Below are 279,333 nucleotides of genomic sequence, written 5' to 3'. Positions count from 1 at the left end.
TGTCAAAATGAAAATATTCCACTTGTCCTGCTCTGTGCTCCGTCTGTTCCCTTGTGGGACTTACCGTGTCACGGCACTCGATCATAACGTGACTAACACCCTACCCACGCCCACACACGCTGTCATAGACATGTAATAACATGCATACAGGCGTGTGCACTTCCCTCTACCTAAGAAAACGTTTACTTTCTACTCCTGGTGGTGTTGTTCTTGCGCAACTTTTTTACACTTTTCAGTGAATGAGGCCGTTATCTATAAAATGATGTTGAAGGTACAATATATAAGCATCCAACTTTCAGGGAAATAACTATATGATGGTGATGTCATTTGTAAATCGTTTCACTATTTATGGCAACTCTCAGTCCCTGTCCCCTCGCAAATCGCACTCCCACACATCATCCGTAAACTTTAAAGTTCATAAGTCAGGTCTATATGTCAAAGGCTTAGGGCCCCAGTATTATAATGAAGTATGTGCCCATGACTTGGTACCTGGGTGAAGAAAACACTATTTTCAGGCAACGCTCGCATGACATGGAAGCTTTATCGGCAAAAGCTAAGCAGAGCTGCAATGTTTTGGGATTTGTAGTGTAGCGGCATCTTTTGATAACAAGCACATTAACACACTAAAGCAATAAAATGTTCTATGCGCCTCCACGAGTCTAAACATGGCACTTTGATTAATATTGCGTTTGTGGAATATGAGAAATATGAAAATCCACCTGTTTTTATTTTTAAGGGGTGACCATTTGGTCACTTCTATCGACTGAAAATAACATCACAGTTGCTCAGGGTACAGTTCTCGAGCAATCGCAGCTCACCTTTTTTCTGAAGATGTGCCATGATTGGTCGCCGTCTCACTTAGCACTGTGAAATAATTTGCCCATGCCAATGGTGTTGTTAATTTAGGCTGTTGGGCTGTAATTCCTCCCTTTGCTTTTCCACATATTAGTTGGTCAGTTTTGTGGAGTCACACATTGTTGCATGAGCCAGGCAGAATCGCACCGCCATTATATGGATGATTTGAAAATAAATAAATAAATATATCACAAATCTGATGACATCTATGCATGCGTAAATGTGACACATTCAGTTTTTAATGCCTCGAGGAAAAGCAACTGTGATTCAAACGCTTAGCTTCCTCTTGCACACACACGCACACACAATTACATAATAGAGGGCATATGAAGCACACACTCACCTGTTTGAACATGCCAGGAATTTTGCTTTTCCCTTAAGTGGCCATGATACTGTCATTTTTAATAAAAACAAACTCCACTCAGTTTTGTAGATAATTTATTTGCAAAATAATAACAATAATACTTTCCCTTTATAAAAACAAACAAAAAACATATATATATATATATATATTTATATATACCTGTGGCCGTAATCACATGAGAAATATGAATTCCCAGCAATGAAACAGGATAAGTGGAGCAGGAAGTTGCGGTATATAGTGAGTGCAATGCGAAAGGAATGATGCTGAACGATGACATCATCAGTGCGGCTGCTCGTCCGTGTGTGAGGCATCCTGGTAAGACTGTAAGTCCTGCCCGATGTACTCCGACACTGTAGATCAAGAATAGAAAAAAAAAAAGGTTGTAAATTTGTCATGTAAATTCGCGTATATTCAGTATAATGTCATACAAAGGACTATTATCAAAATGGAGACATTTTGTCGCGTTCCAATATATAATTTACATAAAATTACATTTTGATTTTAAACTATGAGATTTTTTTTATTCAATAAATCCCTTTGTTTTTTGTATTTCGCAAGTAATATATTTCAAAAGGCAATAATACTAAAGTCGTAATCTTGGAAGAATAGAGTTGTACAAAAATAATAGCTCTGTGAACATAAATGTCCGGCTTTGGTGAATTAATGAGGCCTGTTGGACTGTTATTGTCTCTGGATACTGTCACTTAAATCATTGAAGACAGCTCGCATGAATAGTTTAGTCTCTCATTATATGAAATTTGAAGACCTCTCAATCACCTTCCTCAAATGTGATCGGATGCATGTTGGTGGAACTGGTAAACTCCAGAGGACACTCCTGAATCTTGGCATCTCTCTCGTCCCCGTGACCCATCCCCAGAATCCTTCCTGTAGCCTCCCAGCTGTCATAGTGGGAGTAAGGCACTGAACACATATCGTGGTAGGCACTCTGGTTGGCTGGAGGGGAGGGACACATCTCCTGAGGATAAGCAGAGTACTGCGGGTATGGTGGGGTGGGACCAGGGGGCAGAGGGGATGAGGAGATTGGGCTGCCGGCCGGGAAAGGGCTAAGAGAGGAAGAGTGGGAGGGAGATGGTGAGGAGGACAGGTATGGTGAGTCTAGCCAGGGGGAAGGGGATGGGGGCTGTGGACTGCGGAGGTACAGAGGTGGGAGGAGCTCTGTGAAACCCAACTCCAGGTTCTCAAAGTTGGGGTGATGCTCAGACACGGTGGGGCCCATCCCACCAGGCTCCTCCGTCACAGTGTCTGTACTGTACTCCTCCTGGTAAGCCAGACTAGTGCACGGAGGAGAGTAGGTGGATGGGTAAGGGGACATGTTAAAGCCCTGGCCTGTCTGCTCGTCAGCCATGGAGTCGCACCTCACATTCATTCTGGACTGACCCCCAACGGAAGGACACGCCACCCCTGCATCCAGAGGCAGCACCTGGGGCTGGGACAGCAGTGGGTCCTCTTCCTTGAACATGACTGCAGGAAAAACGACAGAAAATTGAAGCACCTGCAATACGGTAACATTTTACGATGTTGATACTAACTGGGGACATATTTAAAGCAATGAGTGCTGCTCCTTTTCCTCTTCCCATTGGAGACGTAAAGATTAACCGACACTGGACGAGTGACGGACAGGTCGCAGTAGGGCGGCACCCTCAAGCGCAGCAAACACTAATGGAAGAAACAACATATTGAAGTGACTGAAATGAGAGCTCATCCATCCTATCCAGAGTTGGTCGCAGGGGCAGCAGCCTAAGCATAGAAGCCCAGACGCCCACTCCCGAGCCACTTCATCGAGCTCTACCAGGGGAATTGCAAGGCTCTCCTGGGCCAGCTAAGAGACAGTAGCTCTAGCGAGTCCAGGGTCTTCCCTGGGGCATCTATCCCCGGGGACATTACCAAATCACTTCATGTGTATAGGAGGCATCCCTACCGGATGCCCAAGCCACTCCACCTCCCTCCTCTCAGTGTGGAGGAGCAACACCGTCTACTCCGACCCCCTGCCGGATGAGGGAATTTTTCACCCCAAAGGAGAGCCCAGACACCCTGCAGAGTGAACTTACTTACGCTTGATTTTATTCTTTTTGTCACTACCCACAGCTCGTGAACATAGAGGTGAGTTGATTGATGGCATTTTAAGACTGAAAACTTCACAAGAACTACCTCGTTGCTGTTGTCCCGGTCCACGTGGGCTTCCTCTTCCCACTGAAGTTTACCATCTGATTATTTGGAAGACAAACAAAAACTCAACAGTTGGCCAAAAGTAACTTTCCATCATTCATTGGGATACTAAAAACAATGGAAACGATTACTACTCACCTGTGCTTCGTTCCATGAAAACGACTCTCGAGATCGCCATGAAGTTGGTGCCGCTCAGCAGGAGCTCCTCGCCGCCTTCGACTGAACAGGATGTGAGGCTGACTGACTCGATGACGGGCAGCTCCTGCGCTGACCGCTGGGCTGCAACGGACACGATACAAAATCAGGCCAAAGTTTTTCACCTGTGGAAGCCACATGGGAGCTACTACTTACAGCATTCGATGGGCAGTGAGGCCACCTGCAGGGCCAGGACCCGACCGGGTGGTACAGCAGGAGGTGCCAGAGCGAGGTGGGTGCGGAAGACCAATCGGACACGTGTGTTCTTCCTTCCAACATCGGTTTCACCCTTCCTTAATTCAATGTCCGAGTTCCTCAGCTTGAGAATTCCGGCGCAGTCGATGCTGTAGTATTTAATGACATGATTGTCGGCCTAATCAATTTTCAAACAGAAACTCAGTCTACTTACAGTGCAGTCATGTGGTTCTCAGGGTTGAGGGGGATGTCTAGCACTTTTGTTCCCGCCTGGATGTTCTCATGACTGGTGGTGCCCACCATTTTCCCCGTCACCCTAAAAGGAGGAAAAACCTTTGAGTTTGGAGCGACCATTCCTGTTATTTAGTTTTTGGTCATCACCAAATAAGAAGACTTATGAGATCAGATCACCTTTATGAAGACTTGATATTACCTGTGTATCTGATAGAAGGGGTGTGGCCGGATGGAACGATCATCTGCGGTTCCCACGAAAACCTGGAGAGAAAGTGGTTTCCTCTCATTGTAGCCGCACAACTGCAGAGAGAGACAAAGTGAGAAATTAAACCAAAAATGGAGACAAGCTCAAAAAGTTGGAAAATTATTTTGTCTTGGTGTATCGGTGCATGGTGTCCTGGGGCAAAGCACCGAATGTTAATTAAGTTAATTGGACTAACTGTTTTGTTTCAGACGTGTGTATCAAACTGGAAGCCCTTCGTACTTGGCGAAGTTTAAGTTTCAGTTTAAAAAAAAAGAAAAAGAAGAGTTGGTGAACCGTACTCTAGAGGGAGACAAAGTCAAAGTTTACAACACTGCTTCAATCCCATAACCGGCCCTGTCAGTCATCGACCCTTAGTACCATTACCACTTTGCCCTCCTGATGATGCCCCAAGTAATGTCACCTTGACAACCGGATGTCCGGATGGAGTGGCCTTGACAGCGCCTCTGCTCCCCTCAGTCTCGTAGTGGGCTCGGTGGTGAGGCCGGGGTTGTACCTCGATCCGCAGCTCGTACTGGTCAAACTGTGAGGGTAGGGGCCAGTCGAGCGGCGGCAAGGCATTGGACCTGCATGCATTTAAGGTTACTCTTGACAACATGTGAAGTACCCCATCGCATCTCAGATTTTGACACCCCTTAGGTTTCATTTTAAACTGTGGTTTCAGTGGAATGTGGCCCCAGATGAAGGGTTTCCCCGAATGACTCCTTACCTGAAGAGAGGACTGTGAGCGTTGGCTCGGGTCCGGCCCCAAGCAAGAGCAGGTGGCACCGAGAGATAGTCCATACTCATTGATGGGGTTTCTCTCCTGGTCTGCAGGATCTCTGGTTGGTGTTGTCCAGGGGCCTGCTCCTGATCCCTTGGAGACAACTGTGGGGAACGAGAAGTTGGATTGCGGGGTTTCCCAGGTGGAATCAAAAGGATTCTTGTGATTTTTGTTCTAAAAGACAAATCATGTGCCCCCAGATTTAAGTTTCAGTTGAGAGAAGTGGGGATTTTAAAGGAGTCTGAGGGTTTAGGGTTGATTTTGGGTTGATTCTGAGTTAGATAGGCTAAGGTTTCGGATTGGGTTTGTGACTGCGTTTTGGCACGTGTTTAAAATCAGTGTTTAGGGTTTGGGTAAGCAAACCGTAGGGTTGAACTTGGGCAACTATTTAATCATGGGGCCAGTAGTACCTGCTCCATAGATGTCTTTCTTGTTTTCTGTGGAACACTGAGCTCGCAGCTGCCAGGCGAAGCTTGTGACAGAAAACTGGAGTCTCCCCCCTCCAGGATGCCCCCCTGCAGCTCCTCGGAGTAACTCCCCCTGCGGGACGAGCAAGGGGACGCGAGGGGCGAGTTCCTCCGCTTCTTTCCGCCCGGCGAAGTCGGCCGGGACGATGGAGAGAGCCCGAAATGGAGTGTGGCCTCACCGAGCTCCTCTTCTTCCACCAGAAGAGAATCGCAGCTGGATGCTGGACTCAGCCACCCGCGGGAGGAGGGGCTGGAGGCAGGGCTGGGACTCAGCGACCCGGGGCACCTGTCTCGGTAGGTGAAGGGGTCCAGCAGGGGGAGATAGAGGCGCTCGCGGTCCCATTTACTGCCACTCTCTATGTCCCAGGAGAGAGCGGGTGCTGGATCGTCCTCGGGCGAGATGGTGGTGATCTGGATGCTGGGACACTCCACCACGCGGGACTCTGAAACCTGACAGGTAATGTCTTTGACCCGTTGCTTTGTATACATGAACCCTTTGCTAAGTTTTCTTACCTGAACGGAGCGTGCCGGCAAGCTCTCGTAGGTCCCGCTGAATTCTCTGACCAGGGCTCTCCGTGGAGGCGGGGAATGCATCCCGGCCCGCTGATTGGCCAAGGGTGGCGGGCTGGGGATGCTGGCTGCGATGCGCTCCTTCGCATGAGCGGTGGCACAGTGGGCGTCTGTAACTGATTATTGGGAACATTATAGAGGGACATCAAAAAGCACAGTACAATGTATCGAAATAGGGAAGTAGTATATACTGTTTATATCATGTTAAACAGAACCTTAACGACTGCCGTCAACTACATCCCGCATGAGAAAGGCTCATTATATGTCCATTGAATGTGGTAAACATCATTATATGGCAAGTGTATCCATTTCAATCATCATTAGCCATGCATCAATTTGCCTCGGTTTGCTGGAAGCTAATTGTTGCCATACGAGCGACTCACGCAACACACTGTTAGCATCTTTAGCTAGGCCTTTGTAGTTGAAATGTGCATTTTGGCCATGATTCTGAAGCCAACCATCACAAAGTGTGAGCCAAAGAATATGGTTGGAAAAAAAAGACACGTCAATATGCATCATTTTTTTAGCTATTGTTTTTGTGCTGTGACAACGGACTGAAGTTACCATGCTAATCAACTAATGGCTAACTCTCTGTTTTTAGTAAATATTTTCATGTTTTTGTAAGTTGTGCCAGTCTATAATGTTTACAAATTAGACAAAATATTCAGCCCAATTTGAAATAATAAGTTAAGACAAATTGCAGCAATCATTTTAGTCCATAATGCTCACAAATTAGTGCCACAATTAGCATGCTAACAGTTTGCTAGTGTTTTCTACCGACAAAAATACTGTAGATCAAAACAAAACGTTTTAATGTTTTGTAGTCATTTCAAACCAATTTGATTACATTAGCACCTCCTGTTTCTCTCATGTGATATTTTTTAGGCAAATACAGAGCACCCAATTTAATGATTTAAGCATGTATTTTTTTTATGTGAACAGTCTGGCATGTATTATCGATTTCGTTGGTAATTCACACACGCTAATGTACTATTTCTTGAACAGAAGGTCGACGACAGCTAATCCTTATGATAAAATCACAGTTTCTGGACTAGAATTAAGTGCACGTTCTGGTCTGTTAAACCTGCACTTTGCAACTGCTTTGCCAAAAAATGAACAAAAATAAGTTGTTGCTCAATCCTTGCTTGCGCTCGCTCACCCTCCCACTTAAGTGCACATTCATTTGATGGAAGTAGTTTAAAAGTACAAAAAGCCCCGAAATCTGGCTGCCCATGTCAAACTTCATTTGATCAGATAAGTATAAATGTCCCATAAATAATAAGGCCCTTCTCATAATTCCGCACAGTCATATGGAAAGCATTTATTCAATAGCCGCTACACGCACACCACCTTTTTTGGGCCCTGACAACAAAGACTCACCGTGCTCACGAAATGTTGAAATGTACCTTTGACTCGCACCGACGCTACCGCTAATTATCTTCCGCTGATGGTGATTATTCACACCACGACTTCTTTTCTTTTCTTATTTTTTGTGCCAATGCTGACGCACAACACCAACTCAATTAAGGTGGGGAAAAGAAAAATGTTTCTTGGCAATAACAATATTTCCAAGTCGTTAAAGCTGCAGCTCTAGCAGAACTTAGGTTAAAGACAAAAAAAAAAAAAATTAAAGAAAGCTTAAATTATGCATTTTTTTAAAATGAAAAATCCATTTTAAAATGTTAAATGGCAAATAAAATGTGGAAAATAAATGTAAATTTTTTTAGAAAATAAATGTAAAATTAAAAAATAATGAATAAGAATAGCAAAGTAAATAAAAGGTCAAATTAAAATTGAAAAAATATTTTAAAAAATACAAAATGTAAAAAGTAGTTTTTTTTTTTTTTTTTTTTAATTTTTCAGCAGTGAAAATAATGGAAATAGGGTAAGCGGTACGCATAATGGATGATTAGATGTTTCAGGCCTGACCACACCACACCATTCTAGGTCCCACTTTGATTTCCCACACGAACATTATAGTCCCCTCCAGCAGAATGAGGAAGTCCCCAGTGAGAGTGGTCTCCAGCACCACTCTGAGCTGCTGTTTGGTGCATAGGCACAAACAACCACCCATCCTCCAACCCGCAGACAGAGGGAGGCTACCCTCTTGTCTACCGGGGTGAACGCCAACATCCGGGCATCGAGCCTCGGGGCCAGAGAGAATGACCACACCTGCTGAACACCCCTCAGCGTGGGCAATTCCAGAGTAGATGAGAGGCAACTCCTCTCAGGAGGATGGGTACTGTAGTCCAAGTCGTGCGTGTGCGTGTGTGGGGGGGTTATGTAGTAGGAACCTCGCACACCAGTTTGGGATCTGAAACTGAAAGTTGATTGAGCAAAAAAAAAAAAAAAACGACAATCCACACACTGTCCACATCTGGAAGCTGGGCAGCCAACACACGCTAAGAAATCAAGAAAATGACTGTTGGAAATGAATCAATATGCTTTGTCAATATTGTAGCTGTAGGTCAGTTTTTTAAAAATGTTTGGACCAACCGAGAAGGGCTTGAAGGCCTGGAATGCATGCCACTGCTTTAAAGTAAATGTCAACTGGGAGTGCCCTCTTTTTTTGAAGAAGAAGAAAAGGAACGGATTAATGGCACGTCCATTTATTTTAATGAGAAAAGATGATTTAAGTGTGTTGAGTTACAAGCGTGGTCACACACTGAATCCTACTCGTATCTCAAGACACCACTGTATTTGTGTGCGTGTAGGGAGGAAAGAGAGGGGGGGCATGTGGAAGTTCCTTCCCACATGGCAGCTATTAACTCGCACGCACGCCTGATTAGAACCACATTGAGTGCATGCACACACACGTAAAGTCCACCGCGCACACACACACATGCACGTATGTTCCCATGAATGTCAGACCTCCCGGGGAGGTCTTTCACATACGAGAAGCGCTTGTGACTGACCCACACTGCTGCTGCTGCTGTCAGTGGGCTCCACGGAGCCGGAACCTTCCTCCTCTGGCCGCGGCGCGTCCTCCTCGAACACCAGCTTGAACTCGAACTCGCCCTCCTCCCAGCCGGAGCCCGGCGCGGCCCCCATCGGCGAGGAGAATTCCCCACCAAAAAGATCTTTTCTCTCAAGGAGGAGAAACGAGCGGAGGGGGGTTCTGTTCTTTAAGCGCCTGTCATAACGCAAACCACCGCCGCTCTTGGAAGAACTTTTCCAGTCGTCTTCTTCAAACTTGAAGTTTTGTTTTTCTGTTCGTCCAAGTCAGTCTTTTCTTTCATCCTCACGCTACACAGAAGAGGAGGAGGAGGAGAAGGAAGAGGAGGAGGGAGTAAAAGAAGTTGATGAAATATTTTTGTCGTCCTTTACCCTTAATTGCCTCTGGGTGGGTTCTGCGGCTCCGTCGCTCGGTCCCAATAGGGTCACCCTGCCTGTCAATCATCAGAACCCCCCGCCCTCTTACCCCCACTTACCTCACATCCTCCTCCTCCTCCTCTCATCAAGTCTTGTCGTGTGACCACCAGGGCCCTGAACGCATCACTCCCCCTTTTTTGGCTGTCGTTCTTTCTTCACCGCCCCCTACCCGTCCTCCCCCCTCCTTCCTTCTTTTCCCTCTCCCCCATTCCCATTTTATGAGCCCCCGACCTCCCTCCCATCCCCTCCCCTCCTCTCCTCGCTTCTCTTCTCCGTCAGAGATCTGTTTCTCATTATCCGCTGCAGTCTGTCTGAGTCAGGAGACGAAAAACTTAAATAAACACCCCTCTCTCCGGCTTAGACCAGCTAACCGGGCCCAGCCCCCTCACCACTCGGGAATCACGTCGAGCTACTTGAGGGGGTCTCTCTCGCTCTCGGACACACCCAAAATGCATCATGATTGTTTGTAAAATGTACTTTAGTATTCCATTGTTTGCTCTTATCAATATCAGTAATCAAGTCAGTAAGAAAGTCTCAAATGTTTCACAATTTCGTCTCACTCAAGACTGGTATTTGTGAATTTGGTGCCAATCTGACAAAATCTTTTCAAAGATTTGGGAGAATTGAAAGGCTGCTTGAAACTTCCAAAATGACTCTAAAATCCCTTGTGTTTTTTGGGGTGTGATTTCTTGAGACATTTTGGTGGATCTACTCATTATAGATGTTGCTATTAAATTTCATGTTGCGAAGGAAAACTAGCTTTGGGTGTGTGTTTTTTTTTTTTCTGGTGACATATCAAGGCGTATGTCTTTGAAGAACCTCTGGAATTAGCCAAATGACCTGAAAATGGCCGCCTCCAATCAAAATGTCACACCTCCTGCATCTTTTCAAGCATGGCTTTTCGTAAGTTTTTTTTGTGGGTCAGAAAAAAAAAATTGTGGGTCAGTTCATGAACTAGAAAATTTTATGCCGCTAAGTCAAACTTGTGTTTTCCAAAAAAATTTAAATCAAGGATATTAAATTTCAACCAAAATTATCCTAAAATGTCCATTTTAAATCAAAAAGGTGGACTTGTGGTGTCTTTTTTTTTAGAAATGCATCTTCTGACATTTTGGTGGAGATTTTCACAGAAATGGCCATTTCAAAACAAAATAGTTGATGTCCCCTGTTTTTTTGGGCATGGCTTCTTGAGAATTTTTTTTTGGGTTACTCATTATAGAATCAGTATCATCTTTATTCGCCAGACAATGCTATTGACCCATTTACTCCCATTGACGGATAAAGACGTCAAAGATCCTTTTTTTATTTATTTTTTTTTTTTTTTACTTGGCTGGTAGTGAATGAGTTAAATGTCATGTTGCTCGGTGAAAATGTCAACAACATTTTAATTTCAAGATTTCAAGATTTTGTGTTCTTTGTTTCGAAGTCATCAAACTTGGTTGACATACTCCATCCACGATGATTAAAACTGTCTTTACAATAAAGCAATTTTCTAGTATTAGTATTTAAATGAGGTTCGTAGCAATCGTAAAAAAACCTCATAAACAAGTTTGACTGAAGGATTCTGGAAATTGCCAAATTGACCCTAAAATTGCTGCTTCAAACCAAACTGGCAGAAATCCTGTTTATTTTCCAGCATGGTTTCTTAAGCCTTTTTTGTGGTCTACTCGTGATAGACACATCTACTAAATTTCATGCTAGTAAGTGAACTAGCTTTGGGGGCTACATTTTTCAAAACGTCTGACGAACACGGCGGATTATTGACTCCAGATAACTCAAGAATCTTGGATTAGAGATCGTTCAAAACAAATCGGGTTCTTGCAATAGCATAGATCAGGGGGTCACCAGGTAACCCTCAAGGACCACAGCAGTAGCCCGTAGACCTGATCTAAAAATGAGTCACCACTGACGGGACATTGTAATTTTCAATGAATGATATAGAAGGGCTCATTTAAAAATGTGGACACTGGCAGAAGTAGGCGATCCCACAAAATCTTCATGAGAAAATGATGCATCACCAAAAAGAAACAGCAACACCGTTTGAAAAAAAAAAAAATCCTATTAAACTCAAGTGGAAATGGGTCCTTTTCTACTCATCAATTTTACATCATATAAGAAATCCCGCAAAACTCTCATAAAAATGGGTCTTTTTTTTTTTCGCAAACCCGTGTGTTACATTTTGTTGTTGAAAGGCTTACAAAAGAGTTCATCTGTAAAAAAAAAAAAATAATTTGACTGGTAGGACATGTGCTTGTTTAAGCTTGTGGGAGGACGCGGTGAACTTATCCAACGTGGAAAGTTTGTCTGTGCGCGGGTGTGAAAATGACATTTTGCCGTGAAAGAAAGCAAGAATAATAAAAAGCCTAAAATTATCTTTTGTCAGATGATGAGCAATAAAATGTTGTCCTCCATTCAACGGACAAAATGGCGGCTTTTCAGATGTGGTGTGAGGTTTCAGAATTCATGCAAAAGTGTGGATTTGCTGATTGTCCTCGAGGCTGATCCTTAATTTCGCTGTCATTGGCAAGTGTCGCCCCCAGGTGGTGGACCACAAGAACCTGCTCCCACCGTGAATGACACAATTCATTGACTGTTTGAGCCCGTGCACCCCTTTCAGCGTAGTTGTGTTTTGAGGAAATTCTCATGACTCTTTTTCGACAATATCATATTTTTTTCCACGTATTCTATATCAGAATCAGTACTCAAGTGTGCAACGAGATTATATATATATATATATATATATATATATATATATATATATATATATATATATATATATATATATATATATATATATATATATATATATATATATATATATATATATATATATATATATAAAGAGAAACAAAAACATTCCTCGAGGGCCACTATCCTGCATGTTTGAATCACACCTGATTCAAATGATCAGGATCGTTATCAGGCTTCTGCCAAGCCTGCCGATGAGCTAGATAGATTAGATAAATGGAATTAGAGTGAGAGAGAGATTTTAATTTTGCATGCCCTTAGAGATTTCTTTTTCGGGAGGCGTGATTATAAAATAAAAATAGATGTTTTTTTTATTATTTTTTTTTTTAAGAAATCCCATGTCATTTTACTTTTAGAATTTTTTTTTTTTTTTAACTCTTTTTTAATGAAAGAAAAATTCACTTTTAGGTCAAATACTTTTGACAAAGTCCTTTTCTTTTTAGAAAATAGTACTATTCCGCAAGAAATCTGATATCTTTTAAAGGGAAAAAAAGTGCTTTCAAGGAGGTCAAGTCAAAATTATCGCAAATTCATGTTTTTCCTGCGTGTGAACGCTCATTTCTCAACGATTAAACATGATCCGAAAAAAAGTCGACCTGCATTGCTCCATTTCAGTCTTCATATAACCCACAATTTACGTTCATCTCATTGTTTAACTTAAATGCAATTGAGCATGTGCTCCTCACTATTTATACCTTTTTTGTTTACAGAAGCCATCAACACGCTGTCCCGCCTCCTCGTCTGACTGACAGCTGAACGGTGACGTCGTAGACTCCACCGGGCAGTTGTTGGTGGAAAGCTGGCATCACTGTAACGGGACATTTGCTTTTGCGGTGCAAAAGTTCTGACTGTTGGTCGGAGAACATGATGACAGGAACGAACTTCGGCAACACATGGTATGACCAAACCTCACTCAAACCACCAGGTTTATATTTCACACTGACACACGTTCTTTGTAACACTATGTTGGAAATGCCACTAAATTCTTACAAAAGCAGCCCTTTACTACTTAATAAATAGTTATTTTATATGAATTCCTCGAGAATTCTAAAGAGATCAACTCCCTTTTCAACTCAAAAAAGGACATCACATTCTGCTCAATTCCCATGTGAACGAACCCCTTTTCAACTCTGAACAGTGAGTAAAATTCCTCATGACGACAGAGCCATTTCAATACAAAAGGAATGTGGATTTTTAATTTCATATTTACCCGCAATTCTAAATATTCAAGAGGGCGCCAACACAGGTGCGCAAATTCCACATTTAAACGACAATTTTTATCAGGTCATGCCTTTGCGTGATCGAAAAGCATTTCAAGCAGCAATTTTTTTTCAGCGCCAATGCTTTTGAGCCTATTCTCCTCAAAATGGTCCTATAGTTAAAAAAAAAAATCCTAAAATCCAATGAAAACTTGCCCTTTTCTCCTCACGCTGGATTACATTTTCCCACTTTAGTCTCATGAGGACATGCCCTTTCCTTCTCTCAAGGGTGTTACAATTTGTCGTAAATCCTCTTCTAATTCCTGAGAACGTTCTCTTTACCACTTAAAACAAGAAGGCATCAAAGTGTGTTTAATATGTATTTTTTTATTGAAATGCAAAAAAAAAAAAAGGTTACATTTTTCTGACAACACTGACACGGTGCGCACGCTGCAAAACACAAATGGCAGAATACAAAAGTATTAATTAAAAATAAGTAATAAGTACAACAGCCTTCCATAACAGAGCCCTTGACGTGACGAATAGCATGTAAGTGCGCAAAAAGATACTGTATGCCGTGCACATATATCGTTTATATATGTGTCTGCTTTTTTTTTTTTTTTAAATCCACACAAATTCCACATATATAGATTGTAACGTACAAGTATGTGCACCCTGTACAATTAACGTCAATAAACATCAACGCGCTTGTTCGTTTTAGGTGATGCACTGCTTCAAGTAAGACAACGAAAAATCCAATTTTGAGCTGACGTTCAGAAGGCTAAAAAAAAGTCAAAACAATACACTTGTATGTTTACATGCACATCCTCTCCAGCTTATGTCAATGTGGATCAACGGAATGATGTTTTGTGTTTATTTATTAATTTGTGTTTAAACTTCATTAGCATGCTCTGGGTTGAGTCCTTCACAAAGCGCACATGTAAACATAGCAACATAACGCAACCCCCCCCCCCTCTAACCAGATGTACCCCTCCCACACACTAAGACCCCGCCCACAATTCTACCCCGCTTAATCACACGAGATTAAAATTGGCAAACCCGAGGATTCTTCAATACAGTGAAACCTCATAAAGGGAACATTTTTAGTATCAATTTAAGTGTATTATAATAATCATATTGTAGCGGTCTTAAATGCGTCCACTTAGTACATTTTGTCCAAACTAATAGTACATAATTGATAAAGTTTTCACGGCACATATGCGGACTTAAGATATGAGCTTTTTCCTCATTTCATGTTTCATGACATTTTCCCATCTTTGCCATGGTAACCTTTTGCCGGGACAAAAAAGTAAAAAAAAAAAAATAATAATAACGACCCCAAAGAGTATGTAGTATTTTTTGGAAAGGCTTATTTTTTTTAATGAAAATTTTGAAAATTCTCCAAATTGTACCAATTTTGAACACTTTATAGTTTTAGTTTAAATATATTTTTCCCCATTTAATATTCTGTGGTTATCATTACCTTTGTCTTCTATCCCTCATATAACACACTTGTCGTCTGATTTGGGGATGCTCATTGAGCTGAAGTCTCAGAAATTTCGTTGATAATAATCTCCTCCCAAACAATTGAAACTATTTCCCATTCTGTAGTTGTCATCACATTTTTTCCTCTTCGCTGTCATTAGCAATCAACTGTAGTTAAAAAAAAACGGGAAAAAAAGGCACTTGTGTGGTTGTTGCTTTGGGTGCTCACTGGGCTAAAGTTTCACTAAATTTGCTGAGCAGGCATATTTTCCTTATCGATGTTAGGATTGCGTATTTCCTTTTTACCGTTGTGTAGTGGGGAAAAGAAAAACACAAAAATGTGAGAGGACTAAAGAAACCCACTTGTAGAGTTGATCTTTTAGATTTGTAAATTTGCTGATCTCAGCTATTTTGAGGCATATTTGTCATAAAAAAATATAATTGAACTCCAAAAAAGGCATATAAGTACTAAAACTACTGCAACTTGCTGAGTCACTTAGTTGTGAAACTCTTCTTCATTTGTGTCTAATATAGCTGTATGATACTGCCCTCTAGTGGCCAAGGCGCACACACCAGAAGGAGCACAAAGTGTGGCTGGAACAAATTATTGGTATTTCTATTCATTTTGATGGGAAAGATGATTTGCAATATGAATGTTTCAAGGAACAAATTAAACTTATATGTCAAGTTACCTATTTTTTGTAAAAAAAAAAAATAATTTGAACTCTTGTGGGTTCCAATGTGCAAACACTTTTGAAGCCAATTCGGAGTCAAGTTGAGATTCTCAAGCGCTGACGAACACCAAGCGGGCGGAATAAATGAGGTCGGCCAGGTAGAGCACAAAGTTGACAGCGGTGAGCACGGCCACCGCCATCAGCTTGTCCCACGTGCACAGACCCTGCGTGCTGCCGCAGCCTGACGGCCGCTGCTTGTTACCGCCGTGCTTGGGATCAAAGTTGAAGATGGGCCAGACGATGGTTGCCGACAAGTAGAGCACCACGGCCAGCAGGGCGTAGCCGGACAGGAAGCGGGCGAAGGGGAACGGCAGGCAGCCGGTGCACTCGCCCACACACAACAGGATGATGGCGGCGGACAAGATGAAGCAGATGCAGTAGACGGACATGCAGTACTTGAGCGCGTCATGGCGGTCGTACAGCACGGGGTCGCTGATGAACACGAAGATGATGCATGCCACGAAGGTCTCGCACACTTTGAGCAGACCTGGAGCGGTGGCCATGTAGCCGGCCACCTCGCCCGGCCTGGCCTTGCTGATGCTCACCTCGCTTATGTAGGCGATGGTGGCCAGGCAGGAGAAGACGGTGGACACGATGCGGTAGTCACGCACCTCGCTGGGCCCCATGGAGCCTTTCAGGTAGTACAGAGGGAAGATGATGGACGCCGACAGGCACAGCAGGGCGGCGTAGCAAGCGAACGTGATGGGGAAGTTCTTCCAGGAGACGGGCGCTCGGGTCTGCAGGCCGAACAGCTCCACCAGGAGCACCAGCAGGGTGCCGGCGAAGCTGAAGGCCCAGCAGAAGATGCACCAGTCGCCCGTGCCGTGGTACAGACGTCCGCCGTGGACCGCCACCGAGAAGGCCACGCAGGCGAAGATCAGTGCCACCAGACGCGTCCACAAGAGGGGGGTAGAGTGCAGAACAATCGCCATGTTGATGCTAGGTTGCCTTGTTCGGGAAGACCGGCAGATTCTTAGGTAGACAAATCTGAAGAAAGAATACAAGAGGGATACATGAGGGCTTAAACCTACAACTCCGTAAAACTCTTTCGAATTACTAATATTAATAGAGCTGTGGCTTGACTTAGAAGTTTAATTTATCCCTGAACCACACTTGTACCTCAAAATGCAATTAATCTATTCCATTGCCTCCAAAACACCAACCAAATTATTTTTTATTTTTTGGAATGAGAATAAATAAGAAATATTACTCTACACTGTAGCAATTGTACTTTAGAAAAAAACAAAGTAACTCCATAGAATGTAAAGAACAGTTTGTGCAACATGAATGAACTGACATTTTCTTTTGACTAGAACACAAATTAAATATATTTTGGTGTTATTCATTCAAAAACAACACAAATTGCATTTTTATTTTAAATTAATTAAAAATATATTTTCACATTTTATTTTTCATTTACATGAATGTAATTCATCATTCATTCATTCATTCTGCTTTAAGCCATTTTTTTTTTCCTTCAATGGAAGCAGGGTGGTAAACTTCTCGTGGTGACAAAAAGAAAGGTGGCTGACTCATAACAAGTCGATGCCATTTTTTGGCTCTGGAGGGTTGTTATAACTAACAAAAAAAAAAAAAGCACCGTATTAAAAATAAATATGCGGCCTGTGGACTGCACACAAAACTACATTGGGTGTGGCGGCTATAAATCAAATACATTCCTGTGGGGACCACAACTGTAAAAAGCAGCAGTGAGGAGTAGCCAAGTACAAATACTTTGTCTTTGTTACTGAACTGGAGTACATTTTTGAGCTAGCTGTACTTTCCTGTTTTTTTTTATTCTTCTCATGGATTGTTACTTTTACTTCCTTCATTTGAAAACAGCTTTCAATACTTTCTACTCCTGGTTTTGTTAAAATGTGAATGAAATAGAAATGTCGATAATTCGTTCTAGCTTGTGTTCAAACATCCGTTGCCTAAGCGTTCTAACGTCGCTACAAAAACAATATTTGTTAGCTTGTCGATGGCGTTTCGCATTGTTTGTTAGCAAGAAGCTAAATGCGCTTAAACGACGCTCTGCGGTTCTTTTAAATATAAAACGCTTTTGATAGTATTCCTTAACTTGAAGTGGCAATGGACATCTTTGAAACTTGTTTTTCAAAGAATTGTTCACTATCTGCCAAATTGCAGCTGGTTTTGGTGTCAGTTGAGTTGACTGCCATTTTACAGTGTTTGTATCTCAAGTTTTTGCTCGTCAATGCAAAAAAAAAAATGTCCAAAAGAGAGGTTGTTATTTTTCATTATAGTTTTTATAGTGCTTTGACATTTTATTTATTTTTTTTTAATCCAGTTAGTGCTTAATTTTTTTGGGGATATTTCACTTCAGTTTAGTTTTTATTAGTTTTAGTTTTTTTTATGTATAAAGTTTTTGTGGATTTTGTAGTTTTTGTTAAATATAATATCCCTTTTTTTCAAACCCTGTTTTGCTGCTTCTGTATTGGGAAGATGAATTAGCGCCTCTGGGCCACATGGGGGCGACGGCTTGCAAACTTGACATAACTTCGGCCCCCATCCTCCAGAAAAAAAAAACATGCACACACAAGGGTGTTGTTGTGTCTCCAGCACAAATAATGACTCCTCTGTGGTGGACACATTTACATCTGCTTGAATAATCTGCTGAGAACTGTCTTTCCCTTCACTCGCTCCTTTCCAGCTTGACTTTTACGGCTGTAGTCTGCAAGTCATTTCTGCTACTCAGAGACTTGGCCTGCCTCGCTCCAACATTCCATCCGTGTTGGAGTTCTCTGCAGGCGTGGCGTGGCCTGGGGCGGCGCCCCACGCTGACCCCTGTCATCTGTGAGGGCGGACTTCTCCTTTTTGGAATCCCACTCTACTTGCTTGATGCGTTCCATTCACCGCTCAGATTTATCGACAGCAACACTCCATGGGGAGTTTTTGGTTTGAGGCTTTGAAGTGCCCACCTTCACTCAACGCTGGAGCCCTTCTGGCGCCTCACTAGACATAACACGCTTGTCGAGGGGTGAGAAAAGAGCCATGCGACTAATGGAAGCCTGTTGTAACTTACAGTGACCACATTGAGATGGCAGTTGGGTTTTTAATGTTCCACACTTTGCTCGCCATAAACAAAATACAATTTCTTCCATTTAGATCTTGTGCTACATTTGTGTATGTGTCAGTTATGGCTTTTCTAAAAGATGTCTGTGTTTAGGCATCTAGTTTTTTCAAATATCCCCTCGTAATCCGGCGCTCAATTTGTTTGTTGTTGTTGGGTGGTTCACTTCTCTTGCCCAAAAGTACAACTCCGTTTTTTTTTTGGTTGTGCCATTTATAACATCGAAAGAGATATTTCTGTTGAGGTGCCGAGTTTTCGACTATTCTCCACTTTGAACAAAACAAAGTTCTGTGTAATCAGCATGTTGGAATCGTGATTAGCCCATTGGCCTCACAGTTGGAAGGTCAAAAGTTCATCTCTCGGCTCAAGCCCTCCTGTATGGAATTTGCATGTCATCTCCCTGCATTTTTACTATTTCCCACTTTGCTCACGAAGAAATACAATTCTTTTAATTTGGCTCATAGTAAAATAAGATAATTCCTACAATTTGGATAAAACAAAATCTTGTGCTCTATTTTATTTGTGCTATTGATAACATCAGAAAAACTGTTTACGGTCTGCGTTCAGGAATATTTATTTTTTAAATATTCCCTCACGTTGGTGGCCCAAAAAAGACAATGCTTGAGTCCCAAATCACCCTTTCTTGCCCAAAATTTAAATCCGTCCAATTTCTTCACCTTTTTTGACGCTGACTCCCACCATATAGTTCTGGCAGGCGGCTAGCGAGATGGCTGACCATCTCGTACATTGAAAAGATGACTGAACGATGCAAAAAAAAACATCCTGTTTGTGCTGAAAACTAGCCTCATGTGGAATCGTAGTAAAAAGTCCAAAATTGCATACGCCTGCCACGCCCGACAACTTTGCGAGATCCGCCTCTTCCCGCTACTCCACCCGCCAATGTCATAAACAAGACAGCGGCCAGCTGCGTGTCTTTAGATTTATAGTCAATGAGATCCACTTATAAAAATGTAACTTCCTCTGAACGATGTCATCCTTTCCGAGACCGCCTGGTGTATTTATTGCGAAGCAACCATGTTTATGTTGCCATAAGAGACGCACATTCTAAAGGTTTTAATTGGGGTTGGGGGCGGGGGGGCGTCTCGGGGCATGTAATCGTTTCGTTCTTTGATGCTTCGGCTGTCTCAGTATTCTCACGCAATTTCCTTGGATTTTCACATTACTTTGTCTCCGCTGACATGGAATGGATCAACAAAACGGAGTTGTTTTGTTAATCATTCAAATTTGGCATGGTTGTTCACGACACTCTTCTGTGTGGTGTGTTATATTTCAAAGACAACTATTTTCTCTTTACAGGGAGTTTAAAAAGCCGTATGTGCTCTGCTTCACATTCACGCTTGTCGGCCCGAGTGTTTTCCGAGCAGATCGGGAGGGAAAATTCACTCTTAACACATTCCATACCATGAGAGAATCTTTTCGGGACATCTGACAATCGGGTCTTTGATGGAAAACGGGGGAATACTAAAATTCAGCCTGATTATCAGTGTGTGTTATGATACAGTCTGCTGATCGCACGCAAAATGATTTGTCATCGTAAATATTAAACAGGCTTAACAATTACAATTGTCCAAATTTTTTCAAAGCAGATTTGGAAGGAAAAAAAATATTCTGAACTCATCATTTGCTGATTCTGATCGGAAGTCTGTTAAAATTTGCTTAAATTTAGCCTTTCATCATATCTGTACACCACTTATTTGCATAAGGGTCCGTTTCACTTCACAATCACTTCACACTTGTTCTGACCGCACACATGATTAATGAATATTTTGCCAACAGATCAGGGAGGAAAAATTTGTGCTTCATATCTCTCAGCTTTTTCTTCTTCTTGGTTATTTCTACATTCTTAACTAACAGTCTACTGGGAAAGGCAAGATTTTAAGAGGCCTAAAAAGCGAGATCGACCGAAAGTTGCATTTGGACCACACCACATGTCTTCCTCCCCCATCCCATAGACATCCATCACCCGCTTGGCTGCACGCCGCATTAGCGTCGTACCCCAAGAGATGCTTATAAACGAACGGAATGGGCCTTGTTTACATTAGCCGCCATTAACGGCGGAGGAGGTATGAAGGCAAAGGAGGTGAAGAAAGGATTGGTGGGGGTGGGGAATTGGGCAGGAGAGAAAGGGAGGAACCCGGGGAAGCCCTGAGCTCAGGCCACATCGCCGACACACACTTACAGGCCGGCGATGGAGTGGAATAGCAGAGCAGTGAGTCACTGTGGGGCCCCCTTCCCCTTTCACCGCCCACATTATTCCATGTGAAAGAAAAAAAAATTAAAAAAATAAATTCCAACTTGCTGATGTGTTCCAGATGGCAGTCTGGCTCCCCGACTTTTTTTTTTCTTTCCCTCCTCACTTTCTCCAATTTCTTTCCCTTCACTCAGTGGTGTTCCTTCCCCTCCCCTCCCTTTTCCCGTCCCGTTCCAGCTTTAGGAGCAATTACACGTCATGTAGAAGAGCTTCCAAATATCATGTAGGGTTGGGGTGGGGGCAGAAAAAAAAAAGGCGGCTTTTCCACTGTACCGCATGGAAAACATAAGAGGAAAAGACACTTACACACAGTGGTGGTGGCAGGGTTGGGAGTGTGTGTGTGTACGTGTGTGTGTATATGTGTGCGTGGTTACTTCCCCAAATGGACAAGGGCTGAAAATAGTGCTTGCAGGTCTCGGGATGGGGACGGCAAAACAGGACGTGACCCACCCCCGCGACTCCTGACCGACGGCGTCATGAGTTCAGTTGCCACGGCGACACGCAGCTAACCAGATTTCATCCCCTAACTCATTTATGTGCCAACGCCGAGATGAGGACTGGGCTGAATGTGCACTTAGAGACACTAAATAAATCCTGCAGAGGGACAAAGTCCACTTTGTTTTATTCTTTTTCATTTATGGCGAGACCGTAAAGAAAGCTCCCAAGTCTTTTTAAAAAAAAAAAAAACAAGGGAAAAGGCTTCTTTAGCCGTTGTAACGAGTGGTTTATACTTTGGTGAGGAATTGGGTTCGGGTGCCTTGAGTTACGTACACGTTTAATTTGTTCCGTGACACTACACGTATCTCAAATCGTCTTTCTCCAATGAAATTAATGGGAAAAAAATTAATTCATTAATTAAAAAAAAAAATAACAGCACGATGCAGTATTCCACCGTGTGATACGCACAGCAATAACATTTCTCGCTCTACTTGACCTGCCAACACAGAAAAATGCAAGCATTATGTTTCGTCCTCCCTTGTGCTTCTACTGCGGGATTTATTTTCAGTTGTCAAGCCATCTCAATAGTACATGACCGCCCCCAACTGATGAATGTGAATTAGTGGGTCCCGGATGATGACAAGTTGTGAAGTTTGAAAATATAAAATACAAATGTGACGTGTGGTTTTAGTTTTTTTTTTTTTGTTTTAGCATTCATTTTTATTTAACTTCATTCATGAAAATAATCTTTCAATTTTATTTTTTTCTATTTTGTTAGAACTGAGGAAGTTAGGGTTAATAATGGGGTGGGTAAAGTTATGGTTAGCTTTAGGATTAGGGATAAATTCAGGATTCTTGTCCAGCTAACCTAACTGGCAAAAAGTTGTAGTCTATTTATAAAAGCTGATTAGCTCCGCTTTTGGGGTCTTAATTCATTGAGACGAGGTTAGTGGAGGTGGGTGTGCCGACTGCCACGCCCTGCAGCCAACAAATACACGCACACATTCAATTATTTGACACACTCACCTCCCTGCACATTTTAACGACAAAACACAAGTGTGAACATGCACAAAAGGCTATCTTATTTCTATTTTTCTCATGACTGCACAAAAGCAAAGAAGAAAAAACAAAAAGTAGCCCCTTCACTCTCAAATGACTCCTTTGCGCATTTATACTCCAACCGCACACTGAAACAAGCACAAAAATGTCTTTTTTTCCTTAAGGTTCCTCCAACATTACCACATGTTAATTGTATTTTCATCATGAGGAAAAAAAAACTCACAAAGTAGCCTTGACTTTTTTTTTTTTTGTCAACATCCAGTTTCTCCAACTAAACACATGTTTGTTTAACAAGAAAAAAGTACTATTTTTGTACAAGATGCAACAAGTTCTTTACCTCGTGTGCTCAGCTGCAGCGTCTCACACAAACATCCAGCGGTGGAGAGTCTCTCACACACACAGAAGGAGAGCGATAGAAAGCGAGCAGAGCAGACTCCCACTTGACTTCCTTGCCAGCTCCCTCCCCGCCCCGACCTCCAAATTAGGCATCGAATGTCCTCGTACCGTTAGTCACATCTGTACATGCCACACCTCCAACGTACTCCTACTGCTCCTCATCGACATCCTCCTCCTCCTCTCTGGTCACCCCGGAAACGGTGACACACACACACACACACACACACATTGTGGTGCAAAGGTTCACCACGTGGACTACTTTTAGAACTGTATTGACTTTTCTTTTTTTTTTTTTTTTTTTTTACACACTTATTTTTCTTCTAAATCCATGATGACAAAACACACTCACCAGACCAGGCGTGGGCAAACTACGGCCCGGGGGCCACATGCGGCCCGTTAAACGTTTTAATCCGGCCCGCCAAACTTGTAATAAATTAAATGAATAAACCTTGTTCATGTTTTATTTTCTAAATACTTTAGTGTGCCAAAGACATATATTTTGTTGTAATGTTTTTGTTCACTTTTATTTAAAATTAAATGTTTGGGGTTTTTTTCTCAGATGAGATGAGGTTACCAAAACACTCCATCCATCTGCTCCTGGTCCGGCCCCTCTGTTAAATTTTAGAACCCATTGTGGCCCGCCAATCAAAAAGTTTGCCCACCCCTGCACTAGACAATTCATTAGGTACTCCCACACCATCTAATTATTTTAATAGACCAATTTAAGGGAGGAAAAATTATGCAACTGATGTTACAGGACTCTTCATCATTTAAATGGCAATTAATTTCATTCTTTATAAATGTTAAAAAAAACATTAACCAATTGTGGGGGAAAATGCTAAATTAAGGCTTAATTTCAGGATGCTTGATCATTTAAATGTCTTTATTTGGTCTCCTCTGGTCCTATCTAATAATTGACTTTCAAATTGTTCTCATGAAGAACTAAAAATCCAATATAATATTCAGTGATTCCAGTTTTGAACTGTCACCGTTAAATACTGTACACAAAGTAAGACTATTTATTCAAAAGTGTCTTTGAAGATGAAGGAATAGAAAGGGAAACAACGTTTAACATGAAGCGCAAATGAAAGTAAAATAAAGAGACGTTTGAAGATGAAGGAACACAAAGTTGGAAGACAAGTTACAAAGTTAAAAGAGATCCCGGATGTGAGCAGCCAAAATGAGTTTCCTCCGTCGCATACAGCCCCTTCTGTCAGTGATCCCTTTACACTATGAGTAAATTCAATGTAATTCTTGCTCTGTGGTTATCATCACACTTCCCTGTTTACCATCACAGGTCAATTTGAACTACGGATAATTCAATGGATTTTCCTGTACACAATGAGCATACGTAAGATTCCAAGTAACATTGCAGAAAAAGCAGAAGCTGTCAAAAAAAAAAAAAAAAAAAGTTGCATCAAGTGGGTTTCCTGTACTGGAAAAGTGTTGTAATATGATCCTCCAGTACAGCAGTGATAACTCACATGGTATGTCATTCATTGGAACGCCCTGACTCAAATGAAGGGCCCACTGATTGTTTATTGACGTTGCCTAGCAATCGCTTAACGTCACCCCAAACAATGGTTTTTATTTAGCGACAGATGGCGTTGTTATTAAAAACAAGGAGAAAGTCTTAGAGAGGGAAGATATTAGTCTGTCTTGCACATTCCTCCAGAATATATTCAATTGGCTTCAATTGAGTTATGCTGTTGTTAAGTTTGTCGATGGTTCTATTCTTCTTGTGAACAACAGCTAGATTCTGAGAAGAATACCTGAAAATAATCAATTACCAAGTTTTTATTGAGCGCAGGTGGCATGATTTGTAAGATTAAATGGCATCTGGATATATTTGTTTGAAATAATTTATTAATATTCATCATTTGAATAAAGTTAAATTAAATCAAATTGTAACCTAATCCATCCATACTGTCTTTTAAGTTTTCATGTATGTTGTTCGGTTCACCCGAGGCGTCATTTATTATTTTGAATTTGTTATCATTTATTTTTAAAGCATTGTTTCTGGGATTTATATTGATATTAATTGAACATATATTATGTCATTTTAGATTTACTGTATTCTTATTATTCATACTTTTTATTATCATCTTTTTTAGGTTTCATAGTGCTGTCTTGGGTTGGCACAGTGGACAACTGGTTAGGTCAAGGGCCTCACAGTGCAGATGTCGTGGGTTCGATCCCGGTTTCGGCCTTCCTGTGTGGAGTTTGCGTGTAGTCCCCGTGCCTGCGTGGATTTCCTGTGGGTACTCCGGTTTCCACCTCTGCCCTGTGAGGCCATCGTGCTAACCAGTCGGCCACCATATCGCCCTTAAGGCATTATATTCTATTTTTAATATATTTTACTATATTTGTATTGGATTGTATTTTTATTGTATTTGGATTTTATTTTGGTATTTGTATTTATTTTTATTGTATTGAACAGTTTTTTATTTAAACTATACTGATTTTATTTAAATGGTATTGATTTTCTTTTTTTTATTTTATTGTTTTAGTGTCTTATGTCATTGAATTGTATTTGCATTATATGGTATAATTTTTGTTTGTTTCATTTCATTTTAGTTACTTCCGTTTTAGTTTCCTTTGGTTGCAGAATCCCCCCAAATTTACAACAACGCATTACTCTCTGTTTACCACAAGAGTGCACTCGACTTGTTTTTGAATGGTGACGTAAATCCGAGCGTCAATTGTGTGAATGTGACGTCATTTTTGTGAGACGCGCCGCTGCAGCCCGTCAGTGGAAGAGAGTTAATCATGGCGTCTGGAGCTGAAGAGGCGCAGAACAGCCACGACGCTGAACTGGACGACTTATTGGACAGTACGGTTTCAATTAAAATGTTAAATATTCATTTAAATAAAAACCGACATTTCAGGAACCTGGTCCTCTTCCTCTACGTGGGAAATGGCAGTTAGTTCGTCGGATGCTGTTGTGTTTCACTGTGAAGTTGCTGTCAAACTCAAGTGAAGCTTTGTTACAATTCAAATTTAAAGTGTAGTCGTGTACTTTATAAGGGGTTTACCAGGAAAATTTGCTCGTCTTTACAACACTTGGCTTTTTACAGTACAGTCATTTAAAGCTTCTAAGTGTTTGTTTTTTAGGTGCACTGGATGACTTTGACAAGCAGTCTGCGCCTCCTGAACCGAAAGCTCCTTCCTCCTCCTCGTCCAGCCATGGAGCAGAGAAGGTTGGTGTCATACGTTTGTGATTTTTTGTTGCTGTTATGAAAGCATATAGAGAAACATTTATTTCCACACGCACACACACATTTTCCCACAGCAGCAGCCGCCACTGCTCGAGGACTGCAAACTCTTCGAGACCCTCTTCGAGGGTGACATGGCAGCTCAGGCCCAGCAGGAGTGGGAGAAAGCCATGACGGAGCTGGCCCAGGAGGAGCCTGGCCTGCTCCAGCACTTTCAGAAACTCTCAGAGGCAGCCGGCAAAGTTGGTGAGTTTGGGTGTTTTTTTTTTTTTTTTTTATTCTTTTCACCTGACCGTTTTTTTGTTTCCATTGATTAAACATTGTATGGGCAACTGGTTAGCATGTCCGCCTCACAGTACAGCGGTGCAGGGTTTGATTCCAACACCGGCCTTCCTGTGTGGAGCTTGCATGTTCTCCGTGTGATTGCGTGGGTTTCCTCTGGGTATGCCGGTTTCCTCCCACATTTCAAAGACATGATTGGCAGGTTGATTGGACACTCCAGGTGTGTGAGCGTGAGTGGTTGTTCGTCTTTGTGTGCCCTGCAATTGGCTGGCAACCAGTTAAGGGTGTACACCGCCTACTGCCTGAAGACAGTCGCGATAGGCTCCAGCACCCTTGAGAGGAAAAGCGGATAAGATAATGGATGGATAAACAATGTGTTTATTGCAGGGACTGACACGGCTTCCCAGCAAGAATTCACCTCCTGCCTCAAAGACACCCTCCGTGGTCTCGCAAAGAACGCTGATAACTTGCAGGTAGACTTTCTACTTTTACTTAAGGCTGTTGTACTCTTCACTTTTCCAGGCCTTTACTGCTGCCGCTTTCAGTTTGATTGTTTTTGGCGGTTCCTTCAGTTTGCTGTTCTCCCATATACAGCTCTCTGGTCTCCATGTTTCCGAAACAGCAAATGAAGTTTTCGCAGGCACTATCTAATGTTTAAGAAATCAGTCTAAAAGGCACCACCTCAGCAACTAGAAACACCCGTGAGTCACACTGTAACTATTGTTATTACTGAGACGTATGAACAACAAAAAATTGTTTCATATGTTTAATAGCGTTAAAGGCATCATAGAAAGCTATCAATTGCCTTTTTCAGTATGAGGTGTCTATCCTTGTCCGACTTTCCACATGTTGGCATTTCTGTCCCTCTGAGCTGGGTTTCACTCACCTTTGTCTTAGACTCAAAAGCTGTGCCGATCGCTAATCAATAGCGATACAACTCCGCAGAAGCTGGGCGAGACCGTACCAATTGCAAAACGCACGCGCCAATTCAAAACATTTGAATTACGGTTGACGAATATTTACGTCTGTGGCCGAATGAGTTAATTGTCATACAAGTGTAAAAAGAAATAAACTGGTGCCATTGTACCTGAGTTGCACACATTTGTATATGTTCCCGCAGTCTTCTGGCCTGGCCGGAGACGATCTGGTCAAGGCCCTGGAAGGCTTGGGATTGGATGAGGGCGGTGAAGGAGGCGGGGGCGATGACGCCAACATCCTTCCCATCATGCAATCCATCATGCAGAATCTCCTCTCCAAGGAGGTGCTCTATCCGTCCCTCAAGGAGATCACCACTAAGGTTTGTCGGGAGGATCAACACGCGGCGGTGGCAGCCGTTCACTTGCTGACTGGACAAACCTGTTCGTCCTCAGTATCCTGAGTGGTTGGAGGCCAACAGGTCCAGCCTGAGCCCAGAAGATGTCCAACGCTACGAGCAGCAGGCCAAAGTCATGGGAGAAATCTGCCAGCACTTTGAGAGGGAGGAAGATGGCGACAAGGTCTTTGAAGGCATCATGGACCTCATGCAGAAGGTAAGAGGACTCGTCTCGAGGAGCTCCTCTGAGGTCTTCATATCATCCTCCTCATATCATTTTGTTTTGCCACAAAGCTGCAGGAACTTGGACAACCACCGAAAGAGCTTGCAGGAGACGCCGTAAGTTGATGATTATTAGACATGTTATTCATCTTGCAATTAAAAAAAATATATATACATTTATGGGAAACTTTTTTTTGGGGAGGAGGTTATTTATTTATTTTTTTTAGTCAAACTTTTTTTTAAGGCATACATTTTTTTGGGGGGGTGGGGAACAACAACTCTGCAACTATTATTACAAATTGAAAGATAGATTGATCAATTGACTGATACGTTGATCTTTTCCCCTCAACAGCCTCCTGGCTTTAACTTTGACATGGACTCCCTTAACCTCCCGGGTGGCCTCGGTGGGGCGGGCGAGCAATGCTCCATCATGTGAGGAGGTGGCGACTCAACCCCGACTGCGGAAAGGGCCATGCCACCAGGAGTTGGGTGGTGACATTGTGACGCTCGTGTCACACACACGCTCGCCCTCAGGACCCAGACATGCAGACAGATGTGGACGAGCTTACGAAAGTCCAACACGCGCTCGAACATTTAAACATCCCTGCATTAATTATTTTCATCCAACTCCTTAATTTTAACTGTATTCCCTCCTGAAGGATAGCACTGCACCCACTCTGGGATGTCTTTAACCCTCCTGTTACTGTATGTTGAGGGTCAATTTGACAGTAAATAATATTAGATACCGTTAAAAATAAAATACAATTCCGCCTTAAGGTCGATTCTAGGTTTGTGAACCTAGAAGAAAAGAAGGGGACCGATTTATGCGTTAAAAAAATAGAATTAAAAAAAAAAAACGAGACTATAACAGGAGGTTTAATGTAACTGAAAGAAAAAATTATCGGTACTTAAAAAAAATATATCGCAATTAAGCACTGTAATCTACATTTTTCCAGGTCAGTCTTAGCGCGTCAGACTAACAAAAAAATATATAAAAGGGAATGAAACTCCCCCCAAAAAATGTCTTTAAAATACTGATTTTTTTTTACAGGTCAATTTGACCCACAGTATAACAGGAGGATGAAACGGATTCCAACAAAAGATGGGGATCAAAAATGGTGCAATTTAGAAAATAAATCCAGAAAATGGTTAAAATGGGTCAATTTGACCCCACTACACAAGAGTGAGTGCTCTGTTCATGTGATAGTGTAATTGTGTTTAACATAAACATAAAAACACCGCATATCTTGATCATTATTTAATAAAAGATCATTGTTTCCTCACTGTAGTTTTTTCCCACAGTCATCCCAGTATTGATCTAAGTGATTGATTTGGTGATTAGGATTATAGTGTGAGGTTTCCTTAAGTGCTTCCCTCGAGGATTTGTGTGTTTATTGTGAAGATTGATGTTTGTTTGAGTGGAGGGTTCACAAGCTCTCACTTTAAAAGGTGCATTAACAAAAGGCTGGAGCACTTTGTGTGTCTGAAACGGTTGTTTCGCTATGTGCAACTATGGAGACTGATCCAGAAAGCACATAGCAAACTGCTGCTGTATAATAAAAGAGGCAGAGAGAAATTTTGTGTCAAACGTGCATTCAAACTCATGCCATCCATTCAGGGTTGAACGACGTAGCTAGCCCAGAGCCACTACTATGTGGGTTGTTTTGAGGGTTTTATGCGCTCTAAATACTTAATAAAAGAATGATATCAAGAAGATGAACTTGGGTTATGCGTATTAGTCCTTTTAAAGATATGGCTATTATGTCACTGAAATACTCAAATCGTTTTGCAATACTAAATATGTGCATGAGTCAATGTGGTGCACTGAATTTTAAAGCAAAAAATTATTGTCAGTATTTAGTGTAACTACTACAGTTACTGAGAGGATTTTTTTGTTTTGTAATTGAGGAAAAAAAATGTAAACTTACCAAAAAAATGGTTGGGGTTAATCATTTTAAGATAACAAAATTGGCCAAAAAAACGGTTCATATATACTTCATGTATGCATATTTATTTAAATTCATTTTATAAAAAAAAATATCCACTTTAAAACTCATTTTGAATTAAATGCGTATGCTAATTAGCATTTAAAATATATAACAATATAAAATAACATTATAAATTTATTTTATTTTTAGATTTAAATTCTAAACCATAACAGGACAGGATGGTCCATAAAATCCCTTTCATGAAATTGTCTGCCTTTACAATGACAGTGTGTGTTGACTGAAAATTTGAAATTGGTGAACAATATGTAGGGGGAGTACATCTCATGCTCATCGATTCACTTGATATGACATTTTTTAATATTCTTGGAGATATAAGAGCACTGCGTGTAAATCTATTAATTATTAAATTCCTATACCAACTTATTTTAATATACTGCATTTTTAAATTAGATTTATTGGATGACGCAGTCATTGGTGCTCTTCAGTCGCTTTATTCCCTTAAGTGATAACAGAATGCGCATTCATTCTCGAGTTGTTATAAGCCAAAAATCACGCCCAGCCATTCTACCCAAGTCGGATCTATTTACTGTGTTTCTATGTCCTGATCGCCGTGGAGCTTTTTGCGTCATTGGTGCAACGTTTGCCAAACTTTATTGCTCAAACACGGAAGACAGACAGGAGACGTGTCAGGAAAAGGAGAGATCCATTTTAAATGGGCGATCGCCGCCTAGCATAAATTCTTTGTGATATTACACTTGTACGTTTTGCGTTCTCATAGAGGGATAGTTAATTATAAATATATAGTTAAAAAACAGCACACGCTGGTTCTCATTGATCATGTTGAACAAATTTGAAACCAAGTCGGCCCGTGTTAAAGGTAAGCGTTGGCCAACTGCAGCTAGCTTCAGAGCCTAATGTTAGCGAGCTATCCGGAAAAGTACAGTAATATTATTGTATGATGGGTGTACACTGTTAAACGTTGTTTATCAGTCCATCTTACGTAGCCTTGTGTTCTATGGAAATCTGCAATCATTTAATATTTAGAGTACACGAATCTTCCTTTCATAACGAAAGCTAATTTTTTCCTAGTTAACTCCTATTTACCGTTGACAATGACACGATATCTGCGTCTTGTTCCCTGCTTTATATTCTTATATGTTAATGGCTGTTTTATGTACGTATTTATTTTATAATACTCATTGTTCCGTTCCAGGGCTAAGTTTCCACCCCAAGAGGCCGTGGGTTCTGGCCAGTTTGCACAACGGTGTGATCCAGCTGTGGGACTATCGCATGTGCACGCTCATTGACAAATTTGACGAGCATGATGGTAATAAAAAATAAAATGAACTTTTTAAAAAATTATATAGATAGACATCGATGGGTGGATGAATGTGTGATGGTAAAATTAATGGGAGATTTCAAACTGTCCCTGGAGACTACATCGACGTGAATGGATTCATGTTTGTACGAGAAATAAAATATGAATTATCTATCGCTGACGACAACAATATCAACGAGTACAGACTGTCACTGAAGGCAACATTTGATGGAGAGATGATAAATTAGATGCGTTGTTTCTTCAGTTTTCTGTCATTATTGTATTTATCAAACAGAGCTACCTTTTGTTGTACTAGGCTTTAAAAAAATGACGAAATCGAGAAAAAAAGTACTCACTCTCATATTCTTTCCGGGATTGCAGTTGTGCGATGAAAAACGGTGTTTTCTGACTGTCTCAAAGGCAACACATCGTAGGTGGATATAGATATGACAAAATCTGTGATTTCCGACTATCCTTTGAAGGCAACACCTTAGCAATCGATTGATGGATACTTTTGAGCACTCAGGTTGTCTTTAGATGTAACTTGTGAATGTTGTCCCATAGGTCCCGTTCGAGGAATTGATTTCCACAAACAGCAGCCCTTGTTTGTGTCTGGAGGAGACGATTATAAAATCAAGGTAATATTTATGTGGTTGTTTATAGTTTTCTTTTTTGGCGATGTTTTTTTAAATCTTTTGTTTGATCTTTTTTGTTTCTTTGACAAGGTGTGGAACTACAAGTTGAGACGCTGCCTCTTCACCTTGCTTGGACACCTGGACTACATAAGGACTACTTTCTTCCACCATGTGAGTTGCTCTTCCATCAACAGTGTACATTTTAAATTTCTGATACACAAATAATTGGTAATGTGGGAAAGTAGCCTGAGGCACCCTGACAACTCATTTTGCCTCTCTAGTGTTTATGACTGGAACATTGAAAATTTTGCCACAACATATCAATGCTCCTTTTATAGGAGTACCCCTGGATTCTGAGTGCCTCTGATGACCAAACCATTCGCATCTGGAACTGGCAGTCCAGGACTTGCGTCTGGTAAACTGAATAATAAACCTGACATGGATCAATGGCGCCGAAATGTAAAATCTATCATTGCTCACTGCCCCTCTTTGTTTCCACAGTGTGCTGACGGGCCACAACCACTATGTAATGTGCGCCCAGTTCCATCCCTCGGAGGACCTCGTGGTGTCAGCCAGTCTGGACCAGACTGTGCGAGTGTGGGATATCTCCGGTGAGGGCTTTTAGGGGACACTGCAGCACAGGAGGCTGGGGGAAGGTGGGGTCAGGGGCTCTAGGAAGTGAACACGCCATTGTTGTTTACATGGTTTTTCTGATGAAACATTTTTTTTTTTTAATTGTGCATTAATCTGCTTCCAAAAACGTAAACATTTTTCTTTTTAATTTAATATGTCTTACTTTCACTCATACTGAATTAGCGATATGTCACACATTAGTTGCAGTGACTACTGCTACTTTTTCCATTTCTTTCTACTTTCTTTTTGCGGTTGGCAAATAGTTGTGGTGCATTACTACTAACGTCTGGTCACTGGCAGTAATGCACTAAAAATAACTGCTAACCGCTAAAATAAAGTCAAGACGATTAGTGACCGGGGATTTTGATTTGTGAGCTCTGATTTTAATAAGTACAAGTCGCAGGACAATACAATCTTAGGCGCAAACTACTCTCTTTTTGTTTAGGAAAAACCCTGTAATTCAACAGACGTGTTCACTTTCTATTCAATGAGAAAAAGGCTTAAACGAGATGTAGAGTTCGCATCCCGAGCCATCCTTTTTCTCTCAGACGTGTGTAGAACAAACTCTGCGGGCTGAATGCGCAAACACCTCCTCCCACTAAAGATGTATTGATCTTTAAGTAACTTTCAATCATACTTGATGAGCGAGGAAGTGTTTGCGTGCCTCTGCATGTGTCATGATGTCTTTGCTGTCTGCTTGTTCCTTTCAGAACTACCTAAACAATCTCTCCTCCTTCCTTACTCATGTCAGACCTCCTCTGTTTGTGAGCTCACTGGGGACTGTTTTGCATTGGCATCACCTTACTGTCCACTCACTCTTACATTCATACTCACATGATGCAATACTATATTATTACTTACACAGCCCCTCTATGGCAAATACAGAGCATCCGTGACTACTTACTTTTCTGCAATTCCTCAGATCTGATATTTAAGGGCTTTTAGCATATGCCCCGCATGACATTTGCTCCAAGCTAACACAAAGTAAAGTTTATATCCTTTTATTATTGCAAACTGCTTTATGCTAACGAGTAATGCAAGTTGCATGCGACTTATCAAGCACGCATGAGCATTCAAGTAAAAATAATAGCACCTTCTTCACATCTGAAGCCCCATCAGAGCACGTCTTCACAACGCCAACCACCACCCACACCCTCCCTACCTACCTATGTGCGGCCTTATCCACTGCCCTCCTTGGAAACATCCACACTTGCACACGGGTTCCTAGTTCCATCCCATTCCATTCATCTCTTCTTACTGCTGAACCAGACGCTCACCATGTTGTTTGTTCAGGCGGGAATCATCATCAACATAAGCTTCATCGTCCAACCCAATCACTTTGTTTCCCCTAACCCAATCAGACAGCAAACGTTTGTGATGTTTCCATCCTGAGTGTGTGTCCGCTGGTCCAGCAGTCATCCGAACTTAACCGCTGCTTCTCGTTGCCCTATTAGTTGTTGTATTTGATTTTTGTTGACTCTTTTCTTCCCTCCCAAACAATATGCTTGCCTCCCTGCGCTGTGCCATCGCACCCGCCACTCTGACTGTCGGTTGCAGGTCTGAGGAAGAAGAACTTGTCGCCTGGCGCCGTGGAGACGGAGGTCCGCGGCATCTCCGGCGTCGACCTGTTCGGCGCCTCCGACGCAGTTGTCAAGCATGTGCTTGAGGTGAAATGGGGGGCGCCTTTGTTTAGCGATGTTGTCTCTTTAAGAAATGGAGTGAGACGTTATCTCATTGTTTTCTTGGCAGCATCTCAGTTGATTTGGATTTAAGTGGGTTTTTCAAGCCTCACAAACTTAAAATTGACTTTTTTTGTATTCAAAAACTCAAATGGCGATGCAAGTTCATGTAACCAATGAACTAGTTTACGTAGCGATGTTAGAATAAACATTACAAAAGAAGACATCACAACTCACGATAACAGAATGCTATGTCACCAAGATACCAGAAGATGGCGCCAAAGCAATACTTGTGTTACAGGGCTTTGACCAGACCACAAAATCAGCAAACAAAAATATTGAAAATCCACGTTTTTCAAGCGTCCGCACGACAACTCAACTTATCACACTAAAGTGACGCACAGCTGCAGTGTTTGCTCAGTTTAGCGTCCGCTAAGAGTATTATTTCTGTGAAACAGCATGTGCTCTATGTCTACTTGACTAAGGATATGTTGACCCTACACATCAATCTAGATGATTTTATTTATTCAACCCATCTGCGACATTTCCTGATTTATTTAATTTTTCTTATATTCTCATTCTCCATGCAATGTGACCAGTACAGTTTCGAGTAGTTTCAAATTCCACCTGCGCCTCTCTTGTTTGTGGATATTAATCGCGTATGCATCGGCTGAGTCTGCGGTAGGAAGTTCCAAAAAATATTTCTACTTCCTCCCGCCTCGCTCCTTTGTCAATCTGACGTGAGACCCGACACACTTTTGTAAACACTGCCACGTGACGTCCGGTTTTTGTACGTCTGATTGGACGTTTTGTGCATGTGCGTATCACATCACGGACACGCTCTGTTCAAATTAGAAGTCACATTTGTAATGTGAGCGAGTACATAAAAAGATCACTTTTGACAAAGAAAATTTTTAATTGGACATCACACCCCGCAGCGTGAATATAGCCTAATTGACAAATTGACATTCGGTCACTTGGTGATGAATTGCGGCCTCCACTTGTGAAAATAAAATCCAATTCAGTGTGACTTGAACTGAAAGCTGTCTTCTTTTTTCAGGGTCATGACCGAGGCGTTAACTGGGCCACTTTCCATCCCACCATGCCTCTCATTGTGTCGGGCGCCGACGACAGGCAGGTCAAGATCTGGAGGATGAATGGTAAGAATAAAATAAGCAAGACATTCATTTGCATATTTGCTGACACATATCCATTATGTGAGACTGACTAGTTTGTGTTGTTAATAAAGCACCCTAGCATGTGCCCACACTGCATTTTGAGTATATTTCAGTTGTTCAATGTGACTCTTGGCAAATGAATGTAGCCTCACATTTGTTAAAGCGTGTTAATCACGTTTTCTGTGCATTCCACAAAGTTACAGGTGAGTAGTTTGCATGACTCAGAATTGGGTAACAAAACTTGCAAATCGCATCTCCTCACACCTCCAGAGTCCAAAGCGTGGGAGCTTGACACGTGCCGTGGCCACTACAACAACGTTTCCTGCGCCGTCTTCCACCCGCGCCAGGAGCTTATACTGTCCAACTCTGAGGACAAGAGCATACGTGTGTGGGACATGTCCAAGAGAACCGGCGTCCAGACTTTCCGTCGGGAACACGACCGCTTCTGGGTGCTGGGCGCGCACCCCAACCTCAACCTCTTTGCTGCGGGTATGCAGTCGACCAGTTTAGTGTCTAGTGTTGCCCTGTTATAGCGCAGTCCTTTGCACCACTAGTTTAGTTCCACATGTTAACACAGCATAGACTCAACTTGTGATGAGTGACATTTTTGAAATTTTTTTATTTTTTCATTTTGGATTAAAGGTTAGCCTCCCATTTCTATACAGTGAGTGTCTGGATTAAGACATACCTCAAAATGTGTGTTTCCACCAGGTCATGATAGCGGCATGATTGTGTTCAAGCTGGAGCGTGAGCGTCCGGCGTACGCCGTCCACGGCAACATGCTGTATTACGTCAAGGAGCGTTTCCTTCGCCAGCTGGACTTCAACAGCAGCAAGGACACTGCTGTCATGCAGCTGCGCAGGTAGCTGATTGGCTGCGGCTCGCTCAGTTGGTTTCATAATGTGCAAATGAGCGTGACAGTGTTTTCTTGTCGCAGTGGCTCCAAGTTTCCGGTTTTCAGCATGTCTTACAACCCCGCTGAGAACGCTGTGCTCCTGTGCACTGTGAGTAGCATCGCCCATTGATGGTAGACAAAAAAAAAAGTCAAAGAAAACGGTTGAGTAAAGCAACTGTCATTGTCAGAAGACAACTATAATGATAAAATAAACAAAAAAGGTCTCAGCAATATTTCACCACACTGGGTCAATAATTTCTGCCACTGATGTGGCAGTTTTGTGAAATTGTCTTTTGTTGTCATCTTTCAGAGAGCGACCAACCTGGAGAACAGCACCTACGACCTGTACTCGATTCCCAAAGAGAGCGACTCTCAGAACCCCGATGGTGTGGAAATAATACAGTTAAGGACACTTGTCTCAAATGATAACGATGTAATGATATCTCTGTCCTTCTCAGCACCCGAAGGAAAAAGGTCCTCTGGCCTGACAGCTGTTTGGGTGGCGAGGAACAGATTTGCTGTTCTGGACCGCATGCACTCTGTAAGTAGTTGGGATTATGGATATATAAATGCATATTTTACTTAGAATATTAGAAAATTTATATAGCGTTTCATCATCATGATTTTCTTTTTGTTCATTACAGCCAACAAAAACTCTCAATTCACCATCTGAGAAGAAATTAGAAATTTACATGAGTCAAAATTATTTTTTAATATAGAAATTAGGGAGGCGTAATATGAATGTTTACCAAATTTAAAGAGCCTTCCCATTTAATATTTATCGAGCTTTGTGTTATTGTTTGACCCACCAAACGCAGTCATGTCTCACTTGAAATGTACACATAACATCTTGTTTTCTGCAGCTGCTGATCAAGAACCTGAAGAACGAGATCGTGAAGAAAGTGCAAGTGCCAAGCTGCGAAGAGATCTTCTACGCTGGCACTGGTTCGCTGCTGCTGCGCGACGCCGACGGCGTGACGCTGTTCGACGTGCAACAAAAACGCTCCCTGGCCACTGTCAAGATCGCCAAGGTGAAGTACGTGGTGTGGAGCGCCGACACCAGCCACGTGGCCCTGCTGGCCAAGCACGGTAAGAGCGGCCTACCGACCGACTGTAGTCGAATGTAGTGTGGGAATGACGAGGCTGAATACTTCTCCTGCCTGGTTCCTTTTTAGCCATTATGATCTGCAACCGCAAGCTGGAGAGCCTCTGCAACATTCACGAGAACATCCGAGTGAAGAGTGGCGCCTGGGATGAGAGTGGCGTCTTCATTTACACCACCTCCAACCACATCAAATACGCCCTCACCTCAGGGTACGTGCACGTCCACGCGGTGTGAAGGTGGTCCAGGTGTGCAGCGGTACTACACTCTAACGCGTATCTCTCCTTATAGTGATCACGGCATCATCAGAACGCTGGACCTGCCCATCTACGTGACCCGCGTGCGAGGCAACAGCGTTTACTGCTTGGACAGGGAGTGCCGACCCCGCGTCCTTACCATCGATCCAACGGAGTACCGCTTCAAACTGGCCCTCGTCAATCGCAAATATGATGAGGTGCGTTTCAACGAGCAACGTCAGGACTTGGCGGAACCACTTTCATGCCAAAACCAGAGTAGTGGCAATGTTGTTTGGAGTCACAAAGATATTTATTCAAATCGACCCTTTCAGGTTCTTCACATGGTCCGTAACGCCAAGTTGGTGGGCCAGTCCATCATTGCTTACCTGCAGAAGAAAGGCTACCCTGAGGTGGCGCTGCACTTTGTCAAAGACGAGAAGACTCGCTTCAGCTTAGCTCTGGAGTGCGGCAACATCGAAGTAACTATCACAGTTCCGGTTTCTCTCCTCCCTTGCTAAAAAGCTTTGAGTTCATTCCCACCGTCTCCTTTTTTTTCTTGTTCAAGGTGGCTCTGGAGGCAGCCAAGGCGCTGGACGAGCGCAGCTGCTGGGAGCGTCTGGGTGAGGCGGCGCTGTTGCAGGGCCACCACCAGGTAGTGGAGATGTGTTACCAGAGGACCAAGAACTTTGATAAGCTCACCTTCCTCTACCTCATAACCGGCAACCTGGCCAAGCTACGCAAGATGATGAAAATCGGTGAGAGAGAGGGAGAACTTTTCAGTTGGTGTGATGATCTCCGACAGTTGCTAAAATGTGTGCGTTCTGTTGGTAGCTGAGATTCGGAAGGACATGAGCGGTCACTACCAGGCCGCACTCTACTTGGGAGATGTCAGCGAGAGAGTCCGCATCCTGAAGAACTGTGGGCAGAGTGAGTGAACGCAGCAACATAAGACGTATTTTGACTCAATTACCAGGTAACAAATCACGAGCTGCCTTTTTTTTTAAGTTGGTGTAAAACACAACTTCTGTTTAGTCATAACCAAAGTGTAGAAGCCTAAAAACGTCTCTCTCTCAACAAAATTCAGGCTGAATTTTCCTTTGAAATGACAAATAATTCTAAAATACATCAGTTAATACCGAACAATGACAATTATTCCTTGAGGTTTTATATTCAGGTATAGTGTCAAAGTCAAGATGTTGGTCTTGTGACATTAGTTCCAACTGAAATAATTAATTGTATTTTATTTTTTGTATGGAATGTTTTAAAAGCAGCTACATTGTTAGGAAAATCAAGTTCTGCTCATTTATCGAATAAATATTTTGGATTTAAATCGCTTGCCCCGCCCAGACCAGCCATGTTAAATTCATGGCCTTTTTTTTTTTTCTCTTGGTAGAGTCTCTGGCTTACCTCACTGCTGCCACACACGGGCTGGATGAAGAGGCCGAGGCCCTCAAAGAGACGTTTGATCTCGAGAAGGAGAATGTATGTTTCACACTAGACTACCAGTAGTCACAGTACCATCACGCCACCATTTGGCATGAAGGCTTTAATTTCTTTTCCTGTCGCTTGTAGTTACCCGAGGTGGATCCCAATGCCCAGCTCCTGCAGCCACCGCCGCCCATCAACCCCTTGGACACCAACTGGCCCCTGCTCACGGTCTCCAAGGGCTTCTTTGAGGGAGCAATTGCAGCCAAAGGTAAAGTGGGAACACAAAATGTGACACAAGTTGAAGTCATTCAGCCATTTGATGTCTGTATGTTTGTTTTGTAGGGAAAGCAGGTCAGATGGCCGCCGATCTGGACATGGATGCCTCCGGAGCGGAGGGCTGGGGAGACGATGCCGAGCTTCAGCTTGATGACGGTAAGCGCAAAGTCGAATGAAATATTTTTATATTGGCAAAAATGTTCCCTTTAAAAAAAAAGAAATAGCTATGGGAAAATGTCATTTCATCCCATCAATCTGCAGCGATGTTTCCCAACCTTTATGGCACCCAGACAAGTATTTTATGTTTCATAAAACCAAACAAAAATGTCTCAGAAAACAAAGATACTGAAATTATCCTCTCATCTCACTTTTTTACTCTGCGTGAAATCAGGACTTGCTTAATTAAACAAAATCCTGTCACTGTTATATGGATGGCAAGTTATCCATGATGCCATCTTGTAAAAATAAAATTATATGCCCCAGGCATAAATAGATTTAATTTAATTGAAGTGTAGGACCCCCGTGTTACTATAGACCGACCGCTACATCAGTTGATGGTGTCAAATAAACGTGTTCTCTCAGATGGCTTCATGGATGCTCAGGATGGCTTTGGTGACGAGGGTGGTGCCAAAGAGGATGGAGGAGGCTGGGAGGTGGAGGAGGACCTGGACCTTCCACCAGAACTGGTAGGAGAACCTTGATGGATGTGGAAATGCATAGTGGGCCGGATTAGCAAAGGAGCAGACCTTATTTGGCCTGTGTGCCATACTTTGCCCACCATTGGTGTATATGAAATTAAAAAAAAAAATAATAACCTCGCTAAGTATGTCATGCGCTACGTTATTAGGACTTGCCGGCCGGTGCAGGGGGATCAACAGAGGACGGCTTCTTCGTGCCGCCCACCAAGGGAATGAGTCCCACCCAGATGTGGTGCAACAACTCGCAGCTGGCGGTGGACCACATCCTAGCGGGCTCCTTCGAGACTGCCATGAGAGTAAATTGCCTTCTTCCTGACATCTACCAGGGAAATTGAACCATTCGTGTGCCAGAGAAGTGTCATTGAAAACATTGCTACTTCCCTCCACAGCTGCTCCACGACCAAGTTGGCGTCGTCAACTTTGGCCTGTACAAGACGCTCTTCATGCAGACTTTATCCAGGGGCCGCACCTGCTACCTGGCGCTGCCCTCGCTTCCGTGCCTGCGGGGAAATCCCCAGAGGAACTGGAAGGACTGCGGAGCCAAGCAGGGGCTGCCGGCGGTGGGCCTCCGCCTGGCCGACCTCATCGCCCGCCTGCAGCAGTGCTACCAGCTGACCACCTCCGGGCGCTTCGAGGAGGCCGTGGACCGCTTCCGGGCCATCCTGCTGTCGGTTCCGCTGCTGGTTGTCGACAATAAGCAGGAGATTGCTGAGGTGAGCCGGCAACCAGACCGTGTTTAGGTGTTGAATATGTTCTACAACATGAACAATGAACTGTGACATCGTAGGTGAACACCAAAAGTTTTTTTTTTTTTTTTTTTTTTTTTTTTTTTAAACATATTGGTGTGGTAATTCATCATTATTACCACTGTTGTAGGCTCAGCAGTTGATCACCATTTGCAAGGAGTACATTGTGGGTCTGACCATGGAGACGGAACGGAAGAAGCTGCCCAAAGACACACTGGACCAGCAGAAGAGACTCTGTGAGGTCAGGCTTCACTATATTATTTTTTTTAATGGTTTTTTCTTCACGGGAGACCCGGTTTCCTGACGCCGCGTTTATTGTCCTGTACAGATGGCCGCCTACTTCACCCACTGCAACCTCCAGCCCGTCCACATGGTGCTGGTGTTGCGCACCGCTCTCAACCTTTTCTTCAAGCTGCGCAACTTTAAGACGGCCACTGGCTTTGCACGTCGCCTGCTCGAGCTCGGCCCCAAGCCCGATGTCGGGCAGCAGGTTGGCTTTCACATTTGTAATATTTGCATTGTATTGTTTTGAACCAATTTCTTTTGTATTGTATTCTATTTTTATTATTATTCCCTTTACTTTTTTGACACGCTACTCCCTTCCAAATTTCGTGGCCTATGCCAACCGTCCAAACATCAAAAGCTTTATAACATTCAGGACAAAATAGCCATGTTCCCCAGGAGTCCGCATTTTCCACACTAAGAGACAGACAGACAATTAGTTGCTCATCTTTCCATTCTTTACCGATTTTGAACCATTCAAACTGTCCATGTCATTTAGGACATTTTAGGAACCATTTTCCACAGTCCAAATATTTTGCATCGATTTAAATCATTCCAGCATCAAAATGTTTCAATGTTTTGCTTAGTCAGAGGTTCTTGGGAATGTTTTTTTTAATGAAAATCACAAATCAAGAGAGATTTTACATATTTACTTCCTCTTCCACATTTTTCGTTACAACTTTAAAAAAAAATTGGCTCATTCAGGTCATCTTGGGAACTATATATAATTTTCACTGAATAAAAAAATTCCCAAATTAAATAGTATTTTGCATTTACCTCCAAACCAAATCAGACACGCAAGATTATGGCGGCATGCGAGAAGAACCTAACAGACGCCCACCAGCTGAACTACGACCCTCACAATCCGTTTGACCTGTGCGCTGCCTCCTTTGTCCCGCTTTACCGCGGACGTCCCGTGGAGAAGTGCCCCTTGTCTGGGGCGTGCTACTGCCCCTCGTACAAGGGCCAGGTGTGCAGGGTTACTCAGGTAAGATGAAATAAACACAGACAGAGTGATTTAATGGCCATGAACATATAATGCTAATCCTTACTTTCACTTTTCAGGTGACTGAGATTGGCAAGGATGTGATTGGTCTGCGCGTGAGCCCACTCCAGTTCCGTTAAGAAGACGGAAGGATATGTCATGAAATTAAAAAAATATATATATAAAAATGAATAACTAACATGTATCCTAACATTGCAACAATATCTTTCTCAAGCAACAATCCTGCAAGAAAGCCATTTTGTTTTTAAGCTTTGTCATCTCTTGTGCAGTGAATTAAATTAGCTTTTCATTCTGTCAAAATAAAAAAATCTCTACTATGTAACGGGGGCGAAATAAAACACCAGTCAAGAATAAGACAAATGCATTTTGTGTATCTGTATGTCATGTTTGGGTGTCAGATTAAGATGTGAATACATGATTGAAAGTTACGAATAATGACACTAACAACATTTTTTAAATGAAATGTGCTTTTTTAAAATATGAATTGAAAAAATTCTTCAGTCTTAAAATGTTTAACATGCATTTGTCAAAACGCCATTTTTTTGGGGCATATTTCTTGCCATGGCAAACTCGAGTCTTAGTCTTCGATCCAGGAGTGACTAGAACCACCCAGACACACCTCAGGATCCCCGGCCTGTCCCCAAGCATGGAAAAGAACGGTACTCAGTGGACGGATTCATTTGTCATTATCCTTGCGCTTTATGCTAAAAATCTAAATTTTCAAGATACCGAAAAACAAAAACGCAACTATTAGTTTCTGGTCGAAAAGAAAAGCAAACACTTTTCAGGGCAGTCAGTTTTTGTCCAAGACTTAAGGCCATCTTATGACTTGTGCAGAAAGTCTGTTTTCACAATGTAGGAAAAAATGCATTTATGTCCAAAAGTGTTGCAAAACCTTCCATACACACATTAGGGTTGGCGGACTTATCCAAATAGTGTAGATAAATATATTTTCTTCAGGGGGGTTAATTTTATACAATTTCATCAGCCCTGTTGCTTATGCAAAATGTTGTTTAACGTTTCTTTAAGAAAATAGATGCAGGAGCACTGTAACATTCCACACATTAAGATTCCATCCTAATCTAAAATAAATGAAAACAAACTGTTGCAAATTTCGGCCAAACGGCCACTTGAGTGAAGTGGGAAAAAAAGAAACCACTTGAGCTAATGCCTGACGAAGTGGGCAAGGAAAGCCACCGCTTTCGTCAACGTTCATTATATAAAAAGGGTGGTGGTTTTGCGAGGTAGGAAGGCGTTCACCACGAGTCACGAGGAGACCGGAAGTCAAACACCGAAACCCGGACGTTTTCTTGCCCCGACTTCCTGTTGTGTTAGTCTTCTTTCAAACCAGGAAGATGGATCTGCTTTCGAACAAATGGACTTTTAACGTTTTGCTTTGTATCTATTTCATTGGTAAGTTGATATCGGCTCAGCTTTAATTTGGCGCCCCTGATTGTTTTCGTACGTTTCCGAAACAAACCGGTTTGCCTGTTCAGACTTCTTTTGTGAGTTGGCTAGCTTTATGCTAGGCTAGTAGCGAGCTGACTTCTCAATAAAATTAGCTTGTCTAAAATGCCGTCTCGTTATCAGTCCAATGGTGGTTGGTCCTCCGGTTAATGTCTCCGGAATTTTAAATAACGCGGCATTAAATGTCTTGTGTGTGCGTTAAAAGTCTGTATTAGTACTTCTACAATAGGCGGCTGATCTTGAGCGTGACTACTCGTGATTTGCACACGCCTGGAGCCCAACCTCAGCCTCAAATGATACCCCATGTACGATTTGTCATTTTTAACAATTTGACCTTAAATTTACTCACGACTGTTGTGAAGCATATGTTAAGTGTTATTTAACTAGTTTCGGACGTACAGAAGAGGATTAGGGCCATGAATGGAGAAAAAAAAAAAAAAGGTTGGAAGGATTCTGACTTTATTCTCAGAAGTCAGAATTCTGATTTCAATCTCAGAATTCTGATTTTAAAGTGAGAATTCTGATTTTAAAGTCAGAATTCTCACTTTAATCTCAGAATTCTCACTTTATACTGACTTAATCTCAGAATTCTGATTTTAAAGTGAGAATTCTAAAGTCAGAATCCTTCCAACCTTTTTTTTCCCCATTCATGGCCCTAATCCTATTCCGTACGGACGCCCTGATCAGTTCGGCGTGGAAAATGTTTATTTTCTCTCACCCCGATGTCTGGCTCGGGCAGTGATTTAGAATTTTTTTTACAAAAGGTACCACCTCAAAATATACTTGGTTGTCGAAGTACCACCATAAAACAATTTAAAATCAGTGGCGTATTGTAAGACACTGTATCATGCAGTTTGAGAATTAAAAACTGTTGCTTGAACAATGATTCAATCAAATGTAACTTCTCATAAATGTTAAAAATTTACCTAAATATGTAAAAACAATGGTTGCTAAAGTTAACATGTTCACATTAATTGCACTTGTTAAGTTCGGCCGAATAGTTTTTTGTTTTGACTCTTGGTGTCTAATTTATTTTGTTACCAAACAATTTATGGCAAATGTTTTTCCTAGCAAGTCCCCCCCACCCTGAAAATCTGCGTCAAATTCCAGAACTATGATGTAAAAACATATTTACAGTTAATATTTCAACATGCAACCTGGTTAATGGCTTAGCCTGTTAAGAGACTATACCAACGCTGCTTTCTTATTCCTTGTGCTCCAATTCAAGTGTTTTTCTTGTAGGTGCCGGCTGTGCTTCAGTGGAAAAGAAGATCTATGTACACCTCAACTACACCGTCCCATGTGTGCGGCTGCTCAATGCCACGCATCAAATTGGCTGCCAGTGTAAGTTAAGCTGTCATATGCATTGACGAGCGTGTTCCACTCTCGCGTTAATACCTGAATTCGTCCTCCCCCAGCCTCCTTGTCCGGAGACGTTGGCGTTCTCCATGTGCTGGAGTCAGAGGAAAACTTGGACTATGTGCTGCGCACGGGTCTCCATCCTCCCTATATGGTTATCCTGGAAAACCAGCTCTTCACCAGGTACTTTTTTTTAAAAAAAATTTACGGAGTGCCTCTGAGCTACGTAGGACCTGAGACACACATTTAAAAAGAAAAAAGACAGATTTACATGGTTGTTTAATTTCAGGCTTGATGGGTAGCCGGGCAACTCTTTTTACACAAGCAATATACAAGTCAATTTTTCATAACGTGTCGCATTTAATGTTTTCTCTGTGTCTACCAGGTCCATCCTGATGAAGCTCAACAACGGCTCCAGCAGGGTGGCGGGCGTGGCTGTGGTGGCGCCAAATGTCAACCCAGCAGAGGGCTTCTCTCCGCACAACAACTGTCCCAATGAAAACACAGGTGCCTGTTTTACACTTTCTTTTTTACATGACTTATTTTAATCTTGTCATTTGATTACTTAACATTTTATCCAAATCCTTCTATTAATCCGTCACAGAAAATAATAATTATATTAATTGAAAAGCAAGAGTCACTGTACAATGAAAAGGCTTAATTTAGTTTTTTTACCCTACTATGTCAGTAATACACTGAAAACTCCCTATTTTTTTTTTTAGCTCATTAGTATTTGTTTTGAGCCAAAATATGTCAAAAACGATCCTTTTTTTTTTGTTCTCTTTAAATGATAAATTACACAACGCTGTCCCAAATTTTTTTTTTCCTTTATCCAAGTCTCAAGCAAGAAAATATTTTTTGTTGCTTTTTAAATGATTAAAAAATGCTTATCAGTGATGTTGGGTGATGAACTCTTGGATTCTAAAAATGTTTTTATCCAAAGTCCAATACATCAATAACAAATATGACTGATGAAAACTTGCTTCTCCCTAAATCTTTTACTAAAAAAATATATATATACAGTTATACATGCAGCATGTGACAAATGTTGTTTCTGTCAGGCGTGTATTCCGAGACCTACGACCCAGCTTTGGCACACTGCAGCGCAACAGTGTGGAATCCTCTGGGCAACGGCTTGTCCTATGAGGAGTTTGACTTCCCCATTTTCTCCCTGAAGGATGACAACGAGACGCGCCTCATCCGGCAGGTAGGTGGCTTGCCATTCATTGCGTCGGTTGTGCATGAACAATTCAAGTCCGACGTTTATTGGCTTGGTCTTTGGCAGTGCTACTTTGACCATAACCGCGTGGTGAACGGCAGCGCCCCGCAGTACCCGCTGTGCGCCATGCAGCTCTTCTCCCACATGTCGGCCGTCACCAACACGGCCACCTGCATGAGGAGGAATGACATCAACTTCAGCATCACGCCGGGTAATTTGGCTCCAGTTAACTTTTGGTTCAGCGTTGCAGATGAAGTGTCCCATAACACGTTGTCTCCGTGTAGAGTATGTGTGCGACCCACTGGGCGACTTCAACGTTTGGGCCACCACCCGGCCGCTCAACAATACGGCCAAAGGACACAAGATGTTGGAGAGCGTCGTCATTGCAGCCGCACGGGTGAGTTAATTATTCCATCACAAGTGCCACTCATCATCAATTTGATATTAATCATTATTTATTTATTTATTTATTTTACTTTGTCTAGATCTGTTTTTTTTTGTTTTTTTTTCAAAACCTCAAGAAAACATATTTTTATCGTATTTTTTTCAATTTAAAAAACAAACTTTTTTTTCACCAATTCATCTGAAATACAAAGAACATTTTGTGTAAAACACATTTCTCAATTTACTAAAAAAAAATAATAATTAAATAAATAAATAAATACTATGTTTTTATCCAAAACAAAGTGAGGGAGTTGTTGTTGATATGGATGTAAAAGAATAAAACAAACACATTGTTGCTGTCCAATCAAAACATGATCCTCCCTCCCAATATCTTTTTATGCAAATGCTTTGGTACACAACTAGAAGAATTTATTTTTTTTTTAGTGCTAAAATATGTATTTGAAATTAAAAAAAATATAGTCTTTATTGCCAGAGATATTTTGAAAAGTTTGACCAAATCATTAAAAAAATATCTGATACAAAAAGCCTTATTTTGTTTTGCATATATAAAACATTATCTCTGTCCAGCGAAACCCATACTTCTCCATTTTTTTTAATTAAAAAAAAAAAAAACAACAACAACCTTCTTTTTATTGTAATTGAAAACACAAAGAAACCAGATTTCTGTTAATTAAAAATAACACATACATGGTTTCCACTCTTTTTGCGATTAAAATGGAAAAAATGGTGGCAGTAATGATGGCGTTGCTATTCAACCCCCGCGCAGCTGGACAGTCGATCGTTCTTCTTCGACATTGCTCCTGGAGCGCAGAGTGCAGCCTCGGGCTTCATCACCTTGCTGGCGGCTGCCCACGCTTTGCGCAACATCACCCAGGAGGCGCCGCCCAACCGGACCATCCTCTACGCCTTCTTCCAGGGGGTCCGTCCGTTATTATTCAATTTCTTTTTTTTTTTTTTTTCATATTTGAAATCAACGCAGTATTTATTGACCCGCAGGAAACCTTTGACTACATCGGCAGTTCCAGGATGGTGTACGACATGGAGAACAAGCAGTTTGTGGTGGACTTGGACAATGTTCACTCTGTGCTGGAGGTCGGACAGGTGTGTTTGAACAAATAGTTGGACGTTAAAGTGAATGAAAAAACAACAGGTGGTGCTATTAGCCCCAAAAATTGGGCCATCCATTACCAAGCTCATTTCCTTCGTGGGACCAACGTCAAATGCCCAACCTGAAAAAGTGAACCTTTATGGTTGGTGTCTTTGGGCAAACATTAAATACATGTATATTTATTTTTAAATATACGATACATGAAAACACAAATCAAGCCTCAACATATATGATCAAAAGTTCCCCTGCGTGCTATATGATGTCAAATATGGTGGTAGGTTTTGAATATACCAGCTTGTTAGCCTAAAAATGAAACCCAAAAAATAATTTGAATGTGTTGCATCTAGGTGGGCCTGCATGCTGACTCTCGATTGTGGCTCCACTCTGATCCCGTTTCAAGGAGGAACACCAGCATCAATGAGGAGGTTTGTCGATCTCCCTTCCTGACTCGACACATCCCGCAAGACCTCCGCTGTTAATCTTTTTGTCTTTGTGTGGCAGGTGAAGACGCTGGTGGAGAACGTCCAGTCGGCTGTAATCACGTTAAACGTCTCAGTGAGCGAGCCCAACGTGTCGCAGCCGCTGCCGCCCTCGTCTTTCCAGCGTTTCCTGCGATCGCGGCCCATCCCCGGCGTGGTGATCGTGGATCACCAGTCGTCTTTCAGCAACAGGTGAAAAAGTGGTTTGGGGAATCTTGTGTGAGATTACAGGAAACATTCTGCGTTTTGTTCTCAATTTAAAACTCTTTGCTCATTTGCGCAGTTTGCTTTTTTCGGTGCTACTGCACTAATGGTACCCTTATCGTACGTTAAGACACTCTGTCCTAATGTGTCATGTCTTAAATGGGACACTAGGACAGAAGGTCTTTTCACACAGACACTTTCAGAAATGGGCAAAAGATGTGTGGTTGTTTAATTTTACACTTGATGGTTGGGTAGAGGCCCAAGAAACACAACTCGTTTCATGCAGGCCATTATAAAGTCAACCTTCTATCAATGTATGTCTGCTTTGCAGGTTCTATGAGAGCATGTACGATAACGCAGAATACTTGCGTGTCTCGTACCCGCAGAACATGACCCAAGAGGAGCAGTTGCAGTTCATCACAGACACGGCCAAGGTCTACCTCAGCGCCGTCAGAAAAGCTCTATTTGTCACTAAGTGGTTGTAGTAAAGATTTTGTGTGTCTTTCAGGCTCTGGCCGAGGTGGCCACTGTGGTCGCTCGGGCTTTGTACAAGCAGGCGGGAGGAGACCAGTCGCAACTCGGCGGCATCAACGCTGACGCCCAAATTGTAATGAGTATTTCCTTCAGTTGTACTTTTGATTTCTTAGGTGCAAATCGGTTGATGTGTTTGTAAGCTTTTTTTTTTTTCTTCTTCAATATCCTCTCTCTCCCTCAGGTGACTCAGATGCTTTACTCCTTCCTGATCCAGTCAAATAACAGCTGGCTGCAGCAAATAGTTCCCGCCGACCTCGCAGGCCACCTGAGTGAGTCGTTGAAATATCAGTAATAATGGTGTACTTCCTTTCATGCATGGCTCATAACTTCTGTGCGTTGTCATGATACGGCCACACAATTTTGTGTCAATTGGTGAAACTAGCGCTGGGCGCAGACACCACCAAACTATATTTGAATAAATACAGTATATTTTATTTTGGAATGATCTCACAAAAAATGCATTTACCTCAACTAAATGAAAAAAAAAAAAGTTAACTCCCTATATTTGAGCAAATATCTCACACCGGCAATGTAGTATTTATTATTTTAGCACATTCCCATAGAATGCATGAATGCAAATAATAAAAAATAAAAAAAAACTCCTCACTTATACGTCCTAAATTCCTTGACCTGTAGTTGAGAATATATCCTCAATGTTTTAGGAAATGCAGCTCTAAATGTGTTATCTAGTCTATTATCACAAAAATGCATTTGTCCAAGTAAAGGCCTTTCTAATAAACAGAAAAAACAAAAAAAACAGCCACTCTCAGATTTTGATCATAACAACTCATGATTTGAGAAGATTTCATTGAAATATGGGGTAGGATGTATGTTAGCGGTTCATTTGAAACAAAGTTTGTGTTTCTTGCTCCAGAGGACACGGCCACAAATTTCTACGTGGGGGTAGTGCAGCAATCGAGTGAGCCCACACACCTGGTGCAGCACCTGCTGGCCAACCTGACTGGCAGCGTGGTCAACGTCACCCAGCAAGACTGCCAGAGCCAGCGGATGGAAGAGAGCGATACCGTCAGCAAACACGTGAGTGGTCGTCACAGAGATGAGCGGCGCTCTCCCATCAAAAAAAAAAAACAACATAACGAGCGTTGCTCATCTTCTCAGATATACACGTACACGTGGGTACAAGGCGCGCTGCTGCCCAACGCCACAGAGAGGCGGGGCTACTGCGTCCGCTCCACGGTGCACCTCTCCAAGGCGCTGTCACCCGCCTTTGACCCGCTGCGAGAGTTCACCTCCACGGACTACTCCACCTGGACGGAGTCCCGCTGGAAGACAATCAAGGGTCGTGTCTTCCTGGTGGCCAGTCACGAGCTGGAGGTAGGAACGAACTATACACTTCCCATATTTACATCATATTTAATGCCCTCAAATGCAACATGGGTAACATGTTACACAAAGCACGTTCAGTCTGCTATAACACTCCAGTGTACCATTTACAAATCATCTAGAATATTACAGACGCTTATTTAATGCCATCCTATATATACGCAGCTCAAATACTGTAGAACTTATTTCATATTCTCTACAACTCCAACTTTTTTTTTTTTCAACCTTTGCTCTTAAGCCTGGTTATGCAAAATGGAGAATATGTATACTTTTCTATGCCAGTAAAGTTCTAAACAACTCTAATTGAACATATTTACTCAACTCAACTCTATTCATGGAGCACTAAAAAAAAAAAAAACATTGCTGTAGCAAAGTGCTGTACATTAGTTTGAACATGAAGACCATACGCTATTAAATTTAACGCTTTACACACTTTGAATTTCACATTAACATTCTATCTAATGTTTACATAATAATGCACTGTACACCAGAGTATTTAATATAATATTTTATGTTCTGTGAAAATCTTATATGCCATTTTTACATCATATTTAATGTTTGCTGGACTGGTATTATGGCATCTACTGCATATGTGTTAGTATTTTAATTTGTGTACCTGCTAATTTATATTACACTATATGGAAAGTGCTTTGTTACTGCTCCAGCTGTGGTGAAATGCGCTATATAAATCAAATTGTATTGTGTCATATTTGTGAGCAAAATGTAGTGTTACACTGTAAGGAAACATTGTAACTTTTTTTTCCGCCTGGCAAACAGACTGCTTAACTGCTGTTTTCACTGACTAGATGGTGACTCTTGGTGTGGGTGTGGGCGTGATGATCACCTCCCTGCTGCTTACCTATGTGATCAGCTCCAAAGCAGACATCCTGTTCAGCTCGCAGAGGGAGCCTACCAACGCCACCTACTGATCACAATTACCACAACTACAACTAGTACTACTACAAATACCAACCAGCCTGCAGACCCGGACCATGTTGCTTCAATCGAAAACACTCAAGCAGGTAAACACGCCTCTTGAAGGTTGTTTTAGACCTCAAAATGGCGGCAGAGGGTCCCAAAAACGTCTGGTCAGGTACCAGCAGCAGGCTTCGGAAATGATGTTGATATTTCTTTTTAAATTAACGTTCATGCTTTTTATTTTGATTTGTACGAGTAAGGACAAGTATGTGTTTGAGTTTATAATTGTGTGTGTGTGTGTGTGTGTGTGTGTGTGGGGTTGTGCACGCGCGCGCGTGTGTGAAAGCGATTGTCGTGTGCAATATTGTAATCTTTGTTGTAAATAAGTGTAATTATCACCAATGATAAACCACTTTTTTCTTGAGTCACGTTGAACAAAAATGTGGCATTGTAGATGTAAAACCGGCACGTATTCTAGAACAACCATGTGTTTTGCACTGCTTCCTTTCATTTAGGTTGGACTTTTTGTTCTTTGGATGTAGATTCATGATTTCACAATTGTTGACGACAGCGGCGGGAATCTTTGACCTGCTGTGATACCTTGATGAGAAAATAAATACTGCTTTTACAATTTGTACTTTCTTCAGTGCATAAAGTATACAAACTGAGTATTAATTACTCTGGTGGAGCATATCTAATGTTCTCGAACATTGCTTGTACCATATTTAATGTTCTATACACCTCTAATAGAGCGTATATAATGTTTTGTACAACTCTAATGTACCATAGCTATTGCTCTATATAGCTCATGGGCCATAATGTTGTATGCGACTGCCATCGAGCGTACTTAATGTTCTATCCATCTGTAAGCGCCTTGGAATACGTCTCTCGGTGATGGAAATAGTTTACTCTAAAAGTTGCATTTTGATACAACCACATTTTTTAAGATGAATGAATTTGTAATTTTAATAAATACCTGTCTAACCGGAAAATAGAAAATACTATATTTTTTAAAGTAATTTTTTTTTCATTTAATTTACATTTAGAAAATTAGCAACATTTAATTAAATTCTATATCTTATAGCAATGTTTTTTTAGTCTTGTGGTAACTAAAGAAAATAATTTCAAATGATAAATCTGTTTTTAAATGCAGATGTACAAATTTTAATGAAATATACAAACCGCACCATAGTTTTTAGCAATATTCACATTAACTTTAGTAACAATTTTGTGTTTAATTTTGCATTTTATTACGTTGGGAAAGTGGGTGAGTTGAAAACTGGACTGCTGGATTTACCTATTTGCGAATTTTAAAAATATATTAAGTATAAATTTTCTTAACTCACGTTTTTCATGGTAAGTGCTTATTTGTGGTTAATCCTCATTTTTTTCGCAATAAATTTGATGATTTTATGTACTTCAATTATACTCAGAATTTTGCTATTCGCGGTAGCGCCTATCCCTTTCCTCCGCAATTAACGGGGGTTCGCGGTTTTTTTGTCCAGTAGTTAAAGTCTAAATTTTATGGTAATTCTGTATAAACAAAGAATGATTCATAATTAACAAAATAAAATTGATACGAGTGTTTGTTTTTTCATGTGTTTAAGCTCAGTTGACGTTTAAACACGGCGATAAGCCCCGCCTTTTCCGCCTAACCTCCCAGTGGGCGAGCAGCAGGGATGGGCGGGGCAAGAGGAATGAGACTGGAGGGGGGGCTTCCACTGCCGAGCGGAAAGAAAGTGGAAACTGAGACAAATAGCTGCATGGACACTCTGCCATAAGTAAGTACTCATTTTACATTCCAAATGTCTTCAAATGAGAGTGGCGGGGTCACGCGAGCGCGGAATGAGCGGTGGTGATGTGAGCTTGATGGAAAAGCTTTCCTGAAAGGAGTGAAGAAGAAAAGGGGGCAGGTTAGCTTCGTGGTGGATGGGCTCAACAAACAATGGTGGAGAGGACGCGATGGTCGCCTTTTTTCTTTTTTATTCTCCCCCCCCCACTTGTTCAAACTACAGCTACGCAAGATTAGGAGGCTGCTTCTTGTCTTCCCCCGCTTATGGCCACGTAAACTTCCACTTTTTGTGCCGGGAATGAAGCGACAAAGACGGGGGCAATGAAGTCAAAATTGGGCCGACGCCGGAGGACAGTTTTGGCCGTGGAAGTCATTCATTTAGCGGGGAGGGGAGCAAACAATTCGGGGTGTGCGGTCCATTGTCCTATGACCACTGAAGACTTACATTACTTCCACCCCCCTTACCCTCTTATCTGCACTGCGCCTCAATGCAAACATTTCGCTGCAAAAATGCTTAGGAAAAAAAGCCCCAAACCGTTCAACTGCTGGCCTACCAACGTTCGTGTTTGGCGAACTGTAAAGTGCCTCCAGTGGTAGGCTATGCCTCCCAAATTCCACAGTACAGTACTCTAGATTGCACATTTTATGACTTTAACACGCGCTATAAAGAGTGTTTTAGCTACATTTTCTCTAAGAAAGACCCCAAGGCGAATATTTAATTTTCATTTAGAAAAGGCGTCTCAAACTAAACTCCGGTCCCCGCTGGCTGCTTTTCAACACGTTTAGATGTTTCCCTCCTCTAACACACCTGATTCAAATGATCGGGATCGTTATCAGGCTCCTGCAGCGCTTTTTGATGAGCTGGCCATTGGAATCAGGTGTGTTGGAAGAGGGAAACTTGTTAAAGCTTGCTGGAAAGTGGCCCTCGAGGACCGGGAGTTTGAGACGACTGATTTCGAAGCATCTGAATGGGAGCTTCATGCTGCCACCCACGGAATGTTTTTGAATATGCTTTCTTTTTTTTAAAAACACCAATACAGTTCGTTTTTGCACAAGTTTAACGTCAACATAGTGTTTGATATTTTTATGCAATATGGATAAACAGTTTAGACAATGCATGGATGTTTGTTCAATGAGTTTTAACGTGGCATGCTTTGTGTTTAACTTTCTTTTAATTCTTAAGCAATAGTTTGAATTTTGATGGAATGTGTTATGTTTTAACATTATACGTTTGCCATTTCTATGCAATATATTGTGCCTTTTTAGTAAGATTTTTACATGGTTGGTTTTCCGTAATATATTGTATGCAGTGTAGGTTTTGTACATTCAGGTAATAGCAAGTTTTTTTTTTTTTTTTTTTTTTTTTTTTTTTAAGCTGCCACCAAAACTGATGTGTAGTTTTCCTGCTTGGCATTTCAAAAGCAGGCAGGCAGTTGCACACAAGCAAACAAAGCCACGCCAATGAAAGCCTTCTGGATGGAGGTAATAAAATAGAAGTGGTATGCAAGCTTGTGTATTGTTGATATTTACTGACTTGTCTTTCAAATGAGCAGCAGTCATTGTTACTGAGGGGTAACTTAACAGTTGGGTCAGACTCAGCATAGTTAAAAAAAAATTTTGTTTGGTTTTGCCCATTTGAGTATTTTAATCAAAAATGCATATCCCTGCTTAAGGCGGAACATTTATTGTCACGAGGCTGTGGACACGTTCTGAATTATATATAATTCATATTTATATTTAATGTCTGCCAATTTTGCAGATGTTAGTGTTGTAAATGAATTACTATTAAGATTTTTTTGGTCACATTTTGATTTAAACTTGGATTGTTTTATTAAAAATAAAATGGTCAAAATGGGCAGAAACGTATTTTCCATGTCCAAACTTGTACGCTTAACCAATTAGCTAAAAAGTACACATGACAAACTATGTATAGAGGAGCCCATTAAAATGTTTTCACCGTTTGTTAGTTCTTAGTTAGGTGCAACCTGTTTGCACTCGAATCATTTTTTTGTTTCAATTTGAGTCACTTTGACAGGAATCTAATCGATATCTCATTCCAAATAACGCCAGCTGTTTTTTTTGTAGGGACAAACCAGGAAGTAATATGCTAGCTAACAAACAATCAAGAATACGGTATTCTTTGTCAACATGTCTGTGGGAAGTTGCTTGTGAGAAAATTAATTGATCAAATAATTGTCTGAACTTTGGTTTATAATTTTAGAGCGGAAAATGAGCAAAACCTAAGTTTGACAACAAAAACATACATTTGCTGCCAATCAATGAAATTTTTGCGATTGGCTGAGAGACAAGTTCAGAAATGCACAGTCTGACGTAGGCAAGGTATCATTTTCACTTTTATGTCTACCATTCGCAAAAAGGATCGCTTGCAACGTTGCCAAATGTTGTAACAAACGGTGCGCAGCCAACGATGGTCAAGCGGCGTGTGATGTCGTGAATCAAACGATTAAGTTGAATAGAATAGACACACACACACCCACGCGGTGTTCATTCTGGTGCGTGTGTCCACTGCACCCCTGAGACCGGCTAAACAAACTTCTGAGGTTTGATCAAAAACGGATTAAGAAACACTGGTCTCATCTTAACGACTTAAGGCATCCTCAGAACCAGGAAGCACTGTTGCATGCTAGCTAACAATCGAGCAGAAGTACAGCAAAATGTTTTTTTGTCAACGTGTCTGCTGGTGACATTTCCTTGAGCGATTATGAAAAATCAATCATCATTTAGCTTTTGAGTCCCATGCCAGTGTTGCATTAAGAACAACGCCGCCTACAAGACTCATGTCACTGTGTGGACGTAACACTGGACTAATCGGTTCCAAATTTTTAATGATTTTTTTTTTTGCTGTGACTAGCTGCGTAAATGTGCCAAAGTTAGCAATAGCGAGTGTACATTGGTAGTCCCTTTGCAGGTGACATCAAACAAGACAAGACATCACCCAGACACCTTCACAATAAATCAACAAAAAAAAAAATTCCCAAGTGCAAGTATTAAAGTCCAGATGTGTTGGTCTTGGTTTCTAATTGTAGAGAGTCTGTATGGACACGCTGTACATGTCGGCATTGCATGAATGGAGGTAAAAGTAAATTGATTTGGCATCGCAGAGGCGTATCTAAGGAAGTGGTCACAAACACACACCTGCTCTAATTTGCTGGTCTTGTGTGCAGGAGGGGCCGACAGTAGCAGTTGTTTCTTGGTTTACTGATGTCGTGCTAGGAAACGATGGGTGGTGGTGGTCTGCAGTGTGTGTGTGGGTGTGTGTGTGTGTGTGCGCGCACATTTACACAGTTGTTCGAGTAGGCCTCAAATGGAGCTGGGCGACGGTGTCCCCCAGAATGCTTCGCCGTCAGGGCAGCTGCCGTCTGGAAATGTTTGATTCCTCTGTGGACGTGTCTCGTGACCAGGGACGAAGCCCAATTGCGACAATTAGCATTCCACGCAAGAGCGGCGACGGGTAGCTTCAGTCACTCACGGCAAGCATTTTTTTGGATTGTTTTGTCGTTATTTATCAAATTGTTAAAAAAAAAAAAAGTTTTCATCATTATGCATTTTGCAGATAATGGACATTTTATGGTGGCGATATTACACTGTTTTTCGCCACATCACGTGACTATCGCAATTCATATTGATATTGAATTATCGCCCAGACCTTATTATTTCAACTTCAGTTGTCTTCTTTTGTCAAACACAAAGGACAATACATTCAGATAGCAAGAGTGTTTTTGTAAAAACTGGAATATGATGTAGCCCGACTTCCCATAACAGATGTCGTCTTGTCATTGTTTAGACAAGTTGTCATTGAACTTTGCTAATAGTTGGTCCGCCCCGTCGCCTTGTGGTAATTGTAGTTGTTTTCACAACAACTCCGCGTTCTTCGAAAGTACATTTGACTTGCAGTACATTCATTATCTTACAGTAAACAGTGCAGTTGAGCTCATAAATCTCCTTTAAAAGGTTTTTTTTTTTTTTTTTGATTGTTGTAATGTCCGCCTCTGAAAGCACTTTTATGGGCTTCGCCGCTGCGTCCTTTGTAATAATTCATACAGTACATTATCAGCAGCTTGTCAGGAGACTCTCGGGGGCGGTTTTGGCGGTGGGGTCGAGTTTCATTGTCCTGAGTGTGTTTTTATGATCCCTTTGCCCCGGAACGTTTAGCTTGAAAATAAACGTTCATTGAAGACTACTCGATGCGCTCGTGACTTTCATGGATTCAGGAAGATGTCGGCTTAGTAGGACGCTGGGATGAATAGGAAACGTGATCCACGTTACCACTGAACCACACCTGTTTGGATCAAATGTTCGTTGTCACTGACAGTCGAGCACAACATTGTCACAATAGTACGTTTACACCGGTGTTTTATCCCGTTTGCGGTCCAAAATGGGCTTGCCTTTGTCTTAAATTTCAGAAGTATTGTGATAGGACAAAATACAGGTGCATTTAAATCAGGTGTGGGCAAACTACGGCCCGGGGGCCACATGCGGCCCGTTAAACGTTTTAATCCGGCCCAGCAAACTTTATTAAAATTAAAGGAATAAATCTTGTTACTGTTTTATTTTGGTGTGTCAAACACAGATATTTTGTTGTAATGAGTTTGTTCATTTTCATTTAAAATGAAATGTATTTTTTTTCTCAGATGAGGTGAGGTTACGATACAAGTCGAATTTGTCTTGGGACAGTTGTATTTTCACGTCGCAGAGTCTGATTGCATGTGTAAATTCGGTGAACGACACATTTTGATGGGTTTTATTTAAATATTTTTTGGAACAATCGTACAATGTACTTACTTTACTTGTTTATTTTACGGTATGTGACTATGCTCGTATTGAAATGTAAAGGATATTTTTTGGATTCACAGTTCTTTCCTACTTGTCCACAGGTTTTGTTTTGTCTTCACTTTGTGATTTTATGTCATAAAGTGTATTGTTCATATTGTCTTTGTTATTGTTGCAAGATCATGCTTACTCTAAAACGTATCCACAAATGCAGCATTTTCAAACAACCCGTCTGGTACCTGCCAAAATGTTTTCTTTATAAGTAATGACATAATTCAGGCTATTCTGTCGTAGCTGAGTAAACTAAGAGAATCCCGAAATGTTCCGTTTGTTCCTATCCTCTCTTTATGTTTCCACTTTAGTGTACCGCTCGCGCCTCCTCTCATATGGCGACCACATGCGTCTCATTAGGCGGCGTAATGGCGCCGTGACGTCAGGATTGCAAGAGTATGTCAACGGTTTGAAAGGTCAATGCCGAAATGCTAAACGTGAGACGTTTGGATTTAAAACAGGAGAGGCTAGTTCAGCGATCATGTGGAAATTCATTTCAAATTGTGTGAATGCTACGGAGTGAGTCAGCTTTTTGTGTGGCAAATGTTCCATTGTCCAAAAGCACAAACATCACCTGATGCGCTACAAATTGAATTTAGCCTCCTAGCTGTTGGTCGGTAAACGGAATTGAGAGATTGAGAAAAAGTCTGAAATCCAAAGTAAAAGTACACACAATGTTCTTCATAAAAAATAAAAAAAAAAAAGAAGTAATCAGCATTCAACCTTGCAAAAATGTTATTCAAAGCTCAAAATGTCATTTTATTTATTTTAGGGCGGCTGCTAACCATTATTGTAATAATTGATTAATCTGTCCAATTTTTTTCAATTAATCAAAATAAATTGAAGTAGGTAAACTTTTTCCTAGTACATAAATAATGGTGAGTTGCTTTTATTTGAGTGCAAGTCTAACAATTTAGCCCAAAACATTGATGTATAACAAATCTGCAATTGTTTGTTACAGTACAGATTAGGGAAGAAAATTACAATTAGATTACTTTTCAAAATTGTTCAGACTCAATTCATATTTGACTAATGACTGAAAATAAAATAAAATATCGTACACAAATGGCATTATTTGTTAGCCTATCTATGGTGTGTTTTAGCATTAAGTTAGCAGAATGTTAAATGATCTCCATAAAGCTAATTGTCACCTATAGCCGCAAAAAAAAAAAAAAAATATGTGGTGTGGATTCCCTGCATGACGCACGTCAATCCTAGATGTTAACCAAGAGTGATTTGGTTTCAGTATTTGCCGAGACAGGAAGGGGATTTTAATAGGCTAATGCAAGATGCGGACGCCATTGGGGAGCTATGGCAGCGCTTCTCCCAGAAGGCCAATGGACAGCACTCCCTGAGCCACGCCCACCTTTTATCCGCTAACCGGCGTATGACAGCCTGGCATCCATCATGCCCGCCCTTCTATTTTGGTCTATTTTGTGTGCGTGGTGGGAGGGGCGGCGTAGCAGAGGGCGGCTTGAGGTCATGTCACCGTGGCAACTGTCAACCTACGACCCCCCCACCCCTCCTCCTTTCATCGCCATGGCAGCGGCGAGGCCAGGTTTCTACGGGGACGGGCGACGCCGCGGAGGGAATGCGAGACGCCGCGCGAGGAGGAAAGGGGGGAGAGGCCGAACGAGTTTTTTTTTGTGTGAAAACGGCGTAATCCAATATGGCTGCCTTTGTGTTGGTGCTAGCGCCGACACTTTGAGATGACTAACCACCGCCAGGAGCGTTTTGGCAAGTGCACGTCGCCAAAAAAAAGGTTTTAGTGGGTTAATGTGCCACAACGCTCACTTTGATTCCCACGCAGGGGGTGATGAGAGACACTGTTTTACTTGAACAGGTCGACCTGGCAACCATTTTACACTTCCTTATGCTGTGTGCCACGTGGTGTCGCTACTTCCCGACTGGGTTATTTTTACTTTACACCAGATTTGGGGGGGGGGGGGTCTTAAATTGGCCAATTCAATTACCAGACCATAACCCAATCGAACACGCATTTCAACTCGTGAAGAGGAGACTGAAGGGAGAAACCACCAGAAACGAACAAGAACCGAAAGAGGCTGCAGTAAAATATTTCAAATGAAGAATACAACAGTCTGGTCAAGTGTTAACGGGTCGCTGGCTCGATGCTCTTCTTGCAAGTACGAGTTATGCCACCAAATATTAAAAGTTATTCACTTCATGTGATCTAAAGTGTCATGAATTTTTTTTTGTGGGGTCGGCAAAGGGCTTGTTTTCCGAAAGCATAATTTGATAGATATGGGTTTGTCTTTCAGATCACGGCAGCCGCTGCTCTCCCTGCCTCGACTCTCCTACCCGCCGTCCTTTCCCGCCCCTCTCCTCTTCCTCTTCCTCTCCCCCCCCCCGCTCCCCTCGCCCACCGACTTCTCCCACGGCCCCCTCCTCGGCCTCCAAGATAGATTCCCTCAGGAGCAAGGTTGACCTGCTCAAGCTGCCGCTGGCCCTCTCCACCAAGTCCATCTCCGAGCGCAAGAGCCAGCTGGGCGGCGTCGGCAAGCCGTGCGGAACGGGCGGAGGAGGAGGAGGAAGCGGGGCTCGCAAAGCCCGCTCGCCACCCGCCCGAGACATGGATAACGAATCGCAGTACTCTGGGTACTCGTACAAGTCGTCCCACTCCCGCAGCTCACGTAAACACAGGTAGGGGCTACGATGCGCTGACATTTCACTCTTTAAATAAATGTCTGAAGGAAATTCAAGGTATTAAAGCTTGCTAATGCACAGTTGTGAACTGGAAGTCATTCTTAAAATGCTAAAATGTGCCAAGTTGTTGTCTGGGAAAACTACTTTGAAGAATCTAAATTATGAATAGTGGATAGTTCCTCACGATGTCATCGAGTGTCCCACTTGGTTATTGGCAGGGATCGGAGGGACCGACATCGCTCCAAAAGCAGAGATGGCAGCAGCCGCGGAGACAAGTCGGTGACGATTCAGACGCCAGGAGAGCCACTTCTCGACGCAGAGTCCACTCGCGGTGACGACCGGGTCAGTAAAAACAAACCTCTTTGGTTTTCATGTTGGTTACATATCTAACTGGAAATGTTGTCTGTACAGTTACTGTTAAAATTTTGGATTGCGTACCCCCGTGATGGCCAAAAACAAATATTCAACTTCACGTTGGTTACATGGCTACACTATCTGTAAATGTGATCTGTGCATTTTCAAATGAGAAAATGTGAAAAGCTCTCTGGTCCCCAAAGCAAACACTCAACCCCGGACTAGACGAGCAGTATTCACGTCAGTTCGACCTTCGGCTTGGCGGAAATTTAGTTAATTAACTGTCCGTTCCTCTTGTGTGGCAGGATGACAACTGGGGCGAGACCACCACCGTGGTCACGGGGACGTCAGAGCACAGCATTTCCAATGAGGACCTGACCCGAGTCACCAAAGACTTAGAGGAGTCAACGCCTCTGGAGTGCAAACGCTTCCTGGGCCCGGCGCTGGGCGGCTGCCTGAGCTTCTTCGCGCTGGTGACGCCGCTGGCGTTCCTGGTGCTGCCGCAGGCGCTGTGGCGCGACACCCTGGAGCCTTGCGGGACCCCCTGTGAGGGCCTCTACGTCTCGCTAGCGTTCAAGCTGCTGGTGTTGCTCATCTCCTCGTGGGCACTGTTCCTACGGCCGCCGCGCGCCACACTGCCGCGCTTCTTTGTCTTCCGCTGCCTGCTCATGGTGCTGGTCTTCCTCTTCGTGGCGTCCTACTGGCTCTTTTACGGCGTGCGCGTTCTGGAGCCCCGTGAGCGCGACTACCGGGGCATCGTGGAGTACGCCGCCTCGCTGGTGGATGCGCTGCTCTTCATCCAGTACCTGGCGTTGGTGCTGCTGGAGGTGCGCCACCTGCAGCCCGCCTTTTGCCTCAAAGTGGTGCGCAGCACAGACGGGGCCAGTCGCTTCTACAATGTGGGCCACCTCAGGTTAGTGCCAATTGGAGCCGTCCCGTTTTCTATAGTGCTTGTTGTCTTTATCTTTTGGCCATTTATCGCAGCGATCTGGATTGGTTTAGATCTCAGATTGGTCTCGGATAAGATTGGTTAGACCTCATTGCAATGATCAGCGTCTTCACGTAACTTAATATCCTTATTAATGTGTAATAACAACTAGGGATGCAACTAACAATTATTTTAATAATTGATTTATGTCAATTGTTGATTAATCATTGAATCTGAAAAAAATGTTCATCCCCTTTTTAAAAAACATGACATTATTTCAAATTGAGTGCAGAAAATGCACAAACTCACATAAACAAACGCACGATATGCAACACTGATCGAAGTCACTAGCATAGCCTCCACGCCACCTGTAAAACGAACACGAACGTGACCACCATCCAAAATAATTAAAGGAAGTTTTTACCGTTGTTCTAGTATCCAGCGGGCTGCCGTGTGGGTGTTGGATCATTACTACAACGACTTCCCCGTCTACAATCCCGCCCTGGTCAACCTGCCCAAATCCATCCTGTCCAAGAAGATGACGGGCTTCAAAGTCTACTCGCTGGACGGTAAACATCGATGCCTCTTTTAATGCTGTTGTTGCGCAAAAGTCACAGATCAGAGTTGTTGTAGAAGACCAGACTTTGCCTTTTGACACCACAATCCAATTATTTTATTTTTTATTTTTGGGGGAAGTCAACTTTACCTTTAATTACAGGATTACGGGAGAGCCCATGAAGAAGTGGGAGTGTTTTTAAAAAAAAAATAAATAAATAAATAAAAAATCACCGGTGAAGAACAGGATTTAAATTTTTTTTTTGTCATATCAATACAAATTGTAATGTATCTTAAGGTATTTTAGTTTTAAAAATTCTCATACTGTCGTAGAAATAGTTCTTGGAACTTAAATCCCACCCCTGAGTAACCCAGTGGCAAAAAACTTCCTGCACAGAAAACCCTGCCAATAATTCAACGGGCCAATCACGCGCTATGATTGCCGCCGCCGCCCGGAGGCGAGACAACTCCCATAACGAGTTCTACTACGAGGAGGCCGAGATGGACCGCAGGATCCGCAAACGCAAGGCCAGGTAGAGACACGCCCACACACAGTCAGCTTAGCTGAGCTGTTTTTTTTAATGCAAATTATAAGTTATTGTAGGTTTATGATGACAAAACAAAACCAAACAAAAAGTCCGTGTAATGTTGAAGGCTGGTGGTGGCGGTCGAGGAGGCGTTCACGCACATCAAGCGCCTCCACGAGGAGGAGGCGGCGTTGACCTCTTCACCCAAACACCCCCGCGAGGTGATGGACCCCCGCGAGGCGGCGCAGGCCATCTTCGCCCCCATGGCGCGGGCTATGCAAAAGTACCTGAGGACCACGCGGCAGCAGGCCTTCCACAGCATGGAGAGCATCCTCACGCATTTGCAGTTCTGCATCACGCACAACATGACGCCCAAGGTCAGAAAATGACTCTATCGCTGGTGCTATAACAGGAATTAGAATAATAAGAACCGTGATAAAAATTATTATGATGTTTCTATCTTAAATTTTTTTTCTTTTTTTTTTTTAATTAACATATAACATTTAAAATTAAACAAACAGATTATTATTTATGTTTACAACATAAATCATGGAAATGTCATTCATTATCATTTATCAATTAAAATCCATTATGTATTAATTAAAAAAAAACTAATCTAACCTGTTTAGGCCTTCCTGGAGCGTTATCTGAGCCCAGGCCCCACCATGCAATACCAGCAGCATAACGGCAGGGGGCGCCAGTGGACGCTGGTGAGCGAGGAGCCCGTGACGGCGGCCCTGCGCCAAGGCCTGGTCTTCTCTGTACGACGCCTCGACTTCTCCCTGGTGGTCACAGTCACGCCGCTGCCCTTCTTGCGCCTCGGCGAGGAATTCGTGGACCCCAAGAGCCACAAGTTTGTCATGCGGCTCCAGTCCGAGACGTCCGTGTGAAGGACACAAAAAACAAAAAAAACAAACCTCAAATCAGCTCCCGATGCCTTTGACTCATCTTACCCGTGTTGTTGTTGCAACACGCTGTTATAAAAAAAAATAATAATAATTTTTTTTTTTTTTTTTTGCAAAGGCGCCTTTTTTGTTGTAACCACTGAACTACGTTACCACGACTACGACTTTGTGTCCTCTCATCTCAAAAACTGTGACTGCACCACACCATCACTGCTACCTGCAAATGTTTTCTTACCGTTTTCAGACACCTTTTTTTTGTGTTTTATATGAAGCTCGATTTAGGGCCACACTGACAAGAAAAACACATCATTAGCCTAAATAGCATAGTAAGTCACTTAAGAACGTTTTCACAATGACGACTAATTCTCCAAACATGACAATGGAATGATGCAAAGGAAAACAAACATTTTTAGCCGGTACATTGATAGTTGTTTTTTTTTATATTTTGAAAGTAAGTAAAAAATTACTTTGGCAAGTCTATACTGCAACGAAACAATAGTAGAAGACGTATGTTTTTTTAAATCAGAAATGAATAAAGATGCATTTTTCTGGAGTCGAGCATTTTGAGGTGGCGGGGGTAAACATACAGCTAATAAATTTGGTCCTGAGACTGGAGTTGTATTTTTGTGCAAAAAAACCCTGCTTCTTCTATATTAAGTCCACTCATCAATTGACCTTGATTGATTTTTAAAAATATATTTTTTTGTCCATTAAAAATCGACTTCATTCTTGAAAAACTATTTTCATCCTTGTACCATTACAACTTGTTTTCTTAAGTTAGTTTTTTCATGGAACCCTGAATTTCTCTTATTCCAGTGCGGCCCTGATCTTCCTCGGTACTCACGACAGAATGTAGCAACTTAACAAATAACACTTTTCTGATATATGAGATGTATGTTCATGTTTGCAATTAGTATTGCTGTTTCACCTTTACTCACAAAAAACACACAATTTAACAAGAACAAAACAATCAGCATTGTTCTTCTGCCTCCAGTCCACAAACTGTAGCTTTAACACCATCTGAAAACATAACCTTTAGTGACATGCTTGCATTAAGCTAATTTATTTTTCTATAATCATCTAAATCCAGCAGCTTCTTTTTTTTTTTAACTCATGAACCTATCACAGTCTCATCCCCCATGTTGATACTTTTGTTTTTGTGGGTGTTTTTCAGAGGCTGCATATCAGCAAACCACAAACTGCCTTAAGTGGTCCAATGTTGTACAAGTTGTGCAAATTTCGAACAAAAAACATCCAAATGGAAGGAACTCCTTGCCAGAGTTCTCTAGGGCTCCAAAAATTCACATTTTTACAATTACTTTTTGTAAGGTGCCTAAGTTATGATGCAATTTTTTCCTGAATGTTTTTACGAGTGGCCTGTAAAAAAAAAAAAGTACAAAATGAATGATAATGTAGATTTTTTTTGTCTTTGTATTTTCTATCATTGTTGTTTTTTTGTTAACTCTTGTTAGCATTGTATAGCGTGTTAGTATTTTTCCAACATTAAACCCTCTTATTCCGTAAACGATTGCCTGGCCTCATTACTAGGAGCTTTATTGGAAAATGTTGCCCTTATATTTTTAATTCTCATTAAATTCAATGTTTTTCTCATAAAAAATTGATTGAAAAAAACTTGCAGCTATTTTTAAAGTGAAAATTATTGGGTGGGAGATGACTATCAAAAGAATATTTTTCCCGGGGGGAATACGACTGACCTCTTATGAAATTACTTTCTGTAAAAAGAAAACATCCGGTTGGTATATCCCTGAAAGAATAGTTTTTCTCATTTTTTTTTTATCAGATTTATTTTAGAAACCATGTCATGCACTACTTTTTCATAAAAATAAAAAATATTGATAATCCCACTTGCGTCTCCTAAAATGTCCTTTATTCTTGCATTTTTTTCTTAGCTAACACTAGGTGACAATATCGCTCTGCCAACGCCTTCACATTCCCTCTCCGTTGTTTTAAAAGGGGGGAGTAGTTTTACTTTATTTTAGTTTTATTATTGATAAAAATTTGAAATGACAAGTACTTTATCCAAAATGACTAAATGAGTAAACAATTGGAGGGCATCTTTTAATGAACCGAGTCAGTCTGATGATTACTGCCTTCACTTCGTCTTTCCAGAATAACCCGACCTGTTGTTGTTGCTCTTCAAGCTGCGTGTGAGCTGACTCGCCCTACACGCGTGCACACACACGCACACGTAGGCACGCACGTACGTACTGCATGCATCTTTGGCTCTTTAGTTAAAAACGTCAGCATTCAATTTGAACCTGGATCCCACATTGACTGAATATAATGTGCTAACAATAAAATTGCTTTACTGCTAAAGTATGCAAATCAAACAAGTCCTACCAGTAGAAAACGCATCATTGGAAATCGATAGTATCCTCCTTTTACACCTACACGCGAACGCACCGTCGACCCAGGTTGAAAGTGGGCGTGGTCTAACCGCCACTCACCAGCTGCAGGTGCAGTGGACCAAGCGACACATTTTCCTTCGCCTTCTGTGTGTCAACATGCTTTATTTTGTGCATTTATCGATTAATTAACAAGTGGCTTGAATTTTGGGTTGTTTAACAAGAGCCAGGTGGCGCGAGTTTGGCTAAAAGTAATATGTTAAGATTTTTTTTAAACTCACGTGGAAGATTCGGCTCACCTGCACGCGCGCCCACCAAACGAATATATCAGATTATGATTATTTTGCAGTCAAGTGAGATGCTTTTTAATAAGCTGGTATAAAAGCATCAATTGAAGAAGCAGAATGAAAAATACTCGGCGAAATGTGAATCTTTGGCTGCTGCTTGTCTGCCTCTTGGGTGAGTAGTATATGTTGCCTTTGTATGCTTGACAGTCGAGTAGGACTTTAGAATGTTTCAATTTGGGGTGAGGGTTGCTCTAACCTGTGTTTTTGTTTTGTTTCTTTTTTTTTGGGGGGGGGGGACAACGCACTTATAGATAATTGTCTTCTCAAATATGGTATTACCGACGGTGCTTGTGAAAACTGGTGTGACAAATATCTATGGGGAATATTGATGAATTGGTTCGCCAATGCAAACATTTGGTCCGACTGTGACACAGCTGTGGGCACACAGAGGCGTGGGACGCAAACTCGGACAAGTCAAACATTTGTACTTTGAAATGCGGCTTTCTTTTATGCCGTTTTTTTAACCTAAGGGGTTACTGATTGATTGAGCCTGGTGATTAATGATTACAGCGCCGATTAGGGCCACACAGTAGTTCCGCGTGGGAAAAAAAAAAAGATTAAATGACAACAAGTGAGACAAATGCGAGCTTGCTTGAACGCACCAGAGCTTTGTGGCCACACAAGCTTTTCCAGTTCTCTGAACACAAACTTTTACCTCAGGAATCTAAAAATTATTTCGTAAGGATTTGGCATTATTATGAGCACGTGACTGTGATTGACATAATGTGTTGACATCGCTGCCAAATGTACAATCCGGACGAAATATTAATTTGACATAAAGTAGAATATATATATATATATATATATATATATATATATATATATATATATATATATATCTCCAATGAGGCGCATTTTGATTCATTTAATATTTATTTTTTTTAAATCTATACTTCTGGTCAGGGTGTTTACACATTGACCAATGGAAAGTATTGAAAATGGCTTGCTCTCTTTCACGATGCAACGCTAATTGTTAAACTAATTTACTGTTTTTGGGGTCTCCTGAAAATGGACTATTTTGGAGATAAAAGGTTTTGTGTTATACATAAATATATTCATTTATTATTCCTCCTCCACTCACATTTGGAATGTTCTGAGCTCCTGTTTCCACACCAGTGTCAATCGGCTGTTGTGCCACATCACAAAAATCTAAAGTGGGAGCCAGGAAGTAAATAAACTATATAAATACATAAAATACACGCCAGCGCTAACACTTTTCAATTCCATGACGGCGGGAACGGACGGGGCGACCCGAGTTGGGCAAGAAGTCAAAGAATGCTACACGGCTGCATTCTGTTCTGCTGAGTTGCCCTTTTCTTTTCCTCCACGCCTGATAAAACAGACTCAGCAGATTGCATCGTTATCAATGCATCAACACGGTCGAATAAACCCCAAAAATATTTGGTTTATTTATTTATCACAAAGGCAGTATTTCCTAAACCACTGCAACTCTGGGAAATAGTTGTCTTTCTTGTTGGGCGGCCAGCTGATGGTGACAAATTCTCAAAACCCGGATTAGAGATTATGGGAATAACCTTGGGCACTGAGCCACATCCTGTTTCGCCACAAATTATCTGATCGTGTGCCTCTTCCAACAGTTTGAACATAAGAACAATGAACAATTCAAATGAAATGAAAATGTTTTCTTTTTTTAAACTAAAGTTCGAGCTGTCGTGTACCACTATATGACCAATGTTGATACTTTGAATTTCTGTCCTAGTGGCACGCGCCCGGGCCGTCTTCATCGAGCCCCTCCAGGCTGTCACGACGCAGCGCTCGCTGGCCGAGAGCACCACCAGGCTGCCGTGCCGCTACCAGGGCAGCGCGGGCGAGAAGGTGGTGCAGGTGACCTGGTACAAAGAGCTTCGCGATGGCACCAAAGATCAGATCATCACCGCCCATTTCTCAGACGGACACACGGGTAAGCAAAGCAGCAGTCGTTTTTAAGTTTTTGCTGTTTGCTGTCAAAAACTGGTCAGTCGTGTAAGCTTTTACACGCAATGGTGGCAAGTCCAAGTGTCCAATTTGAACAAAAACGGCGGACCTCCTGTGTGCTTTTCATGGCTAGTTTCTGGCGACTGAATTAAATAAAAAAATAAAATCCAGGGTATGCCGTAAAAGTAAATCTTCCTTAAAATGATTCTAAAATGGCTGCTTCAAACCCAAATGGCCGACTTCCTTTGTGATTTTACTTACCCATGATAGATATGGCTACCAAATTTTATGTTGCCCATTGAAACTTTTTCCGGACTGATTTAAAAACAAATAGATCAAATTGCTGTAGGAAACGGACTCTGGAAATGACAATTCCCCGTTACATCTTGCTTTTATTCATTTGAATTAAAAAGTGTTCCTTTCTCCGGTCAGAATTCGGACGCTATGCGGGCCGCATGAGGTTCGAGAGCAACAACCCCACCGCCAACTCGGCGCTACTCATCCCCCACACGGAGGAATCTGACGATGGCACGTACACCTGCCACATCTCCACATTTCCCTACGGAAACTTCGAGAGGCGCATTACCGTCTCTGTGTGGGGTGAGTTTATTTATTTATTTATTTATTTTTGCTCCATCCAAAATGTGGTAGTCAAATGTTGAAGCATTGGACGCATAACGAAAAGGTGGTTGACCTGTTCAGCCGCGGGACAAGTTTTGAACTCAAATAATAATCAAAATAAATGGAATATTAAAAAAAGAAAAAATAAACAATTGTAATACAATAAAACTGAATAAATGGTAAAAAAAAGACTAGTATAATAAAAGTGGACGAAAAATACAATACAGACAAAAGTATAATAAATATTACAGAATATAAACAATCAAATGTAAAAAAGATTTATTTATTTATTTATTTTATATTTAAGTTTTATCAAATCTGTAATGAAATAAAAGTAATTATACAAATCGCCAAATAATTGCTCACACCTAATTTGTGTTTCATGTACAGCATTTAGCAGTAGCTGCGCTTATTTTTATTTTTTTTCCAAGTCCTTTATAAATCAATTTGATTCGTTTGAATGAAATGTCAACCTTTTTACCCAGAAAGCTCCTCCTAGCTATTAATCAAAAGTTGCAAGTGGTGTTGACTTTCAGTTTAATCGGGTTTCGCTGTCTTTTGCGCAATTTACCGTACGTGCAAGGCACAGAGGACTCGCTTTGTTGTTCTTGCTAATTTCCTGTTTAAGGCAGAACGTTTTGTGGTGTGAATCACAATCATGTCGAACCAGTCGGTACTAGAGAGTAAGACTCCAGAAATGTTTTGTGATGCAAATTTGACTGCGTGACCTTCCTGTTATTGTGCAGACGCGCGTGCGGATAGAGAGTAGTGCACGTGCCCTTTTTGCTCTGGATGAGAAAATAAATATCTCCCCCTGCCCCCAAAAAATAATTTTGCGGCACTTGTTTGACTTCTTCTGAGCCTTGCCGCTTCTTCCTCTTCCTCTTCCTCTTCCATTTCCAGCAAGTGAGCCGAGTGAGTGATATGATCCAAAGTGAACCGCACAACTAAACGATTATGGCACCGCTGAAAACATTCCTTGGCGACTTCACGACTCCTAAACGCACAAAACATGGGCGTTCGTTTCAGCAACGACGACGGAAAACGTTCACCTTTTCATATAAAGACGACCCATTCTGACAATGAATATTTGGAATTGCTTGTAATTAACCTCCACCTTGACTTAATGGCTCCAGTTGATGGAAAAACAGCCCCAAAGCTTGATACAGTCATCATGTAGTTTCACTCTTGGTGTGTTGTTCTTTTGATGAGCGATGTTGTTTTTGCCAAACTGCCCTTTGGAGTTGCGGACAGAAATGTCAACCTTGGTTTCATTGGACCAGAACACATTTTCCATGCGTGTTTCCATCTTTGCAACCCTACCCGGACATCATCTGAAAAACTGGAGCCAATAATCTTTCATTTTTATATTTTCTCACACCAACCACTTTCACCCCAATTGAATTGTGGCGGAAAAAGTTTTAAAATAATTTATCTTGGTCCCATTTTTTTTTTTTTTTTTTTTTTTAAATATCACAAAATAATGGCGTTTAAACAGGCTTGTGTAGATGTTTTATAGAAACTGTCGCTACCTTTAACCTCATCCGTAAATAGTTTTAAAGATTGACTGCGAGTTAAATATATCCTATTGTCTTTTTGAATCACTTAGGATATTTTGTGCTTGATTGCCCACCGAAAAATGTCGGCCCAATTTATTTATTTTTTTTACCGTGGATCCATCAGCTATGCTTAACATGTTTTTTTTTCGTTGCTGTTGTTAAAAAGACCCAATGAAAAACTAACAATGACATAATACTCTGATACTCAAAGACAGATTAATTTGTTGTTAATGTTGTTGCTGCCTTGACAGAGGAAACAAAGCAGCACAAACACGGCAAAACATTCATTAAGTTGACTCATAAACTTAAGTACTGCACAAGAAGCTGTTTCCATAATAGCAAAAACATGACGACGCAATAGCAGCCTAAATATTACCTGTATTAAACTCTATAAAGGTACTCAAGTTCATGCATAAATTAATCTTTGGTTATATTTAAGTTGATTTATGATGGGTGGAGCCTTTAAATGCATTCAAAATCTAACAAAAATTGGCTAGTATCGAGGGAATATGATCAAACTTTCTCGCCCTTGTCAGGAGTCGAGCTGCATCATTTTGTACTATGCAGGCTTTTAAGACATGAGCAGACCAGAGAGGAAAGTGTTAGAATCGGGGCATGCATGACATAACAAACGCATGGATTTGGATTTCTACGTCACTAGTAGATAGAAGTGGACAAATTTGAGCAATATTGCGGAAGTGAAAAAAAAAAACGCAACGCAATTGATTCTGCTTTATCATTTCAGTGTTGGTAATTGCCGACTCACAAAAGTGCATGTCAGTTATTTATTTATTTATTTTTGTGTGAAAATGCAATGCAAAAATAAGTGATATTTTTTATACAATATATTGTATAATGTTAAAAACCGATTATTTTCTTTGTACTAAATATTAATTTCCACTTTCAGAACATTATGCTGAAAATATTACCTTTTATTTTTGTTTTTTGTGAAAAAAATGTTTTATTCCATTTTCTTAACTTTTTGTGACATTAAGTATTTTTGTTTTGTTTTTTTTTTAAGTTTAGTTTCATTTTTTAAAAAATGTATTTTATTTTAACAGCAACCAATTCATTCAAATGTCCTCATTCACGTGAAAACAACACACAACCGAACCAAGCCATTTATTAAAGCACACACACCAAACCACACAAAATCAGAACCCTCTCCCCTATTTTAACCACCACGTTTATTTCCATCCAGTGCTTCCGATCGCCTCGCTGGAGCCGGTGGTGCTGGTGGAGGGCCAGTCGTTCCGCGTGGCCGCTTCGTGTCGCGCCGTGGGCCGCCCGCTGCCCACGCTCTCCTGGGACACCTCCGTGCCGGGCCAGAGCCAGAACCGCACCAGCGAGGGGACCTCAGTCTCCAGCTACTACTCGCTGCACCCGCTGCGCAGCATGAATGGCAAGCGGCTGGACTGCCTGGTGCGCCACCCGGGCCTAGAGCACCCACGGAGGATCACTAACCAACTGGTGGTGCACTGTAAGTACATCTGCAGTGCTTGATTAAAAAATAAATAATAATAATAATATAATAATAATATTGCCTTTATTAGTCCCACAATGGGGAAATTCGAGATTCGAACCCAAGCCTCCTGGGGAGACTGGGACCGAAACGCGGCGCCTTAGACCACTCGGCCATCCTGGCAGCCAAAAAAAAAAAAAAAAAATACCCCGTGTGAACGTGTAATCTGCAGCAAAACGACACGCACAAAGTCAGAGCTTTTATGCATAATACAAACAAGTAGAAATATATTAGCAATAGATATTGATTGTACATATTTTCTTTCTTTCTTGTCGGATGGTTTCAAAATGTCTCATTTGATTGGCGCATTGGTGCGATCACTTGTTGCTGGGCAGAATTCTCTGTTCAAATCCTTCGCTTTCTACCCCCGAAGCTGTCTAATCCATCTTAAATCCGTCAATACGCAAAGGCTTTACCCTGCTTTTTATGTTTGCACTTGTTTTTTTTTTTCATATTCAAATAAGTTTGAAATGTGTATTTAAAAAAATTACATATCTGTATATTGCAGATTTTTACCATTGTCGTGATTCTTTACACATCAGTGTGTGTTGTCAAGCTGTTTTTTTGTGCGTGTGTGTACACGTTAGATCCCCCAGACGCTACCATCTCCAGCACGACAAACGACTGGTTTGTAGGTCTGGACCAGGCGGCTCTCACCTGTGATGCCACGGGCTTCCCCGTACCTCAAAACATCACCTGGACATGGTGGGACACGCAGACACACACCCACACACACACACACACACGTGTCATCATCCTCGGATAACACCCAACGGCAGTTAGGTAAAGACAAGAGGGCCTTTTTTTTTTCTCACAAGCAGAAGACAAGCGCTAAGCGCTTAATCATTGCGTTGCTCTTTAACGAGCACTGTCAACATGCTAAAACACACATTCGACACACACTGGTGTCACACTCAACTTATATAATACATTCATGGGAAAATGCAGAATCTTTTTGTTTCAAACACCAGAGGTGACATAGGTATAAAAACCTCTGTCGCAAAATGCATCCAAAATAGTACTTTGTAACGAAAAATGATTAAATAAAATATAAATGCTATATATGCAGATGGACATGCTAACAAAAGCATCGTGCATGTAGCAAAACATAAATGTATTTATATGAACAGAAGACTTTCCTCCACCTGTGTCTCTATTATTTTCTGCAGGTAAGGTGGAACTCCGCCACATGAAATGTGAGCCGGCTCTTTTTTTGTCCTTGGGTGGGGATGTTGGCAAGGGGGGGGGGTTATTAAGTGACACCTGTGGCGAAACTCGGGGAAACCCGATCCAAATGTCTCCATTGTGTGTTCTTTCATCGCACTAAGCAGACATTTAAAGGAAATTGGCTGAGGTTTTATAATTCAGGTTCACGCACTTTGGCGGTTACACACGCGAGGCAAGCAATGAATAAATATTAACGTTTGGGAAAAAAAGGATTTTCTGTCGTTGCTAAAATAATAATATCCGTCCATCCATTATCCAAGGCGCTTCTGCTCACGAGGGTCGCGGAGCATTTCCCAGCTTTTTTTTTTTTTTTTTTTTTTTAGGCAGGTACAGCCTGGGCTGGTTTCCAGCCAATCGGAAGGGCACACAGACAAATCACAAACAATCGCTCACACTCACACCTAGGGCCAATTTGGAGAGTTCAACCATCCTACCATGCATGTCTTTGGAATGTGGAGGGAAACCCACGCAGGCACGGGGAGAACATGCAAACTCCACAAAGGAAGGCCGAAGCCGGAATCAAACCCTGCACCTCTGCACTGTGAGGCAGACGTGCTAACCAGTCACACACCGGTCCACTTATAGTAATAATAAATGACAAAATAATAAAAGCCAAAATCAGAGCAACCATAGTATCGACATAAAATCGAAGGAATGCATGCCAACTGACTTGCATTAATGCCTCCTTAATGGCGTGCACAGGAGGGGCGGGGATCTGCCGGAAGGAGTCACGGCATCGGGAGGGCGCGTGACGTTCAGCCGAGGCCTGCGTCTCGACGACAGCGGCCTGTACCAGTGCGTTGTCAGCAATGGTGTGGGCGTGGCCACGGCCGACTACATGATGACTGTGGCTGCTGGTGAGTGTTGTTAACTAACTTTCTTTCGTTCTGACTGAATGAACATAAGCGTTTCCGAGAATTGATGGAAGGGATGGAAGCCAACTTCTGCTGATTGCGACTTTGCCTCCCCCTTGTGGTGAATCTCAATAATTATACTCACCAGCATGAGGCTTTGGTGTGTTCCTGTTATTTATGCTTTTTCCCCCAAAAAATAAATTAAATAAGTGTTTAATTTATTTATTTTTAGAACTGTACAATTATATGCCCCTGAACCTGTTTGCTGTAAAGCACAAATATTCTGCCATTAGTTGTAAGACATGAGGGCTTGTAGTTACAATCTTTAAATGCCAAATCATTTCTTTTTAAATAATTAATAGGTTTTTAAATTAATTTTTTAAATTAGAATAGACATTTTTATTTAGAAATATTAATATTTTGGGGGTTTTCTTCATGCTTTTCTCATTACTTTATGATTGTGTTTTTTGATATTCTATTATATTAGGATTTTATTGAATAATTAATATACTAAATATATTTAATATGTATTTAACTTATCCATTTTAGATTATTAAAATATATCTTTATGTAATTTTATTCTTGACGTATTGCATAGTGATTGAATTTGTAAAATGAATGTAAAGTGTTTTTCTCTTTAAATATGTAATTAAAAGGTATTTTGAGTTCGACTTTGATACTTCTATGGAATTTTATTTATTTAATTTTATGAATTGTATTTTGGATTTTCGCGCTGAAACAAGCCTTATCATCTCATAGCTACAGTCGTGTTACCTAACGAAGTGTCCGTGGAAGCGTGCGCCGTTCCCACGAGAACGAGTCACCATGTGTGTTAGCGTCTTTCCTTGCAGAGAAATCTCAGCGCAAGGAGATGTTGTCGTCGGACTCGCCCACCCTCATCATCATCATCGCCGCCTCGGCCGCCGTCGCCGTCCTGCTCATGGCCGTCGTGGTCCTGCTGCTCGTGCGCCACCACCGGCGCCGCAACAAAAAGCTCGTGAGGCAGCTCAGCATCAAAACGTGAGCCACGCAGGAAGTAGAAAGTCGCAAATATGTTGAGCATTTTGACGTAAACTGATGCTGTTCTTGTTGTTGTTGTTTCATCTCAGGGATGAAGTCAACAATTTGTCCAGGCAGGCTTCCTTGAGGAGGCTCAACTCTCTCGGGTCGGATCCACGAACACAGGTGAAAAGGAATGCGCGCGTGGAGTGGCGGGGGCGCTATATGCACCGAGCAATGTCTCTGCTGCATGCACCACATGCTCAAGTCTGCAACATGAATTGACATACTGCCCTTATAATGCGAACAAGCAATTTAATATAGGAACAATTCTGTAGAGTGTGCCCAAATTTTGGGTACATTTTTGAAAGAAAAATAAGCAATGGAAGTAAAATAATAATTATAAAATCAAGAGATACAGAGATTTTTGGGGGGAGTCCAAAAATGTTTAGAGCCTAATCCATACCATTTTTTTGTTCCCAGTCTGAAGACTACGCTTTGCTTAGGTCAGACAGTCGCATGAAAAACAGCCAAGTGTCACTGGTGAGTCTCCCCGACCCCCCCCATCCTTCTCCATTTCGATTATAAATAAGAATAATAAGCATTTCTATGCCCATTATGTCTTCGGCCCGGCAGGAGCGACCAATCTACAGAGGGAGCCAGTCCACTCTGGCCGGCAGATGGGCGCCCCTGGGGAGTTTAGAGGCGGAGGGGCCGGGGCGCCCCGCGGTTTGGCACGACGATGGCGACAACGTCAGGGTGGCGGTGAGCGACTCGGAGAGGGACGACCCCAGGAGGAGAGCCAACTCCTACCAAAAGAGCAGCAACATGTCGCTGGTACTGGTCAGCATCTGTAAAAGCATTCTCAGTGCAATAGGACTTATTTTTGATTTGTAAAAATGAAGAAATAAATGAAGATTTGACTTTTTTCACCCTTTTTATTTTATAAGCAACTTCAATTTGATTGAAATAGAATTGAATAAAACATAAATCTCTTTCCCTTCATTTTGCTTTTTATATTAGATATATTATTACGTTAAAATGGCATTTAAATTCGACCTTTTGTCATTTTTTAAATCCATTTATCTTTTAATGGTTAGGGTTAACCAGTCTTCTTCTGGATTTAAATAGGATGCAAGTGAAGTTTGATTTTATTAAACATCTAATATTAGATATATATAAAAAAAAATAACTACAAAAATGTTTTTTTTATGGTATTCATTTTAACAAGTTCTCCACTGGATTTAAATAGGAATAAAGTGCATTTCCATGTTGGGAAATGAAAAAAAAAATATTGAAACTTGATTTGCATTAGATTAAAGTTTAGTTTAATATAAAACTAAAAACGTGCATTACATTTTTTTTTCATTTGAGTAAGAATCCATATGTAATGTAAAATATTCTGAATAATTTTAAATAATTTAATTTATAAGGGGAGTAAAGTATTTTTTTTAAATATATTTCAATTTCATTTTTGTATTATATCATTTATATGATAGTACCAGGATGTATATTTCTGTATATATGTATCTATAAAATATTTCCGTGTGTATATTTGCAGGATTCTGGTCTTCCATCATCCCTGCTCCCTTCGAAAGTTCAGTCAGACGACACAGTGGAGCTGAAAGACCCGTTGGACGTCTGCAAGATCTCCACACCCCCGCCGGAAGAGAACTGGTGTCCGCCAGCCCCGACGGCACCCCCCACCGGCGGGCCAGAGAGCGAGGAGGACGGCGGCGTCGGCGAATCGTACGCGCTGTCCCAAGCGCTCACCAATCACTTCTACTACAGCAACGGCATCCTGCGGCCACGGCCGCACACCAACGCCATCTTATTGCACCCCCACGGTCAGCTCATCTAGGGCCATACTCCCCCGTGTGCACACGTCGTAGAGAGCGCGCATCCTCCGGTCAAGTTAAACAAATCATATACGCACCCAGATACCAGGTCGACACTGTGGGAGGAGCCACCCTGAAATGTGGGCGGTCTCTCATGGACTTGAAGCACTTTTGCTCCTCCATCCTCCTCAGGTTGTTGCAAGTGTAGATATTATCGCACATTTTGATTCCGTTTACTGCCCCGGAGATGGCGCGGCATCGTTTGACTCGTGTTGACGGTGAGTATATACGCTCACTGACGACCTAACGACCTTAATGTGTCCGTAGCACATTATGCCATTGCAAAATACAGTATTAGTAGACACATTCGTGAAAAATATTGACGGCGGTAGACTCGTTCACCTGTGAGGAGCTTTTCAGCGTCAAACATGCTGCAGTGGCTCTTGAGTTTTTACAACGGCTGACTTCATCATAGATGAGGCGTTGGGGAGTTCGATTCCCTGTTTGATCGATTTCCGACCTCAAAAGGTGTTCAGTCATAACAGTATTCTGATTAAATTACTTTTACTGAAAAGAATAAAAAGCGGCAATAGACGAACATGTATGTCAGATTTGACATATTTTCCACATTTATTTCTATGGCATTCCGGTCTCAGGAAAACTCTGTGCTTCGTGATTTACAGTCTCAGATTTAGATGAGTGACGCCTCTTTGCTGGGTGCACACAATTCTGACAGAAGTCATTACAGGGGAATCTGATTACTTTCAAAGTGCACAAGCCAGGCACGGAAAGAAATAATACACAAAAACAGGAGAGTATGGCCCATTGAGTCTAGACAATTGTGCCTTTTTTAAAAAAAAAAAAAAGAATTATACATAACTCATTGAAGGCAAGATATTTCCAGAGATCCAAAAACCAGGGAAATTGCTGCATTACAGTAATTTCCTCAGTAGGAACTGAACAACCCTGGCTGGAGCAACTATTAGGGGACCATTCTGTGTTTGGACCTTGTATCCATGAATTTTATCGGGACCAAATAAGAGCCTGCGAAGTGTGATGGTACTTTCAAAAAATCTTTGGAACATTTTGAAAATTGCCGCATCAGACCCATCAACAGAAGAGCCACCATTTTCCACTGTGAGAACTTTCGGTGAACTTTTCGAGGACTGTTATGAACTGTTGTGTAGTTTTAGTTCAATCGTAAGTGAGCCGGTCCAAAACGGGGCAGGAACATTCGCCTGGAATTAAGAATTTGTGGAGGACGCTTTGGAGAACTGCCATGACGGTGTATCCATTTACAATTTTTCTGCCAGAACTCTGAACTTTTGGAGGACCACTGCGAACTATTCTGTCGTTCCTGGATCATTTATAAGGCCAGAAAAAGGACCTCAAGTGTGGTAGTACTTTTGAGAGATCCAGGAACTTTTGGAAAATTGACGTAACAGACGTGCCTCTTTCAGGATGGGAGAACGAGAAACTTTTGAAGGACCTTCTGTTTGTTTATTTTGGGGTTGTTCAACTTTTACTGAATGCTAAGGAACTTTGTTTTAAACTTTGCTAAGCTAACCACTCTGTTTTAAGACGCCATCGCCGAAAAGACAGAGCGAGTCTACTATTTTGGTTTGGAGCAGCCTTTCTGGGCTGATCACAGACAAATAACTGAAGACTTTTACCGATTGCTACTAAATTTGAACCATGACAGATTTGGGACCTTTTTGCATTTAGGTGGAGCGTTGCCGCAAACTTTTGTACTATGCCAGTAAAATAAACATTTAAGGGTAATAGTTGTGATTTGGAGGAGGAAAAAATAAATAAATCCTAAAACCGGTATATCAAATTAACTTTCCCATTGAAATGAATAGAAATGCTATTAATTTGTTCCAACTGTCAAATAGACACCATTTTTCTGACACATTTTTAATGTAGAAAAACATTGCATTATAAAATAAATAAGAAAAAAAATGCTTTCATAAAATGTAATTAAGTTGAAAGACGCACACGCGCACTTCATTACATTAATTTGTTTCTTGCCTCTCTGAGTAAGTGCCGTCTCTCTCACGTCATCACTGGTCTGTGCAGCATCTCTTGCAGCAGGAACCGTAGTCCTTTCGAAAGCAGCGGTTACGTCTCAAAAAACTGTCCAGTGGCATTCTTTCATTCATCAGCAGTGACTGATTGGTGGGCTGCATATCCATGGTTCTAGGAATGTAATTCTGGTATGGAGGGGTGTTACGTCTCAGTAGAACTAGGCAAAAAAATTTGGGGGGGGCGAACTAGACCACAATAATTTATCGACAAAAATGAGCTTGTTGAGACCTTTGCAGCTCTTCAGAATAAACAGTTAGGGAAAGTAGAGTATGTGGCAAAACCATGCTACAGAGAGCCAAGAAGATGCCGGCGTGACAGCAACACTTATTCGCAGAACATAAAACAGCTGACGTGACGAAGGGACCAAATGACTTTTACGCCGTGTTCCGTGTGGATGTCGGGTAGGACACTTTGAGAAGCCAAGCAATATTTGTCTAGGAAAAAAAAAATGTAAACCGATTTGTCAGTGAGCCGAGTTTCCATGGAAAGGTTCCAGCCTATTTGTTCTATTTTTCTTATCCAGTTCACTAGAGCAGGAATTTGAGTTTTTTTTTATCATTTTGTGTGGTTGAAACACGGCGGCAAAGTTGTCTTTGTTGTAATAAGCCAAATGTTTCTCCAATCCTCTAAGTCTTGGAGGGTTACTGCGTGCCTAATGCCTCCTTGTGCGTGCGCTGGTGCGTGCGCAGGTTACTCCTCTGGGAGAATGATTTTCCGCACATGTCGCATGTGTACGGCTTCTCGCCCGTGTGGATGCGCTGGTGGATCTCCAGGTGGCTGACGCGGTCGAAACTCTTGCCGCAGAACGGGCAGATGAACCATTTCTCTTTGACGCGCCGCCCTGCCACTTCTTTGCCCAACCTCGAGTCGTCGAAGATGAAGATGCCGTTGTCCGCATTGAATTTCCCAGAGAAGAATGAGTCCCGCCTCTCGTCTGATTGGCTGAGGGGATGAGTTTGTCTCAAAGCCACCTGAGCCCTCGAGTGACTGGATGTATTGTGTCGAGCATCAGGTAGCAACCTGTCAGAGGAATTATCCAGAATGTCCAATGCGTTTTCAATGAGCAGAATCTCAGAATCTACATTCTTGGAACTGGTGGCTAAGAAGTAGTCTGTCTCGTCTGCGGTGTCGCTGTCGCCCACGGAAACTGACGACCACATGCGGCTCTCCTGATCCTCACCGGGGACGTCCGCGCCGCGACCCGAGGGCCCGTCGGCACACTCTGAGTCGATCACCTGCTCCACGATCATGACGTCATCCTCGTCGTCCTCTCGCTTGACGGGGAAGTCCTCATCGGCTGAGGTGGCGTCGCGTGCCTGCTCGCTCGGGTCCTCCTGAAGAGGTAGAGCTGCTCCGTGATTGGTCGATGTGTCTGTGGTGCTCTGCTCAGATGTTGGGATGACGTCGGTTGCTGAACCTGAGATGTGTTCCAGAGCCATCCGCAATGGGTGAACATTTTTATACATATAGAGTACATATTTAAACTTACCAAAATCACTTCAACCTAAAAACACATTGTAAATGTATTTGAGCCTCATCCTCATAAAACAGCAAAATTAGTCTAATAATCTAGTAATCCTACAACATATTACGGCTTTTGTGCTCAAAACATACCTCTGACCAAAAGTAAATAGTTGTCTCCTGGCTGCAGAACAATGTAATAATTAATGAAGTACTCAGAATGCGCCAAATTTACAACTACTCCGTAAAAATCCGGGAAGAATAAACACACGTTTGACAACATATATAAATTTACATTTCTTATAAATAAAACAACTTAAGCTTGCAGTGTTTACCTACCATCGTTAGTTGTTGTGGGAGGCGGCGGCCGGTCGTGTTGCTGCTCCACGCCGGGGGATCCAAGCGCAGCGGGCGACACACAAGTATCCCGCCGCCGGTTCCCCTGCAGCTTCCTCTCTAGGACTTCCACCTCCCGCTCCCTGCGGCGGAGCTCAGCGTGGACCAGTGCGAAGGCGTCCTCCCAAAGCTGCGCGATTTCCAACACGGCCGCCTGGGCGAGGGTCTCCATGATGGAGGCTATCTTAGTCTGGAAAGCTGCGCAGTGAGTCGGTTGCGTCGACATGGCAGATTGTAAACTATTTCAAACTTAGAGCTATTACAATTAAGTTGATCTTTTTATGTGTTTTTGTTGTTGTTGTGTTTTTATTGTTCAATTAATAGTAGCCTTTCAGCCGAAGCGAAAACAGACTGAAGTGTACTGTAACAGAAACAGGAAGTACTCGTGATCATGTGAGGTAAATCTACGGCAAACTCAAGAAGTCAAAATACATCCACTCAAAACAAACTCGTAAACGTTGAGTGGCGAAAATGGGATGGAATTAGTATGTTATCATATAATATCATAAAATTTATAGATTTAAGTAACCCCACGCAATTCTTAAAGTTGATGAAAATAACATACATTCTAGAAACAAAAACCTTTTTAAAGTTGAGTGAAGTGGTGCCCTCTGACTTTGTCCACCAGATGGGGTTGTAGTTCCAACTTTGAAAGAAATTATTTTTTTTATTTCAAACTAAGAGGTTTTTTGTAGTATGTACATTTAATAAATTCTTTACCATCCGTCCGTTTTCTATACTGCTTTTCCTCACTATCTCTAATAGAAAGATAGATAGATAGATAGATAGATAGGTAGGTAGATAGATAGATAGACGAATAAATAGATGCTTTATTAAGTCAGTTAGTTGCCTGTCCGCAGAGAAGTTATTTAATAACATTATTTTAAATCCAAATTACTAACATGCATGCGTTAGTTGGTTTAACTTTTATTTTGAAGGTGGCCAACCCTGTCGGCGCATTACCGTAATGCACGGTGAGGCACAGTATTAAAAATCGCTGTGGCGGCTGGCTTGACTTTGTATTTGCGTGTGGAGGCTGGCCTGACCGCAGTAAAAAAGAAAAAACAACGAACATGGCTCCACTGGTGGGAAGGCGAACATTTTAAGGGAGAGAATCTGCGCAGCGCCATCTTTGCCAAACGTGAGGGGGACGGATGGGGAGGGGAACATTTTAGTTTAGTGGTGTGCTAGCTAGCCAACGTTTCTGCTCGCTGCAATTTTGTTGACAGACGAGCGAAGCCTGTCAGTGAGCTAGCTCCAGATTCCCCGTTTTTTTCGGCGTTTTCACTTGATAAACGCCTCTTTGTCCCTTTTCCTCTGTACGGAATTACACAGCATGAACTCCTCTCGGCAAATCCAAAAAGGTACGTAAACTGCTGTGTTTGTGTATGTAAACTGAAACTTTTATTTCCTGTCTGGCGTCACACAGCGACAACTTTCTTACACATTTGTGTCGCGTCGGACAGACTAAAGACGTTTACTAAGGGACTCCAGTTAATAAGATTGCGTCCAATGAGTCCCTTTTAGCAGCCTGAGCCGTCTGCGGCATCTCGATAATAAGTCTCGTGAACCCCCGCGGAGGCTGCTCATTAATGTCGCAGGAGCCCCCGTGGAATGACAGCTATGCCGCGTATCGGTGCACTTTGGAGCCAGATGGTAATCGAATAAGCGGGAGCTGCTGCTCTTTGCCCGTTTGAATGTCACCTTGCTCAGGTATCCTGCAAACATTGCGCTTGCACGTTTAGACCACTGACCACGACCCCCCCCGCCCCATCACCCAATGAGGTGGCAAAAGTACTGTGTAAAATAAATCATAGCAACAACAAACAAGAGTAAAAACGGGCAAAAGTACAAGTAATGATTAATTCCTTAAGTTAAAAAATACTAATTGGTTGTTCATAGTGCAAGTGGAAAAATAAACGGAATTTGTTAACTTGACACACCCATCAGAATACAACTTTGCACACAACATAGTTTCTCTCTGCTTAGCTTTCATTGTTTTCGTACTAAGAAGTTCAGGAATTTAAGGCATCAAAACATGTTCCTGCAGATATTGTCAACTGACCGCAGATGGCAAAAGTATTAGCTGTATGCTGTATTTAAGTAGAAGTACTGATACATTTGTGAAAAGGTCTGGTTAAGGTACGTGCGGCACTTTTAGGCCAGGGCTTCTCAAATCTTTTTGGGTCCAGGGACCTCATAAAGAGAAGACATTTTGCCAAGGACGCCCTTATAATCTTAAAACCAATGAAACGTAACAAGAGGCGGTCGATACAAACTCTCCCACTTCTTATGTACTTGTCTTTAAAAAATAAATAAATAGAGGACTCAAGTAAAAATACCAATCCAACACCTTTACTGAAGCAAAAGTTAAAAAAAAGTACTAACACTGTAATAAAGGTACCTAAGTAAAAATACATACAGTCAGAGGTGGCAAAACTACTCCCTCTCTGTACTTAGGTAAGTAGAAAAACTGATGCTGTTATCACAGACGCACGCTTAGTGTAGAAATAAGATGCCGCGATGGCAATGCGCCAGAAGGAAGAAGTCCGTATAAAACTAAGAATTTCCACAGCTTGGGTTTATTTTACACTTCAGAAAGAAGATAATATGCAATGTGTCCACTGCAAAGCAGAACCTTTGCACCAAATGAGCGCATCTCTGATCGCCACCACAACGTAACATATCAATGTAAGCTAAATTAACATAGCATACCACTGCTCGCTAGAATGTTTTGTAATGCCCCTGCAAGTGGTAAATTTCCTGAAAATGCGTAAAAATGTTATTAATACCCCAAGTTTGACCTCCGGGATCGGCCCGCCCCCGACATCTCTCTCTAACTCCCGCCAGCATTGTGTTGAATTTATTGCTGACAGCCTTTATTAGTGTGTTATCCAGTGGGACACATCTGGGTGGTGTAACTATGGTCTATTCAAACCCCCCCCGAGCCGTTCCCCGAGGACGCCCATCTGGTTTGCACTAACAACAGGCTGCATTTTACACTGCAAAAAAAGAAAAGAAAATCCCACTCCCTGTTTTTCCCTCTGCTTCCTGTGGTGTTTTTGATGAGTGATCTCCGCATATGTACAAAGGGTGTAGTTACAGGGAGCAAATATAGAAGGAACACGCGCCTGTTTCTTGTTCAAATAAACGTGAGGTAGAGCGCCCGTTCACACGAATGATAAGACGAACATTTTTGAATTTGTGTTTTGATAAGGGTAAGGAAGTGGGCAACGTAGCTCGAGCAAAATATTTGGCCTTTGGAAAACAAGAATGGATGTCAAATTCATCTTTTATGTGCTGGAGAAGCGGTCTTGGTAACTTTTTAACATTCCTCATGACCTCAGTTTACAAATAAGCACATTTTGATGCACGAGAACGAACGGTGTAATAAAACGTTACGGCTTGTGCGTAAAGTTAACTGCTGTAGAACCCCTTTGGTTGCAACAATGTTAGCTCACTTGTTGCTTGTTATCAAAACTATTACATTTTACAGGAAATTGTATCAACAATTTCACCAATTTAAAAGAAATCAAGAAAACATTACCTTTGATCACAAGTGATGAATCAAACCCAGCAGGTCGATTGCTAGCATTAGCTGCTAACGTTTACTAAGGTTGTATAAAAAAAATAAATTAAAAAAGCAAATTCTTTGATGCTCGCTAAACTAAGCTCGCGCAAAGTATTTGGGAATCTGGCGTGTTGTTTAGTGAGACTTCTGAAGTGTATTTTTACCAAAAGGTTTGGTCGCTTGTTGAATTTTTTTTTTGGTCAGGACCCTGAATGTTGGTTTTAGGGACCTGTGAAAGCATGATGGATGCCCCCTCCCCCAAATACAAAGGCAGTCAATGTTAGTACGTTTGAATAGGGGTGCTGCCGGCTGTTTCCAATCAAGATCAAATTTGAATGGTAATTGCAATCTATTCTCAGCAGCAGCAGCAGCAGCGGCGGCAGTGGCTGCGTTCAAAAGAAGCGCGCCTCCTGCTCGTCTATTCTCGCCCGTAAAATTAGAGAGCCGAGCTTGAGGCCTGGCGCGGGCCACTCGTGTTTTTCTTGGCGCGCCGTGACTTTGTCTCGGCGTTTGAAGCAAGCAGAAAACGAGCGAAAGGAGGGAAGAAGCGGATGAGGAGCCTTTTAAGGACACGGTGATCTCATGAGTCGTTCGGTGGCTGAGATGACATGTTAATAGAACACAACAGATGCCGTTTTTAGGTTGGGATCTTATGACACCAAAACTTGGCTTCGCTTTGATTAAGGCATCGTTTCTTGACTTTGGTCCGCGTTATTTTTAACGCAACTAGAGTGCCTTACACTATGAAAATAATAAATAATCAATGTTCATGTGCGCTGCAAAGAACTCGCAGGACTTTTCAATTGTGTAAATGATATTATTGAATGAGATCAGACTTTAAGTCAAAGCTTTTGAAGGACATTCTGTGCACCAATTGGGACTGCGTTACATTATCATGATATAGTCGGTGTTTATTAGGCTCACGGCGGTGAGGGTGAACGGCAGAAAGTTATGGTTAGGAGTCGTAGTTAGAGGCCAATGGTAAGGATGAAGCTGTATCTGAAGAGTTAGCGTTGGCGTTTAGGATGATGTCGCTGAATGAAGAGTTTGGTTGGGATGACACTTTTATTGCAGTTAGTTTGGTTCAGGTGGATTTCTCTGGAGAGTTAAGTTTGGAGGTTTTGGCCTGACTAACGGGTTAGGGTGCTGTTTATGGTGGCGGCTTTGGAGTTCGCTTGATGTCTCCTGAGAATCAGGATTGGGAGATGGGGGCTAATTGAGGGTTAGGCTGAAGTTGGAGAATTGTAAGGGTCAAGGGGATAATAGTTAAGATGACACCTGTGGAGATTTATATGGTGGAATGTCTGAAGAGATAACGTTTGGGGTCAGGTGGACATATCCACAGGGTTGGGCTTAGGTTTATGTTGCTGGGGAGTAGGGGGTTTAGGGTTGTGGATTCGGCGGCGTTATGTTGTAGTCTGGAAAAGTTTGGGTCAGAGCCTGATAAGGTAATGGTGGTTTGACTGAAAAATGAAGGTTATAGGTCACATTGATATCACTGGTGAGTTGGGTTAAGCTGAAGAATTAGCTCACCGGAGAGTTAGCATTGGGATTCAGGTTCAGGAGTTAGGTTAGGTTTAGCGCTATGTTGCCGAAGAGTTTGGGTTGGATATGGAATTGGGTTTTACTTGCAGTGATGTTAGAGGTTAGGTGGACATCTCTGAAGGGTTAAGGTTAAAGGAGTTTCCGTCAGGCTAGCGTTTGAGACTCTACATACCAAGCCGTGGTGGCCAACTGTCACATCAGCCTAGAAGTCGGTATGACGGACCGGAAACTGACCGAAGAACACGCCGCAAAAACCCGACGGAGACGCCAACTACGCCGGCCCTTCCATGCCATCAGCGATAGTCAATGCCTAGCCTTGTGCGGTGATGTCGAATAATGGCGGTCTTTTGTGAATGAGAGTGATTACTTGGTCTTTGCTCTCTTCTGTGCCACCAGCCGTTATGTCCTTAGAGGAGATGTGGAAATGAGCAAAGTTCATTTAGTTCTTGAGAAATGGCTTCAATTTTCACAGTTTTTCCTTTTTTTGTCTCTTCCCGTTCTTGTCCAAAGCACTGATTTGCTGGCTAAGAGTCAACCCCAGTGCTCAATTCACCCACAGCCCGATCCGTTTGTACATGTTGAATCAGCCGAACATTGCCCCAGCAACGGCTCTTACTTTACGATGTGGCGCGCTACACCAAACAGACGCCGTGCACCGACTTTACGATGGCTGACGTCGAATTGGCGTGATGTGTCTGGAGAGTTAGAGTTGGGCCTTCGGGAAATGTTTCAAAAGAGTTGAGGTGGAGTCTCGGCAGTTAGGATCAGGTTGACGTCTCTGGAGTGTTCGAGTTAGGGTTGGGTGTTGGGGTGAGAGTTTTCAAGCGTTAGGGTAGGGTAGGGAGTGTTCTCTCTAGTAAGTGTTTTACTGAACGTCTCGCTCCAAAATGAAAAAGACCAAAACTTGTAATAACAATCTTCTCAGGGGAGAGTGAACTGTAGCCTAAGTCAGTATGATGTCCTCAAAATCCGGATGCCTTCTATTAAAAAAAAATAATAATAATAATAAAAATAGCTCTTACTACCCCGGATTGTGATTGGCTTGCTTCCACAGTAATAGCTCATTTGTTTTCTCCCCAGGATTTGAATCATTAGGGCGCGTCCGAGTACACACCGAGGCACAGGAAAGGTTAACCGGTCCTCAACAAGTTAAAAGCGAACTTTGAAGCAGTTTGGTTGTGGTAACAAACCAATCCAACTTGTATCCAGTCCAGCTGGTGAATGAGCTCTTGTGGGACAAAAATAAAAATATTGAAGTTGTCATCCATAGCATTGTTATCGCTAACAGTACACTATTGATTGATACGCTAACTTCATTTTTTTTAAAAACAAGTATTGAAATGCATCGTAGGTATAGCGCTCATATGCACTGATAATATCCTATGGTGAAATTCCCGCCCCTTTAAATGGACCAATCAGGAGTGATGGTGACTCATTGACTTGTGGTAAACGGATCAAACTTAGCGAAGACGTTTTTTGGTTGTTAGCATGCTGTTTTTCCGCTGCATAAGCTGCCTTCGTAAAGTCTACTTGGCTACATCGTCCAGATCATTCATAAAGTTGTCAACCGTGTTGATTTGTGCTGTTTCACCCGCCAAACCTTTTTCCTGTTTACATTCTTGTGACCAATCAAAGAAGAGAACGCTTTCACATGGTTTGACGAGATGAATTTCATTTCGCTTTGAACGTTTTAACTTTGTGAAATAGTTCTCATCAAGGATGGAAAAACATTCTATCAAAGGATTCTGCTGCTGTCTAATGTCTTTCTAATTCTAATTTTCCTGGAAGAAATCATGATTATTGGAAAAGAGAGGCTGAAGTGTTTATGATCAGAAATAAACCTTGCCACCCTGCACAGTTCCTCATGTTGTTAAAACGGACGGCACAAAGGTTCTCGCCACCTGAGAGCCATTTTCTTGACTAATCTCCGAACAATCACAGTCGTTATGCTTCTGAGCTTTATTTAGCAGTGCTCGTGAGAGCCGCTCCACTGCTCCACTTGATATTTCTGGAAAATCCCAACCAGATCAAAATTATCTCAATTCACATACATTTATTTTTATATAATATTACTGATTTTTATTTTAATTTACTTTAAGCCATCTTGAAACAGTGCTCAAGATGAGCCTAATATTATTAAAAAATCAAATTGGAACCACGCAAAAGAATGCTTATTGGATAGTTGAATGAAATAATGTAAAATAATGACAATATTCGAATATAGTCCTTTAATAAAATTCAATATAATTACTTTGTTGTAGGTGATCCAAAGTTCGCAGTTCTTGGATCAAATCTGAACGTGTGATATTTGATCCGATTATTTAAAAAAAAAAAAAGAATATCACCCTGTTTGATTATACTTAAATTATATATTCCCGGAATCGAACCAATTCTAGATTATCCATATATCGTTCTTGATTCATTGTAATCATTTTAAAAATGATTAGTAATTCTTGACTGGCATCTCATCGCATGATTTCCTTAATTCTTTCTAGGTCTCCACTGGCTTGTCACCCAACATGAGAGAGCGCCCCCACCTAGATGGACTCACCAAGCTGTGAGCGGTCGCCGCTGAGCCCAACTCGACAACAATCCGGTGCTCTTGTCATGTGGGTACAACACGGAAGAAGACTCCCCTTACCCCAACTGGTGTCTCCATTTTTATCGTCGTCATCATCATCGTCATGGACCGGAATAAACGCAATTCTATCGCCGCGTTTCCCACGCGACCCGAACGCCTCGCCGAGGACAGAGACGGTGTCGCGGGGCTAGGGGTGTGCGAGATGGGCGTTGGAGCACCCTCGCAGGTCAGCCTATCAGTATTTGTAGAAAAGATGATATAATACTGCACATGGAAACTGATTTTGAATGAATAAAGGACAAGATGCCGATTTGTGTACTTATTTCCACTCCTTGGATACAGTGTAGTGCAGTGCAGTGTAGTTTTTTTTGTTTATTTTTATCTTTTAAGAGTATTTTCGTTTTTTCCTCTTCCAAAAATGTTCTTGATTTAAAAAAATAATAATACAAAAAAAAAATCGCCTTTATATTTATTCAAATTAAGTCTGATTTTTGTCTAGATTTGTATTTTATCCGGAAAGTTTCCAAAACATTTTCAGCTTGGTTAAAAATGCCTTGTGTTTTTCTATTACAAAAAATAAATAAATAAATATAAAAATAAGATAAAATAAACGATAAAATAAAATTTTGTCAGCACTTTACGACCCCCCAAATCTTTTTCTACTTTTTTCTGTTTTGTTGTTAAATCATCTGACATTTTCAAAGTTCATGCTTTCCCTCAAAAATATTCTAATTGTTTTCAATTGAAATTTAATAATCATTTGAAACATTTTCTGAACTTGTAATCTTTTTTTCCAAATTTAGGTGACTTTTTTTTTGGCAAATTCTTTGCATCTTTTCATCATTATCCATAATATTCTGGATTTGACTCTATGAATTAAACAAAAATAGAATCATTTCTGCAGTTTATTCTATTAATCCCAAATTGTCTAGATTTTGTTTTGAATAATTTTCTAAAATTTTTGTTTTTATCCACACTTATTGTTTTTTTAAATTTTATTTTAAAATGTTCACATGCCTTTTCAGTCGACATCCACGTCATAGTACTAGGGGTAAAATTGGACACTATTTTGGATGCAAGCAATTAACTGTTGCTGAATTGTAATGCTCTCCTCCAGGTGGGCAGGGTGTGCCCTTCGTCCTACAGGGCCCTCATCAGTGCCTTCTCCTGCCTTACGCGCCTCGACGACTTCACCTGCGAGTGGATCGGCTCTGGCTTCTTCTCTGACGTCTACAAGGTGGGTGGGAATTGACTGTGAATTGCGTCACGGCCACGCTGATTCTTTAAAGCGTAAAATCTCGTCTAATGAAGGTCATGGTCATTTGTGCCTGGTGGTCTCCTCCGTTCACAGCTGACGTTTTTAGGTCAAGATGGACGCCAATCACGGCAGCGGGTGGGGGGGTTGTTAATACTGTCCCTTCCCCCCCTTAGCCATCAGTCTTGAGGATGGCAGTCATGCAAGCATGAAATTAAGTTGACATGTCTTATCATGAATAAACTCGCAAAGAAGTCTGAAGACCACGTCCAATTTGATTGGTTTGTAGGGGCCATTATTTGATCATTTTGGCCGTAAATTGCGAGGAATAGGGTCAGGGGTGTTGGTGGGGGTTTCGGAAGATGAACGTTGGGGGGTAGGGTCCTTCTGACGAGTGGCCATCTGTTCTTCCTGCTGTCCTGTCAAGCCAAGCCCCCTTCCAACCAAGCGTGCTCTCATTAAGAATTTAAGATAAAAACAGTATAATCTACTGCATGGCATTTTTACTCAAAGATTAAAATGGTGATTAATGCATCATGGCCTATCATAGAAATCCTTTGACACTTTGCAATCATCTTGCATTATCGCTGTGCTGGGAGATAATCACAAAAATGTGATGTTTGGTGCTTGGCTTCCAGTCATTCTAAATGTAGTTGAATAAAGTCTTGTTGTAAATGGTCAAACAATTGCTTACATATCTGCAGAATAAGTCATTGTATCATATTTTAGTATTTATTCATTAGCATCATTTTTTATTGTTCACGTGATTTCATCATCATATTGAATATTTTCCATATTTCCCTGCATTTGCTGTCCGCCAATCAAAATCAATCAAAACTTTATTTTTATTATGCTTTTCATGCTTGGAAAGTGCAACAGCAACAAGAACAAAACGGAGCAAGTGTTATATGCATACACGTATTTAAACACGCAGAGCGATAAAATAGAGAATAACATGAAATAAGGAAGCGAAATAGGGAAGCCCTGTCTTAGTATTACCTATTATGCAATAAAGTGAGAACAAGTGGTTCAAGAGAATGGGTGGATGCATGCATTTTGAGCTGCAACTATTAAATGTTTTGGCATTCGGATATCCTATTAGAAATTCTCATGAATAATCGAGTAGACGCATGAAATATTTGTTTTTGTTGTTGTTGCTTAAAGAACAATTATGAATACACAGGAGAACACATTTCACTTAATAATGAACATTCTAACATTAGGCAAAACGTCCACTCTGTCAGCAAGCTCACTCTTGAGCAGTAATTTTTGCCGGACTATATAGAAGTATTTTGTCAGTCAGTAACCACTCGCATTGGACCTAAAGCTGATGCTTTGTTACTCAAGTGTCAACCGATATTTATGACCGTTGCATAATGCCGCGATGGTGTGATACGCTTATCAGAGTGCATACAGCACAAGGCAAGCCTCGCTGGGTAACGTGACCATTATCTAACCGCCGGACGGATGGAAAGTCAAATCCCAATCATGCCCAATCGAGACGAATTGATCCATGTGTGTTCCATTATCTGGCGGCTGACCTTGCTTCATTCGAAATATGTGCAGTGTTTTTCCCGGCTGTGGCTAATCAATGGCTGTTGCGTGGCTTTGCAGGTGTGCCACCGAGCGTCGGATCAAGTGATGGCGCTCAAGATGAACAAGCTGAGCAGCAACAGAGCCAACATGCTGAGAGAAGTGCAGCTGATGAACCGCCTCTCGCACCCCAACATACTCAGGTGCGCTCCCGTGTCATCCAGTCGCCAAAAAGAAATAAGAAAACATTTGTCAATAATGACAATAAAATAGGTGCACATGGAAAAAAATGACTTGTATTATTTAAACTGTAACTGGCAATTTAAAAAAGTAACGAAATTCAAAAATACAAGAAATACATTAATCGTAAAATCTAAAGGGCGACGTACATTCCTGATGAATAACTAATGCACGAAAAGAAAAGACAACTACTCAGAAGATTCCAAATGTAAATTGTGAATGCATAAAATGTTAAAAAAAATAATAAAATGGGCACACAAAAAAATATTCAAATGGCATTTGATATATTACAAATATTTTTAATATAAAAAAAAGCAAAGTTTAACACTAAAATACAGTTAATGATAATGATATTGGTTTATTAATCAACGATTAAAAAAATGTATTGAAATCATGAAGGTAACATTTCTCTTTATGATTATGACATTATTTGTAAAAACACTCACTGATCACAACATGAGGTACACCTCCACAGACAAAATAGGAAAAATATGAAAAGAGAAAATGTTTAGAACATGCAATGTGAAATATGCAAATGAATAATAATCCAAAAATAAATTAAAACTAAAATACGGACTCGATGCAGAGGATTTGAAATGGCAACTAAGTAGTCTTATATTTAAAAAAAAAAATAGTAATAAAAAAATGAAAACGGTGATATTATGATTATAGTTTATTTACATTGGTTGTGTCGAAGTCAACGTACATTAGATAGTAGCAGACAATTTCATGCGCCAGCGTGGTGTTGTTTTTCCTGCATTCTGTCGTCTGTGGGCGGGGGGGGGCATGCATGCATAAGTGTGTGTGTGTGTGTTTGTATTTGTTTGTTATACAATGCCATCCTTGTTGTTTACGCCTCCTGCCGCAGGGTGTGTATATCTGTGTTGTCAGAGGACATTGAAGGGGCTCATTGTTTTACTCCAAACAAGCTGAACTTTTCCATAGCCGGTGGGAGAGCCTCTTTAATTGCGTTTATTCACAAGTTGATCGCACGCAAAACATAAACATACATTACCAAACAAATGCGATAGAAGTGGTGTGAAAAGCAGTTAGCGTGAATGGAATACAAAAAAAATTGTACTTTGAAAAGAGATTTCAAAAGAAGAAAAAGGCTTACTTTTTAATTATATGGTTTGGGGTCTCAAATTAAAATAGGAGTTTATCAAATTAAAAAAATAATCATTGTAAATGCCAAATTGTCTTTAAATTGGATCTCAAATTAAAAATAGCCATTTTCTTTGAGTGTGTAAAAAAACAACAACAAAAAAACCAACACTTTTGTTGACTTAAACACTCCCAAGTATTCTGTCAACTTTGCAACACTCGAAATGTGTTTCATCCTGTTTGCGAGGACAATGTGGACCTCACCTTGAGAGGCCAGGCGCAGAAGACAGGTCTGGAACAGCAAACCTGCAGGAGGAGCCACTTGTCCTGTCTGGTCTTGTCTGTTGCTGGAATCTCTGGAATTTGTACTTTAGTTTCCATGCTTGTACACTCTCTGTATTATTGGTCATACTTAATTATTATTTTCATATACAGTAGTTAACCTATTTTTTTCTTTTATTTTTAAATTATAAGCTAATGACGTCCTCTGCTTTTTTGCTGTGTTGCTGCAGGTTCAAGGGAGTTTGTGTGCACGAAGGCCAGCTTCACCCCTTGACAGAGGTAAGAGAACACATTTTTACAGGCGGGCTTGAAAACATTTGCAGCAAAAATAGACGCGCCATGAAACAGCCGACATGATGTGTGTGTGTGTGTGTGGCCCAACTCGGGTGGCGGCCTCATGCCGTTTTGCTGTTTTGTCATCTGACCCTCAGTAGGCCCTGAGGGCAGCGGGCTGGTGCCAGGCTTCCTCAAATGGGGAATCAAGTCACCATGTAGGCCGGGCACAAGTCTCATAAGCACAAACACCAGTATTCCTGGCCTAAAATCACTGTAATGCTATTTCCAACAATAATAATCTGTCCTAACTGCAGGATTATTTTTTAAAGCGGCTAGTTAACAATGTTCCTTTGTATCACTCTGTTAAAATGCGCATGCACACTGTAAACAAACAAAAAGGACAAATGTGCACGACTGAAATGTTGAAAGCACATTGAATATTATTCTGCTGGTCGCAGCACACCTCACACAAGCACATCCCTTGGAGGAGAGTAGCATGTCGCAAGCGTCCAATCAGATTGCACCGATGTCATGCCAGTTGAGTGTCATTTCTTACTCAGAGTTATTTAACAGCATCAGCCTCTTGGCCTAAATCCCAGCCTTGATCCGTGTTAACCGCCCGCGTTGCGTGACGCCTTTACGTTGGGATTAGTGCGTCTTTATGGCGAGGTCAGCAAAGTTCTTTTGGATCAAAGTGCCAAAGACGCCCTTTGCTCAACGGCGAGATAACGCCACTTCCTGTCAAGCCGATCGAAGCAATGGCATGCCAGCGAGTCTGATGGGCCTGCGGGAGAATTGTCTGGTGACCCAGAACCTCGCGGTCCGCCAGACACTCGTTGGCATTTTGTGTTAGTGCGTGATACCCGTCCAACTGGTTCCTTTGTCAAATGAGTACCATGTACTAATGTTGGTTTGAGCGACGATCTTATTGAAGTTGCATTAGTCTTCTTATTAAATCAAGATTAATTAAAAATAATTAAAAAGTTCACAAATTACTATGTACTGCATTATGTATTTTAAGGGTAACTTGCACTCTGCATCTCATATATTCGTATTGTTTTTTTCATTTTCTTCTCTAATATTTGTAAAGCTTCCCTATAATACATATTTTTTTTGTGTTGTCAATTTTTTTTAATATAACTTAAGATTTTGGTCATCGTATTTTTTCTCACATTTGTGTATTTTCCATCTAATATTAACATATTACAACAATATAACTTTATATATTTTTCGTCCCATATTGTTTTCTCCCTATTATTTTGTATATAATTTTAAAATGTTTCAAATTTTTTTTTGTATATTATTTCTATTATTTGCTTATTTTTGGACAATATTTTTATTTTCCTCATCATTTTTTGGGGGTTATTCTGAAATGTTCTTGTTGAAATATTTTGGTTATTTTTGGGGTGGCATATTTATGGATTGTTTTTCAAATTTTGGGGTATTTTCCCTTTCATCTATTGTTGGTCTCATCTTTATCGCTGTGACTTTTATTCGATTTTGCAAGTGTACCTAATGTTTTGCCTTGTGCCAATCACATTCGCAAATCATTGACATTTATTTAAGCAACATTGTCATAACACAGTACTAACAATACTGATCATTTTTCTCACTTAAGTAATATCAGATTTAGCGTTTACTGTACCCACCTCGTATACTCTTGTCATTTATCTTTCTTGCTGTATTTTTGTGTTTGCAGTACATCAACGGCGGCAACCTGGAGCAGCTTCTGGACAGCAACAAGCATCTGAGCTGGCCCGCCAGAGTCAAGTTGGCCAGCGACCTCGCTGAGGGTCTGGCCTACCTGCACGCCAAAGGCATCTTCCACCGAGACCTCACTTCCAAGGTGGGTGGCCCGGTGACATAACACGGGTTTACGGTCCTTTATACGCGTGACTCAAAACTGCCCTCTGCTGACTCGACAACTGTCAAGACAAGTGATTCCCAGCCGCACTGATGTGAAACATTTGCCTCCTGTACGAGCGATAATAATGAGGATTTTCTTTTGCTCTCATGCCAGAACTGCCTGATCAAATGCGACGACAGCGGCGGCTACACGGCGGTGGTGGGAGACTTCGGATTGGCCGAGAAGATCCCCGCAAATCTGTACGTGCTCTTCTTCACCCCCCCCCCCCCCGTTCACTTCAGTTACCTTACGAGTGGGTCCAAATAGTCGAGGCAGCTCTCAGTAGGGCACAAATGAACATTGTTACCCCCTATCGTTGCTGTGCTCAGTGGACAACATTAAGCCTGAAGCAGCTGAAATCCAGTTTATTCGCTAAATCCCTACTTGATTGTGCGCTAGTAAGAGCCTTGTTTGTCCCAAGCAGCACTTCCATTGACACCAGCTCCTAAAACAAGGATAACTATTTGAGTAAAGAAAAATGGATCTTTGGCGTCTTTAGCCGTCAATGGCAGTAAATGAGTTAAGGAGGTAGAGGAAGAACTTAGTTTGCTCAGTGTCATAAGAATTTGTGATCATGTGGCAGAAAAAGACACGCTCAATTATTAACATTCCTTTCGTTTATCATTGGATTGTTTTGGATTTATGGCCTTGAAGTGTTTCTCATATCAATGTTTATGCTTAATTACGCGATTACTACTGCATTATCTTGTTTACGCCACATTCATAACAGATCTTGGTGAAACTCAGGACCCACTACTGTATGTGAAGTCATAGCGTTTACATTCAATAAGTAGCTCTGATGCAATGATATGATTATTAGTTTATTATTAGTATTTTATTGAATTGTTTAATTTAATGTGTAAACACATTTCAATCTATGTCCAAATGTGACCTTAAATGTTTTTTTTTTGTTGTTTTTTTAATGTGATTATTTTTTATTTTAAAATCATAACAGTTATTTCAAATATTTAATGACTTGATTTACTTTTGGAAACATTTTTTATGCTGTAAATGAATTCATTAATAGTTTTTAAAAATGGTGTTTTTTGTACAGCACGGAAGGAGCGAAGCTTTCAGTGGTGGGTTCTCCTTTCTGGATGGCTCCTGAGGTTCTGAGAGACGAACCTTATAACGAGAAGGTTTGTGTGCATGGACTGAGGAACTTTGTCGAAGACGCATGGCCAGCGGTACCAAATGATATTCTTCCTCTCAGGCTGACGTCTTCTCCTACGGCATCATCCTGTGTGAGATCATCGCTAGGATCCAGGCTGACCCGGATTTTCTCCCACGCACAGAGGTGAATGTGGAATTTACTCAGTAGCGCCCCCTGGAGAGTTTGGAAATTTCACCAATCAACATGAAATTTGGCAGACTTGTCTATCGTCACAGGACACACCAAAATGTTTCAAGAATCCACGCTGGAAATTGAATAGGAAGTCCTCTTGCCTACTACCCTGCTGAAATATTTTTCATTAAAATGTTTGTATTTCCCGTTTTATGGAACAGACTACCATGTCATATCTTGCCTCGTGGTCACAATGAGTGTATAAGACGTTCTAAATTTGAAGTGCCTTTAAAAAACGTCTTGCATTTGGCTTAAGTCTGCACATACTCTGTCAAAGTTCCCATTGAGGTGTCATCTTCAATATTCAGATTGTCCCGACTGTACATGAATTGAGTCGTTTTTCTGTTTGCATAGTAACACCCGTTTTCTTTGTGTCGTTGAGCAGAACTTCGGCCTGGACTATCACACCTTCCAGCACATGGTTGGCGACTGTCCGCCCGACTTCCTTCAGCTGGCGTTCAACTGCTGCAATGTGAGTCCATCTCAACGCCTTCTGACAGACTCTTCTTTAATTTGCAAAAAAAGGCAGGACTAGCAATCAGATTACGCCTCTAATCTAAAGACCACCTCCAGCCCCGTCTCCTGGGGTCTTTTAACAAAAGCTGGATAAGGGACCAGCTTGTCTTTATGGGTTATTTGTAAAAGTCATGAAAAGATTAAAGAAGATCATTTACAGAACCTTTTTTTTTGGCTTCAAGATGGACCCGACACTGAGGCCAACCTTCCCGGACATTTTGGGACATCTAAACGAGACATTGGCTCGCCTCAAATTAGGCGAGGAGGCACACCAGTGCCCCCCACTGGCTGGAGAGGGCGACAAAAAGTCAACGGCGTCTAAAGGTTTGTCAACCCACATTGGTACCTGCGATTTGCAGATTCTTTTTATTTTTTTAATCATTTTCACCTATTTTTGTAAATTAGATGCTGACTATCTAATCTAGCTCAGTAAATAATGTATCTTAGTTTATGTGGTATTTTTTTTTTACAAAGTAATATGAACTAATTTTGAACTTCCTGTATGTCCAATCAAAGGAGAGAAGATTCAGGGCCTGAAGCGACTCAACCCGCTGATTTTCCCCAACGACAAAATTCCGCCCAAATCACCACGCCCCCGTCGCAACATCTGGCTTAGTCGCAGCCAGTCGGACATCTTCTCATGTAAGGCGGCGAGGAAGGTGAACGTGCAGGACCCGTACTATGAGCCGCCGGCCTCGCGGCGGGCCGCCAAGGCGTGCAAGGTCAACCCGTTCACTGCACGCGAGGATCTGTGCGGCGGCAACATCAAGTTCTACGACGTACCTAGCAAGTCGGTGTTCTCGCTGGTCTTCGACCTTCGCTCGCCGCCGGGTAGCGCCTTCGCCAGCCGGCCGCCGCCGCACGCCTCGGCCGCTGCGTCCTTCTACTGGCAGCAGTTGCCGGGACGACAGTGTCATTCCTTGCCCGTGTCACCCCAGCTGCCTCGCTCAGAGTTCTTGTACCACCACCATGTCGTCACTGGAACCGCTTCGGGCGTCAATAACAACAACAACAATGGCCCCCTGCCCTGCAACTCGCACCCTCTGGCCTCCAATATGACAAGTGAGTGATCCATGAAATGGCTCAGCACAAAATATATATAAATAACCTATCCACTAGAGATACACAGATGAATCGCTAAATATTTTGACCATCAATTAATTTGCTCGATTTGAAATAGTCCAAATCCTTGGGATTTTAGCCTCTTAACTGTAAGTATATTCAGATTTCTGTAGTCCTTGACAAAGGCGTGGTGGACATTGGGAATTTTGGGAGTTTCCCGAACGGCCGTGCTACTCGCACAAAGCCCCCCAAAAAATGTTAGGAAAAGCCCACTAGCGCATCTGAACTTCATTTGGTTTTAATTAGCCACTCTTTAATGGTACTCCCATTTAACAAAAATTATAATTTAGCCAAATCCCCAGTTATAAATTAACTCGTTATTTCTGTTTTTTATTTTTATTATACTTCCCAAAGATTACATTTTTTTTGTGGTACAAGTGACAGATCACATTAATTGTGGAAGAAGTTTTGAAATGGTCTCATTTTATTTTATTTTTTCTATCACAAAAACATGACATTTGAGGAGGGGTGTGTTGACTTTTTCAATCTACTATTGTCTTAAAGATAACCAATTGCGTCTGCTTCCTCTCAGCAGCCACTTGCAGGCCCGAGGTTGGCCCGACGGCTAACGACGTTCGAAATAAGGCGGCGCTGAGCGGCTGGGCGAGAAAATACACGGTGGTGGAGATCCCGCCCTATTGTGGGCCGGAGGCGGGAGACGGGACAGACAGCAGCAGTGACGACGACGAGGTGTTTGGCGAGAGCTGGTCTCCGAACGTCCCCCTTGGCGAAGCCATGGACTGCTCCGGCATGTTGGAGGACCAACACATGCCACCGCGGCACTGAAGCAGGCGATCTGGATTTATGAGCTTTTCTAACGAACCAGTCGCAAAGGTGTCATTGCTAATATTGTTTATATTTATTGTTAATATTCGGGATGACTTTGATTGTTTCCCTCCATTCCCCCAACCTCACCCGCACCGTAAGATCACGTTTCCGCACCAAAACGGATCTCTCCGGTGAAAGTGGACAAATCGCTGCTTTGGTTCCTTCCAACTTGTGCTTTTGACTCGTAATGGCTTTACTTAGTTTTCCTTGAGTGACTTTGCTTCTGTTGGATTCAAAATCAGCTTGATGCAATTCCACTCGTTCACCAGCAGTCATGTTTGTTTTTACAAAAAAAAAAACTTCTAAAAGCAATTAAGAGATTATTTAGTTTGCACCCATAGGAACTAAAATGCACTATTTTGTTGTCTTTTTCTATGCAAAAAAAAAAAAATGATTTCACACTGTTGCGCAGAATCGAGGATGTGATATTTATGTGTATAAAAAAAAACCTACAAAAAACAAGTCTTACCTTTGTATATTTGTGTAAAAAAATGTGCAGACTGATTTTGCTTTGAAATAACAAAGCTTCTCCCGAGTTTCATTTCAGTTTCAATAAAAACTTTTTGACTCGGACCTGTTTGGTTGTGTTATCACACATCCGTGGATTTGAAACTCAAACCCTAATCATAACCCTTGCCCTCATTTGAAACCCCAACTTGGTTGAAAACCCAAACCCAGACTTGAACCAGTAACCTTGCCTTGGAATCTTTCACCTTGTCTTGAAACTTCTCAAATGATATTCTCACTATCATGCATAATTGAGCATATGATATTTGGTCTTCGGGTCAAGAAGCAAAACATTTTTTGTTGTTAAATAACATTCTTCTTGAGTTTCATTTCAGTGTTAATAAAACAGTGGCTCGGACCCAACTTGGATGTTGTGCAAGTGTCGCGAAACATCCGCGGAAGGGAACCGGATGCCATGAAGAAGAAACAGCAGCGGCGAAGTCTCTCAGCCAATCAGAAGAGTTTGCAGCCGATGTGATGTTCAGGAAGTGAACAGAGGGGAAGTTTAGTGGTTTTCTTGCGTCACTTGCGCTTTGTGTGTGCAGATGCAGAGTGAAGGTAGGACAGCAAGTTTCTGTTACTTTTACAAAATACAAAAAAAAAAATAAAATCAGCAACTCTACCCTGCGGATGTTTTTCGGTCCCGAATTGAAGGGCGCAGGTGTCGGGAGGAAGTGATGGGAGGTTTGAGTGGACTAACTTCATGTTTTAAACACTTCCGCTACATCGACTGCGGCCTGCTGGCCTTTGTGAAATCGTCAGAAAGGGGTTGGAGGTTCACTCAAGTTTTTAGATTTCACTGGTTTTAAGGACGCTGGTCCGAAAGACACCGATTGGTCGATTTTGCTTATTGAGTTGGAGAGGCATGGGTGTGGCCTTTTGAAAATAAATCAAATGCATCAGTTTAAAGGGGGGAAGTGGTTAACCGCAGATGCACAAGGCCAGGGATTCTCAAGCATTTTTAAGGCCAGGAACACTTTACGGGAGAGACGTTTTTCCAAGAACCTCTTGGTAATACTAACCTCACTTACATGTAACTACCACGTAAGCTCCAAAATGACAGGAATAATATTTTTGAGGGGAAAAAAATGTGTTTGTTACTCCTCTTCTATTCTTCAATTGGGATTATTTCGAAAATATACCCCAAATGTAATTGTCAGAGTACTAGTGTGTAGGCTGCCTCTAGTGGTACGCCAAAGAATTGCTGAATGACATGTTCAAACGGCATAATGTTACAGTAACTTAAAAGTTTTTGCTTTTGTAATCACGCAGTAGTACAGTTCAATTGTCTTTGACTTTAGTACAAAGCATTTTCATTTATGCAATTTCTTTGTTTTCAAGCATTTATTGAAGTACGTATTTGATATGTTTTTTGTCATTTTCTGTGTACAGCAATTGTCAAAATGGCCACCGCTCTTGATTGCTAAAAATGGGTGGATTTGGCTGCTTAATTAATATAAAATTAATGCATTAAAAATCAGAATGCCATGTTTAGTCTTGTGGAAGGGATTAGAACATATCGTAATTGCCTTGTTTTTTATCAACATTTAGGCTTGCTGTATTTTAATATTGCTCATGATGATAATACATGGAAAGCCAATTATAATTGTAGGTGGTATTGGTATAAAAAGTTTGAGGACTGCCGTGATGAATAAAACAACTTTTCTAAAGCTTTCAATTCGCAACTTTCAACAACTCATCAGAGCCTTGAGTTTACACCCGTGGCTTACATGGTGCTTATTTGTACTTACTTGGCAGACCCGAGTAGATCAAACCCACAATGTCTGCATTGAGGGCGAGGCCTCAACTTGCGTGAGAGTCTAGTTGCATCCGGCCCAAAACTGGGCTGGACCGGCAGTGGGAACGTAACAATTGCAAAGCCATGAGGAGAGTCCGGAGAAAAGGGGCCAGCAAAGACAAGGTGTTCGGTTGTGATCTTCTGGAGCACCTGAACGCCACCAGCCAGGACGGTACGTTGGAGATCCTGTACCACAAAACACTTGGAACTCACAACTTTTATGAAGGTTTTCTTCTGCAGTCCCTCAGGTGTTGCGGTGCTGCAGCCAGTTTGTCGAGGAACATGGCGTGGTGGACGGAATCTACAGGTTGTCTGGTGTTTCATCCAACATCCAGAAGCTCAGGTGAGTTGACCCCCTCCAGAAGCCACGTATACGCATCCTCCGTCACACCCGTGACCCTGCTCGTCACCTCCAAAAACAGGAGCGAGTTTGAGAGCAACGGGACCCCGGACCTCAGCAAGGAAGTGTACCTGCAGGACATCCATTGCGTCAGCTCCCTTTGCAAAGCGTACTTCCGGGAACTGCCCGACCCACTGCTCACGTACCAACTTTATGACAAGTTTGCAGTTGAGTAGTTTCTGACTCGCCAACACTAAACTTGTGTAGTTCATTTCATTTCGAGAGCCTTTTTGCTACGTCTTTTAATTAAATTAATTTATTACAATTTTTAGAAAAGATGATTACATGAGATTTGACCAAAATATTCACGGCAAGATCAGCTGTTTCTATCAATCTCCTCGACATGTCAAATAAGAGTTTCCATGTTGAATTGACATTGCTGTCAAGCATGCAATCTGGGTATAATCTAGATTAAAGGTTGTCACCACAGTATATGTCTCAATAACACAGCTACAGATTGAATTTTTGGATTGACATTGGTGGGATTGCCACCACTGGGAGCGTTCCAGGAAGAAAACCAAATTGGTCCATGTTCAAAACTGTCAACAATAAGATTTTATTTTTATTTGTACCTGAGGAGTAACAGCAAAGCATAAAAATGAGAGTACTTTTAGTGATGGATGCGTTTCCATTCCCCTACTACTTGCTGCAGGAGGCTGTGGCCGTGCAGCTGGAGGAGGAGCGGCTGGTGAAAATCCGAGATGTCCTGAAGGAACTTCCCACGCCACATTACAAGTTCGGTTTCAACACGTACCGTTCCACTCGTACCGACCGTGTCTCAAAGTCTTTGCACGACTCTCTCCAGAACTCTGGAGTTTCTGATGTGCCACCTCGTTAAAATGGCCTCGCACTCACCAGAGACCAACATGCACGCCAGGAACTTGGCCATCGTCTGGGCGCCGAATCTGCTCCGGTGTGGACGCCACACTTTTTTTTCTATCCTTGTGAGGACACTCGAGAATTTGACTCACTTGTCAAATCTGCTATTTAAGATCAAAGGACATCGAGGTGTCCGGTTTCAATGGCACTGCCGCCTTCATGGAGGTCCGGGTGCAGTCCATTGTAGTGGAGTTCATCCTCACACACGTCCCTGATCTGTTTCCTGAGCCGAGTAAACACAACACAAACACGCAAGCTTGTGCAGTTTTTGTCCTCCGTGTACAGTGTTTTAAAACTTGTGTACCCTTCAGGCATCACGCGCAGCAGGAGAAAATCTCTTCCCTCCCCGACGGCCATCTCCAGCCAGGAGGAACCGGTCTTCAAGGCTCAGCCTCCAGCAAATTTTGGACACATCACTCCAGGGGATGGCGCAATTCCGATTAGACCTTACCATGCAATTATAGAAAGCTCCGATAAGTGAGTCGACTATTCAGGCATCTAGAGAACTTCTGATTTGGTCTTGATTGAGTTCTTGTGACACGGCGGCACACTCTGTTCACCTCAGGAGGAAGGGCTCCTTTAAAGGAAGGAAGTGGATGTCCATTTTTAATATCGGAAGTCGCTTCCATGATCCGAAAAGACGGCATAAGCACTCGGCCAAAGGTATGTTGAGCAGAACCACCGATACGCTTACGGTATTTCAGTTGTGGCATCAGTCTTGGTACTTAAAAAAAAAAATCTGGTTTCGCGGAGGAGACCCGCGATTCTCGGTGGAGATACAGTATGTTTGGTTATGTTTGGTGTGCTGTGTTGCTCATCCTGAGTACATCATAAAATGAATGTGATGGAATTGGAAGTATTAGTGGAAGAGGCAAACAAACACTACTCATCCCAGAATGTGCAAAATCAGCTGTGCGGTAATTTTGCACTTTGGGCAGACGTAATCCTGGTTTAGTAGATCAGCTTCCACATCTACTTCCGTGCGCAATCAAGTGCACCCATGCTCAAGCCATTAGTAAATCAAGCCCAATGAGCTGTAAGAATACACAATATTTTCATCATCCTGTTAGATATTTCACACTAAAAAAAAGATGTTAAAAAATGTTAAAAAGAACAATTGGACTGTTTTAACACCATAATTAATACTTTTTTTTTTTTGTATAGAGAAGGGCGGCCCGGTGTTGCGTCCAGCTCGAAGCATGGACTCCCTCAGTATTCAGTCATATTCAAACGAAGGTGCTGTTCTTCCCCACTATCATCATCATCACCATTATCATCTTATTGAGAGATTCACAAACCTCAAAGTGTAAATTTCTCATTGTTCCTTTTATCCAGATTCAATACGTCCTCTGAAGACATCTCGCTCCGCCAAAATGTCCGGCTTGGAACTTGCAGCATCACCTAGCCCGTTAGGTACAAGTGAATATGCTGTGACCTACCGCAGGGGGACAGGACTTGTGAGCGGGGGCACTCAGGGCACCTACACGGCCCTCGCCCCCGAAGGCTTGGGTAGCACGGACAGTGACTCTGTTCAATCCAGATCGCCGGGACTCTCCACCAAGGCGGGTCGGAGAGCAGCCATGCACATAACCGGGCCCACCATGGTCACGGTCCCGCTGCACATCACTTCCAATTTGGCTTTGGGCCTTCTGCAGGGAGGGGGGAGTGACCGGGTGGTCCACCGTGGCAGGGATAAGGATGGAGGAGATAAGGAAGGAGGCGATGATGTGGAGAGGAAGGACTTTGGAAGAGTGGAAATGAAATTCGAAGAAGTTACAGAAGCTAAAGAAGAGATGAAAGAGGAAATTATCGCAGATGAAGATTCAAATACATTAGTTGATGGAAGCAAGGAAGAAGAGGACAAGAACAAGAAAGCAGCTGAAGAAGACTGTCGATCAGAGTCAGCGGCAAAAGAAATACGTCCCAAAAATCTGAGTAACAATGCAGATGATATTTCTCAACAGTATGTCTATGAAGGTAATGTCCAAATAATGTATCATGACGCATACTAGCTCACCTCTAACAAACCTCAAACATCTCAATTCCAGAAATGCTAGGAGTGCCGTCAGCCAAATCCGAGGACAACGTTTTTGACTTTTCCGGCGTCCTCAACTCAACTGAGGTGGAGCAGGACGACCAAGAGCTGTCGGGCTATGTTCAAGACAACTTTGAATTCCTGGATCACATGGACTGCAGCACCTGTCAGGTATTTGTTGTCATTTTTTTACCGTACATCAGTGCGGTTCTTATCACATTGAAAGTAGAATGTATCGTGTGGATGGTTATTGTGTAATGACTTGGGCCATGTTTGAAACTTCCTTGAAGACTTTCATGGCTAAACTAAAACTAAAAGGTAGTTGGGGACTTTAGCCAAAAGACCAAGGTCTTGATTACACATGAACACATGATAATAGAAGGACCAAAAGCAAAAGGTCTGAGACGAAAAAGGGTATATATGGATGCATACTTGAATCCCTAGGCCTGTGTTTGGCTAAATGAATAGGCCCAAAAGATCAAGGTCTTGCCAAGAAACGTCTAGCTTGAGTCTTGGACAGAAACTTTTTTGAGGCTTGCCCAAATTCTATTCCCTTCACATAAAGACCTAGGACTTTATTTGGCCAAAATAATCAGATTCTAAGAACAAGGTCTTTGAGACGACTTGGACAGTCAGACCAAAGTCTTACTGAACACCATTATCCAAGCCGCTTCTTCTCACAAGGGTTGCAGACGTGCTGGAGCCTATCCCAGCTGTCTTCGGGCAGTAGGCGGTGTACAAATGTTAGCTGAACTATGACAGTCCAGGGTGCATCACTTCTCGAATCTATTATTGCCTCAAAGTCAACCACTTCTAACTTACTTGTCTTTTCAGATTCCTCTCCATTTCCTACCAGACTCTGCGTCCCAAGTGAACGAATTCTCCGTTGAACCTCCCGGACATTCCGACGATGAATATGAATTCATGGAGCACCCGTCTCCTGACGCCACGTTGCCCGACACAAGGCTAAGCGTGAGCTCCGAGACAAACGTTCAAAGCCAGCTTAAGCTCCAGCGGCCGAACAGCATTGATACGGGCGAGCGGCACGCAAAGTCCCTCAGCTTGCCTTACATGACCTCGCCCGTGTGTGAACCAGGGGAGTGTTGCTATGGCGACGAAGACTACACAGCAGATGCCGACCCAGCCGACTACTACAGTAGTGACGAAGACAGCAGCTTATTTACCAAGAGCCTCCCTGCGGACTTCCTTCTAAGCGACGTGTGTGATCTTGAACCGGAATACTTGCCAGCCTGTCCTGCAGATAATGCTCCGGTGGACCAGTCATGTGACGCAAGGGATTGCAATCCTGAAGGATCTACCGTTAAACAACAAAATGATGGCAATCATAGCCAGGATGACATGGATGGAGTAGAAGAGTCGATGCTACAAACTGAAGAGCGAATCGACCACCAGGAGGAGGACAACCATCTAAGGTGAAAAGGATTTGGCTCTAAAATGCGCTTTTGCGATATAAACGATATCATCCTTATTAAAACCAGAACTTAGTGATCAAAAAGGGCATTCAGTAGAGGGCACAAGTGAAAACAACTAGTTTGAGCCACACCATCTCGATTTTCACCTAGTTGTTCCTCAGCAAGTGTTTTTTTTTTTGGGGGGGGGGTGTCACACGGCACACAAGTCTTCATGTCTGTCGCTGTACCAAGACTGACCTGTGAGAGGCAGCTTGGTACCACAAGGCATGCAGACTGACGAAAAATAAAAGGCAGAAGAGGAGTAGAGGAAGAAAGGGAACTGTTAGGCCAGTTGCTTGTCTGCTTAACTTGTGGTTGCAAACACTTCTTGACATTTTAGTTGTGGTGAATGACTTGACACCTTATACAAACACTCAGCACAATCAGTTTCTCCTCTATTTGTCTCCGGTAACAGCACCAACTTCAGCAAGAGTTCGAATTGAGCGATTAGATAGCATTAGTGATATTATTTGATATATCCTATTATAGAAGTTGAATGTGTATGATTGTTGGCCCTCACCATTTTCCGAGCAGAGCAGGGCAGAAAAAACTAAATTTAATCTTAACACACGCCACACCAAAGAATAATCACTAATGGTCATTTATGAAGAAGAAACCAATAATGTAGGATTTGCTACTTTTGATTGCGAGAGGGAAAACACTCAGTTTTTTGGCCTAACTCTCGGTATGCACATGCAAAAGAAGACAGAGAAAATGTAACCACTTTCATGGGCATGAGTGATCAAAAACGATATCTGAAAGTCTACGCACTAATTGTTTTAGAGTTTATCTGTAAAGTGAGAATAAGATTAACTCTTAATTGATTTCTTTGTGCAGAAATGAAGATCTAAGAATCAAGGAAATGGAACCTCTCCCCTTAGAAATGCCATATCACCATTGTGAGGACTTGCAAGCGAACACGGATGACTCAAGTGTTGAGGCTAGTGACGATGTAGAGGTTGACAAGGTAAGACAGGAAGCAGAAGGACAAAAAGTCCAGCAATTTTCCATCTCTGAGTGTACCAAGAAAGAAACTTCCCTCATGGAGGAGTTCCTAGATGTTTCTGAGGAAGCTACAGTGGAGTTTAAGGAGGACCAGGACGATGGAGACGAGAGTAAAGAGATTGAGGACTTGAATCCTGAAACTATCATAAGCATGTCGGAAGATCTCTCAACAGAAGATGGCGAGTTACCAAGTTTGCCCAAGACACAGGAGGACAACCTGGGGACAGGCAAAGCCTTTGTAAAATTCTGGGAAGAGCTTGAGGAGGTTGTATGTGAACTGATCGAGGATGAGGAAAGAAAGACTGTGGCGGTCAGAGATAGTGGAGAGACCACCGAGATGGAGACAACTGCAGGAACGAACACGGACGATAATGGCATAAATTTACCAGAGAGATGTGACCAAGAAGGAGCAGCTGTTGGAAAGTTGATACCTAAAGAATCAATCCTCGAGGAAGTGACAGTGACAGCATTTCTTGGAGAGGCAACTCTGAAAGAGGTCAGCTCAGACGTTCCGGAGTCCAGAGAACATGTGAGTTTTGAGGAGCGAGGACCAGAGAGGTGTGAACAAGAAGGCGAGGTTATGGAATTGCTTGTACCCAATGAAGGCATACCTAACCTTGAGAAAGTGACAGTGAGACCAAATCTTACAGATAAACCCCAGAAAGAGATCAAGTCTGATCTTCTGGACTTTGCAGAAGACGAGATGTTTGAGAAGCAAGGACCAGAAAGGTGGAAACAAGAGGGCACCGTTACAAAAATGTTGGTGACCAAAGAAGACAAACCCATTTGTAAGGAACTGACGGTGACGCCAAGGCTTAGAGATGTGTCCATGGAAGAGGTCAGGTCTGATGTTCTGGAGTCAAGAGATGGTCTGAGGTTTGAGGAGCGAGGGCCAGAAAGGTGTGAAGATAAAGGCGCAGTTATGGAAAAGTTGGTGCTCAAAGAAGACAAACCCATTTGTGAGGAAGAGACAGTGACACCAAATCTTAGAGAGAAACCCCAGAAAGAGGTCAGGTCTGACATTCTGGACTCTGGAGAGGGCGGGAGGTTTGAGAAGCACAGACCAGAGAGGTGGAAACAAGAGGGTACCGTTACAAATAATTTGGCGTCCAAAGAAGACTTACCCATTTGTGAGGAATTAATGGTGACACAACGTCTTAGAGTTGTGTCCATGAAAGAGGTCCGGTCTGATGTTCTGGAGACTAGAGAAGCCATGAGGTTTGAGGAGCGGGGACCAGTGAGGTGTGACCATGAAGACACAGTTATGGAAAAGCTGGTGCCCAAAGAAGACAAAACTCTATGTGAGGAAGTGACAATGACAACAAGTCTTAGCGATTCAACTCTGAAAGAGGTCAGGACTGACTTTCCTCAGTCCAGAGAAGGTGTGAGGTTTGAGGAGCCAGAGCCAGAGAGGTTTGAACACAAAGGCACAGTTCTGGAAATGTTGATGCCCAAAGACGATAAAGCCAGTGAAGATGTGACAATGCTACCAAGTCTTAGTGATTCACCCCTGAAAGAGGTCAGGACAGGCATTCAAGAGTCCAAAGAAGGTGTGAGGTTTGAGGACCGAGGAGTAGGAAGGAAGTTGGTTATCTCAAAACTACCCAAAGTTTACCAAGTGAAAGCGGTGCCAGTGGTGCCGCCCAAGCCCCAACATTGCAAGATAGCTGCCCGCAGCCTGCGACAACAACAACAACAACAGCAACAGCAGCAGCAAGAGAGGAGGGACGCCCACACGCCAGACGATGCCGGCACCGCCTGCAGCAGGGACACGTCCCAAAGCAGCCCTCTCAGCATGTGCTTCGACGAGGCTGTTGCCATTGCCACCATGAGGCGAGAAAAGGAACGCGAGTGTGAGCGGGAACGGCAACGGGATTGGGTGGGTGAAGTACAGTGATCGGCCAAAGGTACACGAGTCACAAAAAGTTTGTGAGATTGGATTTATGGGTGGAATTTCAAGATGACCCAAGAACAGACAATTACCTTACCGTTTTGCAAAAAGTACTGAAACATAGAACACGTGGACGTGCATTCAAAAGTTTAGAGGACAAATTAAATTGATGTAAAAAAGGTATGGGCCAGTTTTTGGTGAACATTGAACATTTTGAAGGGATCATCCATTTTGAAAAAAAAAGGATTTGGATATTTCATTAAGCTAAGTACTTTTAGATATAATTTTTAGTCTTGAGTAAACTTTAAATTGTGCACACTTCTTTCTGCTGTTGATGCATGTACATGTACATATGAAATAAACCAGACTTCTATTACCAGGCTGCCATTATTTTTCTTATTACATATTTGTCAATTTTACTCTCCCTTATTCGTTTTAGAAAAACATTCAACCTGTCAGTTACCATCTGCCATCCGCCCTTTTAAGGTCTTGACTTCTGCAAGAGTGTGTATTTATTAGTTCTAGGTTATTATGGCATTTTATTAACAAAGGAACCATATTTCACAAAGGTTTGAGGTCATTTAACAAAATATGGAAATAATAAACACTCCTTATGCAGTGGACTCTCTCTCATTCTTGCTTTCTCTTTCTCTCACGCATTCTTATTCACACAGTAGATGCATTAAAAACAATTCTGTCAACATTGGCATATAAAATAATTTATTGGTTCAGTAAGAAAACCCAACACCAGTGAAAAGTACAGTCTCATATAAAAATGTCAGAGGTCATGATAAGCCAACTATGGTGTCATTTTAAAATAATTAAATTAATACAAATAGTGTAACTATCCCCAAAACATTAAAAACGTATGTTCACAACTTTGGCCAAAAGACCTTCACTAAAGAACTAAGGCCATGCAATGACCTTAGTCTGAAAAATCTAGGGCTGTCCAAACGACCTTGGTTTGGCTCAAGCCGTTGACTTAGAACATTAGGACCAAAATACCAACTTCTTGCTTTATAGATCTGGACCTAAAGACTTACAGAAGGTCAAAATTTTATATGAAGGACCAAGACCTGGTTTATGACTTACTCCAATATAGCACTTGACTGTCAAAAAGACATCGACCAAAACATCACGCTCTGGCTTGAAATTTAGACAAAATGATGTGACTTTCCCCCCACAAGACCGATTACGTCGAGCTTGGATCTTTGACCAAAGGTTCTTGGTTGACCAAAAATACCTGCAATTTGTCTTAGGTTGGCCTCACTTTAAACTAAAAGACCAAATGTAGGTCTGGCTAGAAACTAGTTCAGATTACCACAAGATCAAAGTCTTTCTTGCAACTTGGAAAGGCATAGCCTCGTTTGAGGCTTGCTCATAAAATAGCGACATTTAGATTGAGAGGGTGGCCAAAGGACGATGAGCAAAAGAGCAATATTTCCTTTGAACTTAGACGAAAAATACCTAGGAAACTACACGTAAGACTTATTCCCAAATGGCAATAGTATAACTTGCTTGAGGCATTTGCCAGAAGTATCAATCAAAGCTTAGCTTATGACTTGCCCCAATAAGACAGAGGTGGATTTGGACTACGACCAAACCCCCAAGGTCTTGCATAGAACTATGAGCCAACAGAATGGTCTTGCTTTAAGGTCAAACAGGAAGTCCTAACACCAAGTCACCACGGTCTTGCTTAGGACTTTACGTCAAAGAACTTGACCACAAGACATATTTTTAAGGAGTCTCACCTTAAAGTCAGACGGGAAAACCTAGACATAGTTCCTCCCAATAATTGTCAGTTTTCCACTAACTACAGTGCATTACCTTTTGTTCATAATTATTCTCCACGAACAGGAGCAGTATTTAGAACTCATCAAACATATGACAAATCCTGTAAAACTGTGTAAGACACCAAAGAGCTACAAATCTAAATATAAAGTCCATCATCCTGTAGGGCACTGGAATGACGAGAACCTCGCCGACTGTGTTTCCGCTCAGTGTCACTTCCTGTCTTGTCCCTGTCCCTGTCACTTCCTCTCCTCCCCTGATCACTTCCTGTCTTATCCCTGTCACTTCCTCTCCTTTCCCGGTCACTTCTTGCCTTGACTCGGTCACTTCCTCTTCTGTGACTCTCTGTGCTCCCTTGATAATCCTCCTCGTACCTACCGCCTGTCTCAAACTTCCTCCGGGCGCTCTCGATTCGGCTGATTAGTTTTTCCTCATCTTCCACGTCTTCCTCCGCCCTCCTGTGGTGACTCCTGTGGCTGGACGCTATCCTCTCCTCTGTGTAGTCCCTCCGGCTCGATTCATGACTCCGGTGCGAAACCCTCCGTTCATCGCTTCTACCGTGAGTGTCCCTTATCATCCCCTTGTCCCAGTCCTGTCCATCTCTACTTCCTGTGGTCTCTGTTCTCCAGTCCTTTGCTTGAATGCCATCCGTCATTTTGCTTTCGTATTTGTATCCGTATCCACTGCTTCCTCTCTCCTGACTGGCCCACTCGCCAATATCCACTCTTCCTTCTGGATTCCCAGTCATCCCTCTGTGACTTCTCTCATGTTCCGGCTTTCTTTTGAAGTCCTCCCGACTGCTGAGTGATTCTTTCCCCTCATCTTCTTGCTGCCTACTCTCATGCTCTGGTTTTGTACGGGAGTTGTTTGTTCTGCCCGGAGTGTCTTTACCCCCATTTTCTCTGAGGCTTCTCTCCCGTTCTGGCTTTTTTTGGGATTCTCCTGTTTTACCTAGTGTCTCTTGCCCACTGTTGTCCTTCTTTTCCACTTTTTTACCTGATGCTGCTGTTTCTTTCTCCTGTTTCTGCTTCCAAGCTGTGGTCTGGTTCTCCGTCTCCTTGTCCATTTTGTCCTTCCTTCTAGTCCCTTCCTTCTTCTCCTTAAATTCAGCTTCCTTCTCCGCGATTTTGCCGTCCTCAATCCTTTTGTCCAGTTTTAACTCCATGAGGTCCAGCTCTTGCTCCAGTTCTGCCAGCTTCTTGGGATCTGACTCCAGGTCGTCATCTACCTCCACCTCCACCTCCTCGATCTCCTCATACTCCTCCACCTCGATGCCGTCCATGGTCTTCTGTAGCTGCGTCTTGACCTTGTTGAGCTCCAAGAGGCCATCCTGTAGCTCCTTGCACACCTCCCTAATCTTGGCTGCAAACTTGGTCTTTGCACCTTTGCGCAGCTCATGCGAGTCCTTGGCGAGGAAAAAGACGTCTAGGGCCAGGAAGAGTGCCGACATGACCCCTGTGGTGACGCTGATGGCCTGGGCGGCCTTGGCGGCTCCAGCCCCCGCACCCAGAACCTGCACAGTGCTAATGAGCTTGTCAGTGTTGATCATTAGTTTCTTGCCCGCCCGGCCGCCTTCCTTCACCACATGTTTGATGTTGTGGTTCAAAGCCTTCTTGGCAGCACTCTGCGTATACTTCTCAAAGTCCCACTCCTGCAGGCTGTCTATGCCTTCCTGAACGAAATCCATACACTCACGGATGTCTTTGATCTGCTCCTGGTAGTCCTGGATCATCTTCTCCACCTTCTTGCGATCCATGTTGGAGTGTACGGCATCGGTAATGTTGGCCGTGGCCGAGGCGATGCTACCCGCCGTGGCCACGCCAATGCCTACCGCCGTGACGATGATGGAAGCACCGAAAGTGAATGGTGCCAGGATGAGCCCTGTGATCGTGGTCAGACTGCCAGCCACACTGGCCACGCCACCGCCTATGGCTGCCGATACCGTCTTTTTGTGGAACTGGTCGGCGGTGTCAGCGATAGCCAGCAGCTCAAGGATGCAGTGTTGCAAGGATGCCCCACGCTGGTTGAAAAGGCGCACAAATAGACGGGCTGCCATGTAGACACGGTCGGCCGCCTCCTCCATTGCACTGCAGACATTGACATGAAGGGATTTGACTTGATTACATACACCTGCATGACATTCAGTACATCAGTCAATCCACCCAACATCATCGATCATCAATCCAGGTGTCAGATTATCAAAAATCCATCAATTTGGTTTAACGCAGCGATCCGTCCGACATGGATTTATCCATGAATCTACTAATCTCCATGCATCCATTTATGATAATAAACCATAAAACAAAGAATGTACAGACATTCCCCCCTCATCTTCTTGGAAATTGGCCGTCTCGTTCCATTCGGCCCAGCCTGTACAGACGGAAAGTCAAGACCAACCAAATCAGACGCATGAGAGGAAATAAAACTTTTTCAAGATTTAAAAAAAAAAAAAAAAAAAAAAGTCAGATGTTAGACTCGCCTTCAACGTTTTTCCACCAATCCAGCAAGCCGTCATTCTCCTGCAGGGGGAAAAAAAAAACCACTCAACTTTGACCTTTTGTCATCATGTGATATTGACGAGTCACGCACACACCTCTTCAGATTCCAAAGGGTTTCCCTCGGTTGGGTATGCTGCCATCTCCACCGGCTGGACCTCCACTGTGCTCTGCTGAAAAATACACACCAAAAAAAGTCATCTCACCGCTAAGGTGAAGCATCACACATTTCCAACCTCCACCATACATGATGTCATACGAGAACTCAGTTCAAAAAGAGTCGGGAGGAGGAGTGGTGAGGAAGATGACACTAACCTGTGCTGGGATCATCTCCTGCATTTCCACACTTTCCTCAATGACGGGCATCTTTTCTTGGGCCTGAGACACAAAAAGCGAGAGAACGAATGTCACTGACGAAGAAAACTCAACTTCCAGGCAACTTAGTCTGGTATGTGTAATTTAATTTCTGTAACAATCTGACAAAATACTCCCTGGGTCGGTCTTGTTGAACACATTTGCATTCAAAGATTAGAATTTTGATGAAACCGGAAAAAGCCAACAGCAATTTTTAAAGGTTTCAAACGCAGAGCCAAACCATTTACGTTCATCTGTTAAATGCAGGTAACCTAGCGGCAAAGATGTTTGAACTGTGAAACTAAGCTAGCTAGGTTAGCTCGACATGTTAGCTCACCAATAGCTGGTCAAACTTTAACTAAAGTGGATGTCGGTTAAACCATGGAGAGTGTAATCTTGAAACTACTGTACGATTAAAAACCTCTCTCTCTATCGTTGACTCCTCTTGGAGTACTTGACATGAGCATGTCGGCCATATTTGATGTGGCATGGCCCCCATACACTTAGTGGAACTGCGGTAAATAATGAGCTCAATGGCCAAATTGACCCTATAATGGCAAACTTTGTTCTGCGATTCAAGTTTGTCTTGCTCTGATAAACTGGCCTTGGGGTTACCTGTGACGACGCGTTGAGTTTTGGCATCCTGGGAAGAGTTGTCTTGACTCTGAAGGACACAATCTGGAGGAGGTAAAAGAGCGACATGACAGTGAGAAAGAGAGGACATTTTGTGCATCGCGACTTCATAAAACAAATCACTGACTCGTCTTTTCTTCTTGATGGTCCTCCTGCGTTTCAGCCCGCCGCCCGCAGGTGGCGCCGCTTCATCCTTGTCTTCATCATTGTCCTGCTATCATAATCAGTATATTAACACATGTAAACTCAGTTTCCCATGTGGCTTGAAAAACAGACTTACCTGTTTGTCAGCACTTTTGGGTGTTCTCTTGAACATGCCAGCAAAGCCTCCTTTTTTCTCCTGTTCAACATAAACAGTCAAAAATGCTCTACTTTTTATACAAAATTCAATTCTAGTTACTGTAGAAGGGTTCCTCATATTTGGTGCCTGTAGGCATCCATGTACACATTCATAAAGTGTATCTTGTGCTCACCTTGGTGGTGGTAGCTTCAAGAAGATTGACACTACTGCCTGATAGTTCATCTCCAGAGAAGTCATCCTTGTGGGGGGAAAAAAAGAGACCAAAACAACTTATGTGAGTGACTGCTCCAAATGTCTGTCAAACTTGCAAAATAAATAAGTAAATAAAAATAAATCTAAAATGTAAAAAAACAAGTTAAAATAAAAATAAATGAGAGAATGTATGTAAGTAATACTGTATTAACGTTACAGAAAAGCCTTTAAAGTGGAAAAAAATCTATATATTTTGGAAAAAAATTATTCAATATCTATAATAGTCTTGAATTGCCTTTAGCAAAAATCTGAATTTTTATCAGTCTGTTTGTCTGCCTATTTATTTTTATAACCTTTGCTTCATTTAATTCACCTTGACACTTTCTTCCTGCTTGCCATCACTGAGAGGATCCTGGAAGTAAAATAAATAAAACTACATCACTTTCTGTTATTTTATCATAAAAAACACAAACAAACGGGAGGATATCGTCTGACGACGTCACCTTGGTAGCGGTTGAGCGCGGTGCCGGTTTGGGCGATTTTTTGAACATTCCAGCCAAACCTCCTGTCTTTTCCTGCATAGCAAATATTGTGTCAGAAAGGCGGAAAGCAGTGCGAGTCAACGACTGTCAACAGCGTTTGTACCTTTGGTGCATTTTCTTCTGTCAAGTTTTCGTTGCTGGCCGATAACTTCTTCTCCTCATCGCCGTTTGACTCCTACGGAGCAATTATTACAACAATTAAAAATAACAATATCAACAATTAAAAATATCAACAACACGAATAATAATTATCATCTATAGTGTTGTCACCTCGTCGGCTGCTTTCGGAGTTTTCTTGAACATGCCACTGAAAATACTTTTTTCCTAAAAAAACAAACAAAAACAAAACAAAAAAACAGTGGCCATTTAAATAATCAATGCAATGCATAAAATAGGAACATTCCAAAATAGTGTATATATGTATTGAAATAAAAAAAATGCAAAAAATCTAATATTTTTCAACATACAATAAAAATTATTTATTTATTTTTTTTAAATGGGAAAAAATAATTTCAAATGCAAATATGTAAAAAAAAACATTAAAATTTGAATTCATTTAAAAAAATTACACTGACATTTTTAATAATGAAAAGTACAATTTAACCAAAAATGTAAACATTCGAAATGGTGAATACATGTTAAAAAATATTGCACAAAATATAACAAATGATTTAAAAGCATCCACATTTTTTTTTTACATTTTACAAAAAAAATAAACTCTTTAGTTAAATATTCAACCACTGCATGTTCATCTGAAGATTTTTTTGGAATGTCCACTCCTCATGTGGAAGCTTGACTTTTACCTTCACGTTGGTGTTCTCAGCCAAATTGTCGTTACTTGCTGACTTCTCCTTGTCCTGGAATGAAGAGTGAGTTTTAAAAAGAAAAAACAAAAAGCAAACAATGAAAAATGAGGCAGTAAACTCACCGATACAGCCAAGTCCTCCCCAGAAGCTTTGCTTGTGTTTTTCTTGAGTCCACTGAAGAGTCCGCTTTTTTCCTGTATGCAGGATGAAAACAGCGCCCCCCACAGGCCACATATATAAAACTTTGTCCACCTTCCTCACAGTTGCGAGTGCAATTAAGTGATACTGACCTCATCCAGCAGGTTGTCCTTGCTGTTGGATCTTTTGAAGATGCCTGCCAGACCTCCTTTTTTGACCTAAAATAAATAAATACATTTTTTGGACAAAAGGTCAAACAATGAGCGGTCTGAAGCATCGAGCAAACTTGGTTGAAACCTTGGGGAGGTTTTCGGATAAGTTCTCCGTGCTCCCAGATGACGCCACTTCACTCTTGACCTCCGCTTCCTTAGACCACATAATAATGTAGTTCAATAATATTGTTCATAAAAGGGTTACGAACGGTTTTTATTTTTTTTTTAGGGCGAGAGGCACCTTATCGCCCTCTGCTGGCTTCTGGGGTTTCTTGAACATGTTGCTGAAAAGGTTTTTATCCTGAAAAAAATGAACACACATGAACAAATAATTCTAAAAAAATGACATAATTGAGATTCTACTAATATGCTTTGCAGAATTAAAATGTATACAATAAATTCAATTCAATAAATGACAGCATGTATTTTTACGAAATTAATTTAAAACAACCTAAAAAGAGTAATAGTTCCCCAAAAATTGAAATATGAATTAAATCAAGATTTTAATTTTTTTTTTTTTAAATATATTGATAACAAATAACTAATTAATATTAATAACTATAAAAGTAAAAAAATGAAACATCAATTAAATTAAGATTTAAAAAACACATAAAAATAACTATAAATAGCTAATATTCTATTCAAAAGGGTTTGAAATAATCAAAATTAAAAAAAAACTATGACACAAACACATCACTAATACAAATAACTACAATAAAGTAATCCATTCAATTATGAAAAAACAATTGGAATCAATATTGTCTAAGAGATTCAAATAACATTTTTTTTTTGTTTTTTGTTTTTTATATAGTGAATGCCTCTCCGTGATAACATCATTGTCATTAAATCCGACTTTTGTTTGTTACCTTGGCGACGCTCCTCTCAGCCGCATCGTCGCCGCTCGTTGCCGTCGGGTTTGCCTGCTCCTTGGTCTCCTTTTTTTCCCTGTCCTCCTCACTATCCTGAAAATCGGGACATGCTATTGATTCGAATATGAAAATCCAATTTTTAAAAAATAAATAAATTAACACTCACAGGTGAGTTGTCCCGTTCTCCTTTAGGGGTCTTTTTGAGGAATACACCAAACAGCCCTCGATCTTTCTCCTGACCCCGCCCACCCCCAAATACACACCACGTTGACAATGGCCCCACACACGATATAGATCAATATGCAAATATGATATATTGCGTCATGTACCACTTTGCCATCAGATAAATCCTCGCTGCTGGCTGACAACTTTTTATCCACACTCCCATCCTGCAAGTAACAAAAAAGAACACAGCACAATATTACAGACTTGAACTGGAACTTGCCAGCGCTGATGCGCACCAGCACACCACTTCTGTGCACCCCGACTATATTCCAGATAATCATCATATCGTATTCATTTGAAGGAAACATGTGAAGGATAACATTTTTGTGAAGTTGACCTGGTCAGGCTGAGTTGCTTTGGCAGCCTTCTTGAAGAACCCACCAAATAGTCCTCCTTTTTCCTAAAACCCATTTTTTAGTGTCACGTGAATGGACTTTGATGGTGTACTCGTGAGTTTAAAATAAATAAATAAATAAATAAATAAATGACCGTGTTATTTTCCTCCGAGGGTCCGTCACTGCCCAGCGAGCGCTCGTCATCTTGTGGCTTTGGATGACAACATTTTTTAAATCAGATGAAAGTAAACTTTTCGATATTCATTTTTTTGTGTTGATTTCAAATCTGCTCTCATTATTTGTCAAGCATATCAAGTTTTCAAATTGTAATATGTATAAATTAAGAGTTAGGTGTATTTTATTTTTAAATGTCATAACTATAAATTACATCGCATGGGAAAAATCCGTATTGTGCAATCTTTTATAGGTCAAACGTAAAAGCAAAAAAAAAAAATAGGAACTTCTAAAAAAAAATGATTTCCTAGATGTTTTAAATCTGCGTTTAGAAAATATGTTAACATGGGTTAATGTCATTCCATATCTTGTCTTCTCTCGAACAATATCACTTCATCACTGATCATGTGCTCTAGTAAATGGGCTGTCACTTTTATTTCGAGTATCATTTCACAAATTTAATACCCCATAGTGCACAATTTTGGAAGTTTATTATGTCGAAGCGAAGATTTAAATGATTTCCATAGGTGTGAGAGAAAAGAATAGACAGAGCGCTTCTCACTTCCTCTGAGTTGGGAATGTCGTTCGTCCGAATTGACTTCTTGAACATTCCGCCGAACGCACTTCCTTTTTCCTGAACCACACACGCAAACACACAATGTTTTGTTTTACCGTCACACAAGAAAGACGTCCAAAATACATAATGTACACAAACAAGTACAGGTGAACTCACTTTGGTCTTTGTGACATCAGACAAACTGTCATTGCTCGATGAAAGTTCTCTTTGTGTGCTCGTGATTTCCTGAAATTAATCATGTTCATGATAAAAGAACACAATCGTACAAAATGTCATAAATGAAAGAAGACAAGAAAAAGACCAAACTGTACCTCTGCACCGGTTTTGGGTGTCTTCTTGAGGAATCCACTAAACAAACCTCCTTTCTCCTACACAAACAACATCCAAGGCATCCGTCATCATTGGCACAAGCTTCTTCAATGTGTCAATAACACCATATGTTCAATTACAAAAAAAAAAAAAAAAAACATTCTCGCACTCTGAGAGAATTGCAAATGTCATCCCTCAAATGGAAAGACATGCAAACCATTTATTTATTTATCTATATCTATCTGTATATATATAATTAAAAAGAGTAATTATAAAATAAATTTTTTATTAGATTTTCATCATCCTGTTAGGAAATAACATTTTTATTATTTAAAAAAAATATTAAATTAACTTTTTAGTTAATTTATGTTATGCTTTTGTGTCTTAGTGAATATTATTTTTGTGGATTATAACATTAATTTATTCAATAACAAATACAATAAAATGATGAAAAAAATATATAGAGAGAGATTACAATTATTAATATACATTTATTAGAATTTACTTTGATATTGCTGGGATATAACCCATTTTTATTTTATTTTTTTCATTTTTTAATTTATTTTAAAATAAATTAAAGAATAAAATAACATAATTAAAAAAATAAAATCACATTAGTATACAACATATACATAGATTAAATGAACAGAACACAAAATAAATGAATAAAAAAAAAATAAATCTACATAAGCTCACCTTATTGTCCGTCAGGCTGTCTGTGCTGCTCGAGAAATCACCGCGGAGCTCTTCGGTATCCTATAAGCAAAAACACTCAATTCTAACCAGCCAGTCTCGCTTCTAGCAATGCGCACAACAAGATCTGTGGAGGTACACACCTGGAAGTCTTCCGTGGGAATAATTTGCATGGCTCACCTGCTTGGGTGGCGTCTCTTTGGGAATTTTGGGAGATTTTCGGAGGATTGCGCTGAAAAATCCTCCTTTTTCCTGCAACGCAATATCACACGCTCGTCGGTGACATCATCGATGAACATGAAGGTGACCAATTTACCTCTGAGGGGGCCTTCTCGGACAGATTGTCGCTGCTGTCCGACAAGTTGCCACGGAGACCGGATTGTTGCTCCTGAAATAGAACATCCCCAAAAAAAAAAAAAAACGTTTTGTTACGTTATGGTCGGATTGCTTAAGGGCCACACAGATGTTAATTGTTAGCCCGCGTGCCGATGATGTTTCTCAATAAACGTTAGCATTAGGCTATTCCGGGGGCGATGTGGTTGTTTTCTATTCACAATGGGTAATTCTTTTTGTTTTGGATTTTTTTTGGAAGAATGTTCACAAAGAATTGAGGTGAGTCATCTGCCATTACATCAGTTTAAAGTTTGATGTTGCAACCCAAAGCAAAAAATAAATAAAATCTGCCGAGCGACGGCTTGTATGTTGTAAATCAAGGCGCTTAATGAATTCAAAAGATGTTTGACCTCGTCCAATTGAGTCGCTTCTGCAGGTTTCTTCTTGAACATCCCGTTAAAAATCCCAGTCCCAGCGTATGATTGTTCTGGCCGTTTCTCATCTTCTTCAGTCTCCTCGGAATCGCTGTCCATTCTCCCGACCTGACAACAATATAAATGGGAATGAAAGGGATGACGATGAAAAGACCTAAAAGAATAATGACAAACACAGCAAAGTTGACTTGAGGTACCGTCACCGAAGGAGGTTTCCAGAACATTCCAGCGAGCCGACCACCAAAGTCCTGAAAAAAAAAATACATATTCGTTGCATATCATGTTCTCAAGTACAATTGATAAAAATATTAATCAATTACACAATGAAGAAATCACAAACTAAAAATAAAAAAATGCAAATACCAAAAATATTTTTTCAAAAACGATTAAAAAAAAAAAGCACAAATCTGAGTAAAACAACATAAAATTCAAGAATGAAATAGAAGTAAGAAAATACAAGAAGTTTCTGTCATAACAATAAAATGCAATAAATACGTTAATATATAAAATGAAATTCAAAGTCAACTATGTCGTCCTGTTTTGGATCAAATGTATTTTGAAAAATGTCCAATGAATAACAAAAACACAAAAATATAAAAATGTACAAAAAAAACATAAAAAAATATAATTTAAATAATTTAGATAAAATCAAATTTAATAAACAAGAATTAATGTTATTCTGTTGAGATACAAATTTATCTTTCAATCAAATTTAAAACTAATTGAATAAAATGACTAATACACAAATCATCATCATCTTATTATTCAATTAAAATAATTAAAAAAATACCCCAACCCTTATTCTTACTTGTTTAGATTCTGCACTTTTGTCTTGTTTGACCTTATCGCCGGCCGGCCGTTCCTTTTCCCGAGCCGCTTCTTCCTTGTTGGGATCGAGAAGGTCCTCGCCGCTGCCGACGACCTTCGAGGAAGGCAAACGTCAACATCTGCACACATGATGATGTCGTCATCATCATCAGGCTGCACCTCGTACCTTGGGTGTGGACTTGAGGTGCTTCATCACGCCCTTTAGGACGCCCTGCCGAGTGGAAGTCACATACTGTCACATCTCACACACACGCACACACAAGAACAAACACAAAAGTTCAGAAGAACAGACACTCTAACACACAGACGAATACTCACACAGGTACACACACTTATGTGACAAACAAAAGTGCGCACACACACACACAGAACCGCACACACTAACACCGGTCCACACATTGACACATTCCCATGCATGTACACACACGCATAGAAGGACAGACGGCATCAAATACCGGTTTGGTGGAAGTGGCGTGTTTGTCCGGAGCGTCGTCACCTCTGTCCTGGTCGTCAGTCACATGACTCTGAAGCAAACATATCGATGTGAGACACACAATCCAAAAACTGGTTTTAGGTAAGGTTACATTCATGTGTGCGTGTGTGTTGCACGCATAACCACGCCCACACGCTCCCACAAACCCGTTTAGCCAGAGAGTCCATACAACCTTGCCTGCATCTATCCGGACACCCTTTGTCTCAGCTTCTTATTCAAGTCATGCAACAGTGCACAAACGAAGCACTGTTGCTTCAACATATTCAAAATCAACAGCGATATACTTACTTCTTCTATTTTATATATTTATTTACAGTATTTATTCATTTTATTTGTTGTACTGTAGCGGCCCTCGGGCAGGTAGTTGGGAGCCACTGCTTTAGTGAATCACTTAAAAATCAATAGAGGTAGAGAGGTGAGAAGAAAAATAGATTGATTTGATTGATTATCATATAAGGCGGGAATTGGCAACTTAAATGATGGAGAGGAACACACATTTTCATCAGTGGAACTGGGAGGGGGCACAAACTTTTGTACCAGATGTACGGCAAAAAATGCCATTTTCAATATTCCAGCACGTGAATAGCGAAAATCAAAATAAAAAAAAAATATATATATTTTTTTTTTTTTGGGGGGGGGGGGGACTCACAAAAATCTTCAACAAACGCTGATAAAAATATAATGTGTTTTCCATGAAAAACAGGGGTTGGCTTGGAAAATAAAATATACCAAAGAAAATTTAAAAAGGAACCAAAAAAAGAATTTTAGGTATTGGAAAAAAAGTTGCCAGCTGCCCAAAGTCGACTTGTTAGTATGGTTGATTAGCGTTTTTAGTGTTTCTGTATAAACATTATTAGCCTTATTAGCATTAGCGCCCACAATGCTTACAATGAATGACTTTTTTTTGTCTTTCAGGCTTTTTCGTAACTTGGCCGTCAGGTCGGACGGACGAGTCTGCGTGTGAGGGGAACGAATAATGTTAAAAAAAAAAAAAAAAAAAAATAGGGGGAATAAATAAAATAATTATAATCTGACTCACCTGTTTGACGTCAGCGGCCGCATCTGATGAAATCTGAACAAAGAGTAACAAGCGTTAATGATGGCGGTCAACATCGAGACAAAATCGCAAGATGGAATACCGGCTTGTCGGCGCTGTTGCGCTGGCTGTGTCTCGTTGTCCGGTTCCTCTCCTGCACGCGGAAAAAAAACAAAAAACAACTCAATTTTGACTTCAGATCTGTTCAATTATTTAAATTGTGACAGTACTGATACTGCACGCACCTGCTCTGCCCGTCTCGGTGCCGGGATGGGAGTTTCTGGATTTTTTTCCTTTGTCTCGCTTTGTGTCATGTTTCTATTGGCCTGAAAAATTACGTAAAAAAAAAACAAAAACAAAAAAAAACAATTGTGACTTCGTGCGTTTGTGCTGTGAATTGTAATCGCTGCAATTAGAGCGACATTGACGTCACACAAATTTTTATTTGTACTTATTTCGAAACGTTTCAAGACAACATTTCCCCAAAACACCTAAAAACACTGCAATGTGCATGCCAGGCCACTAGGTGGCAATGTCACGGGAAACAATTGCAACATTTTACAAGGTTTTCACTCCCCAAAGAGAGGCCAAGTAAATATTACAATACCGTTTTATTTATATAAACAATCTTAAACAACCACACAGTTAGTTTTAAAACATAAAAAAATGTGATGTACATTTTGTCTTTTAATTATTTAGTTGCCAAAAAGACAGTTTTAATCAATTTTCAAGAAAAAAAAATGACTACAAATAAGCCAATCAACTTACCACAACATCCATTTCTAATCTTTTCAGGCGATATTGCGTATGGCTCAGTTCCTGCACACAAACACACACAAAAAAAAACTTTAATAACATTCCGATCACTCTAGAGAGATCAGCATTTTCCCGCTTGTTACGAGAGTCAGGTGCTCAAACATTGACCCCCGTTGGTTCGGATAGCAAACAGGAGGACAATATCAACTTGCTGTCAACACATCAACATCTAATGTGCACCAAAATAAAGAATTGTGAAAGAAACAAAAGATTCAAGGCACACATTGAGAAGATTTGTGATAATAAAACATTATTTTTTACACACATTGTGCTTCGGTCGCGGTGGCACTATGGGGGTAGGCTTGTCCGTCTTCGCTGCATCATTTCTTTGAGGCTGTAAACAAAAAGTCGTATTTTTACTAAACACTGATAATCGCCTTAGCAAACAGTCGGATAAGGGGCAGATAACGTACCTCAGGAGGCCAGGGAGGCAGTTTGGGCTGTGAACACAACGCAGAGTATTAGAAATAGGACTTGGGAATGTGATTTTTTTTTTATTTATGTTTCTGTGTGTTCTCACGAGCTTGGTTTTCTTTTTGGCTTCGGGCTTCATCATGCACGGCTCCATCTCACTTCTCTAAAGAGAGACAAAATGTTGACGTCAGAAAAATCACATTCATGTGAAATGATGGAAGTTACGACTGATGAGTGCATTTGCATTTACAGGGGCATCATCACCAAATGCATGCGCATCTCTCTACAAATGTCCACGTCAACCTCTGAATATATTAAAATGCGCGCTCCAATATTTTGGATTTTATGGATTTTAAGCGTTTTCCTCTCCATAGGCGCTCACAATAGAGTAAAAGCTCCACAAAGAAAAAGATTAATGTCGCTTGATGTAAAAAGTAAAAAAAAAAAAAAAAAACAGAAATCAATCTTCACCAAAATTCATACAGCTACTTATGCGCAGTCCCAGCATTGCAAATTTGTATTATGATCACCCCAATATTTTGGATTTTAAAAATGTTAAAAGCCTTTTCCTCTCTATAGGCGCTCACTACAGAAGCTTGAAAAATATGCTTTGATTCAATAGTGTACTGCTCATTTTAGTGTGCGTGTCTTGGCCACCAAGAGGCAGTGTCAAACAAATATACAGCACTGTACCGCACACCAAAAGATAGATAACGAGCATCACTAATCAGTAATCGTCGTTTTTCTCACATGTGAAAATAAAAAATAAAAGTCACATTCCTTGATGATTCTGTTAGCCGCTTCGTTTTTTAGTAGGAATTAATGATCTATTGTTAGGATTATTTTGACACCCGGAAGCCCTACTTAATGACAATTTAATTGAGTAAACGTATATTTTATTGTGAAAACACATATTTCCTCAATTATCACGTGCTTTTCCGGAGCGCTACAAACCAAAAAGTGCACACTGTTTATTATTTAAATGAACATTTAACTTTTGATAAACAAACGGAATACATTTGGACGTAGGAACTTGACAGCAGCAGTTCAAAAACTATCATTTCCCAGCAATTTAAATGCAGCTGAAGTGTGTAGTTAATGGCGTTTGGCTCACCTCGCTGTTGTTCCTTCGTCACTGTGATCCAAACACACACACTAACACAAAGTGAATGCCTGTCGAGAAGTTTTCCAAACTTTTCACCACACCCCGCAACACATCTGTAGCCGCGGAGGCGTTCAAGGGCTCCCTGCGAAGCTCCGAAATTTCCAGCATCATCATTGGCTCCGCGTCGTGACGCAATAGCATTTTTTTTTAATTTCCTTAAAATGTGAGTAGTTTTACTATGCGTCAATCAAAAATGTTTTTTTTAAGTATCGCTTATAATCCTACATAGAACTAAAAACAACAAAAGCAATTAAAAAAAAAAAATACATCTTTTAATTCAGTGGTTCTCAAAAATTTTAAACCAAGTACTTGCATGACCAACATTAAAAATAATAGGATAGTAGTTTTATTACCAAAAAATGTCAAATGTGTTTGTAATGTGATTCTTTTACAAAATTAAAAATACATCGATATTAATAAATGTAAAAATATACCTAACCCTGCTTATAAAAGTACATCGAAAAAGTTAATTAAATAAAAGATAAATGTAAACAGTAAAACACGTTAGATTTAAAAAAAAAAAAACTTTTCTAAACATGATGTATTTGATGGATTTCTCATTTTCCATTGTATTTGTGTATTGGTTTCTTTTGTCCAAACAGAATTATTTTCCTTTATTTGTCTTAACACTCCTCACCTCATTCCTACTGTGACTTTATGCAGTGGCATGATCAGTATCGGGCTTTGTAGCCTATGTTTGACTTTCTAAATAAAATCTTTTGCATGCCACTAGTTTGTACATGTTCCTGCTTGTTGGCTCATCTGACCCCTCCCCAAAGATCTTATATTGTACTAAGATGTTCTGAGACAAAATCTTACTATACTGTTACCTCTTGTGTGTTAACAGTCAAGCACATCATACAGTACAAGGGTCAGGGATGAGCTGCAGCCTATCCCATCTCACTATGACAGAGAGGCAGGGGACACCCTGGACTGGCGGGCCAATCACAGTGCACATATGAACAAACACAAACATTCACACAGGGCTCCACACACCCCTGGATTCAAACCCATACATTTGCAACTCTGAGGCAGACGTGCTAACCAACTGAATCTCCGTTCCAAACCAACAGTAGTAGTCATAGTATAATGAGAAATACATATTAGTAATAATAAATGTTCATTATGACAATTAAAGGTTTTTTCAACTGTCTTCCTTAACTAAAACGCACACGCCCCATCTTGAACTCGATTGTTTACCCACAGGACAACGTCAACACTCACTTTTGCACACAAATGAAACACGCCCTGCAAAATTGCATCCTCATCATGTGCCAGGATGATGAATGCGAGGATTTTACTTGCCGATGATGTTGTCGAAACCTTTTGTCTTGTTTCCTTTGAGCGTGACTCACCTGGGAGGAGGAGGAGGAGGAGGAGGAGGGGGAGAAGGAAGGGGCAGGGCCTAACTCACCTGTATGTGGGTCTCAGTATGAGGTTGAGTCATCAAATCAGACACCAGAGATTCACAAAATAAGTATAAAAAAAAGTTAAAGGAAAAAAAAGGAAATCAATGAAGGGCAAAGAAATGATTTTGACTATTTAAACATATGTTTATTAAATGGTAATTATTAGTGGAAAATGACAAAACTGATCAAATTAATTATTTCATAAAAAAATATTATTTTCATTTTTTTCACAAAATAACTTGTTTTGTGTATTTTTATGTTCTCACTAAAACAAGAACATTTTAGTTACTTATTTTTTATATTTAAATAATACAAAATTGAATTTGATTACATTGATAAAAGTAGATTTTTACAATTAATTCATACTTGTATAACAAAAATCAACAAATAGGCCCACAATTTAAATTTAATGTATTCAAATGTATTCAATGCTTGAAGAAAAACACCAATAGCCAGGCAGATTCACATTTTCATCATTAAATGAATGAATTCATAATTTCATAAAATTTAGGATTTATATTAATATATTCATAGTAAATAAAATTCTGTAAAATTAAAAATTAATTTTTTAAGTGAATAGCTAATGAAAACAATTATTCTTTGTATGTTGTCTTTACAAAAATATTTCCCGACATACAATGCTAGATGCCCTTTTTCATTCATTAATATTTTTACACTACCCAAATTCATTAATGGATTATTTTTATATAACAAAAGAAAAACAAACATTTCAATGAATTAACATCTTTATTGTTTTTTTTTAAATAAGTTATTTCTCATCCACCCCAAAACATTTTTAACCAGTTAACTAAACGTACAGATGACAAAAAATAAAAAGGCCTTAAATAGAATCTTTACTTGCTTTAATTGCACAGAGTACTTCCACTTTGGCCTTTATCATTTATTACACATGCATTGCACAGCTTAATATCCACCCACATTATGACAACTTACAATAAATACAAAGTTCATGAAATAAAAAAATCACAGCATGGAGGATTTCTCCAGTGAAGGAGTAAGCGCTAAAGTCATTAGCATTGTCGCTAGAGTTAATCTAGTGCACAAAATTAACAAAATATTGCTCCAAAATCTTTATTAAACATTTCTACATTACATCCAGTGAGTGACGACTCTAACGTTAGCCAGCTAGCATTACGGTATATTACAACAATAATAAAAACAGCTTGTCCAGTTGATTTAGAAAAAAAAACAAAAGAATCATGAAAACATTATTTGTATATCAAAAACTGTCGTGTTTTGTTCTTGGCACAATCCTCGCCTCTGAAGAGTAAAAACGAGAGGCATCAAATCCACCAGAGTAGCAAGCGGTTAGCGCTAGCAATCCTGAAGCCTGCTTTTTGCTAGCCAAGAAACTAACGTCACCGAAAAGAAATGATGGAATCATAATCAAATTCAACCTAATTAAAATTGTTTTTAGCAGCTTACAAAAAAAAAACAACCAGTATGAGAGAGTTAGCCAAATGTTTATAATTCTGCTAGAAAAATCTAACAATAAATCGTGCTCATCACTGTGCGCCACAATGGGATTTTCCTATCAGTTTTCATTATAACGTATGGACTTTATATCTTCGATGCATCGTTCAGTTTTTCATTAACTGTTTCTTAGAATTTTCTTTTCTGTTTCTTTTTCCCCATCAGGGCCCACTTTAGTTTTCTTAAAGTGCTCCCTGGATCAACTGAAAATTTGCCTGTCTATTTTTGGACTTCATAAGAGTTCCTTTTTGCAATGGCCCGTGGTCGTCTTTCACACGTACTCCCTGTTGTCGAGGTCCTTCTTGAGAGCTTTCTTGATACGGTCAATCTCATCTTCTTCCGAGCTGTCATACTCGTAACCCCCTTTCTTCTTCTCCGTCTCATCCGAGGCGTCGTCTCCTTGTTGTTCTTGGTCCTGTGGCGTGGTGGTGCACTGCAGCTCCTCGCGTATGCTGTTGAGCTCCACCAGGCCATCGTGCAGCTGCGTGGCCACCTCGCGGATCTTGGCGGCAAACTCGGATTTGGCGCCCTTCTTCAGCTCCTTAGAGTCCTTGGCCACAAAGTAGATGTCCATACCCACAAAGAGGCCCGTGAGGACCCCGGTGGCCATGCTGGCGATCTGAACGGCGCGTGCCGCTGTGCTGCCCGCCACGTTGGCGATCTGCACCACGCGCATGATCTCGTTGGCGTTGATAAGGATGGCCTTGCCCGCCATGGCGCCGTCCTCGTAGAAGCTGCTGCTCAGCACGGGGAAGTCACGGTTGTATGCGTTGTTCTTCATCTTGATGAGGTCGAAGCGCCGCAGGTTCTCGATTCCCTGCTTGATGAACTTGAGGCACTTGTTGAGGTCCGCCATCTTCTCCTGGTAGTCCTCCACGATCTTCTCCACTTTCTTGCGGTCCATGGAGTTGTTGACCTGGTTGGAGATGCCGGCGCCGGCCGAGGTGAGGCCGCCGGCCGTGGCGACACCCAACCCCACGGCCGTCACGATCAGGGAAGTGCCGAAAGTGACGGGAGCCAGTGCCAGGCCGGCGATGGTGGCCACGCCGCCGATGGCGCTGGTGGAGCCGCCGGTGATCTGGGCGATCTTGGTGTTCTTGTTGAACTTGTCCAGGCCTTCGGCGATGCTGTTCAGGTCGATGACGTGCTGCCAGAGGCTCTCGGCGCGCTCCGAGAACAGCTTGTTGAACACCCGGATACCCTTCTGAACCTTCTCCGCTGTCACCGCAAAAGCCCTGACCGCAGAAAATGGTACAATATGTTCATTTCAATTTTTTTTTTGAATGACTTGCCCTCATGTCAACAAGACCCCAACACTCACTTAGCTTCTTCTTTATCCGTCATGTCATCATCCTGTGGCGTGTCCTCCCAAGCTGCGGAAGAGCATATTTTCAAAGATGCATCGTCACAAGGTATCTAGGGTCAGGATTTCTGTCCATTGTCATTGCGAGAATCCGATTCATTTTAATAATAGAATGACTCGCTTGGGCCGCTAACGTCTTAGGCGGGGTAAATAATTTTATTTCAACTTACATTCCACATTGTTCCACCACTCCATAAGACCCTCCATGTCCTGGAAGAAAATGAAAAAATGAATAAATAAAAGGTAGATTTCGTGATTTAGGCCAGTTAACAAGACGTTGCCATGGAGATGCAATGTTCCCAAACTGACCTGTCTATCTTCAGGCTGTGACGGTTCAATGCGGAACTCCTCCAGGCGATCAAACAAACTCACGTTGCCACCCTCGTTCTGAAACACAAGTAGTGCCAAGTAGTCGTTACAGTCCACTTGCATCGGGGCCATGTATTGGTAGTCAGAACAGTTTTCTAGTATTACACCACATTTGATTTTCTCTGCTTTAGTTGTTTTGTGAAAACAAAATAATGGAAATTACACAATACATAATGTAAAAATATTTCAAAAACTAAATTTGAAAATGTCAACAAAAATTAACTGAACATCTCTCAAGTGTTAGAGCACAATTTACAGTGGAGGAACAGTATCTGATTAGAGCAGGTGCCCCTGGGGGATGCTAACGAGGAGGAAGTTTTTTTTTGTGGTATGTTGTGTTTTTGCAGAAGTGGCGTCTGACTAAAGGGAAGCTGACAAACAAGTCAGAACAGATTGTGGCGGCCTCGTCTCTCCTTACATGCCTTCAATCCGGCGGCTGTGCTGCAGCTTTTGTGTCGGAATGCAAGGGGTGGAGGGGGGGGGCAAAAGGTGACAAGAGAAAACAGATGTTGACAAAAAGTCTTCTCTCTTGGCAGACGAGCGAGAGAAGTACGGGCAGAGGATGTCAGGTGACCGAAACGGCGCTTTATTGTAGGGATGGGAAGAAAGATGACGAAGTGGCATTGTGTGGGAAGAAAGCCCTGACAGGGTGGGACCAGAGTGACATCATTGTCAAGGCTAAGAATTGGGTCGCTGGAAGAACATGGCGTTATGTTTTAGATGAGACCGTACAATTAAATCATGTAATAATGAGAATTAAAAAAAAATGCAATAATTTTTAGAGACAAATTCCTTCCTGGAGATGACTTATTGGCTGTCGAGTGGACTTAGTTTTTTTTACATTTGCCATTTGGTGAAAAACACATGATTAAAAATGGGGTTAAAAAATTAAAAAGAAATTGAATATAAATAATGACGGATTTAAAAAAGTTATCAACAATGACTAGAAAATATCAAATAATCAAACAAATTAAAATAAACGTACACGTATTTAATTAGAACAAAAATTCCTAAATATAGCTAACACAACATGAGGAGATAAATTTTATAAAAAAATCCTTGAAACAAAATATTGTAAATGTAATGAAATGGAAATACTACTATAAAATAATAAAATTCTAACAATATAAAATGAAGAAAAATTTTAACAAAATATAAATGAAACAAAATAAAATAAAGTATTTAAATTAAAAAATAAATACATTTATTTTGAAAAATAAAATTACGGAATTTAAAAAAAATTCAAACTAAACTTTTACCTCAGCATCTGCATCTCGCCTCTGTGCCACTTTGTTCTGCAACAAATCCAAAGCAAAGGCAATTAAAACACTTACGTTGTAATAAAAACACAATTAGCTCAATGACCTTGTTTGACGAGACTTTCAAAATAATGGTAAATGCCATAATAATAGACACTTCATATCGATTAAAACACAGGATATTGTGGTTGATAAATATATATTCACATCAAATTACTAATTGAAAGAATACCCCCTCTCCTTTCACTAGGAAAAAAAAAAGCATGATTCTGTCTTTTTCCCGTTTTCTTTTTTTTTGCCCATCCCCATTGCAAAAACCTAAAAGACAAACATAATCGTCAATGGCAGGGAATGACTTTCAATGCGTGAACATTACCTTGACGCGAGGCATGAAGGGATTGTGTCGCTTAGGCTTCTTGACTTTGATCTAAAAAGTAAAACTCAATAAGTGAAACGACAAAAGGTGAAGAATTCATCACAAAAGGAAGCAAGACGGAAACAACAAAAAAAATAAATAAAAAAGACCTCTTTGGATTTGTTGGTGCCATCCTCCTCCTTTTTATCCTCGTTGGATTTGTCGTCATCATTTTCATCTTTGCCTTTCAGGACTTCGTCATCCGATGAAGGCTGTTGTCACGGGACGCCATCGAGTGTTAAACGTTGCCGACACGTCAAGTGAAAACACGTGACATTCACGTACCTTGGCAGCAGCACGTGGTATAAATGGGTTGTAGCGCTTTTGTTTCTTCTTGCTCTGGAAAAAAAAAAAAGACAAAGAGAAACAGTGAATGCTATAGCGCAGATTTTAAAGCGATTTTCTTTTGTTTTATTTTTTCCTACGACTGTTTGTCGAGTACAGGCAAGCGCCACATAAGACTTTCATGCGAGAATATGCGCCTGTGTTTAAGAAGCAGTTGTTTGCAAGTTGAAAATGACCGCAACATTTATGCTTATTTCCGTTCACCCATCTATTGCATTGGTGGTGGACTTATGTTAGAGGAAAAGACATAGTTTGGTGTTTAAATATACAGTGTATATATTTTTTAATTGTTTGTTTTTTTTGATTGTACATATAAACAGACACCAGAAAATAATTTCGTAAGAAATAAAAGATTTAAAAGAAGAGAAGACAATTATTGATCATAAGCACAGTGTACATGTTCAAAGAATAGATATATTTAGAACTGTGCCCATTGGGACTGAGCCAGACCATGGATGCCAAATCGAACACAATTAATAATAATTAAAAAAAAAAATAAAAAATAAAAAAACGAGCACCAAATGACCACAGAGATGTAAAGTTCTCCACAAAAAGCTACATTCATGAATGCTGAACCACGGTTAGCTTTAGCATAAATAGAAATGTGATGATTAATGTTTTATATAATGTGTCAGTTTTGCAGTAAACTTCAACTGGGAGTGACAAAACACTTGAAGTAAGCACGCGTCAACCCTTATTTAGCAAGAGAGATACTCATTTCCTCATTACTTGACAGCGAGAGTGAGAAAAGGTGTGAAGGAGCACTTAAACTTATTCAAACTGATTTTCTTTTTTTGGAGTGTGCTTTAAGAAGTTTAATGTGTTTTAAGCCTGTGAGCGCAGCAAAAAAAAAAAATAACTCAAAATATTAGGTACATGTGCACCTCACCTCCACTGGGGTTTCCTCAGTCCCATCTTCTTTCAGAAGCTCATCATCTGATTGGCTCTGCGAGATAAAGATCTTGCTAATAGGTCTACTCAACTTGCCTTCGAGCTTCTTTGTCACATGACGTTCGGGTCGCACCTGATTCTGGTTTTCTTGCTTCGGCAAAACTGTGTTGGCTGCTCGGCTCCTGAGCACCTGAAATCCGATCGCGGTATGAAAGAAGCAGGTCAAGCACACGCCTCTGATCTTGAAAGCAACACTGACTGCGTTTTAGAGCAACTTGAGGACTGTTTTGGGACAATTTTGAACACAACGCTGCCAAAGACTCTTGGTATGTATTAGGAATTTTTTTTTTTACTCTTTTTGTTGGACTAGGGTTCTACTAAAAGTTTTGGATTGTTCATTGTACTTATTTTTTTTTTTTTTTAAATTTATACATTAAGTTAGTTTTAACTATGGGACTCGTGAACGCTGACTGTTTGAGAAGTCTTTCTACAGCTTTTAAACAATTTTTCTTTTCAATTTCACAACCCTTTCCTGCTTTTGGACACACAAACACAAACAACATGAGAGACTCCGCCTACCTCCTGTGATGGCTTGTGTAGGGGAACTTTAGGAGCTCCCTTATCTGCCCTCTCCCGGGATGTCATGTCTCTGTCGTCCTGCAGCAGGCAAGTACATGTTATTTGCTGGCCCAATAATAGAATCCTGGCAGCAGGCAAGCCACGATGATTAAGAAAGTACCTTAGCGTCTTCAGATGTTTTCGGCTTGGCTTTGACCTGAACGTGGGAATGACAGAGACACAAAGTCAAAGTGGCCGTCTTGCCACAAGAGTGCCAAGTGGAAACAAAACACGGTCAAACCTCATGGGCGGGCCGACGTGGAACTGGCGGCGTTTCACTTCTCTGCTTTCTCTCTGCGTCGACGACGTTATTTTTGAACTGACCAGGACGACATACAGGAAGGATTTAAAGAGAGAGGATGTGTGTGTGTTGTCACTGATTACTCATGATAATGAATATACACTACTTTTTCTTTCCCCTCCACTTGTTTGTCAGTTTCTTTGAGCGTCTCGGCGTCTTCGGTGTCTTTCTGTGCAAAAGAGGAAAGTCAAGTAAGTAGTTAAAGTTGTTTACTTTTGTGTGAAAACTTTTGTCAAAAGTCAACAAAACCAGAGCACAGGCAAGGGACGAATTGCCACTTATGAGACATCATCTCTCAGCCATCTTTTGATTTAAAGTTTAATGAGATCATTTTTGTGTTGTCGTACTAAAAAACTGCGTTCAAGTCCAAAATAGTTGTGAAACTGTCCTAAAACAGTCAGAGAAGCACTCTATACAAGCCTGTAATAGTTCTAAAATGAACTAAAAGACACCACCAGTGCTGTGCTCAAGGCCAAAAGAGTCCAAAAATTGTCCAACAGATGTCAATGCTTCATTTGCGACCAAAGGAGTCTAAAAAATTTTCATAAAAAGGTTAAAAAATGTTTTGAAAAAGTCCTAAAACACAGCCAGCATTGCGGTCAAACCTGAAGGGATCACAAAGTCATTCTGACTCGGTTCAAAAGCATCCTAAAATGGTCAAATGTTTTGGAATTGTATAGCATATAAAACAAAAAAAAGTCTTTAAATGGACCTAAAATACAGTTAACGTGCTTAAAACCACAGTCTCAGAACTGTCCAAAAACACAGTCAAGTTCAAAACATCTTGCTTGTGAAATGGTCCTAAAACATAGTCAGCAATATGTGCAGTCACATAATTGTCATTAAAGAACGGTCAGAATTACGCTTGAGATTAAAAGAGCCAGAAAATTGTCCAACTGAGCTTTGAAACCGACCTAAAAAACAGTCAGTGATGCGTTCAAAAACCAAGAGCAGGCCTGGAAATATTCTAAAACACTACTGGAGCTGCGTTCAAGACCAAAAGAGCACAGCCGCCAATAAAATCCCGATTGCATCACAACCAAAGGCCCCAAGACGAGCACCGTCACCATGAAACTCAGCAAAACGACAATCAAGTTACTTTATTGGCAGGCTTGAATGGGTTCAGTTTGGCCATGGCTCCCATCACGGTGTTCTGAGGGAGGCGAGGACACATTAAGACGAATGCCGCAGAGGACACCCCTCACAACCCACGAGGAATGTTTCAATACCTGTTTATGGCCGGGCGACTTTTCGCTGGCGGCGGGCGTGTCATCGTCGCCGGAGTCACTCTGCTTGTCCTTACCAGATCGGAATGGATTCAGCATGTTCATGGCGTCGGTCAGCTTGCTCTGAAATAAAATGTTCAAAACAAACATGAATCACCTGACAGAGATGCTTCGGGATTTCTATGAAACAACTTGCAGAACCTGTTTATGAGCGGTCTGGTTCTCGCCGGTGTCCGACGCCTCATCAGTATCTGAGTTCTCCTTCTCCTAAACAACCCGACGCACAATCGTGAATATTAATATTCGTATTGTTGCGGCTTTTCATGGAAAACGGTACAAATGGACGAACGCACCGGTTTGTCAGAGTAGAAGGCGTTCTTCATCATGGCGCTGAAGCCGTTCTGAAGGCACACATGCAGGCACACGGACGTTAATGGTCAAATTCTTCGCCAAAACACATTTACTGATTACCTGTTTGACTTTGGGCTTCTCCGTCAGGTTCTCTTTGGAGCCGAGAGACTTCTCCTTAGACGTCTTCTCGGCGAGATTGTCGCTGCTGGCAGAGAGCTCGCTGGCTGCCGTCAAGTCTTCCTAAAATACAAGAGAGCGTGAGTGCTCAAGAGCAAAATCCCTCTTGAAATTGTCATAAAGTTCGACAATTGTGCAACAGTAATTGTTGTGTTCAAGACCAAACCAGCCAGGGATGGTCAAATATCAAATACTGACTTAAAAAAAAAAAGTCTGTTTTGTATTCAAGAACAAAAGAACACAAAATGACACAAAATGGGTTCTGAAGTGGACCTAAAAATGTGTCAGTGTGACTTGAGACAAAGCAAGGCAGCTAAATTTAATCCATTTAATTTAATAGACAAATAAAAAAACGGTCTTAAAACAACCATACTTGTGTAAGACTGAGTGAGTAAAAGACTAAAATGGTCCTTAAACATTGTCTGTGTTGCATTCAACACCATAAGCGTGTTATTACTGTATAACAGTCATTGTCATGTTAAATGCAAGTCAAGGTTAACGTTCAAGTGTACAAAATGTCCTGAAATTCAGCATAAACACAACTTGTGCTGAGTTCAAGACCAACAGAGCGTTAAAATTGTCCTTTAACACAGTCATCGTCATGCTAAAACTAACTAAAGACCTTAGAACAACTGGTTCAAGACCATGAGATGAAGCTACTCGACCTGAGACTGAGCTCTGGCTACAGCAAGTGCTTTGGGCTTTTTGAACATTCCGCTGAAGAGTCCTCCTTTCTCCTGCGGAAACAACAGGAAATGAACGCCGCGCTCGTCACTTTTATGCTAAGTCACTAGCTTGAGCCCTGCTGACCTTAGCCCCGCCATCAGAGAGGTGTTCACTGCTGGCCGACAGCTCGCTGGATTGAGACAAATCATCCTGGACCGGTCCATGAAATGCAAAGTGAAGTTAAATTTGACACTTATTGAAAAAAAAACATGAAGAAAATTGTCTCCACTGCTGCTCACCTGAGACTTTTCTTTTAACAGCTTGGGTGATTTTTTAAACATTCCGCCAAACATTCCAGCAGATTCCTGAGAATGAGCACATTAGTCATTCAGAATTAAATTGTCATTGAACTAAACATTGAACACATTTTCAATGTGACGGTGAAGACTCACTCACCTTGGTGTTATCGTTGACATTTGAGTGGCTGGCGGACATGTCAATGTCAAGAAGATCCTAAGAGAACAAAATATATTTTAGAACACTTTAGATGCATGTAGAAGTACGATCTTAGTATTATGTACCTGTGAGGGCCTGCGCGCATGTCCCCGTTTAGGAGGTTTTTTCAGCATCCCGCCCAACACGCCAGACTTGTCCTGCATACGACAAGCGACGTTGGCATCAGAGGCTCACCGGTGCGAGTTAACAGTCCAATTCTACGCTCACCTTGGCCGGCTTGCTTTCATCTAACCTGCCATCGCTCGGCAGAAGCTCTGGATTGTGCTGTGAGAGCGCTACCTAAAAAAAAAAAAAATAATTATCCAAATATCCTTGAAAACAACTCAAGCGCAGTCCTAAAAAACATTGCGTTGCATTGAAGAACACTCCAAATATTTTTTCGGCAACACACAGATTTCACACTCCGTTTTGGAACATTACGTAAAATGAAATTGAAATGAAATAAATCAGAAGCATGTCCAGTACCACACACTCACGTACATAAACCAATTTATGTTTCACGGCTCCATTAAAAATATTCACCTTGGTGTTGACGTGCACATTGTTATTGATGCCGGACATATCAATGTCAAGAAGATCCTAAGAGAACAAAATATATTTTAGAACACTTTACGTGCATGTACAAGTGCGATCTTAGTATTATGTACCTGTGAGGGCCTGCGTGCATGTCCCCGTTTAGGAGGTTTTTTCAGTATCCCGCTCAACATGCCAGACTTATCCTATGTAGGACGAGTACGTTTAGAATCAGAGACAAGCTGCTTTGAGCTAACTAGACAAGTGTGTGTTCACCTTGGATGGCTTACTGTCATCTAAGCTACCGTTGCTGGCCGAAAGCTCCGGATTGTGCTGTGAGAGCGCCACCTAAAATATAAATATAAAAAAACAGCTCTAGCAGCTTTGCGTACTCCAACAGTCCAAAAATACAGTGTTCCATCAGTGTTGCAGTCAAAATGAGTCTTAAAACACATTCCAGTAGGACTGCAACAAGTTATTAACTTATTTTAATTTGTTGATTATTTTGTCGATTATTATAAAACTACATTTATTTTATTTTTTTAATTCATAAAATAAAAGATTGATATAAAAATAATAATTAAAAAAATCAATTAGGTGGGGATTTATAGATAAATCATTGCGCCTCCACATCCAAGTATTCCATTAAAGCCCAAAAGAGTCCTGAAATAGTTCTAAAACAATCCAAAAGGGTTCTGAAATAGTCTGAAAACAAAGTCCGCCTTGTGTACGAGACCAAAAGAGTCATTAAAGGTCCTGAGACACTCAGTCTTGCATTCAAGACAATTGAGTACTACAACGGTACTAAAACAGTCAGTGTGGAGGTTACAAACATGTTATTACAATGTTATTAGTCGCTAAAACCCATTCAGTGTTGCATTCAAGCACGAAAATGCGCTAAAAAACATTTATGAGGGCGAGAGTGCGAAAAGCATCTGAGAAGGCAACAATAAGCTTTCTTTCTTTATGTCAGGAAAGTCAAAATAATGTGGGATGTCAAAAAAAAAAAAAGATCAACAACAAACCTGCTGTGACTCTTTGGACAATTTAGGCTGCTTCTTGAACATGCCCTTAAACATACCTCCCTTGTCCTGGAATCATAAAAAAAAGACAATGATTTGAGAGTCTTCGTGGGAATAAAGCACTCCACGCAACAACAGAAATCAGGATGTGACCTTGGTGTTGTCGTTCAGACTCTCGTTACTCTTTGACAGTTCACTGCCGACTGACAGGTCGTCCTGTGGTGTAAACATTTAAATGGTCAGTTTGAAAAGTTGATTATTATTACTACTACTGCTGCTGCTACTATTATTGTCATGTGTTACCTGCGGTTCGGTGGACTTGGAGGATCTCTTGAACATGCTGCCGAACAATCCCGCTTTTTGCTAAAGTGCAAGAGAAAGGAAAAAATCATTTTATCCGCAGATGGTTGGTGGTCATTACTCAACTGAAGAAAGGAGACGATGTTTGGGAAGAGTCCTATTTTAAAATTGTAAGTATTAAGTTGATCTTTCTTTTTTATAGTTGATTTGGATACAATGTTATGCTGAGGTGTATTTATCACAAATGTAATTGACAAATTGTACGATTTGTAGTCACAGCGGAGTTTTTTTGTTAACACTCTGAAAAGTGACTTTTAGTTTACACACTATTATTATGGCCATACTTTTTCACCGATTCATTTATAAAGATATATATCAAACAAAACAGAATGCTATTCTTTGTATTTAACCAATATTAAGATGTCTATCACATTAAAAGGGGGGGGGATAACTTGGGTTTGGCAGCACATTTAGCTTCTTTCCGAGTGAATACAAATGATTGATTATTCAAGTGATTAAATTAGTACTCACCGCGACGTCTCCTCCATCACATTCCAAGTCCAGATCAAGGTTCCGATCCTGCCCAAACACGTTGAACGTGTAAAACACTTTAACAACGACAACGACATAAAAGTGTATGGAGTAAAGCGAGAGAAACCGCTCACCATTTTGGTTCTGTTTTGGCTTCTGTCACCGAAGCAAAGTCGTGAAGATTCTTCACGTTCCTTTCTCCCTGGTTCTTTTTGTGAAGGAGCTTTATGCCGGGCTATCGACCTGAAAAGTTCCGCCCACCCAACTTGGGTGAAAAAAAAAATAAAAACTTCACCCAGTTCCTTGTGATGACGTTTATGCAACAACGTTTCAAAACCCCGACGAACCAGTTCCACCAGCCTTATTCTTTATTAGGCGGAGGAGGAGGGCGTGGCTTGTCTCACCTGGCAGCGGGATTGTTGTGAGGCGTGCTGCATTCAGTGCTACTCAGAAATCTCAATATTCTAAGTGATATTCTCTTCAAGACTCCGAATGTCTCATATGTCGATTGAAAATCACAATTAAACACCAGACAAAGCCATTATATCGCAGGCATTGGGGAGGAAAATATCCACCTCTGGTTAGTTTTACGATTAATGACCAAAAGAGTTGAATGGCTGGCTCTCTTTGTTAATGCAAAGTCAAATATTTTCTTTCCAATTTTTCTGTGCAAATACCTGGCCAAACACGGAATTTTGTCTGAATTTGGTCACGTGACATTCATAAACTGAGTCGTGATTGGTCGTTATCTGAGCCCTGAGAAACGGGTGCGTCATTATAACATTGATTCCATGCAGTGTTTGGGAACATTTTGTTAAATTTGTGTACCCAAGCGGATTGGATAATGGCTGGATGAAAAAAATTAATAAATTACAGACATATCCAGTTACACGCGCACCCCCCCCACACACACACAGTGTATGCCAGTCAATCAATGTCACATAAATTCAATTCATTTTGTGTTTTTAGAGGCAAACAAGTGCAGTTTGAATCTATTTATTACATTTATCACATTTTATCTTCGTTATCTGCTGTAAACAGAACACAGACTCTTGATACAAGCCATCTTTAGTGATTTTCAGATAAGAAACAGAAGTTTAGCTCACACAAAAGCTGATATATCATGCATACATGTCTGCTAGGCAAGAAAACTAAAGGCACATGTGAGCATCTCAGCATAAATCTAATTTCATAACAAAAATTGCACATATTTTTCTTACTGATTTATATTGCACATATGGATATTCTTTGGGAATAAGATGAAGTATAAGCTTTGGTTAATTGGTTATAATGTGCATTTCTATTCCCTCCAGGAGAGGAAGTAAACTTTTCCCAGCGTGTCACCACACACCATCTGTGAAGGCTTTTCCGGGTTCACCTCCAGCAAGACCACAGGACCACCACACACAAACATTCCCACCTGGGAAGGAGAGAGTGAGAGAAGGAATGATGAACAAAAGTGATGAGAGGGAAAATAGAGAGAAGCAATGGCAGCGACAGACTTGTTTCTTGGTGCTTCTTTCCCACAACTTCACGGTGTGGTCGAAGGAGGCCGAGATGATGAGGCTGCGGGTGAGCCTCAGCACACTGATCCTGTCATGGTGGGCCTGAGTGGGGCACACAATTCAATTGAACAAAGAGAGCACCACATGAACACACCCTTCCCAAGAGAAAAAAAAAAATCATTAAACATGAGGTTCAACGATTAATCAACAACTAATCGATCAAATGAATCAATAATTATTTTTGATAATCAATTAATCGTTGGGAGACCTCATAGGTCTTAAAAAAATCCTCTGAATTTCAGCCTCTCACAGTAAAAATTATAAATTTTCCATGAAAACAATACATTTGTTAATATCTGCTTTCAGTAGAAAAGAAAAAGACCAATAGGCGAACAAACAAAAAGCAAAGATGTGTATATGTTAAAGGTGTTAATTTATGGAACAATTATGAAACAGAATTGAACCTTAAAACAAACTGCACTGCCTTCAATCTTGAACAACCCCTTTAAGCCAAGTTAGAGCAACCTAAACAAACTAATTATTACCCTATGGTGACTTACAGGCTTCCTGTTGCTCCACATGGAGACTTGTGGTGGCTCGTTGAACCACATGTTCCCCGCCAGATCTCCACACACCACAAATTCTAAAAAAAAAAAAAAAAAAAAAAAAAAAAAAAAAAAAAAAAAAAAAAAAGCACATTAGACAACAGAGCCATAACAAGGGTGAACCAGCAGCCGCTTTGTTTGCGCGATAGCACCTTTGTCAATGGTCACCGCCGTTATCAAGTCACTCTTCTCCGCCTCTTCCTCCTCCTCCTCCTCCTCCTCCTCAGACGTGTTCGTCTCCAGGGCCATGGAGCTGAAAGATGAATTGATGGTGTTCCGTGGGCCCATAGCAAACTGAAGGCCAAGACAGAACACATACATTATTTTTGACTATAATACTGAATAATAAAAAAAAAAAAATCACACATTATGTGTTTTAAAAGAACCACATAGCTTGGTCTTACAAATCCACTGACATGCTAATGTTAGCACCTCAAATGTATATCTGAACCAAATCCAAGATCTTTTATACTTGCATTGAGCATGAACTATATTAAGATATGTAATGGAATTGGTTATATAAAAAAAAAAAAACTGGCAAATTTAAGTATTTTGTTCACATTTAAAATCGTATTTTTGCCATTCATCTGGTTAGGAATTATGTGGTCCTATGTGGCCTCCCAGTGGTGCTTATGAAAAATTGTGGCCCCCTCTATAATTGAAGTTGCCCATTCCCCGATCTGGACACAGCAACCTCAACGTTCCAACGTACCCTCATCAATCCTAAAGCACAGCCTTCAAACTCCCGAAAAGTGATAAGACACATTCCTTGGATTGCATGTGAACACATTAACGAATGGCGCTACCATTACAAGCCACAGTGGCGGAATTAAACTCACGATGAAGCCGACATGGACCTTCCCATTGGACTCGCCCACCAACCACATGCTTTTCTCGTCGTTTCGGATGAGTCCCAAAACTCCCACTACGTGGTTCCAGCTGCATAAATTCACAAACACACACACACACGTACAACGCATGCATCACTTAACCCTCATGCAAATATATACTTGATCTTTTCTTTGAAACATTCATTTAATTATCCATTTATTAATGCCGGACAGGCTATTAATACATTTTGGAAAGCTTCATTTGGTTCATGATTTAATATAGACATTGTATATTTTTCAAGGCTCAGGTAAAAATTGACCCAGAATATACTGTGTGCAAAGAAATCGAAGAGTATGTGTGTGTAATGTGGAAAAAAAAAAGCCTGAGGTAAAACGAACGGCGACGCTGATTACCTGTGGACCGTCATTGACCACTTTTTGTCGTCGCCGCAGGTGACGGCGAAAATCGATCCGCTTCTGGACACCCCGATGAGAAGGGAGCAGTACGCCAGGTGTGCCACTTGTTCCGTCACCTGGTGTGACGTCACCTTGACTATGCTGGAACACACCAAAGTCCATAAAATAAACATTCTCACCGAGCAGCGAATGGGTTGGTGCGGCAAGGTTTTCAAACAGTTTTTACATGTCGCACAGCTTCTCTTGTGGCAAGAAATTCATTGCATCATACCCTCTCAAACTGAGCCGTACTGTATGAAATTAAAATCCGACTGAATCGTTCCACTTAAAAATGAACCATCCTTTAATCGTAATGCTAAGTATCGCATTTTTTTATTTTTGGGGAATATTATTTTTTCTGTTTACCTGGCTGTGCTGCGCTCCTGATTCCACACCAACTTCCACACATCCACGCAACAGCCCACACAGCTAACAGCAAAGCGTCCGTTAGGCATGGAACAGATTGCAACAACCCTGCTGTCTGAAGCCTGAAAGCAGTCACAGCAACAAAAAACAAGATGGTGTTGAGTGTGTTGACATTGTCGTCAGATGGTCAACACGCACTCACCTGCACCCGTCCGACCACTCGGCTGCACTGCAAGACCTCCAGCAGGCCGGACTCATAGCCGGCGAGAAGGACATGGCTGACTGAGTCGGAGAAGCAGAGAGCAGTGATGGCGCCTTGCAGGTTGGGAGTCCGCTCTGTACAGACAATAAATTCTAAGTAGAATGGACTGTTCTGTTTGTTTAAAAAAAAAATCATCATCATCATCAATTGAAAATAATTCTTCTGTAGAAAATCTTTAAGTGAGGTGTTTGGTGGGTGTGGTGACAATATGGTTGTTGTTTTATATAAATACACAAGTAAAGTGAGGAAAAAAAAAGTAGGACTGGGATGAGCCATTAATAAAATCATTAGTGTGTATTCATTCAACTTTACCGGTTTCCCACATCCAGCTTCGCAAGGAGCAATCTTCCGACACGGTGAGGAACTCTGAGTCGCTCCCCTTGCGAGTGATACTGCGAATGGCGCCGCTGTGACCCTGCAAGGTGCTGAAGTGTTCCACCTGTGCACCAACACAAAGGAGGAACCATTTTGCTGGAGTGAACGTTGTTCCAAATTATTCTGCAATATTCTTCAAGCAATGACTTGTAAACCATTCATTCCAAATGTTTTCAGCTGTAAATTTGCCCTAAAAAAAGTGCAAGTAATTGTGATATTGAAGAAGCACATAACATTTCCATTTCAATGCATCCATGTGGTTAGTGATATTGATATTCATAAGTTGCAGTTAATAACAAAAATACATACTCATGAAATAATTAAATTCATACTGTAACAAATTTAAATAAATACATGAGAACTAAAAGCAAACTAAATAAAGATACACAATACAAAAAAAAAACATTAAACTACAAAAATAAAAAATACACAGTGAAAGTAAGAAAATCAGGGCAGTAAATAAATTCCTCACAAAAAAATTTTGATTGTTATTTTAAAGGGTGTGTAATAATTTGGGGCACTGTATTTGGATGAATCTTAGTGTGGTTATGTTTAAAAAAAAATAATAATTCCCTGTAAATTACATTTAGGAACATGAATAAAAACAATTATGCTTAATTCTTTAGAAAACATTGTAAACACTACCTTGCTGCAATTACTCAAATTATTATTTAATTGAATACAAAATTAAATGCAAAACCTGTAAGGGCTTCCAGAGCCGCGTGATTCCATCTTGAGCACCGGTGAGAACTGTGAGATCTTCCAGGTTCTTTTCTTTGTCTTTGTCTAGAAAGAAAACAACGCAAGGTTAAATTCAAACTAAAAACAATACAAAATAGAGCTTCACTTGAGGCTTACTGGCGTCAGCGACGATGGAGCAGGTGTGGATCCGTCCTTCATGTGCGGGAATGGAGCAAATGCTCACGTTGGTCTCCCACTTCCACACGTGCAGGGAGCCCTCAGCGGACCCGGCCACCACGAACGGGCCCTGCAGTTGCATGCACAACCGGTGAGACACCTGCAGGAGCGTTTACGGTTGGAGGGGTCTCACCAGGCAGCAGACGGACGTGAGAGGATTCGTCCATGTGATCTCTCGCAGGCTCTGAGCAGCTTCCACATCCCATAAGCATAGTCTACCGTCATTTGATGAGCTTATCTGCCAATCAACAATAATACATATTACATTTTCTTTTCAAGGAAGAGGCAGGGCAATGATAAAACTTTGCCTGAGGTTAAAGCACTTTCAAAGGAATGGAATAAAGTGACAATCTAGATTTTTTTTGTTTTCGCGGAAAATTTTGCACACAAGACACCATCATGATAAAGACAAAAAAAAATAATTGAAGGCCCACAGTGCAGTCTGAAGTCCACGCACAGCCGGTGATCCAGTCTCTGTGGAAGGCCGGGAGCACTTTGGAAAGACCAGGATGTGTCAAGGTCATGTCCCACACGACCAGAGCCTGCAAAACACACACACAAACATGACAATAGTGACAATAAGTAATGACCTCCATATTTATACAACTATATATATAGACACACACACATCAAATGTATTTTTGGAAGTTTGAACTTGAGATGCTTGTTCCTACTTTGTCTTTTCCACCGGAGAGCAGCTGTCCACCATCGGGGCTGAAGGCCAGGCAGGTGACGCCACTGCTGTGGCCCTTGAGCAGGCCAGCAGGGGGCTCCAAATTGTACTCGCTCAGCTTGCTCAACAGCCACAGGAAAATAGTGCAGTCATCTGTTCACCAGACAAACTCGGTAAGAAATGGAAGCTGCAAGCGAAGATGACCGGGCACTGCTTGTAAACGGGCACTGGGGACTTGAATTTAATATGGATTCATTTAATCATTTCTGTTCAGCCTGTATGGGGCGCTTATTGATCATTTTAATACACACTCGCAGAATTATTATTAGAATGTCAAATTAATTATTTTTGGGGCATCGATTATTTTTTTATTTTTTTTTCGTGATGACATGCCAATACACTTTGTCCCGTTCAGTCGTTTCTCACCCGAAGCGGTGGCCAAATAAGTGGCGTTGTGCGCCATGGCGTGGATGATGCCAAACTGCATGCCGAACATTTCCGTCATCTTCAGGCCCGTCAACTCGCCGTCCGCCCCGTGTTCTCTCTGCCACAGCCGCACCCGCTTGTCGTGCCCCGTGGACAACAGCGGCGGCAATGTGTCGGATGAGGCGTCAACGCATACCCACAGCAGGGATGGTATACTCAGGCGGAAAAGGCCAGACTCCCAAATCATCTCACCTGCCAAAAGAAGAAGAAAGCCACGTTGACTTGTAAGGCATTGACTACATACTTTTTTTTTTTTTTTTTTTTTTAAAAACAATAAACTGCATCTATCAAGAGAATGTTTAATACTACCTTCGGGGACCACCTGAAATCACAGCCATCCTCAAATTACTGAGCAGTTCTTAGTCAAATTGTCTTTCTATCTGCGGTATTCTCATAAAGACTCAAATTCAGATACATTCTGAACTCAGACATTTCAATTTTCTGTCTGTGTTGTGGAACATGAAACCCACCCGAGCTGAGGCGGAAGAGCTTGAAACCGTCGCCACTGTAACCCACGGCGACGTAGTCCCCGTTGACAGCCGCCGACAGCACACCCGTTTCGGAGGAGGTGTCGCACTTGCTCTTCTTGTAAGGAGGCTCCTGCTCGCCCTGAAGGAGAAATGTGTGAAGCTGCCACATTTGCCATAATAGCTTTTTCAGGAACGGTTAAAAGGACTATCCGTAAAATTCAGTGACGGCTCGTATCTTGAAGAACTCCCAAGTGGGGACACTTGTAAGTGGAGTGTAAAAAAGAAACTTACCTGTTTTCTCTTTAAAGTGCCGACTGAGCGTCCAAGTCCACCCGACCATAGCTGGAGCTGTTTTAGTAAATTAAATCATCTTACTGCCTATGCAAGTTCAACGAATCTACGTAGCACCCGTTTTGATGTATCCACCATGTGATCGGCGCCGGCGGTCAGCAGCAAGCGGCCCTCGTCTAGGAAGGCGAGGGCGTCGGTGGCACCGATGTGCGCTTGGAAGCATCCAACACAGGTGGAGGTGTCCACAGACCACACACGCACTTCCCCGGACACAGAGCCCGAGCACAGCGTGGTCGACGACGACGGCGAGAAGGAGAGGCTACGCACTGAGCGCTTGTGGCCACTCAGATACTATCGGAGGAGAACATAACAAATTGAACACTCTTTATAAATCTTTTCAAGCAATTGAGATCAAATTTGACTTTTAAAAATAATCTATGCTCAAATTTAATTTTCCCCTCCAAATCAAAGACATTTTCGAAGAAATGTAAAGAAAACTATGCTCAAACTGAACGCAAATTAAACTATTCTAGAAGTCAATGCAGTGTGCGCACATCTGTGGATGATGCATTTGATGCAACATGAACCAAGTGGAAGTGAGCACACGAAAATTTGCTTCTTTGCTGACTCGCTTGAGTTGGAAAATTTGTACTATAAGACACAATTCACACTTTAACAGCAAATGGACATGATCAAAGCAGCGACTGACCACTTGGGTGTTATTCTGGAGCCACTTCCACACGACGACCTTCCCGTCCCAGCAGCCTGCAGCCAGCAGGCGATCCTCGTGGTCGAAGGTAACGCAGTTCAGAGGGCTCTCGCTGGGCAGAACTGCCACCTCGTGACCTTTGGTTGAAGACCACACCTGACAAGTGCAACTTGTTTGATCAATCACAGCGCAGACATGGATCAGAATAAGTAACAGTAATTAGCTAACTTTCAGATTGAAATCCAGCGATACGGTGGCCAGGTGCTTCCGATCGCCGGTGATGTCGCTGGCTGTTATCACATTAGTGTGGCCCTTAATGAGAGATGTCCTGCAAATGGCCAAGACGATTAAGACACACCTATGGCGGCATTTGTTCGGGATGAGTTCACTCACCGGCATCTATTGGTGATGTCCCAAATCTCGATTTGGCCGTCAAAGGAGGTTGTCGCAAGGCGCCCGTCCTTCAGGAAGATGCAGCTGGAGATGCCGTCGCAACTGCTAACCACCGACTTCACTTCCTGTCCGGCGTGACACAAGAAGTAATGTTTAACTCGGAAATCTAAAGGAAAAAGAAATCTGATGTAGCAATTTGATGACACGTTCATTTGAACTCATTCACTGCCATCCCTGGTAGAATGTACTTTTTGACGTCTACATCCGTCAATGGGAGTGAATGAGTTAATTATTAAGAAGTATTCGTATTCAGGATACCGTCATTCTATATACTTGGAATCAGATCACTAAAACAGAAATTTCACAAAGCATTAACTTCAATTATTAAGAAGCGTCTTTATGGAAGATACAGTCCCCAAAGCTACATTGATACCAAATCGTGCGATCACACAGTTTTAAACAAAAATGTTGGTGGAGGTAATAAGCGCATCAAGTAATGCAAGTTTATAGAATGAGTTTTTAGACGTTTTTGTACCTGTCCTGTGTTAGCATTGATGAAATGCAAAGTTCCCTGCCCGGTCCCGACCACCATCTCTCCGTCGCAGTCCACTGCCAAGCAGGTAGGCTCAGACGGGAAGGTGGACACCAGCTGGCTGCAAGACAAGTATTGATCAAAATGAAGACTTAAGACCACTGTTGTGAAATACGTTTCATTATCCAACAGTTAAGACATGTTTCCAAGTATAATTGATCTCTAATTTTGGAAGTTGACCAGCATCGCGGAAGAGATTGGGGTGGCCATTGTACCTGCTGTCTTGAAAAGTTTGATGGTCATGGTTCAGCCACTCAATCGCACGCACACCCCCGTTATCGAGCAAGCCTCGAGCCCAGGCGTGAGCGGTGGTCTCAGGTGGTTCGTTGAGGGCCTGTTGGACGAAGAGCGCCGGCCAGCGGGAGAGTACGGCAGCGTGGCGCTGCAGGAAGGCTCGGCAGTCGTCCAAGGCGGACCGCTGGTCACGAGTTAACGGGGACGACGACTTATCTGCGAAGAACAGAGGTGGTTTTAAAGGGTGCCACATCCACCAAATGCTTTGACAGCCCAGTTGACATTTCTTCTGTTGGCAATGAATCAATCAATATTAGATTGACCATTTATTTATAAATGTTGCAGATATTAAGATTAAGCTGTGCTCAGCATTGAGAGCAAGAATCTGCTAAAGGTACCGGAATACGACACAGAGGAACACTGACGACTCACCAAGCTCATTGTAGGCGTCCAGCAGGTGGTGCAGCAGATTGTTGCGCACATTAGCGTACAGGAAGTAGTAGTTGGAGAGGAGCAAATGCAGCGCCTCCAGCTCGCCACTTTGTATCTATGCAGAAAGAAAAAAACAGTTGGAAAAAGATTCATACAAGAGCTGTATCAAATATTATGCCTTTATAAAATATAGTAAGGCTCATTTTTTACATTTAAAAAAAAAAATCTAAGTTTCCCCTACCAAAATAATAAAAAATACCAATTTTTTCTAAAAAATAAAAAAATCAAAAAAATTAATGAATAGGACAATTAATCAAAACATTTTAACTGTGTATGTTTGTTCAGAGGATGACAAACCAGACTAGCAGTAAGCTGCTGGACTGCATCCACCTCTCCGTGAAGAAAAGTATTGGCACCCTGAGCGTCGGCAAGCACCCACAGGTGACCTGCAGGAGGGAGACCCCACGAGGAAAACGTCATGAATAGTGACACTTTTTATAAAAAAAAAACAACTGTCTAGTTCTATTTTCTTTGTTACCCGCTAACAAGAGGTGAGCTCTTCTTCTGTGGTCTTCTGAAGGCAGGAGGACATCTTCAAAGGCTTGCCTCACATCAGGGTTGGACAGAGTGAGCACGTCATCGGCGTCATGGCGCTGAGATGGATTGACCAGACTGCAAAATAACACCCACTTAGATACCCCTACTTTGATCAACTTGAACCCATTTTAAAAACCACTTTCCCCAAATGGAACTGGTGATCAAATTTAAGACTGTTTAAGGAAAACTTTGAGTATATTTGGCAACTGTGAACATATTTCAAAGGTCACTTTAATTTTCTTTTGACATATTCACCTTCGCAAGCTATGCACAATGCGGGTAAAGGCCACCATGGGAACACGTCCTTTGGAGCTCCTGCACAGCGGCAGCACCTCCTGCCATGTGGCCTGTACCTTGCGCAAGCACAGGTTGTTGCAAGTGCACAGTAGCGAGTACAAATCACGCTCCCTGAGGCCTGGACATGAACAGGAGAAGATAGTTCATTAATGCAGCAAAAAACGATGACGTAGCATGTCACTAAGTTACATGTCACTCCAAAATGTGCACATTTTCAAGTAACGGCAAATATAACAGCCATGTAATCAGATTACAGTTACTCAGCAAACACACTGTGTGTTACTGTGTCGTAATATCATACCACATCAACAACAATGGAGGAAGGAAGAGATATTTGCATTTTGTAAATACACACAAATGTGAAAAGACTCGTTATTTAAAAAATATTAGGTAAAAAAAAAAGTTGCGTTTATTGTATTTTTAATAAATATAAACTATTCATAAACATGGCTCTGAAAAATGCACTTCCAAATAAGTCAACTGGCAAAATCAAGTGTCATTTTTATTACGTTAAGCAACATGGTGCACATTTGCTAAATTTAACTGGTTGAGTGACTTGTAACATAACTTAAGTTACTCTTAAAATCAAGTTAATAGCAACGCAACTGTGGGAAGATCGTTTGCCGTACCGGTGGTGCTGACGGTGAGGGCCGCCAGAGCCCATTGGAGTCCCAGCATGTCTCTGTGGTCCGAGCAGAGTCTCTTGAGGCAGTACTGGACCAACAGGTTGACAGACTGAGGCAAAGACTGCAGGCTCTCGTTCAGCTAGGGCACAAAGATACCATTTCAAAGTTTTCTAGGGATTGGTAGGACATACTATGACGCAACTAAATAAAATTAAATATAATATATCATGATAAATGGCATGTTGCTGCTTTTGATAGTTCTACACAAGGTACTGAGTCCAGTTTAAGGAATTCTTATAGAGGCTATTTTAAAAGAATAAAACTGAAAAAGTCTGAATATTATCAGAAGAAAATAGTGTTTTTGTGAGAGAAAAGTAGTTTTACTAAATCATAAATATTGCAATATGACAATGAATGTGTATTTTTCAGGAAAAGATTTTTGGAGAAAAGGAAAAAAAAAAAATAATATTTATTTTGCAGTAACAAAAGTAATGTAATTTTAAAGTAATTTCCGCTAATAATTAATATATTTTTGTAGAAATGGAACCTTGTCAAAAGAAGCAAAGTTCCTCAGGTCTTCACATGCCATGTGCAGGTAGAGAGGACATGCTGCACCTTTCTTCATGATCAGCGTCTGCAGCTGTGGCAAACACACAAGAATGTCACGGAGAAGAAATGAAATGTGGCAAAATGATGAAATGTCATCGACGAGAAGGAACCTGGTTGTTGAAGGCGCCGTCGCTGAGTTTCTTCCCGAAGCCTTCCAGTCCCTTTTGAACAATTTCCTTTCGCTCTGTCATGGTAAGCGGCGGTAGGGTGAAGAGCAGCGTCGACGACTTCTTGGAGAGTGCGTGCAACAACGGCGAGGTGGACGCAACACTTGTCACCAAACAAACACCCTGGCACAACCAAATTAACATGAGGATCATCATAGAAATGTCTTTAATCGTGGAATTAAATCTGTACATCAAAGAGGTTAAGTTGTAGAAAGGAGTATTGTTGCTGCAGTAAAAAGAAAAAAATGTCACGACCATAAAGTCTTAATTGTACAAGAATAAAGTACCATTTGGAGAGAAAAAAAAAGTCTTGTATTTTTAAGATAATTTCATTTTTCAAGAACATGTACTTTTGAGAAAAACATGTTTACCATAAATATTTACTACCAGACAAAACATTTTTTTGCAGAATAAAGTTATTGTATATATTTTTCAGATAAAACATATTTTTGGAGAAAAATAGTTACATCTTTATGATAAATACTGCAACACACAAAATTGAAATATGAATATAAAATACTATTAAACTATTACAAGAATGTTAGACTTTTAAGAGAAAAAAAAATACATTGCTAAGGAAAAAATCACGGTTTCCTCTTCAATGAAAAAAAAAAAAAAAAATATATATATATATATATATATATATATATATATATATATATATATATATATATTATGATTAAGACTAAAAAAATGGCACAGACCTGTGCTAGATGTTGCGGTATCCAACCAGAGCTGAGCTGATCCCAGTCGTCACGCACAAGATCCACCCCGTCCACCAGCAGCACAAGAGGCTTGCTCCTCTTCATGTCCTTCAAAGTGGTGTGAAACTCCGACAGCAAATCCCTTGCAAGAGTTACAAAATACAAATTCATATACATTTGTTTACAATATGCCCGCGCATCGTTGTAAGATGACATGAACCCACTTGTAGGAGAGTGGAATAGGCAATTCCTCCTCTTTCAGCCGCCTCAAGGAGAGGACGAGAAACCGCAGGAGGTTCTCCACGGAGCGAGATGATTGGCTGGCGGCAGTTGAGTATGAAATGACATCACAAGCCAGGTGTTTCTTGGACTTCGCGCCGCTTCTCAGGGCCTCGGCTAGAGCAGCCTGCGTGGAAGGAGCGGCCGTAATGTCGAAAACTAAATGTGCATCGTCGTAACAAGGCTAAAGTCGTATTTTATTCCTTTTTTTTTTTTTTTTTTAATAAAGTCGTACACTGTATTTTCCAAGACAAAACTTCCACTATTTTCCCAAAATAAAAAAAGGAATCAAATTTACCACAAAGAAGTATCTCTTAGAGAAAGTCAAAATACTAATAAAACTAAGTCGTATCACATTGTGAAAAAATATTCAAAAATTTCAGAATAAAGTGAAGTGGTAGTTTTTTTTGGGGTAAAAAGGTTAAATTTTCTCAATAAAATAGACAACACAGTGTGAGAATAAAGATGATTACAAAAAAGTAGTTTAAGAAGCGCAATATTACAAGAATAAAGTGCACGACTTTGCTGTAATATAAAATGTAAATGCTACTAAAAAAATGTTACAACAGTTTGGTTTTTTTTTTTTTATTACAAGAATGAAGATGCATTCTTTAATAAAATTCGAGAATAATGTCACATTCTGGAGAATAAATTAATATATTTTCCAAGGGAAAAAAGCCTAAATATTACAATTCTTTTATTTTTACAAAGAAAAATAAACAAATAATCAAAATAAATCATAAGATTACATGAATTGGCTTGTTTCTCCTGAGAAAAAAAGTCAAAACTATTAATAAAATAAAGTTAAAGTTAATCAAGAATAAAGTGATATTTTTTGGAGAACAAAGTGAAAAATCTAGTGTCACAGTTACCATAAAGAACGTCTTGCCCTGCCCTGGCGCAGCCTCCACCACCATGGCCCCTCCCTTGGCTTGCGCCTGCTCCACCATCTCCACTGCGGCCGACAGCAGCTTGGCCCGGCTGATGAACTGCGTCTGGAGTGCCTCTTGGTGAACCTCTTGCTCTAAAAGTTCGGCTGCAGCATCAGCCTCATCTTCTTTGTCCTCCTGAGCAAAAAAAAAAAAAAAAAAAAGTAACAATGCCTGTTTAAGCAGCTTGGGCAAGATGCTGCTGTTGAACCGCTCACGTTGACAAACTGCTCGACCACGGCCTCCCAGAGGTCCTCCAGCACTGCTTTGGCAAAGTTCTCCAGGTTTTTCAAGTAGGGTTTGCCCTGCACAACACCCCCCCACTCACACGAGTAACTGGAACAGAGACACACACACATGGACATTTCTTGTAATTGGCTAATACTACAGACTATGAAGACTTTTAGGTGCGTACAGTAGATACTGAAATCGGATTTTACAAAAAGAATCTAACATTCACGTGAACAGGAGGCAATGCAGCCAAGAGAAATTGTATGAAATGAAGAAGACTTTCCCTAATCAATATTAGAATTTAGATGACAGCAAAGACTTCTGGTAAATTTCCAATCCACCGAGATGTTTTGAATGCATTTGGGACAACTCACTTGTCGGTGACCTTCAGCTTGTTGACGTGGATCCATCGCTTCAGACGCGCCATGTTGGATTCCGCCTCCTTCGATTCAGCAGCAAAGTGGGACCTCCAAGCCACAGGCACTGTTCTGGAAAATAAATACGTAGATTTTTCTCAACATCAGATTTAGATGGGTGAAAAATATAAAATTCAATAAATCCAAACTACTTGATGACGTCAGGATTTCTGAAGTAACATAACATCCGCTGCCTTGCCGAGTCGCCATAGAGTGCCTGAAAGTGACGGATCTCCATGTCCATGATGGATAGGCCTTTGGGATCCGATTCAAGCTAAGACATAAAAACGAACATTGTATGAATGATAGATTTAATGATGATAAATCAATAAATGCATGTTTGACAGCAAAGATACATGAAGACATTTTCAAGGAATAAGCATCTCTTTGCTTCTGGATCTGGTAACATGGCTTTTCAATGCTGTCCCATGAAAAGCCCACAAAGGTTTCGCAGTCTACAACATACTGACTCACTATCTCAATAGTAAAGTTATATATTTTCTTACCCATTTGTACTGCGGCAGATCCGGTAGAGCAGGTGCATCCGGCACCAGGCCATACCTCTGGCCTAGGATCGCCACCATCATCTGGCAGCGACCCACTTCCGCCAGGCACATCGCGGCGGCTCGGCTCGACTCCTCCTCCGTCACGCCCCAGCGCAGCTCCACTTCCTGCAGGTGGAGACGGTGTGGCGCAGCCCGGCGGCGAAGCTCCGGGAAGACGTTGTGGACCAGGACATCGCGCTCGGCGTGCATGTCTCGGAAGGTGGACGAGATGAAGACGCGCACGCCTCGCCACCTGTGGGAGACAATCACAGAGGACGTTTGCAAGCAAAAAAAAAGTCTGTCTTTGGTCAGAAAAAAAATATCATATATTTATACTTAAATATTCATATACACTGGTATATATTTTTTTTTTTCTGTAACTTATCTATTTTATTTGGCCAATTATCAAATTTATTCGATTTTACAAAAATATTTCAACTTAATTATCAACTTTTTAAAAAGACTTTTTAAAAAAAAAATGACCTTAATTAATTTAATCTTTTCTTTTTAAATTACCTCAACTTCGGAGTGGTGGAAATGGGCATCAGGCTGTTGGGAGTCTCAGGATCCTTGGCTCCTGCTGGCGGTGGGACATTGTAGACCTTGTCCAAATGCTCCACGTGGTCCAGCAGCCTGGACGAGCCTCGCTCAGCCACAAACCTGGTGTAAAAACGTACATATAAATAAATGTATGAAGCGGCAAGCTTTTTCTTGACTTGACATAAAACACCCAATTCAATTAAATTTGGTATTTTTGCATTGATTTTGGGGGGTGTTTTCCCATGTATTATTTTTTTTTATTTTATATTTTTGTTTCAGTTTTGCCATTTTGTCAGATATTTGTGTTTTTATTTTTAATCTAACATGCATTAGGTTTTTGGTCTAACGCTTGAGTAATAATAGTCCCTTGTTTATCGCAAGGCTTTCACTCTAGAACTCTCCATCAAGAGACAAATATCTGTCAAGTGGCAAACTTATATTTAGTTTATTGTTTTAATTATATTTGAAAACTTTATACCTAATCCTAATTCAAAATATGCATACGAGATGCAGGTATTTGAATGTGCATGGCTTTAAAAGGCCTGTTGAGTGCCGTGGGTGTAATCGTTCTTATCAGACTTTATAAATTTGTGTCATTTTCTAATTCATTTTATTTTTGTCTTATACCTTTGTGGAGTTTTTTTTTTTTAATTTTTCCTTTTTCTTTCACAATTTGACAATTGATTTAAGTATTATAAAAAGATGCTCTAAGACATTTTCCAAAATTTGGCATTGTTAAGTTTTAATTAAGAACACGCCGGCAGTAATTTTAAGTAACTCTCAAGATAGTTTTACCTCAGAATTTGGTCGCTGAAGCCCCGTAGAAAGACATGGTTCCTGTCAGACGACGTTATGGACTGGTACACTCTATAGAAAGCCCCGCCCAGAAAATAAAAACATTCAGTTCAATTCAGGAACATAGTAGTGATTCTAACTGTTGTCATTTGCCAAAATAATCAAGCTGGTAACGCCTTACATATCTGATATAGCCAGTTCAATGTGGAGGCATTTGTTGCTGGTTTCCTTCCTGTAGCTCTTAATGATCCACTGCAGCTCATTTTGAGTGACAGACTCCACCAGCGAGATGATGTTGTCCACCTGAGTGAAAAAAAGTTGGAGTTAAAGATAACTGCGACACTGATGTAAAGCAGACCAAAAAATACTTTAATCCTGCTTTTGTCAAAGTTTTAATTTTGTAAAGAAAGTAGGTGGCCAAGTAGGTTGGGTTATTTCAATCAGCTTTCAGTCATTCATTCAAACATACTTCAATAAAGTTATATTTTATTTCAAGAAAAAGTTGTAATTTACTAAAATGAAGTATTTTTTCAAAAACAATATGCACATATACAAAAAGTCGCGATGATACGACAGTTCGTATTATTATTATTTTTTTTTTTTACAAAAAAAAGGTAGAATATTTGAGAATAAAGTTGTGCTCCTACAATAAAAACATACTAATATTACGAGAAAATGTCACAAGAACATTGTTTTCTTGTTTTGTTTTTTTTAATACTTAAGCATGAACATTTTATTACAAGAATGAAGTTGTATTTTTGGGGGGGAGAAAATTCACAAAAGTCATAATTTATCGAAACGATATCAATATTACAAAAATACAGACGTCACAACATTACAAGAGGAAAGTAATTTTTGCACGAAAAGATATTAGTTAAATTCGGTTATCAGAATGGTCTTATTCTAAAAAAAAAAAAAAGTCTGAAAAGTAAAAGAATAAAATTGTATTTTGGGAGGAAATTTGTTACTGTTGTCTGACTAACAAAGTGACTCTGGCACTTTAGAGAATGAAAAAAAATAAATCAGTCTAATTGGAATGAACATCTGAAACCACCAAACCTTGTTATTCTCTAAGACCCCGTGGAAGTAAATGCTGGAAGGGAGATAGTCCTTACTGGGATTGTTTTTCAGCACCTGTGAGAGGACAACCAACAGCTTAGTCAGTCTGTGTCATGACATTATGCATCATCTTAGCCGTCGCTATACCTTGATTTGCTGCATCACGCTGCGCACGTTCTCCAAAAGAACGTCAGACTTCAGCTGCGCTTTCGCGTAATGGTAATAATCCAGTAAAAAGACTTGGGCGTCCTCACAACTGCTGGCGATCATCAGTGAAAGCAAAACGGTCACCTCAAGCATCTGAGAAGAAATACCATGCACAATTTCAAGATAAATCAGCTTTATTAAGTTGCTGCTTTTTTTTTGAGACAAAAAAAAAATCCTTCCAAAACTGACTTTTTTTCTTTTCTTTTTTTTTATTTAAATATGAAATTTCTGTAATGATGCATTAAGTTTCTCCCCCCCAAAAACGATTATCTTATTTTTAAGTAATATAAGACACACTTTTTTCACATTTTGGCTGCTCCTGCAACTTATACTCAAGTACAACAAGCATATATTAAAATTAGAGTTCTGACTGGCTCCCAAAATCCATGTTCCCTAATTGTGTTAACTTTCTGTACATTACTGCCCCCTTCATCCCACCAGCGGTAATGCACCAACAGTATTTGTCAACTGCCAAGTGACAGAATGATTTCATTTTAGTCTTAAGTTTTAATTGCAACAAAATGCAGTTTTTTTAATGCATGACAAAAAAAAAAGATCTTACAGATGGAGAAAGCTTGTCCTCTTCACGCTTTCTTTTTTTCTTCTTCTTTTCATCATCCTCTTCCTCCTCCTCTTCTTCTTCTTCCCTCCCCTCCTCTCTCTCAACCTCCTCTTCTTGTTCCTTCTCCTCCTCTTCCTCATTGTGCTCTGACTCAGGTGGAAGACAGAAGTCCAGCTTTTTGCTCCAGTCCCGTCTGTTGGTCATGTTGAAGTCAATAATGATGACTGTGCGCCCCGGCAGAGGCGGAATGTTGTAGCGGCACGAGATCTGCACTGCAGTCTCCAGGGCTTTCCGGTAACGGTCCAGCAGGATGACTGTTTCCTCTCTCAGACTGTGTACAATTTCATAACATAGATTTAATACTTTTGCACATTTTTCATAAGACTACCTTTGTCCCAAGCAATTGGGAAGTTTTAAATAAAATGACTTGCATGTTTAGGGGTGTGCATCTCCCCAATAAAATGCGATTCGATACATGGGGAGCAATTTAGACTCAAGGATGGTTCGATTTTAAAGTGGAACATTTCTATTCTGTTTGATTCAATAGGCTTAAGATTCGATTCAGTTTGGTACGGCTCAGTTTGAGATTCAATGAGTTTCTTTTCGTCATTTTGCATACATTTGAATCAACGTGGCCCAAGTTGTCTACAGATCTAAGATCTCAGTCTGTACACAAGGTGCTCTACAATACAGGCCGGAGAAGATTTGGGACTTTAAAGTGTGTCTATTGTCGTGAAAATACGGTAAATGTTATTCCACCAACAAATGATTACATATAGTGTTCCAATATTCTTCTGATTTGTATTTCTTCAGTTGTAATGAGAATTTGTCATTTGTTGTCTTACTTGGCCTTGAAGAGCTGATCCTTCTTTGCACGGTAAATGCGGTAGACAAAGGGCACACCGAGCGCCACCCGCAGGCGCTTCCGGCTGGCTGACTCCCAGTCCAGGCGGCGGAAGCGTTTGCTCTTGGGGAGCATCTTGAGGATGTTCTTGAGGATCTCGCTGTTGGAGGACGCTTGAGGCAACACTGTGGTGGGGCAGGGAGGAAAGCGAGAGGTGAAATATTCGGTCATTCGAGCATTGAAATACTGATGATATGGAACAAGCTGGCAGTATTGATTCTTTCCGGAGCATGAAACCTACTTGGCCAAAATGCCGTGTTTCTACCAGTTCCTGCTGCCCATAAGTCGAGCAGAATTGTCATTAATGCATCATTCTTGTGTGTAATGAGAAAGGAATGACCAAAATAAAAACACATGCTAATGTTAGATTTGGGGCAAAATGTCACAATTATGGGTTGTCTGAAGCCCTGAATTGGACAGAAAAAATAAAAATATGATGACTCACAAAGATTGCGAAGCTCCATGATGACTTTGTAGGCAGAGAGGAAGCGGAAGGGAAACTGTCGGCTCTGTAGGACTGCGTTCTGTTAACAAATCATAAATATTTGTTAGCTATCCAAAGCTGAACGTTTTGTGCTCGATGATGATGATGAGAACGTGCATCTCACTTTATTGGTGAGCCTGCTCAAAATCTTCTGGTGATGTCTCATACTAATGCCCTGCTTGATCATGTTTCTCAGGTTCCTCAGCATGGCCATGTAGGGCAACGACTTGTTGTCTGGACAGAAAATAAGCACAGAATTTCTAATTGATCCAATTTCGAAAGTAGATCAAGAGCATCTGATCATGCTATATGAATCTTTCCACTTTGAATTAAAATTAATGCAAAACCTGAATCATATCCAGATCAAACGTGCTTGACATGGGACATTCTAATCCTGCATAAACTTCAAATTAAATTTTTTTTCACACATTTTTGGGCTGAATAACACAAGACAAACATAAATAAAATTAGATGCCAATAAAATAAATTACAATTGAAAATTGACAGAAATCGTATTTCCACATCCCTTTTTATTTTGTAACTGGATGAAATGGAGAGGTTTGGTGGTGGTTAAAAATAAATAAATCAATAAATAATCCATACCAATGAGTTTCTCCCAGGTGGCGGCCTTGTTGCCCTCCTGACTAAGCAGCCGCTCCCACGTCTCTGCGTCCTTGAGCTTCATTCTTTGACCCGCCCTGTCTCGCTCCCAGTCACCCTTCAGACCGCTGCAGAAAAACGTCCTCTGATCTGCAGGATACCTGCATCAAAAGTAGATGATGAAGACCTTGCGTCCCCTTGGTGAATGTCTTGCCTCGTTTCCATAATTCAGCAACGATCTTACTTTCGGCCTAGGATGGCCATGACATGCTCGGCTGGCTCTTTGATGTGAAGCTTTTTGATCATCTTCTTCATGTTGAACTCATTTTGCTTTTTGTCTACTGTCTTTTTGGCGTCCACCTTCAGCTACACACGCACACAAGTCAGCGTTAATCACCCTTAACGAGGAGTCTGTGAATTTACATTATTGTACTGATTTCTTTGAACTTACATATTTCTGCAAAATTGCTGCGTCGGATCGGAGGAGGTTTGCCCACTTTTGCAGATCTGCGTCGTTTGGTTTCTGCAGAATATTAATGAGATTAAAAGAATACTGTTTGTTTATTTGACGTGAAGCAGGAATTGGCGAGCAGGCATTTACAATGACAGCAATATATTATGGATTCATAAAATCTCAATTTCAAGTAAAAACTAAAACATTAGCAGTACAATGGAAATGAACAAGAAATTCAATTTACACGACAGCTACATGGGTAAACGGCCGTTTATTTGTCGTAAGCTGATTATTTGAGAGGAGGTTTCTACATCCATTTCAGCAGTATGCTGCTTATCCCCTTTGGGGGCACAGGTGGGCTAGAGTCTATCGCAGATGACGAGAGAGGAGAGAGAGCAAGAGGTGGGGTAAACCGTCAACTGGTCGCGAGGCAATCAACGACAGTAACATAAAATAAATCAAAATCTCTAAATAAGGCAAAAATGGCATATCTATACTACAAGGATAAAACGGTATATATTTGAGGTGGGTGGCTATTTTAGGGATCCCTCTACAATGACAGTAATATTACCAATACATAGTAATAAATGCACAAAATCTCAAATGTAAAAAAATGTTCACATTGCATGCACAATGGCAAAGCGCCAATTATTTGAAGAAACGCGACTTATTGAGACGAAGCTTTGACAATGACAACAAAGCACAGTAAGACATTTCTAAAATCTCCAAAACGATGTACTTATACCTCAGGTACAATTGTGAAGTAAGGTGATTATTTAAGAGGAGGTCTTTACGATGACAATGATATTAGCAATACATAAAATGCATGCATCTAAAAGTAAATGCTTCTATAAGAAGCGGACAACATGACAATAAAGAGTAACGACAGTAAATACCCTACCTTGCTCTTGCGCTTCTTGCTGTTGTGCTTACAGCGGTGCTTCCGTGTGTTGTACTTGGCCAGCTGATACTCATTAAATTGCTTGAACTTATCAGCCATGGCCTTCTTCAAGCACATGGGCAGCGAGCGGCTGAAGCACTGTAAGGGTGGGAGGGAGGTCAGCCAGAGCAGAAAAGGGTCAACACTCATCCATCACATCATGATCGTGGTCAACATACCGTGCTGTAGATGCGCACCACCTCCAGCCAGTCGGATGGCAGCTGGACGGTGGCGCAGAAGTAGCGGCGCACGTGACACTTGGTGGGTGGGTGATTGGCGGCTAGGGCCAACAGGAAGTTGGCGGTGATGCGAATGTTCAACTCTTGCCTTGTGTACAGCGCCACCTAGATGGAGGGAAGCGCATAAATAGAGTTTATGAATGACACCGTTAAGAGAGCCTAATTGGAGCGCCGAGTCTCCTTTTCTGATCTAAGTCAGCAAAGGCCTGATCATTGCATGTCTTAAAATGTGTACCGTATATATGGATCATAAAGTTTTTTTGATTAATATATTGTTAATCTTCAACATGATCAATTAAGGACATTTTACTCAAAATCACATTGCTTGTTGACACCCATGATGTAAGGTGTGTTACTGCCACCTGCAGGACTGGAGTGGAACATTAACGTGGACATGCTTTAGGACTGCATTCTTGACCGAACTAAGGCCGGGGGTTTTTTTGCCCCGTTTTTTTACCCTCCGCAACCAAGGATGTCAAACGCCAGACAATCTTACATCTCATAAGATTTTCTAAAAGATTATGTTTTGGTCTGAAGTGAGTTTGAAGGGGTGGATTTGTCCTGATAAAAAAGTCCGAAAAGGGTTGGGCAAACAATCTTAAATATTAAACATGTTCAATATTTGCAATCAAAAATCATGAGAGTGGGGGAAACTGACCACACTGAAAGCATTTGACGCTGTGAATTGTGATGTCAACATAATGTAACCAATCAAAAAAGCGCTCTGACTGACAAACCAGGAAGCGGAGGCAAATAAAACATAACATGTCCTACCTGATGTTGTTTCTATATAAAAGTAGGTTCCCCAGACAGCAAGAAGTATTTGCCCCAAAGGCAGATTTTTTTTCAGTGTCATTTGATTTTTTTTTCTGCTGTGTTCAGTTCTCCCTGTACCTTAAGAACAAACTGGGGGTCGAACGTCGCAATGTCCTTCACCAGGCTGGTGATTTTGGTCCACACACTCTCCTGGGAGTCCCAGTCCTTCTGACCCGGGTTTGTGCTCTTGTCGACCAGGGAGCAGCACACAACATTCAGCAGGAGATACTGAGGGGATCACAGCATTTAAAAATAACAGGTTGAAAAACTATTAAGATAACCGTATTTGGACATTTTATATTTATATAAAAAATTATATATTTTTATTTCCACAAAAAAAAAACACTGTACAATTACACCTTTGCTTAACTGAGTGTTAATAGTTGCCCGTCTATACTGTCTGTGCCTCGCCATTGACTGGTGACCAGTCTCTCACCTAAATATCTGTGACGACTCACACCTGATCCTGAACGGGATCAGTGGTAGAAACGGAATGATGAACATATTTGCCATTTCCTCCTTACCTTCTTATTTTTGATCTCCTCTTCAATCTGCTGCTTGTCGCGGACAACTTCCGGATATTCCTCCCGTCTGCTGTCCACCATTAGCTCCTTCTGCTGCTGCTCTGCTACTTGCACCTCCATGGCTTTGGGTGCAACTATTTCCTCCTCACTTTCCTCTTCAGACGACATTTGGCTCTCTTCATCGGAGTACACCTGAAACATAAAACACGAAAATACACTACTTGCTCGGCATACACCAAGTAAGACAGATGAAAGTGACTGAACGGGGAAAATGCCAAATAGTTGATGGCTCCCCGCCGCACAATAGGTGATTGACCTTGAAAATATAATCAACCCAGTGCAATTGAAAAACTGCAACCCCAGGTGTTCTTTTTGGGAAACAATGTTTTAGGACACCGTGAATGCTATTCTCTTTTTTTTATTATTATTTTTTTTTTTAACCACAGCCAATTGTGAGCATGAGTTTCCAAAGCCAACATGCTGTGCGACAGTCCAGTCGGGTTCGGCTGAGTCGCTCTGAGTGTGGCCATCTTTTAGGTGTCGTCTTGTGGCGTCAAAATGTCAACATGATGAAGAGGACAAATTGAACTAGTAAATGTATTGGTCAATTCATGAATCAAACCCTTGTTGGGAATTCTGTCCTGCTTAGAGAATAGCCAGGTGTGAAAAAAGCATTGGAAAATTCAATAGTTGGACAAGACATTTTAGGTTAATCTTAAAATTTCTACTGAAAGATCAGAGAAGTTGACGTACCATGCTTGTTTCTTCAAAAGAGCAAGGCTCCACTTCCAATATTTCTTCTCTGCTTTCATCATCCTTCTTCTGGTCTCCTTTCCGAGGAAGGAAAGAAGGAGGCTGGGAAAAGCGAGAGAGGAGAGCGCCGCCGGCTAAAGAGGTGGTGAGGAGAGGGTTGCTGGTGGATAGAGTTAAAGAGGCAAGACGGGACGTGTTCAGAAGGGTGTTTTGGGTGCTGAGGAGTGGCGAAGAGATGGAGGAGGAGGTGGAAAGGAGGCTGGAGGAAGTGGAGGTCAAACCGGAGGGCTGCAAGGAGGTGCACAGCAACGAGGAGGACGTCTGAGTCAGGAGCTTGTTCTCCAGACAGGGTGGAACGTAATTGGAGGTCAGACTACGCCCGCTCATAGAAGACGCCATGTTTGTTTGCACATTCAGTGCCATCATGCCTGAATGGAAATAAGTTGACACATGACACACAGATGAAATGAATGGTTTAGCATTCCTCACTTGAACAAACGTTGTTCTACAAAAGAAAATGGCGCGTTGATAAAACACACCAATAAAGTGGGAACAAAGTCTACTTTGTAATCGCCTGAAAACATCTCCACACTGACAAGAAGTAAAATTTGACCTAATTAACTGTAATCACTCAAACGTGTTGTGGGCGACCAAATTAACAATCTGAAGTCTTTATACCTTGGAAAACATAACATCTATGTATATTTAACAGCCCTAGGACGCCTATAGTGAAACAAAAGGCCCCAATTAGGCAGTGTAATATAATAAAGTTCCCTAGTGTTCTTTTTTTAGGGTTTTAACATTGTTCAGAGATATTTTGGTATCTAAATTATAGTTTATTGGGTGTTCTATTGCTTCAAAAACGGGTTTAAGTAGTTAGACACGAAGCGGACAGACGACAAGTCGGCAGGTAATTCAGGCGTAAGCAAACATTGGGTTGGGTTGTTGTGGTGTTAGGCGTGGCGGTTGGCTTAACAGTGAGCAGCCAGTTCACGAAGACAAACTCAAGAACGATAAAGAAAGAAACATTTAATTATAAACTGCACCTGTTTCATTTGAACGCGTGCTGTCAGCGTCTACAGCTCTGCGGTGTCATTCGTTCGCGAAGCTCGTTCAATCAACAAACGTGTCTACTTTTCCTGTAAATGCACTCATGCGACCCAGCTGTTTCTCTCGAAGGTGCTGATTGGTTGACGTCAGCCAGCTGTTTCTTTCAAAGGCGCCGATTGGCAGGTGAATCGTGCTTGTTACCGCCCCCGCGTGCTGATTGGCTGACATGGTTCCCATTTTTTATTTTTACCGTAAGCCCTCTCCTTCACGCGCCTTCGATTCTGAAAATCACCTAAAATGCCGTTAAAAACAAACACAGATTTGAATTGCGAGCGACAAAATAATTGCATATAAACACAAGACGAGGTTATAACTTTAAAGTGTGATTTCCATAGTTAAAAATTGTGAACTCGTCGCCCAACATTCAACGTTACCGTAACTTTTTGTACACAGTTCAAAGCAGGAAACGAGAGCGCTCTATTTCCGCTGCAGCAACGAGAACCAGTACGTCATAAAGGAAAGGAAAATGTGGACTGGAAGGACAAACTAAGGCCAGGAGAAGCAACGCGCGTCTTGCTTTAAAGTCGCACCCTTACGTTGGTTGCCAGGTAGCTGCTGGCGGGTGTCGTTTCCAGACGAATACGCCGCGGCTGAAAGGGTCGAGTCGAGGTCGTTGTTGGCGTGTTGGAAAAGCGTTCGAAAGCTCGGCTAACCAAGCTCCATTAGCCCGCCCGCTAGCAATGGGCACGAGAGCGAGTCGCCTCCAGGAAGACCCGGTGCCGTCCACTCTCGGGAAGGACGGCACCGCCAAGCGGGATTCGTACCGGCGGCCTCGCTGTGCCAGACCCACCAGCCTCATGGTGGACTTCTCCGGCAGCTTCGAGGACACCGAAGTCAACCGGAGCCGCTCGGAGGAGGGCAGCGACTCCGACCTGGGCCAGCATGGCGCGAGCGCTGACGGTAGCCCGGCCGACCACCACGGCATCCCGGCTAGTATGAGCCAGTCGTCCCCGGTGGACGACAACCACAGCGTGGGCAAGACGGAGGAGGACGGCAACACAAGCCCGGAGGCTTCCGCCAACGCAGAGCTTCAACCCGGGGACGAAACAGGCCGCACGCCCCACCGCACTTTCTCGGAACGGCTGCCCGGAAATCGACATGCCGGGGGCCGCAGCGTCGGCGCCAGGTCGGCCCGGGTTCGGGGCACCCACCAGCGGCCGGTGTCTGAGGCTTGGATCGGCCTGTACCGCGTCAACAATCGCCATGGCAGTAAGTCGAGACGTGACCATTGAACATTCCGTCATGTTCAACTAGAATAAATCTAAATAAGCCACTGAAATCACTGACGTCACTACTGAGTTTATTGACAGCTTGCATTCGTTTTAATACGAGTCGAGGCCAACTCGACTTTCATTAATGTCAATTTAAAAATAAATCTGAAGTCACAAAACGCTTATAGTCTACTAAAATGTAATTTATACGAACCAATGTGTGTTACATCATGAGAATCTAAAACATGTACAAGTCACAAATCTAAACTAAAGTGTGGTCACACTACTCCCAAGAGAGAGCAGTTCTCAAGAACTGCCTGTGTTCCTGAAATTCTCATAACAGTTAAAGAGTAAGACAGCTTGTGAATTATCATGCATACCAAACACAAGGAGCAGAAGTTATCCAGAGGGCAGAGTGCCTTGACACGGGCCCAAGATCTGCTTCTTCAGCAATACACATTTGTTTTCTTTGAAAAGTGATTAAGAATTAATCATCCGCCAACGTAAAATGGGCTATGACTGAATTTTGAAATCATATGTAGTTCATAACTTCCTGATATCAAAATTGACCCAGGACATGCTGTGTGGGAAAAAAAAAAAACATATTGTAAGGGTTAACTAAAATGAATGTCATTAAATTGCTGAGGTCCAATCTGATTTTAGTCCCAGTTTACATTAAATTCTACAAATTTAGTAACACCTCCTAATGGATTAATTGTAACCAAAAACTAATAACTGATCATGTGTAAATGACAAAAAAATTACATATGTAAAGGCAAGCAGTTTCAATTAAGTTTGTCACAGTCAAGCAGTCATGATGTCCAACTATGTGTAAAACTGAAACTGATTGAAAGAGCCCACATTCTTGTGCAGATAATCTCTTGGCTCGTGATTTTATGATGAGGGAAATCATCTGAGGCTGTATTGTGTAAACGGCGTCGCTCTCGTAAGTCTCGATGAAATGACATGCAAGACCACCCTCTCGTCACGCCACAAGGCTGCGATGACAGTTGTCACAATGGAGGTCTGCTAGTTGAAAGGGAGCGCGGTTGACGCGTCTCAAAGAAGGCAGAGTTTCACTTTCAGCAGAGCCATGTGGAAGCACTCGATGAGACGAAACACCATCATGCGTGTTTTGGCTTTTCCCGGGCAGGCCCTCCAGCCAATGTGGGGGGGGGGAATGGGGTCAGGAAATAAGAAAATGTTGGCATGGAAGAATTTAGGCCAGGAGGGAACACTTTGGACCATCTGTGGCGTCCATGGATTGCCAAGCACATAACAGTGGAACGTTACATGGACCATGAATGCGAAAATAGCCACTTCACAACTGTAATAGATAATCTGGCTAGGGCTCCGATTATCGAATATTTTTAGAATCGAGTGTTCCTCGGCTATGCCATGTGTTAACAGCAAAATACATATTTTCCGTAGAGTAACACACATGTGAGGCGCAGGTATTGTTTTTGTCCACTTGGGTTCACCATCCTCTTACTCTACTGTAGTATCTGTGACGATGACTGTGTGTAATGATTTAGAAGATGCGGCGCGGCCTCCTACGTGGTGTAGGCCTCAGCGAATGATAGTGTAGAGCTGGCTGGCTGTTAACTGCAGTTTACACGTTGAATGACTTGGCGTGAGTTGTGACCATCAGCAGTTACTGTAGGAATGTGCTTATTACCAGAACTCGGACTCGCTCCCCAAATCCCCTTTCGCTATTCGTATTGACATTAATGAACGAGTTCCGAATATACTCGAATGGGTTCATTTCCCGAAAAAGTGCACTTATATGTACACCATACATTGTCCAAACTGTGAAACAACTTTTTAGTATTTATTTTTTTTTTCTGCTGCTGCTTTTGGTCCCGTTTTAAATCAATCGGCGTTGTATCGTACGAGCCTCGTCTTCGCTAGCGCCAAGCTAAATTTAGTCTCCCAAGTTTGTACACTCCCTTCATTTGTTGCTAGGACGACGTTGGTGAGCAACATCAAATAAACAACACACGTGTTGATGATGCAGTATTGAGATGGGCTTCGTTGACGGACTGTTTTAATTGTTGAATTTGATGCTGATTAGCCACCCAGAAATTCCCATCCACGCGCAAACCACTTCAGAGTTTTCCGTCGACCCATGTCCACTCTCCCCATATTGAGTCGTGTGTGTGTTCTCATTCAAACATTCCTTTGTGACAATTAAAAAAAAACAATTCCTGCGAAGCTTCAAAGCAAAGATTTTACCTCAACTGTGCGTTTGTAATTGAGTAATGCGATTAATCGTCGCAGCGGTTCGGCTTTACCGTTCACACACAGCCCTCGGGGAAAAAAGCTGCGCACTTTCACACTTCAATACCATATCCTGCAATCGGATGATTAGAATACGTCAGTGTCTGAAGGGCGGTATAAAATGGTTGCCTGACAGTGACAGGGTGGAGAAGTGTTAAGTGTTTAACTTCACACCCCTGTCTTGCCTTTCTGGCATTTCCCCGTTCACAGGCGGCGTCTCGCCTCCTTTGCATTCCAAGGCTCTCTGATGTCGTGAAAATTGACAGCAGGTTCGGGACAGAAGATCTGTCTTTTTCTGTCCGTGCCTTCTATGGAGAACCCACAGATGCACGGGATATTTCCAATAGCTGTTTGTGCTTTCACATAGCGACGCAACAGCATCTGATGGCGCATGAGAAATACTCGTCTGTCAGTAACGATGACGCACAAAAGCTGTAGGAACTCATACAGAAAGACGATACTTAAAAGCATTGATTATTTCTTCGTCGTGAAAAACAAGTTATATTCATGTAGCTCCATCACAATTTTCTTCTTCCACTCTTATTTTAACGTAAAGTGTCCGTGTGGCACAAAATAGGACACCCGAGGTTGCAAGTTAGTTAGTTTTTGGCTCTCTTTACTTTGTAGTACACTCGGAGGTAACATGGCGTTCATTTTTTTTTCGACTTGTACAGTATATGCACCAAACTTGATTTTCTTCTTGGGCCATTATTTCTTCTTCTTCTTCTCTAATCGGCTCTATGTACTCTTTCGACACCTTGCCCCCTAGTGTTCACACGTAGCTACTGCATCTAAAATACCGCAGTTGCTTTCAATGCGACAGGACGGGAGAAGTGAGCGAGTGTCTGGTTTTAAACCGCACACCGCTTTCCCTCAATCTCTGAACGTGGCAATCACCAACAACTTCTACTCCCCAAATCAACATCCATCATGGTGTGTGCAGATATCCGCTGTCCTTTCTGCTCCAAGCCGTTCCCCGGCGGTCGCATCGAGGATCACCTGTTGAGCTGCCTCACGTCTCCACCACTTCCCTACAACAGTAAGTCTTGCACGTGTTCTTTCAATCCTCTGGCCTGTCAAGAATCTTCGCTCACAAGGAGTGTGCGTCTCTAGCGGATGTGCTGAGCAAAGACAGCGGCGAGTGCTCTATCTGTCTGGAGGATCTGGTGCAGGGCGAGACCATTGCTCGGCTGGCATGCCTCTGCGTCTACCACAAGAGGTAACAACTTGCACTTGAGTCACAATAATAATCAATGACACGCACATGCCACGCACTTTGGATGAGACGGTTGAGGTGATTGGATACATGCTGTTTCCTTTAAAAGTACGTCAAGCTCACACCGCTGCAAAATTAAACACTTTCTGGACACGTCATTTGGTGCAATCTAATCCAAGAGATCCGATACAAACTGAATGCTTAGTCTTTTTGATTGACACTGTCAGTCAAAAAACAAAATTCAACTTTATTGAACTGATCTTTATTAGACTTCGCGGGTCCCTCGTTGAAATTGCTGGGAATTCAGAAGTCTAAAAATAAATATAACATGGAAAAAAATTGGCAAAATCTTTTCTTTAAACAAAAAAAAAAGATTATTTAAAAATAGGTTTACATTTTATTTTTAAAATCACAAATGGAATGTTTATTTTATTTATAATAGTTTTTTGTAAAAGTAATTTTGATTATCTATTTTTTTTTTTAAACAATTTACAATAAAAATAATAATTTAAAAAAAATCTTATCAGGTGCCGTCACCCAGAGCCACTTGCAGCCCGCCGGCCTGTTTTGAAAAATAACTCACCAGTATTGTTGTAAAAGAAAATTATTTTGAAAATGTAAAAGTTAGAAATAAAGTGATACATATTGATGTTTATGCGTCCTAATTATTATTAATTTTAGTATCGAGCTGGTAGCGCTTCGCATTAATCAGTAGCTGAGAAGCAGGTCTCGGTTGCAAAATTGCTGTTGATCCCTGATCCACCCCATACGGCAGGGAGTCTTTAATCCGCAGTCCTGCGTGTTTTCCATCTCTCCCTGCTACAACACACCTGATTCAAATGATCAGCTAATCAGCAAGGTCTGTTCAAGCTGGATAACGAGCCTGATCATTTGAGGAACAGGATTGAAGACAGCTGCCATACGGTGTCCAAAAGTGCTTTGCCAAATCTCGCGTTTGCTTGTTTGAAAACGTTGACGACGTAATTTGCGCACAGCCATAATATCTTGATATATTTTTTTCCCCCCTCTGGTTTTTAATCAAACTTTTTCCAAAATGTCAGCAAATCTGGCACTGTGTAATCCTTGTGTGTCCTCCATTTTGACTTGAAGTTTGCAAACGCTTTTTACACAGATTGTGAAAGTGTTAGCTTAGTTTTCATCTACGTTTTGTGAGGTTTCAGTTTACCCGTTATCGGAGCACAGGAAATGTTTATGTGGTTAGGCAATGCACGTGTGCACATCAGGCATGGTTACGTCACATGAGCCTGACATCGGTGTGTGTGTGCGTGTGCAGATGTGAGCTTTCCACACACGTCTTCTAAGTTCCCACTTTGACAAAGCATATGTAAAAAGGTGTGGCTCACCCTGAAACACTGACGAAATACAGATCCACCCGGCTGACCGCTGTCATTTGGAATCCGGCCAAGGCTCACTCCATTTCTCTCTGAAACTTGCAGTCAGTTTCATTTACGTTTCATTTTTAGTGATTCTCTCACCAACTCACTCATTCAGTCTCTCTTGCTTTCTCCTTCACTGTCTTCCTTTTTCTTTCTTTATCAAACTCTGCCACTCACTATTAAGCTTTAACTCACTCGTTCACGCACTGTCGGCACTCAAAGCAATGCGGCCGAACCTGACTCAATTGTCGCGCAACGTGCAGCTAGTTTTCATGCGTGGCCAACGGTAAGCCACTGGTTTTGCACTTTTTGAAATTTGAACTCAAACAATCTAGTCAAAAGTGTGCAGTGAGCGATAGACTGACCCAATTCCTCTCTTTGCGGTTAGCCGCTTCTTCCCTTGACATTCACGCCATGTTTTTGTGGTTCAATTAAAGTTACGCTGTACAAGTAGGGCGGCCTCATAACCCACTACCGGGTCATACTTTGCCGTTGCCGCGCGTTTGTAAATGGGCGTGTAGTTGTGAGTTTCCACATCACTCACTCAGAACCTCGCCCACTCCCTTTCACTTTCACGTCAAATCGGTTGACGAATGAAGTGTTGTAATTCTGATCTGTGAGTCTACGAGAATGTTGCACTGAGATGACTGAATGTGAAATTTGTTCATAAGGCACCACCATTTTAGTTTCAAGTGTGGTGTAGTCCATGTGCAGCAAAGGAATCCTTTTCAGGAAATATCATTCAAGGGCGTTCAATGAATGGCGTTAATCCGGCCGAGATGGGAACGTGACGAGCGCAGTCTGAGAAAGCCGCCGTAACCGACTCGTGTGTTTCCGCAGCTGCATCGACGCGTGGGCCAAGGTGAAGCCCTGCTGCCCTGAGCATCCCTCAGACTGACTCCCGGGTCACATGACTCCCCCCGCGATGACTCAGGTAGGCCCAAGAATTTTCATTCTTTGACTTTGATGCTTTTTCCAGTTACCAACTGGCACTTTTGGGGTTATTTTATTTTTTTCCTGTGCGTTATGATGCAAAATTGTCGTTGAGAGCGAGCTTCAGTGACACCACCGCTCTTTTGGACAAGGGGCTGCCACAGTCAGCGAATCACTTGTAGACGTTTATTGAACAAATTTTTTTTAACATGGAAAACTGCGGCTTATAGTCCGGTGCGGCTCGTATATCATTTTGTTCCCCCTCCAAAAAGAGTTGCTGCGGCTTATATGCGGGTGTGCCTTATGGTCCAGAAAATGCGGCGTATTAAAAATAATAAAGCATGTTCATTTTTCTTTTTAGTGCAAACAGTAAGGGTAGCAGCAGCGCAATGGCACTATACTAATAAAATAAAATTATTTTGTTTGCATCTCCTGATTTTTTTTTTTCTTGTGTTCTAATGTGTTAAATAGAAAAATCATGCCTTTTTTTTCCTTCAATATTTTTATGTATTTATTTATAAACTTGATTTGTACAGACCTAAAATTCCCCCATTATGCATCATCATCCTTATTTCTACACTCTGCTTCTTTGCTCCTCACAGGAGACCACATGCCAACGCTCGCTCCTTGTGAAAAATGCAACATGCCCGCCGACCCATAAAGAAGCTTTGGGCAGCACGGACCACCTCCGGCCGGCTCCTCCTGTAGGTCCAGACCATTTCGCAAACAAACTGTACACTTTAAAACAAAACAAACAAAACAAAAAAACGACGACGATGGCTGCTTTAGGATTTAACCCCTCGCTTGCTGGGTTGGCGTCCGCCGATGTAATCTCTCCCCGTGGTGAGGAGTAAAGGTTGCCTCCTGTGTATTTTTCAGTAACATTGTTGCCCACCAGCTAAGGGTACGGGGGCGGGTTTTGTCGTTACCTGCAGTTTAATGTTAACATTTCAGGAGGGGGGGGTTGGTTGGTTAGTGCTCCGTTTAGCGCTGGTCTTTGCACCCATTTGAGCACTTTTTGTCCTCCCGAGGATTCCCCCCCCCCCTTTCTTTCTTGCTTTCTTGATTCAGTTGCTTTCGAGTGCTCCAATGAGGATGGAACCGCAAATGATACCGAGTGAGTGTGTGTTTAATGTGAATTACCCAGAATTCTGTGTTGGATTTGTTACATCCTGTTACACGTGGCAACGGTACTGATTTTGGAAGCCCAGCAACATCCTCCTGAAAAGATTTTCCCCCCGTGTCCCCGTTTTTCCGGAGGTGGCTTTATATCGCCGTTTGGGCCATGGATGTATCGGCCTTAAAGGGACGGCGCTACCGTTTTATAATGGCAAGTATTTTAAAGTATGATATCGTCATAACGACCATGATTATAGCTCAATGTATGACTTTCTTTTCAAGCCTTCTTGTGTGTGTGCTGCCTTTTCCTGGTCAGGGTTTATTTGGGGATGAGTTTTCAGAATCAATCAAAGATGAGGAAAAAAACGAATTATGAACAATGGCTTCAGGAAGTTCTTTACAATCCTCCCCTCTGGTGTTCAAAGCCGTTTGAGCATTTATTTGATATCCTTTCTCCAACTAAAGGTTCAGGTCAAAGAACGCCCCACTACTAGTGCCAAATTAGGCCTAGTATGTTTTTGTAAGTAAGAGTGCAGCGCACTGCTTGAACAACTCGGATGACTGTTACTGTTACTTTTGTCACTACTAGTGCCACTAGTATGCAATATGATTATCCAGACAAATACTCAATTGGCTTTCCATAAACCCTTTTTATCTAATTTTTCCCCCCAATTATCTTCAACAACCAGCTCAAGGACGAAGAGCATAATACTCGTGGGTATCAAGGATCTGGACTAAATACTCAAAACGGCTTTCCATACGTGGGCCCCTGCTGAGGTGCTACAACTCGTCCTGCCACTAGGGGGCAGCCCTGCGCATGTTTAGAATAAACAGTAATAATGCCAAATTTGTTTGTGTGTGCGTGCGCGTGTGTGTAGTGGCTCATTCAATGTTACATTTGATGTGGTGATAATTTATGATGTGTACTCTTGAGGTGTGTGTGTGTGTGTGTACGTTTTCCAAAAGTGGGCGGGCACTCTCCCAAGCCCACTCATATAATTCCCTCTCAAGCCGTGTGGTGCAATACCTCAAATTTTTACCATTGCTAATTATAAAAGCTCGCCCTCTCTGCGTGCGCGTGCGTGCGTGCGTGTGTGCGGGAGAACTCAACCAAGGATGGGATTTTGTATAAATAGCCCCCAGATCTACTCCCCCACTCCTGTCAAGACATCAGAGCTTTCATCACAGTATATATGGACAATCTTAAAAAAACACAACAAAACACGCACGCACAAACACACAGCAGAGGCGTCATTTTATTTATTGAATTGTAAATATGTAATGCATTTAAAAAAAAAAAAAAACGGCTGGTCTTTGTCTGTTGGATATACTGTTTCTAAAGCTCCAATCTTTTGTATGTCTCAGAAATTGTTTTTATATGTATTTTTTACAATAAATATGTGTGAAGAGGTGTGCTCGTCTCCTGTGTTGCAGTTCCGTTGCACCTTTTGTTATTTTAGAAATATAAGTAAAGTTATTTTTAACAGTCTCCAGGTGAGAATCGTTCAGAATACAGTAGTCTTTACCAAAAAAAAAATACAAAAAAACAAACTTAATAAAGCCATGTTTTTCTGACAAGGCAGTTTTTTTTCAGAGAATAACAATTGTAAATGGTTTTGTTTCTTTAGATTAAAGTAGTTTTTTTTTAAAACACGAAACTAAAAAGTTTCATGAAAAAAATAGTATTTTGTAGTTTTGTTTTATTTACATTCTGGTTTATCAATAATGGAAATTCGATTTTTAAATTTTATGGGGGAAAAAAAGTATATTATGTTATTTGCCTTTAAATTTGGGATTATCACGATCAAATACGAAAATCAGAAATTTGAGTTTTAAAAATGTCATTGTGGAAAAGTATTTTTTTTTCTGACAGCATTTTAAAGAAAAATGTGAAGTTGTAATTTTAGTGTGGGAGAAAAAAAGTTGTCATGCAAAACTTGCATTGCGTTTTCAAAGGTTTTTGGAATTTTCAGAGAAAAATATTTTTAAAGGTAATTATTGAAGCGTAGAACATTCACCTGAATTTTTTTTTTTGGAGCAATATTGGGGGGGGGGCGATGTTTTTTAAAAAAAACTTTTTTCTGTTTTATCAATTTTTCCTGTTTAAAAAAATTTTTTAGGGGGTGGAATATTGTTTTTCAGATTTGTTTTCCAGTTTTTGGGGAAAAACAGTTAATTTGGAAAAAGTGAGAGGCTGTTGAAAAGACTTGCTCACAATAAACGTCCAAATAAACATCCTTGATGCGGCTTTTCTGTGTTGCATCACAGTCGAAGGATGCATCGTTGTGACCTTGGCATGATGAAGGTGGCATCCGTTAACTGCTGGGCCTTCATGTGTGTGCGTGCGGCATATTCATAGTGCAACAGCGGGAACCGAATCACTCAGGTGAATTATTGAACAGAATTGGTAGGCTCCTCTCAGTGCAAATGCGATGAAGAGTGGGGCGTCTTCTTCCTCCCTCTGCACCAGCGGCAGCTCCCAGCATGCAGCTGTGCACGCTGAATAATTCATCTTGGTAACTTAGGAGTGCAAGGGGGCATTGCAAATGTGGTTTTATGTTTCTTCCTTTAAAGCCACGCCATTGGGTTTGTCAACGCACCTGGACTCGGAAACCAACCATAACCTTGCTAGACATTCCTCTCAAAATGAAGTCCTGAAAATTTTTCATTTTCTTTCCAAAAATAAAGAAGTTTTTTAAAGCCTAATTTACTTGTGATTTGTAATAGACTCTCTCTCCCGTAGTGTGTGAGACTCGAGATGAAAAAGTAAACCGGTAGCTTACTGCTGATTGGCTACCCACTCCACAAGGAACCAATCCGATGGTGCTGTGGGTGGGCCAATCTGCTTCTGCAGGCAGGGTCACCAGCACAGCAGAGAGAGAGAGACAGAGACGTGTGCGACAGCGAACCAAAAATAAACCCGCTTTTAATTTATCGGCCTTTGAAAGTTAGAAAAAAGTCAGATGCCCATAATTGGCAAAATGCCAAATGTCGGCCCGATAATTGGTTCAGCCAATAATCAGTCTGTTTCTTTAACCTTTCTTTTCCCAAAGAATAATAACCTCCAACACTTAAACCTACCATAATCTTGACCTTTGACCTTACAACATAGACCCTTACCCTTAACCCTACCACAATCCCGACCCTTTCACTTCTAATTCTAAACCAACCCTAATCCTAATCTTGTATTGTGGTGTGCATGGGCCCTTAATAAAATGTCCAAGATGTATGACGCATAAAGAGGATTTCACTTTCCGAATGACACGTTTGTGCGTGTGTGCACCCTTTAAATCCTGTGCAACACGCATACACAAAAGCATTTGCAATAAAAAAAGAATAAGAGGCGATGATCTTGTAAATACACATTCATGTTTAATGACATTAATAGACTATTTACATACGACTATATATTGTTTTCACATAGATTCTCATCTAAAACATTCTTTTTTATGTTTAAATCCAACACATTCTGTGCAGACATAAAAGTGTACAAAGACACGCCGACAGCTGCAGTGGTCCACTATAGAAAACACACCAAAAAATAAAAACAAGAAACAGTTGAATATAACAGTGACGAGCGCTCATTTTGTACGTGCACTAAAGTGCTAGTGTCATGCAAATATTGGACGGATAACTGCTTCGCGCAGGTGCATAATTTGACATTCTCTTCACCCGTGTTTTCATTTGAAAAAGGAAACACACACATACAAAGGACAACCTTTAGGTGGGGGAGGGGGGATGACATCACGTGTCTCCGCTTCGCACCACAGAAGCTGAAGATTTGCTCACAATTTTGGAATTGATGCAGTCTAACATTCGAGAGAAGTGGAAAAATGCACGCTAAGTTGGCCAATACATAAAAACCAGTGAGGAAATTAAGTGTGAACAGGCACCTTGGATGGACATTTTTTTTTTTCTCCGTTGGATTTGTTGGTGTTCCCCTAGCAAGGCCTACCTAGTAAGCACTAAAAAGAAAAGTTGACTTTTTTTTCTTGTTTCCAACAAGAAAAAACATCAGATTTTTTTTCTTCAAGAAAATGTTAATATTTAATAATAGCGAACATTTTGAAGGCTGAAATTTTGAGAAAAATAAGTCATACTTAAAAGAAAAAATTTAATTAATTTTTTTTTCCAAAATTTTTCAAAAATTTTGAAAAAACAAGTCATACTTTTAAAGTAAAAAAATGTAGTTTTATTTTTTTTTTCAAATAAAATTTGTAATTCTCATTCTGACTTTTGAAGTCTTTTTTTGTTTAGCGAATTAATTTTTCTCTTAAGTGGAAAAGTAAACAATTTTAAGGGAAAAGTCTGAAACTTAGAGATAATGTTTAGAAAATGAGTTAGAAAAAAAGTACTAATTTTCAATGAGAAAGAAATAATAAAATAAAATTAAATCTTACAAAACGTCAGATTTTCCGGTTTAACGGGAAGGGAAAAAAATCCAAAAGAAAAAGACTATTGGAGAAAAACAAAGAAAACATATAAAAAATAAATAATGAATCTAACATTTGTTTCCGAAAATATTTCCAAGAAAAATGTATTTCGCTGTCTTTGGAACATTTCTTCTTTAAAAATATTTTTTAAAAAAAACATCTTCTCTAAGAACATACATATTTGAAAACATTTTTCCATGGCAAAAAATATTTCTTAGACCTAATGCCTTAATTTTCACAAAATTATAACTTTTTGTCTTGACTTAAGTCTCATAGTATCATTTTGTTTTTCTTTTCAATGTGGCCATAATACCCCCTGGGTATGAATTGAATTGGAATGTAGCAAAAAAAAAAAAAGTACAGACGAAAGATGAACTGTGAAGAGGCACCTTAAATGAAAATGCATTAGTGATGACTTGTAATACTTTGTTGGAGATGATTACAGTACATTTCAAGAAGTAGTCTTATTTCCCCCCCTTCCTTGAGGGATCAGCTGGTGTTTCTCAGGTGACCAATGAGCATCTCTGTCTTATTTTGGGGAGCGAATGAACTGAAGGGGTGTCTCTGACGTCAGAGGAAGAAGATGAGCGTCACGCCGGCGCGTCACCTTCCAGGACACTGGCGCGTCGTCCCGGTAGCGGGAAGGTGAACCTCCTCCCGGATGCCGAGGAAGGTGGCGGCGAGAAGTTGGCCCAGCGCGAGGGGGGGCGGCGGTTAGCCGGGCGGGCCGGGCGCAGGAAGCTGGACTCCAAAGGCGGAGCCACGGGAGAGCGTGGGAGGTCCTGTGGATGGCAGACGGAAAAAAGTCACTCAAAGACATGGCGTCAATCTGGGTGAGGGAAAAATGAACTCCCCATTAAGAACTCCCCCCTAACTTCCAGTCGACTCGATCATAAGAATTTTCATTTTCTGTAGACTCCCCCCATGTCTCTGCTTCAAACTTTTTAATGCCACTCCAAGGCGAAGTGGGATATCCTCAACTGATCCCCTGGCAAGCTTCAATAAAAATGTATTTTGTCTAAAAAAAATATTTTAAGAAAAAAAAATTGCAAGAAAAAGTTTTTCCTAAAAATAAAAAAAAATAGAAATTAATATTTTCAGTCATCTTTTCAACCAAAAATATTTTTTATTGCCATTTTTTAAAATAAAAAATGCATATTTTTATCTATGAAAAAATTATTTTTTGTGACAAATGTTTTAAGTAGTTTTTGGAGTTTTTTTGACAGGCTTTTAAGAGTATGTTGTGTTTTCAAGAAAAAAATACATTCTTCAGAAGTAGCTTCAGCTTTTCGAGATTTTCTTTAAAAATATATAAGTTTATAAAAGAAAAATATTTCAAAATTGCCTCAATAAAAAGCTTGCCCTCGTGTCCATTTTCGGTGACAGTTTCATCAGTACAAAATGGAGGCGGTGGGCTTCCCATTGCTCACACAAACAACACAGACCATGCAACGAAACACTAAAAACTACAAACGTGACACACATTGGGAAACAAATCCACCTTTAAACACTTTTAGGGCCTTTTTTTTTTTGGTCAACAAATAAAAATCCTTCTTCTAACCAAAGGCCAGCAATGTGTCTTAAGATGGACTTTTCCACTTTAAGTGTTTTGTTAAATGATGACAAATAACAAGATGTTGCATACTGCCCATGGTCTGGAACTGGACTGGAAGAGTGAGGGTAAATGTTGGAATAAAATAAAGTTAATAATAAATAAAACGGCAAGTGGAGCACGTCACAACCTGTCATGAAACGTGTGATAAACACTCCAAAGTACATTTGGAATATTTGAGTCACATGAAACTTTAAAGGACCATACTGTCTTTTTCCCTTGTATTAATTTGATTGTGCACATCAATTGATAATGGAAATTGTTGGACGTGTGTCGTGTTGAGCTCCGGACGGCACTAAGAGATCCACAGGGAAAACCACATGGCCTTCCCTTAGTGAGTCTTCGTAACATCCCAGCTGCCCCACTAAAAAAAAAAATCCTGGCTCTGCCATAGTCAATGGAGAAAGAGAACATGAGATCCAAATGTACGCCGTTGCAGACGTGATCACAGAATTCATTCTTGAATTAAGAATGAATGATATTCCGACACATAAAGACCCATTTAGAAACCAACAGCATGGTCCTTGAAAGGGGCGACCGATGGTCGACGTGAACCTTTGCCCTCATTCCGCCCGCGGCCCTGTGAAGCATGCATTTAAATGACTGACAGGGTGACTGATCCATAACGAGGTGAGGAGGGTGATGTTCCATGTGGCTCGGAGAAGGAGGAACTTACATAGCGGAAACTTAGAGTCCCCATGGAGTTGTTAGTATGACAGTGTGCTTCTGGAGCAAAGAGAGAGGAGGAGAGGGAGGGACAGACAAACCGGGAACGGTTAAATTGAGGAGGAAGACGAGAGGATGACCTGGGATTATAAACGAGAGACGTGCTGGCGGAGGTGCGGCCAACCGCCATGTTGGGTAAGCGCGAATCGTGATGCTGTAAAAGAGTCGTGTTAGAAATTGCATAATCATAAACGTATTGTTCAACGCATATCTGAGTGAGCGTCCGAGAGTGTAGAGCGGAGGATAAGTGGATTTTCACTAAACGGCATAAAATTTAATTGCAACATCGATCCATATTTTCGTTTTCGTCATTGCGTGTAATCGGCAAAGTCTGATTGGCCGCTTTACAACAATTCCTCAAGGTCATAAATTGATTATTACCCCACCATTTTTTTTTCCTTCAGTGAAGATTGATTCTTGTTCAAAGGATTATCCGCAACATTACCAAAATAATCTCGGGCTAATCCCGAATTACGATAAATCGTTCTGGTTCGTTTGTAAGCATGAACCATTTCATATCTTGACTGAGCCGTCATTTGGTCAGGAGAAGTTCCAGCACTCCATTAAAGGGAGACTTAAATCCAAGCAAAGCTCATGAAAATGTTGCTCCTAAAACATGAAAAGACAGAGGAATCTCTATGTGCTCAAATTAAGATGAGAGAAGTCGCAGCTCATCAGGAAGTTTAGCGACATCTCCATTTTATTGAACCTTTTCCTGGAGTCCGCAACCGTCTATCTAGTGTGCACAAACCAAGACTATGATGTTGTGAGCATAGGCCACCTCACCAAGCAAGTTGCAAAAGCCCTCCATAACTTCCACTAACAACCAAGGATAAATTTAGCTCCTCCCCCGACATACCAAGATTGCCTAAACATGACTTCAACGTAGTTCCTTGACAGCTGTTTCGATAAAAACAGGGCTTGAGAGTCAATTTACCTCGATGCATCCAGGTTGTGGTCGCTCTGCGTCGGCCATCTTACTTCCTCCTCCTGCCTGCATCCTCCTCTCCTCCTGCAGCTTTTTATTGAGGAGGCGGGCGGCGTTCTCGGCCAGCGTGTACCCGGGGGGCGCCGACAGGTCCTGCCGAATGCTCACGACTTCAGCGTTCCGGTCCCCCTGCGTCTCCACAATCAGCTGCACGGGGCTCGGGGAGCGGCCTCTGGCGCTCCTGGGGTCGAGGCTGGGGTCAATGGTCGTTGTGGGGCGGGAGCGGCTGGGGGACTTGTTGAACTTCTGCATGGCATCGTAGACGACGGGTGTGTGGTCGATGATGTTGAAGAGGCTGGAGAGACCGTCGTTGATGGTGGTGTGGACCGGGCTATCCCGCGTGGTGGTGGAGCGCGCCCACGCCGACTCGCTGTTGCCCTTCTGGGGGGTGGTAGGGGTGGCGGCGCGGCTGGCGTTTGGTATCTCCGCCTTGTTGGATGAGGACATCTTGCGCTGAAGTTTGGGCGAGCCGTACTTTGGCGAGCAGCAGGGTCGTTCAAATTTACTCTGGATGACCGGCGAGTACTGGACCTTCCTGGTATTCCGCGATGGTGACGAAATGGGGGTGCCACCCCCTTTTGGCGTGAGGCATCGGTGGGGGCTGCTGGTCAAGTTCCTCAGCAGGTCCGTCTGCAGACCAACACTGATGGTCTGCGTTGTCTGAGTGCCTCGCGTGGTGAACCCGTTGGTTTGGCAGGCCGTGTCACGGACCATGGGCCCGGGTGGCGAGCGGATGGCGTTTCTCACCGAAATGGCCACCTCCTTCATGTCATCGCTCATGTTCCGAGAGAGCTGAAGCTCCAGCGAGGAGGCGTAGCCCACCGTAGGGCAAATGGGGGACTGGTTCGGAGAAGTCCTTAATCCCCCGGCCTCCAGCAGGCCACACGGCCACCTTCCGCCAGTGAATACCTCGTCTGACCCGCTGGCCGCCTCCCCGCCGCCTCTAGCCTTGATCCCCTTTGCGTAAAGGAGGTCAGACTCTGGTTCTGGCCCAGGTCTGGTGGGGCTGTGCAGGATGTGGACCCCAAAGGCGTCTTCTCCCACACCTGCCCGACTGTTAAGTGTGCTGGTGGTGGTCAGGCTGGCGCTGGTGGTGAGAAACCAGGAGGGAGGTTGGAAGGACTCCAAGACCGGTTCACCTCCCTGCATCTCTGAGTTCTTGTCGGCCCATGCGTCACGAGCAGGGCTGGCGGCAGCGGATGATGGGAAATCCCAACCCTTATTGTTGAACTCCTCAATGTACTTGAGGTCATCTGGCGAAAGAGGCGGGGTGACGTCGTCTTGGTGTCGCTCGCCGGGACGCATCTTGTCGGGGAGAAACGGTGAGCTGTCCATTAGACGCTGGAAGTCGCTCATGGAGCATACCGACTTGGCTCTGGATGATAGAAACACAAAAATAATCCAAAACCATCAGTCACCCAGGTGACTACATACAAAAGTGGATTTTCACCTAAGATTTATTGATTGATTTATTTTTTTTATTCCACGACACTGGCAATCCCTGTATTAGAAAATTCTATTCAGGTTTCCTGGATCCCTGGACGTACTACCTTCCTTGTAGGGTCTTTGAACTTACCCCAGGGTTGAAATGTGCCATAAATCATCTTCACACCCGTTAACTCACCGAAGCAAACTACCGCCGCCCATCTCCTCATCAGCATACAGCTCTGCAGCTCCTTCTCTCTCAGAAATCACATTGAGGGCCTAGAAGAAGAAAAAAATCAATCCATCCAGTCGTTTTCTAGACCTCAAAATTGCAGGGGGCTGATTAGAGCCGATCCAAATTCTGGACAGGCTACTTGTTACTTAGAGGTTAAAGTCCATCCAGGTAATATCGACTGATTGCACCACATAAAGAGAGACATCACCGTTCACACTTATAATTTATCTTCATCTCCACATCCATTTTTATATCTGACTTGGGACAAAAAGGTCATCCCATGCTGAATTCGTCGCTACCAACGGTTACTGGGTGGACACTGAGGACAATCTCCAAAGCTGCTCATTTTACCTCCTTCATGCACGGGAACCTCTTCTCACTCTCCAGCCGACAGGGCGGTGGAACCTCCAAGCTGGTGAGGGGATCCAGCGAAAGAGCATCCAGGAAGGGGCTGTCCGTCGGGCTTCTCAGCCTCACGGCGGCAGCCCCTCCTTGCTCCACCAGCACGGCGTCCGAGTCAGAGAGGGAGCGGACGGGCGGCACCAGGATGGGTGCAGAGGAGCGCGGGGATTGCGGAGAACGCGGGGAACGCGGGGAGCGGGGGGAGCGGGCACCAGTGCATGAGCCGCTGTCCTCTGTGGCCTCGCCGCGCCGGCTGTTCAGCTCCCTCTGCAGCTGACACAGGGACAAAAGTATTGGAACCCTTTGTGTGTTAAAATATTGCAAGACATTTTATCGGGTAAAAAGAACTTAAAATACTCATTTGTTGAATTTGCAGCATTAAGAGGTTGTAATTATTGAAATCAAATGCTATTTTAATCCAAAATATCTTCAGGTCAATTTACATTTTTAATTAATAGCATCTCACCAAAAAGTGAAGTCGTGTTGATTCATATGTGTTCAAAATATCTCACCCTGTCCATCTTGTGGTGGAGCTCGCGAGTACCGCCATCCCACTCCTGCCTCTGCCGCTCGAAGTGCTCCAGCAGCTCGGCCCTCTCGCGGCTCCATCGCGTCTCACCGTGTTGCAGTCGCCAACGAAGGTCCAGCGAGGTGTTGTGGCTCTCGGCCAGAAGGCGCCGGTGCTCCTCGCGCTCCTGCTTTAGGGCCCACTCGGGGTCCCGGGACGACGTTTCGCCTTCGCCCCCCTGAGCTTGGCCTCGCGTTGTTTCTCGTGCCTCCTCTTCCACCTGCACGACAGACGCAGTTATGAATCAACTGCTGTCCTCCTTCAGCTACCAGTAGATTAGGATTCACGTAATACAGTGATCCCTCGCGCTTTATCTTTCGCGGCTTCGCAGATTTTTTATTACAGTGGTATTGTGCTCTGTGTAGCGGCCCCGTGGAATTCGAATAAGGACTCAAGAGTTTCACAAAAAATTCACGTATCAATCGTGTATACACAACGCTCCGATCAACTCAATATAAAGGAATGAAGAAATACAAATGAATCAAATTACACCATTTCAATTTGCCATCCAACTAATAATTTACATTTTTAATATATTTAACATTTCATACACTACTGTACCTCATTCCGCTGTCAAAGGGCGCTAGTTAACAGTTCCGACAGTCAGCTATATTGCCTTAGCTTGGGATTCGCATCAAGATTCTGAGCTCCGGACAATGTAAAACAAGGAAAAATCACAATGACAATTATTTCCCCAAACAATCAAATTAATGCTCTATACCTAGTGTGTGTTAATATAGATGGCTTTTTTACCGCGCCTCTGTCAACATATGCGCACAACCCGGAAGTTGAATAATAATTTAAAAAAAAAGAGAGAGAAGAAATAACACGCTTAAAACGAACACAGCAATGCCACAAGGTGGCACTGCAGGACCACAACTTCACTTCTACACGCACAAACAAACCCACAACAATGCATCAGATCAAATGCATTCTAAAATAATAATAAATAAATAAATAAATAAAGCTGACTACTTCGCGGATTGCACCTTTTGCGGGTTGTTTTTGTTACGTATCCCCCCGCGATAAACGAAGGTTCACTGCACAGGGCTTCACAAACAGTGCCTTGAGATACGTGAGACGTAATTTATACATTTTTCAAGATACAAGCCATCGTTAACTCCTGGTGCAGGCCAACACAACACACCAGAGAGCAGGATGCTACTCGAGCGAGCTAAGTCAATTAGCTCCCACGGAGCCGCTCGTTGACCTCTGTGCGACTCCGGGTAAAGATGCGGAAGTGTGTAAAACCATGCAGATTAAACGCGAGCCCAGATGGATAATCGCCCTCCTAAAATCCCCCAGAAAAGAAAACCCTGCTTAATTAGTTCCCACTACTTTGTGTTATCACACAAGCTCTGAGAAAGGTTTTTTACGTGATGACATGAAATGCGACATCACATGAGTTCATGTGTTAATGTTTACCATGATAATAAGTTATTTTATTGAACCTGGTCTTTCTCAAACCTTTCATTTGAGTGGCGATCCCACTAATTACACTCGGACAACGCCAATGACAGCATCCGAAGCCGCATTGGGTCCCTTTAAGGTCGAGCCCCGGCTGAGTGGCCATCTGCGCGCACCTGAGTGAGCTGGCACTTCATCTCGGCCCATTTCACCTCCCAGGTGGCTTTGTCGTTGGCGTAGGCCTGCTGCAGTTGGCAGCGACGCACCTCTTCCTCGCGAAGCTCCTCCCGAAACTGCTCAAGCAGAGTGCGCAGAGCCTGCAGCATTCGCCGGTTCTCCCCAAACTGCGAACATGTTGGGTGTCAGTCATGATACATCGATACTTTTAAATTGTGTACATGGCATTTTTAAGGAACATTTTAGCATGGTTAATAATCATGTCTATGCAAAAAGAAGCAGACAATCATTTCAAATTTCAAAATACATTAAAAAAAATCAATTAAAACCAGTATATTGATTTCTTTAGAGTACACTGCGGGACAATTAAAAAAAAAACACCTCTGACCTATCAAAACCCAGCAGGCAATAATACGCCGGTGGTTCGCCAGATTTCAGCCATTTGTTCCGTTCATGTGAGAATTTGGGTTTTTTGGTTTCACATTTTTGGTCTTTATTTTCCATACACCGGACCGGTCTATGGTACTACCTGTTGCTGGTACTGCAGGGGTCCATCGGGTGACACTGACGGGAGAGCGGACCCCCCGTCGCCCTCCACCTGCTGCATCATCCCACCCAACTCAGAAATGCCCTCTGACTTCTCCCCCTGCATGGATGAATAAATACCACAAAAAAAGTTCACAACACCACAATGATCGCACAAAGTATATTTGATATGTGAGAAAGTTAAAAAAATATTGTCAACAGATGGCAACATTGGGTCTCTTTAAGCTCATTATGAGCTCATCATGTTTTTTTTTACAATTATGGAAAGTCAAGTCAAGCCATTCCTATCTCACTGCAGCACCATGCACATAAAAATGTGAATCTCATCTACAAATAATCGAGCTTATATGTCCATTTAAAAAGTCAAACGTGACCCTTGAGCACATTTTACCCACAAAACAGGGGTCTCACAATATTTGCTGACAACACCCAATTCCTGCTGCAACACTTGCCAAATAAAGTTCCAGGCGGCTCACCTCAGGCTGCGCGCTGTCGTCACGTGACGCACCATCCCTGCTTCCAAGCCTCCAACGCGCCAGGATGGACTTGAGCTTCATGTAGAAGATGGCCATATTGCGACGGAAGAGGCGAACTTCTTGTTGCAGGACGGCTCTCTCCTGAGCCCAGGAAACTTCTTGACTCTGGACGAGGCCCGGCAGCTCCAGACGCGGGCGCTGGGGCTCCGGGTGCAAGCCCTTGTCCTCCTGCGGAGACAAAGAAATCAGAGACGTTGAAATAAATATCACTTGTCATTGTCATTGCAGGAAAGCGGCCTTCGAGGACCAGAGTTGGAGACCCCTGTTTTGGTTAGCAACTGAGTTGAAATGGGTTGCATTTAATTCTAAAACATGGATGCACACGTTCTGTTTTCTAGAAGAGGGATGACTATTTAAGAAAGCAGAAAAATCTGAACCAACAAAAAGATTTCTTTTTTTTTTTTTTTTTTAAAGTCGCCAATGCTCATACCTGCGCCAGCGAGACGACCGGTGCATCCCGTTCGTCCGTGGCAACTCTCATCCGTCGTTCATGATCCGGACGCAGCTGGATGTCGAGAGCAGGCACCTCCCGCAGCTGCACGCAATCAAATTTGTGACAACGCTGAACAATTTCAGAAAGGCCTTCAACTGTCCTCCTATCTTGCAGGTTAAATTTATTTAAAAAATTTAAAATTTTAACATAAGACACCTCATTTCACGCCCAATATAATACACAAAGTGAAGATTCGTTTGTCTTTTTTTTGGGGCGGGGGTTACTGTAAACATGCAGCAGGTCACAATGACCCATGTACATTTTTTGGTGTGCCAAAGAGTCAGACGTAAAACCAGAGTTAAGGACATTGTTAGCTCGGCTTTAAGATTCGCAAACGCCACAATTTGAGCCGGTTTGCCGGTCAAACGTCAGCCACACAAGCGCAGCGCTAATTCTGCCTCATTCCCTCCCCACCTCTCGGATTACGGAAGGAGCACACGCACTTGGGCTGTAATTGTTACATCATATTCAACCTATTGTACTCTTCAAGTGGACTGACAAAAGGGTGATTGAGCTTCGGATGAAAAAAGGTGAGTCACTCCACCAAGTAGAAGAATCAACCTATGTCAAAAGATCAGAAATATAATTTATATATATATATATATATATATATATATATATATTTTCATATTTTTAGGACCATGCGGTTATCATATTTTAACGTACGGTGGCCCAGGCGTAAAACGATGATACAGCAAAATTCAATAATCATGCAAAATACGGTATACATGCACACGTATACCGTATTTTGTGATTTTTTTAAAAAATGTTTTAAATGTTTTTAACATACATTTGGGTGAGCAAACTTTTTTTTTCAATATTTCTTTGAAGTGAATTTTATGGGTCATTGAGAAAATAAAAACAGGGTCCAAGTGCCCACACAGTCCCACAGATAGAAAGGGGGGGGGGGGGGGGTAGAGGAGGTTGAGGGGGTGGGCGTCACTGACCTCTGTTCTTAAAACCAGTGGTCTGTGGTACCTAGCGAGTCCCGCAGCACCTCCCCTGTTCTCCTTGTGGGGCTCCACGCCTCGCTCCTGTCCTACGTGCCACTCCAGCTCATCCCTCTGACCGGACTGTGAGTGAGGAGGGGTGGGGTTGGGGTCCGGGAAGTGTACAGGAGGGTATGGAAGGGGGGTGGTGGAGGAGATTGTGGTGATGTGGCAGGTGGACAAAAAAGACAAGAGGACAACAAAGCGGGTGAGGAAGAAAGACCTCTAGCGGGACACAGAAAGAAAAAACAGTGAATGGCTGATGAATAAGAGCAAAATAGGGAAATAGGGGGGGGGGGCAACTAAAATGACAACAAACAGACTAGAGTAGAAAAAAGAGCGCAAAAAGGAAGACCAACTTAAAGATGATGGCATATGACAAAGATGAGAAGAGGACAAGAATGAGGATGAACAAAATGGCGGGCTGGAACATCTGAAGGAGGAAGGAGGGGGTGGGGTGAGAAGGAGGGGGAATTTCAGGTGTTTCGGGGTGGAAAGAATGCAAAAGACTCGTTATGAAGCGCATGCAATGACGGACATGTGAGTCCAAACCAAAGCAGCCGGCTTGAGAAGTAACCATGGCAAAAAAAGGTGCAGTGCGATAAGCGAGCCCGCCAATCAAGGTGGTCAGGAAAAACAAAATGGCCACTCAACATGCTCACGTGTTGTACAAAGCGTCAAAGTCAGCGTGTTTTGTAATCGTCAATACAGTACCCCAAATAACAAAACAATCTTTAACTCCCAATTTAAATGTTATAAACCACTGGGGAGCCGGCATTCACCATTCGTAAACGCACCTTCGTCGTGATTTTTTTTTGTGTGTATGGAAATGCACTAAGCTAGTTTAGTAGTAGAGAAAGTTTACAGCCGTTTACTTGGTAACAGTCAGATGCTCAAAAAAGGCCGTTTTGCAATATGAAGAAGGGAGAGAACGCGTTGGTTAGCTCGTATTTTACAGGTTCCAAGTATGCTTATACATGCTAGCCTACTGACACTATGAGTTCATTTATTTATTTATTTTAATCAAATCACTTGTAAGCCATTTATTTTTAAGGCTAATGTTTGAAATGCACTTAAAACATGTGTCATTGTACGCGGTATATTTTAGTTTAAACTAATAAGATGGGTGATTCTTAATATTTCAGGGGGTTTACTGTATTTTGAGTGGATGTGTCAAAAATGGTACGATCCTGTCGAACCAGGAAGTAGGATTGCTAGCGGTCAAACGGATCAAGCTTACTTTTTCACTTCGATGACTTCATTCTGTTTTTATGTTTGAGTCACTATGGAAGCATTACCCCTGCCCAAAAAACCCAAATTACATACCTATCATATTTTGTCATCCTTGTTGAATCGGGAAGTAGCATCCTAGCTACCTTACACACAGACAATCCCCCCATAAATTTCACTTTACAGAAATTTTCACTCTTTGATGTTTGACTCGCGATAGATCGTCAAAAGTAGCTTGATAGCTAACAAATAGACAAGTGAACACAAAAAAACGCTGATCCATGATTCCTTCATTTTCATTTTTTGAGTCACACCAGAAAACAAATGGTAGAGTCCTATGTCCATGAATCAGGAAAAAGTCTGCAAGCTAATAGACGGACAAGAACACTCAAAGAAACTCCATTGACTCCACAACTTCAGATTTTCTCTTTTTGACTTTCGAGTCAGGATGGAAAGTACGCCAACCCGCGCCCCTCCAACATTATAAGACAAACGGTAAAGTAATACGTCCTTATTCTCTATGAACCAGGACGTAGCCTGGGAGCTAATAAAACTAAAATATTCCAATGAAGGCTTTGTCTTCCGTTCTTATCGTTTGACTCTGAACAGAATTGTTTTCCTTTTTTGCCCAAGAAACAAAAACAGTACCGTCGTGCTGTTTTCAGTCCTTTTTGAATCAAGAAGTGTCCTGCTAATAAATAACTGGACAAACAAGCAAATAAATATGGTGATTCCTCGCCCTAATTTTGTTCAACCCTGGCGAAGGTCGGGCCAACAGAAGGCCTGATTGCTTGAAACTTGCGAGAGCTGCGAGTGCAGAATCCACCCAGCTCCACCGGGACTCGGCTAGTGAGCTCTGCAGGAAGAGGAGGACGAGCAGTGGGAGGGGATGAAGGCAGCTTCCCATTCTCGGCCCGGGCGGTTGGAAAACATTCCGGAAAGCCGACAAGCTCCCTTCATCATGCAACCCTGCTTTCGAGCCGTTTTGTTTGCCAACACACAACGTGATGTTTGTCTCCTTGGTGACAACGTACAAACACAAAACAGCGATGCCCGTTAAGCGCCACAAAGATAAGAGGCAGGCCTGTTCAGAAGCCATCCACCATGCAGTCAAGTTAAAAGACGCTCGGATCGCGGCCAAGTGGGCAGGCAGTGCGTGCGTGCGTGCGTGCGGGCGGCAAGCGAGGCGGCGCTCTATGGGGAGCATGTGCATGGAGATGTAGATGGCAATGCGGCGGCGGCGGCAGGACGTGATGGCGGTCGGGGGTGGGGGGGGATGGGCGGTGGTGCCAGTGTGGTAGAGCTGGGTGGGTCCCGACAGGCATCGAAACGTGACGCTTAGAAAGACTTCAAAGCTAACTTAATGGGCCTTGTACGACCTTTTGCCAACCCTCAAAGTGAACAAACTTTGACATCGTGCTACTGTAACGTTAGATGACAAAAAAAAGAAAAGCTGATCAAATATACGTCTCTGGATACTTCATTTGGATTCGGCTCATTTGGGCCAATTCTGGAGTAGGAATTGAACCAAAATATCCAACTTCCTGTTGAAATATACATCATGGGCTCTTGAGTTTTTCGTCCAACCTGTAACGATTACACATCTACCCAAATTTGTGTCGGATCGGTGAAACAGAAAACTTTCCAGGGGGCTCTACAGAGTGAGTTATGTAGGGTTGTGTTTTCCTAAAATATATTTTTTTCACCAGATCCATGCAAAAATTGATTAACTTTCAGACACGTTGAGGTCCCCAAAAAGATTAAATGAAATTATCAGAAGAAAAGGCAAAGAGGACATTGTCACCAGCAAGCTGAGCGCCCTTTTAACACCAAGTGGTGTTATCATTGTAAAGGGTTCCAAAATATCTGACGCTTTTTCTCAGCCTACTTGCTACGAGAGCACCACACCAATAGACGCCTGATCAGGATTATAGATCTGAATCATCCCGCAGTGAATCGAACAGGTCTATACCGCTTGATGGAAACTATATTTACTGCCATAGTTTGGCATATCCTCACACCTATCAACAATATCCCAGCGTTTATCAAAATGTGTTGATCTATTTATATTGGCGCACGACTTCCACGTTTGTCCTCAATTTTACAAGGGATCCTGGTGGCCTGACCCAAGACAACGACTGACCTCAGATCGCCTCTAATTTGAACGGACATAGGCAATTAATGAGGTCATTTTCTGCATCGTATCCTGCTTAGGGTTACAAGTGAGCTAGAGCCTAACCGAGCTGACTTTGGAAAGTGGGAAAAAAACTCGGGAAAATATAACCCAACATTTACAAACGCAGAATCGGTACAGTATATAATCAATTGCATACGTTGCATATGGCCTAGCAAAGAACGGCAAACTTAAATTACCTGGAAATCCGTCATCAGTTCTCTCCCAAAATTGCCGATCGGAGAATCCCGGGACATGGACGTGACCGTGGATAGGAAGCTGCTAGACTCGGTGAGATTCGGCATTGGGGATAGATCGTCTGTTCTCTCTCTTAGTCCGTCACCGACGTGTTCCAATTTCTCCACGAAGATGTGTAGTTCGGTGCGGAAAGCCTTCATGCGGGTATTGATGGTGTCCAGGACTTGGGGGTCACCTCCTCCCTGCGACCCGTCCGCCGTCGTGACCAGAAGCCGACCCTCCAGGATCAGACTGTCCGTGTCAGTGATCAGACGGTCCAGTGATTTGCCGAGTCTATCTGCCTCTCTTTTCACATTGGCAAAAGATTCACGTTCCTCCCTGCGGCGGTTGGCAAGTTCTGCAGCACTGAGCTCCATACCATCCGAGGGTCGGATACTTCCGAACCCCGAGGTGGTGGTGGTTTTCTCAAAGAGGTCTTCGGAATCGCTCTCCCCCCCGATAGGGCCCTCCCTCTTTGGTTGGAGTAGAAGTAGTCGCCCTGCTTCCTCGTCCTCGGCTATTTCCCGCCTGCCGGCATCACTGTCTGCGTCGCTGTCTCGTGGACTACCAGTTCTCAGGCCCAGGTGCGCCGCCAGGTCGCAACGTTGAACATTAGACAGGAGAACTCGGTTCTCATATTGAAGCTTCATCACTTTGCCGCTCAGGTCGTTAATCTGCATCCTGGCTGACTTTAGCTCCTCCATCAACATCCCTCCACTGGAGCCATTGGTAGGTTTAAATATTCCTCCCTCGCCTCCGTCCTCGCCGACCGGCCCGGAGCTGAACTTGAAGCGGTTGAGCTCTGAAGTAAGCTGTCGGTTGTGGTCCTCGATCTCGGAGATGGAGCGACGCAGCAGTTCCGCTTCCTCCTCTACGAACTGGAGGTGACGGCGGAGCTCGCCGGCCGACTCGAGAACGTCGCCGCCATAGGGTGATGAGGGCATGCTAGAGAAAGGCTCCCGACCAAAGCAGTCTCGTTCGTACTGGCAACGGATGTCATCATTTTCGGCTCGCAGGCTGCGGTTTTCAACCTCCAACTCCACGATCTTCCTCCCCAGAATGTTCGCCTCCTCCTCCACCAGCTTGAGGCGCAGACGCAGCTCTGCCTCGCGGGTGGAATGAGGGCCACCGCCGGCGCACTCGGCCAGGGGAAGGGGACTGTCCACGTCTCCGTAGACTGACTTGTACTTCTGTAGCTCCTGCTCCAGTTCATCTTTCTCCCGGCCCAGCTTGGCCATTTTTTTGCGCATCAGGCCTGACTCCTCCTTGGCGAATTGGAGCTGGCATCTGAGGTCAGCGCTGTCCTCCTAATGGTGAGAAACTCTCATTAGGCTCATATGGGCATATTTTAAATGAATACGGTACCTCATTCACACAGAGATCCCACAAAATTCCTGGATAAGATCTGCAACAAAAGATTCTGATTTTATTTTTACTTTTTGCACAGAACCGGGCAAAGAATTGAATTGAGGGCAGCCGCTGCCATTGGCCAGGAAACAAGCCAGCTGTGTTCACCCCCCACAACGGCGCAAATGCCCCTTTCTGCCTGCGCCCGCCTACAAAAATACCAAAAGAAAGAAAACTCCACCAATGCGCACAGTTCAACTGCACTTTGTGCTAGACTCGCGCTGGGCACAAAAATCAGGCCCTAAGGGCACAAAAATAGGACCCATAGTGTCAAGTGTTAAACTCCACACACCTGTCTCGACTTTCTGCTATTACTGTCTAGTTCTGCCACTGTGATGTTTTTTGAAAATTGATGAGTTGTCCTCGGGTACAGTCTATAAGTTAAATAAAATTGGATAATTAAAAATAAATTAAAAATAATAATAATAATATAATAATGATAATAATAATTATTATTATTAGAAACTATATTAACAATTACTTTAAAGTCATTATTTTTAAACAAATAAACTGTAGACCAAATGAATGAAACAAAATCAAATACATTAAATTGATTCAAATAAAACTTTTTTATTTAAAAAAATAAAACCAAATAAAAATATTTTATGTCATTGTTTTGCATTTACCTGGCTAGTGGATTTCTTGTCCTTGAATGAGCTCCCTCGTCGCCTCAGGGCAGTCTGTAAAACACCCAAAAAACAAGAGCTAATAAGGACATTTTATACCAAACGGATGTAATTGACTCTTCTTCCTGTATTGACTGGAGGAGATGAGAGCAATAGATGACGCTCAGGAACGGAGATCCGCTTGAGATTTCATCGATAATAATCCCGTAAAAGATGGAGGCAGCAGAACATTAAGCCTCGTTGGGGAGCTTGCATAACATTAAACATTTCCGTCGTCAGGTCAACGTCTGATGATGGATGGACGTCTTACATTTATTTAATGCGGACCGGAGATCAGACAGCAACCAAAGTCTGAGCCTGCATCATCTTGTTCAAACTTTCTTTCAGGCCTAGTGAGGAACATGGGTAGAGATATCACACGATTACTTTTTTTATTATAAGATTTAGTTCCTCTGAAGGCCACTTCTGGCACCCAAAAAAATGAATGCGCATGTGAAAAGTCTGAATGACAATAAAGTAAATTCTTCCACCAGTCATGGTGGGGAAAAAAAAGCCTTGACTCAGTCGCTGGATCTGCGACAGGGAGGAAACGCCCACTTAGCAACCCGACCAAAACATTAACGCAAACTGGGTGGGGCCGGGGACTTCTTTTTCCCACGATCCTGCAATTTTATTTTTATCAAGCTCAAAAAGCCTGAGATTTCATCTGAAGTCCACCCTTGCCTATATCCATTCTTCTATTATCCATCCATCCAATCATCCATCTATCTCAGCCACTTGTTTACCTTACAAAGCTCCATCATAACTTCCAAGGAGAAAACAAAACGTTCCATGAAGACAGAGTGGGTCACACGACCAGATCGGCTCGCGTATGTTCGCTTTGACGCCCCGCTGAGCGTCTCCAACACCAGTACTGTTCTAATTCCTCGCCATGGTGACACAGCTAATCTGTCTGTCTGGGGAGACGCAGGATTAGACAAAGCTTCGTGATCCCTGACCCTCCGCCAATAATGACATCATTAACTGTCGTATACGACACGAGTTTGAAATCCATGGTGTTCTTGCTCTCAACGTTCAATAACTGAGAGAAAGGCAATAATGAGTGTCTTGGATTGCGGTGACAAGGAACATCCGTCCGTCTCTTTGACCAACGACGTTAGCTACTGGCGACATTATGACGTAAATCATTCAAAATCAATATTGTTCTTGCTCTGAAAGCTCAATAACGGATTTAGAGGTTGAAGAAGATGGGCTGAGAAGGTAACATGTACTCCACCTATCATATAGAGCAGGGGTGGGCAAACGTTTTGTTTCGTGGGCCACAATGGGTTCTAAAAATTGACAGACCAGGAGCAGATGGATGGAGTGTTTTGGTAACCTCACCTCATCAGAGAAAAAAAAATACATTTAATTTTAAATGAAAGTGAACAAAAGCATTAAAACAATATATGTCTTTGAAAAACCACAGTATTTTGAAAATAAAACATTCACAAGGTTTATTCATTTAATTTTTTTCAAGTTTGGCGGGCCGGATTAAAACGTTTAACGGGCCGCATGTGTCCCCCGGGCCGTAGTTTGCCCACACCTGGTATACTGCCATCCATCCATTTTCTATTAACTCTTTTCCAGCACGGTTATCCTGTAATTCAAAACTAATGCTTCAGAAAGGCAGAGAACATCTTAAGGTTTGAAGACAGACGTAGAGGTGGCAAGGACTTTTTTTTTTTACTTTTGACCACCGATTACCGAGGCACCTTCATCACCTGAGTTTGGAGGATGCAAAGCAACAAGTAACAAGGTTGGCATCACCGCTGGCTAGCTTGTCGGTGTTGCCTCCAAATGTGGGAGAAGAGTCTTGTCATTGCGCTCCGCTAATGGGATTTAACGGGGGGGAGGGGCGCTCTGCGAAAGGGGGGGGGCGGGATGGTCGCACAAAAGGAGCTTTTGAGGGCGGCTGGATGCAGATAAAACTCGCCTCTAAGACTCACGCACAACAGCGGAATAAATGTCGCTCTAAATTATTCTGAGGCCGATTAGCAGAGTCAGATGCGGACTCTAATCCATTTCAGTCGATTAATTAAAAGCGCTCACGCACTTGAGTGAATGTAAACACTACTCAGATAATTAGGACCCAAGCATGCGGTGCGCTTGTTTCATCTTTATTATCCTTGGCCAGAATAAATCGGCACTCTGACGGATTTCCCCAACTGAAAAAAAAATGTTTCACATAGGGACAGGCATGAGTAGAGGTGCAAAAAAGTCCAGAGAAGTGTTTGAGATTTTGCCGCAGCTTATGAGTGGAGCACGTCAGTAAAGTTTGTCGACTGAGGATAGAACTCTAAATTCAAATTCATCGCCACTACGAGGGATTTCCCCAAACCATTTCACATAGGAACGTGAAACTTAACAGCAACTCGTCCAAAAGGTTTTGCTCATTTGCTTTCTGGTTTGTATGCTGGACAAAATGTGTGATGCAAAATCGCAAAGAATTTTAGATTTTGTCAATGTGCGTGGGTGGAACGCGGCAGCCTTTTCACAATGTGATGCCACGGCATATTTCACAGCACTGATCACACTGATCCATATTCAGCTTGCACCACTTGCAGCAAAAAAAAAAAAAAAAAGCCTCCAGTGTATATATAGAACACCTAAATACGCGCTCCATCAGGCAAAAGATGCAGTGTGACAGAAATTCGATGATATTGATGCAGGTGAGCTCGTGCAAGAAAGCTGCCGGTGTTTAAATATAATGGGTGCCGGTCAGGCAAATATTTTCCCAACCCCTTGGCTTATGCCCCAAAAGTGCAAAGTATTATTTATTTTTTTCTATAATCTAGAACATGGGTGTCAAACTCAGGCCCGCAGGCCAAATTTGGCCCGCAGTGTAATTAGATTTGGTCCGCGAGGCTATACCAAATGATTTCTTGCTACTTCAAGACATGGGCTTGAATGATTGATTGATTTATTATTGTTTTTTTTTTTTAATAATTATTTATTATTATTATTCCAATTTTATTTAATAAATGGACGTCATTGATGTTTTTTTTTTGTTTTTTTTATTCGATTTTGCATATCTGGGCTATTAAGTTGTATATTGTAAAGTAATAAGTGTTGCTTGTTTTTTTTATTCAATCTTAGCAAATCTTGTTTGGGTCGATATCAAAAGGTTCATGTGTTCAATGCTGGCCCGCGGCTTTGTTCGAGTTTTACTTTTCGCCCCGCTGTTTGATTTTGACATCTTTTTTTTTTTTTTTTTTTTAATCCTGCTAGCTAAATAAATGGCTGACTACATGATTAACTAGCTGACTTACGAGTTAACTACTAAGTGGTCGTCACGAACTATGGACTAGTGAATTTACGGATTAACTGATTAACCAACGAACTAATTTATATATATATTAATAATTAACCGGAGGACTGAATAATCGATCAACTGGCTAATTAATTGACTAAGTGAACTGGCTAAATGACAACTTCCAAAACGACTGAGTGGCTCAACAAACTACCTGCATTAAACTATACTCAGGAAATCAAGTTAGCACATGCAAACGTGTCATTTGTCTCTGTACTGTACGTGCGTGTGTGTGTGTGTGTGTGCGCGAGATGTGCAAACAGCATCAGAAGAGATAACGTGTCAGCGAGACAGGCGGGATGCGGCATTCCCCGAGGTCGCTTCAAGGTCAGGCCTCCCCTCCTTCTCCTCTCTCCCCAGAGGAGGAGACAAGCGTCTCGTAAACAACACGTCCATGTCGCAGATAAAATGCGAAGGCGTGAAACTGTTTTGACGTGAAATCAAAACGAAGAAAAATGACACAATGGGTCCAATTTTTCCTACTGTATGCTTGGAGGAGGCCACGCGTGACAGACGTTATTATGGACGAGAAGCGTCCACCTGCAGCATTTTTACGACTTTACAAGTGTAGGCATAAAACTGTGACAATACACGTTGTAAGTGCGGTGAATAAGTGAGGTGTTGCGTGTGTGTGTGTGTGTGGGGGGGGGTGCGTGTGTGTGTGTGTGTGTGTGTGTGCATACACATCCACAGACACAGGCCATTAAAGCACCATTGTGCCAGCCTCTGTTGCGTGTCGGCTCGTCGGCCGAGGTCAGCGGCGGCTTAGCGAGGTGAGGCGATGTGCGAGTCTACCCTCTCCGGCTCACACACACACACACACGCACGCACATACACACCGATGGAGGCTCCACGCACACAAGCTGTGCATGGGATACACAATCACCACAAGGCAACAGAACAATTTGAAACAACTCGAAGGTCTAACAAGAAGGAATTTCCTCCGAAAGAAACTGAGACGAGTAGATGACGATATGTCTTTTCTTCCCACAACTTCATTTTTGGGCCTCTCCCACAAAACAAGAGTGTGTGAATGTGCGTGTGATGCACGAATGCTGACTAGTCCTTGAATGCATCGTGCGTGTCGCGCTGAATCGGCAGACAGCACGATTGCCAAACCTTTGATGGCATCTCGCGGTGCCTTCACGGTATGCTGGTACGTTTGAGCGCCGACACTCATTAAGTTAATTCAGGGGAATGAAGTACTTTTCTGTGGCTATTCGAAGTCAAGATAAAGTCTTAAAAGTTTTGAAATGATAAGTGTCTTGAAATTTGAGAGGTAAATGGGGATTAAAAAAAAAGATGAAGTAGCAGACGAAAGTTTATCAAGATGAGAGATAAATAAATCCTCTTATTTAATAATGTCTTAAATCCGCTATCCATATCCTCTCCATATTTTGGAAATTAAACTGAGCTTTTCAGAACCACTGCAGTGCTAACTTGACATGAGAATGTGGGACCGTTCAAGCAAAAACAAACGCGAACCAGAAACCTTCCATTACGTTTATTCTGTGACGTGACGAAAATCTAATAATCCCAATCGGAGAGGACAGAAGCTGGTCAGAGTGTCACGACAGAACCAGAACCAGAACCAGAGCTGTGACTCGTGGAATCTTGTCTCAGGAGATCACATCTCAAGCATCACCGTGGGCTGTTGTCGCGACCAATCATCAGCTGGCGAGTGTTCTTTGCTGATATTTGATCTTGCGGCTACAAAGCCCTTTCTTTAAAATGTCCACTAGCATTGCGTCATTGGGAGCGATTGACCAATGCGAACTCAAAGACACAAACAAGCGTCACAGATGCCTTGGCAGAGGTCCACACGCTAATGAATGACATTAGCGAGCCAACAGAGGCGCTGTTAATTCACTCTCAACTTGTTTGCTGTCTAAATAACATGAGGTCAAAGCATTGGGAATTAAGCGACATCAACACAACCCTTCACTAGTCTGAGTCATCTTAATGCAACACTGGCTGTGAAACAGGAGTTCAGAACATTCAGGGACAGCCAAAATAGTTGATTTTTTTAAACAACAAAAATTGATCCGTTTAAAAAATGAAATTACAAGCTAATTTGTAACAATCAACTATTTTACGTACACATTTGAACTTTTATTTTTTTCATTTACGAAAAAACCTGGCCCATCTGTTTCTTTTAAAAATCAACTTTCAAAGGGAGAATCGTTCAGAATGTTTGTGTGTTTTTGTGTCCAAAAGGTCCAAACAAATAAAAGAATATGAATGGCCGACCGACAACAAAGCGTTACTTGTGCAGGGAGCTTGAACTTGAAGAGAAGGGGGCTGTCGGATTGTGGCGCATCCAGCTGGCAGATAATGGGGCCGCCCTTGCACCCCCTCCCCACGCCACCCGCCTCTCATTCGTGTCCCACGGCTCACAATTAGTCGCTAACGAGGGGGGAGGGGCCTTGTGGCTGGAGAGTGGTGACTACCCGCCGTTATCGCGACCCGACAGATGCCACGGGGGGGCCGAGATTAGCGATACGGGAAATGGAGACAGTGGATTCTGCCGGGAAATTGTGAAAAACAAGCGGCATCGAACGCATCAATCAGAACAAGGAGCATACTTCACACGTAAGCACTTTTCAGCAGTAAAAAGTTAAGTCAAGAATTCATATGATAAATTCATTATTTTTCATGTACATTTAATACCTCCAAAAACAGTTTAAAAATATTCCACTGAAGTAAAAAATGTCTACCGAGGCTCGTTGTGTCCAATTCCTCTTCACTAAAAGTAAAGTCAGGGCTTTTCATTCCAAGTGTGAAAAATCCATATAGCCCAGCTGCAAGTGTGGAAAGGCACCTGCTCGATTCCTCTTTGGTCGCTTAGCAACCAGCGACAACTATTCTTTATAGTTCTTATTTAAAATGTACCCAAAAAAATTGACATTTTTATCTTTTTTTTTTCCGTGCGTGACAATAAGCAGGATCAATGAGTTATTTGCTAATTCATTATCATATCTAGCAACTTTTTTTTTTTATATCCATCGACTGAGGAGGGGGGGGTCCCTCCTGATCAATTAATCAACTATAATTTTTTAACTGCTATATTCTTTTTCTCTAAATGTTGTGAACTTGAGTTTCCACACTTGTTTTACAATGAGCAGAATATGTGTTGAAGAGACTGAGGACAGCAGGAAAACAGAGCGCCACAGCAATGTGCCAACTGTGACATATGGCAAGCATCTCGTGTCGCTGACAAAACTTGCGCTTCAAACGCACACACATTTTTCTTTAAGATCAATCACTTGTTATCACTCTGACATCATCACTATTATTCTCAGTCACTCTGGGACATATTTCCATCGTATCTGGAGTTTGTGATGCACTAACAAGCCTTCAAGTCACAGGACGTCATCTCCCAACATTCGCATGTATTTTAGGAGAAAAAAAAACCCTCAACATTGTCAGGCCGGAGAACCTTTCAAACCAGCTTGAAAATCCCAACAAGTAAAACAATGCGACAATTTCATGTCATCCGGCGAGCCTTCGTGTCAACAGATCTTTGCGTCATCCTGCAAAGACACGACTCACTGACATTAATATGAATTTACGTCTACCTTCAGGACACTGGGATAAAATATCGTTGAACATAAACCAGCTGAAGACAGCTCAAGAAAAAGTTAATGTGGTGATGTGGCACCGTCCTGAATTATAAATGGTCGGCGTGTATTTATGTTCAAAGGGAGGATGCATGCAGTGTATGTGTGCCACTGCGGCAGGGAGTCTCCTCACTCATTGGCGGAGTCTCACACACACGTACGCGCGCACACACACAGCAGCACATGCTAACTGGGTCAATGAGATTCCCTCATCTTCTGCTAACAGCGTTTGATAACCAACACATACTCCAATTTTTTTTGTCAAAGTTGTCGACGTGGGGACTGAGGAATGTTTGGTCAACTGCATGCGCCATATGCACAAATCTACTTCGAAAGATGTGGGCAAAGTGCGATCCGCAGGCAACACAAAGTCTGCATCATGTATACGTCGTGTCACGTTTTCATCGCGTTGATGACTCACGTGTCCATACCATGCAACACAAAGCGGTAGCGCGGATACAACATTTGTTTTTCTGGGACAAACCGTAAGGGAGAAGCAACCCCCAAAAGCTGCACACTTTCCCGGAATCATCCTGCCCAATATACGCTAACTTGTAAAAACCTGAACAAAACTATTGCTTCCTTGACAGAGGCAACAAAAGTAGCAATAGAGAGAGATATTTGCCTCTCGTTTGTTGCTATAGGCAGAAATCACAATTATTTTCTTCTTGTCTAACTTGCTGTACATGCTGAGAAACACCTGTCCTTTCTGTGCCAAGTAGGGCAGCTGTGTTGGGCTCTTGTTTTTTAGAGGCTAGGATTGATAGCGGACTGTCTGACTGACTTCCTGTCCATGCCGATTTGCTGTCATTTGTCCCTATGTTGTCATGGTAACAGCATAGCGAGCGTGACCGGCCTACTGTAGGTCAATTGTTTTTTGTTTTTTTTTTAATTGGGATTTTGGGGCACCGATTATTGAATTCTGCCTCGAAACATGACCTAAAAAAATAATTTTCTGCAGAATATTTAGTCTATATCCAACCGTCACCATTTTTGTTTTCGCTGACCTCTTTGGCCCGCTCCAGCTCATTGTGGAGCGCTTGCTTGGAGATCTCCACCTCGATGATCCGCTGGCGCAACTGTTCGTTCTCGTCCTCTGCTCGGCTTCGCTTGTCCTCCACGCTCTCCAGCTCGTTGTGCAAACGCACCGACACGTCTTTGGCCACCTGAGGTCACATGATCACATGATTTTTTTTTTTTTTTTTTTTACAGAACTGACAAATTCATTTAGTTAAATCACCATAAAATGATCCGTCCTTGAATCGTATTTCACCCCGCGCATCGAGATACATATCGAATAGATTTATATTGGAGAGATGCACACCCCTAATTTATAGACATACACACCGTCATGTCACTTATAAATGAACCCAGAAGTTCATAACACATCCAGACAGACTGACACACAGAGACTGTGACACCTTGAGGTCCTGCTCGAGAGCGCGCAGCAGCTCCCCGTCCACGTGTCCCGTCTGAGCGGCGCGCAGGCCCTTCTGCTCGGCTTTCCTCAGGCGGTACTGCAGGATGCGGCAGTTCTTGTTGGAGCGCTCCAGCTCGCGCCGCAGCTCCTGCAGCTGGTACACCTCCTCGTCCATGTAGGTGTCACGCAGCTCCTCCATCTCCGCTCGGAGCTCCTCCGCCTCATCCTGCAAACCGCAATGTGTTTTCTAGTGAATACAGAGCAACGATTCGCAGTTCGATAGTCTATGTATTGTGTGCACATATGGAAAATGTTTCCAATGGAAGCAGTTCCCAGTCACTTGGCTCTGGATGTATATTTTAAATTTAATACAGAGCAGTGATTTATTTATGTCAATTAAAGAGTGCCGGTATCACGGTATGTTCAGTTTTTCATTGTGAATATCACTCTAACCAGTCCTGAAGTTGATATTCCTATCCCAACTAAAAACAGCAATGTCAGCCACTCCCACACCATGATTCTTCACAGGTCGACTCAACAAAGAAGTCGTAAGCTCGTCATTTTACAAAGAATCTTTTCCAATTCATCCATTGACTTTCTCCCCCCCTTCTGGCCTTGAGCATGTGGCGGCTTCTTAAGAGATTGTGGTGAACCTCCTACTCTACCACTAAGCAATTCTCAAACTGTCAAACGAAATTGCACACGGGAGCACAGTTTGATGTTGAAAGGAGACATGAAATATTGGTGCATCCCACAGAGATAAGACGCTTAGTTACATCATCTGTAGCGCCACTACCAGACCTCTCTAATCACAAGCATGTATTAGCATGTAATCCCCAAAAGGTACGCTCTATTCTATTCTAGATTTCGATTCAATTCTGCATACTTGATCAGAGCCACCTCATTGTTATTTAATCTCTCGGAATTGCTGTTTATTCTTCGTCATCTGCCGAAAGAATCGCCTTCTTTAGGAGCGCCAACATGCTGAAAATTAATTAATTTTCCTGGTGAAAGTGTATGTGTAATGTTCCCAAACGTTACATGACAAAATGTAAACAGCTGCGCATTGCGGTTTCTCCTAACATCAGTTTTACCAAATGACACAAAATGAAAGGACAAGAAAGTCTCAAGGACTTGCGCTAACTTGAGCGGGGAGTCCACCATTTAAATTCGAAGCAGCCAGTTCCACAGCTTCCTACCTGCTAAAAGCCGAAAGCTTTTTCTCCACCCTGTTGTTTTGGGCTCAGAGTAGAATAATTTTAAGGCTTCGCTAAAATGAATAAGGTCATTTAAGAGTCGGTTCCAATAGCTTCGCCGCTTTAATTACACGTTTAATCAAGTTGGAAGCCATTTTGTGATGCTCGCTACTGCCATCTACAGGATCGGAGTGGAACGGTAGCGCAGTGGTCTACTCTATATTGGGTGACTTTGTAATTAATAAATGATGTGAAGTCGAAACAGTGAGCTGTCTTCTCCCTTCTTACGCTTCCCATTATTGATTCGATGGGCGGCTAAATGTTCTTCATCTTCATCAATGACGCGACTTCATCTCACTCAAGCTGCAACTTAGCTCGGACAACACATCATAAAGTTCATTAAAAAAGAAATTTGCACGTCTGCTGTCCATTGACGAACGAACAATCCTTTTAAAATTTCTTCTGGCGACAGAGGCTTTTACGAGAAACAAGCTGTTATTGATTCATTGAGAGGAAATACAAAGGTTTACGGTGCTCTATTTAAAGTAGAGACGATCATCCGTAAGATGATGCAAAGTGAGGAATTCACTTCACATTTTGTCCTGAATATGAAAACGACAAGCATCATTTGATTTCTTTCAGAGGACACTTTAAGTTAGGTAGGCATAAGATTCCAAAAGGCTGAACATTTTTCCATTTAATATCCGGAAAGCTAAATAGTTACATTTTGGAGAATATTTCATGTTGCACACAACTTTTTAAAATGATAATACGTGCATACTGTATAGCAACCACAAACGAAGCAACAAAGAATTTTTAAAATGACTTTTTATGATTTGTGATTTTTTAACATAAATTTTAAGAAACTTTTTTTTTTTATTTTACCCAAATATTTCTCGGCATAAAGAACTGTATCTCGTTCCTTTAGACTAAATAAATGTTAGTAAATGTTTCATAACTATTAAGAAGCTTTCCCTATGATCCAAATACTTTTCATTATTTCTTTTTTTCACCCAGAAATTCCAATATTAAACTCCTACATTCCCATTTATTTTAAAAATATGTCAAACAATATGATCAAAATGTAATTTTAGGAAAAAATATAATGTACATAATGTTATGACCAGTGAGTCTAAAGCTGGTGTGTGTTACTAAGGTGTTTCGTCAAGGACATATATGCACATAGTGAGTAGTGTGTGTGTGGGTGTGTGTGTGTTGGGGTGGACCAGCTGGCCCTGCAGGAGGCCGCTTGAGCCCAAGCACACATGAGACACGCGAGTCCTCAGGGACGGGGCAGCTTTAGTGCGGAAAGCAAAGCTGATTAACTACTCGCAATGTTGTCACCAAGGCCAAGACACACACACACACACCCCCCCCCCCCCACACACACACACACAAGGCTAATGCTAACAGAAAAATTGTGGTGAATGCTGACATTTGATTGAAAGGTATTAATGCTTTTATCTGCAAAGGCGGGAGTAAGTCACATGTTTACGTCATAAGGAAGTCTCAAATCTTAACCAAGTCTCAAATTACTGTGACGAAATCAAGAAAATCAAGACAAGTCTACTCTAAATTTCAAGATGAGTCATCATTACTTGGGTTAAGTATGACAGAAGTCAAGCCAATCAATCTTGCAAATTATAAAACAATAAATCATTAGAATAATAAAATAAAATAATAAAGCATTAAAATCAACACCATTTTCTTGACAAACAGCACGTCACCACGGCAACAGTGTTCAATGAAATAAAAAGCTTTGATGAATTTTTCAACAAACGTATTTTTATGAAACACCTAATGTAATAATCATTATAAACACAAATTCATTTTCATTTCTCCAAACTGTCACAGTCCCTTTATTTCCCAATGTTCAACCATCTTGCTGTGAGATAATCTGTCTCAAAATTCAAGTCAAGTCCATTTTACACAACTCTGCTTATTGATGCTGATGAATCAGACAGCATCAATCGAAAGGGAGCATTCATCGCCACTTGTTTGCAGGGTGATGCAAAAAAAACTGTCACACAGCAAGGTGGATTGTGGTCACCTTGCTGTCCGACCATGTCAGTCATTTTATCATATTTTTCATGTATTAGTTGAACCAAATAAAGTTTCAAGTGAGTGGTGAGCGGGAAAACCGTCCTATATCCCATTAAGATCCAAATAAGCAAACATGAGAGTCACACGTGCTTACCTTCAAATAATCGTTCTCAGATCTCAAATCTTCGATTTCCCTCAGCAGCTCTTCCTCGGGTCCTTTGGCTTTCTTCTCCGGGCCGGTCCGGACCCGACACACCGTAGCCTTGGGGTCGGGATTAAGCACCAGAGTAGTCGCCGTCGCAGGTGGTTCTGCCCGCAACGGACGCTCTGCCCCCGGGTGATCCTTTTCACTGGAGCCGGTACCGGACTCGGCGTCGCTGCTGGCCACAGGCGCCAGCTCAGACAGGCAGTCAGACAGGTCCGAACTGCTGTCGGTCTGGCCGACCAGACCGGTCGGTACCCGGACTGGGGAGCCATGGCCGATTGGTCCAGGGCACGCCGGGACCAGCTTCCCCTTCTTGGCTTTGGCGAGGATCGGACTGCTGGCTGCTTTAAGTTCGACTCCGGGGAGCCTGCCGGGTTTTTTGGACAGCCCGGCCTTGGCGCTACTCCTGGCCGCCGAGGCGGGCTTCTCTTTCGCCGCTGTGATGTTGCGCCTCGAGCCGCGGTTCGGAGCTTGCTGCTTGCCGAGTTTGGGCGATTTGGGTCCGATGGTCGGCGGTTTCGCGGCGCGGGCGTGCACGTCCTTCAAGAAAGGTCTGGCCGGGGAGGGCACCCGGTTAGGTCTCTTCTTCTCCGGCTGGGTCGGTCTGGTGACGCTGCCTGCAGAGGCATCGGAGGTCTCCATCATACACCAGCAGGAGGAGAAGGAAGGGGAAGAGGAGGAGGAGGAGGTGGAAGGTGGTGATGGAGGAAACGCTCGGTCCTCGGCACCGTGGGACGGTAACAACAGTTGTGGAGCGTCTTCCTGATCGGGTTCGAGATGAGCATCCTGCGCGGTACCGCGTCCACTAGCGTGCGCTCACTCTCTCACTCACCAGGGTGTCATTGTGGTCCCCGCGGCGGAGGACGACTGCAGTCATACCGGATTAGGGGGCGAAGGAGACAGGCAGGTGCCAGACATGCTGGCGGCTGAAGTGTAGCTACACTTGGCCTTCCTCTCGGTTCCGGGTCACCATTTCCATCCCCTTCGCCTCGGTCGCGAGTCTCTGCTACTACTTCTCGGCTGTGACTCGACGTGTCAGATCCGCAATCGCTGCGGTTGTGTGACGCCCGTGATTGGCTTCACGGCGCATGCGCAGGTTGCAACGCGCACACACACGTATACAAGCGCGCCGACCTCGTGGGTTTTGGATGGAAGCTGGGCGCTCGTGCACACGCATGCTCCGTACACTTGATGCACGCTCCAATACGGATTTCAGCTCTCTATTATTTAAAAATCAATCACTTGAACCACGTGACTCATTCAACACTCAATGGACATCTGAATTTACATCTGTCTTGTTTCAGGTGAAACGAAAATCATGATAGTTTCCAATTCCTACATCGTTAGCCTAATAAGATAATTGCTCTAGTCATTTTTAACTTTCTGTCACAATATTAGTCAAAAAATACCAATGTCCATGACTCCTTGCTAAAAATGTATGCCTTATTCCTCAAATGACCAGTCATCCAAGTCAAGGTTATCCTGCAACTGAAAAAAGTTTAATCTAAAAAGCAAAATCATAAAATATTCAACAGCTGTGTAAACAAATTTCAGTTCCGACTGAATCAGATAAGTGTTATTAATCATAATTTTAAGGATGGCTCAGTATGAAGCAGCACAATAGAACGACAACCGCAATAACAAATGGATTATTAAAGCAATTTCTTATTTTTTTTAAAGGGAGAATTTTCTCTTTAGATCGGCCACCTAATGTTGTGGTTTGTAAACACAACACTGCATCTTTATCAGCAGGACGTTTGCTTTACTGCTGTAATAAACGGATGATAATCAATGGCGGGGGCACTGTTGTTGTCTGCAGATCTGCATACAAGATCAAGAGAAACAAGTTAGCATGCATAAAAAGGTGAGTATCAACACGAATCCTCGTGTGTTGAAAGGGAGACGCAAAATGTAGTAAGCAATATTAAACAAACTCAATGGAGACCGCATGAATCTGGTAATAAATATAGACATCTTTAATTTCATTAGTCCAAAAATGCCACAATAGTTATAAATAGCAAGAAATTCAAATTGCAGCGATAAGCCAGAGGAAAAAAAATACAGTACAAGGGAGCTGTATAACGGTTAGTGGCAAAAAAAATAAATAAATGCTTGTAAGCGTTCTTAAATGTAAAGCATGTAAAAATGAAAACGGATCATTTGTAGAGAGATGGATAATAGGACTCATATTGCTAAAGCGGGGGACACATGTACCAATTTTTAACATTTGAAGCTATTTTGAAAACAACAGAAACCCTGCAAGATGTATTATGCTCTTACGATGTGTAGTGTATCTGAGATGACCAACACAACACATCGCACAAATCAGAGTGCGCGACTTGGACAAACTTGTTTTGAAGCGCACAAAAATGAAAAAAATAAATAAAATGACATCCAACAATGAGGCCTTAGATGAATTTGATCAAAAGAGGGAAAATGCTGAAATTTAGCCCGATTCTTGGTACGTATGTACCCCGCTTAACTTATTTTTGTATGAAACCACGTCACAGGGAATAGTGTTCAATAACAAAATGACCCAAATGTGCATAGACAATTTTTTTTATGGGCCAGCTCATACTAGAGTAGGCAAAAACACACTGTAAAACTGTTTGTCTCTGTGCCCCAAAAATATTTCTGTCATAACCGTCAACTTTTTGCACGTCAGCTTCATTCCCAAACACATTCCGGAACATTCTGACCATTTCATATTAACGTAATCTCAACCACCTACTTGCTACTTTATCATCATTACAGCATTTAAAAATATATATATAATAAAGTGTGCTTTTGTCGAGCTGACAAAAAAATGGTATCAGGTAAGCTAAATTAAGATGAGAAGGAGCCCTAAAAAATGGGGGTGTTTCGCTACCTCAAAGGCACGTGTGTATGTGGGTGCACAGCTGGTGAGGTAGTCAGGGTGAAGGCGGAAGGATGTGGGTGTTGAAGTTGCAATTTCCAAATCGCTGCTGCCCCCTTGTGTCAGTTTGGCACACTGCACGTGTGTGCGGAAGGATGTTGACAAGTTGGTTGGTGTAAGGCAGCGGTAGGGAACTCCGGTTCCTCGAGAGCCACATCCTGCCTGTTGTAGCTCTCTCCTTACTCCAAACACACGTGATTGAAATAACCAGGATCTTTTCAGGCTTCTACAGAGGTTGTTTATGTGCTGATCGTTTGAATCGGGTGTGTTTGGAGTAGGGAGAGAGCTAAAACAGTCAGGATATGGCTCCCGAGGAAGCGGCGTTCCCTACCAATGGTGTAAGGTGTTGGGTTCGGTTTGGTGCAGGACGTTGGGGGTCTCTCAGCAGCAGCGCACGCGCGGTGGAGGCAACTCTGGAGGCACTTCGGGTTCAGGCTGCAAGGACAGCACGCTGCCAGCGAGCTCCTTGTTGGGAACCTCAAGCGGCATCTGGAGGGACGCAAAAAGAGAAAACGATTACCCGAAACAGAAATAGTAACAACTAAACACAGCCAAGGTCAAACTGCTGACAAAAATGGAAAAAAACATGAGCGACATAAAAAAATAAAATAAAAAAAAGATGAAGATGAAGCGTTATGTAAGTGCACTTCATTTATCATTTAGAAGAAACTGGATTTTTATTTGTTGGACTATTTCTGTAAAAACAAGCATCCAGATGAAGTCATCGTTAGCATATAAATCACCAAGATATAAGTCCCCCAATTTTATTGCAGCCATAAAACTACTCTCCTGCAAGATGACAGAAACTGAGTTATCCTACTGGAGTTCTCGGAGGCTCAAGTCTCCTTGACTTTGGATTGCGCATCACGATATATGCCCACCTTGCTGAGAATGTCGTCCACAAGCTTGAGGAAAATCTCATCCACGTTACAGTTATCCTTGGCGCTCGTCTCACAGAAACGCATGCCACTTATCCGAGAGGAAAACTGTGACACACACAGAGACACAAACGCCCACGTTAATATCTCATGAGTGTCGCGAACAAACAACCACCCCCCCCCAAAAAAAAACCTAAAAGGGTCACTAGTTAGTTTCTAAACACTCACTCTCTCTCCTTGTTGTCTTGAGATGACGCGATCGCTCTCGCAATCCATCTTGTTGCCCACCAGGAGGAGCTCCGCCTCCTCGGAGGCATACTGAGGCACAAAGCGAAGAAGAGACATAGTTCATTTGCAGCAGCGGGACATATTTTATTTTTAATTAACTGCTAATTTTGATCTGATGATTTACATTTGAAAATGTTTTATTTTATGTTTATTATGATGATAATTTGACATTTATTTTTTCTCTTAGTTTGATATTTATTTTTTCTTTTGGAGGAAAGAAAAATTGGATTTTCACATTTTGAATATTTAATTCTGTTAATTATGACAGTTAACTATTTTGTTGTAAATATTTAAAATACAGTTTTATTATTTTTAATTATAATAATTGTTTGATACCCTGGTAGATTTTTGGTATAAATTATTTTTGGGGGTAAACAACTTTGATATAATTTAATACCACTTCAATTATTGCAGTAATTATTTAGAATCAAAGTACATTAAATATTTGTTTTCATTTTTAAGAATTTTCAATACTGACAGTATTTGTTATAACTTATTCGTTTTGGGATACATTTTTTACCCTAATTTGTCTTCATTTTCAACATTTGAGCAAATTTGATATTCTAATGTAAACTCATGTAATATTTTTGAATCCATTTGATTATGACCATACAAAATGTTCCTGAACTCCATGTCTCTATAAATTACACAATTACTTAGAGTAAATTTGGAGTGTTCAAGAATTGTCACAAATTTACCAGATTTTTTTCCCCCTTTCAATATTATCCCTCATTTTATGGCTGATGATTAAGGTAACCGACATTCGTAATTTGGATACTACTCATGAAGTGGGAAGTGTATTCTGCAACCTTGTCAATCATCTTCATCCACTTGGGAAGGTCGTCAAAAGTCTCCTGCTTGGTGATATCGTAGACCAGCACGATTCCCTTGGCGCCGCGGTAGTACGCCGATGTGATGCTGTTGAATCGCTCCTGCCCAGCTGTGTCCCTTTCACATTAATACGGAAATTGAGTCATAATTCACACTGGGCTCAACAAGGAGAGCGTTCATACAGCCTTGTGAAATCAATTAGCGACAGTGTGTTGACAGGTGCACAGCGTCTTGTCAATCAAGCTTCAACTCAAAGTGTGCACTTTTAAAGGAGACATATTATGTCATTTATTACTATTTAAAACAGGTCTAATGTGTCTGTGACCTGCCTGTCAAAATACCCAAACTAATCCCAAATTAGTCTCACTGTTACACAAAGTTTGGTCGGTAGTGCAAAACAGCTCGCTCACAGACACACTTTCAATAATGTATGGTTAAATCTCACACTTGTGGCAGCCGATACTATAAACTAAAAAATACATATTCCATGATATGCCCCCTTCAAAATGAGGACGCATCATATGGCACGGCCTTCACGGGTTACTGTACCTGCGGCCACCCCCCCCGAGTCACAGTGGGGGCAGAGATACTAGATGGCGTCGCCACTCTCGTAAAAATGGCGGTGTGGACGCGGCTGTGATGGAAGCTCTTCAACATGACAAAGCGCACATAGAAGGTGGGGGAGGGGTGCAGTGGTGGGGGTGGGCGTGCTGGGGTGGGTGTTAGCTGACAGGAAAAGATGTGTTAATGACACAAGGGAGGGAGACACCGGCAACACATGCAACATCAAGCACACTCCCAATTTCGAGATTGTGCAAGGTGGTCATTACCGAGTAGTCCGGCAGTACACAACAAATAAATGGTGCCTTGAGATAAGAGCTGAATTTCTTTTGCGACCAAAACTCTAAACATTCACTCACATTTCAAGGCACTACTGTATATACAATATGATATATCTTTGCAGTGCTACATCTTTGTGATTTAGAAATGAATAAAACTATACATGGATTTTCCATGACTATTACATACAAGATAGTAACAAAAGAAAATGTACACGTGACACAATGAGTTGCATCTGTTGCATCCCATGCGGCTAGAATATAGTATAGTATGATGATAAGGAGCCGCATGTGTGGCAGTAGCATGCATTGAGGCAGTAGTGATGTGTTAGAGCATGTGACACACACAGATAAAACATGCACAAGACGAATGGCGTTGAAAAACATGCGCCTACCAGATCTGCAGCCGGATCTTCTTCCCCCTCAGCTCCACTGTCTTGATTTTGAAATCAACTCCTAGGAGGAAGAAAAACAGCATTTGCAGTGGTTATCTTAACTTACAATTCACAAGTATTACAATTTATTTGAGAAACATGTGTTTTGAGGTACCAACATGCTACAACTTGGAAGTCTCCACTTTTTAATCATGATTACAATGATTCTCGGTGTGTGGTATAGAATGGCAGGACAGAAAATGTAGCTCTGTCATGATGGCAGCTGTCCGCATACGTGCGACTATTTTGGGATTGGACCCTGATGACTGACTGCTGAGTTGTTTTGCTCAAAACAACAAACCAGGAACAGAAAATATGAGTGTCAACGTCAACATGATAACGCTCAAAATAAACGTCATAGTGTGGGATAATTTTATTTCACTACAGTGGTGACGAACTCACTAGAAGCAATAAATGTAACACTATAAAAACATTCCTTTATTGCCTTTATTAGCTAATTACATCCCTCAAGATGAGATAGACACACTTGAGGATGTAACGCCTTCTGCTGGCCACATTCAGTCATCTTTATTCCGTTATTATTAAATTACGATTAAACATTCAGCAAGTCACATGAAACAAATGTAACGCGACGGAGTGGGGAATAATAGAACACAACGAGAAATAATATTATCGAAGTAAAAACGGTTTAAATTGGCTTTTGCTCGAATATTTTGCACTACTGTTAGTTAACCCGGTTGGCTAACTAAGAGATACTAACTTGACCCAATTAGTAAACATAACATTGAAATTTGATTTATTTCGAAATTCCCCCTCCCCAAGGAAATAGAGGACGACTACTTTTGGGAATAATTCGTTGTTGCTTGTAATAGGCAAAGCCCTGTTCATAGTCTTGTACGGGGTGATAAACGGAGCCCTAATACTGTAAATCGTGATTAAAATCAAGAAGTCACCTAAAGAAGGTGACTTCTTTTTTTTTTGCCCCTCACCTACGGTGGACTTGCAGGCCTCGCTGAAGGTAGCGTCGGTGTATCGCTCCATTAGGCTCGTTTTACCCACGCCACGGGAGCCGATAATGATGATTTGAAGCTTAAAGTCAGCGGGTCTGGGCGGCATCTTCCTGCGGCGAGATTGAGCCCCCAAAGCGGGCGACGAGTTCGAAGAGCTCCCGCCGCTGACACCGACGGCCCTCCGCGGGATGTCATATCGAGGATCCATCAGCGGCTCCACATTTGAGATTAAAAGTTGAAAAAACACAACTTTGAAACTTTTTATTAGGGACAAATTTATTCAGTCCCCCGGGAAGTATGGAAAAGTTTGCTTCGCCCTGAGGATTGTTGTTGTCCAGCCATTAGACGCCAAAAGGCGGTGACGTCATTAGGTCTTCCAAACTATATCCGCTTCCGGCGGAAATTTTCTAAAGCATAATTAAATATTTTATAAAAACGTATTTTCAAGAAATATCGAGGAATTCAAGTATGCTTACATGTAATGTTAATCAGACTCAGTTACATATTTATTCACAGCCATGTTGAAACGTACTAAAGTACTTTTTACTTGAGTATATACGTTTGAAACTAGTTTTTAGTATTCCTTATTTTGTCAAAATAGGTGTTACATTTTTAACCTTACGCCAGTGATTACATAATGAAAAAAGGAAAGGATTTGATTGCCTGAGCAAGAAGAAGCAAGCTATTCCCCATCCGTGTGGTTAAGCGAAATTAATATTTGAGTATTCATAGCCAATGATATCATTGGCGAATTTATCTTTTTTTTTTAAAGTTACTGCTATTAAACCTTTTCACTTTCTTGCTTGTGAGAATCCAATTAACTACTATTTTATTGGGCGGATGTATCTATCTTATTGATTAAGGCTCTTTGCGACAGAATTTGTCGCCGCCATTTTTCCCTCGGCGCTTCCCGTAGGCTGCGCAATGGAGTGACGTCACACCCGAGTGGCTGCAGCTAATCCAAACATCGACGACAGATCGTCCACGGCCACTCGAACTATCACCGAACCTCCTTCGCTGGGGGCGTTGAACGACAGCATGGCTGCACAGAAAATAAATGAAGCCCACGAACACATAGCCAAGGCCGAGAAATGGTAAGAGCGAGTCGCTGCATCGCCTTTAAAAACGTTTGGTATGTGCGAGTGGCGGCTAAAGGGCCACTGTTGTGATTTCACGCGACAGATTCACTGACAGATGAATGAATGCGTGTCATCGATTGTGTTATCAATTGTGTGATTTATTGCAGCTTAAAGACAAGCTTGACAAAGTGGAAACCGGATTTTGACAGCGCTGCCTCAGAATACGCTAAAGCAGGTAATGACTGGGAACAAAAATAAAAACACTAATGCGGGTTACACATACCGATTTTTACTACGCGCATGACAAGGAAAATAATCTTTCGGCATTATTTTTTTCTCCCGAAGCATTTCTGTAGACGTCAATTATATAAAGATTTTTGTTATTCGCAGGCCGACCAAGTCCCCATCTATACAGCACACACAATGATGTCTGTTGTAGTACCAAGATTAACCTGTGAATAGCAGCATAGTGCCACAGGACATCCAAGAAATGCACGGAAGCGTAGAAGAAGAAATAGAAGTCAATAGGCTAATAATTTTATATGACTTTAAATGTGTGTGTTTGCCTTATTTCTATTTGATATAAAGTTGTGATGTAACGGTATTGCAAGAAAGGCACTTTTGTTAAATTAAAGTTGGAAAAGTCAAAATCTTTGAGACTTTGAAAAAATATGGTCAATCTCGTTCATCTTCCAAGCAGGTCGGGGAGAAACAGTACCTCTCAACACACCACCACACCAGAGGATTATCAGTTATGAAAGAGACATTTGACAATTCTCTGTTGACTTAGATCGAAATTGAGGGCAACTGTTCCGATTGGGCCTGATTTTGGTACGCGTGTAACCTCACTTAACTATCGCCTCACTTTCTTACAGCCGTGTGTTTCAAGAATGCCAAGCAGTACGAGCAAGCCAAGGATGCTTACCTGAAAGAAGCAGAGTATCACACGGAGAACAAAACGTATCCTTAACTCCTCCCTGTTCTTCACTCGTCGTTCCCACTTTCACTTGCTTTCTTTCCTTAACTTGCCACCTGCAGGCTTTTCCATGCTGCCAAGTGAGTCCCCTCTAGTCCATTCAGAACCTACAAGGTGTTTTAGTATTTTTTTTTTTTCATGTGTTTATCTCTATTCCTCAGGGCTATCGAACAAGCGGGCATGATGATGAAAGAGCAGAAGAAGATGCCCGAAGCCATCCAGTACATTGAGAAGGCGTGCATGATGTACATTGAGAACGGGACACCTGACACCGCCGCTATGGCGCTGGATCGCGCTGGGAAGTCAGTATGAAACGAATAAGAACAAAAGAATCTTTACTTGAAACCTGCACTCAACGGGATGTGTGATTATTTGCACAGGCTGATCGAGCCCCTCAACCTGGAGAAAGCGGTGGACCTATATCAGAAGGCCGCTGGTGTGTTTGAGGTATCGATGATAACATCTTGGTTTATTATCGTGTTATTATAAGATGCATTTGTTATTTAATTGTGTCGTGTGCTTGCTGTAGAATGAGGACCGTCTGCGTCAGGCTGTGGAATTGCTGGGCAAAGCTTCCCGGCTGCTGGTGAGGTTAAAAAGGTAAAGCGTGGCACCTTGATGTCTTTCTTCTTTTTGGTAATGGAAGTGTTGAACGTTTACCTACACGTGTGCACAAAGGTTGGATGACGCTGCCGTGGCTGTGCAGAAAGAAAAAAACATGTACAAGGAGATTGAGAACTTTCCAATGTGCTTCAAGGTCAGTTTTCTTCTATCAAAAAAAGTGTCATGTTTTTGAAGGGCAGACTTTGCCTGTTTTTTTTTTTTTAATAAATACCTAAATACAAAAGCTGAATGAATGTTGTTCTTGTTCAGAAAACGACGGCCCAAGTGCTGATCCACCTTCACCGAGGTGACTATGTTGCGGCGGACAAGTGCGTCAGAGAAAGCTACAGGTGGGATGCATTCATCTTTAAAGAAGACATTCTCCGCATTTTTTTTATTTGTAGTTGAAAATAGTTTCCAGGGTCGCCTTAAAAAAAGGTCTTTAAAATTCTTGCGTTTGAATACACAAAATAATGAACACGTCACATTTAACATCCTTTCACTGGTTGAAATCTCATTTTTGAGGGGACCCGGTACTCACCTCTGACAACAACGTAGCTCTGCTTACCTTTTGATTTTGATATGATAGCGCGGCCGTGTAGTCCAGTTAGTGAGCATCCGCTACAGAGACCCAATTTATGTTATACAAGCAGTTCAATACTCTTTTTTTTGTCATATGTCCCCTTGAAAGTCTTTTTTTTGTGGGACGTTGCAGCCTGCCGGGTTACAGCGGTAGTGAGGACTGCGTTGCCATGGAGACGCTGCTGCAAGGCTACGACGAGCAGGATGAGGATCAAGTGTACCGTGTGTGCAACTCCCCACTGCTCAAATACATGGACAACGATGTGAGTACCTCAGTATTACGTCATGCATACGTTCACCTTCATTCACCAAAGAATCGGCAGTTTAAATCTGTAGCTTTTTATCTTTTGTATTGAAAAGTCCTAAAAGCAAATGCAATGGGAATGGCAAAAATTTTGGAACCCGGTTCACATGAGCCTTAGTGCGCCTTATGGTCGTGAAACTACTGCGAGTGGTTCAGATAGTGGATTTTAAATATAAAAATATATGAAGTTATTATTATTATTTTACATATTTTTACACAAAATACACTTTCATTTGAAAGCATTTTTTTTAATTATCCATCCACCCACCACCTATAACAATAAAAAAAATGGTTTGATGTTTTTTTTCAAATATATTACAAAAAATACATTCTTATTTTGATTCTTATTTTGTTTTTTAATACAAAAAACATGCATCGTAGGTTGATTGAACACTCTAAATTGTCCTAGGTGTGATGAATGTGTGCGCAGTTGGTTGTTTGTCTTTGCGTGCCCTGCGATTGGCTCCTGCAGGCCGCGACCCCCGTGAGGAAAAGCGGCTTAGATAATGGATGGATAAACAAAAGCCATCCATCTTGAGACACCAATGTTGTAAGTGCTTTTGTGTCTTACATTGTGTTTGCCACGTGCAGTACGCTAAGCTGGCCATCTCTCTGCGGGTGCCGGGCGGGGGAGGCAAGAAGAAGAAGGCCGCCGCCGCTCCAGCAGGGGGCGCCGGCGGGGACACGGCCGCTGCCGCAGAGGACGAGGATGAGTACGAGGGGGGGCTTTGTTAGCTTTTTCCCCACCTTACTGCTCTCCTTCCTACCTTTCGTCCTTCCGTCTAAAATCTTCACCACCTCTCTGCTGTGATGGCCGGAATGGGCCTATGTTGTGTGGAAGAAAAAAAAGAGAGAGAGAAATGTAAAATGATATTACAAATAAGACTTCTGTAGGTGTTGCAGATCCATTTTAATTTAAGGTGAAAGTATGTAAGTTGTCATTTCTGGTCATTGTCACGTGCATGTGTGCATTTGTTGTTCGTCTTGAGAAAAATAAATATGTAAGATGCGTATATGCAATAGCTCTTGCATTTATTTGGAATTCCAATAATACCCCAAATGCATGATTCTCCAAGCTCAACGCCATGCAAATGAATACAAACAGGTCAAAGGACATCTTGTAGACAGTGATTTTGTGTTCGTCTACCTCCAGCTTGTGTGCGTGTAACCGATTTTAAATCATTTTATCCTAAAATGCTGAGTCAGCTTATTGTTTTTAAAGGAAATCATAATAGAGGGATGGTTTTTTTTGTATTTTGTGCTTTTGCCCATGTGTACATTCCTGAAGAAGCTAATATTGTATCTGATGTATATAAGACGTGCACAAACACCAATAAACAATCCATTCTGTGGCATTTTCTAATCGTATCCTTCATATATTTTTCTTTAGATTGTATGTAAACCTCGTGAAATTATACCTTAAAAATAAATCGTGAACAATTATGGCCTAAATTTTGACTTTTTTTTTCTCGCGAATTTGCCTTTATTCTTTTGCAACATTAAAAATTTTTTTCTCAAAATTATTTATTTTTATGCTGTGTAATATGACTAAATATTAAGGCTAAAGTCAAATATAAGTTATTAGATGTATCATGTCATATTCTTAGGTTCTTATTATAATTTTTCTCCTGATTTATATTACACCATATGGAAGGCTTTTTGTTACAGCTCCAGCTGCTGTGAAATGCGCTCTATAAGTAAAGTGTTCTTGCTCAAAGACAGCTGGGACCCTCGTGAAGATACGCAATTTGGAAAATGGATGAAATACACAAATCTACGGGTGTCGAACTGAGAATATCCAGGTGTCAATTGTCTTTTGAAGTTGTAACATACTGGGTCTTATACGTACTACAAGGTTAGTAACACTTTACTTGCAGATTTGGAAAGATATGCGGTAGAAAAAAATGTGCCCCAAATAATCTAGCAATTTGAGTGAGTTGATTTTTGTGAAGAAAAATTAACAAAATGAGTTCTTGCACTTGCCGGTTTCTTGTTCCGTGCCGTCCTTGATAGTTATTTTTTTTTACGCGACAGCCCATTGCACCGGGAAAAAGAAATTACAGTATGCATTTGTCATTTTTCATGAAGACAAAACGTGATTAGCAGTGTGTGGAGAAAACAGAGAATTTATCTTTATTTTTTATAGTAAGAAATTTGGGTGAGTGTTGGATGTGGGCTCACCTCTGTCGTTGCGGAATGCTGCGAAGCGCTGCAAACAAAAGTGGAATGAGGCACCATTTTGGTTTTATTCGTCACTTCCATCACAGCCTTTATTATCATACACGTTCACATTTCACTTACATCACCACCTCTTATGTATCTGCAATGAAAATTGACAATAATGAAGTGCTTCTCTCATGCTACAATGCCCTTCTAATGCATAGTTTGTCTTGTTTTTTTTTTTTTAATTTCTCTTCAATCTTTCAGCTCCAATAATCGAGCGCCGGGGAACCTTCTGCTCATCTCACCATTTAATTATTTTTTTTTTGGGGGGGGACATCACACTGGTGGGTCAACTTGCCGTCCCTTGTGCAGCAAACGTTACATACGCGTCATGCCGTTCTATGAAATAGTTCTAGTCTAGTCAGAGCAAACATCTCCGAACATACAATGAAAATGTGTGTGAAGAGCGCTTCCTGAGAAAGATGTGTGTGTCAAGTACAAACGAAACAAATCAGGCACATTGTTAGCCTACTAGCATAGTTGCCGGTCAATTTCAGATGTTTTCATTAAAGAAGAAAAAAAACAAATATTTTTAGAGAGAACATTGGGATTTTGTAACATTTTATTGGTAAGAGTGAGTGAAGAATGACTTAGGCAATTATGCGATTAGGCTAACGTACTCAAGTGGCTCTCCCAAATAAAAATGTCCCTTCATATACGTTCCGTCCACGTGATTTTCACCCAAATGACAAATAATTTTCAGTTGATTCACTGCTTTTTTTTTTCTTTTTCGTTTTAAAAAAACCCACTAAATTTGATGGGGAAAAAAAATGAATGCCAGCAAGTGTTTTTTTATTTGTTTTGATTGAGATTTAATATAAATAAGAATTCCTCAATTTGTGACTTGATGAATACACAAAAAAAGTTTTGGGGTTGCTTGTCTCAAATACAATTCTCAAAAACTTTGCAGAGAAACAACAAAAAAAGGTGTTTTGTGTTACAGAGAGAGAAAAAAAATGTTTAATTGTGTTGCGTTTTGATTGTTCCAAGTAAAATTCTCACTTAACTTAGAGATAAACAAAGAATGTATTCTGTTTCAGCGAAAAAAAGAAAGAAAAATCAAGTTGATTAATTTTTCATGTTAAACCAAAATATACATGCATACTAGATTTTTTTGTGCTTTTGCTCTCATAAAAACCTCATAAAACTTCACAAGAAACAGGGGGGTGGACATTTGTTCTTGTGTTTTGGAGATTAAAAAGATATTATATATGTGGGAGAAAAAGTTTTTTTCCCCCGAAAATGTTCTTCTAAAATTTGCTGATTTGTCTTTTTACAATTGGATTTCCACATTTTGGCACAAAAAAATTCTTAGTTATTCTTTTTCAAGATAACATTCATTTAAAAAAAACAAACAAACATTTTTTTGGGTGATTTTTTTTTCCTTAGATGAAAAAAAAACATTCAGAAATGACTTATGCCATAAATGATGTTTTTAGGTAAATGATTTATAAAAACATTTTGTAAAAAGTTTTTTCTGTTGCTTCTCTCCAAATAGTCAGTTTTTTAAACTTGTCATGCAACACCGGAATACCCAAAAATTGTGTGCTTTTCAGTTGTTTCTCTGCAAATTTTGAGATTTGAAATTTGTCTTTTTAAATGGAGCTTTGGATCCCTCATGTGATCACACATACTGAACACGTATGAGAAGAGCACTTCTTGAGAAAGATGTGTGTGTTAAGACTTCAAATAAAATGCACAAAGAAGAAGTGGTTCTCCCAAAGAGTGTGTGTGTGTTCATGTGTTGCACCCATCCACATCAGTCATTAAAAACTATTGCACGGTCCACTGTTCCAAGAATTCCAGTCAGAGAAGAAGAATTGTGCTCATTTGTTGTGGGAAGTCCTTGTCAGAGGTCCTCGTGTGAGCATTTTAGAAAAAAAGTCTTGCAGGGTGGAATTTTTTTTTCTTTCGTCTTTTTTTTTTTTTTTTTTTTTTTTACAGGGTACAACGTCACAAAAAGTAGTCATCTTGTCCGCCGACAGCAGCACCAGCAAAATTTGTGCTCAAAAAGTCAGGAAAAGGCAGGCGGGTAGAAAAAAAAGACACGCTCACTGCGTCTTCTCACGTGTCCACTTGATCATGGTCTCGGGCGATCGGTAGAGGAAGATGAGTTTGGCGTACATGTCCTCCTCAAGGTCCAGCTCGCCCGTCTCGCGCACCAGGAAAATGTCAGTGCACAGCTTGAGGATGCGGTCCACGTTGGGCAGCTCCTCGAACATGATGGTGTGCGAGATGCCACTGAAGAACTCGCGCACAAACTTGCCGATCACCAGCACCACCGACGCGTACAGGCCCATGATCCTGACACGCCCACACAGACACGCGCAAGGCGGGAAAGAAAGACATTAACAAAAGTCCAAAAACTAATAATATTTCTTTTGTTGTTGATCTCTCAAAATTTTGAGGTTAGTAAAATATTTGCTAAAACTCTGAAAAACAAATATCCAAAATGAGTTTTTATTAAAGAATTAACATCTTTGGGTTCTTTCATGGTTCATTTTCTCCAAATTTTGAGAAAAAAAAACATGGTAAGAAATCAAGTATTAGTGTTATTTTCGGTTGTTTCGTCTGCATATTTGATCAAATTAATCCAAAGAACAATGACGATTTGTATTTGATTCTCATGAAATTTTAAATTATTATGTAAAAAAATGAAACTTTTGAAAATGTTTATAGTTGTTTTTCTCCAAATTTTGAAAATTAAAAAAAAAAAAAGAATTACAGGACAAAAATGAAATGTTAATTTTTTTTCAATTTTTGTAGTTTTTTTTTTACCCCGTTATGTGAACAGAAACAGCAAAATCACATGTGTGTGTTTGGGACATGCATTGTGTTATGCTCAAAATGTATATACGTCAGAGGTCGTACCCGTAACCGGCCAGAAAGCCGAGGCTGGGTGGGCTGACTTGGTCGCTGAAAACGTAAAGTTCCAGGCAGGCATCGTGGTTCTGACTCTTTTCAATGGGGCCGCGTTCCGTCTGGTTGACGATCCACCACTCCTGCAGCTGACGCTGGGTCGTCTTCACTTGTCGCAGACTCACACTGATGTTCAGCATCTTCTCGTCTGAAGTTCACAGGAAAACAATACCGGAAAATGACCAATGAGAAGAATAGAACACGAAATGGAACTTGTGTGATAAAAGTGGCTGCTTAAAAATTTTACTTTTTTGGGGGGGTTGTGTTGTCCCTCCTCATTCTTAAAGGGGAAGTCAACTAAAAAAAAGCTTTAAAATAATAGCTTCTAAGTGGCATTCTGATTAATATTGAGGTTGTGTAATAAAAATTATCAACAAAATCAATAAATTTTCATCCATGTCAGGGCGGCCATTTTGCCACTTGCTGTCAACTGAAAATGACATCAGAGGTGTCTAAATTAGTAGAGTAGAGCTTTTCATGTTTTGATGGTACGATGCAAGTTTCTGTCCTATTTGTTAATGGTAATGCACATACAGAATACTGCCCTGAAGCATGATTAAAAAAAAATATTTGAGAATCGAAAAAAAAAAAAAATCGCAATTCAATCTTTTCACTAATCGTTCGTTCCTAATTCTACACCCGTGTTACGACATAAAGTGGAGGTGTAATTGCCAGAATTAAGCATACTACCTTTATACAGTTGCTCCACGGGCTTAGCGCCCGAGTCGCTGGGCGCTCTGATGAAGCGCGGGAAGATGTTGCGGAGCGTCCTGCATGCAGAAAAGAGAACGTGAACGCGATCCACTTGCGCTGGAGCTCGGCAACCGGTCCACTCACACGTGCGACTGGCTGTCGTTTCCTCTGAGCAGAAGCACAAGCTCCTTCTTGGTGTCGTTGGCCAGATTGGTGACCCGCTTGCCGGACGCCATCTCGGCCTTGGCTCCCAAGCTTAAGTTGCGCTGTACCGACCAGGACACGGTGATGGGGAAGTCCTCGTCCAGGGCCAGCATGTCGATCAGGGTCTTCCTGCTCGGGGGGCTGATGGTCCACAGAGAGTTGGAGCTGCCCTTCAGCTCTGCGATCACCAGGTCGCCCGGCATGTAGCCACCCAGCCACTCCAGCGCCTCCTGGTGGTCACACAGATTCGTATTAAGACCCCCGTTTCTTAAAGCAGGGATTCCCAAACATAAGCACACGGAACAGCAAGACTAATTACCGTACGAGTTGATTTCAAGTTGTCGAAAATTGCTTGGGAAGCCCAAGCCAGCATTAACAAGACATTTTTTTTTGTCAAACAGGCCTCATTAATTTGTTCATTCAGAGCAATAGTTTGTTGAATATTTAATTATTTATTTTTATTTGCTGGTTTGTCAATGCCTTTGTTCTTTCCCTGTGAGTTTGATTATGTTTAGATGAAACAAAATATTTTTTGTTGTTTTTAAATTCCATTAACCTCAAATACTAAGAAATAATTTCACTTTTTGTTTGTTTCTGTTTGCTTGTGGAGACATTTTATTCTTAGCGCTATACTCACCTCGTCGTCATTGTACAGTCTGACGAAATTGGTAAAGTCTTTTTCCGAGACTTCCTGCAGTTGTTTCTGCTGAGCGCTCATGGTGAAGATGGGCTGCCATGGAGCAAAAGGCAAACATCATGACGGACTTGCCACTTTTATTTTTCTTTTTTTTGCGTATTTTTCTTCTTCTTCTCATCTCACCTGAAAGCCAGCCAGCGTGATCTCGAAGGAGACGTCTAGAGGCGGGTTAACCACGCCGGCCACGGACTTGATGAGCGACATGAAGAGCAGCGGGAACCACACGATGCAGATGAGCAGCATCACGATCATCCCGCCCATGCCGTACTTCACCACTTTCTTCTTCTTTTGGCCTCGTGGCTGTGGGTACCTCTGTAAGGGTGGGAAGACAGCTTCTTATTACGACATTTTGTCTCTTTTCTCTCAGTCTGCCGAATCCTCTCAAATTAGCAGCTACATTAGGCTTTTGGGTCTTTTAGCAATTCTTTTTTTTTGCTACTTCTGTCTGTTTTCACACTTCTCCCTCTTAAGCCCTTTTAAACTAAATACCAACAACATTAATGCCGTTTCCTTGGTCTTTCACCACCGAAAGGACACATGAAACATATTTCATGTTGTTGCTATTCCAACCTCCGCCTCCTCCCAAAACTATTTCAACTTTAATTTTCGCAGCCATTGTTACTGTTGTCATGCGCCATTACTGTTTGTCTGTTTTTTTCTCCGAAATCTCTTGGCAAAGTACGACATACCCACCGGCTGTACTGCACGAGTAAGCTTCAGAATAAGACATGTTGAGGAGCAACACGAAAAGTAAAGTTCAACCAGGAAATCATTTCAAGCAACGCCGGGCAATCTCATTTGACGCTCGACTTCACTTCCAAAATATCACAAATGGATTTTAGTCCAGCACCTTCTCTGACTCTCGCCAGCATTTGAGGATGAAGATGTGAGCGTAGATGTCCTCCACACAGATCCAGCTGGACAGAGAGAGCGATGTGTCAGTCCACACCCAGTCCATCACGGCACGCAGCTCTGTCAGGAATGGAACCATACGGAACCTGCAAACAACACTGGTTTGTTTGTTTTCAGTTTTTTTGGGGATGATTCTTGCACGTGCAGAGTGACTTTCCTACCCTTGAAAGAGGAAGAGGTTGACGTAATTGTAGCTCTTGGTGAGGAAGTTCCCTAACACGCGGGTGGGATAACCGCAGCGGATCTGATAGGCTGACAAGCCAAAGTAGATGCACTTGACAAAATACCACATCTGAGCCACGTTGTTCTTGTTGAAACGCCTTGGCGGAAAGAAGAAAGGACGCAAAATTAACGAATGATATTTGATGTTGACACTCTCAGCAGATGCGTTCTTACTTCTCGGTGACTCCCGGCAGGATGAAGAACATCCAAAAGTGGATGCCGAAGACCAGGAAGACCTGGAAGATGACCTTGCCCATGACAGATTTGCGCAGGTAGAGGGCTCGGTCCACTACCATGGTGCCAAACTGGATGAGGACCATCACCAAGAAAGGTCCAGGGACTTGATCCTCTGACAGAGATGAAGTGATGTCCGCTGCCGAGTGTTTCTACAAAACAACAGACATACCGCAGGGTGGGAATTGGAATTTTCCAATAGGGCAAAAAGTGTCATTGCATGACAATTTAAGGGGTGAGCTTTATGCTGAAAATCTCAAAGTTTAAAGGTGACACCTACACCAAAAGCCCAGAAGCCAAAGACAATGATGATGAAGTCGACCGTATCAGCGAGGAACATGAGCACGTAAACGTCGGTCACGGCACTGTACTCGGGATGGATGAGGTCGTAGAAGAACTGACGCATGGGCACGTAGATCTCCATGAACCTGAAACGCACCCGCAGAGGTATGATCAAATGCTTTGCATCCAAAATCCAGAGAAGTCTGGTTTAAAATGACAGCGCGTTGTACTTCTTGACAGTGAAGGCTTTGGCCTTGAAGAGCTGCTCCCTCAGCTTCTCCAGGATCATCTGCTTTCTACTCTTGTGATGCACGCTGGCTTCGCTGCCGTCCTTGTGGCTGCTGCTGCGGGAGGTGACACTTCCTGCGGAGACAATCGAGTCAGGAGCAAGGCTTCAAATACAAAAGCCAAGAACAAAAAGATCATCTCACCCCGCTTGGCTCGGGCAGACGAGTGCAGGGATTTGTGTGAGACGTGCGAGCCCCCACTCGAGCTCGTGCGCCGTCGGTAGGTGGGCTGTTGCGGGTGGTGCAGCTGCACGTGGTCCGAGTCCACGGAGGTGCCGAAGTCGATGGAGCGTAAGGTGTTGGTGGAGCCCCGCCGTCCCCGTGCCCCCGTGGAGGCATTGGTGGTGCCAACGGAGGCGGGTTCCGAGTCCCTCTCGCTTTCGTCTCTACGGCTCCCCTCATCCTCCGACTCGCTCTGACGGGACGCCTCCCTCTTCTCCTTGGGGTTATCCTCATCCCACAGGCCGTGGCACTATGACGACAACATGGTCGGATTTAATTCCAAAATCATTATGAATGAGAATAGCAGTTGTGCAAGGCTACCTTCCTAACTTTAAAACACGAATGCACTCTCGTCATGTTGGCTGGATAAATCTAACCTGGTCATGTTAGTTAAAACTAACACAAACTCTGTAAAATCAATACGAAAGGGAATAGAAAAACCCGTATGTCGGGTCACTCGTATCTCCAGACACCACTGTACTGTATCTACATGAGAGTCGTCTGTTTGTAAAATAGAGGTGAGCTGAGGTCAACTGGCTTTTACCTTGAGGATGGACCTGTGGAAGAAGAGCGCCAGAAGTTGGACCAGATCATAGTGGACGTAACCATCCTTTTTCTCCACACCGATGATGTTGGGCGGGTGGTACGGGTTGTCCTTCTGTAACTTGTTCTGGTTGAAAGGGAAGAAGCCGAACTGGAAGAAGTATTTGATGACGATGGTGACCTGAGAAGTAAAGAGACAAACAGTCACTGAAGGTCATGCTCATTCATTCTGTTTAGTTGTTAAACTTTCGTTGTTCGTTGCTAAATGCCCGATTGGCATTAAATATTCATTTGCTTAAATAGAATCTTTTTATTTAAAAAAACTGTTTAAATGCCTTAGAAAGGGCGTTTTGCACCGATGTTCGCCACCAATCAAAACGGCTCCTCTCATTCCCTTTAAATGCAGATTTTCATTGACATGGCAAACGATAGTGATATGTTTGAGTCCTGTGGCAGGACGAGCCACACAAAGTACGCTGATAAGGAAATGCAAGCAGACCTCCTCAAGCAGATATGAGGTTGGCTACACAGTTGGGAGGTATCAGATCTGTGAAGTGGGCACTTGGGGACTGCTTTCAACCATGGCCATATGTGACCATGTGTGACCCACTCTCATGGGGATGATTTGAATAATATATGTAAAGATAATGTTTTTTTATCCCTAGAATATTTATTAACAACCAGATGATGACTGTATTACATGTATTTAAAGGACAAGCATGTTTGCTTTATTTGGTACCTCGGTGTAGACGATGGCGGTCATCCAGTAGCGCTTGCTGGGCCGCGGTACTGACAACATGGCCCACAGGAAGATGGTGACGGGCAGCACCAGCGTGGCAAAGTTGGCCGACACCATGTGGTTGACGATGATGACCAGGAAGCAAACCATCTCGGAGTGCGCCACAAGCATGTTGTACAAGGCGTAGCACAGCTGGAGAATCAGCGGCTGACTCTGGTAGAACTTCTCTGACTGGTCCAGCTCCTCGTCGTAGAACATCCTGGCGAAAGATGGAGCAAAAGTGGTTCACCAGCTTCCTCTGGGGACTGTGCTAGGTCCATTGCTATTGCTACAGCTGTGTGCATGAGCACATGCATTTTAAGTCATGTTTAAAATATTTTGAAGTCATGTTTAAATTTTTTTAAACCAGTCTAAGCCCGAGTGGTTTTGATTTTGCGTCTTACTTGTTGAGCAGCAGCTCGCTGGCGGTCAGCTCCGTGGTCATGGAAGGCAACATGATGTCGGACCTGCTGTCCGAGCGGCTGTCTGAAGTCATGAGCAAGCGTCGCCGCCTCCTGTCCACGTCGCTGTCGTCGTCACTCATCTCCAGACGGTCAAAGCTGACCGCCTTGCTGTAGCTCGGCGGCACGTCGCCGTCCGACGTCTTTGAGGCGTCCGTGTCATTGGTGCACAAAAGATCCCCGGCATGCGGAGAGTCCCGCTGACATCCTCCACCTCCATCCTCGCTCTCACTGATGCTCTCTTGAAGCTGATTAGAGGGCCCTTCATCTTGGTTGAAAGACCCCCAGATGACACTCCTCTCCTCAGCTTCAACTTCCTGTCCATCATCGCAGAGAACACTCTGCTCCTCACATTCTACTTCCTGCGCTTCTTGCACTTCTTCCTTGTCTTCCTCGGCTTCCTGGGGATCCGCCTCGGACCGCTCGCAGGCTCCGCCCTCGTCCTCAGGCTCCTCCAGGTCCTGGGATTTCTCTGAAACATGACGCCCTTCCTCACGATGATCCCGCTCATCCTCCACTTCTTCTTCTATGGTTTCCGTGGTGCCCTGTCTGGAGGACATATTTCATGAGATTTGATAAGGCCGTAATGCTTAAATTGATTTGAAAAGAAAAGCCAGGCAGTGCTCAAGAAGACAATAGAACTAAACCAAAGAATTAAGATAAAAAATAAAAAAAAAAGGTCATTACAGTATTTTCAAATTCATTTAAAGCTTCTCTAGTTCATTTTAAAAACAGGTTAAAGCATCAGCCGATTTCTTTTTAAACCAGATTAAATATTACACTGTTGATATGCAAATCAGTTAAAAGATTGTCTAGATCACTTTGAAATCAGGCAAAGGTTTTTCTGGATTCATTTTTAAAGCATTAAAAATCTGGTCCAGATCATATTTGAAGCAGTTTAATGCTGGTCAGCCAAGTCACATTAAAACCAATTCAACTTAATCCAGTTCAAATGTTGTTGTCCAATTACTCAAAATCTTTTAGAAACCAATTCAAAGATCATCAAATTCATTTTCAAATCAGTTTCAAATTAATTTTAAGTCATTTTAAAACCAGTTCAGTTGAAAGTTTGTTTCGATTTTTCAAATTGGCTCGTCCAGTTAATTTGGAAACTTTAAAGAGCTTCGTTTGATTCGTGTTCAATTCATTTCAAAACCAGTTTAAAGCTCGACCAATTCAATTTAAAAATGACTCCTTGGCACAAGTGAATAAAATCTGATGGAATGGAACACATGCATATGACAAGATGGATGGAATTGTGTGTGTCGTCTCCGAGGCAGGTTGCACCTGGACACGAAGCTGCTACCGCTTTCCACGGATGAGTTGGACACATCCATGCTGTACATCTTGCGCAGTTTGGGCCGCGCCCGCTCGCTGGTTTTGGGGATGCACTCGGGCATCCCGTCCAGGTCCTCCAGCGTCGACTGGCGGGAAAACAGCGTGGTTGCTTCGGTGTAGGCGCTGAGATGCGGCGACGGAGGTGGTGGGTGGAAGAAGCGGGATGAGATGGAGTGTTAGCACTGAGTGATATGGTTTCAAAATGATGCCACAATATTTTGGTGCTCGAAAATCTGCAGCCCTCGCAACTTCTTTTTCACGACCACCCATCCGCCTACTACCTAGTTCCAATTGGGGCTCGCTTAGGTGAATTTTCTACTATGAGCCCAGAATTATGTCTAAATAGGGTGCCTAACCAGCTAATTTCATGTTGGACTTCTGAATTTTGAATCACTCGTGGTCATTTTATATGACTTGTCTTTTGTCTGGTGCTTGGGCCATAAAGAAAGAAAAAATGAGATGAGTGCAGTTGAATCAAATGAAGAGTGTGATGAAGGTATCATTTGGCTGGCTGCCAGGATGGCCGAGTGGTCTAAGGCGCCGCGTTCAGGACCCAGTCTCCCCAGGAGGCCTGGGTTCGAATCTCGAATTTCCCCATTGTGGGACTAATAAAGGCAATATTATTATTATTATTATTGCAATATTATTTCGCATACCTCGATATGCTGTCCCTGGAGGCCGTGGAGCCCTGGCTCTCCATCGGGTAGCCTCTCCTCCGCCGCCGCCGGACCCTCGTCGAGCCCCCCGCCGACCCATCCTCACTGAGCAGGTCCATGCTGGCCTGCCTCGACATGTTGAGCCGCATGGCCTTCTGGTAGTACACGTGAATGCTCTCCCTGGACGGCACGTTGCCCTGGTGAAAGTTGAGAGTGGCGTGAGAGTCAATAGACAAGATTTGCACAACGAGATCGGATGCAGAGTAAAAGATGCTTGAGAGCAGCACATGTTGATTTTGCACAGTACACGATGGAGTACATGATACAGCACAGAATGCTTGAGCACATTTTTTTTTTTTACCTTCTTGACCTCCCTGGTAAGCATGCAGCGCTCAATGCGCAGCACGGTGGAAATGTCGATGTACTCCCGGCACACTTCGTTCATCCAGCGGGTGAAGCTGTCCACGGTGGTCTGCAGCAACACCCACGTGAACTTGATGATGTTGAACACACGCTTGAAGATGTTGTCTGCACATGGTTCCACCAGTTAAGCGAGGATACGAGGAGCAGGAGGAGGAAAAGAATGAGAAGAAGCCAACCTGGACCGGAGTTGTCGTCTTGTTCTTGGCTGTCGGACAGATCGTCCATCTCGATGTCCACCTGCGCTTCTGCAGCACACAGAGAGGAATTTCAGTTGGGAGCTTTAACGTGTTTAATTCCAAACCAGTTCAGAGCTCACCTAGTTCATTTTAATACTCGCCAAGATCATTTCAAAAACAGTTCAAAGTCCATCCTTAGCATTTCAAAACCAATTCAAAGCACATTAGGTTCATTTGAATCCCAATTTGAAGCTTGTCCAATTTATTTTAAAACCAGTTCAAAGCTTGTCCAGTTCCCGTAAAACACATTTCAAGTACACCAAGGTTCTTTTGAAACCAGTGTAAAGGTCATCAAGTTCAATTAAATACTAGTCCAAATTATGTCAAGTTTAGAACTCATCCAGTTTGTTTAAAACCAGTTAAAAAAAAGCTCATACAGATCTTTTAAAAAGCAGATAAAAGTTCATCAGGTTCATTAAAAATAGTTAGGAATTTGACAGATTCCGTTTAAAAGCAGTTTTAATATGGTCTGGTTCACTTATAAAAATATTTTACAGCTTTTCCCACTATGCCCCGCCCCCTCATTTACCCTGCTTTTTGTTGTTCTTGCGTCGGCCGCCCTTGGTGTATTTCTTCCAGAACTTGCGTTTCTCCTTGGCTCTTGCCTTCAGGGCTGCTTTGGGGTCTTTGATCCACGTGTGGTAGAGGAACTGCAGTGAAATGTAAGCGGTAAGATGACAAGAACAAAAGAAGGCTGCGCGAGCTACAAGCGACCGGTAAAAAAAGAGTAAACAGGCGACATGCATTCAAAAGGTTACAACATTTCACGACCAATCCGTGCAACTTACCCATTAAGTCACACTACGACAACAATCACGACAAGCAAAAGGTCACAATTGTTCTCACGATCACAATTTCATATCAGCTTCATGGCGTCGCAGCAAAACACTCAAAATGGACGCCGGAGGCACTTTGTGGTCATGCACAAATGGGAGACAGCCGGTCGTTTACCTTTCCTGCCTTCACTACATACTGAAGCACAGTTTTAGGAAGCTTTATGACTGACTTGGGCAAAGCCAGAACGGCCGACACAAACTTCCCAATTGCTCGCTACAGGTGAGGGAAGACACAGGGGGAGGGAGAGGGGATACATGAAGTTGAGATAGGGATAAAGGTGGACACCGGACACCGGTTGTGGGAGGACAGGTCAGGACATAGATGGAGGGTCCAAAACCCACGAGGCAAAACGATACAGGTGGGAAGACCAAAGAGGTGAAGAAAGAACACAGTTGGAGAAGACACAGTTGCGAAGAGGACACGAGGGGGTGAGAAGACAACAGTAACGCGACAGGCGGATAAGATGAGGAGAAAGAATACAGATCAGTAGAAGGCAAAGGCAGAGAGAGTGAGCATAGGTTGAGAGAAAACAATAGGTGAGAGGGTGACACAGGACGACACAGATGGCGAAGGACAACAGATCGGACAAAGGGGTAAGATACAGGTGGATCGAATGCGGTGAAAGGACACCAATGGCAAGCGGACAGAGGGAACAGCGCAGGTGGATAGAAAAGAAAGGATAGAGGTGGAGAAAGAGGCAGAAAAGACGAGAGTTGGAGAAGACAGAGGTGGGACAGAGACAAGTGGGAGAAGACACATCAAGGTGGGGGGAGTATAAATGAAGGGTAACCATGGAGAGCACATAGATGGAGAGAGAAAGTGGAGGGAAGACACGGGTGGTGAGGGTTAGTAGAGAATCACATATCAGGGTTTTAATTAAAGCAGACATGTTGGGTTATGAATCAGATTCATATGTAGGCTAAAAAAAAGTCAATGGGAGCACCTGGAAGGCAGACCTCCTGGGCGGCTCCTCGTCTTTCAAGTAGTCATCCTCCTCCTCTTCTTCGCTGTCGGTTTCAAACAAGTAATACTCGCCGCTTCTAACCACTGACAGGGACAGCACAAAGTTTACTTTGGAGGCGCACAATAACAAGGACATTCGAAAGGAAGGAAAAGACACTGAATCGAACATGACGAGCACAAAGCGCTGATGTGATGTGCGTTTGTCATTTGAGTCGGCAGCAGAGTTTAAAGTGACAAGGCTGACTTGTGTCCTTGAACAGAAGTGCAATCGAATGGCTGGGCGGGAGGTGTAAAGGGGGTGGGGGGGGTGCTGGGGAACGGGGGTGGCAAAATTGGAAGCGGTGGGTGGGGCTGCAATAGCCGACATGATCCATATAACCAAACAGGTCACCAGCCTTTTATAGAACAAAAAAAGGGAAAAGAAACCCTTGCACTCGCACCTTCATACCAGACATGTAACAGAATTTGGCAGTTTCCTGTTTTGCCCACATCCCACGTCACCATAAAGAGACGCGAGATTTACTTATGACATTTATCAGCAAGTATGTTAATTAACAAACCAAACGGCCACCATCAAAAGCTAAACGGACACAATAAACCTGCCATGTTTATTTTATTTTATTATTAAATGTATACAAAGTACAGTTTTTTAGATAACTAGATGTTTTGGATCACTGCACCCGTTTGGCCCCGATGCAAGCGGGTTGTAACTGCCAGAAAGAATAGGGTTGAGAATTAGGATTATTCACCGCACTCCATTTGAGAAGGTCACGATAATGCACCAAAGGTCATTTGGCATCGGCCAAAAGAAAGTAGAAGTAAAAGAAGTACAAGTAGAAGAAGTAGAAGTGTCACAGCAAGACCTGCACCAGAATTTGATAGTTTGTAATTTGGGCCTGGCACTAGCTCGCGAAAAACTGATGAGGAAATCGGGAAAGACTTTTTTCTGCAAGTGTGTTAATTAATTATCCAAAACGGCCACAATCAAAACTTGGCTTTATGTATTAATAAAACGAACTGCCTTGTTTATTTTTTTAATTTCTTTTTTTTTATTTTTAGGAAATACTGTTCCACTATAGAGTTGCAGGTGGTCCATTACAAAGTGGATGCCAAGAACCACACATGGCAAGATTTTATTTTCTCCGGATCACTGGCCCACTTGGGCCCCGATGTAAGTTGACTGTAACAGCCAGATCTGCACCAGAATTTGATGGTTTCTTATTTGACCCTTGTACTACCTTGCTACAAAGTGACAAAAAAATCTTTTAGATTGTTTCTTTTCTTGTTAACCATCCAAACGACCATCACAACAACTCAACTTAACAAAGATTTAAAAGCTGGTGACGTCCGTTGGTCTTGAACATGTCTGCGGGCAAAGAATGAAACCTTTTGAGGCGGGAAGGACTTCATATCTTTGCATGAAAACACTATAAAAAGTGAGTGATTCCCCACCGCGGGCTCTTCAGGCGTTCAAAACTAAAGCACAACTTCCGGCTGTTAGTCCTTTTCTCGTTTGCCTCCTTCTTTTCGTGTCTATTTAAGGCAATGTTGCAGCACTATGAACACACGTAGTAGATCTCCTTAAGTGCCTCTTCAGCAACAGTCAAGCAGCGCCCTTAAATAGAGACAGAAAAGGACTAAATAAAACCGGAGGACGACGGCCGGTGCCTCTGGCGCCCTCGGACGGAGTGGGAATCCTCGGCGGCGTTCTGGTCGAGGACACAAGGGCCAATGGGAGCGAAGGAATGAGCAAAAGAGGGGGAGGGGTCAACCTACTGGAAGCATGGTCAACCCACGGCCTCCACCAGTGCTTTTTTTTGGTCTTGGCTTTGGCTCGCTGCGCTCCTAAAATTTAACAAATGACATCAGTGCAACACGACACAAAGTAAAAGATCAAAGGAACAGTGGCAACGTTAGCTTAGCATCATCAACACGGGCACGGGGGCGGGCCGTCGCCATACCCTCGTCCTCCTCGTCAGGAGGGGGCGGGGCAAGGATCTGTCCGTCCACAGACTCCTGCACCATGCTCAGCATCCTCTCCTTGCCACGCTTGAACTTCTGCTGCCGCACCTTAATGCGCTCCATCCTGTTCAGACGGACACAGGTAAGGTGAGTACCGCTAGTACATGGACTTTGTGTAGCGCGATACACTCCTTATATGATTATATTTTTAATGAGGCACCTAAGAGGCTAATACAATCCCATAAAATAAACAGAACACATAAAAAAATATATATAATGCATCTAATACTTAACGATAAAAATAACAGTTTATTTATTTTATTTTATTTATTTAATTTTTAAAAGCAACTAAAACAACACAATCACCAACAAAACAGAAACACAACCACAAAAAATTTGAATATGAAAACCAAATTAAAATAAAGTGCAAATTAATAAAACAAATACCATTAGACTTATTTGAATTAAGATAATTGTATTGTATGACACAAATAAAAATACTAAAAAAAAAATCAAACAAAAATTGTAATGTAAAATAATACAAAAATCAGACGAATAAATCAAATAAAAACATCTCACTGTCGCTTCAGCTGCTCCACAGATTTACGCTCCTCCTCCAAGCGTGCCCGCACCGCCTTCACGATGGTGGCCTGGAAAAGCTCCGCCCCCCTGGACCACAGCACACGCAACAACAGTGAGAAGGCCATCTGGCTCTCTGATCAGTACAAGGCGAAGCCCCGCGTACCTGGAAGCTAAGATCTGCGAGGCCCTGATGTCCGCCACCACATGCAGGAAGTAGTAGCTCATGAAGACGCGCCGCTGCAGCAGCAGGAAGGCGAAGCAGATGCTGTCCCAGATGATGCCCGCCTCATCGCTGGGCAGCTCACACCGCTGGTCCACATCTGCTCGGAGCATACATGTCAGTAGGACAATTGTTGTGTGTGTGTGTGGTTGTGAGAGTGTCTTACTGAGATGTTCCTGGTTGGTGTTGATATTGTATTCCTTGATGGTGCACGCCAGGCTGAAGAGCTGGATAAGCCAGCACTTGTTGGGGATCAGAGAGTTGATGTAGCCACAAGCAAGGATCTGGAAACAACAGGAATGTATAAGTGGATGAATTCATGCTTTGCAATTCAAACAATCTCTCTCTCTCTCTCTGATTCCTATTCATTAATTTCATTATTTTGTATTCTTTGGGGATTTTTTTTCATGATATTATGACCTATAAGGGTGACAAATTGAAAAACAGAAAAAAAAGCCGTTTTGGGCTTTCTTGCAGTTTTCCATTACGTCATCTATATTTTTCAAGTTATGTCAAAAAAAGTGGAGGTAATTATATCCAAGTGAGAGAGGAGAGCTGCTTCCTGTTGTTAAACAAAGTACGTCTACTTACAGACAAAATGTTCTTCATAGTGATGACAAAGATGTTGTAGGCAATGAGGAAGTCCCAATAGTGGAGAATCTTCTTGATGGGCTTGAGCAGGAGTTCGCCGCCGAAGAGCAGGAAGTAGAAACACGCTACCAGGTAGCCCATGCAGAACACGCTGATGCGCGTGGTGCCCGTGATGAAGATGATTGTCAGCACGAACCAGAAGAGATAGCTGAACATGATCACCTTCAGCATGTCCAAGTACGACCTGCAGGGAACAGTTGAGAGAGAATGACCATGCAGAATAAAAAGGGTTCCTGCTTTTTGTATGAGGGGGGGGAATTCTCATTTGAGAGGGGAAAATGAGTTTAATCAGACTCAGCATTTTGGACCAACTGGAGAGATTTGAGGGAGGGCTTGTTGTCTCCAAATTAAAGTGCATTAGAGCAATCCGTGTTAGCAGAGATTAACTCATGTTTTAGCGTTTCAAAGGAGGTAAAGAAAACCTTTGCCAGGTGCCTGAGGTGATAGAAGCTAGACTTAACTACCGCACTGATTTGCCCATCCGAAACTTAAAACCCAAGTGGTTTCACAAAGTTTACAAAGGAGCACAAGTTAACAGAGAGTAATTAACAAGGGCCACTGGGGCCAAAATAAATGAAATTAACATTGTTCAAGTTTTGAATTGTTGCGCATGATTTCCTTGTGTCACTTTGATACACTGGACGTAAACTTGAACTTCAAAGCGCACACACCCTTCTGTCGTATGAAGCAGGGCACGTCTACATCTCGGCAAAATGCAACCGCATGCGTGGCAGCTTCCATTACACGTGATGGATGCGGTGAAAACATAGGAAGCAGCGTTCATTTGACGGCCTGTTTGGGGATGATCAATCGCCGCCTTGATGGGTGAAAATACCTTTTCCGTACTTGAAAGCTATTTATTGAGTTAGAGCACAAAGGGGGGAAAGTGCCTAAGTAGCACAGTGACCAACAGAGTGTTTTTTCAGATTATGGATTTCTACCCTCACCCCACCCCCACCAGGGATCCGTAATTTGATCCTGGAGGGGGAAACGGCGATGGAATAAGTGCAGAGTGGCCGTGGCGTGCTCTCGACCTCGCCGAGAGGTCTTGTTGATGGACGCAGAGTGCGTTAATAAAAGACGTGTCCACTTTGTGCGGCAAAACACGGCAATATGAAGCACATGCGATCAATGACTGCGGACGACTAAGGATGCCGAACACGCCAGTTGCCGGCCTGTACCTCAAAAGCCTCCTACTGCCTCGTGTGACCTCAACCATCCATACGCACCGGACCCTAAACATTGGAAATTCTAAGTGGACACGACAAGTGGCTGCAAGAAAATCAAAATGGCTCATTCAGCCTTCCTGAGTCAAGGCACGCCTCACAGGTAGCGGCATACGAAGCGAGCAGCGAACGGCGTACCTGCAGTGGATGAAGTCGGGGACGGGATTGTGTACGCTGAAGGAAGACGCATCCAAGTCCCTGCAGATCTCCACGTTGTCTCCGGCCATGATGCGCACAGCCGCCTTGTTCTCGTCGTCAAACACTTGCCTCTGCATGGAGGCGCACAGCAGCAGCATGAAGTCGTCTGGAGAAAAGAGGCCCATGCTCGCTTTAACCGGCTTGGAAATGTGGCGGGAGGGATGTTGGCGGGGGGGAACGTGTCAGGACGTACAGATGAGGAAGGACGGGTTGGGCCTGGAGAGGAAATCGGGAACGTAGAGCCACTTGACCACGTTGGAGTCGGTCGTGGAACTTGGGAATCGCCAGGGATAGTCTGAAAATTGGAAACATGCAAATATATATCAACGCAGCTCGCACAGTTTCAGATTTTTCCATTTATATTACTACTTATATTGGATTAAAAAATAAAATTCTTAGAATTCAATTCACATTCAGACAGAAATATTTTTTTACATTAAAAATATTCTAATTATTTTAGTTATTAATATTTCAATATATTTATCAACAGGTAATTTGAAAGAAGTGATAAATACATTTTCTATAAAATGTTAAACATTTTAAATAACATACAGAGGACCCCAATATTCACGACGGAGAGGGACTGGGCCGGCATGCGAATATAAAAAAAAATGTGCATATAATTGATGCCATTTCAAATGCATTTGGGGGAAAACATGGATACATTTCATCCATCCATCCATCATCTGTGCCGCTTCTCCTCATTAGGGTCGCGGGGGGTGCTGAAGCCTATCCCAGCTATCTTCGGGCAGTAGGCGGGGGACACCCTGAACTGGTTGCCAACCAATTGCAGGGCACACAGAGACGAACAACCATCCACGCTCACACTCATACCTAGGGGCAATTTAGAGTGTTCAATCGGCCTACAATGCATGTTTTTGGAATGTGGGAGGAAACCGTGGTACCCGGAGGAAACCCACGCAAGCACGGGGGAGATCATGCAAACTCCACACAGGATGGCCGGAGCTGGGATCGAACCCACGCCCGATGCTGTCTCTCACTGTGAGGCCATCGTGCTAACCAGTCGGCCGGCGTATACATTTCAGATCTGCAGAAAAATCACTGATAAACCTCTAACATTAATTTTCCATGCAAAGAAAAAAATGGGGGTTAATGAGCCCAAAACCACGCCCCTCCCCCCAAAAAAAGCCTAAAATATATTACGCATTTGTATTTATTTAATTCTACATACTGTGTTTTATCACAGCAGCACATTGGAAAACATGTGACAGGTATAAAATTCTCTACTTCATTATTTAACTTTTTAAAATATTTTCACATAAAAATACTTGCACTATATGTAATAATAAGATTTAAATTGAATAAAAAATTATTTCATAAAAAGGTGTTATTTTGAATTAATAAACACATGTAATAGATTTTTTTTTTTTTATTATTGATGGTTCTTAAAATTATGTTGTAAAGAAAAAGCTCTTGGGCGGAAACAAATAAATTGGGCAGGGACGCCGTTTGCAGACCTTTACAGGCCGCCGGAGGGATCCCGATGCAGACGAAGTACTGGAAGGTGAGCATGCAGGCCATGAAGCCGCAGTATTTGGGCCAGATCTCGGCAATGGCCTTCCTGCGGCGCCGGTACATGACAGTGACGAGGGCGAAGGCGTGCAGCATGGCGTAGAAGTCCATACGCTGGCCGATCACGTTTACGCCCAGCAGCAAGCAAGTCTGCGGAGGGACAGAAAGAAAGCGGGAGGTTTTCATTTACTCACGTGGCAACGTGTTAGCGGGACGTGAACTCGAAAACCAAAGCTACCTCTAGTCCGAACTTGTAGAAGAAGTAGTTGATGAAGTATTTGATGAAGCACACAATGCCCACATCCAGGTGTTGGCGTGTGATGTCGTGGAAGATGATGCGAGAGGCGGGAGGGGACAGCTTGTTCCTCAGACGGAAGTACAACTGGTGGCGGTAGATGGTCACCTCGAATGCCAGCAGAGCCAGGATCAGGAGGTTGTGCTGCACTCGTGCGCACGCACATGCATACACACGCACACGCACACACACACGCGCAAACGCACAAGCAAACAAAACACCAGTATCGTCCTTTGTCAATTAGTTAGATTTTATTATTGTTTTGATTCGTTTTTATTCATAATTATATTTTATTTTTTTGTATTTTTTGATTATTTTATTTAAAGATTTCTATTTTTTTAGAATGATACTTTATTCAAATGTTATGTGCATATTTGCATCTTTTTTACAATAGTCCTGAAAATATTTTGTTTAACAATTTATTTTCTAATCCAACCCCCATTTTTGTGAAAAATACTTTTTATTTTCCCATCCACCAATCCAACCATTTTTTTTTTGTACCGTTTATTCATTACCCATCTGAAAGCAGGTCTAAGTTGTGGCGCAGGTGGTTTAATGTCATTTTGATGTGTTTGACTGAAGTGCAGGCAAATGGGCTTTTCCATCTATTAAGGCACTCAAAGCGCTTTACCCTGATGTCGAATCTGCCTACTGATGACATACTATCAGGAGCAACTGGGGGTTCAGTATGTTGCTCAAGGATATTTCAAGATGGTCACAATGGCCAGGGATCAAACCCACAACCTTGGGAAACGATCACTCTACTATTGAGCCACGCTGCCCCCAAACAGATTTTCCCCTGAAATATGTGGTGGATGTCATTGTATTTCACTCATATGATAATGGACTGCTTTGAACTCTTTAAATCTTTGAACAAATCAATTAATTGAACATATTATTACCTGCATCTTTATTGGGGGTGAACTACTGACACGGACATGAATGATCGGGTTGGAAGGTGGTCGCCAAGTTCACCTTGGCCAACTTCATGTCATCCACTCGTAGAGGTCTGCCTGCAGTTCCTTAAAAACGTATTTTGTGTACATCTATCTTCTGCATGTACTCTAGCGAGCCTATTTCTGCTTCTGCCATGTCAAAACTAAGCGCCTCTCCTGCGCTGACTTTAATAGGGATTGGGGGAGCCGTTTTCATAGACTGGTAAGGAAGACGGCTGCGTTCATCCCCACAACGGCGCACTGGTCTACAAAAAGACACCCCCCCCCCCAAAAAAAAAACACCAATGTGGGATTTCCAAACTGTGTCAGAGTGCACGCCTCTGGGAATTCGAGAGAGCTCTCGAATGAACAAAGTGGGGTGCATCTATTTGAACCAATTGTGTTCTCCACTCACCCTGATGTAGCCCAGCAAGTCATCACTCTTTTGCAAGCCCACCCAGTTGGCAGGGTCCACCAGACCACTGTAGAGCAAAGAGCCGCGCATCTCCTTCACCTGCTCGGGCGTGTAGGCTGCCGGCTATCACAGGGAACACACACACAGGCCGTAACTCATTTAACGCTGCTTGCTGCTTTGAAACTCATCATTACAATCATAATTTCTCACCATAGTGCAGTTTTTAGAGTATGCAAGCGGCTTGATGGACTTGAGCTGGTACAACATCTTGCACACGATGATGACGCATGTCCAGACGCTGCACACCTTGGACGCCAGGGGACGATATTGACTGTAGGGCAGCGCAAAGGCCCACGACGCCAGGAACACGTAGTTGAGCAACGACACCTGGGTGGCGGGGCAAAATGTTAGCATTGTAATTGCTAGCATGTCAGGCCGCTATCGTGCTATATGTTAGCATGCTAACTAATAACTTGTGAGTGGACTACTGCATTACCTCTCGGATGGAGACCAGTACAATGTAGCAGGAGACGATCTTGATGATGTGGATCTCCAGCAGCCACCAGATGAACAGCTGCAGTTTATGGAAGTACTCTAGAAACTTGAGGAAGAGCACGGTCAGCCGGTCCACCACCAAGTGCCATTTGCTCTTCAGGTCTGGAAACAATAGCGGCTGTTTTATAAAACTGCAGTCATATCTGTTACATTAAATGAGGAAAAAACAATAAATATCACTAAAATGCTTTAATAGCCAAATCACAGCACCTCTTTGATTAGTTCAGTGAAATATCTTTTATTCAGTCACTCCACAAACATTGGATAGCTTTCTTTAAATGGCTTACATAGTGAGGCGACAAGATGATGTTTCACTTTCACAGAGCACCGGACTTACTACAGCCTCTGGAGCGAATTAAGAGAAAATGTGCTGAAGTCAACACGAGAATGTGCGAACGAACAGATTTGACAGGGAACGGCCACATTTGAGGGTTTCTGGCAGGAAGGTACAGACTCAAGTATAAGGGACACTTTTCCAAAAACATAGTTGTGTGGGTTTTCGGACTTAAGCAGATGCCATATATATATACACACAGGCGTCATTCTGGCTCTTTTACTACCTTTGAAAGTGAAAATAAGAGTGTGACTTGGTTGGTCCTTCTCTTCTGTATCACTATGCCAGAAAAAAAAGCTGGAAAGTCCCCGAAAACACAGTTATCTGCCCTTGGCTTTCAAACAGAACTCGGTGAAACACAAACTCGGACTTTTTCACTCAGCAACACTAGAATAATAATGGAATAAGACAATCAGATGTGTGGTGACTGTCCTGTGTGATGTATAAAATATTTGTCTGTCAGTGATAATTGCTTTCAACGCAACAGGGTGGCAGAAATGTGCTTTGGGTGCTCAACTACACAGCCCAGTCCCACCAATTAGGCATCCACCATGCACACAAGTATAGTCCTGGCTCTTTTTACGACCTCCACATGTGAAATATTGGCAGGGGTTGGGCCCCTCATTCTGTATTTCTACCTTTTATAGAGGCCAAGGAACAAAGCCAAAAAAAGGCTGAGAAATCACTTAAAAAAAAAAAAAACGATCAACCTCCCTTAAAATAAAGCATTATCTGCCTTGTGAACAGTAAAAATACAGAGATTCTTTTTTTTTTTTTTTACAAAAAACACCCAAAAGAGCTTCGTCCCAGATATAATGATTAGATTATTATTTATTATTATTATTATATTCCATTCCAAATACAACTGTGCTGAGTTGTATTGCTTGCTTGCAGAAAAAAAAAAAGTAACAGACTGAAGTGAGTGCTTGAGCTATGCATGGTGTCAGAACTGAAAACGCCCCATAAATCTGGCCCAGAGCAAAAAATGCGCTCTGGATGGACCGCGGCCGCTATGGGGGCGGTGATTAACGCGTGCACTTTGGTCCGTGGGAGTTACGTAAATCTTCCAGGCGGGGACATACCTCCCTCACAAACCTGGTCAAAAGTGCATCATCGTGGATTTCAAATGGATAAATTATTCAGAGGTTGTTATCCTGCAGGCGTTACGCTTCCACAAACGCAACGGAGCTGGAAAGATGCCTGGCTGTATTTAGGTTGTATTTAGAGGAACTTGGACCTGGCTTTAGTATTATAAGCCCCTGCATGCATTCTGTGCGTAAACAACACAAAATGGAAATATCCCTCCTTTCTCAGGCACAATCAAAATGGTGAAAGGGCACAAATGTTACCTGCGTAAAATATGAATGCCAAAAAAAATTGGTTAATATTACACCACATACAGTACTATAAACGCAACTTTCACGCAGTCTGTCAAAGCTGGGACTTTTCCAAAAATGGAAAAATGAAATTATTTCCCAATATTCTGCCTTCTGAGGTCTTATCAGAGCCGTAATAAAGCCGTAACAATGCTTATGTAACACTAGATGGAATCGAGGCACTACTTTTGTCAAAATGAAGCTCCTCGATTTACTTCAATACAGTTTCTTGGCACTTAGATACCAGAAGATGGTGCCAAAGCACTACTTTTAGTGATTTGACCTGAGTGAGTACAAGTTTTTGGTGCTTCACTATACACATCCTTCTTTTTCTTTGCATTCGAGACAGGCACGAATGAATGAATGACTCGTACCGGAGCTCTGCTCGGTGCTGGGTTCCTGTTCGGTGCCCGTGCTGAATCGCTGGCTGTCGTCGGTGCTGGACTGCCTGGCGTCGGAGAGGCTGCCGGCCTTTGTACCGCCAGTCGAAGAGGCAGAGTCGTCCGTCATCGCCACCAGTGTCTGCTCGCCCTGAGCATCCTGCTCTTCCTCCTTGCCCCGGGACAGCGAGGCGTCCGCGGAGCTGGCGCTGAGCATGGTGAGGTCAGCCAGGCTGCCTTCCGGGTGAACCAGCCTGGCGAACACGTTGGTTGTTATTACATGCATGGAAGATTACATGCTATGATATACCGCTAGGTTATGCACTTATGAGGACCTTTTATGGCGATGTGTGTTAAGAATTTCACATTAATTTTGATTAATTATGGGGAAAAGTCACATTTAAAAATCTCTTTTTTTTTTGCACATATTTTCTTATTAGCTAGTGCGACAGCTCCCTCTCTCTCAGTCGCCCCCTTAAAGTCATTGTTCTTATGGCGTTTTTTTTTTTTAATCAGTTTTATTTTGTTATTTCCTTTATATCAAACGCTACTGCTCCGTCGAACCTTAAGGGGGCCACACAAACTCGGAACACAAAACACAGTCTTCAGTTCTATTGTTTCAACAAAATCACTGCACATTTATTCAAGGCAATAATTAATAGCGACATTTTTCTTATAGAGAACTGCTATTAGTTTTAGGTTGTTTCAGAAAGAAAATGTGAAGAATATAAAAGTTTTTGTTTTTTTTTCAAGAAAATCCTGGATCATTAACTCTTGCCCCAAGTAATAAATATTTACACCGAACTGATGTACATTAATCAGCACCTTTATAGAGCACCATTATCTGCAGACATGCAACGAATTGTGATTGAGTGCACTCGTCAAACTGCCATTTTCATCCTCATGAGCCCATAAACATGACAACGCATTCAAACGGATTCCTTAAGGGCTCCATTGCAGTCGGTCGCTCTTTATTGAAGGAAGTGAAGTGACATTGCAACAGGCAAAGCGGTGCAACATTCTCTTTGCGTTATTTAACAAAAATCGGAGTTGATTTTTGGGTTTACACTTGATCAGAGGGGGGGTTGGCTGCATGTCAATCACAAGCAACTGCGCTATCATTATTATTATTATTATTATTATAATTATTATGAGAACGCTCACACTTACTTGAGTTGTTGACTTATTTTTTGCTTGATGCTGCTCGGAACAATAAAGTCGCACAGAGTGAGGAAAAGAGAAATTGACGACAACAGACTGAATGTATTTACAGAATGTGTTTAAGTGCTGAAGTAATAATGGGGAGGCTTCAGGCTTGTCGTTCAAATCATTTTATATCAACGCATGCTTGTTGACAGGCTTGTTCACCTAGATATAGCTTTAAAAAAAAAGAAAAAGAAAAAGGGGATTATTTTATGAGGATGGGTGGATTTGTCAAGGGGATTCAACAATCGGTGCAACAGGCACAATGGATGATACCAAACTGAAACAGGAAAATATTTATGCTTGTCGCCCAAGTAGCCCAAATGTGAGTAGAGTTGTGTTATTGCAGGGAAGATGGTAGCACGGGTCAGGCGTAATCAAGGGAAGGACAGGTTGGAAGAAAGGACCCGTAGTTAGACAGAATGGGTTGAAAGGTGAGGTGGGAAGTGGTGAAAAGTCATAAGAAAGGAAAGGACAAATGGAAAGCGGAGACATCTTGGAAGGTCAAAAAGAAAAAAAGAGGATACAGGATATTACTTATTCCTGTAAAGAAGTACAAGGGTGCTGACTCTTCATGCTGCTGTCAGTTGACTTCAGTAAATCTATATATTAGTATTAGAGGTGTGCATCCCTCCGCCAAAGATGATTTTCGATACATGTTGTACGATACGATTCAATCGACTAATCAATTCGGTTGGTCAAATCAAAAGAAACTTTCCGATTGAAATGTTTTTTTTGTTACAATCCGTATTATTATCTGCATATAGTCTGTTGTGTGGACATCAGACATGTTTATTTACTTTAAGGTCTGACCTCGTAAGCACCAAACGGCACCATTCCCTACTTCCCACTTGACTTAAACACAGCATCAGGTTAAGTAGTCGGAAGTCCGCAGGGAAAGGAAAGGTCAGCTGGTGAGCGTGGGGAACAGTTGAGATGAGAGAGTTTGGAAAGACCCAAGACATTAGGACAAGGAGAGACTGGAGGACTTTATGGGTGAACCGGGAGGATGCTGATGGATGCCAGAGCAAGCGAGCCTCTTACCCACCTATTCACGATCAGATACACACGCCCACTGACTTTAGCGTGGCTGCGACAGGAGGAAGAGCGGCAGCGCAGAAACAGATTACAGCAAGTCACACAAAGAGAAGAAACAAGGCACCCCAAAAAAATAGACCACAACGATGCCACAACTGTAAGGTGTGTTGCAACAAAGGATGCATTCTGAACTGCACTTGAAAATTATGTCTTAGCTCCTCTGAGCTGTCTTTCACCCGAATGTCGCAGGACACCCGCCTCACCTGTAGATGGTGCTCTCCTCTTTGGCCACCACCGCCTGCAGGTCAGTGAGTTGCAGGAAGCGCTCATGGAAGTAGTGCAAGTGCAGGATGCACACCAGCAAGAAGGAGGTGGGGATGAAGATCCTGGTGAACAGCTCGGCTACGGAAAATTTCTCCAGGCCCAGGTCCTTGAAACTACACGCAGGGAATAAACAGACTAAAGGATCTTAATTCCAGGAGGCAACGAGGCAACACAATCGAAACGAAGTTGACCTCACCTGTCTTTGTTCTCCGCCAAGTCGGATCTGAACTGGAAGGTGTAAACAGCGATGAGGACCAGCATGGTGTACATCACTACGGACATCCAGAAGTATTTAAGGAGTCGTCGCCACCACTCGTAGTGCACCTGGGAATGGGAAAATGGTCTGTTTCAGTGGTGTGCAACTTAATGGGCAGACGTTAACAGCGCCAATGCGTTCAATGACACGGCACGCTTAAGGGAACTGAGGGCGAATGTTTTGGTTTTAGGGTGATTCGATTATGAAGCGGTCAATTTTTACGACGTGGCAATAATGGTCAGCACCTCCCGACCAGGCGGGTATTGAATTTGCAATTTGGAAGGAACAAGGCAATGATGACTGTTTGCAGAATCTTAACGCAGGCATATTTCTCTGTTATGACTTTATTCTGACAAAACCACACATTTATTCTGGAATAAAATAGAAATAACCAAGTAGAATTTTATCCTTATGGTAAGTATTTAACAGTTAAATTTTTCTACTTTCATGACTTTATATGCGCAAGACAGTGATTTTATTGACTTGTAATAAGTCTATTTTTTTCCCCACAAAATTAAAACAAGTCAATTCTGACAATTTAGAAAAATATTCTCATAAAATTACACATTGTATTTTTTAAAAAGCAGTTTTTTTTCTTTCAGAAAAATGAATGAAAAGTGTATGACGTTATCATTGTAATATTATGATTATTTTCATAAAATTAAATATTTATTTACGGAACTACAATCGTATTCAACAAATGCTGGCACTAGTAAATTATTGCTAGAAAATGTAACATTTATTCTCGATATATTACATAATTCTTCTCTAAATTTTACAACTTTAAAATAGTAAAATTGCGACATTGATCCTGGAAAAAAATTACAAGTTTATGTTCAAAATGTAACATGTTTTTTTTTTTAATATATAAAGACTTTGTACACGAAAAAACAACTTTATTCTGGTAAAAAAAAATGGCAGTTTGCCTTTAAATTTAATGACTTAATTCTCGTCACATTACTACTTCATTTGTTTAAAATGACAACTTTTTGGGTGGACACTTTTCACATTTTCTCTGCAGGTAGTGGTAATAAGTGAAAGACAGCGTACCTGGTAGAGCACCACGCAGGAGAGGAACATCATCATGTAGATGATCTTGTACATGACGATGGTCCCCTCGAAGCTGACGAAGAAGAACATGCCGCCGCAGATATAAATCCAGTACTTGACCAGCAGGGCCATCACCATGTTGCCCAGCACGTGCATGACGTCATGCTCGTCCTCGGCCTCACACTCCTCTTCCTCTATAGAAGACACCCGGGGTCAATCACACACTCCTTCATCCATTTTTTCATATCGTCAGCACCTTTCAAATCACCTTTTAACTTTTGGTCCTCCACCCGAACGCCTAAGAGACCCGCCTCGTCCTCCTGTTGCTTCTCTGACCTCTCGGTGAGTGTCTGTCTTAGCAGCAGCCAAAAGCTCAGCAGACATAACACCTGCAAGAGACAAGAAAAAATCATTAGTTATTGTATGCCTGCACCAATCAACCACTTAAAGGGACGAATTAACTAAGGTGAGCAGCAACTAATTAAGTAAAGAAAGGATGTACATTAAGTGTGCAAAGTAATGTACATAGTACATGGATAAAAAAAGAAAAAGAATGTAATCTAAGTATGTAATTAGCTAAGTAAGTAAATAATGTACATATCCCCATAATTAAGTTAAGAACATTGGCACAGTAAGTAACTTAATTTACGCACGTTAATAAGATAATTAAAGAAAGTAACTAAGTATTGAAAATAATTTTGTAAAGAACACAGATTAGTAAATAAATTAAGATTAGTAAATAAAATAAGTATGCTCGTAAGTAAATTAGTTAATATAGGAAATCTAATTAAGCATGAAAATGAAATATAGAAAATAAAATATGTGCATAAGTAAAGTACTGCAAAGTCAAGGAAGTAATTTAAGCAAGAAAACAGAGTAATTAAGCAAGTAGGTAATTTTAGGAAGTAAGTAACTCAATTAAATGAAAAAAATAATACAATAAATAAAGAAAACATTGTGTGAATGAGTAAAGTCAACTTAGAATTTAAGTAAACTAAGTACATAATTTAAAAATCTAGGTCCATAAGTAAAGTAAATGCAATTTATTAAGGCAAGTAAAGTAAGAAAGTAAAAGTAGTTGGCAAAGTACAATAAGTGATTTGAGTAAGTGAAACCAAAAAGCAAGAAAGTAATGTAAGAAAGTAAAATGGACAACTAAAGGATCAGTAAGAATAATTAAGTATTAAAAAATAAGTAGTAAATGTCCGTCAGTCACTAAGTCAGCAAATATGTTAGTCAGGTTAAAATCCGCATATATTGGAGCCAAGTAATGCAGTGAACACATTATCATCACCACCACCCCCTGACCAGCAAAGAACATTCATCTACCTGACACATCTATCCCACATAATAATAGTTATAAACAGAAAAAGATAAAAACCTTGGAGGAAATAGAGTGAAAGAGGTTCTTCTTGGGCACAGAGAGTCCCGGCACATGCGTGATGCCCTCAAAGCTGAAGAAGTACTGCAGGACGATCAACAGGTTGCCGTAGGCCACCATGAAGGGCGACGACAACATGGCGTAGCGCCGACGGTCGCGCACCATCCACAGCATGCAGGACCAGATGAGGAAGACGAAGGTGAGCCACGAGATGTACGTGATGCTCCACGCCTAGAGAACAAACGGAAGAAATGCTTCAGAAGTTTTAACCCTCCCACATGCTAAGTACTCGAACTCACGAGCTCACCATCATAGCGATGAGCGCGCAGATGTAGCTCTGTTTCATGATGAAGTGGAAGACTTTGACCATGGCGCCCACGCCTCGCTTCCTCAGGGCGTCCTCGCTACTCTCAGACTTCTCCTCTCCCGACGGCGGGTCCACCTCCTCGGGAGGAAGACTCACCTCGTACGCGCACATGTCTTCCTTCTCTGCTCCGAGGCACAACAAACACAGTCTGTTAATCCTACCAACACCTACAAATCGTCCAGTGAGAAAACGTGGACATCTACTCGTCGACTGACCTGTACAATGACCGACGGACTGGTCTCCTTTGTACTGAGGGGTGGCGTACAGGTCCAAATAGCGCGGACCGTTGTCAGTCAACGTGAAGTCGTAGGATGTTCCGTTGGAGGCGAGCACAACCTGGATTTAAGGAAAAAGGATAAAACACATGCGGGGAATTATTTTCTTAGTTAAAGCAAGATGGATAAGTAGGATGTAAGAAGTTAAGCAAATATTTAAAATTAAATACTTTAAGTATATAAAGTATTGAAGTAAATAAAGTATTGAAATCTAAATGATAGGGGCGTGCATCTCTCTCCACACAAGATGCTTGGATAAGATTCTCGATTCGCGGAGGCAACGATTATAAAATACGATTAGGTTCGATTCTGATTCGATTTGATACGGTACAGCGGTAGCTTTTGTCATGTTTATTAATATTCAACAACTATGTAAAAGCTCTCCAAAGCCCAAGTTAATTAAATTCGAAGAAACAGAAAATCAGCAGCAACGACAAACCAATTTATATCTGGTGTACATCACTCATAAAATGCAAAAAAAAAATGGAATGACTCTATTCATCAAACCAAAAGTGATTTTTCTTTTTTTTTTTTGGTGACCCGACTAAATGAGTTATGTAAAGTAAGCAAGGAAAGCAAGCGAAGAAGTTACGTACACGGAGTAAAGTAGGGAAGAAGTAAAGGAAGAACAGCAAGCACAGCAAGGCAAGCAATTAAAGGAAATAATTCGACAACAGCAAGCAATGTCAAAATGTAAAGTAAATGCTTAGGTAAATAATCAAGCAGGTGTGGTATCTAAGTAACTGAATAAGAAAATAAAGAATGTAATCGGATTAGGTAAAAGTAAGCAAGTCCTGGAAGCAAATATCATAAGCACCAAAATACATAACGCAAGTCAGCAAAGTATGAAGAAAATGGTCAAAAATAAAAAAGAAAATCACATTTAAATTATATTTTTTAAGTCATGAAAAATAAATTGAGCAAGTCAAGTAATTGAAGTATAAATAGGTCATGAAAATGAAGAAGTAAAGTAAAACGCAAGTAAAGCAAGAAACGGAAGTAAATTAAACTGCAAAAATATGTCATGTGACTGAAACAAGTACGCAAATAAGTAAAGCAAGCAAAGTCATGAAAGTAAATCAAGCAAGCGAGCTGGTAAAAAAAATAAATAAATAAATAGAAAAGCAAATAAGCAAGTCATCAAACTAAGTAATTGAAGTACTTGTTAGCAAAGTAAGTCCATTTGCAAATGTTGGACGTTACCTCGGTGGTACTGATGGCATCCTGAGTGGAGAGCAACTAAGGCGACAGGAGAAAAAGAGCAAACAAGACACGGCCGGTTAAGACTGCTTTGCACTTTTGCTCGTTACAAATGGCGACAGCTCCTTATGATCAAACCCAATAGCGAGACCATAAAGTGCGGCGTGAACTTGCCAAATAGTGAGGCCTCACTTAAGACAAAGATAAACATTAGAATGATCCCTTTAGGGAAACTGTTTATGAAATCAACGCACATTTTTCTCATCTGTGCCTTGCCTGGACTCCCACCACATCTGCCTCTTCCTGTTGGCCGAGTTATTTGTCCTGTTTCCGACCAGCTCGTCTTCCTCGCACGCGTCTTCCTCCTCGTCATCCTGAAATAACACAGATGGTCGCTGTGGATGGAGGCCGGATGTCTTTCAACTTTGCATCGGAATTTAATCAGAATAATATTCAGAATATTAAGTAATACATTTTGAGCTGGAAAGCAACATTCAAGTTGAACAAAAACAAGAGTCGCTTTCACGCAAAGATTCCTCAAAATTGCCACAGTACAAGTGCAAAAATGGACCTGATGGCGCCAAGGGCACTACGTTGGTGACCTCTGCTCTCAACCCCTCCGTACAGGTGATGTTAAATCTTTAAATTATTCCAAAATTGCCACATCGTAGAAGTAACACAAAAAACGAGGGTCTACCCACTTGACATTATTAAAGGCTGCTCGACATTATTGTCACTTATGCACCGATTTTGTAGGAAAAGCGCTTTGCTTTATTAGCCTTGACGTAGGTACAAATGCTTCATGACGTAATTAAAAAAAAAAAAAAAAAAAAAATATGAGAAATTGTGAAATGAATCAGCCATAAAAGAACACAAGGACCATTATAATCTGATTATTGAACACAACCGTCAACGGCAGATTTATGTGGCAACCATGTTTTATGATCAGAATCTTCTAAAGTGAACACACACACACAAAAGCGATCAATACATGGATACAGCCCTGTGAGGCTTACAAACAAGTATTGACCTTGCAAAAAGAAACAAAAAAAAAAAAAGAAACAACACACTAATCTATAACACCATTACAGAGCAGCAGGGCAGCACTTTGAGATGTCCTTTTAAAAGAAGACATTTTATATCGTTCCATAGTGGAACGTCCTTCCAGACACAATAAAAGTGTTGAGACACGGTGTGCTGACAAAATCTGGAGTCACTTTCACTTCCTGTGGATGGAAATCCATCCCAATATTTTCGATCAGCTGTAACCCTCCCAAAATCGCACCAGGTTAGCCTCACGTTTCAATTTCTATGAATGTAATTTGTCTAATGTGTGATATCTTGAAGTGCCTTTCGCCTAAACTTGATCAAAATGGCTTCTGCATCATTTTCACACGTCCTAATAGCTCGCTCCAAGGTCAGCTTATATTTCGTATGAGGCGAACGGGGCTTACGGTGAGCTGGTCGGCAGGCTCCTGCAGCCAGAGACGTATGAGCGTGGCAAGCGTGTAGTAGAGAAGCAGCAGCATGACGGGGTTGACAAAATGGTGCCATTTGCGCTTGGGGTGCACCATCAGTTTCCACGTGCGGCCGCAGTCGCTTTGAATGATGGGTGACATGCCAAAGTACCTGCAGGAGAAGCACAAACACATTCATTCAACTTTTGGATGCGTGGAGTGATAACCACCATGAGATATTTCCGCATTCATCTCGATACTTTAAACACAAGGATGGTTTCATTGACTGATAAATTATTAATTAGTTTCAAAACATATCTTTTTGGACGGTTAAAATATTTATATCTTTTTTAGATACATATTTACATACATTAAAACAATTATTCAAAACTTTAAGGTAATACCTTCAGATACAGGTTTAATTTGTTCCTTGTCGAGCTCATAAATCAAATCTCATGTATCTCAAATCATCTTTCCTCATTGAAATGAATGGAAATGTCATTCATCCGTTCCAGCAACCCCCCCCAAAAAGCAACTCAATTTTTGCGTTGTTAGGTAGCACTCTATAATATTAACAGTAATAACACAGTAATAACACTTTTTTAAATTAATTTATTAATTCAATACAACTTTCTTCTTCAGCAGTGGTGCTCATTCTTGTGGTGCACCTGGGCTACCTGTGGGCAGTGTAAGACCGACAGACTGTAATGGAGTCTCAGTCTCCTCTCGGCTTCTCAGTATGGCAATAATATCAGTAGTTCTTCACAGAGGATAAAGAAAATGAGCCTGTCAGTATTGTTATATGTTCTGTCTACATGTGTTGCAGCACTGTGTGTGTTTAGATTTAAACACAAGGGTACTGAAAGGGTAAAAACACAGCCAAAAATATGCTAATTGTTAGCTTGTGTGCCTATGGAGTTTTCCATTGTGTGTTAGCAGTACACATCTGGCTCAGAGTTCTATGGTTGAGAGTTTGAATCAGCTAGGGTATACTTCAGCTCACCTGTGACCTGAGCGTGTATCAGTTATAGTTTTTGACTAAATAAAAATCATTCGTTTTCAAAATATGGTGCATTTGTGTGGTATATGTGTGTGGTCCAGATGTGAAAAGATGTGGTTGCTACCACAAACCACAGCGCAACAGATTGTCTCCTGCCTCATGCATAATACAACAAGCACGGTGCTTGTAGTAGAGCTCTTAAAAGCCCTGATCTCCATGTGTGCGCAACTGAGTGGGTGAGTCCGATACAGCCACCCTGCAGCTGCTTTTGTTGCTGTTTTGTTGCCTTCTTCCTGTCTCCAACAACAAGTAAATATTTGCTGTACTTTAAACAAGCTCCTGTGGGCTCCCCAAATGTTATGGTGTGTAAAAAGCACTGGTGCGAGTTCGCTCCTCCCGGGAGTTTTATGGCGACTCAACAAACTTTGCTGCGAAAGCCTTGTCCACATCTGAGGAAAAAGCGCAGCTTTAAGATGGGATAACAATTTAAATGGAATTAAATATGGAATATTGTTTGTATACAAATAGTTTGGTCTCACCCACAACGGCATAAACCACTTTTTTTTTTTTTTTAATACACAAGCTTGCGCATGTCAGCAAAATGACAAACACCCAAAACAACCCGCCTCCTCGCAGAGTCACGCCGAATGTAGCTCTGGATTTGCACTAGTCATGAAAATAGAGAACTAATGTTAACATTTATGTCAACTAACACTGAACATGATCGGTAGCCTTTTTCAGTTAAAAAAAATGTGCCTTATTGTATGAAGCAGTTTTGGACTATAGAGTTGAAATTTATATGCATGCTCACTACAATAAAACCACTTGATACAATTTATTACACTGCTATTAAGATTTATTACTGGCGCTGGGTTTATGTTCCATCACTGTCAACTGTACCAGCATGCCGGCTGGACCTCCTAGGCTCTGAGAAGAGAGTGATACTCTTTATTTATTAGGCCTTACTTAATAATCTACTTGTTTATTGAACTAAATCTCACATTTTTTGATACAATTCCCCCCCCCCCCAATTCAAGCCACCATCCAGCAGGAAAAAAAAAAGAAAAAAAGAACCCGTCCACTTGAGAGAGCCTGCGGTAACGAATCATCCACCACCAACATTCCCAAGGCTGTGGTTTTCTCAATACCTCGAACAGCTCCCCGGGCGCTTACGTAGCCCCCTGCTTCAGTATGTATGCCAGAAACATTAACTAAAGATGATTCTGTTTTGTATCTGAATTGTTCAGTAGTGGGCTATATTTAGTTCACCCAGTCAAATGAAAGGAAGTTTTGAACCCGATTCAGGTAAGCCATTAATAATGTCATTGCAATTGCAAAATTACAACAAATCCAATCAACCTCAGCTGGGGGCGTAGTCAATTTAAAAAAATTAACACATTATAATAACAGGACTGTATAAGGCTTTAAGATGAGCGTATTTAACAAATAAAATATAAACAAAGCGCTTCGTGTCCATCCATGTTTTGATGTGATGCTCCACCCCATCAAGATATTTCGGAGCCACAGCTCCTATTTATACCCTGAACAAACAAACGCTTTCCCCGCAATGCAAAATGGGATGTATTGATTGCCCAGTGACCATCTGTTGCTCTCTACTTGTCAAATTGCATTAGGCGGTTGCATGCAAGGCACTAGTGAGGATCTGACCTGATGTAGCCGTCTTCTGGTGCGACTGACTCCTGGAAAAACTGAAACTGGTAGAGGTAGAGGACCACCAGGTGTCCAGCACTGAAGATGGCCATCAGCACGCACATGCAGCTGAACAACAGCGTGTCGAAGGTGCGGCGCAGGGACCACCACGTGCACAGGAATAGGAAGATGAAGAAATAGACGGCCGAGGTGAGGGAGGGAAGCATCATCCCTGGAAAAAAATAAATAAAAAAATAACGCACAAGATGGTGGATTGCGGCTCGCGGCTTTGTTGGGGAAATGAAGCCTCACCTGTGGTCCCCAGCAAAATGGTCACCACCACCTTCCCCGCAGTGGTGATCAAGTTCCCGATGATCTCCTTCACTTTGGACGCCACCTTCGCCACAAGCCGCAGGACTTTCATCTTGGCGCTCTCCTTGGCTTCTTCCTCCTCCTCACCTTCCTCCTCCTCGTCTTCCTCGGCCTCGTAGCCGCCATCCGAGTCCTCCTCCAGCAGGATGTGGTCTTCCAGGCTCAGCTTCTCGTCTTCTTCCTTTCAGTGACAATGACGGACTTGAGCATTTAGGCTTGTCACACAAATGGAAAAAGAAGTTAAGCAAAGTTCATGTAAAAACACAAAAAGGTTTAACTCGGATAAAAAGTGGCGACGCTGACGGCGACTAAATGTAAAATAATTCCCTTTATGTTTTAATCCTTTGTAACATAATAATATTTTATTTGCTATATTTTATATAATATGTTGTGCAATATTTATCCAATATAAACTGTATGATAAAAATAATGAAAAAAACTATTTTGAAATTTGAATTAAAAATGTACCAATATTAAATAATTATGTAGTTACTTTTTTATTTTAAATGATTATGAAATATCATGAAATTATGTTAAAATTGATATCTTTTTAGAATAAGCGCATGCATAAAAAAATATATAAAAAAGCCCAACACATTGAAGTTAATCATCCTTTGAAGCTTGCTGTACCATGACCTCGCACACAATTTAATGCACAGGCTTGTTCGGAATTCGGGCATTTTCCGTGACTTCCGAAGCGTATTTTGCCCACACAAAACACCCCAGGTGAACGAAGAGCAAAACTCAAAACCGCACTTGTTCCTCCGCTTGAAAGTGTGCGTTGTCCTGAGCCATTTCCTCGGGCGGCCTCTTCTGGACCAGACTGCGACACAGAAACCAGATGGCCCCGCCCACCATGCACATGCCTATGTCGGGCACGAAGACTCTGATGCCGTTTCCCGCGTCGGCGCCGATCACGCTAAATAGACAAAACAAAAAAAAAAGTTACACAATCCTGCAACAATTAACCGCATCGCAGCAGTGAGAAAACAATAGCTCTTCACATAGGAATTGTTTTCATTTATTCGCGTGTGTGCTGAGTTCTTTGGTTTTATAAGCAGTAAAACCAAATAATGAAATTGCTTGAAATGCATTGCTGTAAACAAGTGACTAAGCACTTGAGACAGTAGGAGAAAAAAGCATGCTCAGTGAGAATCCTGCAGCATATATAATCATAAAGAGAGACTTTTTTTTACATAATTAATTAAATCAAGATGTGTGTGTGTGTGTGTGTGTGTGTGTGTTGTGGGGGTAACTACCATAACAAGAAGCTAATGTGTCAGCTACAGTAGTAGCGAGCTTGGCGTGACTTGCTACGATTTACGGGTGCCACTTGAGGACAGTTTTTACGAGGTGTCATGATTGTCCCAAAATGACTAACAGCTTTCCAAAAACTTTTACTGTCGTTTTTTTTTTAATCATCCAAACTATTGTTCCAACTTCTGTTTTATGACAAATGCAATTCTGTGCTTAATTAAACTGTTGACGATAAACCAGACATGCTCTTCATCACTCAAATGTTGGCCGTTTTTGTTCCTCGAGTATGAAATTATATTAACCACCTTAGGGCCACATCAAGACTTTTAATTGGAGGTATAACTCGGAGTGGTTTGACACAAATACATTTACGGGGGGTGAAACTTGAGGTTTATAGTCTAGATTTAAAATATTATTTTGTAATACAAGTCCTGGAACATTTCTGACAGACCTTCTAAGTAGTGATGGATGTTCACTTTAAGTGGAAAAAATATTCAATTATTTAATTATCAAATTAAATTAAAAGTGGTGCCTTGAGATATGACTGATTTGTCTCTTGAACACGCTCGTTTAGATAGTTGTATTCGGTTGAACATGTCCCTAAATGGTCTGATGCCTCTTTTTTCAAGAATATTTACCAATTAATTATAGCTGCCAAACTGATGCTTGGGAAGTGAGTCGAGTCACCTTCCACCATACAGTGCTTGTATCTCAAGCTTGTGCTTGCAAGTCAAAGCAGAAAAAAAAAAAAAAAACTCGTTAATCAATAGGTCGATTTTGAAAAACTCACGACAGGTCAATCATATCTACAAAGCAGCACAGTATATATTAAAAAGAAATTTTGAACACTTAATAGGAGACTCACAGATGGTGTGTCATTTTGTTTAGGGATAATTTGCTTAATTTTTTTTTTAATAAATTGGAATAAATTGTAAGAATTAAAATTACAAAAATAAATCGCATTTAAAAGATTCAAGGAAGTGTCATTTTCAAGGAACATTTAAATGCTCATATTGGAAAATGTCATTTTGAATTGTTAAGAATTTAAGAAGATATAATTTTTATAATTTTTCATACTGCTTATCCAAAACAGGGTCACGGATGTCTTGGAGTCTACCCCGGCTGACTTCAAGTGAGTAGCAGTCTACACCCTGAACTGGTTTCCAGCCAATTGCAAAGCTCATATCGGCAAACACAGACAAACACGTGTTAAGACTTAAAATTGTAATGAAAGTCAATTAAAACAACTGTAAAAAGTCATTTTTAAGATAAATCAAATCAAATTCAAGACAAAGAGCAATTATTTTTAAACATTTAATAAAAAAAAATTGAAAAAGTGAAATTAAGACCTTAATGACCTTTTACATCCACTATTCTTATCTTCACTTGGGTCACAGGTGTGCTAGACTTTGGGCGAGATGCGGTGTACACCTTGGACTGGTCGCCAGCCATTCACCCGGCAAATATAGACAAACAACCATTCACCGTCACACCCAAGGACAATCTTCGATTAAACTAACACGCATGTTATTGGAATGGAAGGAGGAAGCAGCCATTAAATTTAACGACCACTACTCACTCTTTCATCATGCTCGTTGCACCATCATTAGCAGCAATAAAACCTCTCCAAGGAGCTTGCCTCAGTGTACAGAAGATCACCGTAAACGCACTTACAAATTTCAGCCACTAGTAGCGGGGAGAGAGGAAAAAGGACACTGGCGCGTTTTTTACATTCCCGTACTTGGGAAGCCGCAACTAACGGGATGAGCGCACACAAGCAGGCAGACATGGCGGCAGCCTAACTGGGTTTAATTTTCATCAGAAGGCCACAGAGGGACACCAAAGTGCTCTTTACCGTCATTGTCAGATAGTTACACTGCCTGGAAAAGATGCCGTTTTCCCGCCTTTTGTTTTCCCTGTGTCGTTGTTCAGTATAGACGACAACACGAAACAGGGCAATTTTTGTTGCTTCAATGTTGCGGACCCCTCCCGAATAACACGAAATGCGGTCATGTCATCATTGCGCAAGAATAATTCTCTTGGTGCTGACTCGCCCCTTCACCAAAACATTAGGCAGACTCGCTGTTCCTGACAACCAGATTGCTCAACTGTGAGATAAAGCGAGCGCACCCTCCACACGCTAACCTTTAGAGGAAAATGCCGCACTCAAACACTTCAGCAAAGTACATTGAAACACATGCACAATAATGTTATTACACGCACATTTGTCGTCTGACTGGTGCTTACAAGCTTACCTCTCAAATCCAATTTGTCTGATAGATTTTTCCCACGCGGAACCTGCATGAAAAGAAAATGATTAGTGAGCATTATTATGAATATAATGCGTAAGCAAATAAGCGTACATGCTGTTGGTTGGAATAGAATGGAGTGTAAGAGTGTATTGTCATATATTTACATATATTTAGACATATGTATAAATATGTATGTGGAATTATTTATTTATTTATTTTTTTTAGATAAACACTAACAGTCTAAAAAAAACGATGGTATTTTAATGGGAAAACACAAAAGGATTAATACAATTAAAAAGTTATTTAATGTTGTAAAAAATGTATTAAAATTTTTCATGAAGTGACAAATCTTGATTAAAAAAAATGAAATGAATACAAAAGTTCATTCAGTAAAAAAGCTTTCTTGAGCAAAAAAAAAATATAACAAATAAATAAATAAAAATACGACACTCAATAAGTGAGAAAGCCGAAATAAAGTGAAACTGCTCAGATAAAAAAAAAAAACAGATGAGAACAAAAGAGAGAAAATCTTGATCCCAAAAAATGTAATTTATAGTTAAATTGTAGAACCGAATGACTATAGCACAGGTTCTGAATCTCAGGAGATGAAGAATGTCATCTTTCCTTCCGAGTACTTCAAGTGTTCCTGAGCGTCACCGCGCAGCAGTGGGGGTCCATTTCCACCTATTGAGAGCGTTCAGACAAACAGGCGCAACTTTGCTGCCAGACAAAAACGCTGCCGAGTCAACCAGGGGGATTCCGTGACATATTTACACCTTCGGGGACGGTTTATAAAGCCACTAATTGAGACGGCCACAAGTTTGTGGTTTGTGGAGATGATACTTAATGCAACGCCACAAACCACATTACAGTAGTCCTGTAAACAACTTTAAATACAAAAATACAGTATATAGCAGAGTGTAAGTTAAATTTCTCCTTAAATAATTATTAGAAGTCAAATCTAAATCAAAATATGCTACTTTAGCGTTGTATCGGATGGTGGTTCTAAAATGACCCCAAGAGTGAGTCACGGAGAAGGAAAAATAACAAGACGCTTGCTACTTTCAAATAAAAACAGTCCACGTCTATCCAAGTCATCCACATATTAACGAAATGAAAGTCAAACCACAATGATCCGGCTTCAGTAAACCAAAAACGCCGATTGCCATCTGTGTTCCATTATCATTTCATCGCATACTCTCAGGCAGTGGTATGCGAAGGCGTGTTGATGCCCACCTGCCTCGTTTGGATGAAAATATGGTGGAAATGTGGAATATTAAAGGCCGCATACATAAGATATGATGTAAATATGGTATATTACAGGTGTATAACACGTTAAAAATTTACATATGATACAGTAGAGATGTGGAGAACATTGACTATGGCACATTAGAGTTGTATAGAACAGGAAATATAATTGGAGGCCTATAGACATTAAATATAATGCGAGTATGGTACATTAGGGGTGTTAAGACCAGTAAATACGAGGGGGAAGTGAAAGTGTCGTGTTTAGGTGCATTTTTCTGACTTCAAGATCATTTCCTTGCATTTACAGTCAATGCCTCCCTTATCTGACCTTTCTAAATCTGGTATTCCACCCCTTGACACCCTTTTCCTTCTGGCGCCGGCGTAAACAAGGAGTCTTCCTTCACACTCAGGCGGTTTACCCATACCGCCCTCCTGCTTGTGTCTCTCCCTTTAAAAAAAAAAAAAAAATTCCTCTTTAACCACCGTGAAGGGGAGTAGGACAGAGGATACCCTGACGGGCTTCGGCTGCCCCCATGGCTCGTCCACTGGTCACCGCCTTTTCCTGAAGAGTCATTCGTCATTCCTCTGTGCTGACTCAACATGATGCATGTGTGTGTGTGTGCGTGAGTGTGTGGGTGTGTGGGGGTGTGCGTGTGTGTGTGTGTGTGTGTGTGTGTGTGTGCATTTACAAATAGTTTTGGGGCTTGTGGGTGGTTAAGCGTCAAAGACATGGGTGGAGTTGGCTAAACGAAGGAGGAGGCGGGGGCGTCTTATCATGTCCAAACGGTCATGTTTTCACGTCATTTTCCTGCCACAAGCCACACCCCTCTGCTGACTAACGACTTTTTCACTGCTACAGTTGTGCCACATACGGTTCGTGTAATACGAGACTCTGGATGGCGGTCAAATAAAGAAATGCTGCACATGCCAAGAATGGTTCACAGCATAAATTATATAATCCAAATGAATTAAAACTATTAAAAAGCAAAAAAGTAAGAACAGTATTTTTTTAATAAACAAAAATTGCACAAATACATTATTTATTCTATATGAAAATCATGTTGATAAATTATACATCGATAAAACATTTAATTGTTAGATTATACTAAATAATGATTCGCCACTAGAAATTAAATATGAAGAAATAGAGTAGAATTTCATGTGGAAGTGAAAAGGAATTTATAAATAAAGGCCTTGACTTAATAAATAAAAAAGCCCCAAATGATTAATGAACACAACAAAATATTATAAAAAATTACTTGAAGGTGAACTTTTAAGGCCTAAACATCCTTATTAATGAATTTGATGCGATCATTTGCACCTCTGGGTTGTGTTCTTCATGAAAATGAGCGTCATGCAAACAAAATGAATAGAAGAGCGGTATTGAATTTTCATTTTGTGTGAACAGTGGACGGCAATTCTTAATAATAACTTTATTCTACAAAATAATCTCGTAATGGAGTTTTCTGCCTTCCTGACAGCCGACTGAACATTTTCATTAAGACAATTTTGTGAGGGAAGAAGCACTTTTTGCTCTTCAATAATTTCCACCCAGGAGGCCTCACCATCAATCATCGCTGCTTAGGTTGCCAGCGTCGAGAGGAATGCGTTGGGAGTTGTGGGATTCTCCTAAAACAAATCTTTACTTTTCTTAGGTCAAGTCAGCAACTAATAAATAATGTCAACTTCGGAGATTTGATGCACGCTGCAATAGTAGATAAACAGTGCCGGAGCATGTGAACGGAAGAATATTTCGCAGCTGACAGCCATGGTGGCCTTCTATACGTGCTACTTACAGTTGAAGTGGGAGTTGATGGAGCCGCCGGCCACGAGGCTGTTGACTGTAATCTGATAAATGATGTGCAGCAGCAGGAAGGACACACTGGTGAAACACAGTGACTGCAGCAGACGTCCTGTGTAGCCTGGATGAAGGACAAAAACCTTGGTCACTATCAAAACCTCCCTAACCATTTGAGAAAACCTTTTTGAAAAGGCACATACGACACGCGGCAGAAGATTTCCAGGACTGCTGGCACAAATGATGCATTTGAAATCCTAACGTAAAATCCTAAAGTTTTCCCTTCAACGCAGGCCCCCTTGGAGTTGAACGCACTTTCCCCCAGCCTTCTTTGCCACATCTTCATGCGCGCTCGGATGATTCTGTAGTCACAGCCATCTTGATGTTGTCCACATCTTCAAAATAGGTCCACTTGATGATGAAAAGATCACGCAGAGCCTGGCGTTGCACTGCATGGCCAGGAACTGTCAGATGCTCAGGGGGCTGTGAGCAGGCATCTGTTGTCCTGCTATAACTGTCCCATCTTCTCACGCACTAAATACTGACACTACAGCTGCAGCTAACGAATATTTTTATTGTCCTATTAAATATTCGGATTAAAAAAAAAAAAAACATTTTTGGTGGGCGGCTTGGTTGAGGAACAAGTATGAAGAGAAAATAACACATGACGACGCCACTATGAACAACTTCAAAATAAAAGCTGTACTCAGGGGGCTTTTATTTGAAAATATTTTATTTTGAATTTGGTCTTTTCACCACGTTGGCGACGTATTGTTGTAACATCGCTACAGCTAGCTTGACCCCGAACACCAAATAAACGGATACAGAGGAAATAAAAAAAAAAAAATCCTTTCACATTTTTTCTTTAAATCAAGGTACTCAAATTACTCGAGGACTGGTTTCCACCCAATCTGACACCTCATACTGCAGCTAAAAAGAAAATGTTGCATGGCGTGCTAGTCAGTATGCCCTCTCTGGTGAAGATATAGAATATGTAGTGGTTAGTGGTCCCACTTAATGACCTCCCCTCGAGCCACATGTTCTGCCCTCAAATGCCAAAAAGCTGCCACAGCTGCTGTGCACATGGAAGCCGTTTTATAGCGCGCCGACAGGTATTTGGGGAAAACGTTGCTATGAGACTGCAGGCAACAGTCAAACTCCTTTGATGAAGATCCTGGGACGTGTTTAGGGTGTGAGCAGGTTCAAGTGCTACTTAGTGTGCCGGCTCCGGGTGAAAACACATCTCCATTGGTTCTTTCTGCTTAACTTTATGACAATTAGTGCCCCCCTCCTTCTGCTCCCCACAGGGAGCAGCGTTCAGTTTTACAGTACCCTGGCTCAGGTGAAGCGCTACTGGCCGGACCTTATCAAATCTGCTCAACAGACCACAGCAAGCGCATTAAAACCATGAGCAATTTGTGATCATTTCCCCACGTGATCCCCCAGCCGGCTGCAAAGGCTGAAAAAGAAGGCTTGTAAACGGGGATGCATGGGGAGTGTTTTGCTGCGAGTAAAATGGGTCAAAGGATCAGCTTTGCTTTGGCTGAGGATCATTTTTTCCCCATTTTATCTTTGGTTGCATCACACTCATCTTGAGTTCATTTTTATTTTTATGATTGAGACATCACCCCAAGAGAACCTTTTGAGGGCTTTCCCAAACGGAAGGCATTGTCTTCTTTAACAATTCCTGCTTGTTCTAAAAAAAAAAATGATACAACCTTTTGAGCATCATTTGGCCATTCGATGCAAGCGTTCATTGCGGACCGGCATGCGGGTGTACCTACGACAATAAATTGTGTCCAATCCTGACATGACAGCACTGTTTCTAACTTAAGGACGGGATCGGTGAACATTCCTCTTCCCTTGTCTCTTTAACTATTGATGAGCATGTAAGTGGTCCACTCTGGAAGCGCTGCTCGACTTCCTGATTGTTATTTCAGCTGGAGACGCTCAGGACACTGCCCCGAGATGCTTTTATATATTATTGTGAGCCGCGGGTGCTTTCTTCGGTAGTAGGAGGTGTTCTGCTTGGTGACCGCAGTCCAAACCGCCGCGCCAAATAAACCGCAACGGTCGTTTTAAATTCATAGGCGTTAAACTTTAAGGAACATTTGAGTTTAACGGCATCGGTAATGACAACCATTACGATGACCAATCTTCCACACACATTCAGTCCTCGCAATTAAAGCCAAAAAAGCTTTTACGCTCCTTTTTTTCGTAACGACAATCCAAAACAAGTCTCTCACGTTTGGATTTTTTTTTTTTTTTGTTTGTAGCCTCAAATGTTCTATCTTCCCCACAAGCAAATTAGATTAACGCAAGATCGATGGCGGGTGATTTTTATGATTACAGCCTCAGCACTAAGTAATATTAACTTTACGCAACTGAAATATGGGCCTAATTCATCGCCTGAGGAAAGCTTTGATGCTATAACGCAGGGAAAATAAGCGATACAAACCTTAGCATTTGATGTAGCCCAAAAATACCCCCAGAAGAAATAACGTTATGTTTTGTTTTCAATTAAAAACAAATAATTGGATGAGTGGGAGAAAAAAAATCCACGTTTAAAAAATGTGCTCAAAGTATTAAGTCTTGATAACTTGCCATATCGCTAGTTTAAGAGAGCTGTTGTTTAAGTCACATTTGAAATGCTTAGGAAAAATACAAAAAAAAATAAAATAAATGACTTACCCTGCATGGTGGTGCATGTGGGCTCGGGAAAGAGCGGAATAAGCAGAAGGTAGATGAGGTAGATGAAGGACAGCACGTTGTACCTGAAGAGACAAGCTGAGAACACACAAAAGAACAATGTTAGTGTGGGTGGTCACATGATGATTAGCTCACGTTAGCGTGTGTATTCATTTCCTTGTCATCGTGCATTCCAAGAAAGTGCTTCAACAGATTGGAGACTGAGAAGTATAATGCTAAGCTAACGTTAGCATGTATGTTCATCTACTTGCCATTACAAGGCAAGAAAAGAACTATGAAGTAACTGCTAAGCTAACACTAGCATGGGTGTTCATTTTTATCTACATTTACCAGGTATAGGGAGAAATTTTGGTAATAAGTGTTGTTTAAAAAAAATAATAATTAAATGTGGACACATTAGAAAGCGCATTAGTCAGCCAGTAAAGGCATTTCCTGTTTTGAGAGTCGAGGATGCATCAGTACAAATGACAAATGTACTTTAGAGCAACATGCTCAAAGACTTAAGTGCAAACTTGCACTTCAAGTACAGTATGAATGGATCTATTGATCGATTGATCGGAGGCTCACGTCATCGGCCGTTTGACGGTCACGTAACGCAGCATGAGCAAAAACAAATGTGCCATTTTTGGATGGTGGTACTTTTTCTCCATTCGGAGCAAGCAGCAAAATATTAAACCTTATCCTGTATCCTACAAGGATGCCTCCCTACAAAAATTAAACATTTTTATCAGAACATAAGTTGAAATTTTTTAATATCTGTTATATTTATTTTAATCTGACACAGCAAGAACTTCATTTGTCATAGTCACGAGAGTGTTGGAAAATTGTGAAGATATGCACACACACGTCCACACGTCCACTGGAATTTAAAGGGTTAAAATCATATTTTGGAATGTATTTTTTGGTTCTTTTATGTTTAGAAAAAATATCTGGATTATCCTTGTCAAGACAAATATAAACATTTACAAATATTAATACAAATAAAAATATTTTAAAGGTGATTTGAAGAAGTTGGTTTTTCTTTTGGGGTTTTTTCCCCAACATTTTTGCTGTTTAAGCCTAAAATGTATTTTATTAGCTGCCAATTTTCTGAAAAAGTGTCCGAAGTAAGCAGTCACGAATAATGACGAATGTGCAGTCACAATTTTTCAACTTGACATAATAACCGGCCATTCACAGAATGCCACCGCCCATGATTTGACAACTAGGCTGGGTGACACAATGCCGTTTTCAAGCCACAACAGGACGACAATTTCTGAAAAACTATATGTCAAAGTCAAAAGGTAAAAAGCAAAGTTTCACTAAGGGTTGCGCAATTCACTTCAGCACTGCCTGACAGCCTTAGCACAGACTCGATCGACAAAGCTGTCAATGCGGTGGGGTTGGGGGGGGATTTGTGTTAGGTGATTTGTCCGCTGCATGTGCCTCATGCACAGATCTGCACTTCACAGCAGTATTAGTAGATTAAAACAATCGGTAACTGTTTTAAACTGTGAACAAAATGCACAATACGACTCGTTTTAAAGGCGGACAGCTTTGCTTGAATTTATTGTACCAAGCCTGCCTCCCTCTTGACACAAATGCCATTTTTCTGGGGGTATGTGCCAAGTCCTCTCAATTTCTCACTTTGTGCTCTAAAATAAACAAGCACGTCATTAACAAGGCTAAAAAAAATTACACTGAACTGCTAAAAAATGCTGCTTTTATTTATCTTTGCGCACTCAAAGGTCCCATTCACCAATATTTGCCTTGGCTTCCCTTACTGCTCCACATAAGTGCTCTCACACTGAAAGCCTAATCTAATTATTAAGATTACTGACTGACTGCTATTAAAAAAAAAATAAAATAAAGTATCAGGAGCCAAGCGGTTTGAAGTATTTATCTGCAGACGCTTGACCACATGCTTCCCGTCTGCTTTTGATGACTCACCGACCGAGGATCCATAAAAAATAATAATAAGCGCCTTTTGTTTTCACATATCACATGAAGCAAAAAAGTTGAATCGGGCTTTTGTCTCGTCTCGTCTTTTCAAAAGCCACAAAAGCTGCCACGAAACCACAAAGAAGGCAGAGTTTGGGCCTAGAAATATAAACGGATGTTAAGGAGGCGCAGCACAGCACCGCGGGCGATAAGTGAGGAATTCTAAACCAGCTAAAGACCTTTGCTGTTTTTTTTATTGTTTTTTTTTTAACTGAAGGATATCAAGTCACTTTAGCGCAGCGTTTAACTTCAAATTGTGCTTTGATAGACTTAAACTCACTGAAACAGATTTGACCTTTTTTTTTGTGCTGCTTGAAAGGCGCAATTGAAGTTAAAAAAAGAAAACACTTTGTCATAAATCATAAAAATGTCAGAGCAACTTGACAGTATAATTTCAAGTTATATTACAGAAAAATCAGCCCTCCCCGGGCCCTGTACCCCTCAAGTTTCATTTGTTATTTTGAAACACACCACACCTCGACAAGAACAACCTATCAGAGACTATAGAAGCTTACGAGTGATGCTAATGTGGCTAATGCTAATTAGTCACTAATAGCACAAACAGTCACAAACTAGTTTGCTTCTACCAGACTGAGAGCAAAGCAAACATGAGTCATGCTTTTGTTGTTTGTCAAGCTTATATTATGAAGTTGTTCTTATGTGGCTAATGCCAACAAGCTAGCTCGCAATTAAATTCTTGAGTGGTAAGTAGTAGTGCAGAAGTTTGCGCTTGATCCATTTTAACAGCAATTGTGAGTCATGCTTTTGTTGCATGTCTTGGTTAAATTAAAAAAAAAAAAAAACTTGGAAAAAAAACTTTGAGTCGTGTTAATGTGGATTATGCTAACTAGCCACTAAAAGGTCAAGCAGCGACTACAAGCAAGCTAGCTAGTATTTCCTAAATCTTGTAACAACAAATTTTATTGATGCTTTTGTAGTTTATTCTGCTTAAATAATTAACTTTGTGAGCCATGGTAATGTAGTAAATTCAAACTAACCACCAGAAGATCAATCAGTGAGTCATAGAGAGCTGTTTTTCCGACTTAAATCATTATTTTTGTCATCTGTGCTAATGTGGCTTCTCAAAGATCGAGTGGTGAGTCGTAGAAAGGTAATTTGGATGTCTGTGCCTTTTCTATGCTAACGGTATAATCAGAATGACAAATATAATTGAATTATGACATTTATACATACACCTTTGCTAAAAAATTACAAATAAACCATGTAAAATGTGGCTAATGCTAACCTAGTCCCTAATCAGTCGTATTCAACTCTGTTATTTGTTGACTTGAGGCGCACATCAGCAACAGTGAGGAGTTTGGCTTAGCCAGGTGTGTTCTCCGCCACTCTAGTAAGATTAAAAAAGAAACGTGAGATATCGTCATCATCATGTGCATTTTAGCAACCATCTCCGTGTGGAACAGTACGCTGCTGGTAAACAGCTGTAGCAAGTGTAGTTTGGGTGTTGTACATATTGTGTACACAAGGACTCTGCGGCTGCGACGTTTCAAAAGAGGTGATGTTAGATGGCCGTCAGGGCGGCAGGAGGGTTAAAAAAAGCAACTACGTAACATGAGCGGCGGTTGCGAGGATGTGCGGAGTGTGGTGGCGGACGGGAAGGAAGTGGCAGGTGTTTGAGTCCCAGAAACAAAAACATCTGCCGCAGTCTGTCGTCACGCTGGGGGGGGCCCGACTTTGGTCACTTTTTTCACTTGGCTGCAAACGCACTAAAACAATTTTCCATTGAATTCGTTTTCAAACAAATATATTTGGACAGTGGCAGGGGTTTTGAGATTTTGCCTTCGCGTAGACTCTCAGCTTTAATTTTGGAGTCAAAGTAAAAAGGACATTGACCATTTAGTCTTGCATCGAAGACGAGCCGCTGCACATGTTAAACATTTTGTGGCCCAGACTGTAAATATACCACTAAATCAGGAACAACCGTTTCTCATCTTTACCCATATGACATTTATGTTTCTCATCTAAAAATAGATAAACATATATTTCCAGATATTTTTATTCAGGGTTGCTGACTCCCGGACGCTCAAAAGCACATCACACTTCGGCTTGTGGTTTTACCGCAGATGCCACAATGTTTCCCATCGGCCCGTCATATTCTGGTGGGGCCATTCAAATTGATCATTTTCAGTTAAATGCATTCTATGGATTAAACGTGGATTAGCACGTTTGTGACCGCGACAGAATTCAATGAAGCTCCCCTGCCGGGTCGGGATGAGAGTTGGCATCAGCTTGATGGGGCACGAATTACTCCTCAATGAATGGTAATATTGTTTGTTGTAATAAACAAACCAAAACATTTAAAAGACCTTAACATTCACATACAAACCGCGCATCACTCTCTCTCTCACACTCTCTCGCTCTCTCACACTCTCTCTCTCACACTCTCTCTCTCTCTCTCTCAGTTAAAACCATGGATTAGCTTTATAAGAATTGTAGGCAGCAAGATTCCAGGGAACATAGGTATGCCTCCTGTTCCACTGTAGATCGCCTCCAAGTTTTAATACACCCTCAAAGCTCGAAATAAGCAGTTTTGCATCATCTTGAGAAGAAGAATTTGCATTGTGTGCTTCATCAAAACAGACTGAATTGCAAAACTGAGAATAAACTGTCTAAATGGTCCCCCAAAGCGCTGGACGCTCATGTGTTTAAGTTGAGCAATGAGCCAGCCTGAGGTCGAAGCTGGAGTGGCTCGGTGCTACTTAAGCCGCACCAGCTAGCTAAGAGGAGCAAAGGGATTCAGCTGGTTACTGATGTGGCTAAACACATTGTGGAGTCTCTCCAAAATCAGGAATTATCATCTCCATGACGGCGAATAAGATACACTTTTGATCTGACAAGTATCATTCTCACACATTAATGACAAGGAAAGAAGCCATGCTAGTTGCTAAGCTAACCTAAGAATGACACAAACTAACGCCTTTAACACGGGAATTCAGTGCTTGGGGTGCTTGAGTCAACTTTTCATAGACGTCTGGCTGAAACCGCGTTACAAACGGAGCACATCCAACTTTGAAACACAAAATGACAGGCAAATTAAAAACTGTACACCATCATCACCGTCCCCTGGCCGCCGCGTACTTCACTATACGTTCCACCTTACATTTCCTCCCGCTTCCTGTCGGCGGCGACGGACAGGAGTGCTCGTTTTGCACTCCCAGAAAGCCATAAATTATTAAAAAGGTATGCTTACGATAAAAGGCAAGTCAATTCTCTCACAGGCAAGCCGCATTATTAATTCATACTGTTAAAACGGCTTTCCACCAATTAATGGAGTCCATGCATGATCTCGCAATGGCTTCTGGAAATAACGATGCGGTGGTGATGTGCTTGTGCATTACAGCGGGGATAACGCTCTTTAAAAAAAACACACACACACGGGCTAGCACCTTTGTGACTTCCTTTCGCATTTGTGGCCTGACCACAAAATTGCTGCTTAAATACCCAAAAGTAAACGGCACTTCATTGAGGCCGGACCACCACATGACCACACCTCAAATGAACCACTCAATGAACAACAAGTCGCCAAGTTGAACTTGAAAAAGTCACTCCTGGAAATGCTACAATACGTTGCGAATGTCAAACAAAACTTGGGAGTTAATCTCAGTGAGGATTAACTCCACAAGTGTGCTGTGCATTTTTTTAGTGATGACAATAAGGAAGTACGAAGATGACCATAGAATAGAGACTCCATATTTAAAGGTCAAGCAGTTTTACTCTATTTTACTTTTATTTAGTTTTGTTATGCATTGTTTAATATTGAACTACTAAAAATATAATGTACAATATAATAAATGTTAAATTGATTTAAAATAAAATTGTCAAATCAACATTAAAAAAATTTATATTTACATACAATATTTTAAAATTATTTTCTTTCATTAGTAAATCCACCGATGGCTAAAACAGTGTTTTTACTTTCATTTTTACTTTATTTTAGTTTTACTTACGGGAAATTTGCATACTTAAATCATTTTTCAAACATACCATAATAAATAAATACTTTTTTTTTTTAAATCATAACCACCAAAATATATAAATGGCCTTCAAACGCATGTCCCCTCTCAATTGAAAAAAAAGACATTTTTGTCCACAAGATAAAAAATTTATTTAAAGATTTAAAAAATGTGTCTAAACTTTTTTTTTTTCGTTTACATTTATACATAGAAAGGAGGAACAGTTTTGCTTTATTTTAGTTTTTACTATGCAGTAGTTAACCATAAAATATGAAGTGTAGAAAAATGAATATAAATAAAATTAGAAAATACATCGAAAAATGAAAACCACATGTATTTAAATGAAAAACTATGTACATTACTTTTTTATTAGCGCCATCAAAATCCATAAATCACCTCCGCAAACACTTTCTTGTCCCCAAGGCCATTACGTGTCTGCCAGACATCTTCAGTTGCATTGCTTATGTTATGTACTACGAGCTAAATACAAGTGCAATAAAAGCTTGTTTATGGGAGAATAGTTCAGATTGTGAAGGATTTTACATTCACAGTCACGCGAGGCCTCGGCTAATGCTGATGTAAATAAACATGCATCAATCCAAGTACAACTTTATGGAACTTTCGATAAACTCTAACCATGCTGACAGATTTAAGACCTAACCTTGTGTGCTTTATTTTTAATGGCTGTCACTTCCATATAAAAAAGTAGCAAAGGTTCTTTTCCCCAAACAGCCCAAAGGTGATATTATTCCTTAAAGTGGAGAATTTGACTGATTAAAAATATTATGACTGCACCTGTGTTACAACAACCATTTTAGATGGATGGTGTTTAAAACCAATATGCTTCGAGGCATTTGCCATTTTTTAACTTTAATTCACTCTTAGAGACGTAACTAAAGTGTAAAAGGCCATGTTCACCATGTCTTGAAGGCAACATTATGAGACGCATGCGTTCACATGACCGCTGTCAAATCATATTGAGCTAAAGTGAGTTGAAGATACAAAAATCTTTTCTGTTAATTATTATTTGAACTGATGATAAAAAAAATGGACAGGTCAATACATCAACAAATTCATGTTGGTGTATTTTATTGTTGCTCTCAAATGATGGCCTCAAATGATGGCAAGTACCAAAAAGTAGGAATTTAAGTTATTATGTTTATTGAAAAAATGAAAATTCTTGTTATTTTCAGAAAACTCTTTTAAAAAGTGATAAAAATGCATTTACAACGAGGAGCTGTGCAAGCAAAAATTTAAAACCCGTTGCACACCGAGCAATCCGACCAAACGCGACTGTCATGCAAGTGTGGAGGGTGCTGTAACTAGTTTTAGTGAGTGGCCAACTATCTAAATTTAAATCATAGGTGACCAGTGTCACAAAAATGTAATTTTATGGTTACTGACTGCCACCCATCCGAACCAATACAGTATATAAGGTACGTACGCTTTGTGTTTTACAATAACACTTAACTATATGTACTTGTGGATTGTGGCAAAGCAAAGCGTGGAGAGTCTGTCGCCAAAATAAACAAGTGCATTCAATGAGCGAGGGTCAATTGCCTAGCTTGCCGTTGTGAGTCGTGGATTGTATTTATTTTTTCCCAGTTGCATTCGGCTGTGTCGCTCAGTGTGTGGCGGGCCCTAGCAATGCTGTGCCGAAATTGAAATGTTGCCTTCTAGGCAGCTGGTGACAATTACACATTTCTTTTTCCTATCATATGACTCAAATGAAGTGGTCATGTTCAAGATAATTTAGCTTGAAAATAAACTTTGAAAGATTTGAAATGTTGCCTTCAAGGCAGCTGGAGGGAAATGTAGGCAAAGGCTATTTTTATTTTTACATTGCTATAACTTAGTTATAAGCTTATGCAGACACGGTTAAGTGGAAACAGTAATTTCCCCCAGGCAGAAATCCACATTTTTAAGAAAGATTTACGGTTGCCTTTAATGAATCTGGGGAAAATTTCACTTTTCTATTTACGTTGATATGAATTGAATACGAAGTTATCTGGTTATGCTAGAAGTCATTTTCACCAGTAGCATTGGAGGCAACATTAGTGTTTTACCACAGTTGAAATGCTGCCTTCAATGAAACTAAGCAAAATTGTACTTCATTGTTTACGTTGACTGTAAATGACGTTCAAATGGCTAATGTTATCAGCGTGTTTCGTGGAAGTTGGGGGGTAAACAAGCGGGTGACGTAATCCGCCACTCATCTCGGGTTCGAAGTGGAAACGAGACGTATTCGAAAATGAATTAAAAACTCACCGGCGGCGAGGCAGGCGGGCAGCAGCAGCCTGAAGACCAGCCCGCACACCACCTCCGAGGCCATGGCGCCTCTGGGCAGCTACAAGAAACTCTCTCTTTCTCTCTTTCTCGGTCGTTAGAGTCTCCCTCTCATCCCCTCCCAAAAAAGTGCCTCAAATCCCGGCTGTCACGGGTGTGCGCGCCTCCCCATCAGTCGACTACGGCTGAACGAGACACCTGAGCGGCGGCTTGTCCGAGGCGGCGAGAGGAGGCCACTTCCACGCTTCATTATCACCATCCACACCCGGCAGCTCATAGTCGAAAAGTCACTTTTGTTTTCGGGCGTCGCGTTCAAGTCATGCTCGCCATTCAAGGTGGGCGAACGGTCGCGTGAGAAAATGTTGCCGAAGGGAAGTAACAGGTCTTCAAGTTGAAACAAAGCTTCTTTGTTGAGAAGTGTAATTGTTACACTTCACCGCACTTTACGGAGGTCCACCTCTCCTTGTGTGCCTCCTTGCGTGGATTTTACACTTTTGAGTGGGACTGGGCGCGCGCGTGGGTTGTGCTTGTCTTATCGGGAAGGCAACTTGTGATTGGCATGTACGCCTGCCAATCAAAAGACTTCGTCAGACTCCACCCTCAATCGATGATTGGCAGGAGAGTAAGTGTTGGTGCAAAGAGGTGAACACTTGTAGCACAAATATTGGCAGAAATGTCAATAAAAAGACGTAGCTTTTTTTTTTAACTTTCCTGCAAATTATATTTTAACATTTTATCTTTTAATTCTTAGGGAACAATGTTTAACGAGTTTTAAGGCGTGTCTCTGTTCACTCAATTAAACACCCTCGAAAAAAGAGAAACAGCGCCTTCTATCGGTTCTAAACTAGGCTGCACAAGAAGGTGCGCATCCAACTCTATTCGAGTCAAAGATATATATTTTTTTTTAATTCAAATTACGATTTTGGTGAAAGAATTGGTAAAATGTCACCTTTTGACCATCTCATTGACTTTTACTCCTCTAATCAAAAGATAATTGTTATGAAAAGTATTTACTTCGTAAATGGTATTTTCAAAAATTGTTTGTTTTGAAATAATCCTAAATCATTTATAAGAGCACCATGTCATAATTATCTCGTCCTTACTGCTCTAAAAACAATACAGATATTTTTCTATTCAAAATATTACTTCGGACAAGATGAAAATGCAAGAGTGATATAGATATGAATATGAATTTTTCAAATTCAAAATAGGTTTGTAGTGAAATAATTAATTCATGAAATTACTGTAAAGCAATTCTAACATCTCATTATTTTTATTTTTCCAGCACTTGTACTGCTCTAAAAATACAATAATTTTACCATGCAAAAATGTACTTACAATTGTAGCAATACAGTAGTTATGTTAATGAATGAAATTAAAACATTGAAAACATATCAGCAAATAAGTAAATCCGTGGGGGTGTTGAAGGGGCGAACCAAGATTAAGCAAAAAACCAGTGTATGCCATAGGTTTACTTAGTAAGGTATGAAGGATTATTCACTTAATGTAAAGATCTACATCAGATTTACCATCGCAATAGGTACAGATGGATGTCCATTATTTCCAGACATTAGTGGGACCCGAATAATTGGATGTATTTTTTAATATTTCACAAAGCAACATGATGACAGTAATCAATATTTCAAGTAGATTAAATATACTGATAAAAGCCACACTGCTCCGGGGCCTTGAACTTTTGAAATGACATTATTTATCAGTTTCTGCAAAGCAGGATGGGAGCGAACGACCCGAGTAGTTGATTCGGGACAAACTGGACGCCGCCACAACATCAGCTTGAGGCCCTGACCCAAACGGGCCGGATGCTGCCGTCACCGCCGCAGCAGTCAATAGCGTCAAGCGGTGATTTGTGTTGCTTGTTCAATCCCTCCCTGATAGAGGCCAATGTTGAGGGGAACGTTTGTCTTTGATCCATTATTCATCGTGTGCTTAAGAGGGACTTATTGACCTCTTCCCAAATAGAACGACTGGTTAAAACATTGACGATGATTCAGCAGTAAATGTGGCTTTGCATCCTGGCCAGAAATCATTGGCAAAAAACTATTTTATGCAGAGATCCTGCAAAAAAAAGCACATGCATCAGATCATATAAATAAATGCAAACTACGGCCAATTTTATGCAGAGATCCTGAAAAAAGTCCTATCTGAGCACACATTTTAGCTACATCATAACATGTACTATAAATTGGATAAGTCAATTTTATGCAGTAATCTTGCAAAAAAAGTTACATTAGAGCATAGACGTCAAAAGCATACAAAAATTCATTTTACACGAGGGTCCTGCAAAAAGATGCATTGGATCATGTAATCAAGATGCAAACCAACGTTTATTTCACAGAGATCCAGCAAAAAAGCTGCTTCTGATCATTTAAGTGAAAGCAAACTAAAGTCTGTTTCTTGCAGAGATGCAGCAGAAAAGCTGCAACCAAAGATGTAGCTCACAAACAGAAGACAGTTTCATGTATGCACCCTGCAAAAAACATCCCATACTGTACAAGTAATAAATGAACTAAAGCCTATTTCATGCAGAGATCATGCAAAGAAAAAGTCATATTGGAACATGTAAGAAGCAAACTAAACCCAATTTCACACAAATACCCTGCAAAGAAACACCTAGCAGCCTGTAAATGAGAAGCAACCTATAGCTAATTTCACACAGAGATCCTGAAAAATAAAAATAAAAAAACACCTCAAAGTGTGTATGTAAGAAGTGAACTAAAGGCTGTTTCAAGCAGGGGCAATGCAAAAGCAGCCATATCAGAACAAATAAGACGGAAACTAAAGTCAATTTCACACAGAGGTCCGGCAAAAAAAAAATTGCACCTCATAAAATCATTTTCAAGCAGCGATGCTCCCCCCGCCCCCCAAATAAATCAATCTGCACCATTTTACACAGAACCCAGCAATGGCAAGACATTGCCTCAAGCACGCCTTGCAGGGTCTCTGTGAGAAAGAAACCATATTTAACACCAAAGGATGCCCACCAAGATTTTGCGGCGTTGTGGCAGTCTACAAGCCAGGGTATGGCACTTGGCGCTTATTCTTGGTAATGTTTTCTTTTCACTTAACGCCGGAACAGGGCAGGACAAATGGAACGAACGTTAGCAGTTTGTTGATGATGTTGGTCGGGGTAATGGCTTTCAACCACTTGTTTATTATTGTCATTGAACAGTAGGAAGGAGACGAGGCACCTAATGCACTCACTGGACTGGCGCGCGGCGCACAAAACAACGCTCTTTTTCATAACATTTTTTTTTTTTAATCTTATTGTTTATGATCACTTGCTGTGTTTTTCTTTGGAGTTTCAGGAACAAAATGAAAAACCAAAACAAACAAAAAATAAAATCATTATTAGCATCATCAAAATAAAATGATTTCAAAATATTAAAATTAAATATAACAAATAAATAAAATCACTTGTGTGAAAAAATAAGGAAAATATTTTTAATGTAATAATTTACACACTATAAGAAAATTAAAGAAACGGGTTGAAGCTTTTTTTTTTTTTTTTTTTTTTTTGCTCATCAACATCTTCAATCACCACCACGGGGATGAAGTCAATGCAGCAAAAAGGAGTGGAATCACTCCAGCTGATGAGTGGTGCGATCCAAATGCACATCTAATTTGATTGAACCTGGAATCATTAACAAAATATACCCCCCCCACCACCACCACCCGAACAAGCACCCTCGCATCAACACACATACATACAGTGCACGCACGCGACGTAGCAGTGCATTAAGTGTAATGCAATTTGAGCAAGTAACCAAGTTTAAATAGTCTAACAAAAGTTTCCCGCTGAGGCAGCAAATTCACTAATGGATACAGAGCGTTCATTATATTATGGTCACTACCGTAATTTCTAAAACGACACTCGGAGTTAACACGTTTCACACACGTGCGCGCGAGCGCGCACACGTTTTCCCTCAAGGCTCCGGCCTTACGTCATACTTTGTTGATGTAATTTCCCTGTTGGCCGCAAGAGCGGGCCAGAGTGCAACTTCATCACGTGACAGTGTAACTCCAAGATGGCGCCTTACATGGCCTTACTTTCGTTGTTACGTTGTTATTGTTTTTTGTTGCTTTTACCGTTTAAAAGCCCTGCTCAACTTGTAAATGAACCATGTTACAAGCCCATCAATGACAGCAGGCCAGGCTTTGTTCGGTGAGTTCGCAGACGCTTGAATTTGCGCGTTGTTAAAAAGGCTCTTGTTGACACGACCCATTATTAAGTGGTAACGACGACTTTTGCATTTATGAAAAAAAAAGAATAAATACATCTGTGATTTTATATTTTAAGGAAAATTCTGTTCTACCAAGATGATGCAACATTAGTAAAAAGTCAAACAGGAAAAGATAAAAATGGTATTAAAAATGTATCTAAAACCATGAGTAATAAAATTCAAAGTGATATAGTAAAATGAAAACACAAAAATAGATTACAAATATCAGTACATAAAATTAAAATATGATAAAATAATCAAACATTGATACAAAAATAAAGTAAAACAAATTATATACCATCAAAATATACTGTACATTTGTTTTCATTCATTTTGTAATTTATACACAAAGTATCGATCCAGTTCAGAAAGAAAAGGCCTATTTCAATAAGTAATTGAATATAATTTTTCTTTAGGACACGCCCTCGACCTCACGAGTACACAAATGTGACCGACCTTCCCCGTTCGTGGGACTGGAGGAACGTGAATGGGCAGAATTACGTGAGTGTGACCAGGAACCAGCACATCCCGCAGTACTGCGGCTCCTGCTGGGCCATGGGAGCCACCAGCGCCCTTGCCGGTAACTGTGGCGACTGCGGCGGGGGCACGCCTTGAGACAATACGAACGTGTTAAACTTTTGTCTCTCTCACCCTAGACCGCATCAACATCAAACGCGGGGGCGCGTGGCCGTTGGCGTACCTATCTGTTCAGAATGTCATCGACTGCGGGCGGGCTGGATCGTGTTACGGCGGCGATGATCTGGGGGTGTACGCCTACGCTCATGAGAGTGGCATCCCAGATGAGACCTGCAACAACTACCAAGCTAAAAACCAAAGTAAGCTACGATCATCGTTATTAGCCCATTATGTTGTTGGGTCCCTTGTTACACGGCAGAATTACACACCAAAATGAAGAAAAATAAATAAATTCATATAACGGAATATGAAAAAAAAAGTTGAACAATTTGAAAAAAAAACCGACTGAAATTGTTGCTCAGACGGGAGGTTGTCACGCGAAACCTCAGGCTTAACCATGTCTGATTCTTTATCCTGATCACTTGTTGCTATGAAGGATTTTGAATACTGATTTTAAAATAACACTTATAAAGTTGAACTCCCATGAAGTCGGAATTTGGCCAACATTTTTTAAAATTCAATAGAATTCAAAAGTGAATTGAGGACTTCGGTAAAGGGATGACCTTGACTGTCTAATTATTTTACTAAAAACACTCTAAAAATCTCTAAAAAATACCTCGGGAATAAATAATTTGTGTAAACTAGACAACGCAATTAGTTATTTTGTACAAAACCACCACAATTGTTTGTGTTATTCATTTGACCCAACTTTTTGGGGTAACTGAAAAACTCCAAAAGTTGCGTCGGTCCCTTTTATAAAACCCAAGTTGGGTCATTTTTACTTACAAAAATCCTTGAGAGCCTCTGAGGTTGGACAAGATGTTATTTGACCTATAGTAGCTTTTTTTGCAACACTCGAGAAAAAACGCATTTTCTTATTGTTCTTCTCTGGCCAGTAGGGGGCGTGCTGTGCATACATTGGCTCTACACCTCAGCTGTTTTTTTCCCCCCACATTTGTTTGCAGAGTGTGAGCTTTTCAACCAGTGCGGCTCATGCGCCTCAATGGCGTCATGCGACGTGGTGAAGAACTACACCACGTGGAGAGTGGGCGATTACGGCAGAGTGTCTGGCAGAGACCACATGAAAGCGGAGATTTACACCAATGGGCCCATCAGGTAACCAGAGATGAGAATTTGCCTATCCACCACATGGGGGAGACATAAAGCTAGAGATGTGTATTTTTTTTTTTTTTTTAAGTTGTTCCCTGATGGCCACCAAGGGCCTCGAGGGCTACGCAGGCGGCATCTTTTCAGAGTTTCACCCCCTTTCCCTGCCTAATCACATCGTGTCTGTGGCCGGCTGGGGCGTCGCGGATGACAGCACAGAATTTTGGATCGTCAGGAACTCCTGGGGAGAGTTTTGGGTTGGTGTCATCCATGCACACTGCAGTCAGATGCTTTCATGGAAGTTCCTATATCCAAATTTCGAGTTGCTAAAGTAAACTGACTGAAGAGCTCTGAAAAATGGCCTAATTAAAAAAAAAAAATAAAAAAAAACAATGGTTGACTTCCCTGTGTCTTTTCGAGCATTGCTGTTTAAGTTCATGTTGCAAAAGGGAAACTGGTGGAGGACCCATGGAAGTGGCCAAACTGACCCTTAAACGCCTGCTTCCACCCCAAATAACAGACTTCCTGTGTTTTTTCAGCCATGGCTTCTTAAGACGTTTTTTGTGAGTCTATTAATAGACGTTGCTGTTTAGTTTCACGTTGCTATGCAAAACGGGTAGTTTCGCCAAATTGACCCAAAAATGTAAGTTTCGAACCAAAATGGCAGACTTACCATATCTTTTGGATATGACTTGTGATTTAGTTATATTTTTTTTTTGGTCTATTGGCATAGATTGCAATTCGGTTTCATGTTGCGAGGGAAAAATGGTTTTACAGGCTGAATTTTCAGTGTTTGCTCCTGTTTCCGAATTTACAGATTTCCGATTCCCAAGTCCTCCTAAAATGAATTTGTGTCTGTTTTCTTTTTTCCAGGGAGAACACGGCTGGGCCCGAATAGTCACGAGTGCCTTTAAAGGCGGCAAAGGCAACTGGTTCAACTTGGGGATTGAGAAACGATGTGCATATGGAGATCCGATTGTTACTTCATAGATTATTATTATTTGTATTATTGTACAGTATTCAAGAATAACTTTCTACGTAACGATCAAATTTAACATCATTGCTGTTACACGGGGAACATGTACGGCAGCTTTTGCTGTGGCTGTGATGATGAAACCGATAAATGATCAATAAAAAGAAATATTTCATATGTAAATTCTTGTTGTGCATTATAATCACACCAATGATATATTCTAAATGTTTCCTACATCTGTGTCGAATGTGTTGGTTGTCCCACAAAAAAAAACAAAAAAAAAAGTTTTTTTGACGATTTTTTTTTTTTTTTTTTCTTCAAGCTGTTTCTTAATGTCAAAGTAATTTTTTTTGAGGAAATATTGTCGTGCAGAGTCGGAAAACTTCTTTTTTTTTTTTCTTTTTTTTTTTTTTAGTGAAGTGCAGAAATAAATGAGGATGAGGCCGCTCTTTCTTTGACTTCATATTTTGACTTTATAGCACTTTTCATTGCAGCCATGTGAAAAAAATTGTTGTGAAGAGTACAACGGCCCGAGAAGCACAATGATTCTTTGTGAGCCACTAAGAGCTACATGAGAGGCTGGTTTTATGTGCCCCCCCCCCACCCACACACACACACACACACATTCACATTCACATTCACAACAACGTTGTGTTGCAAGTCGAGTTTTGCGAGGCCAAACATCTGGAGAGGAGTAGGGCCTCCGCCCACATTTTTTGCTTTTTTGCTCTCTTGTGACCACACTCAAGTCACACACATCTGAACTGTTATGTGCAACAGCAGATGAGCCTTGCTAAAATCGAATAATATCAACCGGACTAATTACAAACAGCATACAGTCTATGATATAAAAGACGGATAAACAAGCGTTCATGCTCATTAAGGATTGCAACACATTTTATATGTGCCGCCAAGTTTTTAAAGGGACCGAAAAAATATTTGGACAAACTAACATAATCATAAATCAAATAGTGACCATTTTCTGCAAATCAAAGCTTTGCAGGGCGGAAGTCTCGAACCCATGGAGAGCACCACACGCAGGCTTTTGGTTCTTCATCAAGTAAAATGCATGTTCGATCCGATTTCGGTGATTGACTTGGCCATTGCAGAACATTCCACTTCTTTACCTTTAAATCCCCTTTGGTTGCGTTCTCGGAATGTTTTGGGTTATTGTCCATCCGCATTGTGAAGCTCTGTCCGATGAGTTTTGAAGCATTTTGTAATCAAAGTAAATGATGCATTTACTCACACAGCTGTAATTTACAGACAGTATCTTCTACACTGACTGCTTTTTGGCATCTTGAATCCACAAATCAAATCTATTGGCCTGTTTTTCTTTATTGCAGCTTTCAAACAACCATAATGAAAACTAGTGCAACAAACATGGAGCTTTCTATTGTATTGTTATTTGCTCACCAAACCACTCAGGAGCTGGTCGAGCAGGTATGAGCGTCAGAGCACATCCAACCAGTTCGGTGGCAAGTGCACAAAACGCACAACCGGCTTGGATGGAATCTTAATTCCATTAATCCCATCTGTCCCATCTGCTACAATGAGTGTGCGTGTGATAACGTGAAAGCCTGTCACTGATTTACAAAAACGTACTTTGTGAGAAAGGCTGCTTTGATCATGTCAGGTTTTCGCTGCGGCGCACGCGCACACGCACACGGTTCTCTTCATGACAACGCGTCTTGCTCCTTTGGCCAGCATATCGAGGCGCATTTCACTTGTCTCAAATGCGAATTGAGGACCGAGGATGTAACAGTGAGGAACGTTCCTGATACAGGGAAGCACTGATGTTTACTTTCGGAAGTGTTACATTTTTTTTAACCGGTTTCCACACTTATTTTATTTGAATAGGCGTGGAAACCAGATTCGGGTGTCGTGAAAAATAGGTAACGTGAACGTAATAAAGCAACTTGGAGCTTCTATGTCAGCGTTTCGGAGAGAAAAATGGTTAAATCTATGTCTGAATAAATTTCAGTGACGACTGAACGCAATTTTCTGATATCATGAAACGTTAAGGTTTTTTTCTGTCACGTGAGGAGTGGGGTTTGGACCCAGAAGCAGACAGGAGACGGAGGTGGCGACGTAAAAGTCTTTATATACAAAATTCCAAGTAATAACAAGCAGGCCTGGATTCAGAACATATAGAAGATGGCTGACATCCTCACACGAAGAAAGCTTGATGTACTGACGATGTGTCACTAAGTAACCGGATCTTAAATAGCCAAAGCATCAAGCCTACATGACACCATAAAAGAACAGAGCATAAAAGGACCATAGCAACTGTGTAGCAACAGATAGATTGAGACATGTCACACAGAATGTTAAAAAAAAACTCAAAAATCTTGAGACGATCAATTGAATATTTTCAGAGGTTAAACTGGGCATGAATAGAGACAAGCTCATATATTTTGCTGACAAGAGATCATGTTTTTGGGAATTAAGTGACGTTAAACTTTTTCTCAATAGTTAGCGCCAATAGCGAGGGAAAGGTTGCATATCCATAAAATCCCCGAAATTGGTGCGATCATTTTAATATTTTTAGAGGTTTAATTGGGCATTGAAGGCATTGAATTGTATTACGATTACTGGCATTATTTTAAACACATACGGGACAGAATGTCGATTATTAAAGTTAGCAGGTTCATATTTACTGAATATTTTAAACATTGATGAAACAAGAAGCATTTATCAAATGAAACTAGAAGCACTGGTCACAAGAATGACTGGGATTGTAGGCCTGATGTTTACTGATTTATTATATTATTCTCATATGCTAAATTTATAGTACTTAGT

At 41.6% G+C, this 279,333-nt stretch overlaps 20 protein-coding genes across 38 annotated transcripts in view; 10 read left to right on the top strand and 10 right to left on the bottom strand.

Moving 5' to 3' along the window:
* ltb4r2b (leukotriene B4 receptor 2b) overlaps positions 1 to 93 on the bottom strand; it is a 4,799-nt gene extending 4,706 nt beyond the window's left edge. The window contains exon 1 of the mRNA XM_088310247.1: positions 1 to 93. This exon is cut by the window's left edge and continues 21 nt beyond it. The gene's annotated coding sequence lies outside the window, so the exon portion shown is untranslated.
* Positions 94 to 1,276: 1,183 nt separating this feature from the next.
* On the bottom strand, positions 1,277 to 9,577 carry nfatc4 (nuclear factor of activated T cells 4). Its single transcript, XM_088310246.1, has 13 exons — positions 9,008 to 9,577; positions 6,036 to 6,208; positions 5,466 to 5,972; positions 5,002 to 5,159; positions 4,696 to 4,858; positions 4,230 to 4,330; positions 4,011 to 4,112; positions 3,758 to 3,945; positions 3,545 to 3,685; positions 3,389 to 3,444; positions 2,770 to 2,896; positions 1,997 to 2,701; positions 1,277 to 1,569 (listed from the first exon to the last, which is right to left on the bottom strand). Exons 1-13 carry the CDS (start codon positions 9,141 to 9,143, stop codon positions 1,499 to 1,501), a joined length of 2,628 nt encoding a protein of 875 aa, XP_088166372.1. The 5' UTR covers positions 9,144 to 9,577; the 3' UTR covers positions 1,277 to 1,498.
* Positions 9,578 to 14,425: 4,848 nt separating this feature from the next.
* myadmb (myeloid associated differentiation marker b) lies at positions 14,426 to 22,961 on the bottom strand. The gene is made up of 2 exons (XM_088310248.1): positions 22,828 to 22,961; positions 14,426 to 16,617 (listed from the first exon to the last, which is right to left on the bottom strand). The coding sequence occupies exon 2, from the start codon at positions 16,560 to 16,562 to the stop codon at positions 15,681 to 15,683; it is 882 nt and encodes a 293-aa protein (XP_088166374.1). The 5' UTR covers positions 16,563 to 16,617; positions 22,828 to 22,961; the 3' UTR covers positions 14,426 to 15,680.
* Positions 22,962 to 25,387: 2,426 nt separating this feature from the next.
* On the top strand, positions 25,388 to 29,493 carry pex19 (peroxisomal biogenesis factor 19). 2 transcript variants are annotated; one of them, XM_088310250.1, is made up of 8 exons: positions 25,388 to 25,719; positions 26,001 to 26,086; positions 26,182 to 26,347; positions 26,771 to 26,856; positions 27,504 to 27,680; positions 27,754 to 27,912; positions 27,990 to 28,034; positions 28,270 to 29,493. In XM_088310250.1, exons 1-8 carry the CDS (start codon positions 25,656 to 25,658, stop codon positions 28,351 to 28,353), a joined length of 867 nt encoding a protein of 288 aa, XP_088166376.1. In that variant the 5' UTR covers positions 25,388 to 25,655; the 3' UTR covers positions 28,354 to 29,493. The 2 variants fall into 2 exon arrangements, with proteins under 2 accessions (XP_088166376.1, XP_088166375.1); XM_088310249.1 differs by having other exon boundaries at positions 25,400 to 25,719; positions 26,179 to 26,347.
* Positions 29,494 to 30,496: 1,003 nt separating this feature from the next.
* On the top strand, positions 30,497 to 42,295 carry copa (COPI coat complex subunit alpha). Its single transcript, XM_088311474.1, has 29 exons — positions 30,497 to 30,743; positions 31,080 to 31,193; positions 31,749 to 31,822; positions 31,910 to 31,990; positions 32,158 to 32,234; positions 32,321 to 32,430; positions 34,010 to 34,119; positions 35,192 to 35,291; positions 35,580 to 35,798; positions 36,021 to 36,171; positions 36,247 to 36,313; positions 36,515 to 36,590; positions 36,663 to 36,745; positions 37,068 to 37,293; positions 37,380 to 37,518; positions 37,598 to 37,760; positions 37,875 to 38,021; positions 38,108 to 38,297; positions 38,374 to 38,469; positions 38,936 to 39,024; positions 39,115 to 39,238; positions 39,313 to 39,402; positions 39,829 to 39,932; positions 40,094 to 40,240; positions 40,334 to 40,657; positions 40,821 to 40,931; positions 41,019 to 41,180; positions 41,766 to 41,960; positions 42,038 to 42,295. The coding sequence occupies exons 1-29, from the start codon at positions 30,704 to 30,706 to the stop codon at positions 42,095 to 42,097; spliced, it is 3,669 nt and encodes a 1,222-aa protein (XP_088167600.1). The 5' UTR covers positions 30,497 to 30,703; the 3' UTR covers positions 42,098 to 42,295.
* A 948-nt stretch (positions 42,296 to 43,243) lies between these two features.
* ncstn (nicastrin) lies at positions 43,244 to 51,646 on the top strand. The gene is made up of 17 exons (XM_088312098.1): positions 43,244 to 43,391; positions 44,688 to 44,789; positions 44,864 to 44,987; positions 45,190 to 45,311; positions 45,866 to 46,011; positions 46,090 to 46,234; positions 46,308 to 46,420; positions 47,195 to 47,347; positions 47,425 to 47,529; positions 47,884 to 47,961; positions 48,038 to 48,207; positions 48,551 to 48,653; positions 48,728 to 48,826; positions 48,935 to 49,022; positions 49,628 to 49,791; positions 49,873 to 50,088; positions 50,904 to 51,646. Exons 1-17 carry the CDS (start codon positions 43,334 to 43,336, stop codon positions 51,024 to 51,026), a joined length of 2,109 nt encoding a protein of 702 aa, XP_088168224.1. The 5' UTR covers positions 43,244 to 43,333; the 3' UTR covers positions 51,027 to 51,646.
* A 1,031-nt stretch (positions 51,647 to 52,677) lies between these two features.
* vangl2 (VANGL planar cell polarity protein 2) lies at positions 52,678 to 64,123 on the top strand. The gene is made up of 8 exons (XM_088310414.1): positions 52,678 to 52,796; positions 59,929 to 60,310; positions 60,532 to 60,655; positions 60,973 to 61,580; positions 62,031 to 62,164; positions 62,548 to 62,683; positions 62,805 to 63,054; positions 63,307 to 64,123. The coding sequence occupies exons 2-8, from the start codon at positions 60,240 to 60,242 to the stop codon at positions 63,565 to 63,567; spliced, it is 1,584 nt and encodes a 527-aa protein (XP_088166540.1). The 5' UTR covers positions 52,678 to 52,796; positions 59,929 to 60,239; the 3' UTR covers positions 63,568 to 64,123.
* A 1,891-nt stretch (positions 64,124 to 66,014) lies between these two features.
* On the top strand, positions 66,015 to 78,815 carry nectin4b (nectin cell adhesion molecule 4b). Of its 3 annotated transcripts, none has more exons than XM_088310410.1 (11): positions 66,015 to 66,407; positions 68,016 to 68,216; positions 68,663 to 68,830; positions 71,612 to 71,890; positions 72,520 to 72,637; positions 73,862 to 74,016; positions 74,850 to 75,033; positions 75,123 to 75,198; positions 75,496 to 75,555; positions 75,649 to 75,855; positions 76,574 to 78,815. In XM_088310410.1, exons 1-11 carry the CDS (start codon positions 66,353 to 66,355, stop codon positions 76,871 to 76,873), a joined length of 1,803 nt encoding a protein of 600 aa, XP_088166536.1. In that variant the 5' UTR covers positions 66,015 to 66,352; the 3' UTR covers positions 76,874 to 78,815. The 3 variants fall into 3 exon arrangements, with proteins under 3 accessions (XP_088166536.1, XP_088166538.1, XP_088166537.1); XM_088310412.1 differs by having other exon boundaries at positions 66,016 to 66,407; positions 74,865 to 75,033; XM_088310411.1 differs by having other exon boundaries at positions 66,017 to 66,407; positions 75,649 to 75,849.
* On the bottom strand, positions 77,246 to 81,187 carry LOC148326124 (uncharacterized). Its single transcript, XM_088310413.1, has 2 exons — positions 80,739 to 81,187; positions 77,246 to 80,355 (listed from the first exon to the last, which is right to left on the bottom strand). The coding sequence occupies exons 1-2, from the start codon at positions 81,019 to 81,021 to the stop codon at positions 79,580 to 79,582; spliced, it is 1,059 nt and encodes a 352-aa protein (XP_088166539.1). The 5' UTR covers positions 81,022 to 81,187; the 3' UTR covers positions 77,246 to 79,579.
* On the top strand, positions 80,772 to 98,870 carry tesk2 (testis associated actin remodelling kinase 2). Of its 3 annotated transcripts, none has more exons than XM_088310408.1 (13): positions 80,772 to 81,000; positions 88,407 to 88,718; positions 89,610 to 89,729; positions 91,362 to 91,483; positions 93,137 to 93,185; positions 94,882 to 95,028; positions 95,203 to 95,288; positions 96,143 to 96,227; positions 96,302 to 96,385; positions 96,819 to 96,905; positions 97,132 to 97,273; positions 97,466 to 98,011; positions 98,604 to 98,870. In XM_088310408.1, exons 2-13 carry the CDS (start codon positions 88,596 to 88,598, stop codon positions 98,855 to 98,857), a joined length of 1,845 nt encoding a protein of 614 aa, XP_088166534.1. In that variant the 5' UTR covers positions 80,772 to 81,000; positions 88,407 to 88,595; the 3' UTR covers positions 98,858 to 98,870. The 3 variants fall into 3 exon arrangements, with proteins under 3 accessions (XP_088166534.1, XP_088166535.1, XP_088166533.1); XM_088310409.1 differs by lacking the exon at positions 80,772 to 81,000 and adding an exon at positions 81,774 to 82,159 and having other exon boundaries at positions 98,607 to 98,870; XM_088310407.1 differs by lacking the exon at positions 80,772 to 81,000 and adding an exon at positions 81,775 to 82,159.
* Positions 98,871 to 99,918: 1,048 nt separating this feature from the next.
* arhgap30 (Rho GTPase activating protein 30) lies at positions 99,919 to 109,262 on the top strand. The gene is made up of 14 exons (XM_088311984.1): positions 99,919 to 99,964; positions 101,165 to 101,376; positions 101,445 to 101,547; positions 101,627 to 101,771; positions 102,257 to 102,339; positions 102,410 to 102,517; positions 102,597 to 102,715; positions 102,795 to 102,960; positions 103,049 to 103,146; positions 103,648 to 103,719; positions 103,819 to 104,460; positions 104,532 to 104,689; positions 105,353 to 105,951; positions 106,828 to 109,262. Exons 2-14 carry the CDS (start codon positions 101,289 to 101,291, stop codon positions 108,890 to 108,892), a joined length of 4,446 nt encoding a protein of 1,481 aa, XP_088168110.1. The 5' UTR covers positions 99,919 to 99,964; positions 101,165 to 101,288; the 3' UTR covers positions 108,893 to 109,262.
* Positions 109,263 to 109,589: 327 nt separating this feature from the next.
* LOC148326121 (uncharacterized) lies at positions 109,590 to 125,125 on the bottom strand. Of its 6 annotated transcripts, none has more exons than XM_088311172.1 (43): positions 125,001 to 125,125; positions 123,993 to 124,049; positions 123,886 to 123,912; positions 123,738 to 123,806; positions 123,425 to 123,475; positions 122,902 to 122,982; positions 122,760 to 122,810; positions 122,660 to 122,692; positions 122,509 to 122,574; positions 121,583 to 121,651; positions 121,294 to 121,338; positions 121,108 to 121,221; positions 120,497 to 120,547; positions 120,276 to 120,407; positions 119,849 to 119,920; positions 119,713 to 119,784; positions 119,536 to 119,595; positions 118,842 to 118,898; positions 118,687 to 118,755; positions 118,516 to 118,587; positions 117,934 to 117,990; positions 117,782 to 117,844; positions 117,549 to 117,608; positions 117,386 to 117,454; positions 117,217 to 117,312; positions 116,592 to 116,651; positions 116,436 to 116,504; positions 116,291 to 116,356; positions 116,123 to 116,194; positions 115,998 to 116,051; positions 115,465 to 115,518; positions 115,298 to 115,369; positions 115,156 to 115,227; positions 115,026 to 115,064; positions 114,633 to 114,698; positions 114,440 to 114,499; positions 114,287 to 114,373; positions 114,142 to 114,204; positions 113,488 to 113,550; positions 113,271 to 113,345; positions 113,157 to 113,196; positions 112,996 to 113,047; positions 109,590 to 112,764 (listed from the first exon to the last, which is right to left on the bottom strand). In XM_088311172.1, exons 2-43 carry the CDS (start codon positions 124,038 to 124,040, stop codon positions 110,817 to 110,819), a joined length of 4,596 nt encoding a protein of 1,531 aa, XP_088167298.1. In that variant the 5' UTR covers positions 124,041 to 124,049; positions 125,001 to 125,125; the 3' UTR covers positions 109,590 to 110,816. The 6 variants fall into 6 exon arrangements, with proteins under 6 accessions (XP_088167298.1, XP_088167300.1, XP_088167299.1 ...); XM_088311174.1 differs by having other exon boundaries at positions 113,271 to 113,342; XM_088311173.1 differs by having other exon boundaries at positions 114,287 to 114,370.
* A 2,181-nt stretch (positions 125,126 to 127,306) lies between these two features.
* Positions 127,307 to 139,188, bottom strand: apol1 (apolipoprotein L1). Of its 2 annotated transcripts, XM_088311442.1 has the most exons (33): positions 138,952 to 139,188; positions 138,818 to 138,865; positions 138,290 to 138,349; positions 138,140 to 138,202; positions 137,990 to 138,055; positions 137,241 to 137,312; positions 137,099 to 137,170; positions 136,974 to 137,030; positions 136,659 to 136,730; positions 136,517 to 136,588; positions 136,392 to 136,448; positions 136,235 to 136,300; positions 136,080 to 136,145; positions 135,935 to 136,006; positions 135,213 to 135,332; positions 135,095 to 135,142; positions 134,943 to 135,008; positions 134,745 to 134,864; positions 134,615 to 134,668; positions 133,622 to 133,684; positions 133,456 to 133,533; positions 133,336 to 133,371; positions 133,176 to 133,253; positions 132,730 to 132,786; positions 132,595 to 132,651; positions 131,646 to 131,699; positions 131,471 to 131,572; positions 131,322 to 131,372; positions 130,946 to 130,981; positions 129,627 to 129,704; positions 129,488 to 129,527; positions 129,276 to 129,327; positions 127,307 to 129,189 (listed from the first exon to the last, which is right to left on the bottom strand). In XM_088311442.1, the coding sequence occupies exons 1-33, from the start codon at positions 138,952 to 138,954 to the stop codon at positions 128,226 to 128,228; spliced, it is 3,000 nt and encodes a 999-aa protein (XP_088167568.1). In that variant the 5' UTR covers positions 138,955 to 139,188; the 3' UTR covers positions 127,307 to 128,225. The 2 variants fall into 2 exon arrangements, with proteins under 2 accessions (XP_088167568.1, XP_088167569.1); XM_088311443.1 differs by lacking the exon at positions 134,615 to 134,668.
* A 609-nt stretch (positions 139,189 to 139,797) lies between these two features.
* On the bottom strand, positions 139,798 to 163,864 carry tep1 (telomerase-associated protein 1). Its single transcript, XM_088311525.1, has 55 exons — positions 163,738 to 163,864; positions 162,692 to 163,119; positions 161,939 to 162,130; positions 161,493 to 161,642; positions 160,539 to 160,703; positions 160,321 to 160,458; positions 159,417 to 159,488; positions 159,210 to 159,331; positions 158,969 to 159,126; positions 158,490 to 158,599; positions 158,327 to 158,405; positions 157,823 to 158,006; positions 156,978 to 157,308; positions 156,356 to 156,508; positions 156,209 to 156,283; positions 155,331 to 155,452; positions 155,150 to 155,221; positions 154,331 to 154,474; positions 153,776 to 154,067; positions 153,422 to 153,543; positions 153,228 to 153,341; positions 152,841 to 152,958; positions 152,566 to 152,760; positions 151,639 to 151,820; positions 151,415 to 151,556; positions 150,654 to 150,833; positions 150,482 to 150,574; positions 149,938 to 150,073; positions 149,267 to 149,426; positions 148,953 to 149,086; positions 148,772 to 148,860; positions 148,415 to 148,529; positions 147,964 to 148,198; positions 147,692 to 147,809; positions 147,157 to 147,281; positions 146,992 to 147,091; positions 146,764 to 146,919; positions 146,190 to 146,405; positions 146,055 to 146,111; positions 145,764 to 145,902; positions 145,234 to 145,485; positions 144,809 to 144,960; positions 144,569 to 144,676; positions 144,268 to 144,372; positions 144,075 to 144,204; positions 143,917 to 144,002; positions 143,154 to 143,280; positions 142,782 to 142,915; positions 142,580 to 142,701; positions 142,172 to 142,315; positions 141,767 to 141,866; positions 141,080 to 141,221; positions 140,883 to 140,965; positions 140,320 to 140,424; positions 139,798 to 140,237 (listed from the first exon to the last, which is right to left on the bottom strand). Exons 2-55 carry the CDS (start codon positions 163,115 to 163,117, stop codon positions 140,118 to 140,120), a joined length of 7,821 nt encoding a protein of 2,606 aa, XP_088167651.1. The 5' UTR covers positions 163,118 to 163,119; positions 163,738 to 163,864; the 3' UTR covers positions 139,798 to 140,117.
* Positions 163,865 to 164,129: 265 nt separating this feature from the next.
* Positions 164,130 to 173,368, top strand: LOC148326118 (uncharacterized). Its single transcript, XM_088311987.1, has 5 exons — positions 164,130 to 165,010; positions 168,236 to 168,331; positions 168,406 to 168,511; positions 170,746 to 170,839; positions 171,441 to 173,368. The coding sequence occupies exons 1-4, from the start codon at positions 164,482 to 164,484 to the stop codon at positions 170,801 to 170,803; spliced, it is 789 nt and encodes a 262-aa protein (XP_088168113.1). The 5' UTR covers positions 164,130 to 164,481; the 3' UTR covers positions 170,804 to 170,839; positions 171,441 to 173,368.
* A 3,496-nt stretch (positions 173,369 to 176,864) lies between these two features.
* Positions 176,865 to 205,066, bottom strand: mtcl1 (microtubule crosslinking factor 1). 5 transcript variants are annotated; one of them, XM_088311132.1, is made up of 17 exons: positions 203,953 to 205,066; positions 200,561 to 200,785; positions 200,147 to 200,305; positions 192,168 to 192,221; positions 190,098 to 191,441; positions 186,854 to 186,927; positions 186,453 to 186,717; positions 185,443 to 185,547; positions 184,953 to 185,180; positions 184,460 to 184,576; positions 183,930 to 184,097; positions 182,291 to 182,566; positions 181,728 to 182,051; positions 181,341 to 181,420; positions 179,666 to 181,091; positions 178,679 to 178,728; positions 177,039 to 177,172 (listed from the first exon to the last, which is right to left on the bottom strand). In XM_088311132.1, the coding sequence occupies exons 1-16, from the start codon at positions 204,646 to 204,648 to the stop codon at positions 178,690 to 178,692; spliced, it is 5,580 nt and encodes a 1,859-aa protein (XP_088167258.1). In that variant the 5' UTR covers positions 204,649 to 205,066; the 3' UTR covers positions 177,039 to 177,172; positions 178,679 to 178,689. The 5 variants fall into 5 exon arrangements, with proteins under 5 accessions (XP_088167255.1, XP_088167257.1, XP_088167259.1 ...); XM_088311129.1 differs by lacking the exon at positions 178,679 to 178,728 and having other exon boundaries at positions 176,865 to 177,172; XM_088311131.1 differs by lacking the exon at positions 178,679 to 178,728 and having other exon boundaries at positions 176,865 to 177,172; positions 181,728 to 182,045.
* An 890-nt stretch (positions 205,067 to 205,956) lies between these two features.
* rab12 (RAB12, member RAS oncogene family) lies at positions 205,957 to 211,535 on the bottom strand. The gene is made up of 6 exons (XM_088312175.1): positions 211,141 to 211,535; positions 210,152 to 210,212; positions 208,896 to 209,034; positions 208,027 to 208,116; positions 207,802 to 207,906; positions 205,957 to 207,409 (listed from the first exon to the last, which is right to left on the bottom strand). Exons 1-6 carry the CDS (start codon positions 211,367 to 211,369, stop codon positions 207,302 to 207,304), a joined length of 732 nt encoding a protein of 243 aa, XP_088168301.1. The 5' UTR covers positions 211,370 to 211,535; the 3' UTR covers positions 205,957 to 207,301.
* Positions 211,536 to 212,055: 520 nt separating this feature from the next.
* napgb (N-ethylmaleimide-sensitive factor attachment protein, gamma b) lies at positions 212,056 to 216,060 on the top strand. Its single transcript, XM_088312177.1, has 11 exons — positions 212,056 to 212,255; positions 212,408 to 212,475; positions 213,116 to 213,200; positions 213,279 to 213,296; positions 213,378 to 213,518; positions 213,597 to 213,663; positions 213,746 to 213,816; positions 213,895 to 213,973; positions 214,090 to 214,169; positions 214,535 to 214,664; positions 215,297 to 216,060. Exons 1-11 carry the CDS (start codon positions 212,200 to 212,202, stop codon positions 215,438 to 215,440), a joined length of 939 nt encoding a protein of 312 aa, XP_088168303.1. The 5' UTR covers positions 212,056 to 212,199; the 3' UTR covers positions 215,441 to 216,060.
* Positions 216,061 to 218,154: 2,094 nt separating this feature from the next.
* Positions 218,155 to 270,056, bottom strand: piezo2b (piezo-type mechanosensitive ion channel component 2b). 4 transcript variants are annotated; one of them, XM_088311090.1, is made up of 53 exons: positions 269,557 to 270,056; positions 261,317 to 261,412; positions 258,624 to 258,749; positions 255,583 to 255,625; positions 252,827 to 252,989; positions 252,011 to 252,251; positions 251,717 to 251,930; positions 249,046 to 249,220; positions 247,846 to 247,965; positions 247,595 to 247,630; positions 246,332 to 246,452; positions 246,057 to 246,238; positions 245,750 to 245,980; positions 244,637 to 244,757; positions 244,369 to 244,562; positions 243,259 to 243,386; positions 243,002 to 243,175; positions 240,492 to 240,751; positions 238,349 to 238,509; positions 238,063 to 238,239; positions 237,853 to 237,975; positions 236,446 to 236,646; positions 236,153 to 236,357; positions 234,868 to 234,969; positions 234,615 to 234,780; positions 233,191 to 233,434; positions 232,766 to 232,883; positions 232,543 to 232,699; positions 232,377 to 232,466; positions 231,797 to 231,921; positions 231,612 to 231,680; positions 229,816 to 229,919; positions 228,987 to 229,085; positions 228,565 to 228,685; positions 227,976 to 228,044; positions 227,738 to 227,904; positions 227,377 to 227,573; positions 226,670 to 226,843; positions 225,326 to 225,931; positions 224,883 to 225,141; positions 224,145 to 224,324; positions 223,523 to 223,850; positions 223,322 to 223,454; positions 223,090 to 223,237; positions 222,750 to 222,961; positions 222,515 to 222,673; positions 222,292 to 222,439; positions 221,565 to 221,753; positions 221,382 to 221,474; positions 220,685 to 220,974; positions 220,538 to 220,617; positions 219,800 to 219,995; positions 218,155 to 219,232 (listed from the first exon to the last, which is right to left on the bottom strand). In XM_088311090.1, the coding sequence occupies exons 1-53, from the start codon at positions 269,618 to 269,620 to the stop codon at positions 218,980 to 218,982; spliced, it is 8,832 nt and encodes a 2,943-aa protein (XP_088167216.1). In that variant the 5' UTR covers positions 269,621 to 270,056; the 3' UTR covers positions 218,155 to 218,979. The 4 variants fall into 4 exon arrangements, with proteins under 4 accessions (XP_088167216.1, XP_088167213.1, XP_088167214.1 ...); XM_088311087.1 differs by lacking the exon at positions 228,987 to 229,085 and having other exon boundaries at positions 247,846 to 247,986; XM_088311088.1 differs by lacking the exon at positions 228,987 to 229,085.
* Positions 270,057 to 273,613: 3,557 nt separating this feature from the next.
* LOC148326113 (cathepsin Z) lies at positions 273,614 to 276,714 on the top strand. The gene is made up of 6 exons (XM_088310986.1): positions 273,614 to 273,757; positions 274,232 to 274,395; positions 274,472 to 274,651; positions 275,417 to 275,567; positions 275,650 to 275,815; positions 276,432 to 276,714. The coding sequence occupies exons 1-6, from the start codon at positions 273,621 to 273,623 to the stop codon at positions 276,546 to 276,548; spliced, it is 915 nt and encodes a 304-aa protein (XP_088167112.1). The 5' UTR covers positions 273,614 to 273,620; the 3' UTR covers positions 276,549 to 276,714.
* Positions 276,715 to 279,333: the final 2,619 nt, after the last annotated feature.

This window comes from Idiotropiscis lumnitzeri, chromosome 12, assembly GCF_059441095.1.
Source record: "Idiotropiscis lumnitzeri isolate Australia: NSW breed Sydney's pygmy pipehorse chromosome 12, RoL_Ilum_1.0, whole genome shotgun sequence".
Classification (NCBI taxonomy): Eukaryota; Metazoa; Chordata; class Actinopteri; order Syngnathiformes; family Syngnathidae; genus Idiotropiscis; species Idiotropiscis lumnitzeri.
This window is presented reverse-complemented; position numbering and strand designations above follow the sequence as displayed.

What these genes read in the sequence shown, in the direction of transcription:
- apol1 (XM_088311442.1), bottom strand. An exon ending in ATGTGCACGTCAACACCAAG is followed by an intron (nt 136,731 to 136,973) that starts GTGAATATTTTT and finishes TTTTTTTTTTAG; the next exon opens with GTAGCGCTCTCACAGCACAA. An exon ending in AGAAGCCCAAAGTCAAACAG is followed by an intron (nt 135,143 to 135,212) that starts GTAATCAGTAAA and finishes GTGTGCCTTCAG; the next exon opens with AACGGCTTCAGCGCCATGAT.
- ncstn (XM_088312098.1), top strand. Translation starts at nt 43,334, where the DNA reads ATGGATCTGCTTTCGAACAAATGGACTTTTAACGTTTTGCTTTGTATC. An exon ending in TCGTCATTGCAGCCGCACGG is followed by an intron (nt 46,421 to 47,194) that starts GTGAGTTAATTA and finishes ACCCCCGCGCAG; the next exon opens with CTGGACAGTCGATCGTTCTT. An exon ending in TGGCCAGTCACGAGCTGGAG is followed by an intron (nt 50,089 to 50,903) that starts GTAGGAACGAAC and finishes TTCACTGACTAG; the next exon opens with ATGGTGACTCTTGGTGTGGG.
- rab12 (XM_088312175.1), bottom strand. Translation starts at nt 211,369, where the DNA reads ATGGATCCTCGATATGACATCCCGCGGAGGGCCGTCGGTGTCAGCGGC. An exon ending in AAGATCCGGCTGCAGATCTG is followed by an intron (nt 209,035 to 210,151) that starts GTAGGCGCATGT and finishes TTAATGTGAAAG; the next exon opens with GGACACAGCTGGGCAGGAGC. An exon ending in CAAGACAACAAGGAGAGAGA is followed by an intron (nt 207,907 to 208,026) that starts GTGAGTGTTTAG and finishes TGTGTGTCACAG; the next exon opens with TTTTCCTCTCGGATAAGTGG.
- mtcl1 (XM_088311129.1), bottom strand. Translation starts at nt 204,648, where the DNA reads ATGATGGAGACCTCCGATGCCTCTGCAGGCAGCGTCACCAGACCGACC. An exon ending in TCATATGCCATCATCTTTAA is followed by an intron (nt 186,718 to 186,853) that starts GTTGGTCTTCCT and finishes GTCCCGCTAGAG; the next exon opens with GTCTTTCTTCCTCACCCGCT. An exon ending in CACTGGTTTTAAGAACAGAG is followed by an intron (nt 185,548 to 186,452) that starts GTCAGTGACGCC and finishes GATTGCGTGCAG; the next exon opens with CTGCGGGAGGTGCCTGCTCT.
- piezo2b (XM_088311090.1), bottom strand. Translation starts at nt 269,620, where the DNA reads ATGGCCTCGGAGGTGGTGTGCGGGCTGGTCTTCAGGCTGCTGCTGCCC. An exon ending in CAAGAACAACAAAAAGCAGG is followed by an intron (nt 228,045 to 228,564) that starts GTAAATGAGGGG and finishes TGTGTGCTGCAG; the next exon opens with AAGCGCAGGTGGACATCGAG. An exon ending in AACCTCTTCCTCTTTCAAGG is followed by an intron (nt 222,440 to 222,514) that starts GTAGGAAAGTCA and finishes TGTTGTTTGCAG; the next exon opens with GTTCCGTATGGTTCCATTCC.
- pex19 (XM_088310249.1), top strand. Translation starts at nt 25,656, where the DNA reads ATGGCGTCTGGAGCTGAAGAGGCGCAGAACAGCCACGACGCTGAACTG. An exon ending in CCAGCCATGGAGCAGAGAAG is followed by an intron (nt 26,087 to 26,178) that starts GTTGGTGTCATA and finishes ATTTTCCCACAG; the next exon opens with CAGCAGCCGCCACTGCTCGA. An exon ending in AGAGGCAGCCGGCAAAGTTG is followed by an intron (nt 26,348 to 26,770) that starts GTGAGTTTGGGT and finishes TGTTTATTGCAG; the next exon opens with GGACTGACACGGCTTCCCAG.
- tep1 (XM_088311525.1), bottom strand. Translation starts at nt 163,117, where the DNA reads ATGATGGCACTGAATGTGCAAACAAACATGGCGTCTTCTATGAGCGGG. An exon ending in GATCAGCTCTTCAAGGCCAA is followed by an intron (nt 157,309 to 157,822) that starts GTAAGACAACAA and finishes AATTGTACACAG; the next exon opens with TCTGAGAGAGGAAACAGTCA. An exon ending in TCCAGAATAACACCCAAGTG is followed by an intron (nt 146,406 to 146,763) that starts GTCAGTCGCTGC and finishes CTCCTCCGATAG; the next exon opens with TATCTGAGTGGCCACAAGCG.
- arhgap30 (XM_088311984.1), top strand. Translation starts at nt 101,289, where the DNA reads ATGAGGAGAGTCCGGAGAAAAGGGGCCAGCAAAGACAAGGTGTTCGGT. An exon ending in GCATAAGCACTCGGCCAAAG is followed by an intron (nt 103,147 to 103,647) that starts GTATGTTGAGCA and finishes TTTTTTGTATAG; the next exon opens with AGAAGGGCGGCCCGGTGTTG. An exon ending in GAGGAGGACAACCATCTAAG is followed by an intron (nt 105,952 to 106,827) that starts GTGAAAAGGATT and finishes TTCTTTGTGCAG; the next exon opens with AAATGAAGATCTAAGAATCA.
- vangl2 (XM_088310414.1), top strand. Translation starts at nt 60,240, where the DNA reads ATGGATAACGAATCGCAGTACTCTGGGTACTCGTACAAGTCGTCCCAC. An exon ending in CAAAGTCTACTCGCTGGACG is followed by an intron (nt 62,165 to 62,547) that starts GTAAACATCGAT and finishes CTTCCTGCACAG; the next exon opens with AAAACCCTGCCAATAATTCA. An exon ending in ATCCGCAAACGCAAGGCCAG is followed by an intron (nt 62,684 to 62,804) that starts GTAGAGACACGC and finishes GTAATGTTGAAG; the next exon opens with GCTGGTGGTGGCGGTCGAGG.
- nfatc4 (XM_088310246.1), bottom strand. Translation starts at nt 9,143, where the DNA reads ATGGGGGCCGCGCCGGGCTCCGGCTGGGAGGAGGGCGAGTTCGAGTTC. An exon ending in CCGGACATCCGGTTGTCAAG is followed by an intron (nt 4,331 to 4,695) that starts GTGACATTACTT and finishes CTCTCTCTGCAG; the next exon opens with TTGTGCGGCTACAATGAGAG. An exon ending in TTGCTTTAAATATGTCCCCA is followed by an intron (nt 2,702 to 2,769) that starts GTTAGTATCAAC and finishes TTTTTCCTGCAG; the next exon opens with TCATGTTCAAGGAAGAGGAC.
- myadmb (XM_088310248.1), bottom strand. Translation starts at nt 16,562, where the DNA reads ATGGCGATTGTTCTGCACTCTACCCCCCTCTTGTGGACGCGTCTGGTG.
- LOC148326121 (XM_088311172.1), bottom strand. Translation starts at nt 124,040, where the DNA reads ATGGAGCCGTGCATGATGAAGCCCGAAGCCAAAAAGAAAACCAAGCTC. An exon ending in CACCGAGACGGGCAGAGCAG is followed by an intron (nt 122,811 to 122,901) that starts GTGCGTGCAGTA and finishes TTCCGCGTGCAG; the next exon opens with GAGAGGAACCGGACAACGAG. An exon ending in CACCCAAAACCGGTGCAGAG is followed by an intron (nt 118,756 to 118,841) that starts GTACAGTTTGGT and finishes GATTAATTTCAG; the next exon opens with GAAATCACGAGCACACAAAG.
- LOC148326124 (XM_088310413.1), bottom strand. Translation starts at nt 81,021, where the DNA reads ATGTCGACGCAACCGACTCACTGCGCAGCTTTCCAGACTAAGATAGCC. An exon ending in TCCCACAACAACTAACGATG is followed by an intron (nt 80,356 to 80,738) that starts GTAGGTAAACAC and finishes AACACATCTCAG; the next exon opens with GTTCAGCAACCGACGTCATC.
- copa (XM_088311474.1), top strand. Translation starts at nt 30,704, where the DNA reads ATGTTGAACAAATTTGAAACCAAGTCGGCCCGTGTTAAAG. An exon ending in GCGAGTGTGGGATATCTCCG is followed by an intron (nt 32,431 to 34,009) that starts GTGAGGGCTTTT and finishes TGTCGGTTGCAG; the next exon opens with GTCTGAGGAAGAAGAACTTG. An exon ending in ACGCAAGATGATGAAAATCG is followed by an intron (nt 38,298 to 38,373) that starts GTGAGAGAGAGG and finishes TTCTGTTGGTAG; the next exon opens with CTGAGATTCGGAAGGACATG.
- LOC148326118 (XM_088311987.1), top strand. Translation starts at nt 164,482, where the DNA reads ATGGGCACGAGAGCGAGTCGCCTCCAGGAAGACCCGGTGCCGTCCACT. An exon ending in TCCACCACTTCCCTACAACA is followed by an intron (nt 168,332 to 168,405) that starts GTAAGTCTTGCA and finishes GTGCGTCTCTAG; the next exon opens with CGGATGTGCTGAGCAAAGAC. An exon ending in CTCTGCGTCTACCACAAGAG is followed by an intron (nt 168,512 to 170,745) that starts GTAACAACTTGC and finishes GTGTTTCCGCAG; the next exon opens with CTGCATCGACGCGTGGGCCA.
- LOC148326113 (XM_088310986.1), top strand. Translation starts at nt 273,621, where the DNA reads ATGGCGCCTTACATGGCCTTACTTTCGTTGTTACGTTGTTATTGTTTT. An exon ending in TACACCAATGGGCCCATCAG is followed by an intron (nt 275,568 to 275,649) that starts GTAACCAGAGAT and finishes TTTTTTTTTAAG; the next exon opens with TTGTTCCCTGATGGCCACCA. An exon ending in ACTCCTGGGGAGAGTTTTGG is followed by an intron (nt 275,816 to 276,431) that starts GTTGGTGTCATC and finishes TCTTTTTTCCAG; the next exon opens with GGAGAACACGGCTGGGCCCG.
- tesk2 (XM_088310408.1), top strand. Translation starts at nt 88,596, where the DNA reads ATGGACCGGAATAAACGCAATTCTATCGCCGCGTTTCCCACGCGACCC. An exon ending in GCGTTGGAGCACCCTCGCAG is followed by an intron (nt 88,719 to 89,609) that starts GTCAGCCTATCA and finishes GCTCTCCTCCAG; the next exon opens with GTGGGCAGGGTGTGCCCTTC. An exon ending in TCGCACCCCAACATACTCAG is followed by an intron (nt 91,484 to 93,136) that starts GTGCGCTCCCGT and finishes GTGTTGCTGCAG; the next exon opens with GTTCAAGGGAGTTTGTGTGC.
- napgb (XM_088312177.1), top strand. Translation starts at nt 212,200, where the DNA reads ATGGCTGCACAGAAAATAAATGAAGCCCACGAACACATAGCCAAGGCC. An exon ending in CTGCTGGTGAGGTTAAAAAG is followed by an intron (nt 213,817 to 213,894) that starts GTAAAGCGTGGC and finishes GTGTGCACAAAG; the next exon opens with GTTGGATGACGCTGCCGTGG. An exon ending in TGCGTCAGAGAAAGCTACAG is followed by an intron (nt 214,170 to 214,534) that starts GTGGGATGCATT and finishes GGGACGTTGCAG; the next exon opens with CCTGCCGGGTTACAGCGGTA.
- nectin4b (XM_088310410.1), top strand. Translation starts at nt 66,353, where the DNA reads ATGAAAAATACTCGGCGAAATGTGAATCTTTGGCTGCTGCTTGTCTGC. An exon ending in CATGATGACTGTGGCTGCTG is followed by an intron (nt 74,017 to 74,849) that starts GTGAGTGTTGTT and finishes CATGTGTGTTAG; the next exon opens with CGTCTTTCCTTGCAGAGAAA. An exon ending in GGTCGGATCCACGAACACAG is followed by an intron (nt 75,199 to 75,495) that starts GTGAAAAGGAAT and finishes TTTTGTTCCCAG; the next exon opens with TCTGAAGACTACGCTTTGCT.